This window comes from Lepisma saccharinum, chromosome 14 (assembly GCF_977018435.1).
Source record: "Lepisma saccharinum chromosome 14, izLepSacc3.1, whole genome shotgun sequence".
In the NCBI taxonomy this organism is placed as follows: Eukaryota; Metazoa; Arthropoda; class Insecta; order Zygentoma; family Lepismatidae; genus Lepisma; species Lepisma saccharinum.
The window spans coordinates 67,561,693-67,793,216 of record NC_139242.1 but is presented as its reverse complement, the minus strand read 5'-3'; the positions used below and the strand labels follow the sequence as shown (position 1 = coordinate 67,793,216).

The following is a 231,524-nucleotide window of genomic DNA, read 5'->3' as shown; positions in this document are numbered from 1 at the left end:
GTTTGCCCCCTTGCCCCCGCTGTGGTAGCGCTATTGCACTATAGCGCGGTGTATACGTAGCCTATTAGATGTCTGTATCGCTTTAGTGCGTAGCGGCGATTGGGCACCAAAACTACGGAGGGGGGGGGGCAGTTTATATTTTCTTGGTAGACAAGGCTTAGCATAAAAGGCCATACTGCATGGGCAAAAGTGGCAAGAATGGGGGGGGGCGCCCCCACCCGAATTGGCTCCACTGGCTGCTGTTATATGGGAGCATAAGAACCAATTGATGTGCCGACTTATTCACATTGTTTATTTTTCAAACAAGTATTTATGGCAAAACAGTTTTTATTATTTATTAATTTATATTATTATTATATTAAGATCTTGCCGTTCCATTTTGTTGTTTTAAAAAATCTGATCACCTTACAATAAAATCTAATAGTCTTGCGTCCGATTAATAAAATTATGACGGGCATTCTTTGGGATCGAACCTACGACAATGTGTAAGACTATGTGTAAATCCAGGGCGCTGTTTTCAATAAAATAATAGATTAATGAACATGCTTTAAAACTCGTTATTATATTATCAAGATTGAATTACTTTTGTTCCAGTAAAAAAAAATATATCACAGCACACACACTGCTTTAAAGACTTCACGTACCTGCGTGTGTTGAACAAATCACTTCTGGCGCACTTGTATGCACGAATGGGTTGCAAACGTTCTTATCTCGCTCACTTTTGTCACCAACTGTTCCCGGAGGAAAAGATGTGAACGAAGTTCGCAACTCCCCGCTCATATAAACATCCTCTCGAAGCAGTGTTGCTATCAGCTTGGCGATTCCTCCTCCTAAATTGAAGACAGTGGAACTGCGAAAGGCTAACTTCAAAAGACTAGTGCCTTATAACAATACAGAAATAAACAAACATTTAATAGCTGCTATTGCATTCATTCCAGTAACTCCGCCTGTGCTGCATGGAGTTGGTTACAGGAGTTGTGAACTGGATACACTGTCGTAGACACAACAACATATTCTGTTCTAGGAATTTATTTCCGTTCTCCGCCTACTTCGCGTCTAATCCGATTAAACTTCGCTGACGATGACGACTAGGCGTTCCTGGAAAGCATCTACGCTAGTGCACATATAATAGGTTACGTCACGGATGTGTCGCCTTCCGGACAATGCATGAGTTTCTATCGTGTTTATGAATGGAAATATTACTCAGACAACAGTACGTGACTTCTAGCTGTGGAAATATGGTTGCTATTTCTATCTATCTTCACCAATTCTGAGCTACATTCGTCTCTATCTCACTTCCTTCAATTGCCCTATCACTCACTCTCTCTTTCTTTGTTTCTTGTTCCTCTCTATGTACTCTTTTTTATCATATTCTCTCTGGCATACCGAACTACGTTTTCAACTTCCCTTTACTTAGTTTTCTTTATTTCAACTTCTCTCTAAACCCTTTGTATCTTCCGTATTCACTCTCCATCTTTCCAGGCTTGTTTCTTTTCTTCTCTTCCCTATATTTCGTTCCCCTCATTTCCTGTATATCCTTGTGCCACTTTCTGTCCTTCCTTCTCTCTACCAGCACTCCTTATCTTTATTTCTGTCTTCCTGAATCTTCCCATATCTCTCTACTTTTTTTTATAGGGATCTAATTTCATTATATGAATAGTTGCATTGGCAAACAGTGGTTGACCACTTCTAATTTTTAGAAGGATATTTTAAATGCAATTATTAGGTCTGTTTACATTGAGATATTTTATCTTGGCATTTCTCAAATTCTGTGCTTGTAAGTCACATGTAAAGCGTATCGTAGCATTATTGATAGCATACTTTACGTTTTTCGTTCATATATAATCTAACCTGATTATTCTCTTAACATTTTCTGTTATTTGTTAGAGTTTTCAGTGTAAAATGGCCTTAAAAGTGCTGTATCTGAAACTTTGAATAAATAAATAAATAAATAAATAGTATGCCCAAACACAATGTAATGACAACCTTGTAAAAGGTAAAGAACGTACTTTACCACTTGAATACCAATAAATAGGGAGCGGAAGTTAATGTCCTAAAAAATGGGGAAAATGACGTAAAAATGCAAAAAATGACGTAAAAAATGCAAAAAATGACCATTAAATTTGTGAGTTTCAGGTTACAAATTGAAATGAAAATTAAATTAAACAAAATGCAATCTTGCTTTAAAAAAAAGGCACCAAATGATACCACATGCACATTCAATTAAAATATGCAACGAGGATTTCCAATGAAAACAAACCAAATAATTTTAAAACAATCTAATGAAAAAGTCGTATACACTGAATGAATTGGTGTAAAGTGCATTATTTTCCCGCATCTTTGCCTCGTGATGTTGTGTGGTGTGTTTCTGTGGCACTGTAAAGAAAACGAAATCCTGCGAGATATATATATATATAAGCCTATGTTCACCTTGGTGAAAAGACGCAAGAATATTACCAAAATGAAAGAAGTGACAAAATATGACGAAACAATACACCGAATATTGCAAAAAATGATGTAAAAATGCCGAAAGTCGGGGAAAATGACTTTAAAATTACCTTTTTTTGGTTCTAGACGAAGTGTAATATTGTGTATATTTAATGGGCATCGTGTCCGATATGTCAGAAAAAAGATGACATTTCATCAACTTCCGCTCCCTACCAATATCGGAAAGATAACAAATTATTTTGAGTAGGAAAGAAAACTGAAAATATACGAGTAACCCTCTTTACTATTGTATCTCACCCTAATGAATTTCCTGGACACGTCACTGCATACAAGACGACCCCTCAAAATGGATACACATATGCAGGAATGAGTTTTAGTCATGTTTGATTTCTAATCAATGTATTCAAACCAGGGTGGGGAAAAAATCATGATTTTTTATTTAAAAAAACATTTTTGATTATATTTGTATTTAAATCTATTGTTTTTTAAAAAAAATATATGCTTAAAATTGCTTGTATGGTTTCCAGCGCAATTTGCAAAATATCAGCTGTCATGTATATTTACAGCTTAATGAAAATTTAAGTGTGTTTACAGTTTACATATTACATTTTCTGTCGTATGAGTACATATATGTTGTTTCCTTTCTTAGAACTAGCGTCGTCGCCTTGTAATCAAGGGGTCCCGGGTTCGATACCCGTTGGAGGCACAAGTGGTTCGGATCCCACTTTAAACCGTAGGTCCAGTCCCGATTAGCCTTACTGTGCATAATGTGAACTTAAAACACCAACTCAACTTTCTTAGAACCTAATAAACGCCATATCCTCGAACGATAACCATAGTGCTGCCATTTTGTTTGCTTAATGATTAGCGATGTACTAAATTTAATATGCAATGAATCCTAGCTTCATTGCCTTAGGTAATCCAACGAAAATCCTTTTACCTTACCATCCAGACAAGACACACAATTAGAAACAAAGTTGCCAACTTTAGCTCTAACTATCGATAAAGTTACTTTTATATAAAAAAGTAACCCACAGTTACAGCTACTTAATTTTAAAAGTAGTTAGTTAGAGTGAGAATTCCTCAAGAAAGTAACTGTTAAGAAAGAAGGTAACTCAAGATAATAACCGTAACTGCTTTACAAGTAATTTGTTACTTCTAAACACTGCAAAATAAATATTCGTTTGAAGGAACCTAATTAAATTAACTCATTAGCTTTGATAAAGGAACTAGTATCTTTCGAGACGTTTCAACGTTTCAACGTGGATAAATAGGTAACTTTGTTATCTAATAGAAATTAAAATTATAGTATCTTCATAAAATCGGAATTTTGGCTTTCATTTTATGATTTTCACTAAAAATGTTTTGTCCTTTATGTTTTATGCCAGGATGGACAAACTACAGTCTACATTTAACTAAGAATCTGTGGCTAACTTCACGTACAATTAAATTGATATTTTAGTTCCAGAGTTGGACGCTAGATGGTGCTAAAGTAACTTTCTTTGCAAAGAACAGAGAACTAAAGAACAGAGAACTACAGGTGAGGTAAGTTGCGTTTTCTGTATTGACTTTCCATTAAATCTTCGTTTATAAATTCATGAACGGTTATTCTTTAGATTAACGTTTTGTTCATTCGGTAATGCTGTAACCTGAATATATTTAGTAGCTCGTAGCGAATTATTTACAATTTTGCTACATGATATGCCGAATGTTTCTCATATTGGTACGAGGTCAAATTTTTCAACTGGAAACGGGTTCATGTGGGGTATCAAAACACATTAGATTTTTTCATTGTGAGAGTTCTGAGGGATTGGGCACCGAGTGAATTCAGTTTATTGTTAGTAGTGTGAGGGTGGAATCACTGTACCTCAATACGAATTCATGAGTCATACGGATGAAATCAACCAGTAAAATATTTTTGAACCCTCACGTCAGGTATTTCGATCTCACCATGAGGAAAGTTAAAGTCAAGAACTTTATTTTTTGGCAATTCATTGTTCATATACACATTTCACCTTTACAGTAGGGAGAGATGATCATAAGCCACTCACGGAGGAATCTTAAATGCTATTTTCTTAGCTTATGTATTGGACTTCGAAATGGTGTCAATTTAAAGATTTGTTTTTTTACATTTTCCCAAAATGTTTGGTGAAATTTTTTTGGGAAAATGTGGAATTTATTTTAATTTTCGTAATACGTCGTGTTACAAATCAGAAGAAAGTTTGTTGTCTACTTTTTACAATGGCAGCAGTACCAAGTAGGTGCTAAAAATATGAGAAAAATAGCAAAATTTGGTAGCTTTTTCTCTACAGCGGATCGTCAAAAAATACAGATTGTTTATTTTTACTTAACTCATAGTGAGGTACTGCCAGAGGCGTCTCCTGAACACATGCGGTGCATGCTACGCATGCGTCAATTGTGGGAAAAAGGACGGACAGCTTGCTCTGCAACGACATTAATGAGCATTTCTACATTCTAATTTCTTCATATAGGAGAAATATTTATTTTACACGAGAGCGCTCAACTAAGCTTATATTACATTTCTTGGATCTGAAGTGAAAGAAAGTAAAAATTATTTTCCCACAATTGACGCATGCGTCACTTCAGATCCAAGAAATGTAACATAATCTTAGTTGAACGCTCTCGTGTAAAATAAATACATCTCCTATATGAAGACATTACAATGTAGAAACGCTCATAAATGTCGTAGCAGAGCAAGCTGTCCCACAATTGACGCATGCGTTCAGGAGACGCCTCTGGTGGAACGATACCTACATTGCTGGAAAAATCCGTTTTTTTTAAATAATAGAAAGAATCCAATGTGGGTTATATTATTGATAGAAATTACATATAATATTTCATTTAGTGCACAGTGAATTGCTGCTGTCATTCACTCTACGGGAGGGTCAGTCAACTATTAGGTAGTATTTCCTTTCGGAGTTTAATTTTTTGCTCGGTGTGCGTATGACATACAAATTTTAGGTTTTCACCTATGTAACATGATGAAAATCTTGAATGAGAATATTTGAGTGTCTCGTTACTGGCCATAAGAATAGACCAGAAGTAATGATGGGTGTTGTAAAATGCCTGACTAAATAAATCTAAGCCAAGCGTCAGGTTAACCTTGCAGCAGGTTTTATGTATCAATCCGCGCGAGAACTGAGCTCAGAATCTTCCGTGCCAGTCTTTCCTCAACCGCCGAGCTGCTTACATCGGAGACACTGAGAAAATCTACAGTATTGCCAACCGCACAACACATCAAAACCCGCATGCATGTCAAGCGGATTGTATTTTTGCTTCTCTTTGTCTCCTGAAACATAACATTTTAAAAGTACTTTCTGCGCATATATTATTTAATAAATGTGTCATTAATATAAGAGCGAAACAACTTCTAAACATGAGAGCATGTGTGTATATTTCGAGCACGCAAAAATAAAAATAAACAAAGATAAAAGTAAACAACGATAGGCCCCTCTTGAATTTAATGACAAATTATTGTTTTTGGTTTAGAAAGAAATAGATTTATGAAAAACTTGGTTGCTTCGTTCGCAATACATCCGTTACTGTAAGACACACGCACTTCAAGTTGTACCACCAAAAAAGCATGATTTGTTATTGGTGATATATACAATCAGGTGCATTGTCTGTCGCTATTACTCTGGTTTCAATTTATGAATCACTTCACTAAACCAGGATTCAAATCTTGGTCTGTCTATTTGTTGCTGATAATCACCCTTCCCTTTCTTTGCGCTGAAAAGTAAATATGCGCCTTCAACAAAGCTTTCATTGCCGCCAGTGGGTGAAACAATAAGCCTCCCCCTTCCCCTCATCGTCGGTTTCTTCAGCCCTGGCGGTGGTTTTGCATGGTGGTATCCTTCCATGGTTTATTCCCCCTTCCCCCACTCACCGAGTTGAAGGACGTCTCGTCCAAATAATAAACATGTTTCTTCTCACTGCGATATATTTTAATATCTTTTGTCGTCAAACAACAAACAATCGTTTCCTCTTGCTAAACTCAAACCGCAAATCATTCAACACCCGTGATACAATTCGTGTGCACATTGACGGCAAATCACCTCACGCCCTGTTTTACTTTGATCTTGTTGCCGCAAGGAGGATTATGCATTTAAAACAACTTGCTTGACTTTGAAGAACATTTCCTTTCGGATGAAGCCCAAAATAACATTCGGGTAAAACCGCGCGCTGAACAGGAGATTCAGCCATTCTCGCCGCTCTACAATAAACATAGGGTTAAAATAGTGGGATGTGCAACACTGGTATCCGCGATTTCACGCGCTCTGCAACGCATTCAGTCTCGCTCGACTCGCTCTAAAGTTTCAATGTCTCTTCAACGCAATACAGATTCGAGTTGGCGAATCTGCGGTTCTAAGTTCGTCTGCACAGTGATTGCAACCAATTAAGTCCATACCTGCTAATCAATGTATTATTTTGTCTGTATATTACAAATTAAATAACTGTTTTCTTGCAAGTATGCAGTTGTGTCGGAATAGAACCCGTCTCAGTGGAACTATATTCTTGCGCGCACGTTTGGATCTACATATGCTAAAACCTGCTGCAAGGTTGACCTGACGCTTAGCTTAGAGAGTGTGGTGCAATTGAGTGAACGATTTCACTGCAGCACCACCAGAAACTAACCAACAAGCAGCTGAATTGTGTTTAGTATTTACTAAATCATCTCTGTTATTAGAACCTGCATTTCTATTCACCCTGTCTCACCTACCCAATCTGGTGGCTGGTCTAATTTCTGGCCTGGCATTGTGTTCCTTTGTGACGCAGGGACGGCGACAGGGGTGGGCACGGGTGGGCAAGCGCCCACCCAAAAATTCCTGTGCCCACCCGATTGCCCACCCAATCAAATTCAATAAGTACCTACATATACTTGATGTGAATGATTCGTTAAATAAGTGTATTCTGGTGTTCATAACATGTATATTTTACTTGTGAATATTATCTATGCTAGAAATGTTAACATATTATCAACCCATAAAAAGCCAATTTTGTCATTAGAAAGTGAAAGCAATTACTAGAGCTATTGAAACAAAAACTGTGATCAAATGAATACTTCCATGTTTAAAAGCAGTTAGTAGGCTTAGGAGGCTCAAAATTATTATGCTGGGTATGATCAAGATTAGATCAGAATTTAGGGTGAACTTGAGGGCTGCAGCTCCGGGCCTCCACATACGTATATAAATCCCGGCCTGGGTATGGTTAAAATAATCTCCAAATAAACAAATAAAAACATCATCTTAGCGTTACTTCCTCCGGTAACACAATACATTATTTCAACTTTTTAATTATTATTATTATTATTAGAATAATTTAATCAAGAAGACTTAATTGGCCATGTGACACGAATGGTAGAGGAAAGAAGAGTTTATAGGATTCTTGTTGGGAAACCTGATGGTAAGAGACCATTAGGAAGGCCAAGACGAAGATGGAGGAATAACGTTGAGATGGACTTAAAAGAAATCGGCAAGGATGGGAAAGATTGGATTGATCTTGCTCCGAATAGGAGCAGATGGAAGGCTTGTATTGCTGCAGCCACAAACCTTCGGGTTTAAGTATGCTAGAGAGTATAATATAGTTTTAATTAGCTCTGCATTGAAATTCCAGAAGTGTCCTTTTTATTTCATTACAATTTTTATATATCTGTTGTCTTCCAATATCAATATGGTATGCGAAATATCAACTTTATATATATTTATTCTACTAAGAAGAAGGAATCACAATAATCACTACAATACTGAAGTGAATAAATTTTAATAAACAAGTTATGTATGGAAAAAGCTACAGAATTATTCAATTACTAATGAGTGGCTTATCCTATTTAGAAATCCTCGTCCCACACATAAATTTTGCCACATTAAACAGAATCTGTAGATACAGTTGAAGTAAAGAAAGAAAGTTATGTCACGAAGTATCCAGAAGACGATTTTGTTAGTTTTCGTTTTAAGCCCACTTTTATGCTCAGATAGGCTAATCGGGACTAAACCTACAGTTTACCGTGTAGTCCGAACCAGTGTGCATTGTGCTTCCACCAGAAGAGGGGGAGTTCAACACATGACGTCTTCATTATAATGCGACAGCGTTATGCCATTGGGGAAAAGTATACAGAAAGAACTCGCACCAAACGTGGCATTTTATCACCACAGAAGATGCGTCCATTTTAAGAGAGTGATTGCCTGAGACAAATATTTGAGACTTTCGGAAAACAACGTCATTGTTCACGGAATTAGCTGCCTTGATCCACTAATGAAACGCTGTGCAATTGAAACTACCACCTCAACTTTCTAAGAGCTATGGACTAATGAAATTCCATTTTTTGAAGAGTAAGTTCTGGTTGATTTGTTTTATTTGAAGCCATTTTTCTGTTAATTTTGATAATGACGACGATAACGTTCAATGGTAATTAGATGAAAGTAACGTAGGGGCGAAAACAAACACATACTGACACTCAAAATACAAATCCTCCTAAATTATTACTTTGACAGTGGTTCCAAGCGCCAGGGACTCGTTGCCCTGAAAGAATAAAGTTTCCAGGGTATGCTGCACAGGGTAGAGGTTGAAATTCTAGTGTGTTCGAAATGGTCACACCATACAACCCAAGTCATCTATGAAAAATAGATGAATTATTTCTGGCACGGTGATCAACTTCGATGAATTCCCTGTGTCCTAAATCATTTTGTTACCTCAAAAAATATGTTCATGTGACCATACGTGTATTGCTTCTCCCGCATTAGTAACATGACAGTTGAGAAAACGAATAGCAACTTAGGTAATAATCTATTCAATTCTGAACAGATTTTTCAATCTTACTTGTTTATTACTTATGAGTGATATTTTGTCAAAATAACCTTTCATTAGCCTAGGAATACTTCCATGGACAATGAACAAAGAATTTGTTCTCCGTGTGTGTTTTAAATCATTCCTAATAAGACGTTAATTTAATCCAAACATTCAGTGGCGGCGATTAGGAGGACCGGGAAGTGGGGGATGCAGTTCCCCCGCCACATTTTGCCACTTTTTGCCCCCGCACTATGGTCTCTTTATGCTAAGCCTGTTCTACCAAGAATAAGTATATTCTCCTTGCCCCTCAAATGTTGGCACCCAATCGCCGCTACTACAAACATTCAGATAGATTTCTCAGTTGTACAAACCTTGTAAGCTAAGAAAAGTGACCCCCAAGGAGTAAGAAACTCGTTCAGTCAAAAACTCATACGATGAAAATACTATGCTCAGGAACATGCATTTACATTACGAGAAACTTCACGATGGTCTACCATCGCACTTTCTGTCATAGTCGCCGAATACATAAAATCAAGTATGTGCCTTGTATTTGCAACACAAGCTTAAACCTAATTCACATTTATTTCACTGTATTAACATGCATGAAAGAATGTGATTAGAATGTTTGGTTGGGGTATGGCTGCGCATGTGTAAACACTTCCTTGAAATAATAAATTGAATATTCAAATACAATTCCAAATTCCAATATGTTCCAGTTTCCTTGATAAGAAAGGCTGGGAACTGGTTGCACAGTGAGGGTGTCCGAACCAAGTGTCTCAAAATAATAGTAAAGCAAAGTGCTTCCCTCTCCTTTGTACCACGCCATGAATGCATGTAGGGGGTGTGGAGTTAGGGCCCCACACTTTGTTGATCACGGCCGAAGTTGAGGGTGATGTGATCAGCACCACACCCCTGGCTGCCTTTACCCTTGCAGAGTTTCCTCCAGGTACTCACTTTATACGACGCTGGGTGGGCGCCGGAGCCGCTTGAAGAGGTGGGAAATCCCCCGCCGAAGATCGAACCCGGTCTCTTGTATGGTAGTCGGACGTCTAAAAATAATATTAAGAATATTAATATTGCTTAAACTAAAATAATTGTAATTATATTAAATTAATTAAAATAGTATTAATTATAATATGCAAATTATTTAACATTATTTTTTATTACATGAATAGGTAAAAGAACGGTATAAGAATATTGATATAACAGCACGTATTCATTATCTATCTTGCGTGTACTTAAGGTCGGCAAAATTTGTAAGAAAGCAGAAAAACAGCCCTTGCAAAGAAATTAATGTTACATAATGAATTGAATACTTATTGAATATAAAAAAGGATGTTAGATCCAGTTGACGAAAAGTAAAGCTCCTGGTGATATTGTTTCAATGTTACCCCATAAGTAGTAATAAATCTTGCATAAATCTTCTTTGGTACTGTCATACAAAGTCATGCTCACAATGTTATCATTGCCTACCAATGGGTTTGGCGGAAATAAATAACTCTCGATGAAACAAGTATATTTTCATTATTTAATTTTAGTTATTTTATTATTTTGATTATTTAATTTTTGTACTTAGTAAGTCTTTCGGGGGTCCGAACCCCCTTGACCCTCCCCTCAAATACGTCCTTGAATTGCAGAGAGTTTGTGTAAGCGAAAATCACACTATTATTCATCAGTAGCATCTCATGTCACAATTGAAAAGGGACATTTGAAAGAAAGGAACATGAATTGACTGAAGGGCACAACTGTAGCAATTTTCAATTTCTTGATGCTGAAAGATGTGAACTTCCTCTCTTTCCATCCACAATCCCAAGGCGACAAGGGGCCAGGACGAAGGAATGTGTCGAGTGAAATATGATTCCTGCATCCCTCGAATGGACACGGTCAATCGGCAGCCACTCAATTTCGGGGAAATATTGCAGCTCACACTCAGCGAGTACAAAGGGCGGAGATTTTCATTGGGCCAGGGCGACACGTGACACATTGAAACCAACAGTCAGACCCGGCCGGTGGTATCTTACAGACAGAGTACAGCTCAGCTACAGTTTAAGTGAAGTTTACAGACAATCGTAGTACACAAGATCTGGTGCAGAGTAGTGCAAGTTAATCAGTGACTACAACAAATATCTGAAAGGTTAGTTTCAGTTGTCGATCTGCGTATCAGATTATAGTAATTGTATGCTGAAGTTCTGTGTTACAAGATCAGGGAGGGATTTATAAAGTTTGGACACCTAGGCCATTCTTTGTTTTGGACCTTGCCAACGTTATTATTATTGTTGTTAATCTGTATTAATAACTAGGGCCCGGATTTATAAGCACAATCAAACAGTAAAATAAGCAAGTTAATAAGCACAAAAAATGAAAAAATAAGCACCAAAATAAGCATAAACAAATACAGGAAAATCTGAAAAAAACGTTTGTTTATTAGATCTCTTATCTTATTCAAAGCTGTTACAGTATGTAAGGAAGGTCATCCTGAGATTTTCTTGTGTGAAGCTCCTGTGTGTGTCAGTGAAGAATTATTTGTACAGTGAAAATGTTCTTTCCACGTAGCATGACATCACAGGCGCATGTGAAAAACACCACAGTTCTTCTTCGGTGAATTCCTCTTCAATGTCTGTTTCTTCACCAGAAATATTTTTATAAATTTGACACAGTGTTTTGTAACCGGGATTTTTCAGTAATACCCGACTGAACTTGTCGGACACAATTTTAGCAATACCGTGAGTTTCTGAAGACAACGTTACTGAAATGTCATCAATGATAGAAAACGAATGTTGCAATGGATTATTTCGAGCTTTCAACTGTGTTATAATATCAGGTAATTTGGAAAAATGATTTTGGATGTACTTTTCTTGGATGCCGTTTCTCTCGTGCGGCTATTTAGAAGCATTGATCTTGTCATCCCAATGCCGTCGTGTGATTGAAATAGGATTGAAATATGACTGATTTAGGTAAAATATGCTATTTTAAACCAAAATCGTAAAATAAGCAAGCATAACCGTTTCCTGCAGAAATAAGCATTTATAAGCACTCTTAACCTTAGTTAAATAGCTCATCAAGGTATGTAATACGAAGTATAACCTTTCTTCTTACCATTAGAAGTCTGGAAAAGAATATGCATTTCGCTTACAAATCCGGGCTCTATTAATAACACTTACTTGTAAGCTTTAAAATATATAGACACGTCTGATTAAACTTATAAAACAGTGCCGCGAATTGAGAAACAAGGGTGTTGATTTCAATCGTCAATATCCCTCCACTTGACTTTCAATTGTTGCCATCAAAATGTTTACATTCGTTTCCTCAAGGAACAATTGTTTATATTCGAGCACTGTTACGTGACTTCTTTTGCAGTCTGCCATAGAGGCATACACTCCGGTTAAAATACAGTACTGAAAATATTGTTATGACGTAAGAAGTTATTTAAACGCGAGAAACTCCTTCCTTTTACCTTCTTTCGTGAAAGAAGCAAGTAAAAGTACTTGACATGTTGTTTTCTTTTGCTATTATCACAATATTAATGAATTTTAATAGTCGTTGATATTTGCCCCTTCAACGTCTCATTTTTGTCCCCCCTTTATCAATTGGCGTGACTAATGTACAATTTACTGCAAAAGCGAAGTGCAAAAGCAAACCTATTTTTGCGTAAGTGCATAACCTAATTTTGTTCACATTGAAGTTCAAAAAAATTAAAATTTCCTGCTTTTCCGTTGATCCATTGATAATTTTGTACAATAAAATTTCCTCGTGGATTTCTCTTCTAGTAGAATGTATTATACTAAATGTATACTAAGGAAATGCATAATAATTTTTGCAAACATCTTCCCCATTAGCTACAGTGTTAACCCTGCAAATTAAGATTTTTGGTCCTAAGTATATATACCAACATAAAAAAAAAAAACTAGAAGCCACACAAGAAATCGGGAACTTCAGAGTTCCGACCAGTATAATTACATGTCTAATCTTAATATTTGATTTTCTTTGGGGTACGATAAAATATAATTTGTTTCCTTCTTTTAGAATCATTAAGACGACCGGAAGTATGAGAAATGGATGAAACTATAGAATTAGGTACGACTACTTCACTCAAATACTCGCCTAAAACGTATGATTGGTAAACTTTTTTCCTCATGGTCGAAATGTTACGTGTTCTCATTGTCTCAAAATACAAGTAACTTGACTTCTAGTTTCGAAACTCGAATCGCAAAAAAAAATTCACTGTTACTGTTCGGGAAAAGTGTACAGAAATGATTCGCTATAAGTAGGCCGTTTTTCAATGATTTCAATAACTCACCTGATTTCGAAGGTTTCAGAAAATTATTCATGAAAGTAGACTGACGCAAGGTAGCCTTTCCCCGTCCTCTCTGCCTTTTCCTAGTTTCTGCCCCTGACAGATTTTTTTGCTGTACTCATTTTCATTGGATGCGAAAACGGAAAACCAGAAAGAAAAATTCAGAAATATGCAAACTGTTAAGACCGTACTCTTCTAATGTATGCGATTCACCAGACCACAACTGAGTATCCGAAGGGAAGCAATACCAGGAACTATTTTTAAAAAATGTTTATCGTGCAGCTTATTGTTGTTCAAAAACGTCCAGTAGCCCTTCCGAACAGACCCGCTTGCCTCGTTCTGAAGCAGTGAACGGAAAAAGAAACACCGACAATTTAATTCATAAAAGTGAGAATAGATGGTATTGTTAACGCTAGAGGACAGGTTCCGTGCGATTGGTGACAGTTGATTGAAGTATCAAGCAAGATAAAAACGAAACAAAAGGAACGATGTTTTGGCATTTTTTCCTCTTACATTTCCCCCAAGTGTTTCAGTCGGACCTTTGCAACGTGGATGTCGCATAGCAACAAATATGCGCATGAACAAGAACAAGTTAACTCCAAAGGATGCATTCAGAAAATATAATCCGGCTATGTTCTGCCTTCATGTCGTCACCCGGCGTCCGTGAAGCAACAGGGGCGCACCCCCTCCCCCCCGGAGCCGCCGGTGCATAGTTCATTGTTGTGGTTTTATGAAAGAGATAATACGTTGTTTTTTTATCGTCCTTGCGGTTTTGTGAGATGTCAATCGCCTAGAAATCGCAAAAGGAAATCGAATGCAACTCTGTTATTGGTTAGAGTCGAGAATCAACAAAGCACGGAGACTTTTTAAAACAGGTGAATCGCATAAAAAAAAATTGCAGTTGGACTTGGAAAAGACTTATATGGCTCTTGCCTTCACTCATTCTCACCCAACAGGTCGGGTGTTGCCAGGGCTTGCCCCGAGTTGATACCTTCCTGAAGATGAGACCTGCTTGGTTTCTATAGTTCTAAAAAATGCAGTTACTTCTTTTAAGGTTTCGAAATAGTGGACGATTGTCTCGTGTAACACATGCTATGCCTGCCTCTCTGTTTTTATGTTAATTATTTTTAAATTTGCAGGAACACATTTTCAGAATGTTAAGAGGCAGTGTGCGAATTAACGGGGGGTGTTGGCGGGGATTTCCCCCTCACAAAACATTTTATCCCCGGCAAAAGAAAATAATTTTCATCCCTGTCAGGGATGCTTTTATCCCCCTAAAACAAAATGGAACATACAATATACCATTTTCCGCGTCGCATCAAAGGGCTCAGCGCGTTCAAGTTGCAGCAAGTCTGGACGCGCATAGAACAGAGACGCGTAACACTCATTCCGTGACAGTCGAAGAGAAACATGGAGTGGACCCAAGAAAGTACTCTAAATGTTATTGAGTTATGCATAGAGAAAGAGATCTTTGAAAAGCACAGTTTCTGTACCTGTTTTCATTATGAATGTGAAACAACGTTTTGTCAATAAATTCAAGTAGTTTGTACCAACGCAATTGCTTTAGCACCCACTTTTACCCCTTTTTGCATAATTTACAAGGATAATAACGTTCTTTATACTCCTACTACAACTATTACCAATATTATTATTATTATTGTTGTTATCATTATTATTATTATTCGTACCTTTATCCCGCTACTTGGCAAAGTTAGCCCCAGCTAGTCCCCCACAGTGGACGGGCCAAACTACTCATATGTTTGTAGGCCTACTACAAATCTACATGCAGGTTATAAAAATGTATTAACTTATATATTTGAATTGTTTCATATGTTCGTATACACTGAACTGGTGGAACGCGGGAATGTTGCAGTTACGGACTCGGGTGCGGATTGCAAAACTTTCATGCCGTAGAGTCCAGCGCAGATAATTCTGCCGTGCGATGCGCGAAACAACTAAAGAAGCAGTGTTGCTAATGGAGCAGATAGAAAAATCGCTGCAGTGCGCCGATGCACAGCTGTTACGTACAACAAGAAAATTAGAGAATTCAGGTCTATTTAACGTTGAGTTTTAAAGTCATGCATTATACCAGGACTAGGATTAATATTTTCTAACAAGTGGCTTTGTATGTAGCTACATACATATGGACTAAAAATTCGCAAAATATGAACTAACACATAAGTAAAATTACCAAAAATGCTGCAAAGAAGACTTCTTCATACGATTCATTATTTGAGTGATTTCAAACAAAATAAATATATATATATTATTTTTCATTGCATTAATGCACTGGTGGCGTTCTAACTTTTCACTCCCAAAACCCGTATACACTGGTATGGAACTGCAACGGCAGATAATAACATGCCAACGTGTTAAACCGCTACAATTGCACCATAACACTCCTCCTCAAGCAGTATTATTATTTCCTCTCTGAGATCGGCGACAGTCGGTTGCCTTTGTTGTACATTTACAAAGGATGCCGGCTTCCACAACAATAACAAGTACATATACTGCCACTAGACGATAAGCTGCGCGGCTTTTTCTTTTGATATGAACCAGGGCCGGCGCTAGTCATTTTGCCTCCCTGGGAGGTGGCGGATCTATTCGACCCCCCCCCCCCCCGGTCATTACGCAGCAACGGAAAATTGAAAATCAATATATTCCTAACTAAAACATCAAAATATAAAATAAATAATGAGACTTCTTATGCTATTTCAATACTATTCAGCGCAAAAGAATATCTCGCTCGATCACAGTTTTCAATAGGCTTATTTTTTTCTTCTCTTCAAAGTTTGCCGCTCTTTCGATGGCACGGTACGCCCTCCCCTTCCGCCGGCCCTGCTATGAACTTGGTCACCCATCAAAGCATGGCAATTTTAACACAGAAAACAATATGTATCGGATTAAGCAGCAAAAATGACAGCCTCGTCTATGCAATTTCTACAAGAACACGTGCCGGAGCCAGAGTTGAAATGATGTTGGAGCCACATAATTTATTTATTTTGAATAATTCCAAAATTATGAAATATGAACAATTTGTTGCTGCTGTTCGCTGCTCTCTTGCCAAAATGCTTTATTGGGATGCTAACACCATGACTGGCTTCCTCCTTCATGAACTCGTGCACGTTGCTTAGAATTTCCCGAGCTTGGCTATGCAAGGTTTTTGATTTCAACTTCGACAGAACTGGAGGTATTATGGAATTTAACGTTCATTAGCAAACACACACTTTTACATACACACACGCAATACACGCACACAACGTCAAACCGGTCAAATACTTAGTATAAAATAAAAATATGGTGCTTCCAATCCAACAAAACTCACCGCCACTTTACCTGCCTTTTCCCCTTCCGTGACAGAAATAGTGCTTCATTATTACAGTTGGCAACACTAGTTACTAGCTAGCCAATGAACATGCACTGCATAAAAGAAGCAAGCACTACGCCGTGCTATATTGCCACATTAGCGTCCCTACCGAACGGTGGGAACCTCGAGCTGGAGTGCTATTCAATTGTTTTCAATGATGTTTGCGCGAGTGTGTCCAGGAATGGAATGACAATATGGCAACAATAGCGAAGGTTTTCGAGCAGGGTAGAACACATGATCCTAAGAGAGAGGGAGACGAAACGAAAATTCGTTTCTACGCAACGGCAAATTTACGTGTGTGGCACTCTAACATCGTCGCGTGCATCGACCTTGATACGCTACGTGGGTACGGAACGGTGCTCTGATGCTTTCAATTTTGCAATAAAGCTTTAAAAATATAATGCATAGTTTAGGAGGGAAAATACGGAAAAGTGTAGGCTAACTGCGATTAATAATGTAAGTTAAATCTTTTTGAAGGGAATTTATAGAATTGCTAGATGCGGGAGGGTAGTTCTGGTTTCGCATTTGAACAAACTCGGTCAACGTGTTTCAAGATGGCGGACGAAAAATATTTTTCATACCTTGCGATAGCTTCAAATTCAACTCACATTTATGCAGGCCCGTAGCCAGAATTGATCTCCAGGGGGGGGGGTGACGGTTAATGAGGGGGGGGTTTGTAAATCAAGTCCATTTTTCAAAAGTTTAACTGTGTTAAATGAAGGTAAATTATGTGTGTGGGGAGGCGTGTAAGGGGTGCTCCTTCCACATAGTGCACCCAATAGTCAACCTCACTTCCACGTAGTACAACCTGGACTGCAGACTAACGAGGCTCTGGCGACTGGCCCCATGGCCAGTATAATTTTGTTTGTGTCGTCCTGTGTTTTGTCCTTATTTGTGCTGAGTGCTCCTTTACAGCCTCAGCTTTTAACGAAAGTCAGAAGATTTTAATATTTTATCATTTTAGTTATGCAACGTTAGAGTTGTTATGTGTAACGATAAGGGGCTGGACCCCGCATAATGTGATGGGTTCAAAATAGCCTTAGTGCTGACGCACCCAAAATTTTAAATTCAAATCGAATCTAATCAATGTGTGTGGGGAGAGGGGGTCATTAAGTTACATAAAGTTTAGAAATATTACACAAATACTACATTTTTCTATATCATTTAAATTATCACTTGAAGTGTTAATTGGCTGCTACTGAAATCATCCCTTGCTACACATTCCATACTACGTTTGATGACACAGATATTTATATTACACAAGAAAAGATGGACAATATTCAATCATAGTGCCTACCGTACATTCGACTTCCTGGCCGAAACAATAGAACTCCCCTTCGTTCCCAAAACTTGGGAGCTGTTAACCTTTGACGCAGATGCGGAGGGAATTTGTATAATGACATCAAAGTCACAGATATCTGAATAAATGCGAGGTCGCAACAAGGGCAAAGAAGGTACAGATAAAGAAACTCCCCCGTGAAGAAACTTTCTTAAGTCTAGAGAAGAGAATCTCCTAAATACAATACTTGTCGCTACTTAAGACTTCTTCTTATAAATAAGATGAACGAATGTAATAGCTGCTGTTCATGCTCCCTGAATTTATCCTTCATCAAAGTTGTGAGAAACATAATATCTGCTGTCTACATTTTCACTTTTCACTGAAAACAAATTGCACAAAATAGTTTTGCCTAATGTCAAGGGGGCTGACCTCAATGCCAGGGGGGGCTGACGGTAGTTCCAGGGGGGCTCAGCCCCCCCCTGTCCCCTGCCTGGCTACGGGCCTGCATTTATGTCAGCCTTTTTTCAAAATATAGATAAAACGGGGCTTGGGAGATGTTGGTGACGGGGGTCAAAGAATAAATATTCTGAGCACGGAAAATGCCATACATATACAGCTCCCTCAACTTTTCAGTTTTTCCTGTTTTTACAAGCGCTAATATTTTCAAATCTGTGTCCGAACTACATTTTAAGAGCTTAACATACAAAACTTCTAGTACTTGATTGATTCAATTGTTGTTTTAAGTCCACTTTATGCACAGTAAGACTAATCGGGACTGGACCTACAGTGGGGATCGAACCCGGGACCATTTTATTACAAGACGACGACGCAGTGCGGAAAGATTCAGAGCTTGTAGTATCTATATACCAGATATGGTTCGATTTTCTATTATTGCATTTGAGTGAAATCGGTCAAGGATAGCAGACTATATTCGGCGTACAGAACATACTTATATGCCTAGAGTGCGCGTCAAATCTCCTGCATATGGCGATAGCCAATAGCAGCGCACTGCAGCGGTGCCATGTCGAAATCTCACACGGAAAAGAGACCGCGTGGTTGAGCGAAACGCCTTGTCACGGAACTAGGCAACGCCGCACGTCTGTGATTCGTTGGTGCTGTTCAGCCGTTCAAGGCCATATGCAGGAGATTTGACGCGCACTCTAGTACTGCCATTTTGAGAAAATGTGGTGTAAAATATTAGTTATAATATGCTTCTACTTTAACAAAGGCTTGTTTTGAAATAAAACAAGTTCCAAACAACACTCCTCCTCCAATGAAGACATTATTTACTTCAATTAGCATAAAAACATTTTAATGTAGTCTTCAAAGTCTGTTTTTCAATTTTGGTGGGCAAGCTTTCTACATCTGTGACGAAGTGGTCAGCGAAGAGATCTATGACACCAGAAGTCCAGGGCTCAAATCCTACGTTAGACATAGTTTTTTGCGTTCGTCTGTCCTGTCGAAAATTAAGAGAAAAAGTTAATAGTTGGAGGCAGAGGGTAGGTTAAAAATACCGCATAAGGAAGTGCATCATTGCCTTTTCTTCATAAGACATCAATTCTGCTGACGGCCTTGTCTGATTTCGTTAATACTCCCGAAGCAAGTCAACGTTGCTTCCTGTTACATCACTTCCCCATAAATTATGTCAGTTATGATACGTTTCCAGCAAATTTTGTGTGTTAAGCTATGAAAACTGAAGAGGCAACAAGCCGCACATCCTTTGCCACTATGCTGAGATGAGTGGTTGGCGGTTAGTGTTGCCAACCCATAATGGTGATCCTTTTTGTAGAATTTCCCTCGTGTTGGAAGAAAAATCCCTCGCTTTACTCTTTCTTTCTGTTTCGCTTTTTCAATGTCGCTCTCTTCACCTCTTGGGTTAAAGAAATGCAAATAATACGTCCATGCCTTAACCACGGTTCGAACCTGGCACCTCTGGCTTCATAGCTCCTTACGTTGACGACTCTGTCATGGAGTTGAGTTGGTATTTTAAGTCCACTTTATGCACAGTAAGGCTAATCGGGACTGGACCTGCAGTATATGACTCCACCGGGTATCGAACACGGGACCCCTTGATTACAAGGTGACTACGATACCACTACGCCATCGGGGAGGCTCCACTCTGTCATGCAGACCGGCCGCTCCCCTTACTGCGTGTATATCTTGAACGTGCATATATGTTCCCTGGAAAATTACAAATGCATCTATTCACCAGAGGCGAGTCATCCGGTCATCGGGAGATGCGGCGATGAGCAAGAAAAATAATAAAAATATTGCATTTTATATATTTTAGAGAAGCAGTAAAAATAATAAGTCAGAATACTCGCATATTTGTGCGAAATAAGCCAAGCGACAGCATGAAACAGCTCGAAATACGCAAGAGATTCGCTAATCTTAGCGCATCGAAATAGGTCCCAGTACTACCCCTCGCGTCGAACCCTCCCGCCACGTTTCCTATTGAAGGCAATGGTGTTCGTCGGCCCAGCTCATCGCAGAATGGTGCGAACCTCTCTGGTCTCTTCCAGTGCCGAGAACAGCCGAACGCTTCCGAACAGGCAGACAGTCCATCGACCTGTACTTTCCCCCACTCTTGAAGGTCTGGGTCATAACAGGCCCTTTTTTCAACCCCCATCCCCATGTTTACAGCCATGGCAGGGTTTGTCTGGAGTCATCAAGATTCTTCCGAGTGTCCAGTGGCGTGCTCAAGGAGGGGTGGTGAGGATCATAATTTTGCTTAGGCTCATATTCCTTGAAAAAAAAGAAAAGTCAGGAAAAGATGGCAAAATGAGGACTTCAGGAATGGCTACTAAAAAGTACACGTAACCCCCCCCCCCCTCTTCGAAAATCCTGGTCACACCACTCGAATGTCTGCTATTTCCACTTGTTAAGAGGAGAAGCACACATTGAACGATATGAATCTGCTTTTCATTATCAAAACAACAATTGGCGGCGAACCATAAAGGTTCTTCTTACCTTTAAACGTGACAATTGAGGTGTTTGCATTTCAGTTTCCATCATATTTAATAATTCTTGTCGTATGGGATAGAATTGTGTGTCTTTTGTAGGCGTAAGGTCTGTGGTATGAGCTTTTACATTGAATTGGCAGTGACCTTGGCGTTTATCGCAGAGAAATATTGTGCCCCCCCTCCTCCATGAAAGATCGACCCTGACGTTTGGCAAATCTTGCGATGACTACGTAAAAATGTCACGCTTCGCCACTGCTATTCACACTCCTGCCAGCCTTCGTAGTGGAGTGGTTAGCAGAGCGCGCTACGACGCCAGGCTTCCCGGGTTAGAATCCCGGCATGGGCATGGCTGTGATGTCCCTTCATAAATTTCATCATAACATCACTCATCCTTATCGCCGCAATTAGCCAAAAGTGACAGAAAAGCGACAAAAATTTGAGTTGACAGTTATCTCTTGAAGGATCCAATGAGAGGAGAGACTATGAGAAACAGCATTTCGCCAACTTTCGAGAAAATTTCCGTTTTCCCCTTTCGCCTCAAAGTGCTTGAACATTTCCCTATGCCGAGGGAAATTTTCATCCGATTTCTATCACATGCGCGAAGTGACGTGCTTTTCAGTAACCCCCCCCCCCATAAGTCTAGAAGTAAGTAGGTAAGGCCCCATACAGCACTCATAATATGTCATTGATTCTTCTGGAATAACAAATTACACTATGTTACATATACGTAATTGTAATAAATCTCCCTCATATGTGATATGTGCTGTTTGGATGTGGCCACAGCCCCGCGAAAAGTTCTGAAATTTTACGAGAAGCGTTACCGTAGTTAGTTTTAGAAAGAAGACGCCATTTGAATTTTCACGAATTAGCGCTAATAAAAGTTGATCCCTTCTAGAGTTAATATTTATTTCTTCTAACAATATTTTATTTTTTGTTTGTAAATTTCATGGATTTAGTTGATGATCTGGGCCTTCCTGATTACGTGCGGCAACGATATTGTACAGTGGTTTGGATCCCACTTTAAACTGTAGGTCCAGTCCCGATTAACCTTTCTGTGCATGAAGTGGACTTAAAACAACAAATCAATCTATCAATCAACTTGCTAATCTCATATACCCACAAGAAAACGAAAAATTTCAAAAAAGGTCAGGTTGCTGAGGTTAATTTCAGAGGCTTGTACACAATGTTCCTTCTTAAAGGTAGATTTACAGCCAAAATTGACATAAATTGGGCATTTGCAAAACATTTCAGGGGGTGCTAAGGACATTCGAGGGGACGTTAATGAGGTGTTGGAAGGGTATTTATTTATTTATTATCCTGCACACAACAGGCATCTGCCCTTTCACAGTGCACAGTAAATGTCTTACATTTGAGGATTTATACACATAAAATAATATTTATACACATTTTCAGATAAAAAAATACATGTAGAGGTTATATATATCATCCTTATACATGGATGGCCGCATGGCTCAGTCGGTAACGCGTCTGACTACCATGCTAAAGGTCCCGGGTTCGATCCCCGGCCGGTTCAAATCCGGGAACTTTTCTAACGGTGGAAGCGGCCCCGGCGCACACCCAGCGTCGAATAACATGGGTACCTGGGGGAAACCCTGGGGGGTAAAGGCGGTCAGGAGCGTGATGCTGATCACATCACCCCCACTCACGACCGGATCAAGAAAGTGTGGGGCGTTACCCCCACACCCCCTATACGCCTTCATGGCGTGGTGCTATGCACAGGGGAACACTTTACCTTTTTTACCTTTTATCCTTATACATTACCGCGGATAAAAAATGAATGAAATCTTACACAATTACATTCATATATGTATGGGTATATACAGGGTGTTGCAAAATACCTGTTACAACGCTTGGGAGGTGATTCTACAAGTAAAAACAAGGAAAAAATGTCATGTGAAAAAATGTCGAAATCGGCACCGTTTTCGAGTGACAGGCGTGCGAAAATCGCCTCACACCATGTGTTGGCCCCCACTATGTACTTGGATCCAACATGGCGGCCAAGACATTTTTCTTTATATTTGCCAAGTAGGTGTTGGCAACACTTGTCTTCGAGTGCGCAGCAAGTATGGCTGCAAGACGTCGTTTCGTGTCTACAGTTATATATCTTGTCATCTGTGTGACAGGGAATGTGTAATGTATGTACACTTATGTGTCTGTCATTAAACATGTAGTTTACATAAGGCGAGTGTCCTTTGCAAATTCACCTACCCAACCACCGAAAGTTTTTGGATACAAATCGGAACGGGGCTCGCTCCCCGACATGGTCCTCCATAGCCGGATTTGTGACATTCTGTGAAAGTGATTCTAGTGACTTTGTGTTTTTCTACATGCATATTTGTGAACTGTGACTGAGTGTGCATTTGTGTGACAAAGACAGTCTCTACACAGAACTTCTTATCACACTTTTCGTATTTTCCGTTCGTTAGTTCCTCGCCCGCGAGACGCGAACAAAGAAACTGACGTCATCAAGGCGTGGTGCTGGCCTAAACAAGCATCTTTCGTTACCAGCGTGTAGTGCAATCCGGTTTGCCAATTTTCGGTCGGTTCGCGGTTCGTGAACGCGTAAAAATGGAGCGAATTCTCGCAGCAAAGACAGTGCTAAAACGTGAGATTACGCGTCTCGAGAATCGTGTCAATTCCGGGACTTTAGACAATGCCACGATGTCTTTGTGTGGTGATAAAGCGACGCAACTATCAAGTGACTGCAAACAGTTATTAATCGATCTTGCTGCAAGGGACGCTAGTGACTTCGAAAGGTATGAAGGTGAATTAAGTTTGGAAGAAGACAGACTTGATCAGATTTTCTACAAGCTTCGGTCAGTACAATTAACGGCATCAGGAAGTCTTACATCAGTGACGTCATCATCACGTGACAGCCCAACCCAGCAACAAGTAGGTGAAGTTAAACTACCAAGATTGGAAATTCCTTCCTTCAGCGGATCGCTGGAGGACTGGCTAAGTTTTCATGATTTGTTTAGTGCAAGTGTCGATAAAAACGCGAACTTAAGTGGTGCACAAAAACTTCAGTATTTGAAGGCTTCTCTCAAGGGCGAGGCTGCCTTGCTTATACAATCGTTAGCAGTGACAGATGAAAACTATAAACATGCGTGGGAGTTGCTCAATAACCGCTATTCTAACAAGAGGGAATTAGCAACACTGTCCAGCGACTGGTGAATCAGCCGCAAGTGAATGAGAACTCGCACTCAAGTTTACGTCGTCTTATCGACACTACAAATGAGTGCATTCGTGTTTTAAAGGTGCTCGGTGTACCTGTTGAATCTTGGGACGCGATTCTTGTTTATCATACAACAAAAAAGCTCGATCCTGAGTCAAGAAAACAATGGGAACTCTCTCTCACATCGCAAGAAGTGCCTAGTTTTTCCGAGTTGACCCAGTTCCTAGATCAGCGTGCGCGTGCATTGTCATCAATGGCAAGTGAAAACAACAATCGGCGGAAGGCGGTGAGTCATAATAAGTCTTCAACCTCTTCCTTTGTAACATCAGCTGTTTCCTTCTGCCCGAAATGCCGCACCAAGCAACACACTACACAAGTGTGAAGAGTTTCTTCAAATGTCCGTGCAACAAAGGCACAGTTTTGTGAAAGAGAAGGCGCTTTGCTTTAATTGTTTTGAACAGCACAAATTAAGAGTATGTACATCAAACGGGTGTCGCGTCTGTGGAAAATATCACCATACTTTAATTCATTTTGACAAGGCTAACAAGAATGGGCAGTCAACCAGTTCCTCTCCCCCACAAGTGTCGTCTCATGTTGCAGAAAACAAGTTAGTTAAGACCTCTGGTGTACCACATGTATTGCTATGTACTGCTATTGTTAATGTTAAAAACAAACAAGGTTACTTTCAGCCATGTCGTGTGCTCCTAGACTCTGCATCGGAAGTGTCCTTTGTGTCTGAGATGTGTTTACAAAGGTTGCAGTTACCTAAGCAACGCACAAACATAAATATTTCTGGCATAACTGAAAGGGGTGTTTACACAGCCAATGCTATAGCCAATGTTCAGTTTCTGTCAAAGTGCAAGACACAACTGTACAGTGTTAGGGCTGTGGTAGTGAAGAAAATTACAGGTAATTTGCCAAGGGTGCAAGCACCAGGGGCATGCACTTGGTCACACATACAGGGCTTACCCTTGGCTGCTCCTGTGGATATTTTACTGGGCTGTGATATTTTTCCTTTATTGTTGGGAAGTGGACGCTGCGTGGGACCTCCTGGTACTCCATCAGCTTTAGAAACAGTCTTCGGTTGGGTGTTATCAGGGCAAATTGATGGTAGTGTTGGTAATGCAAATACCAACTCAGTCTCATCTTTCCATGTGTCATGTGATTTGAATACTAACGTACGTAATTTCTGGGAACTTGAAGCATTGCCAACCCTTAATCATTTAACGTCAGAAGAGAAAAGGTGTGAAGCACATTTCACAGCTACTCACCAACGAGAGAATGGTCGATATGTAGTTAGCTTACCATTTAAGAATAATTATGTGGTGTTAGGGTTTTCAAGAGAAACAGCAGTTAGGAGACTTAAAAGTCAAGAACGCAGACTTTCTCACTCCCCTGAACTTCGTAAACAGTATAATGCTTTCATGACTGAGTATAGAGAACTTGGACATATGGAACTCATCCCCCCTGAAAAAATACATAAGGTGCCTAGTGAAAGCTATTATTTTCCTCATCATCCTGTATTTAAAGACAGTACGACCTCACCTATTCGTGTAGTTTTTGATGGCAGTTGTAAAACGTCTACAGGTGTTTCTCTTAATGACACTTTAATGATTGGCCCTAAGTTACAAAGTGATATCATTAGTGTGATATTACAATTCAGAATACATCAAGTAGCCTTAACTTCTGACATCTCAAAAATGTATAGACAAGTGAAAATCAATCGCAAAGATACAGACTTTCAGAGAATTGTGTGGAGAGAGGATCCTAGTGAACCATTTCAAGACTTCAGATTATTGACTGTCACTTATGGTACTGCTTGTGCACCATACTTAGCTACGAGGTGTCTGCAACAATTACGTGAAGATGAAGGTGCAAACTTCCCCCTTGCTTCAAATGTGTTACTTAATCATGTGTACATAGACGATTTTTTAACTGGGAGTGATTCTACGGAGGGTGCTATAGAACTGTACCATCAACTAACCCAACTCCTGCTTAAAGGTGGTTTTGAACTTCGCAAATGGTCCTCTAATGATCCTAAGGTGTTAGACAGTATTCCAAGCGAATTGCTTGAAAGAAACGTGCCGTTTCAATTTAATGACAGTGACTGTAAGAAAACATTGGGGATTCAGTGGTGTCCTTCCTTGGATCATTTCTCCTTTAATGTAGTGAGTCCAATTGTGCATTCTGTGTTGACCAAGCGACTTCTCCTCTCAGAGATCTCTAAGTTGTTTGATCCTTTGGGCTGGCTATCACCTACCACAGTGAAAGCCAAATTATTGATACAAGAACTGTGGAAATTAGAACTTGACTGGGATGATGAACTTCCAACTAATGTAGTTGATAAGTGGGTTAGTTACTGCAGTGATTTACCACATTTGCAAACTATTAGAATTGAACGTTGCATCATTCCAAAAGACTATATCGAGCTTCATTTAGTCGGGTTTTGTGATGCATCTGAAGCAGCCTATGCAGCGGTTGTTTACCTTAGGTGTGTGTGTGCTGATGAACAAGTCCAGGTAAAACTTGTTGCCTCAAAAACAAGAGTGGCTCCTCTGAAAAAGATAACACTTCCACGACTGGAACTTTGTGCTGCATTATTGTTGGTTCGCCTCATTACTTATGTGCGAAAAGCATTGCCAGTCAACTTCACAACTGTTACCTCCTATTCGGACTCCAAAATAGTTTTAGCTTGGATAGCTTCATGTCCTAGTCGTTGGAAAACTTTTGTGGCGAATCGGGTCTCTAAAATACAAGAGGAAGGTGATATAAAGTGGTGTCATGTCAGCAGTAAAGACAATCCTGCCGACTGTGCAAGTCGTGGGATTCCCCCTTCCAGCTTAGTGACACATTATTTATGGTGGCAAGGGCCTCCATTTTTACATGAGCTACAATTGCTTGAAAACAAGTGTGACATACAAGAATGTAGTGAAGTGAGTGTAGAACAGAAGCAGTCTGTTGTAAGCCTTGTGTCAACACAAGACAACCCACTATTTGAGAGGTATTCTTCTCTAATTCAACTGCAACGTGTAGTGGCCTGGTGTAAACGGTTCGTTTTCAATGCCCGCAACAAAACTAACAAACTGCATGGTCCATTGAGCACTAAAGAGTTGTGGGATACACTTCTGGTGTTAGTAAAAATTGTGCAACAGAGTGAATTTGCCAGTGAAATTAATGCTCTTAACAATGGTTTACCCATATCTTCAGGGAGTACCTTGCATAGTTTAAATCCATTTTTTGATGAACTAGGTGTTCTCAGGGTGGGCGGCAGATTGAAACACAGTAACATTCCATACAGTGCCAAATATCCTATTTTGCTGCCCAAAAAGCATAGATTAACAGACTTAATTATTGCATATGAGCACATTGTTCTTTTGCATGCAGGGCCACAACTGGTTCTTGCAACGCTACGCCAGAAATTTTGGATAATTCACGGTCGTGACAGGGTGCGTCAATTAGTGAAAAAATGTGTGACGTGCCATAGATATAATCCCACCATATCAAAACAACTAATGGGAAACTTGCCATCACCAAGAGTAACAGTTAATAGGCCATTCTTACAATGTGGAGTGGATTACGCTGGACCAGTAATTCTTAAGGAAATGAGTGGTCGTTCTCGTCGAAGTTACAAAGGCTACATCGCATTGTTTATTTGCTTTTCCTCTAAGGCTATTCATCTTGAAGTAGTGAGTAGTGCAACCACATCAGCCTTTTTAGCTGCTCTTAGAAGATTTGTGTCTCGACGAGGAAAGCCACGTGACATGTACAGTGACTGTGGTACTACGTTTGTTGGTGCAAACAAAGAGCTAAAAGACATCTTAAAAACTGTAAACAATTGCAAGCACAATGAAGAAATAGCTAATAATCTGAGCAGTTTGGGAATACATTGGCATTTCAACACACCTCTAAATCCTCATGCAGGAGGATTATGGGAAAGTGGAATAAAATCAGTGAAATTCCATCTTAAAAGAATTGTGGGAAATACGTTGCTCACATTTGAAGAATTGTGCACTGTATTAGCACAGATTGAAGCTTGTTTAAATTCGAGACCACTCACAGCCATTTCCAGTGACCCAAATGATATGCAAGCTCTTACTCCAGGACACTTTCTGATAGGAGATGCATTGGTGTCAGCTCCAGAAAGAGATCTTACCACATATAAACTTAACAGACTTTCACGGTGGCAACTTACACAAAATTTGATGCAACATTTCTGGAAACGTTGGTCTCGAGACTATCTCACCCAGCTGCAACAACGTTCGAAGTGGAGAACACAACAGAAAAATCTTCAAGTTGGTGATTTGGTTCTCATAAAAGATGATCAGCTTCCTCCACAACAATGGAAACTTGGAAGAATATGTGACGTTCATCCAGGTACTGATGGACTCGTAAGGACTGTTACAGTGAAAACCAGTACCGGCAATTACAAAAGACCAGTTGTAAAGCTATGTCTTTTGCCATTTAATAATGATTGTCAAAATTGAAGAATTGAACATTTGCATTCAATAATTTCAAATAGTTATAGTGTACAATATGTGTAAAATTGTTTTTCATATTTTTTTTTGTTTTCAGTGTACCATTTAACTTTTTATTTTTGTATTTTGTATTTTTTTTTTAAATTATATATTTCAAGGTGGGCGGTATGTTGGCCCCCACTATGTACTTGGATCCAACATGGCGGCCAAGACATTTTTCTTTATATTTGCCAAGTAGGTGTTGGCAACACTTGTCTTCGAGTGCGCAGCAAGTATGGCTGCAAGACGTCGTTTCGTGTCTACAGTTATATATCTTGTCATCTGTGTGACAGGGAATGTGTAATGTATGTACACTTATGTGTCTGTCATTAAACATGTAGTTTACATAAGGCGAGTGTCCTTTGCAAATTCACCTACCCAACCACCGAAAGTTTTTGGATACAAATCGGAACGGGGCTCGCTCCCCGACACCATGTGTAAAGTACAATAACTCAAGAAGGAAGAAATATATCAATGTCGGAATAAAATAATACAAACAAAATCGTACCTGGTGAATACAATGGTGCATCAATTGAGGCCCAGTGTAAATTGCGCAAGGGGACTCTCAAAGAAAGTGGGGAATCCCCTGATGGAAAATACAAGAAATTTACTACTATCTTCTACATAATGTTGAGATCGGAATGTAGCCAGTAAAAAATGGCGACGTATGTCCACATGTCCCACTACTGCTGGGACACCGTCCCACACCCGGGAAATAGGAAAATAACTGCAAATCTCCTGTTGTACACGGTTCACATTGCGGTTCGAAGAAAAGAAACCAATTTGTCGCATGTCTCACTACTGCTGGGACACCATCCCAAATGGAAAAAAATACTGGAAAATCATAAAAAAAAGTTTTCAATCCCTTAATGTTGACACACTACTTTGCAGTACGAAAAACAAAAGTTAAACAATGGCCACATGTCGTTAGGCTGTACATATACTACAAGAGAGCTCCCCAAAGAAAGTGGGTAATCCTCGAAGGAATGAAGACGGAGAATGGCGAGAAAACGCTCACAATGGCATGTAACATTTCCAGGCACAGCAAATCTGGAAGGGATTCCACTGAGAAGCGCACAACCTCCACACATGCAGATCGACGGTATGAAGTACAGCGATATCCAGCATCTTCACTCGTACCTTTCACTAAAGGACACTATGTGGTGCTGATAGGGGCTCACACAAACACCGGTATACTCAGAGACGTTGTTGAAAATGTCCGCCATTGACTTCAAGACAAAGATGGCATCGGCGAAGCACTGATTGTCTGGTACGTGCAAATACCTCTGGCATGTCACCAATTGTCCCAGCAGCGGCACTAACACGAGCAACGAGATCCTCAGCACTTTCCACAGGGGTTTCATACACGAGCCTTTTCATTTCTCCCCACACAAAGAAATCCAGTGGTGTGAGGTCGGGGGAACGAGGTGGCCACGGTAAAGGTCCACCCCTGCCAATCCAACGATCGCCGAAAATATCGTTGAGTAAGGCTCTGGCTCCCCGGTCGAAATGTGCGGGGGCGCCGTCGTGTTGAAACCAGATACGTTGTCTACCTGCCAGTGGCACGTTTTCCAAAAGTTCAGGTAATACGTCATGTAGAAACACCCGATAATTCCCACCACACAAAGTAGATGGCAAAATGTACGGGCCTATCAAGTGGTCACCTACTACGCCACACCACACATTCACTGCGAACCTATGTTGATGATGGCGCACAATGATTGCATGCGGATTGTCCATATCCCAGACGTGGCTGTTGTGGCTATTGAACATGCCGTCCCTGGTGAACATTGCCTCATCGGTCCACAAAACTATTGTTGGGAACTCTGGAATGGAAAGAGTTTGTTGCACGTACCATTGGCAGAAATCCATGCGTAGGGGAAAGTCCGTGGGCAGTATGTGGTGCACCTTATGCAATTTGTATGGGTGCAATCCCTCCTCTCGAAGAACGCGGAACACATTGCTATGGTGGGTTTGTTGAGTACGAGCAATGACACGTGTGCTGGTGTCAGGACGGTCTCGTATCGCGTCCAACACGTCCTCTTCAAATTGCACAGTGCGCACAGTGCGGGGTCTTCCACAATCCCACCTACGGGGTAGTAGAGATCCAGTTTCACGCAGTCGAGCATCAAGTCTTTGAAAGAGTGCATGTGCTTGTAATCGCCTATTGGGAAAACGTTCGTGATACAAACGACGTGCTTCACGGCTGTTTCGGTTTGCCTCTCCATAAACGAGATGCATATCAGCAAGCTCGTGGGTAGAGTACTCCACCATTGTCTTGTTCGAGAACTGCCCAGAAACAGGGGCACTTTCCCTCCGAGTGACGGATCACAACTACCGTGATTAGCACCCACGTAATGTCACACAGGTGTCCACGCAGTTGTTGCAAACCGAGAAAGAACACGGGAATACGTACTCTACGTACAGTATTCCTTAGCGCAATTCAACCATACACACACGCCAGACTAAACTCCACGCTGCGAGACGCAGAACAAGACAGGAAAAACAACGGTCGACTACAGTCTCTACGTAGTATCCACCAACACTAATACGAAACAGGTGACCTACACTCACAGCGCCTCTAGTGGAGCTTTCTGTACCAATTAGCTGAAATCAATCTGAGCGTAATTTGACGGCATAGCGTCATTTTCGAGTGAATTTCCTATTTCCCGAGTGTGGGACGGTGTCCCAGCAGTAGTGGGACATGTGGACATACGTCGTCATTTTTTACTGCCTACATTCCGATCTCAACATTATGTAGAAAATAGTAGTAAATTTTCTATATTTTCCATCGGGATTCCCCACTTTCTTTGAGAGTCACCTTGCGCAATTTACACTGGGCCTCAATTGCTGCACCATTGTATTCGTCAGGCACGATTTTGTTTGTATTATTTTATTCCGACATTGATATCTTTCTTCCTTCTTGAGTTATTGTACTTTACGCATGGTGTGAGGCGATTTTCGCACGCCTGTCACTCGCAAACGGTGCCGATTTCGACATTTTTTCACATGACATTTTTTCCTCGTTTTTACTTGTCGAACCACCTCCCAAGCGTTGTAACAGGTATTTTGCAACACCCTGTATATACACATAAAGAAGGTAAAAATAATAATAATAATAAATATTTAAAAAATTAAGTAAGAATGTTGTCCATTAAATAGCGTTTATACTCAGAAAATTTAGCAAATATGTCCAAGTGTATGCCCCTCTCTAACCATTCATTATACAAGCTACACATTCTTCGCAGGGGAGCCATTTCTGCGGTTTTTGTACGGGTGCGGGAAATTGCAAACAGTTGCTTTCTTGATCGCAACTTTGGATGGGGGACATAGAAAGCTATTTTTGAAAGCAGAGAGGAAGAATCCAACTTGTCGTTCAGAAGTTTGAAAAGGAAAAGGAGCTGATGTATGGTTCTTCTGTTTGCAAGGGAGGTAATGTGTAATGTAATTAGTAATTCGTTATAAGGTGTCATCTTTGGATATGCACCATCTATTCTAAAAACTATATAGCGAGTGAATTTATTTTGAACTTTTTCAATAAGATCTATTTGTTTACTGGTTTGTGGACTCCACACTATAGATGCGTACTCTAATTTGGGTCTAACATATAGGTTAAATAATGATAACAGCGCTTTATTTTCATTGAATTCTTTTGCAGTTCTCATAATGAACCCCAGTTTTCTGTCCGCGTAATTAACAGTCTTTGTGATATGTGACTGAAACGATAATTTATCATCGAACACTACACCAAGATCTGCTATTGAGTATACCCTGTCTATCTGTGTGTGTGCTATCGAAACTAATTAATTAGAAAGAAAAAAACTGGCCACAGTGCAGCAGAAGTGATCAGCAACATTGCTCCGGCCTTCCTTACACTCCATTTCGCCCCAATGGTACCCATTGTAAGAGGCCGAGCGAACCCCAGAACTTCTTTAAGCAGGAACATAGTTGGGAAAATTCCCATTGGAGATCAGCAACCTCCAAAATCGAACCGGAGTGTCTCGCGTCTACCTACTCTATTGCTGCAGACATGGTTTCGAAAACATTTAAAAAAGCTAATACAAGTGTTTATGAATAATTTAGATTTAGAAAAATTTAGTGTACATTCCACCTACCACACAGCCTGCGCCCCCCCCCCCCACCCATAGAAAAAATATTGTGTTGTCGCCTCTGAATTGGAAAGTGAAATTCCTATACGTGGGAATTATGCCTACAGTTTGCAACACTGAACAGAAGGACGAATGAACTACAACTTGTGTTGGTCGATAAGCAGTGTGATACATGTTAAGAATCTGAAGTATGAAATTGGCTTGCAACTTCTATACAGAGGTAGCAATATTGATTGCACTTAGGCCAAGGTTGGGAAGAGGTAGAACGGGAAAATCCCGAAAATCGCAAAGCGACGAGACACTACGTAAACAGCCTTGCCCGCTAGACTCCGTTCAACACAACCGAGCAACACATCAGCTGTTGGGGAATCCTACCACACGCGAATAATTTTGGCTTCACGAGCGCTAATGAATGCCAGTTTGTCGAGTTGCCAGCTTTCGTGGTTAGCGTGTCGTGCATGTAGAATTCCAGGTTCGAATCCTGGCTAGGCGTGGATTCAATTTTATTTTTCCTCGCTTTTCTGCTACTTTGACTAATCGCGAAGATGTGAATGAAAGTTGATGAGAGGAACTGGGTGAAATGACAATCAGAAAACACGCATGGGATAGGACACGAGCCCCACAGAAGATTATACTAGCTCTGAGTCCAGACCTCAAAGCCTCGTTGTTCTGTAAAATGGAGTACAGGGCAGTGGCACAACAACAGGGGGGGGGGGAGGGGCAGGGGGGTATTGCCCGCGAACCTTGGAGGGAAGGAAAGGGAGCAAATATTGACTGCCAAGTTTACCTGCAGGGGGCAATTACCACCTACAACTTCTAATTGTATGCAAATAAAATTACTTCGTAAAATTTTCTTGCATGGATCTTTCTGAGTGTCCATTCATCAATTTCATTCATCATCACTCATCTCCATCTTCGCAAATTAGCCAAACGTGGCACAAAAAGCGAAGTAAAATAAAGCAAATCATTATTATTATTATTATTATTACTTTATTATTATTATTATTATTATTATTGGTACGTTTATCCTGGCACTTGCCACCCCCCAGACAAAAATTCGTGGTTGCGCCTCTGGTACAGGGTGTATTCAGAAAGTGTCACTCCTTACACCCCGCGTGGATTTGTGACAGGCTCCTCATCTCTCTAATATTTATCTTTCAATGGTGATTCTTATCTTATAAGAAAGGTACCTTTATCAGTAATAACTTATCTAAAAGAAGAATGTTCGCGTATATGTGATAATACAAAGGATCATACTTGGTATAAGCCAAAATGTTAGTTCATTTTTCATAAGCGAGGGTAGAAACGCATGGCGGCCATATTGGGTGTACGCCAACCCATAGAGTGGTTATAAACTTTTCACCACTGTTTCTTCCAGAAATTTTGCTATGAGATACCGTTGAAAGAAATTGCTTAAAATTGCTTCTACGTTCACCCTTAGAACACACTATTTATTCATAGGTGCGTCAGTCATCGTCATCGTCGCGATGAAGCTAGATAGGTAGAGAAATAGCCTATAGATAGTTACCCAGTGTTTGCAGTTATCAGTGGCGTTTTGGCTCATAAAAGAGGAGGAGGGTTATAAGTAGGGAACGAAACATTAGGTAAATAAATGTTTTTTTCTGCGATAAGATAGAGACCCTCGTTTTTGCCAAAATTCTGATCATAGCCTTATATGTCAACATAGCAAATTTTATTTTACATAAAAACAAATTTTCCATTTTTCCGTATGTAAATACATATTTTGCGAATTTTCATTTTAAATACATAAAATCGCTCATTGACTTCAGCTATAGTGTGTCTCAACCTTAAAAGTCAGTATGAAAGTAAATTGAGTACTTCCCTCTCTCTCTAATACATGACTTTTCCCAATAGCTCTGTCCTTCTCTACCACCGCTGCGTTGCCAGATGTTACAAAATTTACAAAATATAAAAGTTAAAAATTTCAAACAGTGAAATCATTATCCTGTAGGTTTTTTATGCTCTATTTACTGACGGCATTATATAACCTGTCATAAATTCATGTGATCTGAATTTTTCATAATTATGCAATTTTGCAAAACGCTTAATTCTTTTCTAGTAAATACTTCAAAAGCCATAAATATCAAACCGCTTGAACAACATCATCAGCTTTTTTTTCTACGGGATCTATGATGTTTGTAGATATGATATTCATCGTCTGAGTCAATTAATTTGCTTACGAGGAGAGTTATATATATATATATATATATATATATATATATATATATATATATATATATATATATATATATATACACAGGGTGTCATTTTAATGGCGCCCACGGACCACAGATTCGTGTAGAGGACATCAAAACAAACGACTTTTCTCAGTAACATTTTTCACGTTGGTGCGTCAATTCGACGCTACAGCCGTTCAAAAAAGACCGTTTTGCCGCCTGGATGCTGGCAACCCAACACTTGATCGTATCTGTGACGTCATTTCCTGCGGCGAAACAGCGCACGGTAGGGTTGCAAGGAACACACAAATTTTGTGAAAAATTACAAACTACCAACCACATTATTAGCTGTAAAACGAAACGAGAAACGCGTCCAGTAAACCGAACATCATAGCCTACCAGACAGAAGATCAGCAGTCATCTCAGGGGAAGGGGGAAGTGAACCAACGATATGAGAAATGGTAAAAACGTATTCAAAATGAAGAGTCAATATCGGATTTTGTCTCAGCCTACATGTCAAATATCAACAACAATAACTTTTATTGTACTTACAACTTACATGTGGCTGTTTACGCCCAGCTACATGTCAATTACATTTGCAAATCTCGTTGCAAGGTTGATATCTACAGGTTTGTGTCCAGATGCCTTGTGGTACTTTGTGCTGATAACGGAAGTATCTGAGGTTCACGTTGTTACATTACGGCTAAAACACGTACAACCACAGTAACAATCTAATGATGAATCAGTAGCGAATATACTGTCCTGTTCAGAGTTGCAAACTATTACATGTGTATCCGGTGCGTAGGTAAAGACAGTCGCCGGAGAGCTTGTACTACTACTATTTATATCCCTGTATTTTCAACCATTTTTGTCACTTGCCTCATAATGCCCTGAATATACATTATATTATGTGTTGCTTACCTTTGGAATTTTGAGTTCTTTCATTTCTATTTTGTCATCTCTTCAGTGTGTCACAGACAACTAGTATCAGAAGGACGAAGTGGATAGACTAAGTTGTAGATGCCAACTTGGTAACTAGATTTGCAAATATTTCACATGTAAGCTGATACAAAATTCGATATGACCACTTCCACTTAAATTCTATTTTCTTTCTACCATTTTTCGTATCGTTTGTTTACTGCCTGTTAGGTGACAGAACGTGTTTTCTCGTTTTGTTTTACGGTACATAATGTGGCTGATTGTAGCTATGTCATTTTTCACAGAATATGTGTGTTCCTGGCAACCCTGTAACGCATCGCTTCACGATGGCATATGACGTCACAAATGCAATCAAATGTTGTGTTTGGTTGCCAGCATTCAGGCGGCAAAACGGGTGTTTTTGAACGACTGTAGCGCCGAAACGACGCTTCAACGAGAAAAATGTTACTGAAAAAAGTTGTTTGTTTTGATGTCCTCTATACGTTTCCGTGGTCCGTGGGCGCCATTAAAATGACACCCTGTAAATCATCAGACCGTAACACGAAACAGTTGGTTAGCGAGAAACTTTTCGGTTTGTCGCGATACACATGCAGACCAAGCGAGAAAAGTGTTGACCATTGTTTAAAGTTATTTTTAGAATGCATTGTTACTCCACAGCACCGTTATTTATTCCGCAATAGTAGTTTGTTTATGCGGGCTGTCTCGCGTATCAAATTCATTGCGGGCCACCAAGGTTTATGATTCAGTTGCAGGCAGGTGCCCCGGTTCGTAGGAAGTGCAGTGTGCTTTATTTTCCGTAAAAAATGTATCTTAATGTTTGTTTTTGCATTTATTTAATTCTGTTTATTTAAAGGATACAACATTCAACGAAAGAAGTAACAATAGTTGCGTCGTGTATTACACATATAATGCAAATGTAAAATGGTAAATAGTTACGTCGAAATATAAACATTTACATGCAAATCTTGAGGTAACTATTTTTTCCAAAATGCATCAAATACATAAATTTTGATGATTTCCTGTACCATATTAAGGAGGTAAATTTGTCACAATCATTAGCGATTACTGCGACTCCGTTTGTTGATCTGGCAACGCTGCGCTTCATTTAACCCATACTGACTTTTAAGGTAGAGACGCTCTCTCTATACCTCGAAATCCTCGAAGGAAAAATGTTTATTCTCCGCACCTCTTTCATATCGAGAGTGCTAGGTTTGTTTTGTCTTTGAACACGCTCGCCGGCAGACTTTTGGCGCCTCTCCTACGATCCTATTGGTGTGAAATATTACCCAGATAAGTCAAGCGTACAACGTAATGCAGAGCTTCGAGAGTGTTTCTGCATTGGTCATGTTCTGATTCGGTGCTTGTGCAGCAGTGTGTGTTATAACTTATAACCAAGTCGAGGTATCCGCACCAACCCTCCCTGAGCCACTGAGCGCTATTCTAAATGTTGGAGCTACGGTTAGTGTGTAAACGCGATATGCTACATAGGCACTAATCAGAACATTGGCATATCTACCGGTTGATTGGCTGTAGTTATTTCAACAATTTCCTCGCTAAGGGTCCCGGGTTCAAATCCTGGTCTGGCCTGGCTTTATCAGAAATTTTGCTTCCTCAGCCTGAAATAACAGGTATCCGATATGATCCCAATTTAAAACATTATTACAATTAATAAACAATTTATAGCTATATTTCGCATTATTACATAAGCATTATGCATAAGCATTTAGTAGATAGAATCACTTTTGGTGAAAGTACATTAATCTCGTAATCATTTAATGATGTTTATTAGGCTCTAAGAAAGGGAAAGAATTATGTAGTGATGAGAAGAAGCTCATACGAAAGGAAATGTAATATGTAAACTGTAAACATAGTTAAATTTGTCTTGATTTAAAATTCAAAAATTGCAAACGTTTTATGTAGAAAAAATAAACAAAGTACTAATCATGTTAAACCATGAAGTGAAATTGAATTGAAATGTATTTATTAATATATAATATTTTAAATAGTGTTATCTTATCATTAAACTGTAAATAAACATGGCAGCTGATATTTTGCATGCTATCATTTAAAAACCATGAAAAATATTTTAAGGAAAATTACAGAGTACATCCAGAATATTTTATTTTCACTGGAAGAAAAGTATTATAGTTTCATTTACACACTCGACAAATATTTCCATAGTAGGTTTTTACTGTATATATACACTATCAGAGACAGAAAATTGTACGAGTATGTTTACATATATTTTTTATAGCTTTAATCAAACTATTCAAATATTTTAAAGGGCCGTTTATAACTAAAAGTCTTTCTATAAAAAGAACATCAACATGTATCTATATATATGGTGCCAAAAAACATAGAAGAATTTTAAGCTTGTTTTCTAAAAATATAAAAAAAATAGATTTAAATAAAAATAATCATCCGAAGTGATTTAGAAAAAATAAAAATCACAATTTTTATCCCCACTGGTTCTAAGTGTGCCTAACAATTGTTTTCTTTCTATCGAAGCCTAAACCCCTCTCTCAAAGAAATTCTAGGTACTCTCCTGTCACCATTCTGGACTCGGGTCCCAGTTAGGTTATCAAAATAATTCGGGTTTTTCATTTTTCTAATTATCAATCATCCTCATTGCCACGCTAACATAAATCGGTAGAAATGCAAGGTACATAACCAAAACCAAAGCATCCAATATGTGCCAATATGACTGTTAAAACACTTAAAATAAATTACACGGGGACAGGGGTGCCTATCCCTCCCAAGACCAATGCCGCATCCCCCCGAAACTCATATAATGCGTCCCCCCAAAATCATATCATTCACACCCTCAAACCATATCGTAATCCCCACAAAGTATTTAATTACGATAGCGTGTCTACTGAAACTTTTTTAGCCTTACTGAACACTATACTTGAGCTGCCCCTCCTCCCTAAACAAGGGTGCCAATCACTCAAGACCGCTCCTGAAATAGTTCATCATTATTCCCCCAAAATAGTTTGGATGAATACTTATAATTGATGTCTACTTGAATGAAATGCCACGTTAAACTGTCCATATTTTGTAATTGTTCGATATTCGAAGAAACTTAAAGCTAGCACATTGATTGGTTAAATGTAGTAATTTAAATTATGTAAATATGCATATAAATATATAAATAGTATTTGTGAGTGGGTTTATAAAACTCAGATTTAAGCTAGAATAAAACTTTAACTAACTAAAGTAACTAACTCTCTAGCCTTCTTAAACCCGAAGGTTCATGGCTACAGCAACACAGGCCTTCCATCTGTCCCTATCTTGAGCAAGATCTATATACTCTTTTCCATCCCTACCGATTTCCCTTAGGTCCATCTCAACGTTCGTTGTCCCTCCATCTTCGTCTTGGCATTCCTACAGGTCTCTTACCATCAGGTTTCCCAACAAGAATCCCGTAAACTCCTCTTTCCTCTCCCATTCGTGCCACATGACCTGCCCACCTAAGTCTTCTTGATTTAATCATTCTAATAATATCTGAACATGAATACAAATTATGTAGTTCTAAATTATGTAACCTTCTCCACTCACCTGTCTCCTCATCCCTTTTACGTCCAAAGATTTTCCTAAGGATCTTATTTTCAAATACTCTCAATTTATGTTCCTCTTTCAATGTAAGGGACCAAGTTTCACATCCATATAATACTAGAGGCAAAATTACTGTTTTGTATATTTTAACTTTTAGTTCCTTAGATATTAAACGAGAAGACAAAAGTTTATGAAGAGAGAAGTAACATGCATTTCCTGAATTAAGCCTACTTTTTATTTCCTCTTTAATATAATTTTCATTTGTTAATATTACTCCTAAGTATTTGAATAAAGCTTTAGTTTTAAAATATAAAGAGAGGTTCCTTATTATTATATAATATGTATTATATTAAATTAAATTATAATTAGAAATTATCACGAAAATTTCCTCCCTTTTAATTTTTACTCACTTTCCCATACTATATAGACAATTAAAGATAAACATAGAATTTTCAACTTTGGCAAACCAAATAACATTATTCACCAGCCGTATGACCAATTCGATTATTGTTTCACCAGACATTACAGAACCCTAGCTAGAAATTCTTAAGCTCGGAGCCATAATATATTACGGTTTCTCTTTCAAAGAACTCCCCCCTCCCCCCGTTTTCTTGGTGTAAATATATTTATTTTAGTAACTCATAACAATAATTACGTGGATTTTATCTCCCGTGCAAATTTAACATGTTAAAGTAAAATTTTCCTGTAAAAAGTAATTAGAAATGCGGATTCGATATATTTTTGTCCCAAATGATGCACCTGCTTTAAATTAAGCAGTATACCAACACTAAGCATCACTTGTATTTTAAGAAGTGATATTATTAATGAATATCGCTTGTGTCTTACAATGCACCTATAGTATAAAACTTCACATTCACCTGAGTAAAGCGCCAATCATTCAACCTCGTAACACATCATTGAGAGCGAATCGAGCAAGAAAATTTTTACATCCATTTCTTTGTAGGCTTTCAAGAATATTAATTTAATGGGGTGTCAATACTTTCTTAAGATCCCGAGATATTCAGTCATTTCCAGCTTCTCTTTTGGCACGTACGGGGTCCAAAACGTGTGGACCAACCATATCCTAAATACATCTCCAAAATTGAAGATTCGAACTCTCTCTCTCCACTACAGAAATCCCTTGACAAACTAAGATTTGTTTTATCAAGAGCTTCCTAAATCTCCCTTTAAATTTAATATTCAATCTTACCACCAAGATTTCCATGTCAATTTTAGACTTACTGTTGATGAAGAGGATATTGCCTCCTCAAAAACATTAATTATCAGTCTCCACACCACAATCTCCGCAACAGTCTGAGACAATAGTAATACACAAGAATTGGTTACCCGCCTCAATTTAATGCTCAATACCCCTCTAACTAAAATACCCGCCATAATCGAAGACCTAGAGTTGGATACTGTCCCCGCCCCCAACGTTTAATTTAGAATCCCCCCAGTACCATTTAAGAGTTGGATATTTCCCCCCCCCCCCCTTTCGATAATACCCATAAACTTCTTTTCTTCATCTAATGGATTAAATATGGTGCATTTAAGGTGCACAATTTTTACATATATTTTGGAAAAATATATAAATGTTGAATTTTATATTATTTGGGTGGCGAACAGCGGGAATTGAACCCGACTACTCCCTGAATGGGAGTCCGTCACCTTAACTACTCATCCAACTCGCTCAGAGAAACATTTTGAATTCAACTCCTCCCATTGAAGCTAGAGCAAATTTTAAATTGTCGGATTGTTTCAAAAGGAAATGCCGTAGCTTACTAACAAGTGGAACTGCAGACAGGTTGTCGGATTGTGTTGAAGTGTTAATTCCCGTGGCCTAGATCCAGCGCAGGTGCATTCTTCGGTCGAAGTTTCCAGTCTCTGTAGATTTTTTTAAGATTCTTCCGGCGAATGTTCCAGAAACATGGTTGCCAGGAGCACTAATTTAATTTATTGCCTAACAACAAGTTTCATTTTCATTTCCAACAAGGGAGCAAGCTGAGCTTCTTATTAAGTATAACTTATAAAATTATACAGTGTATAATTAGTGTAAATTAGTTAATACAATTTTGACTAATTGATTGATTTGGTTTATTTTACTTCGCCTTTCTGCCACTTTGGCTAATCGCGAAGATCAGGATAAGTAACGATGTACAAATGATTGATGAAGCGACACTCAAAAAGAACATGAGGGATTCGAACCCTGTACCTCTGGAGTAGTGGTGGTCTAATCGGTAGGGCGTCTGACTGCCACGCGGGAGTCCCAGGTTCGATTCTGGGGGTGGGTGATCTAGGATCCGAATTTTCCTGGCTTGTCCCCGCATAAAGCGGGTCTGGGGCTCACCCAGCCAGCTTCAAATCAGTGGATACTTGAGGGGGGTGGCGGCTGGAGCGTGATGCTGATCATATTACCTCCAAAATGGCCGACGAACTCTGCCTTTCACTTGCTTCTGGAGTAGTAGAAGCACAGGGATGGGCGATAGGATTTTGCTTCGCCCACGGCTACAGATATCTTAATCTCAGGGGGATAGGTTTTTTGTTTGAGAATTCTAAATAAGAAAGCGTTTTATAGCCAAGAGGATATAGTAAAATGCGGGTCTATATTCTGAGAACTTGACAAAATACAGAATATATATATATATATATATATATATATATATATATATATATATATATATATATATATATATGTATAATCGGAAAGGCTTCTTCTTCTTTTATTATCAAAAAGGCTTCTTCTTCTTTTAATATGGAAAAAGCTTCTTTTATTATGGAAACGGCTTCTTCTTCTTTTCAAAGGCTTCTTCTTCTCCTAAAAGGCTTCTTCTTCTTTTAATATGGAAAAGCTTCTTCTTCTTTTATTATGGGAACGGCTTCTTCTTCTTTTAATATGGAAAAGGGCTCCTTTTTCTTTTACTTTGAATTTCTTCTTCTTTTATCATCAAAAGGCTTCTTCTTCTTTAATTATCGAAAAGGCTTCTTCTTCTTTTCTTCGTTTAATTTATTATCTTCCTTTAAAGCGTAATCTTATTTATGAGCTCGCTTTCCCCCCGCTTCTTTGTCAAACAATACAAGCTATACTTGTAGAAAGAGTAGGGTCGACTAAACTAACAATAGCGCCACCTCCTATTTGACGACCAAAGGGGAATAACCAGGATCGCTAATAACAAGCGCTGCCAATGGCCCAGTGCGACTAATAAAAAGCGCAACCGAAAAGTACTTCGGGGCGTCTAATTTGACATAGCGCCACCGGGGACAAACAACCAAAACACTGACGATGTTCTCCTCGTCAGGAAAATAAAAAGAGATAGATTTCTGAAATCGTTCGTTTACTTAATAACTTTCCTAAACGTTTCCTATGCGGTCATATTCTTAATTCTTTTAATTTACTATATACAACATTCTATTTACTTCTTTTATAGTATTTGAACTCTTCTTTTATATATTTCTCAATTTACTATAATATATATAATCCCTCTTCTCCGCTCTAAATTTTTTGAATTTCCCTTGCTCCTTTTATATAGCGTGCTGCCATCTCTCGTCGATTCCGAGAAACCATTCCTCCTTGCAACTTTCATTGTGTCATTGAAACTGGCACGTGACACAATATCCCCCTCCTTGAGGATGAAAAATTTATATATTGGAAAGTTCATTTGTAAATTTATAAATTTTTCCCTCGTTCTATGTGACTTCTCTTACTGTTTCTATTATTCATTAACCAAGCTCTTTTTTACTTCCTCCGTGCTGTTGTACCTCCGGATATTCTCCAGGTTTTCCCTTCTCTCTATCTTTGTTTCTGTATGCTTTACTACCGCTGTGTTCCGAAACAAATTCATGACTTCGTATGGACCTTCATATATGAAGAACAATTTCTTGATTGCTTTCTCTGATGCTTTGCTCATTGGGTGTGTTTTGCAAAATACTAAGTCTCCCTTTTTTAATTTTATTTTCGTACCATTCTCTGCTTTCTTGTTCATTTTCTTCATTCTCTTGATGTATATGTCTAGTAATACTTCCTTAGTCTCTTCTTTGGATATTACTTCCCTCGGCCAATCAAATTCCTTGAAGATTCCTGGTTCTTCCATATATCCCAGAAACAATTCAGCTGCACTCTTCTTTGTTTCCTCAGATATAGAGTTATTTATCCATTTTATTGCTCTGTTAACTGCTGTAGACCACTTCGTATGATTGTCATGACATAACATTCTTAGAATTCTTACTATTTCCCCGTTATATCTCTCTATCGGGTTCGAACTTGGATGATACCTAGTAACGTTTATCATCTTAATTCCTTTAAACTTCAGGTAATCTTTAAAGTATTCCGATACAAATTGTGTACCATTATCTGTTAGAATTTTTAATGGAACTCCATAGTGTTTGACAAATCCTTCTTCTAAATATTTTACTATCTCCTTTGCTGTAGCCTTCTTGAGGTTATAACATATTACAAACTTACTGCACACGTCGACGCATGTGAGAATATATTTAAATCCTCGCGATCTTGGGAGAGGTCCAATCAAATCAATAGATATCATATCTAAAGGATTTTTTGCAGTTACGTGTAACTCTTCTCTTTCCATTTTTAATTTTGAAGGTTTAGTTTTTATACATAACATACAGTTTCTTACATGATCCACCACGTCTCTCTTCATACATTTCCAGAAGAAAAATCTCCGGGCGAGTCTCAATGTTTTATCAATCCCGAAATGTCCAGACTTCTCATGCACTTCTGCGAGTACTTTTTCAATTAGTGCTCCAGGTACGCAGAGTTGCACTTGATTGGATTTCTCTATGCTTACTCTAAAAATCATTCCTTCCTTAATTACATATTTTCCTCGTATCTTTGCACGTCTCATTTTCTTTCCACTTTCATTTCTATCTCCATTCAGGACATTTAAGATGCCACTTAATTCTTCATCTTTCTTCATGCTTTCTATCCATTCCTGTCTGGATATGTTCCCCAGTTCTTCATCCATGATTGCATTTATGGATAACTTCAACACTTCTTCTGGTTCCTGCGTCATATGTAGAGGGGATCTACTTAGGGCATCTGCAACTTTATTGTCCTTTCCTTTAATATCCACTACTTCGAAACTGTATTCCTGGAGAAGTAATGCCCATCTTGTCAAGCAAGGATTCCATTGCCTTGCAGAGTTTAACCATATAATACTCTTATGGTCGCAAAAAATTTTAAATTTTCTTCCTTTTAAGTAAACTGCAAACTTTTCAATGCCGAATATGATGGCCAAACATTCCAGTTCGCTAATCGTATACGCCCTTTCAAACGCTTTCTGTGCACGACTCGCATATTGAATTACAACATCTTCTCCATCCTCGGTTTTCTGGAAGAGATAGGCCCCTAGACCTATATTCGATGCGTCTGTTCCTATGATGAAAAGTTTTTCAAAATCTGGCTGGCCTATAGCTTGACTAGATGTCAGGTCTTCCTTTAGTACATCAAAAGCAGTTTCCTCCTCTTGTGCCCATTTCCATTTCATATCCTTTCTCAAAAGATCGTATAAAGGCTTGGCTTTTGAAGCGAAATTCCTAATAAATTTGCTCCTCCAATTGCATGTCATCTACATATATTGCTAACCATGACTTTGTTTCCAGACCAAATATTCTGTTTAGCGCCGTTGTAAACGCCAACACCGATGAATTTAGTCCGTAAGGTAGTCTCCTAAATTGGAATAACCTGGACCCATACCTAAATGCTGTGTATTTTCTAGATCTTTCTTCAATCTCCACCTGGAAGTATCCTAGCGTTAAATCAAAAGATGTGAAGTACTTGTTTCCCGCAAATGAATGCAACAGCTCATTGATTTTTTCTACTTGATTTCGTGGTAGTAATACATGCTTATTTAGCTCTCTCAGGTCCAAAACAGGTCTCACGCCACCCTTTGGCTTGTCCACTACGTGCATGGGGCTTATGTGAATACTATTCGAATCTTCTATGATATCCCAGTCTAGCCATTTCTGTAGTTCTTCTTCAACAGCTTTCCTCTTGGTAAACGGTATATAATATTGCCTAGATACTATGGGCTGATTTGTGTCGACCTCTATTTCATATGAATACACATCCGTAAGTCCAGGTCGCTGGCTAAATAGGTTCCTATGCTTGACAAGTACATCTCTCAATTCTCTTCTCTGGTTTTCAGAGATTTCTGTGCATTCGCTCACTTTATCTTGTATTTCTTTAACGGACGCTACATATTCATTTTCTTTTTCCTTTATTTCTCTATATTTGTATTCGTCGTATTCACTTTCTTTATGCATAACGTCCCTTTTATTAACCACAAGACCTTGTTTTCGAACACACATTTCTTTTGTCGACTAGTCACACATTGTCTCCATAGGAATATCAAGTCTACACGACTCTTCCAATTCCACATTTAGCCTTCTCTCTTTGACATGAATGTGCCCGTTCATACTTTCCTAGGAAAGACACTCCTTATTTAATCTCACACCGTAATCCTTTCACAACTAGGAAATTTACTGAGGAATTTTTACCTTGAATATTCATCATGATTTTTATTCATCCCTGTATCTTGTATTCATCCTTGCCGGCTGCCATGACTAATCTAATCCTGTCTTTTTCGCATGTATCCAATCTAGCTTGAGGGTACTTCTCTCTTATTTTCTTCCAGCATTCGTAGCTCATGACTTCCACTACGCTTCCACAATCTACCAAATATTTAACTTCCAGTTCTATTATTTTAGCTTTAACATAAAACGTTCTCCCAGGTTTTAGTCTTCCAAAGTCTGGTTCTCCTACTAAACATAATTCTAAACTATCGCTGGGTTTCTCTATTGTTTCTCCCCTCATTTCATGTTCCTTTTCATTAGCTCTCACACCTGGGGATTGCTGCAAGAGCATTACATGTTTGACGCTCGATTATTCTGGTCGTTCTCCAAATGTTCTCCTCCGTGCGATCTTTCTTGGAACCTTCTTCCATCAGTACAATAGCTTCTTGTTAGTTCCATTGCCTCGTTTCTCTCTTCGTCCTGAAATATATTTCTTCTCTCAGTTTCATCATTGGATGCTCGTCCATTCTGCTGTCTTTCTTCTCTTTCCTCTCTCCATCTAGGACTTCCCCTTCTGCCATATCTTTGGAACCTATTTCGGCCTCTATATGTCCTATCATATCCCTGGTACCTTCCATCTCCAACAAACTCTTGATTCCTGAAGTAATCGTTCCTATTTCTCAAGTTGGTTCCTCTTCCTCTATCCTGGTCCTGACCTCTCAAATCCAGATTTCTAACCTCAAGCTCTTCGGAACTTTTGCCTGTTGCTATTATCTTCATCATAACGTCTCTTTGATTAAGGTCGACCATCCCTGTCATTCCTCTCTCTATCCCAAGAGTTTTGAGTTTTCTTCAACATATCTTCTGTCCTTAGGTATTCTATTAAATCATCCACTTTCTTTATTTTCACCGCTGCTATGGCTCTTTGGATTCTTACAGGTAGCGTTTGGATTACTTGTTTCACTAATTCCTCTTCACTGCATCCTTCTTTCAAATTCTTAAAGCTTCTCAAGGTTTCCCATGCACGTTGCTCCAGACTTTAAATTTTCGACCAGTCGATGTGTTTTTCTTTTTAGGGCTTCCAATTGCCTTTCCTTGATGTCTTTGCTACAATAGTAATCTAAAAACTTTCTACTGAATTCTCGAAAGTCCTTGAATTTGTGTTGGTTTAGTTGGTACCACCCGGCTGCTGACTGTTCGAAACACGTGTCAATGAGACTAAGTCATGTGATCTGGGATTCTCATTAGACGTATGTTCGTGGTAAGCTCCTTCAGGAATTTCCTTGGGCATTTCTATGATATATTTCCATTAAATTTAGGCATATGCTGTAATTCCTGTGGTCTAGGTATCCTTGAGTTATATCTTTCACAGCCTTTGTATTCTTCTTCTAGCGTATCTAAAAATTTCTCATTGTTGCTACCTTCTTCACTACTCTTCCACTTTCTCTTTCTCCTTTGTTAAGATCTTTTCCCATATTCTTTTTTCCTTTCTTCTTCTGTTGTAGACTCATCGCTAGAGCTTTCTTCTTTTATCTCTTTCTTGATATAAGTCTCTTCCTCGCTGCATCGAAAGCTGGATCTATCGTTCCTTTCTTTTACTGATATATTCCCTAATCTTCTTTCCACTTCTTCCATTCTCTTCTCTGTCTTATCCATCCTGGATACTCTTCCGTTTATTTTTCTATCCATTTCCTTTCCTCTCTTATCTGCTGCATTCATTTTGGTTCGATTTTCCACAATCTCCTTTTCTATTCTCAGAGTTTTTTCTTGAGCTTCTTGAAATCCATGCGAGTTTTCTTCTCTGAGTTTTAGAACTTCCCTTTCGATTCTATTATTCACTTCCAAACTTCTATCTTCTATCAGGAGCGTAGTTTCCTCTATCTTGCTTTCGTTTTCTTTTATTCCTGAAACGGCTAATTCTATTTGAGATTTACTTTCGACCAGCTTTCTCTCCAAATATTCGTTTCTTTGTTTATTCTCCTCTTTGAGATTCGAAACCTCCTCTTCTATTCTTCTATTTGTATTTAAACTTATACTCTCGATTAACAACGTTGTTTCTTCTATCTTACTTTCCAACGACTTTCTATTTCCTTCACACGTCTCACTCAATCTCAAGTACATCTCATGGGTTTCGGACCTCGATGCTTCCAATTTCCTGCTGTTTTCCTCGAGCCTTTCTTCCATCTTTTTATTACTTTCTTCTAACTTTCTACTACTTTCATCTATCTTTTCTTCGAGTCTTCTATTATTATCTTTTGCTTCTCTGTTATTCTCTTCCATCTGTGTTTTTAATTCTCTTTCTAATCTTCTGCTATTTTCTTTTGCTTCTCTGCTATTCTTTTTATTACTTTCTTCTATCTGCATCGATAACTTCTGGAACATTTCTATCATGTTCACCTCTTCTGTTTTCTTTGGTTTTTCCTTCATTTTCTCTTCTTCCTTTTCCCGTTTCTTCTCTTCCTTTTCATTTATCCTTTCTTCCTTGCAATTTTTGCATACGTAATCTCCTCTTTCACTTTTTCCTATGTACTTTTCTCTTCTTATCTTCTCACATAGCCAATGTTTCATTTCTTTGCATGAGCTGCATACGATAGTTTCTTCCTTATTTCCCTCATTTCCACAACAGTTTAATATTTCCTTTCCATCTTCCATTTCCTCCATTATAGTTTCTCTGTTCTCGCCTTCAATTTTATTTTCTCCCTCCATTTTGGCTTTCTTCCTTTTTCGCTTTCTTAGTCATAATTTTGCTAGCCGCAATGTTGGTCGCCACTAATGCTTCGCCCCTTGTGGGTACGTACTTACATGTTATTTACCACGGCTACAGATATCTTAATCTCAGGGGGATAGGTTCTTTGTTTGAGAATTCCAAATAAGAAAGCGTTTTATAGCCAAGAGGATATAGTAAAATGCGGGTCTATATTCTGAGAACTTGACAAAATACAGAATATATATATATATATATATATATGTATATATATATATATATGTATAATCGGAAAGGCTTCTTCTTCTTTTCAAAGGCTTCTTCTTCTTCTAGAAGGCTTCTTCTTTTAATATGGAAAAGCTTCTTCTTCTTTTATTATGGGAACGGCTTCTTCTTCTTTTAATATGGAAAGGGCTCCTTTTTCTTTTACTTTGAATTTCTTCTTCTTTTATCATCAAAAGGCTTCTTCTTCTTTAATTATCGAAAAGGCTGCTTCTTCTTTTCTTCGTTTAATTTATTATCTTCCTTTAAAGCGTAATCTTATTTATGTGCTCGCTTTCCCCCCGCTTCTTTGTCAAACAATACAAGCTATACTTGTAGAAAGAGTAGGGTCGACTAAACTGACAATAGCGCCACCTCCTATTTGACGACCAAAGGGGAATAACCAGGATCGCTAATAACAAGTGCTGCCATTGGCCCAGTGCGACTAATAAAAAGCGCAACCGAAAAGTGCTTCGGGGCGTCTAATTTGACACAGCGCCACCGGGGACAAACAACCAAAACACTGACGATGTTCTCCTCGTCAGGAAAATAAAAAGAGATAGATTTCTGAAATCGTTCGTTTACTTAATAACTTTCCTAAACGTTTCCTATGCGGCCATATTCTTAATTCTTTTAATTTACTATATACAACATTCTATTTACTTCTTTTATAGTATTTGAACTCTTCTTTTATATATTTCTCAATTTACTATAATATATATAATCCCTCTTCTCCGCTCTAAATTTTTTATAATTTCCCTTGCTTCTTTTATATAGCGTGCTGCCATCTCTCGTCGATTCCGAGAAACCATTCCTCCTTGCAACTTTCATTGTGTCATCGAAACTGGCACGTGACAATTTTAAATTTAAATATGTACGGATTTAAGTCGTGTCAGCTGTTAATTTAGATAAGATACCCGACTGTTGGCATTGTAAATTGGCCTTGAATAGTACCTATTAGTTATGATCTTGAAACTCAAAGAATTTGGCAATGTACTGAATCGTCAAGCATACATTCGTGCACACACGCACACGTATGTATGTTTTCATGTAAGCTAAAATTTATTTGCACGCATTCTATTATTACTAGGGAGCGGAAGTTGATGACCTAAAAAATATAGGTATATGACCTATAGAATGTCCTAAAAAATGGGAAAAGATGACGTAAAAATGCAAAAAATGACCATTAAATTTGTTAGTTTCAGGTTAAAAATTGAAATAAAAAGGAAATTAAAGAAAATGCAATCTTGCTTTTAAAAAGACACCAAATGATACCACATGCACATTCAATTAAAATACGCAACGATAATTTCCAATGGAAACAACCTAATAATTTTAAAACAATTTAATGAAAAAGTGGTACACGCTGAATTCATTGGAGTAAAATGCATTAATTTCCCGCATCTTTGCCTGGTGATGTAGTGTGGTGTGTCTCTGTGGCATTGTAAAAAAAAGAAATTATCACGATCCACGTAAGACAATTTTTGTTTGGAAATTTAACAAATTGTATAAAAAATAGGGAAACCAAAATGAGGCCAATGTGGCCAGGGTATTTCCAGCCTCTCCTTATCTGATATTAAATGTGAGTTTGCCCCAGACGGGCACCTGGTGGTTTTCTTCCGACACAACAAAGACTATTACCAGTTCAGAATTTCTTTTGCTCGTAAATTGCAATCCTGCAAGATATACAGGGTGTTGCAAAATACCTGTTACAACGCTTGGGAGGTGGTTCGACAAGTAAAAACGAGGAAAAAATGTCATGTGAAAAAATGTCGAAATCGGCACCGTTTGCGAGTGACAGGCGTGCGAAAATCGCCTCACACCATGCGTAAAGTACAATAACTCAAGAAGGAAGAAAGATATCAATGTCGGAATAAAAGAATACAAACAAAATCGTGCCTGACGAATACAATGGTGCAGCAATTGAGGCCCAGTGTAAATTGCGCAAGGTGACTCTCAAAGAAAGTGGGGAATCCAGATGGAAAATATAGGAAATTTACTACTATTTTCTACATAATGTTGAGATCGGAATGTAGGCAGTAAAAAATGACGACGTATGTCCACATGTCCCACTACTGCTGGGACACCGTCCCACACTCGGGAAATAGGAAATTCACTCGAAAATGACGCTATGCCGTCAAATTACGCTCAGATTGATTTCAGCTAATTGGTACAGAAAGCTCCACTAGAGGCGCTGTGAGTGTAGGTCACCTGTTACGTATTAGTGTTGGTGGATACTACGTAGAGACTGTAGTCGACCGTTGTTTTTCCTGTCTTGTTCTGCGTCTCGCAGCGTGGAGTTTAGTCTGGCGTGTGTGTATGGTTGAATTGCGCTAAGGAATACTGTACGTAGAGTACGTATTCCCGTGTTCTTTCTCGGTTTGCAACAACTGCGTGGACACCTGTGTGACATTACGTGGGTGCTAATCACGGTAGTTGTGATCCGTCACTCGGAGGGAAAGTGCCCCTGTTTCTGGGCAGTTCTCGAACAAGACAATGGTGGAGTACTCTACCCACGAGCTTGCTGATATGCATCTCGTTTATGGAGAGGCAAACCGAAACAGCCGTGAAGCACGTCGTTTGTATCACGAACGTTTTCCCAATAGGCGATTACCAGCTCATGCACTCTTTCAAAGACTTCATGCTCGACTGCGTGAAACTGGATCTCTACTACCCCGTAGGTGGGATTGTGGAAGACCCCGCACTGTGCGCACTGTGCAATTTGAAGAGGACGTGTTGGACGCGATACGAGACCGTCCTGACACCAGCACACGTGTCATTGCTCGTACTCAACAAACCCACCATAGCAATGTGTTCCGCGTTCTTCGAGAGGAGGGATTGCACCCATACAAATTGCATAAGGTGCACCACATACTGCCCACGGACTTTCCCCTACGCATGGATTTCTGCCAATGGTACGTGCAACAAACTCTTTCCATTCCAGAGTTCCCAACAATAGTTTTGTGGACCGATGAGGCAATGTTCACCAGGGACGGCATGTTCAATAGCCACAACAGCCACGTCTGGGATATGGACAATCCGCATGCAATCATTGTGCGCCATCATCAACATAGGTTCGCAGTGAATGTGTGGTGTGGCGTAGTAGGTGACCACTTGATAGGCCCGTACATTTTGCCATCTACTTTGTGTGGTGGGAATTATCGGGTGTTTCTACATGACGTATTACCTGAACTTTTGGAAAACGTGCCACTGGCAGGTAGACAACGTATCTGGTTTCAACACGACGGCGCCCCCGCACATTTCGACCGGGGAGCCAGAGCCTTACTCAACGATATTTTCGGCGATCGTTGGATTGGCAGGGGTGGACCTTTACCGTGGCCACCTCGTTCCCCCGACCTCACACCACTGGATTTCTTTGTGTGGGGAGAAATGAAAAGGCTCGTGTATGAAACCCCTGTGGAAAGTGCTGAGGATCTCGTTGCTCGTGTTAGTGCCGCTGCTGGGACAATTGGTGACATGCCAGAGGTATTTGCACGTACCAGACAATCAGTGCTTCGCCGATGCCATCTTTGTCTTGAAGTCAATGGCGGACATTTTCAACAACGTCTCTGAGTATACCGGTGTTTGTGTGAGCCCCTATCAGCACCACATAGTGTCCTTTAGTGAAAGGTACGAGTGAAGATGCTGGATATCGCTGTACTTCATACCGTCGATCTGCATGTGCGGAGGTTGTGCGCTTCTCAGTGGAATCCCTTCCAGATGTGCTGTGCCTGGAAATGTTACATGCCATTGTGTGCGTTTTCTCGCCATTCTCCGTCTTCATTCCTTCGAGGATTACCCACTTTCTTTGGGGAGCTCTCTTGTAGTATATGTACAGCCTAACGACATGTGGCCATTGTTTAACTTTTGTTTTTCGTACTGCAAAGTAGTGTGTCAACATTAAGGGATTGAAAACTTTTTTTTATGATTTTCCAGTATTTTTTTCCATTTGGGATGGTGTCCCAGCAGTAGTGAGACATGCGACAAATTGGTTTCTTTTCTTCGAACCGCAATGTGAACCGTGTACAACAGGAGATTTGCAGTTATTTTCCTATTTCCCGGGTGTGGGACGGTGTCCCAGCAGTAGTGGGACATGTGGACATATGTCGCCATTTTTTACTGGCTACATTCCGATCTCAACATTATGTAGAAGATAGTAGTAAATTTCTTGTATTTTCCATCAGGGGATTCCCCACTTTCTTTGAGAGTCCCCTTGCGCAATTTACACTGGGCCTCAATTGATGCACCATTGTATTCACCAGGTACGATTTTGTTTGTATTATTTTATTCCGACATTGATATATTTCTTCCTTCTTGAGTTATTGTACTTTACACATGGTGTGAGGCGATTTTCGCACGCCTGTCACTCGAAAACGGTGCCGATTTCGACATTTTTTCACATGACATTTTTTCCTTGTTTTTACTTGTAGAATCACCTCCCAAGCGTTGTAACAGGTATTTTGCAACACCCTGTATATAGGCCTATGTTCGTTCACCTTGGTGAAAAGACTCAAGAATATTATCAAAATGAAAGAAGTGACAAATTATGACGAAACAATACACCGAATTTTGCGAAAAATGACGGGAAAATGCCGAAAATCGGGGAAAATGATCTAAATCCTGAAAATTTGCAAAAAATGCAAAAGAATGCACTTAAAATTACCTTTTTTGGGTTCTAGCGAAGTGTAATATTGTGTATATTTAATGGGCATCGTGTCCGAGATGTCAGAAAAAAGATGACATTTCTTCAACTTCCGCTCCCTAATTAGGCTATTACCATATTTTTTATGGTTTTGTTTGGAATGAGCTCTGAAGTGAACGTAATTTAATTACGTTCAGTAACAACTTCGTTATTAAAGGACCAAAACTGTCATGACATGAAAAACCCCCAGAGCAGTAAAATAAGAGCATGCCAGTTACAGAACCGATCAAAAGTGCAAGGAGAAGCACTACAAATGTCCAGTTTCAGAGTTCAGTATTGTTATTAATATCTTCAAAGCCTCGAGTCCAAATATCACATGGTAAATCGATTTTTATTTGCAGAGTGCTCTTTCGATATTTACCTGTCATGTTAATCCTCAGATCCTGCACCATTATCTTCCATGTTTACATCCATACTTTTCTGTTTCATTAATTTCCTTCTGTGACTTGCCTTTCTCCAACCGGATTGGGGGCCAAGTTCCTGGGTTCGAGTCCAGTCCTGGACATGGGAATGCTTTGTGAATGTTCTTCATTAATTACATCTAATCATGAATCATTCTCATCGTTGTTATTAGCCAAAAGTAACTTATAAGCGACTCCAAATAACAGAAATACTAATACAAAGGCCAATTTTTATATCAAGAGGTACCGGGTTCGATAGTACACATAGTAGTTCGGATCCCACTTTAAACTGTAGGCCCAGTCCCGATTAGCCTATATGTGGACTAAAAACTAAAACTAATTTGATTTGTATTACTCATTGTGTGTTCTAAAGTAGCTTGTTCCCTGATTTCGCGTTTTTGTGAAGTATGACTTATCAGTTCTAAATCTGATGAATTTTTTTTCAAGGGCAACAGAGATGAATGACCTAAGTAATGCGTTCATATTTAAAATTATTTGTGCAATCTGAGTTTTATCTCAAGATATATCCTGCGATAAATATCTAATTGTCTTTCTTGCCGAAATGCACTATCATGCTGATATAAGATGCTTCTGCATTGCTTATGTTCCGTCGTGTAAATTTTTCCGAGCAGATAAAAACGGAATAATTTTCATTCCATTCCATTATACCGGTATCTTCGTGACGGCTACTGAGTTTAAACAACAAAAAGTATTGTTCTTTTTCAAGGTGGAACAAATATCGAAATGTAATAGTGAAAAGTATAACTGATTATGATTATAAACACATTCATTTCATTAGTTATAAAGGTCATGGATGATATATAAAATTATGTTGATGCGGAGAAGAATTTGGTGGGCACACGTAACAATCGTGTTTGTACCAACACCTTCTTATGTTTAAGGCCTTTGTTTTCATGAAACGTCATCAGTGGTAGATCACGAAGATGATACCAGAATTAGAGCGGCAAATACGCAATCCCTCCTAACATACGCAACACACACACTAGATGATGATGAGCAAAATTTTGGGGTGCGTTAGCACGTGTGGCAATTTTGCACCCTTGTAATAAATATTTCAACACACTAAACAGGTTAGGATACACTAAAAAAAACTTCCCCACTAGAAATAATACGTTGAAACTAAAGTGAGAATCATAGAACTTCAGACCTTCTGTAAACAAAAGCACGTGTACCCTAACAGTGTTGCAAACTTATGAAAAAAAAATAATCCACATAGCCTACAAGGTGTAAAAACATTCTATTTGTCAACAGATGCGTTATAAGCAGTGTATCACTGATGACCTGTTGAAAGTTATTGAATGTATTTGAAAAAAAAGTTAAAAATGTACATCTTGCCTGGTAGCCGACTTTCAGACTCATCACCGAAGTTCCGGTGTAACGGGGAATTTGGACTCCGTAGAAAAGTGACTGTACAGTCAATTTTCTACGCAGTCCAAATTCCCCGTTTTCGTGACGGGGAATCTGGACTCTGTAGAAAAATGACTGTACAGTCAATTTTCTACACAGAAAAATGACTGCCCTTTTCAGTTCCCGTCAATTAAGCAGGGGGTAAAATATCCCCGTAGAAAAATGACTGCCTGTCAATTCTCACTTAAAAGAGGGGGTACAAATTCCCCGTAGAAAAGTGACCGCCCAATTAAATCCTGCTTATATTAGGAGGGGGTACAATTTCCCCGTAGAAAAGTGACTGCCCCTTTAAATCCTGCTTATATTAGGAGGGGGTACAATTTCCCCGTAGAAAAGTGCCTGCCCCCTTATATCCTGCTTATATTAGGAGGGGGTACAAATTCCCCGTAGAAAAGTGACTGCCCCCTTAAATACTGCTTATATTAGGAGGGGGTACAATTTCCCCGTAGAAAAGTGACTGCCCCCTTATATCCTGCTTATATTAGGAGGGGTACAATTTCCCCGTAGAAAAGTGACTGCCCTATTAAATCCTGCTAATATTAGAAGGGGGTACAATTTCCCCGTAGAAAAGTGACTGCCCCCTTATATCCTGCTTATATTAGGAGGGGGTACAAATTCCCCGTAGAAAAGTGACTGCCCCCTTAAATCCTGCTTATATTAGGAGGGGGTAAAATTTCCCCGTAGAAAAGTGACTGCCCCCTTAAATCCTGCTTACATTAGGAGGTGGTATAATTTCCCCGTAGAAAAGTGACTGCCCCATTAAATCCTGCTAATATTAGAACGGGGTTCATTTTTCCCGTAGAAAAGTGACTGCCCCCTTATATCCTGCTTATATTAGGAGGGAGTACAAATTCAGCGTAGAAAAGTGACTGCCCCCTTTATTCCTGCTTATATTAGGAGGGGGTATAATTTCCCCGTAGAAAAGTGACTGCCCCTTTAAATCCTGCTTATTTTAGGAGGGGGTATAATTTCCCCGTAGAAAAGTGACTGCCCTATTAAATCCTGCTAATATGAGAAGGGGGTACAATTTCCCCGTAGAAAAGTGACTGCCCTATTAAATCCTGCTAATATGAGAAGGGGGTACAATTTCCCCTTAGAAAAATGACTGCCCCCTTATATCCTGCTTATATTAGGAGGGGGTACAAATTCCCCGTAGAAAAGTGACTGCCCCCTTAAATCCTGCTTATATTAGGAGGGGGTATAATTTCCCCGTAGAAAAGTGACTGCCCGTTAAAATCCTGCTTATATTAGGAGGGGGTATAATTTCCCCGTAGAAAAGTGAATGCCCTATTAAATCCTGCTAACATGAGAAGGGGGTACAATTTCCCCGTAGAAAAGTGACTGCCCCCTTATATCCAGCTTATATTAGGAGGGGGTACAAATTCCCCGTAGAAAAGTGACTGCCCCCTTAAACCCTGCTTATATTAGAAGGGGGTACAATTTCCCCGTAGAAAAGTGACTGCCCCTTTAAATCCTGCTTATATTAGGAGGGCGTATAATTTCCCCGTAGAAAAGTGACTGCCCTTTTATATCCTGCTAATATGAGAAGGGGGTACAATTTCCCCGTAGAAAAGTGACTGCCCTATTAAATCCTGCTAATATGAGAAGGAGGTACAATTTCCCCGTAGAAAATGACTGCCCCCTTATATCCTGCTTATATTAGGAGGGGGTACAAATTCCCCGTAGAAAAGTGACTGTCCCCTTAAATCCTGCTTATATTAGGAGGGGGTATAATTTCCCCGTAGAAAAGTGACTGCCCCTTTAAATCCTGCTTATATTAGGAGGGGGTATAATTTCCCCGTAGAAAAGTGACTGCCCTATTAAATCCTGCTAATATGAGAAGGTGGTACAATTTCCCCGTAGAAAAGTGACTGCCCTATTAAATCCTGCTTATATTAGGAGGGGGTACAATTTCCCCGTAGAAAAGTGACTGCCCTATTAAATCCTGCTAATATTAGAAGGGGGTAAAATTTCCCCGTAGAAAAGTGACTGCCCCCTTAAATCCTGCTTACATTAGGAGGTGGTATAATTTCCCCGTAGAAAAGTGACTGCCCCATTAAATCCTGCTAATATTAGAACGGGGTTCATTTTTCCCGTAGAAAAGTGACTGCCCCCTTATATTCTGCTTATATTAGGAGGGAGTACAAATTCAGCGTAGAAAAGTGACTGCCCCCTTTATTCCTGCTTATATTAGGAGGGGGTATAATTTCCCCGTAGAAAAGTGACTGCCCCTTTAAATCCTGCTTATTTTAGGAGGGGGTATAATTTCCCCGTAGAAAAGTGACTGCCCTATTAAATCCTGCTAATATGAGAAGGGGGTACAATTTCCCCGTAGAAAAGTGACTGCCCTATTAAATCCTGCTAATATGAGAAGGGGGTACAATTTCCCCTTAGAAAAATGACTGCCCCCTTATATCCTGCTTATATTAGGAGGGGGTACAAATTCCCCGTAGAAAAGTGACTGCCCCCTTAAATCCTGCTTATATTAGGAGGGGGTAAAATTTCCCCGTAGAAAAGTGACTGCCCCCTTAAATCCGGCTTACATTAGGAGGGGGTATAATTTCCCCGTAGAAAAGTGACTGCCCTATTAAATCCTGCTAATATTAGAAGGGGGTACAATTTCCCCGTAGAAAAGTGACTGCCCCCTTATATCCTGCTTATATTAGGATGGGGTACAAATTCCCCGTAGAAAAGTGACTGCCCCCTTTATTCCTGCTTATATTAGGAGGGGGTATAATTTCCCCGTAGAAAAGTGACTGCCCTTTAAAATCCTGCTTATATTAGGAGGGGGTATAATTTCCCCGTAGAAAAGTGACTGCCCTATTAAATCCTGCTAATATGAGAAGGGGGTACAATTTCCCCGTAGAAAAGTGACTGCCCCCTTATATCCTGCTTATATTAGGAGGGGGTACAAATTCCCCGTAGAAAAGTGACTGCCCCCTTAAATCCTGCTTATATTAGGAGGGGGTATAATTTCCCGTATAAAAGTGACTGCCCCTTTAAATCCTGCTTATATTATCAGGGGGTACAATTTCCCCGTAGAAAAGTGACTGCCCCTTAAATCCTGCTTATATTAGAGGGGGTATAATTTCCCCTGTAGAAAAGTGACTGCCCCATTAAATACTGCTAATATTAGAAGGGGGTACAATTTCCCCGTAGAAAAGTGACTGCCCCTTTTATCTTTAATATATATGGTGGGGGTACAAATTTCCCCCTAGAAAAGTTACTGTTCTAATAATTAGTTGTTACATGAGAAATTGCATACAAAATGCTACGGAGAAAAGTTGCTGCTTACTTAATTTACTTCACAAAACAGTAGGGAAATTAGATGTACTATATTGTCGTATAAAGCCTTTATAACTCTGGTATCTGGCTCATCATTGACTTAATTATTACGTACAACTTTCTCATTTGAATGTTCATCAAAACAGTTTGAATGAGTCTACCATTTGAGTAGGGTGATAAAGGTGTGCTGGGTTCAACACCCGGTGGAGGCACATAGTAATGTCGGATCCTGTGGGTCCATTCTTGATTAGACTTAGTGTGCATAAATTAAAACGCTAACTCAATCAAATCCATCAATCAAGACATTTGAATTGCATTTTCTTGAAACATTTTGGACAACAAATATGTACACAATGTGTGTGTGTACTGTCACAAATAAATAGGTTTCTCATCATAAAAATACTTCTTATATAATCTATGCATAACTAACAAAAAGTAAAACACTTTGTCCCTTGTGGTAATTATATTTATTTGAAAAGCACGACGAGAGCCCGTAGAAGCGATATTTTAACATGGAAATATTTTATACTTGTAAAATATAATTGAAAGTGGATGCTTCCACATATCCGTAGTAACTCTCGAATTTAAAAATTACATTGATGCATTTTACGATAGAACCTTTGATCAATTTTTAAAATAATCGAATACACACGTTATTCGTGTTATGAGGTTCATAAATCATAATTTTGTTACACAGAAACATTATATTACATATAAACATACTTACACACACCAACATATTTATGTACACAACTAATCATATTTTCATAGGAACAAATAACAAGATACATCTACACACAGACTATAGTTTTAATTGTAACATTTTGATCAGAATCAATACGATTCAGAAACACCAGGAGTACACAAGTCAAATAAAACAATTGTTTTAACTTCAAAAAAATTGAACAAAAAAATAATATGCAATGCATATAGCATGAGAATTATGATTTATCACTTTTCACTAAATATGTATTTCAATAATGCTGTAGTGCATTTTAATATAATATTGTGATGTATTTCAATTTATACAAAAACTTTATCAAATACAGACATTTATAATTTCGTTGTGGTTTGCAACTAACCTATTACATATTATTCACCATGTTTAACACATGAAGGAGTCAGTGGATGATATTCTTAAGCCACATGTTTGATTTTTATGTTGTTGTTGTTGAACATACCATCATGCACAATAAGCAACCCACTGTCCAAAAAGTGCGAGACATTGTCATTTTTCTTTTCGAATGGCAGTATAATATTGTACATCACTGAAGTTTTTGGCTCTCCAACCAGGTGGTCATCTGTGTAGTGATATAGTCATAAGCCACACTTTCCCGCTACGTAGGCTGTACATGCACCGTTAGAAAACATGGATTTTGGAGACAATAATGAAGGAAGTGACGAGTCACATCTTTTTGATAGTAATAGTGGAAATTTCTGGCACCCGTCAGTTAGCAGTTCAGTGTGTAACTCATCCTTCTGTACGTGTAATTATGAAATAGAGTTGTGGTTATGTTCGCTGTGGCTTGTGACTATCCGTTGAAAGTTTATATGCTGCATAAAACATTGATTACTACAATCCTCTGATCACATTAACTAAATATAAAGTATATTTTCTTTCAAGCTAGTAAATATCTATGTCAAACGTGATTAATTAAGGCAGACGTCCCATTAACTTGAGCCGACCAGCTGAAGCATTGCCACAAAAATCCACACTTTCAAGGAAAAAGCAGCTGAATCGCCCACGATAGAACCGAGAGAAAGCAAAATGGAGACGTAATAGCGGATGCCAATAAGTACCCGATAAAACAAAGAGTACGGGACATGCTGTTAGATTAAGACATTCCTTCGCATGTTCCAAGAAATGTACGACAAAATGCTGAGAGAGTATGTAATATCTGCATTCATCTTGAGACCTGGGTGATTTTAATGAACAGAATGCTAAGCTTATGGCTGCCTGGTAATGATGCCAAAGAAAAGCAAGTGTCACAGAAAGATGGAGAACAAACAATCAACAAGATCAGTAAACTTTTCGTATTATCTACAAGTTCATGACCTTAAACTTTTCAATCCGTAAAGAGGTTATTTTGACTGTCCATGATTTGCAGAACTATGCGCAGAGATAAATTTTCAACACCCAATGAAGGAAACTTTAACAATACCAAAACAGGAAGAGAGGGATATACTTGTTAATCATGGACATAAATTCCCCGAAAAAGTTGTATATGATTTATTAATGCCATCTCAAAATACACGTGTAATTCAGAACTGTCCCCAGAGGAAATACCTGAAAAAAGAGCAAGGAATTACATTGAAAAGGCTGACTTTGGGCTAAAGTGAATCATGGATTTAACCACTTCGCCAAAGGAAAATCCACACCATAGCAATAGATATGCAGAACGCATTTCCAAATCCAAAATCAAGTGCTCATTCTGCATTTTACGAAAGAACACTTTGGACATACAACTACGGCATACATGACTGTGGATTGACTGTCGTAGAACTGCCTTGAAAGAAGTTTGCAACAAGCTAGTTCCATGTGTAATTTTTGTAAGTTACTTGTATATATCGTGCATCATTCTACACATGATACATAAACAACTTGTAAAGAATGCATGGTACCAACGTGCTCATCTTTCGAGAAAATTAATGTAGCCCTTACTGTACCTCCCTATCATATCGCACAGCTTTTCTGTAGAATATAGTCATAAGCCAAATTCGAGGTTTTCTCCAAGTTATTAGGTTAGAAACTACAGGAAGACATGGGCATTCAGGTTTACTGATTTTATGCATCATTAATAACATATTAAGGTTTACATTCACCTCAATCCCGTGGCCATAAATTACGATGCTGATTTAGCATTAAAATCACCCAGGTCTCAAGATGAATGCAGATATTACATACTCTCTCAGCATTTTGTCGTACATTTCTTGGAACAAGCGAAGGAATGTCTTAAACTAACAGCATGTCCCGTACTCTTTGTTTTATCGGGTACTTATTGGCATCCGCTATTACGTCTTCATTTTGCTTTCTCTGTTCTATCGTGGGCGATTCAGCTGCTTTTTCCTTGAAAGTGTGGATTTTTGTGGCAATGCTTCAGCTGGTCGGCTCAAGTTAATGGGACGTCTGCCTTAATTAATCACGTTTGACATAGATATTTACTAGCTTGAAAGAAAATATACTTTATATTTAGTTAATGTGATCAGAGGATTGTAGTAATCAATGTTTTATGCAGCATATAAACTTTCAACGGATAGTCACAAGCCACAGCGAACATAACCACAACTCTATTTCATAATTACACGTACAGAAGGATGAGTTACACACTGAACTGCTAGCTGACGGGTGCCAGAAATTTCCACTATTACTATCAAAAAGATGTGACTCGTCACTTCCTTCATTATTGTCTCCAAAATCCATGTTTTCTAACGGTGCATGTACAGCCTACGTAGCGGGAAAGTGTGGCTTATGACTATATCACTACACAGATGACCACCTGGTTGGAAAGCCAAAAACTTCAGTGATGTACATATTATACTGCCATTCGAAAAGAAAAATGACAATGTCTCGCACTTTTTGGACAGTGGGTTGCTTATTGTGCATGATGGTATGTTCAACAACAACAACATAAAAATCAAACATGTGGCTTAAGAATATCATCCACTGACTCCTTCATGTGTTAAACATGGTGAATAATATGTAATAGGTTAGTTGCAAACCACAACGAAATTATAAATGTCTGTATTTGATAAAGTTTTTGTATAAATTGAAATACATCACATATTATATTAAAATGCACTACAGCATTATTGAAATACATATTTAGTGAAAAGTGATAAATCATAATTCTCATGCTATATGCATTGCATATTATTTTTTTGTTCAATTTTTTTGAAGTTAAAACAATTGTTTTATTTGACTTGTGTACTCCTGGTGTTTCTGAATCGTATTGATTCTGATCAAAATGTTACAATTAAAACTATAGTCTGTGTGTAGATGTATCTTGTTATTTGTTCCTATGAAAATATGATTAGTGTGTACATAAATATGTTGGTGTGTGTAAGTATGTTTATATGTAATATATGTTTCTGTGTAACAAAATTATGATTTATGAACCTCATAACACGAATAACGTGTGTATTCGATTATTTTAAAAATTGATCAAAGGTTCTATCGTAAAATGCATCAATGTAATTTTTAAATTCGAGAGTTACTACGGATATGTGGAAGCATCCACTTTCAATTATATTTTACAAGTTATAAAATATTTCCATGTTAAAATATCGCTTCTACGGGCTCTCGTCGTGCTTTTCAAATAAATATAATTACCACAAGGGACAAAGTGTTTTACTTTTTGTTAGTTATGCATAGATTATATAAGAAGTATTTTTATGATGAGAAACCTATTTATTTGTGACAGTACACACACACATTGTGTACATATTTGTTGTCCAAAATGTTTCAAGAAAATGCAATTCAAATGTCTTGATTGATGGATTGATTGAGTTAGCGTTTTAATTTATGCACACTAAGTCTAATCAAGAATGGACCCACAGGATCCGAATTACTATGTGCCTCCACCGGGTGTTGAACCCAGGACACCTTTATCACCCTACTCAAATGGTAGACTCATTCAAATGTTTTGATGAACATTCAAATGAGAAAGTTGTACGTAATAATTAAGTCAATGATGAGCCAGATACCAGAGTTATAAAGGCTTTATACGACAATATAGTACATCTAATTTCCCTACTGTTTTGTGAAGTAAATTAAGTAAGCAGCAACTTTTCTCCGTAGCATTTTGTATGCAATTTCTCATGTAACAACTAATTATTAGAACAGTAACTTTTCTAGGGGGAAATTTGTACCCTCCCCATATATATTAAAGATAAAAGGGGCAGTCACTTTTCTACGGGGAAATTGTACCCCCTTCTAATATTAGCAGTATTTAATGGGGCAGTCGCTTTTCTACGGGGAAATTATACCCCCTACTAATATAAGCAGGGTTTAAGGGGGCAGTCACTTTTCTACGGGGAAATTGTACCTCCTGATAATATAAGCAGGATTTAAGGGGGCAGTCACTTTTCTACGGGGAAATTATACCCCCTGCTAATATAAGCAGGATTTTAACGGGCAGTCACTTTTCTACGGGGAAATTGTACCCCCTGATAATATAAGCAGGATTTAAGGGGGCAGTTACTTTTCTACGGGGAATTTGTACCCCCTCCTAATATAAGCAGGATATAAGGGGGCAGTCACTTTTCTACGGGGAAATTGTACCCCCTTCTCATATTAGCAGGATTTAATAGGGCAGTCACTTTTCTACGGGGAAATTGTACTCCCTTCTCATATTAGCAGGATTTAATAGGGCAGTCACTTTTCCACGGGGAAATTATACCCCCTCCTAATATAAGCAGGATTTAAAGGGGCAGTCGCTTTTCTACGGGGAAATTATACCCCCTCCTAATATAAGCAGGAATAAAGTGGGCAGTCACTTTTCTACGGGGAATTTGTACTCCCTCCTAATATAAGCAGGATATAAGGGGGCAGTCACTTTTCTACGGGGAAATTGTACCCCCTTCTAATATTAGCAGGATTTAATAGGGCAGTCACTTTTCTACGGGGAAATTATACCCCCTCCTAATGTAAGCAGGATTTAAGAAGGCAGTCACTTTTCTACGGGGAAATTTTACCCCCTCCTAATATATGCAGGATTTAAGGGGGCAGTCACTTTTCTACGGGGAATTTGTACCCCTTCCTAATATAAGCAGGATATAAGGGGGCAGTCACTTCTCTACGGGGAAATTGTACCCCCTTCTAATATTAGCAGGATTTAATAGGGCAGTCACTTTTCTACGGGGAAATTATACCCCCTCCTAATATAAGCAGGATATAAGGGGGCAGTCACTTTTCTACGGGGAAATTGTACCCCCTTCTCATATTAGCAGTATTTAAGGGGGCAGTCACTTTTCTACGGGAATTTGTACCCCCTCCTAATATAAGCAGGACATAAGGGGGCAGTCACTTTTCTACGGGGAAATTATACCCCCTCCTAATATAAGCAGGATTTAAAGGGGCAGTCACTTTTCTACGGGGAATATGTACCCCCTCCTAATATAAGCAGGATATAAGGGGGCAGTCACTTTTCTACGGGGAAATTGTACCCCCTTCTCATATTAGCAGGATTTAAAGGGGCAGTCACTTTTCTACGGGGAAATTGTACCCCTTCTCATATTAGCAGGATTTAATAAGGCAGTCACTTTTCTACGGGGAAATTATACCCCCTCCTAATATAAGCAGGATTTAAAGGGGCAGTTACTTTTCTACGGGGAAATTATACCCCCTCCTAATATAAGCAGGATTTAAGGGGGCAGTCACTTTTCTACGGGGAATTTGTACCCCCTCCTAATATAAGCAGGATATAAGGGGGCAGTCACTTTTCTACGGGGAAATTGTACCCCCTTCTCATATTAGCAGGATTTAACAGGGCAGTCACTTTTCTACGGGGAAATTGTACCCCCTTCTCATATTAGCAGGATTTAATAGGGCAGTCACTTTTCTACGGGGAAATTGTACCCCCTTCTCATATTAGCAGGATTTAAAAGGGCAGTCACTTTTCTACGGGGAAATTATACCCCCTCCTAATATAAGCAGGATTTAAAGGGGCAGTCACTTTTCTACGGGGAAATTGTACCCCCTCCTAATATAAGCAGGGTTTAAGGGGCCAGTCACTTTTCTACGGGGAATTTGTACCCCCTCCTAATATAAGCTGGATATAAGGGGGCAGTCACTTTTCTACGGGGAAATTGTACCCCCTTCTCATATTAGCAGGATTTAATAGGGCATTCACTTTTCTACGGGGAAATTATACCCCCTCCTAATATAAGCAGGATTTTAACGGGCAGTCACTTTTCTACGGGGAAATTATACCCCCTCCTAATATTAGCAGGATTTAATAGGGCAGTCACTTTTCTACGGGGAATTTTTACCCCCTTCTAATATAAGCAGGATATAAGGGGGAAGTCACTTTTCAACGGGGAAATTGTACCCCCTTCTCATATTAGCAGGATTTAACAGGGCAGTCACTTTTCTACGGGGAAATTGTACCCCCTTCTCATATTAGCAGGATTTAATAGGGCAGTCACTTTTCTACGGGGAAATTGTACCCCCTTCTCATATTAGCAGGATTTAAAAGGGCAGTCACTTTTCTACGGGGAAATTATACCCCCTCCTAATATAAGCAGGATTTAAAGGGGCAGTCACTTTTCTACGGGGAAATTGTACCCCCTCCTAATATAAGCAGGGTTTAAGGGGGCAGTCACTTTTCTACGGGGAATTTGTACCCCCTCCTAATATAAGCTGGATATAAGGGGGCAGTCACTTTTCTACGGGGAAATTGTACCCCCTTCTCATATTAGCAGGATTTAATAGGGCATTCACTTTTCTACGGGGAAATTATACCCCCTCCTAATATAAGCAGGATTTTAACGGGCAGTCACTTTTCTACGGGGAAATTATACCCCCTCCTAATATTAGCAGGATTTAATAGGGCAGTCACTTTTCTACGGGGAATTTTTACCCCCTTCTAATATAAGCAGGATATAAGGGGGAAGTCACTTTTCAACGGGGAAATTGTACCCCCTTCTCATATTAGCAGGATTTAATAGGGCAGTCACTTTTCTACGTGGAAATTGTACCCCCTTCTCATATTAGCAGGATTTAATAGGGCAGTCACTTTTGTACGGGGAAATTATACCCCCTCCTAATATAAGCAGGATTTAAAGGGGCAGTCACTTTTCTACGGGAAAATTATACCCCCTCCTAATATAAGCAGGATTTAAGGGGGCAGTCACTTTTCTACGGGGAATTTGTACCCCCTCCTAATATAAGCAGGATATAAGGGGGCAGTCACTTTTCTACGGGGAAATTGTACCCCCTTCTCATATTAGCAGGATTTAATAGGGCAGTCACTTTTCTACGGGGAAATTGTACCCCCTTCTCATATTAGCAGCATTTAAAAGGGCAGTCACTTTTCTACGCGGAAATTATACCCCCTCCTAATATAAGCAGGATTTTAGGAGGCAGTCACTTTTCTACGGGGAAATTGTACCTCCTCCTAATATAAGCAGGGTTTAAGGGGGCAGTTACTTTTCTACGGGGAATTTGTACCCCCTCCTAATATAAGCTGGATATATGGGGGCAGTCACTTTTCTACGGGGAAATTGTACCCCCTTCTCATATTAGCAGGATTTAATAGGGCAGTCACTTTTCTACGGGGAATTATACCCCTCCTAATATAAGCAGGATTTTAACGGGCAGTCACTTTTCTAGGGGGAAATTGTACCCCCTCCTAATATAAGCAGGATTTAATTGGGCAGTCACTTTTCTACGGGGATATTTTACCCCCTGCTTAATTGACGGGAACTGAAAAGGGCAGTCATTTTTCTCTGTAGAAAATTGACTGTACAGTCATTTTTCTACGGAGTCAAAATTCCCCGTCACGAAAACGGGGAATTTGGACTGCGTAGAAAATTGACTGTACAGTCACTTTTCTACGGAGTCCAAATTCCCCGTTACACCGGCTCGGGTGTTATTTGTGAGTGTCCCTTCATCAATTTCATCTGACGATCACTCATTCTCATCGTCGGGATTAGCCAAAAGTGGAAGAAAAGCAACGCAAAATTAAAAAAATCAAATACAAAATTTACATCTTATCCCCCGGAGTAAGACGGTTCCGTACCAAAGGATTAATTTTCTCTCATATTTTACTAAAAAAAACCTTGCTAGAAGAATGTGACACATTGAGGTAAAATACGTTTTGAAACCGGGGTTTCTTCATTAAATTTATTTCATGTTTGAAAGTCTTACGATTTATTATTATAGATAATGAAAGTAAGCTAATACATATGATTTGATTGACTAAATTAATAATTATTAATTAGATAAAAATTATGGAAATAACTCATTTGGTTTGATTCATTTGCTTTATTTTACTTCCCCTCTTGTGCCACTTATGGCTAATTTGCGTTGGGGATGAATGATGATGATATGATAAAATCTATAAATGGACATTCACAAACATCCATGCCCAGGCCACGATTCGAACCCGGGATCCCTGGCGTCGTAGCGCGATGTGCTAACCACTCCGTCACGGGGGCGGCTAACTAATTTGAAATTCAAATATAACGTATCCCTCATCGTCTCGTAACTAATGACAAATGTGCGTGTCGATCTACACCTCAATGTCACACATTCCAGTATCTTCCAGAGTGTACTTCAACATCTCTAAGTTACTTCATCCAAAAACACACTCGTATGTCCTTTTCATCACGTTCAAAAATGCTGGATTATGCAGCAAAGACACCAAGGGAAACTAAAACGGCAACTTAGAGGAGCATAAAAGTGGGGAAAGAAGACTGTAGAATACAGAAATATTTTGAGGCAGTCACATTTTATTGTACGTTCCATATAAAATAAAATGCATATTTGGGGTTGAATTTTTAAATATTTTCACATTATTCTTCCCTCTTGTTGAGAGGTGTTCATTTTAAATCAACCTCCCTCACCCTACGGCCTGCCCTCCTTCACCCGCAATAGTATTCGGGAGTGTGAGGATGTCACCATCCGGATGGTGAACACCTCTGAAGTATAGATCGACTCCTGCGTCCCACCCCCTCCCCCAAACCCGGAGGATCGTCACTAACAATGTGAAATCACACTATCATATGCCGACATTCGACATACCACTTCCGTTTCTGTACTTGACTTAGTGAGAAGTATTGAGGTTGGCAACAGCCTAATAACGGATTTCTTCCGCATCATGTAGTCCGTTCTATGAAAGTAAGCTAATGGAAGAAGAATGTGTAAATTACATTGCATTATACATTTTAAAATATATTTTCATTAAAGGTTTCTGTCTATAATAATAATACGTGGTTATTGTATAAATTACAATCGATCAACGTGAACAGTAAGAAAATAGCTCCAGTTTCGAACATGGCGACTTCCATGCGTGCAGGAAGGTCTCCCGTGTTTTCAGAGTAGTCTTTCGGAAATACAGCCGTTTGAAAAGTGGCAAGAAGCAGGTTGTTTTTAACGTTTATGTGACGTTGTGTCGGTGCTATCCTGAGCAAGCAGTGAAGTTGGTGTCCAAGTGTAATTGTGTGTCTGCGTCTTTGTATTTTCGGTGTGGTGAAAGAAAGGAAAACGACCGGTCAAGTTGTGATTCCCGCGAAAAAAACACGTTGTTGCTCGCAACGCGAGGTGCTTTCCTATTCTTTCAATCAAAGAGCCGTCCTGTCCACTGTGGGGAAGATGTTGATAGTGATGGTTGATGACGATCTCCCCAATTTTAGCAGTCGACGTTAAATCGCCTCTTGTGCCACGTTGAGTTCCTTTTTGGGAAGCAAATTTGACAGACCGTACTGTGACAGGATGATGTCTAGCGCCGAAAATGCCTCAAGTTCAAAAAGGAACTGCTGAATCAAGGTAAGAAAATACATTACTTGCATGAGACGTGCGTAAATAATGTGTTTATTATCGTCTTCTTGTTTTCTAGTGCACAAGAAACCGAGAGAAAGATAAACAATCTCTTTTTATTCCCCGGCTTATCTTTGTTTAGCTTCTGCTAAAAAAAACTGGCGGTATATTTTTTGCACAAAGGAGAAAACAATACTCTACATGTCAACAATGTTGGGCAATAATTTGGTGGAAGAGGAAGCAATAAAACCAAAAGGCTTGAATTTACTGAAACGAATCTATCACTCTCTTGTACGTATAACTTAGGCGCTGTCATACTGAGAGAGGAGGGGGGAAGGGGGATCTGTTAACCCAGTGTCAGATAAATGGGAATTTTGGCGTAGAAAAATATGTTCATGCTGGAACAAGAACACGTATTTAATCACTTCTAGAAAATTTATTATACTTCAATGTGTAGATTATCAGTTAAAATAAGAATAAGTTTTTCCATGTTAAGTAAAATTAAAGGTTGCGAGTGAGCAGCATATGATGGCCGCGTCATTCACGAACAGCTGGCGCGGAGTGATACGTTACTCGAAGTGAGACGGTTGTTTACAGAAGGTCGGAAGGTTCGTGATTCTTACTTTAATCGTGGTGAATTGGAATAGTAAATGTTGAAAGAATGTAACGGCACATAAATAAGAAAGAACCTAAAACAACTTATCATGTCAACAACAGAAAGCATCGACAATCCGCCGCTGTGAAGATCGATAACAATGAGCCATAGGCGCAGACTCCATGGGGCTTGGGGGGCTCAAGCCCCCCCCCAATGTTAACGATGTGGGGGCAGAGCCCCCCCCAAATAATTTTGCTTGAGAGGATCTAATGTAGTATTTTGCTTCTCTTGTAAAGTTTACTCTGAATTGTGCCACATGAACTTAACTTTTAATACACATTTGAAATGTTCTAGACCATCAACTTTGGGGGGCTGAGACCGCTAAACCATCAATTTGGGGGGGCTATGACTAGAGACAGCAAAACACATGACTTATTACTATATACCAAGTATGTAATAATGAGTATTGTTAAAATTTTTACTATAAAGAGTTTCAAAAGACGATGTGCATGAACTAGGATAGTGGATGGGACGTTCGGGCTACAAATGGCTCTCACATGACATTCAGAACGAGAGCATTGACATATTAGGGAGATCTGTTTTGCTCTCCGTGGTAGCAGTTATTAAAAGTCGGGAATATATGGTTGACGAAACTTGTGACATACCCATCCATGGATTCGAACTGTGAATAAAAATTTTGATATTTTTGAGGAATTCATGGGCTTTAATGAGATTCCGAACACTGAGGCCAAAACTTAAAAAAGGGAGAGAGTGAGTCATTCATTAATTTATTTCAGTGATCAGAGCCCCCCCAATAATTTTGACAAGTCGGCGCCCCTGCAATGAGCATTCTTTGTTGTGTGTTGAACCTTTACATTCTTTTCATTCTCAACAAAGCCTGACTACGTAGGACTTTTATCGAAAACTAGAGATAACAAACGACAGCTAGGATCAGCGGTCTGCAGTCTGGGAAAAACATTGCAGTCACGTGATTGTTGCAGCTGGGTTTAACCTTGGCAAGCGAGCGAGAATTCAGTTCGGGAGTGTTGGGAGCCTTGGTTTGCAGCAACAGAGACTCAACGTTAGCTAAGAATCGACACTTCCATTTAACAAGCCCTGATAGGTAAGCGCACGACTTATTTTACTATGTTCAGTTCAGGATATGAAGTTATTGAAGATTGGACATGAATTATTATGTTACATCAGTGCTCGAGAAATTTTCTTCAAAGCTAGGCGCCAGCTCTGAAAATCAGGCGCCAGGAAACCACCTACTAGCAATTGTGCATACTACATACAGTGTTTCAAAAGTTGCGCAATCCAAACTTTGAAAATATATATCATGAAAATCGTACGAGATATTTACACTGGGTTTTCTGCGCTAAACCAATCCTGTAGGCTATCATTGGGGTCATAAATTTGTTAGCATTTATCTAAATAAAAGCAATTACCTTATATTTAAAAATCAGTGTTAATTTGCTGAAAACATCTGAGAACTGATTTTCAACAATAAATACCAACTCAAACAATTTGTGGGATCATTTGTTGGTGTTTGACTGCTTGTAAAACAGTTGCTTTGTGAGGTACAGCAGAAGCAGGGCATTTGTATTGGAAAAATCTCTTGCACATGAGTGTAAGAATCAGTAGTAAAATACTTTTCAGCAATGCACACGCACTGCTCCAATGAATACGCCATGCTGAATCAATTTAAAAAAACAGGCAGAGTAGCGGCGAAAGTGAGCAAAAGGGCATCCTAGGATTCTCTCAAGGGTCCAATTTCGGCACAAAATCCTGATTTACGATTTTACACGTAAATTATTGATTGATTGATTTAGTTTATTTTACTTCGCGTTTTGTGCCTCTTGGCTAATTTGCGAAGATGGGGATGAGTGATGAAATGATGAAATTGATGAATGGACATTCACAAAGCCCGACCGGGATTCGAACCCGGGACCCTTGGCGTCGCAGCGCGATGTGCTAACCACTTTTTTTTTTTTTTATTATTTCCTTTACTATTTACATCTGATTATAACAAACTTTTCATGATTACTATACAGGTTTTACATACTAGGATATATTACATTTAGAAAATTCGCATAGACATTGTTCTTTTTGTTTGCCGACATATTTTGAAATGTGTGCCTTAAATAATGCACAAATTGTTCATGAAAGTCAACTTGCTGATAAGTAGAGGCAAACCAAGCATATTGCCCCAGTAACCACAATACACTGTTCTGTTTCTTTTTAGGGAAATAACTAAAATTGGGAAACAGAAGATGATCAATTGTAATATTCTTCTCATTGGTACGACAGATGACACTTACGAGTTTCGCAACATATTTCCATGACGTAGCGGCTATTAAGCATTCATGAGCTTATGCACTAAACTATCAGGCACGTTACATATTAAACATAATGATGAATCTGCCATGTGCAGATCATAGAGTTTCACTCGAGTCAGCAGTATTTGATGCACTATAACGAACCACGCCGATCGTATTCTTGTTGTGAGATGCCTCGCGTGTATATTTTTCCACACCACAGGCCAACGACCTTCCGGGTGTCTTGCAACGATCTTAACAGCCTGTTGAGACGCTACACGCATTCTTCTGTACATTTGCGACACCACTGGAACAGGCAGGGTAGGAGTTTGTAACAAGCCATAGCAAATCTCTACTAAGGTATCACGGAGGTACCTAAGGTTGGGGGGGAGGTTAGTCGCGTTTATGGGGGGATCCAACTGTATATGGGCCAAGCAGTCTCGAAGAACATGACTTGTAAGGCTATCAGGGCTCTGAATCATCGTCTCTATGTCCGCTTGAATGCGGAGCGCCTGGCTCTTGTGGTGCACGTGTGCAAGATTCAAGCCTCCCCCAGCATTATCTAAACACAAGGTCTCGTGATTTACACGTAACAACTGCCCATTCCAAACAAACCAGTTCACTGCACTTTTCAGCTTTGTTACATCCAGCATTCGCATCGGAAGTATTTTGGCTATAAACCACACTTTCGAAAGAGCATACACATTAACAAACGTGACTCGTGATTGCAAGCTAATGTTTCGAAACTTATTAATTTGTAGCACTGCTTTTACACTCCCAATCACTCGATCATAATTTACTTGTATCATTCCTTGCAAAGAAGGCGTAAATACTACACCAAGTATTTTTACAATGTTTACAACAGGATAGTGTTGAACTGGTGTGTGTGGTGGAGAATTATTTAAAAACATCAAACATGATTTCTTTACATTTATGTGAAGGCCTGAATACACCCCAAATTCCGTCGTTAGTTTATGAACCGTGTCCACATCAACAGGTGACTGAACCAAAATGCTGACATCATCCGCATAAGCTAAAACTTTTAGCGACTTTGACAGAATAGTTATTCCTTGTAACCGTGCTTCCAAAGAGGCAAGCAGGGGACTTAGGGAAATACAAAAAGCCAACATGGATAAGGGATCTCCCTGTCGGACACCTGTGACAATGCTAAGCGATTTTGTCAGAAACCCATTAATCTGTATTTTCGATTCAGCATTGTTATATAGCCCTTGCAGTGCTGAGAGAAAATTCCCCCGTATGCCCCTTTTGTGGAAAACATGAAACATATAATTATGGTTCAGCGAATCAAATGCACGTTCGAAGTCCAAAGCTAAAAGCGCTTGATCCTTTAAATTTTTCTTATTATGATTACTGGTAACCACTTCACGCAGCGTTTGCAACACTGCATAAATGTTTTTATTTTCACCATATACATATTGCATGTCCCCCACCAAGTTGCTTGAGTACGGCATTAAACGTGCAAGCATACATCGTGTGAAAATTTTATAGTCGTTGCACAGGAGTGTAATGGGGCGATAATGAGTGATCTCTGTCGGCTTTGCACATTTCGGTACTAATACTATAATACCTGTCTTGGAAGTCTTGCCCATTTTATGTTGCTGAAAGGCCGCGTTGACGCACTCAGTTAAAGTCTGCCCCACTAGCGTCCAAAATGTTTGAAAGAAGCATGTAGGAAGCCCATCCACACCAGGGGCGGAGAAAGGCTTTGCCGCTTTCACCGCTTTATATACTTCTTCGAATGTGAAGTCCTCATCTAGCTTAGTTCTATCATCATCGGAAAGTACTTCCGTAACTGCATCCACAACAGAATCATAATTTGAATTGGCAGGTTGGTGCTGCGAAAACATCCGAACATAATGCTCATATATTGTACGTTGTATGTCCTTAGGTGCTATGATTTTATTACCCGCTCCATCTGCGAGTTCAGTAATGAGTTTCCGTTGTGCATTTTGTCGTTCTTGTATCACGTGACTAATCGACACCGCTTCTTCAGGGTCAAACTGAGGCAGTCTACTTCGAATTTTTGCACCCATACGTTTGTGGGCGGTCATATTTAAGAGTATTGCTTGTATACGTTTAATTTCCGTATGAACCGGTCGTCCTGCCGATGCTTCTTCTATTAATTCACGCAACACACGATAATAAAAGTGATATTTATTATTCCAGTCACGAGACCTCTCTTTACAGAATGATATACAGAAACGTTTAACTGCCGGTTTTAGGATTTCATCCCACCACCGAAGGATGTCAGTACGTCGAAGGCGATGCGTCTCCCAAAATCTCCATTGCTCATGAAATGCTCGTTTAAATTCCTCATCAGACAAAATGGACGTATTCATTTTCCAATACCCATATCCCCTAGGCACTAAGGGAAGATCAATGTTAATTGCCATTATCACCGCCAGGTGGTCCGAAAAACATGTAGGGGTGAGAGAAATCGAAGTAACTTTCTGACGCAGTGCCGGGGTAACATAGAACCGGTCTAGCCGGGACGCACAATTGTCTCTAATATAAGTATACCCCTGCTTATCAAAATATTTATCTGTCCAAACGTCCACCAATTTAAAACCAGACACCAATTTTTGGAGGGAATTAGATGTTGCAAAACCAGGACGTTGATGTTGTGGAAGCAAGACGCAATTGAAGTCGCCGCCACAGACGATATGTTCCTTTACACCTTGCAGTTCAGCCGCCACATCTGTCGCAAAAAAATTGTTCCTCTGTGATCTCTGATTTGTACCTGATGGGGCATATATATTGCATATCCAAACATTTGCCACTTTCGCACATATAATTCTCCCATTAGGATGACACACAACGTTAGTGATGGGCACCGTATTTTTCACGAGAAGCACAGTCCCCGTTGCCTGACAATTTGCATTATTATATACTACTATAGATGGGGGCAGTTCAAAATTTATCACTTGAACTTCCTGGAGAAAGGCTATATCGAGAGACGACTGGATAAAAAAGTCACCCAGCGCCTCTTGTTTATTCCTGTTTTGTAGTTTGTTAATGTTAATCGTGCCTATTCTGAGTGTTGTAAACATATTTATTGTAATCGTCCTACATGTTATCAGGGACGCTGTATCCCCCTTATTGCCAAGGCTCTCCTTGTAACCATTATACCCGACATTTACACCACAATACAATAAGACCAATAGATGACAAAAGTACCACATCAAGTAAATGGAACAGAGTGGTACAAATCGTTGATCTTCTTTACAAAAAGAAGAAACTTATATATACAAAAAAAAATATATACTCGATCACTCTATCATACCTATCAGTCCCCTATCAAAAGCCCTTCTTATAACCACAATCATTACACTCTTACAAAAATTACTTAACCTCCTCAACATTACTACTCAGTCCACGAAATCAGTTTGTGGAAAATTTAGTACTATTAACACTGTTACCTTTAGGTACATTGCCTAATTTTTTTTTTTTCTAACTAACCTGTTTATAATCATGTTTAGTGTTGTCAGTATCCACTCCACTCTCTCGAAGAAATATTATAGAATGTACACCTGCAGTATTTTTCTTCTTTTTTTCTATGACGCACACGACAAATATCTTTGGATACTACACTAGGGGTGGTCACTCCTTCCTCTCTTCTGTTAGTGCAGATACCCATGGGTGTGGACTCAGGACTCCCCAGATACCTGTGGATGTTGAGGCAGAGCTCCCCCGGGTTTTTTCTTCTTGCTTATTGGCGGGACGAATCGTGGTCTGGATCGCTTGTGTCTTGAAGAGCGTCGTTGTCCTTTATCCGTGGTAATTGCCGGAAATTCATCCTCTGTTTTCGATTCATCCCCGGATCCACCTTCTGTACCGGTGTCTACTTTCTGGAATTCTATCTTCTTGTCTGCTTCATTTCCGAGTTGTGAGGGAATTCCTGAGGTGTGTTGTACCTTGTCAGGTCCATCTAGTGTTGTTAAGGGGTTGGAGTTGGAGCTGGAAGGTTGGCTACTCTCTTCATTTTCACCTACACTTTCACCTTGTTGTTCGTTATGTATTTTGTCTTTTTCGGTGCTCTTCTTTTGGCTTGGGTCGTTTGGTGTTAACTGTGTTTGACGCTCTGGATCCGTAGCGGGTGTCTCTATTGTTTCATTCGTGAAATGGGGGTTGGATCTATGGCAATTGACCTCTTCTCTGGATGTTGTATTCGAGTTTTGGGGTCTTGTCAGTACTGGAAGTACTGTAGGTTGGGATACCATAGGGGTCGTTCCAGTGGTCAAATTAACAGGGACTCGTCCAGTTCTATTAACGCGGGGTCGTCGCGAGGGGCATTCTGAGAAGTTATGTCCCTCCAAATCACACCTACTGCACGTACGTACTTGACCAGAATAAGTTACCCAGTACCTGTCTCCTTGTATGGTAATGTACGAAGGGATTGCTTTCCGCAGGGCCATTTTAAACACAATGCGCCCCGTTCGTGTTCTATAAATATGTTCTTCTGAATACCTCTCTTCCTTTACGTTCAGCACTTCACCGTATTCACTAATTACATTACGAATCGCATCGTGGCTTAATTCGTCTGGCACTACATGCACACTTACAAAAACACTCTGCTGATCTGCCCATTCCACATCTATTTTATGCCGTCCGTCTGCATCATAATAGGGCACTTCGGCTCCATAATCATTTAATAATCGCTCACCCACAACTTTCGTTACAAATTTCACAAATACACAGTTTCGATAGTAATCAATTTCAAAACTTTGAACTTGGTTCGATGTCACACCGTACGTGTTATGAAACCACTTATGTAAATCCAGCGAAGTAGGTCTAGATTTTACACTACGAAAAATAAATTTCAACGTATTTTGTCTCTGTACCGGCATGTTTGTCTTCCTTCTAGTCTTTCTCACTTAGCATGTACGTACTCCAAAACAGAGCTTGCTCAATTCAACTCAAGAGTATTTTGCCTTACCTGCCACACGGAAAACAGCGAACGCGAAAACACGATCTGCACGCGGCCGCGTGTGCAGTTAGACTGACCACTCGGCCACAGGGTCGGGCTTCACGTAAATGAATAGCCAATACTTAGACACATGTTGCATGCAACTGTTCGCAATATTTCGACCTGCTGGTGTTGACATATACGGATGTATATACCAAAAATGGCACTTTTAACTCAACCCATAAAATCGCCAGTCAAAAATTCATCAAATGTTGCACATGACCAATATTGGTCGCAAATGACAGACTGACATGGCATCAGTCATCAGATGTCTAATTATGACCCTTCGATAATTTCTTACATATTTTTCTTACTCAGAAGTTCATTTCTGGAAAAATTTAAATACTGGTTTCCGTCAGTTATTAATTTATATAATTTTTTGTATGGAGCGAACTGATAATTTTAAGCATTGAAAAATATCTCAATGGATGAGGCTTTATAATGCAAAAACCCGGTGTAAATCTCCCTTTCGGTTTTCATGATACACATTTCCAAAATTTGGGTTGTGCTACTTTTGAAACACTCTGTATAAGATGCTGAGCATCACAGTATTAAAAAAGTCGCTAAATTATTTGAGAAAGCAGGAAATGGGGTGATGGGTGAAAAAGGGTAAGAAATTGTTACGGACTCTATGGAACGTTCACAATGTTGATAAAAAAAAAATCATTTGCTAACTTACGCTGTACTGCAATTTGAACTTAGAATAAGCAAAATTTCGTACATATTGCAGCACAAGATCACAGTCACCAGGCTGAAATTTTTAGTCACCATGGCGACCGGAATTTCTCGAGCCCTGTGTTACATAAATATTTATTTTGTTATTACACATAAAAGCAAATGATTATTCATTTGTTACTTTCATATACGTATATAACAGATATTTGAAATAATGGCTAAATAATTCCTTTACCAACTGGTTAAAAATGTAAATGATAACAAAATAGTATAATTCAGTATAAATTTTTATTTAGTTTTTGCTTTATATTGATATAAAACAATTAGATTTCATACTTATATTTGCCTTGCATTCTTGTTTGATTTTGATTTTTATTGTCCATATATTGTTATTGGTATGTAGGTATATATATATATATATATATATATATATATATATATATATATATATATATATATATAGTGGCGGCGATTGGGTTCCAAAACCGGTGGGGCAAATACAGTATATTTCCCTTTGTATATAAGGTTTAGCATAGTGCGGGGGCAAACGTGGCTAAAAGTTGGGAGGGGGCAACTGCCCCCCTCACCCCTCCTAATCGCCGCCCCTATGTATGTATATGTGTTAATGGTTTCTTGAAAGAGTGAACCATCTGATTTTGGAGTCTGAAATGTTATCCAAATATATATTCATGATTGATTGTTTAATTAACGTCACTTTTCCCCACTTTTGGCTGATCGCGACGATGAGGATGAATTATGACGAGAAGAAATTAATGAAAAGACAATCACAAACGCACATGAACACAACACTACACAAGCCCCACGGATATCACACTGGCCGTGGGGTCCATGTTTCAGAGTTCCGTTAATCTGCAACAATACAGTCCAGGAAATATACAATATAAGAATATGCAATAATATTCGTTTGTACTCTTAGGGAGAAAAGTAGAATGAACATTAAAGTTGAGAGAAATGGGAGTTGATTGAGAAGAACGGAAAAGATACTTAAGAAAATGAAAGAGTGAAAGAAAGAGATGATATATTTGAAAGAAATGAAAAGAGAAATAAGTTGGTTGATAGTGAAGAAAGGAAACGTTGATATAGAAAGGAATGTGACGGTTATGCTTTATGGAAAGACAGAAAAGTGGATTTTTTTTTATAGAAAGGATTTTAGAAACCTATAAGAGAATGAACGCTAGGAAAATATGACGATGGTATTGGAGTGAGGGGATAGGAAAGGTCACTTGCAAAATATATCAGTCAAAGCTCTTTTTTTCCTTTTGAGAACTAGTGGATCCTATTTAGCAGTTTTCGATTCGATTGGAGGCTTTATCATAAATGTGTTAGTATAAATTTCTATGGTCCATATATATTTATTATTGATTTTCTAATATAAAGAAGTGAATGTCAGAAAATGTGCTTTAGTAACTCTATGAATGAAGATGTACTAAATATATTTTAATTTGAAGAACCAAATAAGACATTTTGCTTGAATATAACGGAGATACAGACGCTTAATTCACTTATCCATAAACTAGTTCGATTCTGCAAAAAGATTCATGAGGCCGTAAAGCTATCAATTTAAAGATCGATACTGTGTAAGCTGAAATTGAGTAAGCAATATTCACAGTGAATCCTTATTCGGCCATTTTGAAATATTGCATGTAAATATTCGGAGAGAGACGTGCAACTTATATTGTTGATAAAAACATGATAGTGTTGTAACTAACTATATTTGCAAATGGCTTCGAAACAAAACTTTTTAATAACATTATAGTAAGGCTAGATTTTTTATGCATTTGCATCTTTTTGTCTTGGAAAACTCAATACTTTGCTGTTAGATGTCAGTAGGTTTCATGAGAAAAGGAACCAAACGAAGCATTTTTCATGCATTTTTTCTCGATTTGGCCGGATATTGCATTTTTAGGGAGTTTCGTGGCATTTTAGTGCATTTTAAACAAGTTTAGAAACAGTATGTTGTTTTTTCATGTTTCATGAGAAAAAAAGCACTTTTCTTAGCGTTTTTGTTTATTTTCTTCCCACTTGTTTCTTGCAAGTACGAAAGTTTCAGAACTAAGCTTTAGTTTTAGTTTAGGAAATTTGGTAAATCCTTCCTCATTGAACAAAGAGACGTAGTGGAAAATTGACAAGTTACTTAGAAAAAGTTCATACGAAAGTGGGAAAGGAAATAGTCAAGAAAAATGATTCTGGCTTTGAACAAAAATGAAGGTTTCTGATGTTTTGTCTGGAAAACATTTTACTACTTCAGTACTACCAGGAGATTTGCAAGCTGGTGCAATGTTCAAGTCTTTGTTAAGAGACAATTGGCCGTGCTACGTCCCGCGTGGCGGTGCACCTTATAAGCTCAGCAGAGCATGCTGGATAATCCCAGGGTTCGGGCTAAGTTACTGTGTTCCTTCCCCTTGGATCCACAGGTGAAGTCCAATGACAACCCACGAGGTTGTCCTCCTGATGAAGGTATCCACAAGTACGAAATACACTTTCGAAATAAAGGAAAACCGGAATATGTTCAACTTTACGTTTATTATAGACACGCACGTATATCATGTAAGACTAAAATTACAATTCAAATACTTTCGAACGGTACAGCACGAGATGCGTGAGCCTATATTTCCCGTAACGCGAAGCACCTCTTGCTACTTCAAATCTCTCCGCGCAACTACTAACCGTTTTTCTGGAAGGCGAAAACACCTCAGTTATACAGTGTTACCAGACACAATAACCTTTTAATACTAGGAAGTTTGATAAAAGCCAACAGTAATATATTAGAAATGTACAGTAATCTGGCACAGTGAATTTAGGTATGTGGTGGCAACAATGGAATGAAAAGCGCGTGATCTTCTCACACCACAAGAGTTTAAATAAATCAACAATGGCTTTCAAAATATAAGAGAAACGAACGGCGTTTGCCAGAAACATGAAACAACAAATAGATATAAGGAATTTAACTCAGAAATTATTAACTTAGGCTTCACTAACTTGATTAAAATTAAACTTACAACAATCTTTAGAATATTTAAAAGCAAATGAAACGATTAATGTTGAAACTATGTAAATTGCTTAAATTTGCCGGTATTCATACTTGTAGGTATGTGTATAATTTTGATTATAAAGGCGGCGATATTAGAAAATTGGCTGAAGGCATTAATATATTTATGAATATATATGTATGAATTATTAACTGTATAATACTAATAATAATAATAATAATATAAAACCACGAAGTAATGGCAAACTCGGCGTCATAACAGCCGTCGCTTTGCTTTGACAACTTACGTATGCTAGTAGTGCATTGCAGTACAGGACTGGTGAGCATGCAAGTTTGTTGTAAGAGCGCATTTTAGAAATTTCATAGAATATTTTTTTTTACGGATTTAAGGTCATTATTAAATTTTTGTAGAGTATTTTATGGTATTTTAATGTGCACCATAGTCCTAATCGTTAGTGTTAGAGCGTCATAGATTTATCTTGGTCTTTGTATTGAGCCTTTGAACTCAAAATTTTGTTCAAGCAGAAAACTACAAACAGTTGACTTTTTACTAGCTTTTCCAGGGCCCTGTTGGAAACCCCATCCACAACTGTCTTTCTCCTCCCCGACCCTCCTTCGGCGGACCTGCGCTAGATATAGGCCTAGACTTATGTGTGTATATCGTAAAGTAGTCTATTGCGTGGATATAGGCTATTTATGGTATCTAAACGAGACAAATCGTTTTAAAACTGAAATCATATCGAGAGATGAATGAGACTTACTATCTTAGAGTCTTGTGTTGTCAAACTAGAGCAAAATATACTCGAAAAAGTAGCCTAAATCAAAATTGCCTCATTCTGTTATAGAACGGCTAATTTGTTTAATGTTCTATTTATTTCTGAAGGTTAGAGATAAGCTCCCTAAGGAATGGTATAGCGAGACGAGATCGAGGCGGCATTGTAAATATTGAAACGAGAACAAGGCCAGGCCTTCTATTCTTCTCTAGACGAGACGAGACCAAAAAAGGGACAAACCTATGTAAAATCGACCTCCGTGACGGGAGTGGTGCTACGACGCCAGGGTCTTAGATTAGAATCCCGGCCTGTCAAATCTTAATGAATAATAATAAAAAATCTTCAACTTTTAATAAATATGCATTTAATATTATATTTTGTTGGTACTGTAACACACAATTTGAATTGACTTTTAGTAACGCAGGAAATAAGACTATTAAACGAAACCCCTGCATTTTTGCCATCTCCCTTTGGTTTGAATGAATTGTTCAATGATCTTTATGCATATTCATAATTTCATCGATGTCATTATTCCACATTATTTCATCACTCTGGAGAGTACACCACAGGCACTGATGATCGTGAAGCAAGTCTTCAAGCTTTCCTGGCGACGATTGATGAAAAGGATTCTCTCGGGCTATCGACCAGGTGAGTTGTGGAAAAGATTCCAAGCTTTGGAGAGCTTGGATCCTTTTCCACAACTCACCTGCTAGATAGCCTGTGAGAATCTTTTCATCTTTCATGATCTTGTTGTATTGAGAGGATACGGGGGGGAAATGTGGCGCCTCGAGTGCAGATACATATGAATGCAAAAAATCTCTTAGAGGATTAATAACAGTATACAGCTTTCTCAGCGAGCACATTTGCAAAAATAGTAATTATTCTGATACTTTAAATCCTTTATGCTTGACCATGTTGAAATTATGAAGGCACTGTTGTCCCCAATAAGTCATACAACGCCTTATCGTTTCTTCTAGGTGTTGGGGTCTGCAAAGCAAAACAGTAGCATCCAGAATTTTACAATGTATTCGGAAGAATCGTCACTGGAAGAAGAACTTCAGCGGATCCATACGGAGCACGTGATACCCAACCACAACCAAACACAGAAGAATGTGAAAGACCAGCAAAGGATGATACAGAAATTGGTGAACGCCATGTTGGAACTTGATTCCGTGTTCAGCACCATCTACCATTCGATCTACTGGTCCGGAAGCTACTACGACGACCTCATCGTGGATAAACCGGACGAGTTCGACGTTTGCATCGCGATGGATCTCCAAAACGTGCGCTTCGAGCTGGAAAACCAGAGTTCGCGATCCGCCTCTGCCAAACTTCGAGTCTGGAACTCCGAAGGGATGACTAGGAGGAAGTGGAAGAGCTACAAGGAGACCTTGGAAGGGTGGCTAGGACAGGGAGGGTGTCTGAAGCAAGATCTCTTTCGACAATGGTTTCAGAGTCTGATGTCCAGAGCATTATCTGAAGTTGAAGAATGCCCGAATAACTTTCGCATGACCGGTCCAGCTTGCACTCTCAGTATAAGGAGACGGAATATATGGTACGACATCGACGTCGTGCCTGCTCTGGTGATTCCCGAGGACCAGTGGCCTGAACCACCGATTAGGCAACCAGAATCGTGGTTCGAAACAAGCGAGGAAAGATTCTTCCTTCTCCCGAAGCCAAGACGAAATCAATCACCGGGCGAGACAGACTGGCTGCTGGACTTTCACGACCAGGAGAGGAAGATGCTGAACGATCGTTATTATTTGAAACCTGCTCTTCGTCTCATGAAGCAACTGAGGGACGTGCAGGGGTGGAAAGAAATCAAGAGCTTCTTCATTAAGAACATGTTCTTCCTGGAGGTGGAGAAGCAAGACGATGACTTCTGGAAGCAAGGAATGGCCGTTGTCTTTCTTCGCATGCTACGTGTCTTCCGCAAGTATTTGTTCAAACGGAACCTGCCTTTCTTTTGGGACGAACGGCTCAACATGCTGGAAGGGATACCCACTAATAGGATTAACGCCATCAGACGCCAGGTGAACAGCATTATCAACGACATTGAAGGTGATCCCAGTACAGCTGAGGATTATCTTGTAAATGACATGTAAAAACTCTCTTATTTCCAAAGGAGCATTTCTTCTAGAAACGATGTTCAATGTTTGAAACTATCGCGTTACTTGTAAGTCGGTTACATTTTCAAGTAAGTAAGTAAGTAAGTAACAAGATTAGGAGTTACTTTTATGGTAATTTCTCTTTACGTTTTCTCATGGAAGGAAAATAATAACCGAGTTATTCTTAAAATTGGGGCTATAACTAATCGTTACTATGAGCGGGAATTAATATTTGGGTAGCAACCTGAAAGAATGCTTTAGATCAATCAATTTATGTTTCTTACACACTCAATCATTGAATTTAGCTGTATTAACAAAGGGCTTCACTTTACAAGAAACGTTTCACTGAATGTTTTAAGTTAATTTAGTCTCGTGTTTATTCCTTGTGGTCCTAAAAGGAGCAGTAATGTATGTTCGTCGTATACGCTTAATTTATTACCGGATATTTTTTTTTTTTTTTGCTTTCGATTGACAGTTGCTGCTTAAGGTGATAGCTATTTGCGTTAGCGACTGACGTCTAGCTCACAACCTTGAAGTTAATGCATTTTGTCGGCATATAGCATTTTAATTATTAGTTTCGTGATTGGAATCATGTTCCTAAATCTTACGTAGACTATAATTACACATTTATGCATAATTATGCATAAGTAGAATTGGCAATCTTGAATTGGACTTTCCTAATTAATAATTGATAATGTTGGTAAGGTAAAATGTGTTAAAACTATCTACTTGTAACTTTAGAATGATCAAGCACATGTTTTATTCTTCATATCTGAAACAATTTATATGTGTAAACCATAGAATAATAAAGAAATAAAGTATTGTTGAGAATTAATATTTCACAATTTCCCTTGTGTTGAAACTGATGTAGAAGAGGATCAAGAATTATAGTGGCGCTCCCAGATATTTTTTTTTTCTGTGTGGGCTCAAAGGTGTAAGAATATTTTCAGGTAGTTTTGCTTCGAGTGGCATTCTCTGTTATTCTCTTTTACAATTTTCTCTTTCTTTCCTTCTTAACCTCTCTCATCCTTTCTCTTTTTTTCATCTCTTTCTCCATCTGCCTGTCCATCTCTTCCTTTCGATCTCACAGTTTCTTCTTGTTTTCCTCTTAATCTTTCTCCTCCAGTTTACCTATTTCTTTCCTTCTTTTAAACTTTATTTTTCAATTTCCTTCTTCCTTAGATTATCTATCACTTCCTATAATTTCATCCTCATTCTCATTATATTTCTTGCTTACTCTCCACATCAAAAATATTGAGCCCTCTGTTTACGTCTTGTAAAATTGTACTTAATAGGAGACCTCATTGGAAAGCTTCAAGTATCCATTTTTGAATAAGCATTATTTTGTATCGTATTATAACAAAAAAATCACTGAAAAGTGTAGATATTTCTTCCAACTTTCAGGAACGGGTAACTTCACACAATACAGTTCATAATCAATTATGCATAGGTAGGGACACTGATTTATGGTAAATAAAATTCATGAATTTCGCATTTAAAAAGTTACAATTTCGGTATATAAAAGCGGTGAAAAAAGATCATTTCGTTGGAAAAGCGGTAAATAAAATTCAAAGTTAAGTAGTCTGCACCTACCTTTTATCAGTTAAAGTGTACACTTAACATAACCTCTGCATTGCATGGTTTTAAATTGTATCTCTGGTTGGTCATTATTGGGGAGACAAATTTATGGTAAATAAAAGCTGAGGAGAGCGGTAAATCAAATGTTATATCAGCGGTATATAACAGCGGTGGAAAAAAAAATTGGCACACACTTTTTCATCATGAGAGGAAACATCATACAAAAGAGCTGTAAATTGATAAATTACTTCATTTTTATATACTGTACACATACACAAGTACTTAGCTGTCGAACCAAAAAGAAAACATCAACACAAAATCACTTCATTTCTAAATTGCATATCTCAAGTGATTTATTCATTGTATGTATTTAAATGATATCCTTGCTGTCCATCAAATAAAATAATCACTACTGCACATACACAAACACATATTGAAAATCACATGATGATAAACAAAATTAATTCATGACTGAATGCAAATGACACCATTGTTTCCCTTGATGTGCGGGAACAGACTGCTACAGCTAGCAAGTTCAATGAAACTGGAAGTTGAGTGGAAATTCGGGGGAAGAAAGGAATGCAGCTTGACAGGGAGCGAAGATTTCGAACTGAGATTATGTACATGGGAAATCCCAATTTGCAGCGTCTTCCTGATGTGATCGAAGATAAAACGTTTTTCAGCTCCAAGTGGTAGGAAACTTTAGGCAAACGTTTCGTTACAAATTGACAGTTTGCGCGCACAACCTCGATTGCCGGTTTTTGCTTGTTTTCTACATAATTTGATGATATTCCACGGTTATTTCGCGAAAAAGCGTTCATTTCGTGGAAAAGCACACATTTCGCATTACTTCGCGAATAAAACTCATGCATATTTCATCATTGGGGGTGTAATTACGTGCAGAATGTTCAAAATTGCATCTTTTTTTCACATTTCGCGCATCGCGAAAATTCAATGTCCCTATGCATAGGCTATAATATTGCACCTCTGTGGAAAAAAAAACAAATGCAGCTCTTTACTGCATACTTAAAAAATGGATATTTTAGGGAAACGTGCAAACTTGAAATGCATAATTGCAAATTCAATGAAATTGCAAAGAACTGTTGATATAACACATTTGATCCAAATCAAGAAGTTTGACGTGCCTGGACCTCAAATATGGCCCTATATATTAATTATTATTTCGCACTCCTAATATGGTAAACGGGTGGATGACGTATGGCGGAGTGCGCCCAATCTCAGACACCGTCTGCATTCAACTGTACTTCAGTTTTGTTGCATTTTTCTAGCCTTTATCTTCATATGAACGTCATTTTCTCAGTATCATTTTATGTCGCACATTTTTAGTGAGGTCTAGTGTTGGCTATGAGACGAGACGACATATCGTCTCGTCTCGTCTCGTAAAAGTAATGCATCATATCATGCCAACAAAAGTTAAAAGTGGGAGACATCATAAATTCTTATTAGCGAAAGTGGGTTAAACTATCAAACATTTTGTACACTGTATAGTGAGAACAATTAATTTACAATACGTAAATTACAAATTGTTCATTACCTATTACTAGGTAGTTTATGGAACCTGCCTTGTTGTTTTTCTGGGTTCCATCCACACCACTCTTTACCCATGGTACACTTAAGGGAATTTTCAGACCGAAGTGACACGCGGCAGGCCAAAAAGTGACACATGTCAGAAGCAAGTATTTTATTGCACATCTCATGTGCGAGCCATCGGCTGTGCGCACTACATCTACTCGCATTACACAACTATGATTTTCCTTACAGACTACACTTTCCATTACATTCCGTATAGATGTTAAATAGCAGTTCTGGTAGTTTTAACTGTTCTCACTTAAACTAACACTTATTCTTCTTCCTTATCCCGTCTCTGTGGAACACTTCTTTTCCCCCTAACTGTTTGTAAATATACCCCACTTTTTCGCTAGGAAGCGAGCACTCTGTAATCATCATTTTTTTTTATATGTGTAGAATGACTACAAAAACCTGTCCAAAACTGCAGTACTTTTAAACGTAGGAAAGGATTTCTTTTCATACTATTGTTAAACACCTCTTTCTGTAATACAAGTTTCATAAAGTGTGTCTTCTTGACATTGTGATGACTCCTAGGTTTAACTTGTGAATCTAAACATAGACATGCTTAGCGTCTCAGCTCGAGGGGGACAGGACAGAAATATGGTATCCTCTTGATACCAATGAATTGGACTCTTCTTTGGGCAGTGCTCAGAAATCTACGGAGCAAATCACAGCTTCATACCAATTGTTATTGAAGCCACAACTCATAAATCCTTTATTAATTGATTAATAAAAATTATACAAGAATCATCAGATAACTGAAAAGTAAGTAATGGTTTCTTAAACCAAAAAAATAATAATTTAACAACTACAGCAGTTGAACGTCAATAGCAAAATATTCCTTGTACGCATGATCATCAGCTCAGCTACTTATCAGGATTCAGGATAATAAATTTTATCATGTGATCGGTGAATCGGGATAAAATGGAATCAGATATTTTCTTCTTTTATCACCAAATGTAATTTCTGGCGATATCAATACTCCCTCTGTCCCATAATTATTGTCCGGTACACTTTTGTTTGTTGTCCCATAATAATTGTCCGATAGGCAAACTGTGACATTGGTGTATACAGAAGAAAATTAAACACGAGAATGAGCCATACAACGTTATTACTCAAGGATCAGTACAAATTTGCCGATCAAGTATCCAAAAGAACATAAATAAAAAGTCACCATTTTGGCATACCGGACTATAATTATGGGACAGAGGGAGTATAAGAATAATTGTATTAATTGTTAACATTTTTATCATTCTGGAATCTATAGTTTTCGCTTTACTCAGTTTTTCAGTGCATATGTACGTGTAAGTACAAATGTACCAGATTTGCTCTCATGGTTGAACACTAGTTCTGTATTTTGCGTTGAAGCACAAAATAATGGATTGTTGGGCATGCAGTAAACAACTTCTGCATTCTAACAATAGCTCAAAGCATGTTTCTCAGTGCAATGTTTCTTTTACGAAATTGTTGCTTATTGTTGTTGGAAAGGATAAAAGAAAACTTTGGTTTTGGTGATAAAAATGTGTGTTTGTGAAGCAGTAGCGAAATGGGAAGAAAAAATAATGATTACTTTAGGGTGACCAGACATACTCTTTTTAAGAGTATTATACTCTTTTAGAGGTTCATATACTCTATACTCTTTTCAATTTGCAAAAATCCCCAAATATACTCCTTTCCTTGCTATTTAATTTCATTCATTATTTTACGCGTAAAAATGCCTTAAAATCCACAGAACGGAAAACGTCAAGATGTCAACAAACTGAAGTATTTACTCCTTGACTCAAGAATTTCCTATGAACAATTTCAAGTGTCATTTTCATATTCCATCAACAAGCAAAACATATTTCAAATTCATTGGAATTTAATGATAATGATTAGGGCTGAGTCGATACCACTTTGAACCGATACAGATGCCGATACTCTTACCGATTCCCATTGATACCGATACCTATACTTGAAAATTGCAATAATTAAAATTTATTCAAAATATTGATCAATATTGGTGTGTAAATATTCTCCTCCAATTATATGCATCAACATACCAAGAAATTTGCTTTAGAATATTCAAGAATTGCATCAGAATATTAAAATAGATATTATGTAGTCACAAAATATAGGCTAGTGTTTTGTGCAAAATTAGTGTGAAATAAAAAGGAAGTTTTAATTTTGCATAATTTCCAGGTTAATTAGACTGTCAAGAAGTCGTGCGGGATTTCTGCGGACCCCGTGAAAGAGCAAAATGCATGCGCACCTTCAACCTATCGACTATACTCTTTTTGGTCAACAAATATCTGGTCACCCTATTAGTTTCTTGGAGTTCAGTCTTTTGCACGGAGCGTGTGAGGCGACAGGCAAAATGTAAGGCCTGCATCGATATTTGAATTAGCGTCGAGTGGAAAAAGTGACGCGTTCTGATAATTAAGTGGTTTAGTGATTGGTGTTTGGAGGAATACAAGAACAGTATTCCTACATTAGAAGCAGCCATTTTTCCCAAAAGTCTGCGGGAAATAGAATTTCTTCGGTGGAAGATTGCCTTGTTTATGGATGAATGGGAAATTCTCCCCTAAACGTAAAAAACGTAAGTGTCCATACCAAGCAATGAAGTGCTGTTCGTGAGGTAAGGCCTCTTTTTAATTCTTGCTACGGTGATAGTGGGAAACTCATTCCTTCCGTGGTCATCTTTACACCAGTGGATGTACATCATTATAACGCCGACGATTCAAGGAATTTCTAGTTGTTAACGGTCGACGTTCTACAAGTAATAGGGTACTTTTGAATTAATTCTCGCGAGAACATATTATATGGGCAACATAAAGTATTTGAAAACTAAAGCAGGGTAAATATTTAACTGTATTGAAAGAAATTTTGTATCTCAATAAAGAGCACGTAATTTTTTATATACATGATACAAAAGTCTTGTAAAGTTTCTGGCCAGAACTGAGCGTAATATTATGGGTAAAGGATATTGAAGAGCTCTTAGTGGTAAATGAGTGAATGTTTATTCTAAAAGAGTATAAAGTATTTTTGTTACAATTCATACTTTACTAATTACGGATTCAACTTTTGTTTTGTAAACATTAGTACACCGATTTAATCCTTGATCTGGATGTTATTTAGAAATTAATAAAAAACAATATAATTCATACACCCCTTGTTCAATTTTAGCCTAACTGTGATATGTTCTATTAAATTTAAATGATGCGATTATTTCAGTAAGTGGGGTAAATCTTATTCTTTGGTGAGTTCCAAAGTCAAAATATAAAGTGGTGATCTAAAAACTACGTTTTCTTGAATTCTATTCAAAAAGTTTTTATCAAGTTATATCAACAACGCAAGAAGTATCTCATATTATACCTAGAGATTAGTGCTTACCACCCTGCGTTACATGACGGTAGTTTCGCAAGCTAATGGATTTGTCAAAGTAAATATAGAAAGTTTTGAAAAGTTCGAATTTGCATGCTTGTTCTATATTGAAGTACAATGAGGAAATTGCTGGGCTTGCGAAATAAGATGCTTTGAGGCAACATGGATGCACGAACCGTCATACTTTACCTGACTCGAATTTTACCGAAAGGTTCTCTTTTACCATTTCAGCTAATTTCGCTAGCACACAGGGCCTCACGTTTTGAGGGGCCTTGCGCTTCGGAAGTTTAATGTTACTGAATCGTTTATTCATTCATTTCTTTCGAATGTGTGATTACATTCGAATAGAGGAAAGGAATTAAAAAGAAACCTATATTAGCGATGCAGCTCCATTGGTTATCACTAGGGCTCGGATAGTTATGCACTAAAAAAACGCAAAATATGCACTAAAATGTGTAAAATATGCACTTAAATATGCACCTTAAAAACCTGTTTAATTTATAAATGCTGTATGTTACAAACTATGAAAGATTACATGCCAGGCAATGAATATGCATTATTCTGAATGCTCATTCGCTACACAGATTATTTTCAATTAATATGGTTCTGCGTTAAATGAAACACAATACACTACAGATAAAGATCATGATTGCATTTGATAACAACATATCTCAAATTTTCGAACTTGAAACTCCTGTTTTCAGCTAGAATACAAACACACGTTACACTTCGCAAGATACAAGTGGACTGTATTTTAGGGCAATGATGTCAGACACATCAAGTTCCAGATCATCTACACGTTGTCCATTTGCGATAAGAAACTTATACGCGACGTTGCCAGCTTAGTCGATTGTTGAGGTGAGAATGACGTACTGTACTTGCCACATTTCACACAATCCAGGAAAAGAAAAGAAGAAAGACATAAGAGATAAAGAAAAGAGAAGAGAAGCGAGATGAAAAATAAATACAGTATATGCTCGGCGTTGGGTGTGGGTACAAAAATATGCACATCAACTTATTTTCATACAAATATGCACCTGCATATAAAATATGCATTTTTACGTAGTTCAAAATTCTTAAATATGCATTTGCATATGCAATATGCTAAATGCATAATTATCCGAGCCCTAGTTATCAACATGCTACATTTCAAACGGAGGAAACAAGGCATAGAAATAGCCAACAGTCAACGTTATTGCTGTGAAAATATGTTGTGAAAAGAAAATTTCCCCCATAACACGTTTGAATTTCTTGTGACGCATAACTATGTGTCCATTTTTGGCAAGTGTGTGTCATGCCGTCGGTCAAAATCTGCCGAGAAAGGACAGCGACCCTAACTTTCTACCGATATCCTGTCATAAACCGTTACGGTTGCGTAAGGGTACCCTAATATCATTCTTTGTGCCAGAGCTGTCGTCCCCCGGAACTTTGGAAACTTTATCCAAGGTTCGGTATGTTCCCTCTTGTGTGAAACACATCGTCATAAAAATCTGCAAAGACCTTTATTTCCCTTCTCGAAACCCGTCCCAGGGACGGGGGGCGCTTGTACTTGCATTCATAGGCGTGCGCACGGGGGAGCAAGGGGGTCAATTGTGATACTCTCACTTAGAAATTTAGTGTAGACGAATCTTATCACCGTTATTTAACAATATTATGCTAAAAAAAAAGAAGAGTATTTTCAAGCCGACGAAAGTTCCAACTACGGAACTGAACGATACAACTTCGCTCTCTAGCAAATTTCTTGTTATTAACACTCCCACACACTATTCGTTAGCCGTATTACCTCTATGTGTTTGCAGAATAAATTGCTCATACATTGGAAATCCGTAGCGGCGATTGGGTGCCGAAAGCGTGGGGGAGGAGACAGCGATAACTTTAGGTCGATCCGTAATGCCGTGGTCTAACCTACTAATCAGGATCATATATTCTAGGCTATCTGCGAAGCCTGAGATATTAAAATACAGGAGAAAAATCGATCAGAAATTGTAAATAAAATTATTCATATCACTCAGATGATGATGGTGATTCTGGAGTTGGCAACCTGATTTCTTGTGAGTTGGCAACCTGATTTCCCATGAGTTGGCAACCTAATTTCTTATGAGTTGGCAACCTAATTTCTTATGAGTTGGCAACCTAATTTCTTATGAGTTGGCCACGTAATTTCTTATGAGTTGGCCACCTGATTTCTTATGAGTTGGTAACCTGATTTCCTATGAGTTGGCAACCTGATTTCTTGTGAGTTGGCAACCTGATTTCATATGAGTTGGCAACCTGATTTCATATGAGTTGGCAACCTGATTTCTTATGGTTTGGCAACCTGATTTCTATTCATAGCCTAGGACCTTGTGACATAGTGAGATAGCCCAGACCTTTGACGCAGTATACGCCACTGCTACTAATACAAATTACTTTCTTCATTTCATTTTTATGTCAAGGGGTCCCGTGTTCGATACCGGTGGAGGTAAATAGTAGTTCATATCCCTCTTTAAACTGCAGGTCCAGTCCCGATTAGCCTATATGCGCATAAAGTGGACTTAGAACAAAAACTCATTTTATTTTTATAATTCCGTGTGTCCTAAAGTATCTTATTTCTGTATTTCGCGTTCTTGTGCAGTATGACTATCAGTTCTACATCTAATTAATATGTTTTCTTCTTTTAAGGACAAGAGAGGTGAATGAACTAGATAATGCATTCATATTAAAATTATTTGCGCAATCTGAGTTTTATCTCAAGACGTATCCTGTGATAAAGATCTATTGTTTTTTTCATGCACTATCATGCTGATAAAAGATGCTTTCGCATTCTTTTTGTTCTGTCGTGATTAATCATATGAAGATATTTATTTTTCCGAATTGATGTCTGCTGACTAGGCTTGCCAACTGTAAATAATAACATTTCGGGATATTTCTTTACAGCCTTTAATTCCATTAGGTTATAATGTCCTGGAAGACTAATGCTGTAAATATCAGCTGTTGTCTACCCGTATTTGTGGTATTTCTACTGCGAGTATAACATAGAATGAAATTGATAAAAAAACCAACAACTACAATGTGTAAGTAAAGACGTAACTAAAAGTAATACTTTGTTTTTTTTTGGGCCTCTCCGATGGCGCAGTGGTAGCGTCGTTGTCTTGTAATCAAGGGGTCCCTGGTTCGATACCCGGTGGAGGCACATAGTGGTTCGGATCCCACTTTAAACTGTAGGCCCAGTCCCGATTAGCCTTACTGTGCATAAAGTGGACTTAAAACAGCAAATCAATGAATCAATACTTTTTTTTTGTGGCACCAACCTCTGTGGCGGAGTGGTTAGCACAGAGCGCTACAACGCCAGGAGTCCCCGTCCCGGGTTCGAATCCTGGCATTGGTGTTCTTTGTGAGTGTACCATCATCAATTTCATATCATCACAACTCGTCCTCATCGTCGCGATTAGCCAAAAACGGAAGAAAAGCAGCACAAAGTAGCAAAAATTAAATCTTTTGTCGCAACTCCAAACTGGCCATGTCAACTCGAATACCGAAACTGCCTTAATCCCACTTTAACATCTATATAACTAATATGAAATTATATAGATATTTTATAAATCTCTGCAATTAAATCTATATAATGAAGCAAAATTGGGCGAAGGAAAATAAAGAAGTCTTGACACACTGACACAACAATGTCTTTGTTTATACTTGCATTTAACAGAGTTAACGAAAATACTAGAGCCCTTGGCAGGCTCATACCACGGATTTTTTTTTTGTTTTTAAAGATGGACAGATCCAAAACATGTGAGAAAATGGAAGATCCGAAATTCTGTTACATGTGGTAGTATCACCTAGACTCTACAAAAAGCACCCCCCAACACACCTGACAATCAACAGCACAGTCCTTACAGACAAAGGCTGTCGCAGGGCGTGCAGCTTGGTGCTTTTTGTTTACATTCAAATCTAAGAAGTATTCGAATAGTAATGTATTCCGCTCTTCGCAAATTAAACAATATTCTCAAATTTTCTCGTAATATAGTCACACTAGCACCGCCGAACATCCATGAATATTATAAGCAATTTTAGCAAGCAATATAAGCGTTTTAGCAATGATACTTATAATGAATAACATGTCTGAATGTGAGTTAAACAACAACAACAACACAAAATGTGGGGCATTTTCGCATTACGACTGCCGTTCGAAAAAATGTCGGGACAGGTGTTAAGAAGAATGGACTAGCTCGGCGAAATCGAGACCTCTGGTTCCCTTCCATCAATAGCACCAAATATTGAAGACTTTGGACTTCTGGATACTGCCTTTGTCCACAAACAAGCCATTTATTTATGAAAGAACAAAATCAAAATTATTGCAATGTCTGGAACATCCTCAATGTTATTTTAGGAGTTTTTTTTTATAGGTTCACATAAATATAAAGGGTGTCCGAATTGAAACGTCCTAATGTATGTACCTACACATGTACTCGATGTATACAAATGAATTATACATCAATGAATATACATTGTCATAAAGTTTCTGTAAGTAAAGTAGTAATTAGTACATTTTTTACATTGCGCCACACTAGTCGCACGGAGGATGTGCAGCCTATACTCGATTTCCCGCAAGGTTGCCTGTAGCATGTTTGGTGTGACTGTCCAAATGGCTACTGTAATTCTCTCATGAAGTTGTTCCATAGTTGTCACTTTGGCTAAATAAGTTACACTGGACATTCTCCGTACTACTCGTGGGGCGCATGTAGAAATGTACTAATTACTACTTTACTCACAGAAACTTTATGACTATGCATATTCATTGATGTTTAATTCATTTGGATATATCAAGTACATGTGGAGTTACATACACTTGACATTATGGGGTTTCAATTCGGACACGTTGTATTTCATAGCTCGGGGGATGCATGGCTCCCTTTGGGAATGGGCCTGACTTCTGGAACGTTGGTTGTACCAGAGTCTTCGGCTAGCCTGATAGAGTGGTGGCATCTGAGTGTAGTTATGAAGGGGCTGTTTGTTCCTGGATGAATCCCCAATAAGTCATTAAACGCCTCATTGTTTCTTCTAGGTGTTGGTGTGTGCAAATCAAAAGAGTAACCGAGGGCACTCTACAATGGGTCGTGCAAAGCCATCACTAGAAAAAGAACTTCAGTGGATCCATACGGAGCATGTGAAACCCAATCACATCCAAACACAGAAGAATGTGAAAGACCATCAGAGGATGATAGAGAAGCTGGTGAACGTCATGAAGAAACTGAGCCCTATGTTCAGAACAATCTACCATTCGATCTACTGGTCCGGAAGCTACTACGACGACCTCATTGTGGACAAACCGGACGAGTTCGACGTTTGCATCGCGATGAAGCTTCGAAACGTGGACTTCGAGCTGGAAAACCAGAGTTCGCGATCTGCTTCTGCCAAACTTCGAGTCTGGAACTCCGAAGGGATGAAGGAGAGTAAGTGGAGGAGGTATAGGGATACCTTAGAAGGGTGGCTAGGACAGGAAGGGTGTCTGAAGCAAGATCTCTTTCGACAATGGTTTCAGAGTCTGATGTCCAGAGCATTACCTGAAGTTGAAGAATGCCCGAATAACTTTCGCATGTCCGGTCCAGCTTGCACTCTCAGTATCAGGAAGAATATATGGTACGACATCGACGTCGTGCCTGCTCTGGTGATTCCCAAGGACCAGTGGCCTAAACCACCGATTAAGCAACCAGAATCGTGGTTCGAAACAAGCAAGAAAAGATTCTTCCTTCTCCCGAAGCCAAGACCAAATCAATCACCTGGCGACACAGACTGGGTGCTCGACTTCCACGACCAGGAGAGGAAGATACTGCACCATCACTATTATCTGAAACCTGTTCTTCGTTTCATGAAGCAACTGAGGGACGTGCAGGGGTGGAAAGAAATCAAGAGCTTCTTCATCAAGAACATGTTCTTCCTGGAGGTGGAGAAGCAAGACTATGACTTCTGGAAGCAAGGAATGGCCGTTGTCTTCCTTCACATGCTACGTGTCTTCCAGGAGTATTTGTTCAAACGGAACTTGCCTTTCTTTTGGGACGAGAGGCTCAACATGCTGGACAGAATATCCCTTGAAAGGATTAACACAATCAAACACCAGTTGAACAATATTATCGAAAACATTGAATGTAATGCACTGACCACTAAAAGTTACTTTGTAAATGACTTGTAAATACTCGCTTACTTTCAACTCTGGAAACAGAGTTCAGTGTTTCAAAGTAACGAGTTACTTGTAACTGTAACTCGGTTACTTCTTCAAGTAACTATTAACAAGATTAGGAGTTAATTTTCAGTTATTACCCTTTACTTTTTCTCGCGGAAAGAAATGACTGAGTTGATTATTTAAATTAGGATAAAAATATTTAAGTTTTATCTCGAATGCATCACTTGCATTTTTTAATACCTTGGCCATAAGATTACATAATCTCTGACTATTATTCTGAACTTGCCACAGTAATTAGTAAAAAAAATATGTTTTCTAAGAAAAAATAGCTGTAAATGTTGATTTTCAATTAAGGGGGTTTAGCTTGATTTCATTTCTCGCATATTTCTGTAAAGCATATCAGGTTAATTATAGTTGAATGAATATCCATGTTTATTTTTTTGATGTTAATAGCCAAGTAAAATAACTGCCAACTTGCAATGAATGCATGAGTACTTACAATCAAGTAACAGTAAAGGAAACTGTAATTGAGTTACTTTGCAAATTAGTAACTTTAACGTGTTTACTCTTGGTGCAAAATAACAGTAACTCTAACCAAGTACAGTAGGGTTATTTTTTAAAAGAAAGTTTCGAAACTGAGTGAGTTGAACATTGAAAATTAACGGCCGCTAATCTCAAAATACGACTGTGATATTTAATCCATCAAGTCGCCAGTTTTAGAGACATTCCTGATTCAAAACTATGTTCGAAAATCTGTATGTTATCTTGTACCTTATAAATAAACTAACGGTAAATGTTTTTGTATTTTCAGTTAATTGGAAAATGGGTAATTTTCTTTACACATCTTTGTATACTTCGCTAGTTTAAACAGCTTTCTAAAGGAATGTTTTAAGTAAATTCAGTGTTAAGTTTATTCCGTGTGGTATTAAATTTGGCAGAAATGTTGGTTTTTTCGTATGCGTGTCTGATTTTCTTTTGCTATAGATTCACATTTGGTGACTATGTTGACAGCTTTGGGGCTCCAATATTGTGTGTTAGTCGTCAAAGAACAACTAGATAACAACCATGAGGTTAATTGATATATTTACGGCATATAGCATGTTTAGTTTTGTAATTCGAATCATATTCCTAAATCTTATGTAGACTATCCTTACACATTTATGAATAATTACTAAAATCAAAAATTGATAATGTTAATAAGGTACAACGTGTGGAAACTATTACTTGTAACGTTACAATGATCAAGCGCATTTTTTATGTTCTTCATATCATAGAATAATAAAGAACTCAAGTATTGTTGATGTTTAATATTTCACAACCTTCCTTGGCTTGAAACTGATGTAGCAGAAGCTTAAGAATTAGTGGCGCTCCGAGATATTTTTTTTTTTCAGTTGGCTCAAAGGTGGTGAATATTTTCAGGTGCGTCTGCTTGGAGTGGTATTGGCTACTGAAATTCTCTCCTACAGTTCTTTATATTTCCTTCCTCTTTCTTTCCCTCTTAAACTCTCATCTTTCCTTTGATTTCTTCACCTCTTTCTCCATCTGCCTGTCCATGTCACATTTTCTTCCTGTGTTCCTCTGCATCTTTCTCCTCCACTTTCGCTATTCCTTCTTTTAAGCTTTGTTTTTCTTCTTCCTTAGCTTCTCTACCACTTTCATTCTTTCTTCTTCAATTCCTATATCTCTTTGCCTCTTTCACTCTTTATCTCTCCTTGTTCCTTAAATTTTCTTTAATTCTTTCTCATTTTCTCTATCTGCTTCTTTCTCTTACACATTCTTCCCCTCTCTCATTTTCCTTTTGATTCTCTGTCGCTCTTTCTTCCTCTGTTCCTCAATCGCTCTCGTTTTTCCCCTCTGTCCCTCTATCTGTATTTCTCAAGTTCTCTTTTAATTTCTTGCTCATATAGACTGTTGCTTGGCAAAACGGTGTGTCCTAACACTTATTCGCACTGGGCTAGAGCCCACCCTTATCTACTCAATGGCTACGCCGTGATCAAGAATTGAAATATAACTGCCAAACGGAATAATTTCGCTTGAACCCGACAACAACGAAGCTCTAAACAAAAATATATTCGAATTGTATACCAGATATCGTTTATCAAAATATCAGGTTCGAGAGAAATTGCATCTTCGATATTCGAAATTTGAGGTTCCGATACTGCTATCGAATTGTAACAAAATATAAAAATGTATCAAAAATTTTGAATTGTACGTACCAAAAATACCGGATTCCAGTGAAACTATAGAAACTTGACAATCCAAAATTTGAGGTTTTTATCGTGTCATCGAATTATACCGAACGGGCAGCGTCTCCTTATACTCAAGGGGTTCGATACCCAGTACAGGCACATTGCACGTTGTTCGAATCCCACTTTCAACTGTAGGCCCAGTTCCGGTTACCCTATCTGTGCATAAAATGGACCTAAAACAACAATTCAAACAAACAATTGCACCGAAATGTACTACCAAAATTTCAAATTGTACAAGGCTCCTTATACCAGATATAATATACCAAAATATCGGTTTCCAGTGAAACTTTAGAACTCCGACAATCGAAATTTGAGTTTGTTATTATTGCATTGCTTTGTACTCGATTTTTACCTCAGAGGGATAATTTCGCTGGAACCAAACAACGAAATTCTAAACAAAGCACATAGCGAATGAACAAACTGATTGATCGTGTTAATTTATATATTCCTAGTGGCAAATTGTAGGCCTATCTGTTTTATGTTTTTGTACACAGAAAGGCTGATCGGGACTGGACCTCCAGTTTAAAGAACGATCAGAATTTTATTACGCCATATGAATCATATATGGTATTTGGAGTGTTCAGTACAGTTCAGATAAAAAAATATTATTGCAAAATTTCTATAATTTACAATCTAGACGTTCACTAACGATATAATATTCCTCGTTAACTAATATTGTTTATTTTTTAATTTGTTTTTGAAACTTGTCATATTTTCTGCTTTTATTTAATTTGGTAGGTTATTGAATATTTTAATTTGCCATTTGTTCGGGTCCTTCTTGAACTAATGTTAGCCTGGTGAGGAATGGCTTTAGAAGCTGTTTATTTCTGGTGTTATTTGTATGTTCTATTGAACTTCGTAGTGTAATATTTTTCTCGCATATAATATCATTTCATATATGTACAGTGAAGGGAGGGTTAATATTTTGTATTTCTTAACGTTTTGCACGATTCCCTAGTTTTTAATCCTGCTATAATCCTAATAGCTTCCTTTGTTTTCTAAATGCTTGTAAATTTCCCGGTGAGTTCCGAACCACTATGTGACTCCACTCGGGAGTCTTGATTTCGACTTCAACACCGTCAATTTCACATTACCTAATAATGGAAATCAAGCACAGAAACTGTATTTTTGAATGGCAGAAAATGAATGATAAATGCATTCCGAAGATACATGTGCAGTGGCGGGGATTAATGGGTGGTCAGTTGCTCCCCCCCTCAAGTTTTCGCCACTTTTGCCCCCGCACTATGCTAAATCTTATATACGAAGGGAAATGTATTGTCTTTGCCCCCCCCCCCCAGTTTTGGCACCTTGGGACCAAATCGCCGCCACTGTACATGTGTAACTTTCATGTACAACACATGTTTTACACATATGCAAGATGGAACGAAATAGAAAATACGTATGCAACAAGCTAACACTAAATTGTGTACGTATTCAAAGCTTATTCAATACAAATATACAACACATTTTATTTAAATACATTACATTACAGAATAGAAGTAGAATGCGAACGAAGCGACCAAGAAAATTTTTAGATCCAATTTTTGCAATTCAAAACAATATTGATTTAATACGGCGTAAATAATTTCACTGGACGCCATGGCATTCTCTCTTTTACAACTTGTTTTTAGATCATTCAGCGCTCATGGCCGACTCCCGCCGCCCTTAGCTCTGAACTCGACGAAAACGAGAAAAGCAGATAATGCGAGTGAAGCAAGCAAGAAAATTTTACAAAATGTATTTTTATTTGCATAAAATTTGAAATCGAAGGAGTAATTGCTCCTCTGTGCTCCCAATGCAAGTGCCCTTGGCCGTCAATGTTTGTCCTCCCTTGCTACCCTAGAATTGACTTCCGCGGAAGGTTTGGGGGCGGAGGGGCAATGACCCCTGCCCTCCCTGTGGTTGCGTCACTGTATAATACAGACATATTCAGTAGCGTACGCAGGATTTCATCAAGGGGGGTGTTATTTCTAAAACTTTTTTCCAAATTCACATTACCATTGTTATATTATACTTTAATTAAATAATAAATCACAATTAATTAATAATACTTATAATTAATTAATTAGCTAAATTAATACTACTACTAATACCACTAATTACTACTACTATTAAGTAGTAGAGATCCCCATAAATATAGTATTTATGAAAACATTAGAACGAAATTACTTTCTAGTCATTCGATTTTTATCAAATCCTGGAAGCATTTTTTTTGTTTCTTTGTTACGAAATAATTGTCTGGTCAACGAGGTGAGACATTTCAAGGGTGAAGAAGATCCATAAATACAAGAAAATATATTAAAATAAATTGAAATAATCAAAGTTTGGAACTCATCCAAGGAGCTGCGGTGATCTGGTCGGTAGAGCGTCTGACAAGTGACAATCACGCGGGAGATCCGGATTCGATTCCCAAAATTGGTTGGAATTTTTCCGGCTTCTTCCCCGCATAAATGTCCCTGAAAATTCACAACTGGATTGTCTTCCTGTTCTTACCAACAAAACATTTACAATAGTTAAGCTTATTGTCGTTTGAATAATTGTCTAGTCTACAAGGTGACACATTTTAAAGAGAGACATTCAAACGTGCTGCGGTAAAAAATACAATGGGAAGGCGAACTGGTGACTGTATTCTTGTCCGCCTAGTCTTTGTCTATACATTAGCCTCTTACAACGTACCAATAACTTTATTTAGTTAATTCTCATTGTTCACACACAACAAAAATACATGTTCGTTGAACACTGGCGTACGTAGAGGGGTGGCTGATGGGGTTACAGCCCCTACCGAAATTTTGAGAAAATCAGAATTTTCAAATAAAAATCCGTTAAGAACTTTAAAAAAATCAAAACGTATAAATGCGAAACCTCTTTTAAAGTGAATCCCGATTACCATTTTTGTCTTTGAATACAATTTTAATAGACTGAAAAGCTCCAAAAATACGAAATATTTTATTATGCATCCTACCCTCCAAAACGAAGCCATGTGCTATCCACATTTACTATTACAGCCTCTCCCGAAAAAAAAAATCCTGCATACGGCAGTGTATTGAAGATTGTTGCAACTGAGATACAAAACAACTTTTTTCTCTTTTAAATCATAGTTACCCTAACCTAACCTCATAAACTCGTGTTTATTTTCAAGGCATCACTCTGAAAGACGCTTGTGTTTGGAATGCTGTGTTTTTCTCCATGCTGCATGGAAATAATAATTCAAATTATTATTATTATTATTAGTAGTAGTAGTAGAAGTAGTAATAGTAATATTATTGTCCCAGATCTTTGACTGTGAAAAATTGGCCATTTATTTTTTTTCTACAGCATTTTTCATATTTCACAAGCTCAAGGGGGGGGGTTTAAACCCCGTAACCCCCCCTTGCGTACGCCACTGGACATATTTATGCAATATATGTTTACTTTAGATACTTTAGGCTCACTGCCATTGTTAGTCAACCTTATTCTACAAAGTTTGCGTACTCGGCTAACCTCGTATTAATGCCAATACCACGCCCCCTCTCCCTCCATCCAAACCGATTGTAAAGGCATAAGAGGTGGTGTTTCATTTCAACCCTATCGCCGCGATCACCCACAGATAAGTAGAAAAACTGTACATAATAATCAAAACTAAAAATCAATAACAAGTCAATCAAACGATACGATCCGCCCCCATTTTTGTGTGCGTATAAAATTTTGTCCCCCCCAAAAAAAACCTGTTGGCACCCCTGTATACCAGGCTCCTAATACCATATATATCGGGTACCAACATACCAGGATCCATTGAAACGATAGAACCTCGAGAATCGAAATTTGACGTTTCTGTGCATCGAATCGTACTCGAATTTCATCGCACAGTGGTTCAGATCCCATTTTAAACTGTAGGTCCAGTCACGAGCCTCTCTGAGCATAGACTCTGACCGACTTCCACTAACTACATTATTATTGCTGGGTCAGGTGCGGGACACACCCAGCCAAACGCTAAAACTAAATTCTAAGAGTTCTAAACCTGGTCTCCAAAACTACAATTCCGCTTGTCTAGTAATGAAAATGTAGTTGGGGTAGGAGGGGCAGGTTTAGAGCTTTTAGCATTTAGTTTTAACGTTTGGTGCCAGCTGGGTACAGCCCTACTATTGCGACATCAGCGAATCCTTGGCAAACTACATTTTATTAGTACGTTATTAAATTACACCATAATATATTTTTTTATAATAATTTTGTTATCTGCAATTTACAGTGCGTTGTCTATATTTTATGCACTACCACCAAGGTACGTTGGAATTGAACTTACGATCAAACCTTATACACATGCAACATTTTTCATTTCAAGGTCAGAATCGACATGTTTTTATATATCTAAGCATCGTACGCGTAAAGGTTCAGCGCATCGACACTCGACACTACGTGTATCATCGTTACCTTGGTTACCAATTGCATGATATTGCGACAGTGCAAGAGTCGTCTGCATATCAGTTGAATCTGAAGCTTTGTTCAATCCTGTTCACCTGCGCCGTAATAGTGTGAGTGCAAGTAGAATAGCTATCTGCTTTTGTCTTTCCTGAACTACCTCTGCAGCAAAATAAGTTGGTAAGTAAAAGTTACTGCTGTTGTTTTCTGAAGTTTTGTAATATACTTTTCTAATTTTATTTCTGTGAGCATAGAAATTATGCAAAACGCACAATAGCAACGAAATCGACTTCATGATATTCATGTATTTTGCTTATCTTCGTCGTCACTTCTTTATCATTGAGTTTAATCGCGACTTTGAGGTAGAATGGTGACAGCGTGAGATAGAGCACAAGGTGCGCTTTAATCTTAGTCCGGACCAGTGGCGAAGCGTGCTGTCTCTGGAAGAGTAGGCACAGGACGGAGCAGGGATTGGGAGGAGGGGAAGATGTGATTTTTTTAACAGTAGTATGTTAAAATATAGCCCCTAGAAAATAAAAGAAAGCCAAGTAAAATAAACTAAATCTATCAATCAATTATTTCTTTTTAACTCTTTTATGCATATAATTCTTCTTCAACACGCGACTTTTTTAAAAATTACAATATGATTTAGAAAATGATGAAATTCTAAATGAGAACACGGACACCTTTCTGTGTAACATACCGACCAGAAAATTTCAGTAACATGGATTTTCTCTATACGTTTGCATTGTACTTTGCCCCATTTTAAAAGTAGCGCGTTCTCAGTTATGTCACTAATCATGAAAGGAAATTTCGCCTCAATATCCCTTTCCTCAAAGAAATAAAATACTTTCCCTCTCTGAATCGAGATTGGTGTGGGGCACATCCAGCAGCTAACACTTCGCGAAAAGTGGTTCCTCAAAAGAGCTGAAAGCACCAAACTTAACACTGGTAACCAACTTGCATGCATTATTTGCAGTTAGAATTCTAATAATGCCTACTTTGATAGGTTAGGAGGCCAGGCTTAGAGGTGTTAGCAACACATTTTCGCTACATGTTAGCAGCTGGGTGTGCTCCGCTCCCGGCACAGCTCTGAATCTTCCATGGAAACGCTGCTTCTCAACAAGCTCTGTACGTCCACTGCCTGCTTCGTCACGCGCTCGTACGCAATCGGCACTCTTCGGAAGTCAGGGAGAGAAGGTGAGAGAGAGAGAAAAGAGGCCGGCCTCTCAGGTTACATTACAGGCGAACGCGCCCCTGAAATTATGCTTTCCCGCACAAATCACATGGGTTGTTATGGGACCAGCTGAGGCACTCTCAGGCGGGCCTCGCTGAATGCGCATTTACGGTTCCAGGCAGGGTTGCAAACTTGCGGTAATTATCGGAAGACGTAGAATTTCTGTTTCCTTTTATTAGGCGTCGTTTAACGAAATTTATAAGTAATAAAATAATCCGTAATAGACAAATATATTAGGGTAGGCCCGGCCTCCGGGCCTCATAGGACGCTTCGCCACTGGTCCGGGCTCGAACCCAGTACCCCAGTCTTCTCGGTCGACTCACTGTCTCTCCACTGAGAATTATGGGTACAACTCCCAACCAGAGTATAAGTATCCATCGCTTCATAAATTTGATATCCGATTTTCTTACCGGGGGGGGGGGGTAGCATAGGACGCTACGACGCCAGGGTTAGAATCCCGGCCTTGGCATGAGTGTTAATTGTAAGTGTTCATCATGTCATCGCTCGCAATTAGCAAAAAGTAGCAGAAAAGCGGCGCTAGATAACAAAAATCACATGAAAATTCAATTGCATCATGATTCATCCTCATCGTCTCGATAAGCCGAGAAGTGGAATGTACACAGCGTACAATAAGAGATACAAATGGAATGCACAGCCTGCGTTAGAGGGTTTATGAGTCTCAGGCTCAATCTAGGTGGATGTGGTTTATATGGTTCAGTTGAAAAAACGTTTCTTTCTTTGTGTATATTACTCGACGCTCGTTCGGTCCAAGGTCCGTGAATAGTTTTCCCTACCCCGCTTGAAGAGGTCTGACCATAACAGCCCCCTTTTCAGCGAGGGGCGGGGATCGTAATCTTGTGACGTCACCGCGGAAGCAAGCTTTCCCTCTGCTTTGACAAGGTCATTTGAAAACAACGACGAGGTGTCAATATTTTCCAATAGTTGCAATTGATTGATTGAATTGTTGTTTTGAGTCCACTTTATGCACAGAAAGGCTAATCGGGACTGGCCTACAGTTTAAAGTGGGATCCGAACCACTGTGTGCCTCCACCGGGTATCGAACCCGGGACCCATTGATTACCAAAAGTTATAATCAATCAATCTAACTGGCGAGGTTCTTGCGTCTGACTCCATGGCTAGTATAATCCCCTTTTTGATTTGTGTTGTTTTCTGTCAATATGTATTTGTGATTTTCCCTCATTCGTAGTACTATATTTCCTCGTCTTCGCAATTAGCGAAAAGTGGCAAAAAAACGCCAAGTAAAATAATACAATTCGTGCAAGAGACAAATGGAGTCATTATATTATTATTATTATTGCATCGGAAGGAAATATATAAACACAAGATCTATTACGTGTCTGAATTACAACTTAAACGAATAGCACTGATTGACATGTATTTTTTCTTTCTACATTTTGGACCACCCACCCACAAGAGACAAATTTAGTTCAAGAACTTTCCCTTTCCTCTTTACCTTTTGTTTACAAGGTGTAACAAAGAATGGACTTTCGTGTATTATGTCGCAGCAAGAACTGAGTTTCGCCAACAAACGGAGTTCCGGCTCACTTTATACCCTGCATACTGTAATCCAGTACTTTGGTTATTTAATTTTAGTACTTGGCAACTTTCCGGGGGAGCTTGACCCCCCCCCCCACCCTCCCTCTAAATACCACGTTGCATACAAAAACTCCAACAACAATTACATACACATATGTCTGTATACTAATTCAAAACATTCGTGCTTCTAAAAAAATCCAATGCGCTTCCATCTAAAAAAGACTGACAAAGGAAGGGAAGTGCTTCCGCGATGACGTCACGGGATTCTCGATCGCGGGGTTTGTTAGACGTTGTTATGGCAGGCCATTCTCAGGCATGTAGGAAGACTCATTCGACGGACCTTGTTTCGGTCTAATGCATTTTGTGCTCATTTGATGTGACGGAAGGCTCAATGAGAAGTTTGACGGAAATCGGGCAGGGTGGCCAGTGACCCGTTCTCTGTAAATAGGCATTGCATGGAGACGAGACAAGACTTGTCGCCTCGAGTCAGTTACATGTCACCGCACAACCTTTCACCGGGTATAGGGGTCATTACGACAAACAAATTTTCATTTAAGTTTAGTTTTCGTGCTTTTCTTGTTTGTTTGTTTGACCCCTTTCTTCTTAGCTACGAGCTCCAGAGAAAACGGAAGTATAACCTGAGTATATACCGTATACTACAATGCAACATAAAATCATATTATTTCTTCCTGAGTTTCCATACCTGCTTGCTTCTTTTATTCTTTCTTCGTCTCTCTCCTTCTTCCATACATTCTCTTTCACTTTCTTTCTTCGTCTCTCTCCTTCTTCCATACATTCTCTTTCACTTTCTTTCTTCGTCTCCTTCCTTCTTCCATACATTCTCTTTCACTTTCTTTCTTCCTCTCTCTCCTTCTCCATACATTCTCTTTCACTTCCTTTCTTCCTCTCTCTCCTCCTTCCATACATTCTCTTTCACTTTCTTTCTTCGTCTCTCTCCTTCTTCCATACATTCTCTTTCACTTTCTTTCTTCCTCTCTCTCCTTTTTCCATACATTCTCTTTCACTTTCTTTCTTCCTCTCTCTCCTTCTTCCATACATTCTCTTTCACTTTCTTTCTTCCTCTCTCTCCTTCTTCCATTCATTCTCTTCCACTTACTTTCTTCCTCTCTCTTCTTCTTCCATAAATTCTCTTTCACTTTCTTTCTTCCCCTCTCTCCTCCTTCCATACATTCTCTTGCACTTTCTTTCTTCCTCTCTCCTTCTTCCATACATTCTCATTCTCTTTGTTTCTTCCTCTCTCTCCTTCTTCCATACATTCTCTTTCACTTACTTTCTTCGTCTCTCTCCTTCTTCCATACATTCTCTTTCACTTTCTTCCTTCGTCTCTCTCATTCTTCCATACATTCTCTTTCACTTACTTTCTTCGTCTCTCTCCTTCTTCCATACATTCTCTTTCACTTCCTTTCTTCCTCTCTCTCCTCCTTCCATACATTCTCTTGCACTTTCTTTCTTCGTCTCTCCTTCTTCCATACATTCGCTTTCACTTTCTTTCTTCCTCTCTCTCCTTCCATACATTCTCTTTCACTAACTTTCTTCCTCTCTCCTCCTTCCATACATTCTCTTTCACTTTCTTCGTCTCTCTGCCTCTTCCATACATTCTCTTTCACTTTCTTCCTCTCTCTCCTTCTTCCATACATTCTCTTTCACTTTCTTTCTTCCTCTCTCTCCTTCTTCCATACATTCTCTCACTTTCTTTCTTCCTCTCTCCTTCTTCCATACATTCTCTTTCACTTTCTTTCTTACTCTCTCTCCTTCTTCCATACATTCTCTTTCACTTTCTTTCTTCGTCTCTCTCCTTCTTCCATACATTCTCTTTCACTTTCTTTCTTCCTCTCTCTCCTTCTTCCATACATTCTCTTTCACTTCCTTTCTTCCTCTCTCTCCTCCTTCCATACATTCTCTTGCACTTTCTTTCTTCCCCTCTCTCCTCCTTCCATACATTCTCTTGCACTTTCTTTCTTCCTCTCTCTCCTTCTTCCATACATTCTCATTCACTTTGTTTCTTCCTCTCTCTCCTTCTTCCATACATTCTCTTGCACTTACTTTCGTCCTCTCTCTCCTTCTTCCATACATTCTCTTTCACTTTCTTTCTTCCCCTCTCTCCTCCTTCCATACATTCTCTTGCACTTTCTTTCTTCCTCTCTCTCCTTCCATACATTCTCATTCACTTTGTTTCTTCCTCTCTCCTTCTTCCATACATTCTCTTTCACTTTCTTTCTTCGTCTCTCTCCTTCTTCCATACATTCTCTTTCACTTTCTTTCTTCGTCTCTCTCCTTCTTCCATACATTCTCTTTCACTTCCTTTCTCCCTCTCTCTCCTTCTTCCATACATTCTCTTTCACTTCCTTTCTTCCTCTCTCTCTCCTCCTTCCATACATTCTCTTGCACTTTCTTTCTTCGTCTTTCTCCTTCTTCCATACATTCTCTTTCACTTTCTTTCTTCCTCTCTCTCCTTCTTCCATACATTCTCTTTCACTTCCTTTCTTCCTCTCTCTCCTCCTTCCATACATTCTCTTGCACTTTCTTTCTTCGTCTTTTTCTTCTTCCATACATTCTCTTTCACTTCCTTTCTTCCTCTCTCTCCTTCTTCCATACATTCTCTTGCACTTTCTTCCTTCGTCTTTCTCCTTCTTCCATACATTCTCTTTCACTTTCTTTCTTCCTCACTCTCCTTCTTCCATACCTTCTCTTTCACTTTCTTTCTTCCTCTCTCCTTCTTCCATACATTTTCATTCACTTTGTTTCTTCCTCTCTCCTTCTTCCATACATTCTTTTCACTTACTTTCTTCCTCTCTCTCCTTCCATACATTCTCTTTCACTTTCTTTTTCCTCTTTCCTCCTTCCATACATTCTTTTGCACTTTCTTTCTTCCTCTCTCTCCTTCTTCCATACATTCTTTTGCACTTTCTTTCTTCCTCTCTCTCCTTCTTCCATACATTCTCTTTCACTATGTTTCTTCTTCTCTCTCCTTCCATACATTCTCTTTCACTTACTTTCTTCGTCTCTCTCCTTCTTCCATACATTCTCTTTCACTTTGTTTCTTCCTCTCTCTCCTTCTTCAATACATTCTCTTTCACTTTGTTTCTTCCTCTCTCTCCTTCTTCCATAAATTCTCTTTCACTTCCTTTCTTCCTCTCTCTCTTCCTTCCATACATTCTCTTGCACTTTCTTTCTTCGTCTTTCTCCTTCTTCCATACATTCTCTTTCACTTTCTTTCTTCCTCTCTCTCCTTCTTCCATACATTCTCTTTCACTTCCTTTCTTCCTCTCTCTCCTCCTTCCATACATTCTCTTGCACTTTCTTTCTTCGTCTTTCTCCTTCTTCCATATATTCTCTTTCACTTTCTTTCTTCCTCTCTCTCCTTCTTCCATACCTTCTCTTTCACTTTCTTTCTTCCTCTCTCTCCTTCTTCCATACATTTTCATTCACTTTGTTTCTTCCTCTCTCTCCTTCTTCCATACATTCTTTTCACTTACTTTCTTCCTCTCTCTCCTTCCATACATTCTCTTTCACTTTCTTTTTCCCCTTTCCTCCTTCCATACATTCTTCTGCACTTTCTTTCTTCCTCTCTCTCCTTCTTCCATACATTCTCTTTCACTATGTTTCTTCCTCTCTCTCCTTCCATACATTCTCTTTCACTTACTTTCTTCGTCTCTCTCCTTCTTCCATACATTCTCTTTCACTTTCTTTCTTCCTCTCTCTCCTTCCTCCATACATTCTCTTTCACTTTCTTTCTTCCTCTCTCTCCTTCTTCCATTCATTCTCTTTCACTTTCTTTCTTCCTCTCTCTCCTTCTTCCATACATTCTCTTTCACTTTCTTTCTTCCTCTCTCTCCTTCTTCCATACATTCTCTTTCACTTCCTTTCTTCCTCTCTCTCCTTCTTCCATACATTCTCTTTCACTTCCTTTCTTCCTCTCTCCTCATTCCATACATTCTCTTTCACTTCCTTTCTTCCTCTCTCTCCTTCTTCTCTACATTCTCTTTCACTTTCTTTCTTCCTCTCTCTCCTTCTTCCATACATTCTCTATCACTTTCTTTCTTCCTCTCTCTCCTTCTACCATACATTCTCTTTCACTTCTTTTCTTCCTCTCTCTCCTCCTTCCATACATTCTCTTGCACTTTCTTTCTTCGTCTTTCTCATTCTTCCATACATTCTCTTTCACTTTCTTTCTTCCTCTCTCTCCTTCTTCCATACATTTTCTTTCACTATGTTTCTTCCTCTCTCTCCTTCCATACATTCTCTTTCACTTACTTTCTTCGTCACTCTCCTTCTTCCATACATTCTCTTTCACTTTCTTTCTTCCTCTCTCTCCTTCTTCCATATATTCTCTTTTACTTTCTTTCTTCCTCTGTCTCCTTCTTCCATACATTCTCTTTTACTTCCTTTCTTCCTCTCTCTCCTCATTCCATACATTCTCTTTCACTTTCTTTCTTCGTCTTTCTCCTTCTTCCCTACATTCTCTTTCACCTTCTTTCTTCCTCTCTCTCCTTCTTCCCTACATTCTCTTTCACTTTCTTTCTTCGTCTCTCTCCTTCTTCCATACATTCTCTTTCACTTTCTTCCTTCCTCTCTCCTTCTTCCATACATTCTCATTCACTTTGTTTCTTCCTCTCTCTCCTTCTTCCATACATTCTCATTCACTTTGTTTCTTCCTCTCTCTCCTTCTTCCATACATTCTCTTTCACTTTCTTTCTTTCCCTCTCTCCTTCTTTCATACATTCTCTTTCACTTTCTTCCCCTCTCTCCTTCTTCCATACATTCTCTTTCACTTTCTTTCTTCCTCTCTCTCCTTCTTCCCTACATTCTCTTTCACTTTCTTTCTTCCTCTCTCTCCTTCTTCCATACATTCTCTTTCACTTTTTTCTTCCTCTCTCTCCTTCCATACATTCGCTTTCACTTACTTTCTTCGTCTCTCTCCTTCTTCCATACATTCTCTTTCACTTTCTTTCTTCGTCTCTCTCCTTCTTTCATACATTCTCTTTCACTTCCATTCTTACTCTCTCTCCTTCTTCCATACATTCTCTTTCACTTTCTTTCTTCGTCTTTCTCCTTCTTCCATACATTCTCTTCCACTTTCTTTCTTCCTCTCTCCTTCTTCCATACCTTCTCTTTCACTTTCTTTCTTCCTCTCTCTCCTTCTTCCATACATTCTATTTTACTTTCTTTCTTCCTCTCTCCTTCTTCCATACCTTCTCTTTCACTTTCTTTCTTCCTCTCTCTCCTTCTTCCATACATTCTATTTTACTTTCTTTCTTCCTCTCTCTCCTTCTTCCATACATTCTCTATCACTTTCTTTCTTCCTCTCTCTCCTTCTACCATACATTCTCTTTCACTTCTTTTCTTCCTCTCTCTCCTCCTTCCATACATTCTCTTGCACTTTCTTTCTTCCTCTCTCTCCTTCTTCCCTACATTCTCTTTCACTTTCTTTCTTCCTCTCTCTCCTTCTTCCCTACATTCTCTTTCACTTTCTTTCTTTCTCTCCCCTTCTTCCATACATTCTCTTTCACTTTCTTTCTTCCTCTCTCTCCTTCTTCCATACATTCTCTTGCACTTTCTTCCTCTCTCTCCTTCTTCCATACATTCTCATTCACTTTGTTTCTTTCTCTCTCTCCTTCTTCCATACCTTCTCTTTCACTTTTTTCTTCCTCTCTCTCCTTCTTCCATACATTCTCATTCACTTTGTTTCTTCCTCTCTCTCCTTCTTCCATACATTCTCTTTCACTTTCTTTCTTCCTCTCTCTCCTTCTTCCATACATTCTCTTTCACTTTCTTTCTTCGTCTCCTTCTTCCATACATTCTCTTTCACTTTCTTTCTTCGTCTCTCTCCTTCTTCCATACATTCTCTTTCACTTTCTTCCTTCCTCTCTCCTTCTTCCATACATTCTCATTCACTTTGTTTCTTCCTCTCTCTCCTTCTTCCATACATTCTCATTCACTTTGTTTCTTCCTCTCTCTCCTTCTTCCATACATTCTCTTTCACTTTCTTTCTTTCCCTCTCTCCTTCTTTCATACATTCTCTTTCACTTTCTTCCCCTCTCTCCTTCTTCCATACATTCTCTTTCACTTTCTTTCTTCCTCTGTCTCATTCTTCCATACATTCTCATTCACTTTCTTTTTCCTCTCTCTCCTTCTTCCATACATTCTCTTTCACTTTCTTTCTTCCTCAGTTATCTGCACGTATCTTCTTTCTTCTCTTCTTTCTCCCTCTCTCACTCCTTCTTTTTAGTTCTCTATCACTTTTTTCTTCCTTCCTGAACTTCTTTATCTGCTTGCTTCTTTTGATCTTTATCCTTGTGTCTTCTAGATTGGATTGCAAAGAATGCGAACCTGTGTTATATGCACTGTTGTATGCACACTCAGGATAAAATTCCGTTGTTTTTCTTATTGACTTTGGAAATACGTACTATACTAAACGGAAGATGTGACTTATCTAAAAATGATCAGACCAATATCTGCTTGTTATGTCTAAAGAGGTCGCATGTTAAATCAATTTTGGTTTGCCAATATCAAAGAATACAGTTTACCCAAGTCTTGAACAACAAGATCGACCGTCTCTGACACTAAATCTCCATCTCGTCTTGTTCTCGGTTTCGCCTCTAAATGTCTGATCTCGTTTTCAACAAGGTCGTCTCGGCCTCATCTAGAAATTCCAGGCTAGATCGAAACTTGTCCCGTCTCATTACCATCTCTATTTGTGACAAAAATGAAAGCGTGGTAAAATATACGGATTATAAAGTACAGTAGCGTGTTGGCGACTTGATCTCCCTGGGAGCAGATGACTTTTCAGTATCACCGATCAAGTTCATTGAAAGTTTATTGTTAGTTTCCTCCGGGAGTAGGTGGGGAAGGTTGATCGCTTAATTTTAGATATCATGCACAAATAACGGTGCAGGGCCGTCAATGTTCGCTCCATTAAATTTCCGCAAAAAAAAAAAAAAAAAAGATCACCATAACCGTTTTTAAAGTATTGAAATTTAAATAAAAATGGTTGTTGCCTTTGTGCGAATTAACAGATAAATTGTTTTAAATGTTCCAGTGACTTCTAACAGTGTAGAAAGATGTGATAGCTATTATTATGGGACAGATTTATCTACACACCTCCAACACCCCCCCCCCCCAAAAAAAATCCTCCAGCCGCTAAAATAATTCACAAATCCCAATTTATGGTCATTTGGACTAAATTTACCGTTACACCTTTCTAAAATGGAAAATGATGGATAAAATTCTGAATGAGAATCATTCAAAATAGGGAAAAAAGTGTTTCGCATTTTCATGAAGTGACATAAGAAATATTTTTTAATATTATAGTTATAAAATAGTGTTTCTTCTTGGTGTGTTGCCCTGTTTGGAATTACCGTTGTTATAGATTCACTGTACGCTCTATATTCGGATAAATTACGCTCTAATTGTTGTATTTTTAGTTATTGAGCGTCGCTTTTCTGCTGTTTTTGGTTAATCGAGACGATGAGAATGATGAAGGGACACTCCCAATAAACACTCATGCCCAAGTCGGGTCTCGAATCCGCGATCTACGTTGGCGAGTTAACGTGCTCGACCACTGAGCGGGCTCTATACTAATACATTATAACCCAATAGAACAGAGAAATAGGGTATTCACGATGCTTTAGTGGCAACGTCGTCACGTTGTAATAATGGGACCCCAGGTACGGTGCCCGGTGGAGGCACATTGTGGTTCGGATCCCACTTTAAACTGTAGGCTACGCTCAGTTCAGATTAGCCTTTCTGTACATACAGTGGATTTAAAAACAAAATCAAGAACAGGGGAATAGATGATATAGGAAAAGGTCTAAATATGGGCCCCCCTTTTTTTGTTGTCATTTGCGGAGGAAAAAAATAATATATCAAGCACCTGCCTTTAAAATACATATCTATGAAATATATACTTAAATGTAATAGCATGTTTAAGTATAGAGGGTCTCAATTTTTTTTTTTAAAAAAAAAGCAATTTCCAAAATATGGTAAAATGTTGTATTTCAAAATTGTGTTCTAAATATGGGCTACTAGTGGCAATATCACAAAAAGCAATTAAAATTTTAAAAAAAAACAGTCGTTTATAGCTAAAACATTATAAAATTCATATTTATAAATAATCTGTTTTGAAAATCACTCGGAATGGGAAAAATCGAAATGAAGAAAAGCATCCAAATATTTGTTGAAAATGTTATCTCAACATTAAACATCATGTCATAGCCTATATTTAGACCATCACGCTATTTTTCTTCCTCAATTTATTTTCGCTCTCTGTGGTACATATTTCACAAACAAATCATGGCATTATAAAAGCCCACATTTGTTTTATGTACCGCTAATGTCATAACCTATACAAAGCAGATGAGAATTCAGAAAACAGAGAGTTAAAACATACTTGAAAAATTTTTTCGGAGGTCGCAATTCTATAACAGCGTCCAAGGCCGAAACTAACCACCACTTTCTCTTGCGAATTGGCGCCGCAACCTTTGTCCTTGACAGATAACCAGTTCCAATAGCCTCTGCTAGGCTGCATCACCCGGGAGCGCTGATAACTCCAAAACCCATATTTAGACCTTCTCCTCTATGAAATGCCTATGGTTGCAGGGCATGGATGAAAAAGGGTCTTGCAGAGGAACGCAAGCACTTGAGACAAAGTCGATGCAATTTTTGCTATTAATACTAATGCTCAAACAGAGTATCTACGATCTCATAAGGAATTCAAAGACATACCTCACCCAAGTAAGCAAAAGGCAGGGGGGGGGGGGTTAATTTATTGTAAGGGAGCGGGCGTAGAAATCTGTAGCTACGAATCTGACCAGATGTGATCAAGATTGTACATTTTAGGAGTTCCGTTCTTGGGTTGTTCAACAATAATTAAAATTAATCCTTCATGATTGTAAATGTATTCGAAATTAAATATTTATTATGTTGGTTTTTATCTACAAAGAGAGTGTTATTTTGCTTTATCTAGTGCTCTGTGCAGCAAGGGAAATTTTGTTTTGGAGGAGGGAATTTTTACAAAAATGGGTTGCCGCCATCACTGGTGTCGTGGGAGGGAGATTGATAGAGACAATCGGACAGATAGAGAGAGAGTTCGTCAATGAAAAAAACGTATTTTGCAGCAGTATTCGCACGTGGTAATGCAAACAGTCCTAAGTGGCGCCGGTGGGTCTACAATTTTACAGATTTAGTAGAAAAAAGGATAACAGGAAAACACAACTCAAAAGTGTCTAAATTTCTGATCTCAAGAAGTAATTATTTTCCTGCTTGAGAAGTGGCTTAATCGTCGCCTCGGTGACAGAGCCAAGCAGACTCTTGGTTTCATGGGCGTTTCCAGTCGGGGCAAGGGGGAACACTTGTAGTTCCCCTGGAAAATGAGTGGTGATAAATTTCATTCTGTTCATTGTGCGTTTTTTACGTTGAAAGTAAAATTTTACCTTTTCAAATAATTCAGAATAAAGCATTTCCCTTCCTGAGAAAATTTTGTTTATCCCCTGGGAAAAGTTTGGGTACGCCCATGGCTGGATCAATTTTTTGCGGGTGCATAGTTGCTCCTTTATGAGTACTTTCATCAAATTTATTTAATCAATATTCACCATCATCGTCGCTATAGAGGCAGAAAAGCAACGTACAATAAGAAATAATACCAACGAAATGCGTCAATAAGAATAAAAATAGGAAAACTCTGTGGTCCATATTCTTACCTGTAAACGCATATGTCAGAAGTGTTTTGTGTGTGAGTGAAGGAAACTTTCCCTCAATATAGAGATTTTGAAATGAAAAAAAATTATTATTATTAAAATTTTTAATTTGGCTTGGGAACAATCAATAATTTTACACTATCTAACTTTTAGAATTACTGTAATATCGTAGCTAATGTTAACCTAATGAAAAGTGTCGTCTTGAAAATTTCGTATTTAGCGTATATCGTCGACCTCATCACAAAGTGTCTTAACTCCATTTTTGCAATTTTTCAGGACAGCGATTTAAAGGTTTTCACACATTTTAAAACTATCACTACAGAAATAACATTTCACTTCTGAAACTAATATTTCGGATGCGTGTTTACTGAAGATTAAAGTTTCTTTTCAAGCAATATTTTCAAAAATTGTGTTATATTTAGTGGTATGTAAAGGAGCATAAACAACATACGTGTGACGAGCGTGTTATGTCCGAATGTTTGAGATACGACACCTTTATTAAAGTGCGTCATTACTTGATTGCGCAACTTCTTGCATTATGTTTTAGCGTATTGACTTCTTGTTACTTTTATTGTAATGCTGTATCATTGTGGTTGTTTATTACTTTTTCCCCCTTACTTTTCCATGAAAATATGAAACATTTTGTTACAAAATACTTAAAATACTTGTAGCAAATGATTGTAATTTTTCGATTGAAACAAAGTATTCAACTGTAAGAATAGAACTTTGATACTGTGCTTCAACACATTCATTTCTCTACGTTTATCTGATTTAGGTGAGAAAGGGGAAATATAGATCCTAGCGGCAGCGAAACACAGTGATTGATTCATAAGGTGATGATGCCTTCATACCATTAGCAGAAATTACAGCCTTTAGTACTTGCATACCGTGAAGCTGCCGTTAGCAAATCGTCGTTTATAACATAGTGCAGTTTCCTGGCATTTAGACAAGTAAATAACTTGTGTAAAACGGTTACATCACATTGGTACTTGACAAGAAAAGAATTCTTATATCCTCTTTTATCAATTGCATTCTGACGATCTGTAAATTTTCCATGCAGGTCAGATTTAGTTTTAATTTTCAAATAATTAAAGGTTCGTCAGAGAGTGCACAGTAATTTTTGGGGTGATATAAAGTCAAATTCACACTGTTGAATTACTTGTATTTGTCGTGTTTTGTGAAACTACGCCGGTGAAGGTGTACACTTTAAACTGTAGGCCCAGTCCCGATTCGCCTCTCTTTACACAATTGGACTTAAAACAAAACTTGTGTTGTGAAATTTGTGCGTTGTGACCTGGGGGGTCTCTTGGGAATAACTGTCATACATTTTAACCACAGTCGAATCTGGATTCCAATGTTATTCGGGGGGCGGGGTTAAGTTCGTACTTAAGGAGCCACAATAATCATAAATTGGACCTTCTTGCGAAAAATATATTACAGGGTGTTGAGGAAATTTGAGGGGGGCAGTCGGTGATAGATGAGTGTTGAGGTGACTGTAGCCTTCCTTCAAGTCTTTTACCATCAAGAAGCTCTTCTTACCAACAAGAATCCGTAAACATTAACTATTCTAATAATATCAGTGGATGAATATACATTATGCGGTTCAGTATTCTTTAATTTTCACCTTTTAGTGTAAGGAAATGCATCAATGCAGAACTACCGGCAAATTTACTGTGTTGAATATTTTAATCTTCGAGTCTTTGACATTATACGAGAGGTTAAAAATTTAAGAAAAAAATTAGCGTGCTTTATCTAAATTATTTTTGCATATAACTTTTATTCACCCCCTGATCATTTCTTGGTGTCGGGTGTAGACTTTTGAAGGGGGGGGGGGGGTCCTCACAAGGACCGATTTCTCTTTTAGCTCTGGCAGGGTGTCGGGTATGGAGGTAATTAAACTCCAGGGGGTGGAGTATTGTTGTTTACAGTATCTTAGAAGGTAAGAAAGGGTGATTTTTATGTCAAAAGTTATGAAGAAGTTATATGAAAGGAGGGAAGTGCTCTCATTTCTTTCTTTTTCGATTATTTTACGTCCCTTTTCTTCCTCTTGGGTAAATCGCGACGAAGAACTGATGAAATGGATGACGAGACAAACACGATGATGCATCTGTGTTACACAGGTTTCGAACCTGGGTCTTCTGGTTTCATAGCGCGTCATGCTAACCACTCCATAACGCAGGCCAGCAAGAAGTGTTAGCACAGTGTTGGATAAAAGAATGGCGTGTTTGTAATTCTATTTCAAGGAGGGGCAGGGGTAAATTTCTCTTAGCTTACCATCGTAGTCAGTGTGAGAAGTAACGGATGGTATACCAAGAAAAAAAATAATCCCTGCCAGTGATGTTTTACCCCCTGTTAAACATTATAATCTGAACAAGTTAAAAAATTCGTTAATAAATTTGTTCGTTTTTCTTCTAATTTTCGCTAATCTCAGCAACGAGTCTAATGATCGGTAATTTTACAAACGAACACAGATAACATCATTCAAATTTCTTAAATTTTTGGTACATTTTTCAAAACGAAAACTTTTGTGATAAGTGCTACATAACGTCGATAAAACTTCGGAATGAGTGAAGCTAGAAGTCTCATTCTGACTGACTAACTCTTGACTTCCTAAACTCGAAGAAGGTTTATTATCGCAGCAATATATGTGTTCCAAATGTCTTTTTCTTGCTGAAGATCAATCCACCCTTCACGAATTTTCTTTAGATACATCTTAATATATTCATTACATCTTCGTTCTTCCCTTCCCATGAGGTCTCTTATCATCAATTTCTCAACCATTTTCATTGATATGAAGTAACATACATGATTATGACCAAATTGTGTTTCAAAATAACAAATTATAATACTTACGGAGTCATTTGCCTCTTTTATCTCTTTTTGTTTCTTTGTTTTGCGTGCATTCGCGATAACATAGTGGTTAACGCTGCACCCTTGTGATGAAGGAAGTTTGACTTTCAGTGGAAGCACTCCATATTCAGTTCCTCTTAGCACCTGAGCATAAAAGTGAACTCGATGAGAATCAAGCTTTCTTCTCTCAAGGAAAGAGTACTAAATACTCAGCATGACACGAGTTGTTAAGCACATTGAAGTTTTATACTGACAATGAAACACATTACATTTTTAGCAAATGTATATTTCAAGGTTTTTATCACAGATACTCTTTGTTTCATTTCAGAGTCTTCACTTCAACTAATAGAGCGTTAGATTGGCTAAGTGGTCGCGATGGCTCATTCTAAGATGGATGTTGCAGATTTCTTGGATGCAGACGATCAGAGAGCAGGGAGGACAGGGACGACTTTAGACTCGATTCTGTACGACATCAACGCAGATGTAGTGCGGCTTAGGACGGAGGAAACGCAACGTGCTGTTGAACATCTGAATAAGTTGATGGATGAACTTGTGAAGGAGATGAAGAAGGATCCTCTGTTTGCCTGTATTTTCCGGTATGTCTACTGGGCTGGAAGCTATTTTGATAGACTGAAGGTCCACAAGCCGGATGAATTTGATGTTAATTTAGTCCTAAAGCTCCCGCTGGATGTTCTCATAGATAGCACTTCTCTCCCAGGTGGGTTGATTAAGATAAAGTTTCCTTCGAACTGGCAATCACTTGAGCCGAGAGAGTTTATCAGGAAGCTTATAGATAATATGTGTGGCCACACACGCTGCCTCAAGCAGGATTCGATCCGTGAATGGATTCAAGGATTGCTGACCAAGTCGATCAACTCTCTCAAGCAGAGGTCTGACTTCTTCAAGTCCATCACATCAACGAGTGCCTCAGGGCCTGCATTTACCTTACACGTGAAGGGTAGAGTCGCATATGACGTCGACATAAGTGCACTGATCGAGCTGCCGGCTTCAAATTGGCCTCCAAAACCTGTAACAAACAGAGAAGACTTAAAACGTCGAGATGGAAGATGGTTTGCTGTTCCAAAACCAAGATACGAATCAGAGAGCGGCCACCACTTGCAGGATGACACCGCTTGGTCAGCAGACTTCCATAATCTGGAGAGGAAACTTCTCGAGGGAAAGTACAACCTGAAACCAACCCTCAGACTGCTGAAGAGACTACGCGACAAGGAAGGATGGAGCGACATAAAGAGCTACTGGATCAAGACATTGTTCCTCTGGGAGGCGCACGGCCAACATGATTCCTTCTGGAGGAAGGGGCTTGGCGAGTTGCTCCTGCTCTTCCTTGAAAAATGGAAGAACAGCATGAGTGGACACAACTTGAAGGATTTCTGGGTTGATGACAGAAACTTGATCAAGAGCATGAACAAGGCCCGCTCCGCAGATATCAGCAACCGGCTCCAAGTAATCATCAAGAAACTGAATGCCGATCCCACGAATGCTCGGGAGTTCTTTGGGTAAACTATTTGCTCTCTTCAATTCTCTTGTTTCGCAAGGGAATTCATTCATTCTCACAACAAAACATTTATCGATGTTAAGTTTTCAGTGAGAAGCAGTGTAGTGTGTACGTGTTCATTTTTAATTGTTCTCTCATACACTTTCTAGCAATACAAGATGAAATCTAAAGAATAATGGAAAAGAATAAGTTTGTTAAGTCCAATTCAGAAACATTTTAGATTCATAAGATTGTAAACAATAATGATAAAAGGAGAAATTTTAAAAACATTTCAGAATTAGGATTTCGATTATATTATCATTGTCAGAAATTGTTAACTCTGATTAAAACGTGAGGGAAATGCAATTGAGATAAACTTGCTAAATTTAATTGGACTCTATTCCATAAACACCACAAGGCTACAAAGGAAAGGCGAAATTATAAAATGTAAATTGTAAACAAAATGTATTGTAACGATAGACTATTGAGTATTACTAAACGGATCCAGAGTTAAAACTAGTAAGCATCACTACTGTATTTGTTTCCACTGGCGTATCGTGGAATAGGGTCATGTGGTCCTCCGAAAATATTGTCAAATTACACTGTTCTACAATCACTGGCGTACGTAAGGGGAGCTGATGAGATGCATCACCGCGTGAAATTTTGAGAACTTCCAAAGCCAAAATGTAAAACTGCAGTCCCCCCCCCCCCCCCGTTAAAATAATCCTCGATGACCACTTTTGTCTTTGAACAACTTTTAAAACGACGGAATTCCAGCCCCCTCCTAGAAAAGTCTTGCGTACGCCAGTGTCTACAATGGCACGTTTACAGAAACGAAAGTAGCCGTTGTTTATAGATTTTGTTGTCCTGAATAACAAAAATGTCATTAACGCCTCTGTTGATTGGCTCTTGTTTTCATGTTAAGCAAGGTAATGAAACTTAGCCCCCGTAAATGTATCGCCTACCTTGTAAGCAGGGGCTATAATTTTAGGAATTGCATAATGTGCATTTAGTATTCTATGTCATTTTTTAGTGTTTCTCTAATTTCAACAAGTTTTTGCGTGCAAGACTCCTCGAAAATCATGAATTATCCGCAATACATTTAAATGTGAACATTCTTGTAGAAGCAGCATTTTATGAATACAATAGTCAAAATTTATGCACATAGTGACAAGTATAGTGCAAGTTCTTGTTTCAGGGGTCTAGTGAGAGAGGGAACTATGCCACTGTAACAAGAAATGGAAATAAATTGAGTTTTGTAAAGCATAACGTTGAGTCATAATTTGTATAACAAAGGGTAATTTATTTTTTCTGAACATATTGTTAGGTAAATTATTCAAAAGGAAAAATATGAATTTCATTATAAATACCATTTATTATGAACATGTATAGTATATTGTTGTAGTATACCTATGTGGAAAAATCAATCTAGCACATCAAAGACTTTGAACAAGGCTTAAATACTTTTGCCTGAGTGTAAATCATGTTCACAGGGTTACATATGAACTAATTAAAGACACCTTCATATGTCTTCTGGAGTATCTTCACTGTCCATTGTTTCTGTGGATTTTAGTTTTTGGTAAACACCATGAAAAACTGGAGGAATATAAGGCATTATTGCCATGAGATCTTTTAACTTCAGGGTTGATATGGGTCGTCCATGTGGATAAAGTAGTGGTATTTCTTCAAGAAGTGTAGTCAAATAAGGAGGATCAACCATAGGATCTCTTCTATTTTTGGAGCGACGACCTGGCATCTTCTTGAAGAGTTCTAATCCGTGCCACTGTTCCATGTCAGAATAGTTGTCTTTGAAGAAGACAGTATCCAATGAGGTTGTGTATCCAATGAGGCTTTACTCATTTTGTGCTTAACATTGCCATGTTTTCCGCGTCTATCTATATGCGGCATGCCAAGATGTGTTGTATTAAGTTCATCAGTACTTTCATCACTATATACATCTTCACCAACATTACGTACTTGCCTGTCTCCTCTAGCTGTTGCCACATTTTTCCTTGAAAATGCAAATATGTCACAAAATGCTTTTAAACATACACTAACCTTTGTAGCAGTAACTGTTGTCACATGGTAAGCAAATTAGTTCTTTCTTCTGCTCACTCCAACATCATTGCATTTTTTGGCATAGCCCCGACTGCACACCTTACGCTCAATAAGACCATTGAGATATGCATTTTGAATGTTGTACTCCTGCAGCTTGTAAAACTCGCAAAATAATGTACTTTTGCAATCTTCGTTTAACACTGAATAGCTGCACCAGCTGAGATTAGATCCGTCTGATTTGTTTTTACAGTCACATCCAGGTCCTTGTTGCTTAGCTGCTATTTTCTTACCGGTTTTATCACTCACGTATTCATTTCCATTGTTTCTTTTTCTCTTTACAACTACTTTCTTCCATTTGTCTGGGTTACGAATGCGTTTTTTACAACCACTTTCAACAACACCGGATACACATGGATCCATGTTTCTGCGGAATATTTTAAAGCAGGGTTACCAGAACTAACATTCACATAAACAAAAGAATGACGTAAATAAAATGTTTATTGCAATGTGGGGACAAAATAAAAAATCACATATAATACGCATAAAAGAAGAGAGATATAATGGAAACAATTGCATTTCTTATCAATATTCCTATACTTGATAACTGATAAACCAATATGTAACATTCCTATTTTGGTACCTCTGTAACTCCTATTGCAGACACCATCAGTAAGTGGCATAGCTCCTTCTCTCACTCAAAATGCTGATGAGGACGTATTCAAGAACTCAGAAAATCTGCTGCAGAACAAACAGAAGCTATACCACATAGTTGTAGTTCACATGATAGATGACAGATGGTAGGAGAAGACTGAAAATGGCAAAAATTCAAATTTTCAAGATTTGTGGCATAGCTCCCTCTCTCACTAGACCCCTCAATTATCAAACACACTAGTTTTTTGTAATCGAAATTTGGGCCCCCACCCGAAAAAAATCATGACTACGCCTCTGTTTTTTTATTACTATTTTGCATGTTTGACAGTATGTGCTTCAGATATTGTATTTCTGATGTTGTTCTGTGTATGTACTTAGAATGTATTTTTCTTTCAGTATTTTGATAATTGCAATCGAAAAGTAGAATAAAAGCTGTGTTGTTTTAGTGGTTATATAGAATAACAATTAGTTTTTAAGTCAATGATTTTCATTGTTGACCAAACGACTTCTAAACTTGAACGAATTAGTTCAGTTGTATTTATGTCTGTGATTTGAATAATAATTAACAGTGTTTTTCATTTTCACATGTGTCCTAGCGTTTCATGAATTGATATAGATGTTAATAGAAATATTGAATATGTAGTTTTCGGTACTTAGAATAAAATTTTCATGATTTTCAAAGAACTCTGCATTCTATTTTACAGGCTACAATTGCCATTTATAGAAAATTATTGGTAATCAATTATAACTGTGTTTTTCAAACTGTTTTTCTGTCACGTCCCATTTCCCAGTCGATATTAAATTGTAGAAATTAGCTACATTAATTATAAAATATATCACTGAATGAATTCTTTAATGATCCACATTGACACAACAGACAAAGCATTCACAGAAAATAGTCTAGCCAGAGTGACACTTTCACACTGGCCTGGAGATGGCAGCACTTCAAATCTGATCCTCTGTGCACGCATTTTTAGTCACTATTTGGTACCTTGGAACTAAGTATGCGTACTTACTTACTTGGTATACATCACTGCCTTTACTAAATAATGTATAATAACGATTTTGAGTAATGAGTACAAACTTGCCCCCCCCCCCCCTTATGTGTGTTGCGTCAGGATTTCACCAATCGAATGAAGGTTTCTTCGGCCTCTTATGCCACAACGTTGTGAAACGTCGCTGTTGATCCTATGCAGGACTCGTACCCAAAACCATAGACGCCACCTTTGAATTTTTGGAAGGGGGCATGCTGAAAAATACAACGATATCGTACATTTTTACGGATTATTGAGGGGATTGCGTCCCCTCTGCCCCGCAGTTAACGCCGACAGTGAGAACACCACCACTCTGCTTCTTACATGTTCACCAATGAAAGAGACAGCATGATGCAATTCCAAGGTAAGATTACGCAACTGGCAACCATGGCCTGCACTTCCGATCAGCTGTTCGTTGCAGAGCATCCTTTGCGTGTCCACCAGTGTTGCTAACCTTGAGTTGCCTGGTCGAGAGAGGGATTTTCCTCCTACCAATCAAATTACAGTACTATATTTCCTTCTGCAAGACGCCTAAGTATGTATTAATTGGAAAACAACACAGTTGGACCATCATTCCAGCTAAAGCTCATTGTTATTCAATACTTTCTTCGATCGAATCTGACATGGAGTTTCTTTATTTTCAATACCTTTGAAATAAAAAAAAAACATTATACATTAAATTATGAATTGTGTTTTTTAATAAAAGGAATATTAAACGGAAAATACACAAAATACACTGAAAAATAATGTGTTTAATTAGTACACTTTAGTTTGCAAATGTGCATGTTTCTTTCACAAAGATATGTACATATATAGCACATATAAACTGGTGTATTAAAAACGACAGTAGCGTATCGTAGTGAGTTGTATGGTCGACTCACCACATCTCTACCATAGGTTCCGGATTCGAGTCGAGGCCTAAGAATGGGTGTTGCTTTGTGTGAATCCTATCAATTAATAATATTAATAATAATTCCTTTATTTAGCGGCGAGGTTCAGCCGTAGGCTGGCTCTACCACCTAACCCTTCTCATGAGCTACATAAGAAAATATAAGTATATATAATATAATATAATATATGAGTACAGATGGAAAGCTTGATTACACTAAAGAGAAATAAAGAATTTCACATTACCTACAATTTCGAATATTCTCATTACAGTAATATTAGTCATAAGATAATATAAATGTGAAAGAACAAAAAAATATATATAAAAAAAGACAAATGTAAAAAGAAAAAAATATAAATGTGAATGTTAACATAATGTTGCCTTTAAGTAAATAATAATAATAAAATAATAATAATTTGAAGATAGTAGTAAAATTCCAATAGTTACAGTTATAGAATATGAGTGTTTTGTCGTTTGTTGAATGCCAGTTCACTTCTAGTATGGGCTACTGTTCTGCTGCTGTTCCTGTAGAAGCATTTCTTTCAATTTAATTTTGAAACTCTTATTGAGTTTTATGGATTTAACATTTGTTGGTAGTGCATTCCATGCTTTCGGGGCAGATATAGAAAAAGATGAGGTATGTAGCGTAGTTGAATGGTGAGGAATGTCAAGTTCGTTGTGACGACGTGTCCTTTATCTGTGAATTGTGTTGCGATCAGTGGCGCAGGAACGGGGGGGTACAGGGGTACATTGTACCCCCTATTTTTTCGGGGGTACAGTACCCCCCCAAATTCGTAGATCAAGTTGTACCCCATGTACCCCCTAAAATAATTTGACAGGCCCAAGGTGCTGCTACGTTCTAATAGCTCAACACAAAAATATTATATTGTTTACAATCATTATCTTCCTTTGCAATAAAATTCAAACCACTTTAAACTTATTCTACTACATTGTGGTACTAGTGCGCTTCATTTGTGCTCTTGGAAATCTTTTTAAAGGGATGGAAATTGTTTTAAAAGATTGTGAATCGATGGAATAAGAAAAAGTTTAATTCCAGGAAATCAACGCTGCAGGCTAACTCCCCGCTTGTGTAGGGCAGGGGGGTACAGTTTTCTAAAGAGGTATTCAATTGATTAATAAGATATAAACCTGTTTCAGAATAATATGGGATCACCTTCTTTCCTGTCGATTTTTTAAATAGGGTTTTCCTAAAGTAAATATTTTCACAATTGTCAGAAACAAAATTGTGGGAATTTTTACGACCTATTAAATTACATAATTGCATAAACTTTTCATATTCCATCACTATAAACAGAATTTATAATTTTCCCATTTTATGCATACATAAATGCGTTGAAAATTCCACATAATTTTATCAAATTATTTGTAAGATACTTCTATTTCTATTTAAACTGTAAATCCTGTCCCGATTACCCTATCTGAGCATAAAGTGAATGTATAACAAGTTTTGACAAACTTCTAAATCGAGACCAAAACGACAATAAGTAAGCACAAACAAGAACTAGAAGGACCTCTTCATTCAGGAGATAAGCGGAGAATATGGAAACCTATGTTTCTTGTGAACTAATGTCAAACATCTATAATCTTATTGAGATAGGAAACGCGCTAAGTCTATCCCTCCCTCTGATAAAATCAAAAGTCGCGCCCTGCTTTAATGCCTAGGAAATAACATTGTTACATTTCAACTTAGAGCGATATCGAGATGAGTCAAGTTAATTAATAAAATCAAACTATAAGAAAATTATATGTCAGGTGAATACAGAAGATGTTTCTGTAGGTTCGATGCTTCGCATAAGCACTGTGGTGCTTAGATTTGATCAATTTTTTTGCATTTTTTTCTGCATCAAAGCAACGTACTGGAGGTCCATTAATTTAAAGGAAAAGCAAGTTTAAAAGTATCACAAGTTCTAAATAATTTCTCTGATCAGTTAAGGATATATTTATAGCACTGAATCCGCTTTCACATTGAGCTGTAGATATTGGTATAATTTGGATTGTATACATAAGGTCTTTGCGTGAGATGGTAATGTGGTAGAGGTGTTTACCCAGCCACTTGGCAAGTAACAGCTTATACACTGAGTCCTTTGGATTTTCTTTTATTAACATCCATCCTCTCTTCGCGATTAGCCAAAGTTGACATTATAGCGAAGAAAAATAATATAATGAAATATACTTGCTGACGTGGAGCATAGAGTACAGGTCATTCCATTATAAATAACTGCTATGTCAAATGTTTTATCAGTCGACTGGGAACAATCACGACTCAGTTTTTAAAGCGATACAACAAACACAATAACTCTGAACAAGTGCTCGAAGAGCATTGAAGGAAAGCTGCCCAACAAGGCAAAGTTTTTAGTTTTCTATATATAACTACTTTTTGGAACACGCTCTAGAAGTCTGAGAAAATAACGAATATATCTCAAAGAGACTAGATATGGTATGGTACACATCCGCCACAAATTGCTTACGATATTTTTATGGGACTAAAATTAACTGAAATGAACTGGAACTCTATAAGTATGTTATATTTAAAAATACCGTTTACATATCCAGTTAGTCCCTGGTTGGGATTTGTCGAGCATAAGCAGAGGTTGAAATGACAAAAGACAGAAGGTGGAGAAATTTCTCCCATCCCCCTTCAAATCGCACTCTGCATTAAAATGAATAGATGTGTGCTTGTTCTCGACTTTCACAAACGTCTGATTTTCCGTTCCATTAAATTACAAATGAACCAAGAACGAGGTCTAGAGCTTTATATGTTTTGTTATTTGTTTTTGAAAGCTGTTTTTAAAAATAGCTGTAGATTCTAATAAATAAAGATATACAAATTATTTATCAAAACTTTAAAAAAATAATCGTGTGTGCTGTTCTACGTAAAATTTAATTTTCCATGTGTGTGTGTGGGGGGGGGGGGGTGGATGAGAAATTCAATTTTAGAAATATGTAGCCTATATATGTATGTGTGGAGGTTGAATTTTGTACCCCCAAATGAAAAACGTTCCTGCGCCATTGGTTGCGATTACATAATTTTTCAAACAGGTATGCAGGTTTACATTCAGTTTGCAGATCATGAATAAAATATAGATAGTGCAGTAGCCTCCTGTTGGCAAAGTCTCACAATTCATTATATGTTATCTGTGTATCGTTAGTAGTTAAAGACATACTGACAGGTTGATTATGATATTTTTTTTCTGTCTCACGGCAAGATAAAATTTGTGTTGCATTTACTTATTATTTGGTAGACTATCCATCAACCAAAATTTTCTACGTAGCTCTTGATTGAAACAAATGAGCACGCAACTGAAGCTAGAAATGATGGCCATTAACAATGATGGCCAAGCTAATTTTCCATCCCACTAACTAAACTTTACTTTGTTTCTAACCGTAAGTTTTTCTTCCTAACCGTAAGTTTTTCTTCTAACCGTAAGTTTTTCTTCCCTAGCTCTGTGCTGTGGGACCACTAGTTGAGTTTTTACTGTACGGTCTTACTAGAAAGTCCAACACGCGGAGCTAGGAACGAAAAACCTGTGGATAGAATGAAATTGCTATTTACTTTGAGGGCCATCAAACCTGATTTGTTTACCTCCCAAAACAGGGCGAACCGATAGCAAATACGGAACAATTACAGAAATATTACGATACAGGTATTGCTCCATCATTCCCAGCTGAATTGTCTCTTCAAAGTGTCTTTTCAAAAAGTCTTATCTCTACACGATTTTGCAAAACTTCTGTGAGATGTACAACACAAATCTATCTAGTTATTCAGAGGCATGCCCATCTCCGTGGTGGAGTGGTAACTGATAAGCACAGCGTGCTACGACGTCAGGTTACCTGGTTCGAATACCGACCTGTGCATAAGTGTTCTTTGTGAGAGTACGTTCAAGAATTTCATCATGTGATCACTCATCCTCATCGTCACGATTAGCCAAAAGTGACAGAAATGCGACGCTAAATATATAAAACAAATCAAATCTTTCCAGAGGTACACATACACATACCCAGTGGCGTGCCCAGGGTTTTCGAAAGGGAGGGATTATGTACACTTTTTATGGTAACTAGGGCATTACTACTGGAAATCCAGTTCCGTGTGATTCAGGCTTTAGAATGAATATTCCTTTGTATTGTTGTTCTACAGTCAAATAAAGATAAAATTGGAGAAAATGATAATATCTCACTTACCACTTATTAAGTAACAAGGGCGCAAGATATAATAGATGCTTTGCGGGCTTTTAACAAAATCATTTCTTTTTGCTTTGGTGCTCCTTGATTTTTCAGAAGACGAACTTCAAAAGTGTACTAGCGACGGGGTCCCGGGTTCGATACCCAGTACAGGCACATTGCACGTTGTTCGAATCCCAGTTTCAACTGTAGGCCTAGTTCCGATTATCCTATCTGTGCATAAAGTGGACCTAAACAACAAATCAAACAAACAATTGCACCGAAATGTACTACCAAAATTTCAAATTGTACAAGGCTCCTTATACCAGATATAATATACCAAAATACCGGTTTCCAGTGAAACTTTAGAACTCCGACAATCGAAATTTGAGTTTGTTATTATGGCATCGTTTTGTACTCGATTTTTACCTCAAAGGGATCATTTCGCTGGAACCGAACAACGAAATTCTAAACAAAGCACATATTGAATGAACAAACTCATTGATCGTGTTAATTTATATATACCTAGTGGCAAATTGTAGGCCTATCTGTTTTATGTTTTTGTGCTCAGAAAGGCTGATCGGGACTGGACCTACAGTTTAAAGAATGATCAGAATTTTATTACGCCATATAAATCATATATGGTATTTGGAGTGTTCAGTACAGTTCAGATAAGAAAATATTATTACAAAATTTCTATAATTTACAATCTAGACATTTATTAACGCTATAATATTCCTCATTAACTAATAGTTGTTTATTTTTTAATTTGTTTTTCAAACGTCATATTTTCTGCTTTTATTTAATTTGGTAGGTTATTGAATATTTTAATTGCCATTTGTTCCGGCCCTTCTTTAACTAATGTAAGCCTGGTGAAGAATGGCTTTAGAAGCTGTTTATTTCGGGTGTTATTGGTATGTTCTATTGAACTTCTTAGCTCAATATCTCTTCTCGCATATAATGCCATTTCATATATGTATAGTGAAGGGAGGGTTAATATTTTGCATTTCTTAAACAACGTATTGCACGATTCCCTGGTCTTAATCCTGCTATAATCCTAATGGCTTGCTTTTGTTTTCTGAGTGCTTCTAAACTTCCCGGTGAGTTCCGAACCACTATGTGACTCCACCTGGTATCGAACCCGGTACCCCTTGATTTCGACTTGCACCAGGCTCCTAATACCATATATAGGGTACCAAAATACCAGGATCCATTGAAACGATAGAACCTTGACGTCTCTGTGCATCGAATCGTACTCGAATTTCATCGCACAGGGTTTCAGATCCCACTTTAAACTGTAGGTTCAGTCACGAGCCTCTCTGAGCATAAACTCTGACCGACTTCCACTAACTACATTATTATTGCTGGGTCTGGTGCGGGACACACCCAGCCAAACGCTAAAACTAAATTCTAAGATTTCTAAACCTGGTCTCCTAACCTACAACTCCGCTTAGGTCTAATATTGCAGATGTAGTTAGGTTAGGAGGGGCAGGTTTAGAGCTTTTAGCATTTAGTTTTAGCGTTTGGTGCCAGCTGGGTGCAGACCCACTATTGCGACATCGCGGAAGCCTTGACAAACTACATTTTATTAGTGGATATTAAATTACACCATAATATATTTTTTGATAATATTTTTTTTTATCTGCAATTTACAGTGTCTATATTTTATGCACTACCACCAAGGTACGTTGGATTTGAACTTACGATCAAACCTCATACACATGCAACATTTTTCATTTCAAGGTCAGAATCGACACTTTTTTATAGGCTATACCTAAGCATCGTACGCGTAAAAGTTCAGTGCATCGACTCTACGTGTATTATCGTTGCCTTTGTTACCAATTGCTACAGTGCAAAGAGTCGTCTGCATATCAGTTGAATCTGAAGCTTTGTTCAATCCTGTTCACCTGCGCCGTAATAGTGTGAGTGGAAGTAGAATATCTGCTTTTGTTTGTCTTTCCTGAACCACCTCTCCAGCAAAATAAGTTGGTAAGTTAAAGTTACTGCTGTTGTTTTCTGAAGTTTTGTAATATACTTTTCTAATCTCATTTCTGTGCGCATAGGGTTTATGCATAATACCAACGAAATTAATCGACCATGATATTCACCTATTTTGCTTATCTTCGCCACTTCTTTATCTTTTGAGTTTAATCGCGACTTTGGGTTAGATTGGTGACAGCGTGAGATAGGGCACAAGGTGCGCTTTAATCTTAGGCCGGACTCGAACCCAGAGCCCTATCCTTGTCGGTCCACTCACTGTCTCTCCAAAAAAGGTTCTTGGTACAAATCTCGACCATAGTATATGTATCCCTTCATAAATTTTATCTCCGATTTCCTTACCGGAGGGGTTAGCATAAAGCGCTACGACGCTAGGGGTCCTGGGTTCGAATCCAGGCCTTGGTAACAGTGTTCTTTGTAAGTGTTCATCATGTCATCACTTATCCTCGCAATTAGCAAAAGTGGCAGAAAAGCGACGCTCAATACGAAAAATCACAAAAAAAAAAGCAATTACATCATGTTCATTCTCATCGTTGCGATTAGCCGAGAAGTGACTTGCACACAGCGCAAAATAGGAGATACAAATGGAATGCACAGCCTCCGCTTGAGGGTATATGAGTCGATGAATCAACAGGCTCAGTCTATCGGATGTTATATGGTTCAGTTGAAGACAAAAATATTTATTTTTTTGTGTACATTACCCGCCACTAGTGTTGCCCACGAGACGAGACGAGACGAGACTTTGGTCTGTCCCGTCCCGTCTCGTGAAAATGCTGTCTCGTCTCGAAAATATTCGTTTGTCCCGTCTCGTGTCCCGTCTCGTGTCCCGTCTCGAAGGGTTCTGTCTCGTCTCGTCTCGTCTCGTTTTGTCTCGTAAAAGTTATCCGGGATATCATGCCAACCAAAGTCAAAAGTAGCAGAAACACAATATTGTTCCGGAAAGTGGGATAAAGCTCCAAATATTTTACCCATTGCCTGGTGAGAATAAATAAGGTTCGTTAATCATGATGACATTAATATTAAAAATGCAGTTTGTTGGTTACTGATTGCTAGGTATCTTATGAAATCTACCTTGTGTTTTTTCTCGCTTCCATACAACTGTCTATCCATCGTACATAAGTGAGTGCTCTTTTTTATTACTGCTATACCTTTTGGAAGTCTTCAAATGTTTTCCACTAGACCTTCTTTCTTTCTGAATGTCGAACTTCCATGCACTATGAAAATGTACATTTTTTCTTTAAATTTTAAGCTTGGCGCTGGGAGCAACAAAAAAGTTTTTAAATGTGTAGTACGAACACAAAAGACTATTTAAAATTTCAATACTTAGTATACGTATTACAAATAGAAAGCATTTATTGATCTTAATATTGTTAAACATCTTCTATGACATAAGTTTCAAAAAGTGTTTCTTTGTGATATTGTGCTGTTTCTTATGCTCAGCTTATGACGCACATATTTCTTTGTTTTACCTTTAGCCTCTAAGTCCGGTACCACCACCGCTTGATCTAATTTATCCTTCGGTAGGCACGCATCTAGAAATATATGTCGGGGAAGGAGTCCGAGCCAAGTGTTTCAGAAAAAAAAAATAATAATAACATTAACGACAACAATTACGCAAATGTTTACATTAATACATTACTATAATTCATAGGTCTGTTCACTTGAATATGTAAATTAATTCTATCATTGTTATTACATGAAATGTTACAAAGATGGTAGAAGAATAGTAATATAACAGCACGAATATTAGCTAATATCTAGCTTACGTGTAGTTAAGATCGCCAAAATTTGCATAAAAACAGCTGTCCTGGCAAGAAAATTAATGTAAAAAAAGGTGATAAATTGAATATTTGCTGAATAACAAAAAAGGATGTTACATCCAGTTGACGAAAAATAAAGTTCCTGATTAATATTTTATGCTCATTATTATAAGTATTAGTGTACATCATAAATCTTCATTGATACTGTCATTCAAAGCCGTATGATCCCAATAGAATCCTTGTTTTCTAGTAAGTTCGGCAGGAATAAGTAATCCTCTATTATGCTAAACAAATATATTTTCTTGTTTAGCTAGATCAAGGCCCCAGGAGGATGCAAGAAGTAGTTCCTGCAAATGTGTATGTTTTACGAAGCGAAGAAACGTGACAAAACCACCACGTATGGAAGGCAAACCTGCATTTAGTTCATATCGCATATTTACAGAGCCGTGCCTCCTGAAGTTATAAAAATCCCAACTTGAATGATTCTTTTAGACATGCTATAGTTGAAAAAAATATGTTTAGATGCACCAAAAGTGCATCATTATCAGATTATGCATATAACGTGTTATTGGAATCAACATATTTGTGTAAATTGGGTGCCTCCCCGATGGCGTAGTAATAAAGTCGAGGTCTTGTAATGAACGGTCCTTGCGTTCAATACCCAATGGAGTTAAAAAGTGGATCGGATCGCACATTAAACTGTAGGTCGGTTCGTGATTTAGCCTATTTGTGAATCAAGTGGACTTAATTAAAAAATTATCAACCTTAAGAATATTAGAATCCACTAATTCACCCGCAGGTAAGTCAAATTTCACATATCCGTCTTCATCCTCGTTCATAGACATGAGCAGAGTTATTCTTTCCCTGTACTGCGTTATTTCTTTTCATAACAGTAAGGCTAAATTCTCGTTTTATCTGAACTTTTAAAAATGTGCAAAATACGTCTCTATCTTTACACAACCACCCTTTCTCATATATCTGTAAAATAATCCCACTCTGTCTCAGAAAACCTCTTCCCACGATGAAATGAAGGAAACAACTATCAAGTCTCAACAATTATAATTTTTTGCTTAAATTTCCTATCATTTATACAAACAGTAGCACATATCACGTCCTTTGGTGCAACACTGTCAACAGCTAATGTTACTTTCGTCGTCCTAATCAATTTACTTCCAACCAGTGACGGCGCCAGGGAAATGTGACTGGGGAGGGGGGTGGGGGCGGAAGGCTGGCAACATAATAATTATTATTATATTCATGTATGGTGTTTTGTGTTTGTCTTTTATTTAGAGTGGACGTTTACTGCCTAAATTTACTTCTTGATTACGAGTTTATCTCCACATGATTCGTTTTAATAAAGGCATTAATTCTTTTTTATTGTAAAGTTGCGTTGTCTCTAGTGGCCTATTTCAGTATTGGAAGACATTCATAATTTTATAATTCATCGTCTTTCTTGAGATGAAACTACTGATATAAATATTTAAGTTATAAGATAATAATATAAATGACGAAAAAATGCTTCGAAGAGTTTAATTTTATTGGAAAATAAACGTTACGTTGGAAGAAATTAGTCTTCTTAAGTATTAGAAACAATGTGAGGCACTTAGTGAAGTGCAATTCTCCTGTAGGAGAATTCTGCTGAATGTGCTTTGGAGAACACATTACCCCCCTTTGGTACGTCCAGGACTTGACATTTCTACTCAATGGCAAGAACAGCCAAATGAGGCAGTCTGCATCCAGCATCCTGTTTCGAGCAAGCCTTTTCAAAGATTTTAAGGACAACCATCTTCGTAACGCTGAAGAGTTTTGGGCAAAATTTGTGTTTCACCTTTCAGGGAAATGTTATCACAGGATAAAAAATCAGACAAAGGTTTCAGTTATCTCATAATTCAAGAAATATTCTGACCCTGGCATTACTTACTCATACTCTACCATTCCAACGTACGTCTGTGCTACACAATTACAGGCACCTATGGAGTTCGTGGGAAGAAGTTCTTCGATTTTGATATGTACGAGAAAGAGCGAACCTGCATCTAATGATTGAAGAGTGGCAAATCATAATAAGCGTTCATTTACCTGCCCGCGATATATTTTCAATCGAATTTTAAGTGTAATTTGCATTTTAAGGTTCACGTTCAATACATTTCCAAATAATATCCCCTCATTAACTTCAAGAGTATCGAAGAAATTCCCTTTGTTAAGGTTTCCTCAGACTCATCATCTCGAAATTCAAGTCCCTGAATAGTAAGAAACCGCGATGAATCCACAACAACTGACATGTAGTGACGGGTTTTCTTCGATCACCTTTGGTCCTGGGTTCGATACCCAGTGGAGGCACTTTAAACTGTAGGTCCAGTCCCGATTAGCTTACTGTGCATAAAGTGGACATAAAACATCAAATCAACCAACCAACCAAATCTTGAATCAACTTTGAATGTCTTTTACTAATTAGCGTTGTCACTAACGACCACGATTAGAATAATTTGCCCGTACTACAGATGATGTCTTGCGGTCCTCAAAATATTCGTGATGTTTTAAAACCATCCACATTCAACATTTTCCCCCAGTTCTTAAGACTGGTTAAAACTTAGGTTAATCTCGACTATTACAGGACATAAATGAATGAGAAATCACCTATGCCCAGGTCGGCGCTCGAATCTTGGACGAAAGTCACACACACATAGCTTATATATATATACTAAACAAATTAATATTTGTTAATCAAGTTGGTATTATAAGCAGGAAAGTGATATCATGCAGAATACACCACTTTGAAAAGGTGAAAATTGTCATACTCTTATAAATAAACTCTCTTATTATTCGATATTTAATTAACTTCAGTTGGGGCCCCCCAGGGGGGGCGAAGTGTCTGACATGGGGCGTCCCCCTGCCCCCCCTCTCTGGCGTCGTCACTGCTTCCAACCCTCTAATAACTTCGCTGCTGATAGCCTCACCTTGGAAATGGAAGCTTGTGTGTCTGCGAATAATACAAAGAACTTGTGTTCACTGTCCCTCTTTCATTCAAAGTCTGCCGTTTTCCTTTTCAGTTTTTCCTGCAAAACTTCGTCAGCAAGCAAACCAAATTACAGAATTTGTATTGCCCCTCCCTTGCATCAACCTCCATTCCTACTTCAGGCCTGGATTTATTGCACTACTGCAGGTCAACCTCGCCCCTATGTTTGGTGTTTGGTCCCTGAAGCAACGGTGTCCATTGTTCAAAGCGAAACCTCTGTCGGTGGGGAACAGCGAAAAATAGTCTCGGAACACACCCTGACCACAAACAGGCTCCCGCCACCCTGACATTGATGTCAGCTTCCCTCTGAAATTTGATAAAACTACTTTGTGAAATTTGTTTTGAAGGCTAAATTCATAGAATAAAAATAACAGCTACAACATTCCTTCATCTGATTTACAGAAAGGCTAATCGGGACTGGACCCACAGTTTAAAGTGGGATTCAAATCACTATGTGCCTTCACCGGGTATCAAACCCGGGACCCCTTGATTACAAGGCGACGACGCTAGCACTGGACCATCGGGGAGTCCCCTCGTAGAACAACGATTCCATCTACGACGATTATACAGAACTTTGTGCCCTTCTTCATTTGAAATCTATTCTATATCAGCCTTGGTATTTCGTTATTACAATCCAAGGAATAGTATTCTCCTTAAATAAGAAATAAATAAATAAAAAAAGCATTGGAAATAATCTTCAAACGGACGTAAAGAAATCGAATCCAACCACCTGTAGATTGCCTGAGGGAAACAACAAGCATTTTCTGAACAAAGACATTTCCGAAATTTCCATAACATTCTAATAATTTCGCAACCCGTGCAAATAATCATGTGGTAAAATCTTGTCATGGTTCCCTGTAAACACTAAAATCACCAAATTAGTTATTTCCATATTTCCAGTATTTTCTCCTCCTCTTTAGCTCTCAGCTGCTCGGAGTGGGATAATGCAAGATTATTTGTACCTAATTATCTCCTTCTCTTAGTCTTGCTAATATCTTGAACTCCTTAATAACTTTCCCAACAACTCCTTATGAATTTGTACTGCCATGTTTCCTACAATGCTTTTCCTACTTCCTAATAACAATCACTTCTGTACACCCTTTGATGTAAAAATTAAATAATAATAATAATAATAAACCCTATCCGTCGGTCCGTTTATCTTTCCAACCTTTAGATCTGAGACTATTTTTACAAGATAAATCTCGAACTCAGACACTCCACGATGTTTTGGCCTCTCCTTCCACCTTCTCTACCTGCCCTTTTACTTGATGTTATTCAGAATTGTATTAGTATCTGGAGTACTATCGTAACATAAAGTTATTAACCTGGAATAAATTGGAAAAAAATGGGGAGTAAAGCTGTGTTTCGAAAGAGTATTGAAAATAAGTTTAGGTATTCAATTCATTCATTACTCTCTCTAAAATAGTTTTCTTTTGACTTAATACACGCTTATGAACGTTTCTAATTGAAATACTTTATTCCAAGCAAACAAGTATTTGCAACTGATTAAATATTTTGCTTTTATTTTTTTCGAGACATTCGAGACGAGACGAGACTTTTCAAAAGCCGTCCCGTCCCGTCTCGTGTCTCGTCTCGAAAACGAGACGAGAAAGGCATTCCGTCTCGTCCCGTCTCGAATTTCAAAAGGCTTGTCCCGTCTCGTGTCTCGTCTCGAAAACGAGACGAGACACGAGACGAGACGGGACATGTCCCGTCCCGTGAACAACACTACCCGCCACTCTACCTTTGGTCTAATGTATTTTGGGCTCATCTGACGTGTTCAACGAGAAATTTGACGGAAATCGGCCAGTAACCATTTTTTGTAACTAGGGATGATATCGAAACGAGACGAGACTTGTCAGTGTCTCGTTCTCGTCTCGAGTCAGTAATTAAATGCTATAAAACATGTAATGCATGTCACCGCACAATCTTTCACCGCGCATAGGTGTCATGAAGACACACAACTATTCATTCAGATTTGTTCTTGCGCTTTTTATGTTTGACCCCTATTTTCTAAGCTACGAGCCATAAACAACAACGGAACTATATCCTGAGTATATACCGTATATTACAATGCAATATAGGTTCGCATTATTTCTTCCTGAGTTTCCCTATCGTCTTGCTTCTTTTGCTCTATAACCTACTCTCTTCTAGATTAGATTACAATGAATGAGAACATGTGTTGCTCTGTTGTATGTACGCTCAGGATAAAATTCCGTTTTTGGTAAATTTCTCGTATCGGACAAACGGCTGAATTTTGCTAGTTCATTTAATTTGAATATTCGTACTTACGTAATCTGCATTGAGAAACATTGCTGAATGTGGCATTTCGCTTATTTCACGGAAATAAGCTCTATTTGCGACATATCGAGTAAGTTTTCTTCGTTTCTTTTTGCCTTCGGTAACAAGCAAAATGGCGGTCACAGTTTCACTACCGTACTCGGCATGAAGTGTTTCCACCCCACTGCACTCAAAAATACCTACGTAGCCCCACAAACCATTGACGCATAGCCCCACAAACCATTCATACATAGCCCCACGAACCATTTCCGGTAAGGTTAGGTTAGGTAGGGTCACTATAGGTTACAATAGTTAAAAATTGGTTTCGAAAAAAAATATGCGTAGCCCAACACGCCATTCTCGCATAGCCCCACGAACCATTGACACATAGCCCCACAAACCATTTGCGGAAACGTACCTTCTTCAGTTACAAAAACGCGTGCTTGGAAACACTGACCGGGATTACGTCATCACACACAGGCTACATCCAACTGGAAGTAAATGGATGCAAGAGCTTTCGTGCATCGGTCACACATTTATATCGAAAAATAGATGATTTACCGGCAAAATTCAATGAACGATGCGAGAAAACACTTCCCCAAACTTCCACAAGTCTAAAGAAACTGCATTCGGTAAGTAATTTCTCCTGTAAATTTGAAGAAATCCGTTTGTCCGATACGAGAAATTTACCCCGTTTTTTTATATTGACTTTGCAATTAGTATACTAAACGAAAGATGCGACTCATCTAAAAATGATCAGACCAAGAGGTCACATGATAAAATCAATTTTGGTTTTCCAATATCACAGAATATAGTTTACACAAGTCTTGAACAAGATCGACCGTCTCGGACACTAAATCTCCATCTCGTCTCACAGAGGTCTGTCTTCTTCTCGGCCTCGCCTCTAAGGGTCTACCCTCGATCTCTGCTCGTTTTCAACAAGGCTGACACGGCCTCATCTCGCAATTCGATGCGAGATTGAGAATTGTCTCGTCTTTATACAGTGGGATCCATGAGCATTACCGTGCAAATTGTCCATCACCATGTTCGTCCACTTTATTTTGCACAATAAGAGCTTCAAGAATTAAAAGAAAACTCAAAACAAGCTGTTGACAACTTCTGCACCAGCATACATAAAAGTCCATCGCTTAAAAACACATAGGTGTAAAACAAAAGTTAATGAAAATAGTCATGGACAATTTGCACCGTAATACTTATGGATCCCACTGTACCGTCTAAATTTGTGACAAAAATTAAAGACAGTGGCGGGTTAGGGACTTGATTTCCTTGGGGGCCAATGACTTTTCAGTAACTTTCACTGACTAGGTTCATTGAAAATTTGTTGTTATTTGTCTCAGGGAGGGAATGGCGGGTGATCGCATAAATTTAGATATCTTGCACAGATAATGGTGTAAGACTGTCAATTTTCGCTGCCATCCAACTCCCGTAAAAAAAAGATCACCATGACCGTTTTTAAGGTATCTAAATTTAGTTAAAAATGGTTGTCGCGTTTGTGTGAATAAGCAGGCAGACTGTAAAATTTTGAAGGTAGGCAGTTGTAAAATTTACGGTAACTTTTACAGTGCAGAAAGATGGCGTGATATTATGGGACAAAAATTTTCCACACCCCATAACACTCCCCCAAAAGTTCCTCGAAACTCCCCTAAAATAATTCACAAAGCCAAATTCACGGTCATTTTGACTAAAATTACCCCTTACAACCCCCCCCCCGCTCAGATTGATAGTTATGAATAAAACTCTGCATGGGAAACGGTCAAAATCGGGAGAAAATTGTCTCGCGTTTTCATGATGTGACATAAGAAACATTCTCAGTGTGGATTAATTATAGTTATAAAATAGTGTTCCTCTGTTGGCGTGGAATTACTGTTGTTATAATTTTATATATATTCTATATTCGGTTAAATTACGCTGCAATAATTGTATTTTAGATTCTGAGAGCCGCTTTTGTGCTACTTTTGGTTAATCGAGACGATGAAGGGAAACTCACAATGAGCATTAATGCGTAGGCCGGGGCTCGAATCCGGAATCTTCGTTGGCGAGTTAACGTGCGCGACAACCAAGTTGGCTCTATTGTAATACATTGTAAATTACCCAACAGAACAGAGAAATTAGGGCATCCACGATGCTTTAGTGGCCTTGTAATAAAAGGACCCCGGCAGTGTCGTATACTGAGTCCAATATCTGTGCTATCTCACTATATCACGTGGTCTTAGGCTATGAATAGAAATATATTTACCAACTCCTAAGAAATCAGGTTGCCAACTCATAAGAAATCAGTTGCCAACTCATAAGAAATCAGGTTACCAAACTCATAAGAAATCATGTTGCCAACCCATAAGAAATCAGGTTGCCAACTCAGGAAATCAGGTTGCCAACTCATAGGAAATCAGGTTGCCAACTCATAGGAAATCAGGTTGCCAACTCATAGGAAATCAGGTTGCCACCTCCAGAATCACCATCATCATCTCACTGATATGAATAATTTTATTTATAATTTCTGATCGATTTTTCTCCTGTATTTTATTCTCTAGACTTCAGGCTTCGCAGATAGCCTAGCTAGACCAGAATATACGCTACTGGACCCCGGGTACGATGCTCGGTGGAGGCACATTGTCGTTCGGATCCCACTTTAAACTGAACGCTTAGTTTCAATTAGCCTATCTATGCATAAAGTGAACTCAAAAGACAAATTCAAGAACAGAGAAATAAATTATATGAAGTGCACGTTCAGGGGGAAGGGGTTAATTTGTTGTAAGGGAGCGGGCGTAGAAATCTTTAGCTACGGATGTGACCACATGTGATCAAAACTGTACATTTTGGGAGTTCCGTTCTTGAGTCGTACAACAATAGTTAAAATTACTAGCTTTAATGAAAAACTAAATATGCTGACCAAGGCAGTAATTTATTTTATTAAAAACATAAACTAAACGTAACGTTTCAACTTTCTAGCAAGGTCTTCTTCAGGCTCTGTATCAAGTACAAAAGTAACAAGATACAAAAACAGGGCATTATATATACACAAACATTACTCTCTCCAGACTATTAGAAAGTTGTTCTGGAACTTTCTAGCAGGTGGCTTTCCCTTGTCAACTGTACTTTCACCTAAAAGGATAAACATATTTACTTCCATGTAGAATGTGGTTGGACTTTTTATCTCACGCTCTTTTTCCTTCACTTTTCTTCCTTCACCTCTCCTCTTTCTCTTGTCCTTTCCACTTTTTCTAACACCTTCTTCCATTCTTTGTTTATCTTCAGTCCCCCATTCCAATTCATTGTGTCTTCCTCACCTTTCTTCTCTATTTCCTTGGCCTCCTTCCATTTTCTCACTAGTATTCTCTTCTCCCTTCATATCTGCTTAGCCTCATCCCACTCTATGTCATGTCCTGTTTCTCTCGTGTGTTTAAATATCGCATTTCTCTCTCTCTTAAGTCGTACATCATCCCTATGTTGTTTCAACCTGTCTTTGAGCCTCTTTTCCGTTTCTCCTATGTACACACTCTGACATTCTTTACATTTCACTTCGTAGATAATCCCTTCCTCTTCCTCTTCTCTGTTTTCCATTTTCTTGTTTGCATTCTTAGGAATACCTTTTTCTTAGCTTTACTGAACACTATACTTGATCTTTCCCTCCTCCCTAAACAGGGGGCCCACCACTCAAGACCACCTATAAAATCGTTTATCATAATCGAGAATATTGCTTGTCTTGTAATGCAGCTATAGTATACAAACTTCACATTCACCTCATTAAAACGCGAAACACGCATCCTAGCAACAAATGACTGCGAGGGAAGCGAGCAAGAAATTTTTTACATCCATTTCTTTGCGGGCTTTCAAGAATATTAATTTAATAGGATGTCAATACTTTCTTAGTCTTTTCCAGCTTCTTCTTTGGCACGTTCGGGGTCGAAAACATGTGGATATCATACCGCTAAATACAGTCTCCAAAATTTAATGCTCGAACTCTCTCTACTACAAAAATCCCTTGACAATAAAATTTAACACTTCATCAATAGCTTTGTATCTCTCCCTTTAAATTTAATACTCAATTAATTTTAGACTTACTGTTGATATTGAACAGTGAACATTGCCTCCTCCAAAAAATTAATTCTCAGTCTCCACACCAGGATTTCCGCAGCAGTCTAAGACAATAGCAATACACAAGAATTGGATATCCCCTTCAATTTAATGCTCAATCCCCCCATAGGCACCGACTCCATGGGGCTTGGGGTGGCTCGAGCCCCCCCCCCAATGTTAACGATGTGGGGGCAGAGCCCCCCAAATAATTTTGCTTAAGAGGATATAATGTATTATTTTGCTTCTCTTGGAAAGTTTACTCTGAATTGTGCCACATGAACTTAACTTTAAATACACATTTGAAATGTTCTAGACCTTCAACTTTGGGGGGGCTGAAACCGCTAAACCATCAACTTTGGGAGGGGCTATGACCAGAGACAGCAAAACACATGACTTATTACTAAGTATATAACTATGAGTATTGTTAACATTTTTACTAAAAAGAGTTTCAAAAGAAGATGTGCATGAACTAGGAGAGTGGATGGGACGTTCGGGCTGCAAATGGCTCTCACATGACATTCAGAACGAGATCATTGATATATTAGGGAGATCCAGTGGATTAGGGGGGTGAGGGGGCAGTTGACCCCCTACTTTTTGCCACTTTTGCCCCCGCACTATGCTAAACCTTATCTACGAGGGGAAAGTAAACTATCCTTGCCCCCCCCCCCAGTTTTTGCACCTTGCCCCCCTAGTTTTGGCACCAAATCGCCGCCACTGGGGAGATCTGTTTTGCGCTCCGTGGTAGCAGATATTAAAAGTCGGGAATATTATGGTTGACGAAACTTGTGACATATTTATCCGTGAACAATTGACATTTTGCATTCGAACTGTAAATGAAAATTTTAATATTTTTGAGGAATTCATGGCTTTTACGAGATTCCGAACACTGAGTCCAAAACTTTAAAAAGGGAGGGAGTGAGTCATTCATTAATTTATTTCAGTGATCAGAGCCCTCCCAATAATTTTGAAAAGTCGGCGCCCCTGAATCCCCCTCAATCCTTCCCATAATCTAAGACCTAGAGTTGGATACAGTCCCCACAAAAAATCTCGTTGGCGCAACTTGCGACATAATCCCTCCCCCCTGTGGGCACCCCTGAGGCAAGGGGGAACACTTGTAGTCCCTCTATTAAATTAGTGGTGATAAATCACATTCTGTTTTTTTTTTTTTTTTTAAGTTGAAAGTTTTATTATCATGGTCACCACGTATGCTTGCTTGCGCCGAAATCAACGGCAACCACTCCCTGCAGATGACAGAAGGTTTTGGCGGGAGACGTGTCAGGTTAAACATTTTACCCTATAAACGGCTGGCATTTTTTTCTGTGTTTGAATTCTTCCAAAGCGTGGTCTGTTCTTTTCCTCTGTCCACATCTGGAAGTCATAAACCAATCCAGAGGGAACAAGTGGCCCCTTTTGAAAGAAATCCGATAGCTAGGCCAGCGAGGTGTGAGAGAAGGGAGATTGTTGCCTGAGGAACGTGCTTGGGCAGAAGGGAGGGAAACCGGCGTTGTGGGAAACGACTCATTCCAAGTATCCAAGTTATTTATACCGGTGCATGCAACACCCTGGACCTGGAGGTCAGCCTCACAACAGATTTATTTAACAAAAACTGAAATTTATTTCCTCATTGTAAAGAACACTTGAAGTGAGCAATTGTCTTATTTTTTTATATATATACTTCATTTAGAATCACATTCACTTGAGTATCACATGAATTTTACCAAATTTATTCAGCAAACAATGAGAAGGATATAGTTAGACTATTGATTGATTGATTGATTTGATATTTTAAGTCCACTTTATGCACTGTAAGGCTAATCGGGACTGGACCTACAGTTTAAAGTGGGATCCGAACCACTATGTGTCTCCACCGGGTATCGAACCTGGGACAGTTATGATATTGTAACATCTCCAGCTTACTGCGCGAGTATAGTCAGTCAGTGAGCGTACCACCAGCATAGCGCGTGACCAAGAGCTGTAACGATAGGTGCTGGGTTGAGATGACATCAGCGGCTCGCTTATTGATTGGATGCTTTTGGAGTTGTGACTCGCTCCCAATGTACAATAGCCAGAGGTGTTACGGGAATAACCACACTCTACAACTGATTACTAGCTACATATTTGATCTTTTATTTTCTATTATTCTAAAATAAATTGAAATAAGTTTGTCCATAAACAGAGTATAGAAAGAAGAGAGAAGTTATTTGATTTGATAGATTGATTTCGTTTATTCTAATTCTGTTTTTATTCCACTTTTGGCTAATTTGCAAAAAGTGATGATATAATGAAATTGATAAATGGACACTCACAAACATCCATGCCCAGGCACTCAGGGGTTTATCCAGAATTTTACATCTAGGGGTGTGGGGGTTGTAAGTTCGTACTTTGGGAGCCATAAATTGGACCTTTGCGAGAAATAATTATAGGGTGTTTAGGAAATTGAGGGGCGGGGACGGTGTTTGAGGAGTTTTTGGCGTGTGTGGAAAAATCATTGTATTTGGCTTTCCTTCAAATCTCTTACCATCAAGAACCTCTTGCCAACTAGAATCCTTTAGATATTAACTCTTCTAATAATATCAGTGGATGAATATACATTATCCGGTTCAGTATTCTTTAATTTTCATCTTTTAGTGTAAGGAAATGCATCCGTACAGAACGACTGGCAAATTTACTGTGTTGAGTATTTTAATCTTCGAGTCTTTGATATTATACGAGAGGTTTAAAATTCATGAAAACAAGTAGCATGCTATATTTGAGTTCTTTTTGTATGTAACTTTTATTCCCCCCTCCACCTGATCATGCCAGAGTGTCGGGTGTGGACTTTTTGGTGGTGGGGGGGCTCCTCATGATGGCCCACTTCTCTTTTAGCTCTGGTAGTGTGTCTGGTATGGTGGTAATTAAACTCCAGGCGGTGGAGTGTTGTTGTTTACAGTATCTTAGCAGATAAGAAAGGGTGATTTTTATGTCAAAAGTTATGAAGAAGTTATATGGAGGGTGGGGAGTGCTCTCACGTCTTTCTCTTTCGATTATTTTACGTCGCCTCTTTTCCTCTTGGATAAATCACGACGAAGAACTGATGGAATGAATGATGAGACAAACTCGATGATGCATCTATCTTGCACAGGCTTTGGACCTTGGTCTTCTGGCTTCATAGCGCGTCGTGCTAACCCCTCCCTCACAGAGGCCGGGAAGACGCGTTAGCATGGAGTTTGATAAAAGAGTGGCGTGTTTGTAATTCTATTTCAAGGAGGGGTTGGGGTAAATTTACCATCGTAGTCAGTGTGAGAAGTAACGGAGGGAGGGGATATCATGGATCCCCACCCCACTCCTCACAAAGAGAAAATTAATCACTGCCAGGAATGTTTTACATTAATACATTTGTTCGTTTTTTTTAAAAAAAATTATATAATAACGAGGGTTAATGATGATCGGTAATTTTTCAAACGAACATAGATAACATTATTCATATTTCTTAAATTTTGGCATATTTTCAATTCGGAAGCTTTTGTGAATAGTGCTACATAACGTCGATAAAACTTCAGAATGAGTTAAGCTAGAAGTCTCATTCTGACTAACTCTAGAATTCCTAAACCCGAAGAAGGTTTATTGTCGCCGCAATATAAGTCTTCCACGTGTCTTTTTCTTGGTGAAGATCAATCCGCTCTTTATGAATTTTCTTCAGGTCCATCTTAATACGAGTGTGGAAAACGGCACAGTTCTGCGCGTTCTGGCTGGTTCCACTCGAAAATGATCCGCTAGAGGCGCTGGTGTTGAAGCCGGTGCTTGGTATTCGTCTGCTTATAATGGAAGTAAACGGAGTTTTCGCTGCAACGTCTGATTCTTTTACATGAAGCATTTCTATGACTGTGATAATTGCTATGATATTTGGTACAGTGGTCGCGAAGATATTAACGAACATTCTAGACAGTCCACCACGTCCTGTTATCGTCATACTTTCGTTAATAATACGGGAGAAAAAATACGCGTGGATTGCTATGGCAACTAAATTTTTGTGTATGAATTAGGTTCATTATTATTATCATCATCATCATCATCATTTCTTTTAAAGATATACACACTGAAGCATTTGTATTTTGGATATTTACTGTCTCTTTTCTTCCGCTTTAAACTAATCGTGGCGATGATGATAATGATGATTGCATGAAACGACAAGGGGAACCCCACAAAACTTTCTTAGTGCCATCGACATGAGTGTAAGGCAACTTTCAAACCAATGGGACAAGCGACACGGGATGTTCACACTGTCACACTAGTGACCCACACTTCCAGACTGTAAAATAGCATTCATTGCACATGAGGGTCCAAACAGCAAACGACACGTTCATATGGCGTATTCGCGTGCTACTTGTTACTTCGGTCGGAAAGCTCCTTAAAGGAAGGGTGCTCAGACCGAAGCGACGCGCTACAAGTGGAGTTCCCAACTAAGTGACAAGCGACATGGTGCCTTCAGTCTATTGGCAAGCGTTCGCTGCTAATTGTGCGAACAACAGATAGGCAACACGAAAAACCGCACATTACAACAATAGATCTAGGCGACACGATAAGTTACACGTGTCGCTTTGTCGCTTGTGCGTCGCTCAAACTGGGCCATTTACTCAATAGCTTGCAACATGTTGCCGTGGTTTGTTGTTCGCGCATGCGCGATACAATGAGTGTCTTGCTTTAGGGAGATTGCGCACCAAAGCGACAAGGGGCACGCGACACTTGTCGCTTGAGGATTTCACCAACCGAACGCTGGCCTGTGCTTCCCGTCATGCCGCTACGATGTGAAATGTTGCTCTTGATTGGCTCGTTTCCAAGCAACATGTGTCGCTTAGGTGTGAAAGTTGCCTTGGACCGAAGGACCCGTGTCGCTTTGGTGCGAAATCCTCGTATCGTTTGTCGCGTGTCGCTTTGCTGTAAAATCTCCTTGAGGATACGTTGCAGTCAGAGCTTGTGTCCCTACGGTTCGAAAGGCTGCATTGATTACGGACTGCTCGCTTCCAAGCGACACTTGTTGTTTGTCGCCTCGGTATGAAATATCTCTCAGGATACTATTTATATTCTAATAACATAGAAAAATAAAACTCTAGTACACAATCCAACCCCTGACGTCCGGAATCACTTTGCGATGTTTCTTCTTGTGTTACGCATGCTATTTATTTATTAATTTTATTTTGCTTTTCTTTCCAAATTAATGTCATTTCGTGACTGCAAATCACTCCACAAATATAACTGTTTCCATCAATTCACGTACCGCCTTTCAAGACAAACAAATCTACATAATATATTCCAAAAACTAACAAAGCCGCATTACTTTCATAAGAAAATTAGCTCCGACATTGATCGCACTGCCATCTATGTTTCTCATCCGTCTGGGGAACCAGTTTCTTGGGTCGTTTTCCACACTACGTTATTCAAGGCGCTGTAGTACTGGTGATTCTCGCAAATGACCACAGTTGCCAGTCCCATACAAACAATAAGTTTCATTTGAAGTTGAATGTAACTAAAGTTATACTGTTTTGTAATGTTAAAGGTCTAAGCCGGACACCCTGTATAATTAATCCTAAGTATAGTGGCTATTTTTGTATTCAATTGGTAAGTAATGGATGGGAATACGTGAGAAATATTTATCATGAAAAAAATAACCCCTAGTGGCCCTAAAGTGTGCCCCCACCTCGTTCCTAAAGTTGTGTTGTGCCACAAGCACAGGATACGTTTACGAGCACATTCTAATAATGGCATTCAGGCATCAGTCCTGAAATGAAGCTCCTGCCACACACACCCCAATGTATAACGATCAATACCAGTGACTGCATGTGTATTTCTGACAGTTGTGCTATATCTTTCCTTGTCTGTAGGTGCTTCTGTTTGATATTTTGTACGAAATCTCCATCGTCACAACTGACCCACATTTAGCGAATTTTAAGAATTAGAATGCTGTGTCTTCACCAGTGCATGCCATGTAAGAAAACAGATGACGAACATGGGAGACACTAAGAACGTTGAATCAAGATAAGATGGCCACATAGAATAATCTTGAAGAAAGCGTGTAATAATGTCTGTTCATGGGCGTCCGGAAGGGGGGGCAAGAGGGGGCCGTGTCCCCCCCTGGAAAATGAAAGTCAACAAAAAATTATGTATTTCACACATATAATTTAATTTTAGCCACAATAATGTGTTAATTATTGCATGAACACCATAAATTCAAATTTAAGCAATGTTTTTTAGGGAACAACACTATTTTGGGGGAAAATGTGACTTGTTTGCCCCCCTGGAAAAAATATCTTCCTTGCCCCTCCCTGGAAAAAATCCTGCGGACGTCCATGTGTCTGTTTAACATTTCAGAAAACGTTATATTTTATTCCATAGCCTTACATGTGTCATATTTAAGCGTATATTATTACTATAATTTATGCTGTTACTGCTTTTAATTGTACTAAACACAATGGGTGCCCACTTTAGGAACGTTTTCTTCCAATCTTCAAAATTGCGTGTCTTCGAAAAAAATAGGATTTTCACGATGAAACAATTTTTTTCTCGCTACGGGAGGAGACATACTAAGTAAGTATATAACGAACTATTTTAGGGTTTAGTACCGTTTATTTTGGCTTCATGGTTTCCTTAATATGCCCCAAAAACAAAATAGGGGGTCCACATTTGTTACACTTTATCTACTAAATGCTCAGCATGACATGAGTTTTTCAGCAGATTGAAGTTTTGTATTGACAATGAAACACATTTTTAGCAAATGTATATTTCGAGGTTTTTATCACAGATACTATTTGTTTCATTTCAGAATCTCCACTTCAACTCCTAGAGCGTTAGATTGGCTAAGTAGTCGCGATGGCATATTCTAAAATGGACATTGCAGATTTCTTGGATGCAGACGACGTAAGGCCACAGTTGCAAGCGAGAGCGGCAGGGAGGATAGGGACGACTTTAGACTCAATTCTGCACAGCATCAACGCAGATGTTGTGCGGCTTAGAAGGGAGGAAACGCAACCTGCTGTTGGACATCTGACTAGGTTGATGGAAGAACTTGTAAAGGAGATGAAGAAGGATCCTCTGTTTGACTGTATTTTCCGGTATGTCTACTGGGCTGGAAGCTATTTTGATAGACTGAAGGTTCACAAGCCGGATGAATTTGATGTTAATTTAGTCCTAAAGCTCCTGCTGGATGTTCTTATCGATAGCACTTCTCTCCCAGGTGGGTGGATTAAGATAAAGTTCCCATCGAACTGGCAATCTCTCGAGCCGAGAGAGTATATCAGGAAGCTTATAGACATGAGTGGCCACACACGCTGTCTCAAGCAGGATTTGATCCGTCAATGGATTCAAGGATTGTTGACCAAATCGATCAACTCTCTCAAACAGAGGTCTGACTTCTTCAAGTCTATCACATCAACGAGTGCCTCAGGGCCTGCATTTACCTTGCACGTGAAGGGTAGAGTCGCATATGACGTCGACATAAGTGCACTGATCGAGCTGCCGGCTTCCAATTGGCCTCCAAAACCTGTAACAAACAGAGAAGACTTAAAACGTCAAGATAGCAGATGGTTTGCTGTTCCAAAACCAAGATACGAATCAGAGAGCGGCCACCACTTGCAGGATGACACCGCTTGGTCAGCAGACTTCCATAATTTGGAGAGGAAACTTCTTGAGGGAAAGTACAACCTGAAGCCAACCCTCAGACTGCTGAAGAGACTACGCGACAAGGAAGGATGGAGCGACATAAAGAGCTACTGGATCAAGACATTGTTCCTCTGGGAGGCACAGGGCCAACATGATTCCTTCTGGAGGAAGGGGCTTGGCGAGTTGCTCCTGCTCTTCCTTGAAAAATGGAAGAACAGCATGAGTGGACACAACTTGAAGGATTTCTGGGTTGATGACAGGAACTTGATCAAGAGCATGAACAAGTCCCGCTCCGCAGATATCAGCAACCGGCTCCAAGTAATCATCAAGAAACTGAATGCCGATCCCATGAAGGCTCGGGAGTTCTTTGGGTAAACTATTTGCTCTCTTCAGTTCTCTTGTTTCGCAAGGGAATTCATTCTAACAACGAAACATTTATTTGTGTTAAGTTTTCAGTGAGAGGCAGTGTGTACATGTTCATTTTTAATTCTTCCTCGCATACACTTTCTAGCCATAGAAATCAAATCTAAAGAATAATGGAAAAAAATAAGTTGTTAAGTCCAATTCCGAAACATTTTAGATTCATAAGATTATAAACAATACTGATAAAAGGAGAAATTTTAAAAACATTTCAGGATTAGGATTTCGATTATATTATCATTGTCAGAAATTGTTAACTCTGATTAAAAAGCGAGGTTACCTATTGGTGAGCCCAACTTAACAGTTCAGTATGGGGCTTATGGCAACTGTGTTGTCGCATGGTGCGCAGTAGAAGAAAGCTCCAGCGCGCATGGAGCGCCTGCTGTGGTTGCTTCCAACTTATGTATGCCCTCACGTTAGGATGCCATTATTCTGCATCTCATTCGTGGGTAAGTTAAGGTAAAGCCCCACGTTGGGCGCCACTTTGCTTCCACAATCTACCAAACATTTAACTTCCAGTTCTATTATTTTAGCGTTAACATAAAACGTTCTTCCAGGTTTTAGTCTTCCAAAGTCTGGTTCTCCTACTAAACATAATTCTAGACTGTCGCTGGGTTTCTCTATTGTTTCTCCCCTCATTTCATATTCCATTTCACTAGCTCTCACACCTGGGGATTGCTGCAAGAGCATTACATGTTTGACGCTCGATTACTTTGGGCGTTCTCCTCCGTGCGATCTTTCTTGGAACCTTCTTCCATCAGTACAATAGATTCTTGTTAGCTCCATTGCCTCGTTTCTCTCTTCGTCCTGAGATATATTTCTTCCCTCAGTTTCATCATTGGATGCTCGTCCATTCTGCTGTCTTTCTTCTTTTTCCTCTCTCCATCTAGGACTTCCCCTTCTGCCATATCTCTGGAATCTATTTCTGCCTCTATATGTCCTATCATATCCATGGTATCTTCCATTTCCAACAAACTCTTGATTCCTGACGTAATCGTTCCTATTTCTCAAGTTGGTTCCTCTTCCTCTATCCTGGTCCTGACCTCTCAAGTCCAGACTTCTAACCTCGAGCTCTTGTCTTCGGAACTTTTGCCTGTTACTATTATCTTCGTCATCATAACGTCTCTTTGAATAAGGTCGACCTTCCCTGTCATTCCTCTCTCTATCCCAAGATTTTTGAGTTTTCTTCAACATATCTTCTGTACTTAGGTATTCTATTAAGTCATCCACTTTCTTTATTTTCACCGCCGCTATGGCTCTTTGGATTCTTACTGGTAGCGTTTGGATTACTTGTTTCACTAATTCCTCTTCACTGCATCTTTCTTTCAAATTCTTCAAGCTTCTCAAGGTTTCCCATGTACGTTCCTCCAGACTTTCAATTCTTGACCAGTCGATGTGTTTTCGTTTTAGGGCTTCCAATTGCCTTTCCTTGATGTCTTGGCTACAATAGTAATCTAAAAACTTTCGACTGAATTCTCTAAAGTCTTTGAATTTGTGTTGGTTTAATTGGTACCACCCGGCTGCTGACTGTTCGAAACACGTGTCAATGAGACTAAGAGTCATGTGATCGGGGATTCTCATTAAACGTATATTCGTGGTAAGCTCCTTCAGGAATTTCCTTGGGCATTTCTCTGATATATTTCCATTCAATTTCTGCATATCCTGTAATTCCTGAGGTCTAGGTATCCTTGATTTATATCTTTCACAGCCTTTGTATTCTTCTTCTAGCGTATCTAAAAATTTCTCATTGTTGCTACCTTCTTCACTACTCTTCCACTTTCTCTTTCTCCTTTGGTGAGATCTTTTCTTCCCATACTCTTTTTTGTTATCCTCTTCTGTTGTAGACTCATCGCTAGAGCTTTCTTCTTTTATCTCCTTTTTTATATAAGTATCTTCCTCACTGCATCGAGAACTGGATCTAGAGTTCCTTTCTCTTACTGATATATTTCCTAATCTTCTTTCCACTTCTTCCATTCTCTTCTCTGTCTTATCCATCCTGGATACTGTTCCGTTTATTTTTCTATCCATTTCCTTTCCTCTCTTATCTGCTGCATTCATTTTGGTTCGATTTTTCGCAATCTCCTTTTCTATACTCAGAGTTTTTTCTTGAGCTTCTTGAAGTCCATACGAGTTTTCTTCTCTGAGTTTTAGAACTTCCCTTTCGATTCTATTATTTACTTGCAAACTTCTATCTTCTATCAGGAGCTTAGCTTCCTCTATCTTGCTTTCGTTTTCTTTTATTCTTGAAACGGCTAATTCTATTTGAGATTTACTTTCAACCAGCTTTCTCTCCAAATTTTCGTTTCTTTGTTTATTTTCCTCTCTGAGATACAGTGTTCATTATAATACCGGCATACACCAAAGCAAATACCCCCCCGGTCGTCGCATTATAATTAAGGGATACCCGGTGGAGGCACATAGTGGTTCTTATCTCACATAAAACCGTAGGTCCAGTCCCAATTAACATATCTGTGCAGATGGATTTAAAACTCAATTAATCAATTACTAGATGTGTGAAATAGATGAAGTCCTGTTGTATTTGTGTGAACAATGATTACAGAAAGAAAGAGACAGACATTGGAAATAGCAATCTAAAAAGCTCTCGCTTTGTGTCCCTCAGTTGATTACGTGGGAGGAGCGGACGTGAGATCAGCGCACAGCAAGATTTCATGGGACTAGCGCATAGGATCTCATGTGTTAGTGGGATTAGCGCACATTATGTTCCGTCAAGGTAGAAAGAATCACAAGATGTTAATAATTTCTTGCCACTGTACTTGCAAACACCAGACATTTCTTTTCGTTGTCCACTGTCAGGTCAAGCATAAGGAAGCTCGTCCCGTCGGAAAGTCTCAACACATTTTCATACAAGGAGATTTCGGAACTACCAATCGGATTTTGGGTTGTTCCCAGTTTTTCCTACGTATTTCACACAAAGAGGTTTTTACGTTATCATATTTTGGAATCTCAGTAACTAGTTCATAACCTCTATTCGTCAATGTCCCAAATTCTTGTTTGTAGACGACGTTCATTGCTGTATACAGTTCCTCCCTTGCTCTTTTCCTGCACACAGACATGGTTTTTACAACTTCCAACTCTGCAACATTCGGAACACACTGATGAGGTTTTCTTTCCAAAACGTCGTTGTTTAATGTTGTCTTTGGTGATCCCTTGCACTTCAGCCAGCGTTCCTTTACACATCTCCAGTAGATAACATCTACAGTCTTAATAACTTATTGTTATAATTGTTATATTGTTATAATAACTTCCATTGCGCATTCACCTGCAAGGAAAGAAAGGACATTTGAATGTGCGCTTCACCCAAGATATTTTTCTTTCTGTGCGCAGATCACACTGTGCGCTCCTCCCACGTGCGCTTCTCCCACGACACCCCTCAGTTAACGTTATTGCCTTGCAAGCAACAAGTCCCGAATTAAATTTACTTAGGTATCTCATAAATCTATTCCCTATTTATGCATTTGCGTCAAATTTTACTATCTGGAAAAGAACTGCTGGATCATTTTACGTTCTTTTAATATAATGCTATCAATACTTTTTGTAATAGTTAATTTTCCTTTGGGAAGGGCAAGTCAACCGGGCATCTTCCCGCTAGATCCGCCAATCCATACAATATGCCTGTTTACAGAGAAAAACGAGAAAGCGCACGCACAAATAATAAATTTCTTGACCTGGCCCCAAGACGGAAGCCTATTCATGAACTTTTGCCTGGCCATTCCCCACCCCCTTCCCTCTTCCCAACACGTGTTTGCAGCGACTGGCAACAGGCGGAAGGCTATTATTTTTAACTCCCCAAATCACTGTTAACATAAGAAAGGAAATCGCATTTTTTGAATGTTCTGAATTGTAATAGAAGGTATAGACCATCAAAACCTTACATTTCCTCTCCTTTTTGCATATTTATTATTTTCTCTTCGAATGCTAACGACTTTTGTTTCTGATAGAAACACACTTGTTTGGGGGTGGGGATCCCAAAAGTATAAGCCCATAACAGCCCAACCTGGGATTCACTCCTGACGAAAGTCAAACTCGGTACCAGCAAAGCGCAGTTCTGTTGTCTTCTACGTTCACATGCCTATAAATTTTAACTACAGTAATATTATTTTAAGTGCGTACCCCCTCCCCCCACCACCACCACACACATATGTTTTAAAATTTTGATCTATGTACTTCGAATATTAATTTCATACACACTTATACCCAAACCCACACAACTTTACACTTTCTTTTCTTCTAAATGTGTATAACTCTCAAACTTTCTTTATTTCATTGCTACTATAGATCACTTTATACTGTATACTCATGTAAATTCATCTAATTTTCCTTAGATGTAGCTTTTGTATATTTTTTTACCACATAGGGCATCAAGTCATTATTTGTATTAATATTGTTCTAAATGAAATGTTGTATGGCTTAATTGTAACCCTATTGAGATAATAATAATATTAATAATAATTTTGAGATAAACTTGCTAATTTTAATTGTACTCTATTCCAGAAACACCACAAGGCTACAAAGGAAAGGCGAAATTATAAGATCTAAATTGTAAACAACATGGATTGTAACGATAGAATATTGAACTTTTGCTGTCAGGCATACACTTGGCAACGCAGAATACCACGAGAAATTCCCCCCGCCAGGCAACTGGTTAAAGCCGATTGGTTCAGCGGTTCACGTGATCCTCCCTAACTTTCGACAGAAAAGACAAAAATAGAATTTCCAAGTCCATTCTTTGGGCGAAAGCATTTTAGTAAGCATCACAACTGTCTTTCTTTGTTTCCACTGGCGTAGCCAGGTATAGGTTCATCGGGATCGGGTCCTCCGAACATTTTGTCAAATTACACTGTTCTACAATCACTGGCGTACGTAGGGGGTCCTGATGAGATGCATCACCTCGTAAAATTTTGAGAAATTCCAAATTTTGTAATATAAGCAGTAAAGAAATAGGGAAAGCCACAATGTAAAACTGCAGTCCCCCCTTAAAATAATCCCCGATGACCACTGTGGTTCTGATCTCAGAGACAAATGTCGGCCTACAAAGGGCTCTGGACGGGTTGGAAAGATACAGCAGAGAATCCAAACTGCAAGTAAATCTCACAAAAACAAAAAATATGGTGTTCAAGAACGGATATGTATATGGAAAAGACGAAAGGTGGACTTTCAGAGGGCAAGAATTAGAAAGGGTAAAAAGAATAAAATACTTGGGATTAGTTCTCACCATGGCAGGGACATGGACAAGACATATGCAAACGGTACAAGGAAAGGCTGGGGCAATAACAAACGAAATAATGCGGACAGGATGGAAATTGGAGAAATACGATATACATTTTGTGGAAAAACTGTATCGTACATTATTAATCGGGTCAACAATGTACGGGAGGGAGATATGGGGAGCAAAGGGGGGCGATGCACTAAACAGAATCCAATGCACATTTTACAAGAGGGCTTTGCACATCAGCATGGGCACTGCAAACTGCGGCGTACTACGGGAACTTGGACTGGTAAGGGAAAAACATTGGGTATTGAGAAGGGTTAAATACTGGGGACATTAATATCGAGAAGGGAGAACTCGGTAAAAGGGCAAGCGCTGATGCAACAGGTACAAGGGGAGGAAATGGGAACATGGGCGAAAGAGATCAGAGGTAAACTATACGAAATTGGACTGGGATGTATCTGGGAGAGGGAACACGTCGACCAGGGGACATTGCAATTAGTGAAACAAAGATTAGAGGATATAGTGTAGCGTGACGTCGGGTAAGGTACGGGATCGAGTCACGCCGGGACGTAGCTCAGATAAATACAATAGGTCTTAAGTTTGACTTGGCTAACCACCTCTACCCTTAAGGAGGCTGATGAAGGATTGTTGGGAGCCTGTGTTGTTGAACGCTACTCACCCCTTGCTGTTGGTCTGGCCCTCGGATTCTGGCGTCGGCGATGGTGACAGGTGTCCGCTGGAGAGATCGAATATGACGATAAGAAACGGCAGGCAATTCGGCGACTTGTTTTATTCTTGCAGATTCTTCGGTTGGCTTAATCCGGACTGCTTGTGGACTTCTCGCTTGTTGCCGCCTCGTAGTGTCGCGATCTCGATCGCGTCCTCTTCTCGTCGATCAGTTTGGTGGTGATATTGGAGCGAAGTGAGAGATCGATTTACTGTCTCCAGCGGTTTTATACATTGGATTTGAGTCATAGGTTGGTGGACTTTGCACCTCCACTGTGCACCTGGGGTATCCCTGGATGCAGATGGAAATTTACAGTGGAGGTGCACTCACCGCTGGCGAGGGCCGTTGCCTTGCTGACTGTGCAGAGCCGAGTGGAAAATTCTTGTTGCTCGGCTCTGCATCCGGTGGAATGTGGGGTGAATGAGCGTTCAACTTGCGAGCTTCAGAGCGATGTTTGAGGCAAATTAATGTTTCGACTTTTATGCTCCCAATTCCTTCATCATTCACCTGACCAAGATGTATCCACTGTGAGTGGTTACGAAGCAGAGTAGAGATGGTTATGGAGAGTATATTTTGAAATAATAATTGAAAGTACATTGAGTAAAGAAAAATAAAAACCCTGTATATAATGATGTGGAAAAATAAAATAAAAAAAAAGTTGGAGCTGTCGGCATAGCTGTACTGCACGGGTCTGGCTGCATGTTCAGCTGGAATGCTGACTACTGGTGGTATGCTGAGCTGCAGGCTGCCTGTGGTCTGCTAGCTACATGTTTATGTGCTTGCTGCAGGATGGCGGCATGGTGTCTGGCTGGCTGCATGATGTCTGCATCGTGTGCTGCAATAAGATATCTGCTGGCTGGCCGGCTGCATGATGTCTGCTGCAATAGGAAGGCTCCTGGCTGGCTGGCTGCATGATGTCTGCATCATGATGTCTGCTGCAATAGGAGGTCTTCTGGCTAGCTGGCTACATGATGTCTGCATCAGGATGTCTGCAATAGAATATGTGCTGGCTGGCTGGCTGTATGATGTCTGCAATAGAATATGAGCAGGGTGCCTGGCTGTATGATGTCTGCTGCAATGGGAAGGCTCCTGGCTGGCTGGCTGCATGATGTCTGCATGGTGTCTGGCTGGCTGCAATAGGATGCCTGCTGGCTGGCTGGCTGCATGATGTCTGCATGATGAGCCGCATGAGGACTGCATGATGTCTGCAATAAGATGGCAGCTGGTTGGCTGGCTGCATGGTGTCTGCATGATGTCCACTGGCCGACTGGCGGGCTGCATGATGAGCTGAAATAAGATATCTGCTGGCTGGCTGGCTGCATGATGTCTGCAATAGATGGCCGCTGGTTGGCTGGCTGCATGGTGTCTGCTGCAATAGGAGGGCTCCTGGCTGGCTGGCTGCATGATGTCTGCAATAGATGGCTGCTGGCTGGCTGCTTGTACAGCTGCTCCAGGATGACTGCTGCGCCATGATGATTCCTCGCTGACCGACTGCTGGGTGACTGGCTCTATGCGGAACTGCCGAAGAGAAGCTTGAGAACGCCGTGAGTGTAGTATGGCCAGATGGTGACGTTGTGCAAGGGGGAGCCGACAAGCGTAGGGAAGGGGAAGTTATAATAAAAGGTGTTCGCCTAAGTGCGGAAGAGTAAAGGTTGGAGTCGAAGGTGACATAAGTGAAATGACAGGAGTGGGTAGACAGTAGCCATCATCGAAGATGATACGTGTGGGAAGAGGAGGAGCTAAGCGAGTGGGAGTTGTAAGTTGACGAAGAGTGGGAGGGGGTGGTGGGGAATGTGCGGGACGTTGAGATATAGCAGCTACGGAAATAGGAGGACTAATAATAGGGACGGAACATGTCTTAGGAGGAGATGGGGTTCGCCGGTGAAAACATGAACAGCAAGAAGTGTGACGTTTTAGACGTAAGTACATGTAGGTAATGCAAATACAGAGAAGCAGCAGAGCTATGAAAATTAAAAAGAGATAGGTGGTTGTATGTGCAGGAGATTTTACAAGGTCATGAGGGGTAAGTGCACGAGCCTTAGAAGTAAAACATAACAAAAGGGGAATGTGGAGAAGTTTAAATTGGTATATGACACCTAGAGTGAGACATGTGAGCCAGACAAAAAATATAATGATAGGAAAATCCGCATGTCTGTAAAGTGGAGTTATAGGAGGGATGTCAAGAACTTTATATTGGGAGAGGTTAAGGTGAGGGATATGGAATGTCCATTGTTTATGATAAAGAGCCGTTGCATTCACAAGGGGGGAAATCTTATAATGGGTGTCGAGTAGAAAATTGGGATTGTTGGTCCAGGCAGCAGGAAGGATATGAATTGTTCGGTGGATTGTTGAATGATCGAAACCACAAGGAAAAATAGCATGAATTTTGATATCGGGGGTGATAAGTACATCTGTACGGCAAGCCACGTGTAACAATACTGCACCGGGTTCGTGAAAAGTGGTAAGATTATAATGTAAAGTGGAGCCATTAGCATAAAAAAAGGTGATGGTAGGAGGAGGATTAATTATTGCATAAACATTCAAATCTAATTTGACCACATCAGTGAGGTGGGATTCGTGACATGTGTAGGTACACCCATTCATCGTATCAGCCACGGTTGTTGCTTGAATCAATTTGGAAAAACAGAAATTGAGCCCATCGTGTCTTCCTGTGTGAGAAGGCAGAAGGCACAATTTCTGTGTATGGACCTGACAATTTTCAAGGTCTGTACCGCTAATAGTGACAACATTATGAGAATCATCAATGGCGATATACGATGGATTATGCGACACTACGCATGTTAAATTTTGATATGAAAAGGGGACAGGGATTGCTAAATAAAGTTTATATTTCTTCTGAGTGGAAGTGATAGGCACCTTCAACTCAATATTGACAGCATCAGCAGAAATTCTGCATTGGGACAGTGGTATCTGATAATACATGTCAATAAGGGTGAGAGGAATCGCTATATCAAATCCAGTAGGAAGAATATTTTTTTGAATCTTTTTCAAGTCTCGGTGCAGTGTTGTTTTAGATACTACATGTTCAGAGAGAAAATGATGTTTACAATTGTTAATGGTATTCTCATATTCAAAAAGGGTGAAAATTTGGCTAAGCTGCAAGGTTAGGGTCATAAATTCGATGAGATATGCCTGTGCTTGATGCGCATCTTTGATTGTTAAATTTTTGAGTTTATTAATTAATGCTGCCTGATTTCTAGCCAAACTATCAGAGTGGTTAGCATATTCAGTAAAAACATCCTCAATCTGATGTTGGAAAGATGTGAATTTCACCAGTTAAATTTTGATAGAAAATATGATTAGCTTGCAGTTGTAGTTTAATGTTAGATATCGTTTGTTTTACTTCATGAGCATTTTGGAATAAGGTTTCTAGTTGCTTAGTAGTGGCAAAATCACAGCAATAGTTAGCAATGCTACTTATAAAGCCAAGGAGTGCACGTTTTTGTCTAACTACGGAAGTGTTGGGAGTGGGTCTTGTGAAGAGGGAAAGGTGTGAAAAAAGGTGTGAATGAAAATTTTGGAGTTGGACCGCAAGTTTACATTGGTTGGAATCTTCGTCGCCTTTGTTGCACATGGCATTATGTAGTGTTGATGGGAAGTGCTGGGGTTTAGGTATTTCTAATTTCACATTATAGTAGATGGGGATGGTATAATGATAAGGGATGGTTCCTGGTAGTTCTTTCAGATAAATTCCCGAGATGATTTTCACATGTTCAGTCGCCGTGGTGACCGAAAAAATTAGGGAAAAAAGGGAAAGTAGTAACATTACTGCCATTGTCGGTAGTGAACCCTGAAAGGGACAAAGATACAAATTTAAAACTGAGTTTGCATAAAAAAAAATATCATGTATTAAGCATGAGATTTGTGATGAAAAAAATGTTTTCCGAGTTAGCTACTCAAATAAAAAGGTAAAAGAGCACTAATGATAAATTTGAAAAGAGAAGGAATAACAAGTGTAATGCAAGAGATTCTCGAGACTGAATAGTTTATAATATAAACTTCTGCATTTTTATTTGTTTGTATTTTATTACCATTTGTTTACGTTATGCGCTCCGCGATGTATTTGCTCGAGCCGAGGCGATTGCTACATCGTCAGCTGTGCGAGATTCGTCTACGGGTAGGTCGCGCATGCGCAGATACTTGTGCGAGGTTTTTTTTTTACCATCTGCTTGCTGCAGACAGAAAAAAAATCGCCTTGTCTCAAGCGAGTGGAAAATTCACGTACTCAACCAGTAGTCAGTTGAGAGACTACGTTCCTGATTGGCCGTTTTTGCTTTCTACTTCTTTATTATTATTTTGTGGAATATTAAAAGTTTATTTTAGTCTTCGAACTTGCTTTTAAAGTTAATTCCAGACTCTTTTATGTGTACAGTATTTGAGGAGGAGGGAACAGGAAGAAGAGGGTACTATGTGAATCAAAATGTCGGAACTTCCGTTTTTACATGTGCTCGTTCTTGTGTGCGGCTTGGTGAAAAAATCGCGTTGCGAAGAAGAAAAATGCGAAAATACAAGTATTATATTGACATGTGGGTGCGAAAAGAATATTTATAAAGTGTGAATGGACTGTGCAACGGTGAAAAATTGAATATTTAAGTGACAGATTCATCCGAGTCAAGGTTCCTTGTTTTCAAACGGTGAATCGTGATAGAATCAGTTTTCAGTTTGCCACGACCATCGGTGTATTCCACCAAATAGGAATTGGCGTCGTTTTGTGAAATTATTTTCCCTTGAAATTTGTAGGAGGAGGAAAATGTCTTGGGTACGTGGGGATGAGGGGTAGTGTCCAAAATATACACTAATTGTCCAGGGGAGTAGGTTGTTTGTTGTGTCTGTTTGTCGGCACATTGTTTTTGCTGCTCAAATCGCTTTGCTAAATGTTTGTGTGCTAGTTCTCGAGCGGCTTGGAGTTGTTCTATTCTCTGTTCATTAGAGTGGATAGTGGTGTTGGGATTAGTAGGGAGAACAGCATCTGCAATTAACCTAGGGTGTTGTCCAAATAGCAAAAAATAGGGGGAGTTGTTCATGCCAAGATGTGTACTTACATTGTGGGCATGGGTCGCGCTAGCCAAAAGTTCATGCCATTTACCTTGTTTTTGTACCACATAAGTTTTCATGATGGATTTCAAGTAGTGAAAAGATGATTCGACGACACCATTTCTGAAGTGGGCAGCAGTATCAACAAATTTTAATGTGACACCAGTAATTTTGGATAATTCCTTTTTTAATTGCTACAGTTCGGGGAGCTCCTGTCAAGCATAATCGTCTCTGGAAGACCAAAAATGAGAAAAACATGCGAGACAAGGGCGTTAGCTATTGAGTTGGCATCATGGTTGGGGAGGGTTGTAGTTATGGCAAATCTGGTACAATTGTCAACAACGGATAGAAAATATTTGTGTCCTGTGTCAGAGGTTGAAGTCAGTGGTCCACACACGTCAATATGTATTTGGCTAAAGGGATGACTAGCGGGTGGGCTCGTTTGCAGTGTATGTTGTATGGCTCCGTGAGCTCTTTTTGCTACTTGACATTCAGTGCATTTGCGTACTGCAGCGTACACATATTTCTTTAGATTAGGCCAATAGTAGCGTAAAGAGAGATGGGAGTATGTTTTAGCAGCACCTTGATGTGCGGCCATCATTTTGTTACAGTGAATTAATTGAAACACTTCTTTTCTTAGTTTTTGGGGAATACATAACTGTCTTCTATAGCCTGGTGAAAATTTAGTGTTCCTATAAAGGATTCCATTGTCAAGAACAAATGAGTAGGCTGTTTTCTCTAATTTGTGATCAGCATCTGGGTGGTTTTCATGAATTTTGATTAATGCTTGTAAGTATGGGTCCTCTTTTTGTGCCGTACCTATGTCAAAGTCATCAGATTGTAACATGAAGACTTGATTTAGTATGTCCTCCTCGTCTGTGTCAAGGGAAGTGTCTTGTGCTGTGTCGTTGGGCAAGGAAGGGGCTGGGTCTACAGGATTCCTCGATAATGCATCAGCAATACCATTCTGTGATGATGGGATATGGTGGATTTGGAAGTCGAACTCTTGGAAGAAGAGTGATCTTCGAGCAAGGTCCCCGGACAAATGTTTTGTTGTTCTAAGGTAAGACAATGCATAGTTATCTGTGAAAACTATAAAGGGTGTGTTGATTAAGAAGAATTTGAATGATTTTAGGACATAAAAGGCAGCTGCAATTTCAAGAGAAAAGACATCTGCTTTTTTCTCAGTGTCTGTAAGGTGTCTGCTGCAGAAGGCTATCGGATGTAGTACTCCATCATCATCCTTCTGCATAAGACAACCGCCCATACCCTGGTAGGACGCGTCGATGTATACGCATGAAGTTTGCTTTGGGTCATAAGGTCTAAGAATGGGTGCGGAAATAATTTTGTCTTTTAATGCCTCAAAGCTTTTCTGATGCTCTTCATGCCAATGAAAGTTTACTTTCTTTTTGAGTAATTTGAACAAACATTCTGCGGGTTCCGCAAACCCTTGTACATAGCGTCTGATGAAATTGCATATGCCTAGGAAAGATTTCAAATTCTTCTTAGATTTAGGTGGAGGGAATTCTTTGATTGCACGCAGGATGTGATCAGAAATTTGGAATCCCTTTTGCGACACAAGATGGCCTAAGACTGGAATTTCTTCAAAGCAAAATTTACATTTATTTGGCCCTAGTTTCAAATTGGCTGCACATAATTTAGCAAATACTTTATGTAAAACTTGTAGCATTGCGTCAACTGAGTTTGTGTAGCAAATTATGTCATCCGTATATGCAGATATCTCGGAACTATCTATGCCAGATAGAGCCATAGACATTACATTGTTCATGACCTGACTACTTGTCTTCAATCCCATTGGCAGTACTTCATACTCGTAATTTCCACAATTACTAATTGCAAATGAGGTCATCTTCTTTGACCTTTCTGTTAATTTTACCTGAAAAAATGCCGATTTAAGGTCAAGGGTTGTGTAATATTTCTTGCCTGCCATGTCTGCTAAAATGTTATCAATGTTAGGTGTTGGGAGAGAAGAGGGCTGAATAATTTTATTCAGCGCCCGAAGGTCAGACACCACGCGGAACGAATTGTCTCGCTTGCGCACTAAGAGAACTGGGTGTCGGAATGGACTACCTTCTGACCTGCGAATGATTCCATCTTGTAAGAGCTTGTTAAGCTCAATTTTCATTTGTTCTCTAAGATTCAAAGGGATGGGGTATTGTCTCATATAGGGAGGTTGATTGTCGCCAATGTCAATGTCGTACTCATAAATTGAGGTTGTGGTGAGTTTATCGCCTTTCCAAGCTAAAACATCAGCATAATCAAATACTAACTTTATGATTTTTTGTTTGTCTGCCTCTCATAAGTCAGGGTTAATACTAATACAAGATGGGTCAAATTTTTTCTGACTTTCCTTCAGTCTTGTGTTTTCTGTATTGTCTTCTGTGCATGCGTATGTAGTGGTAGTCGTATCAGTGTTGGATGCGTCTGTCATGTCTACTAGAATGTCACATGGGGTTGCTTGGCCAAGTGGGGTGTTGGATTTGAGTGTGACTGCTTTCTCTGAGAGGTTATGAATTAGTAACAGAGGGGAAGAAGTGTTAAGGAGAGCAAGGGGTATGAGGATATTGTATGTAAGGAGTGTTTCCTGAGAGGGTGTGAGTAGGATATTGTGGGGGAGGGGGGAGTGATGGAAACTGAAACATATGTTCGGGTTCTAGGTTGTAGGGTTACATTTTCTGGGATTGTTACTAAACTGTGTTGGTTGCTAGTAGGGTGTAGTTTAGAAAAAATTACATCAGGGATGGTGTAGGTGTGTGATTTTGTGGGAAGGTAATAGTTTGGAATATGGCCTAAGCGTCTAAGAGTTAACAGGTTAGTACTAAGTGAAATGTCACAATTTTGTGTCTTCAAGAAGTCATTTCCAAGGAGAGGAGGTAATTCTTTGGATTGCACAACTCTAAAAGGGTGGGAGTACCTATATCTTCCTATGTGAAGGGGGAGTATTACAATTTCAGAGATAGGAAGTCTGTTACCAGTGACGCCTTTAATAATGCTGTGCATTTGAATTTTCTTTGCATTGGGTGGAATTAAATGCTGAGGACAAATACTAATCTGGCTTGCGTTGTCAATCATAATTTCTAGTGGGTTATTATTTACATGAGCTTGAATGAAGAATAGGTTGTTTTTTTCAAGGATAGGAACTGTTTCAAATTTTGTCTTGCGTGTGGATCCGTCCCATCGATTCACACGGTTTTTCAGTTTAAATCGTCCTTATTTTCATTGTTTGGGTTATAAAAACAGTCCCTGGTAGAGTGATTTGAACGGAAACAGATCTGGCATTGCGAAAACTGTGAATTTTGTCGCCCCCGGCTGAATTATTATTTCCACCTCGAGATCTGAAATTACGTCGCATGCCGCGAGTAGAACCTCTGCGATTGCCATTCCCCTGGCCGTAAAAAGTAGGCCGGGTCTGAAATTGATTACTGTTATTTGATTGTATTTGATCTGCCAGGTTCTGGACAGTGTGACACAACGCTTCAACTTTATTTTCTAATGTTAAGGTTTGCAATTGGTTCGTGACTGAATCTAGTTGGTTCGCTGTTGAACCGCCAGATGGCAAAATTGCGTTGCAAAACTGGGAAACGGCCGCGCTGGTAGAACTAGCGGACTGCGTGTGTGGAGCTTGACTGGAGGGGAGGGAAGGAGGGGCTGTGGGCGTGGTTTGGACTTGCCATGAGTTGGTCGGGAGAGCTGGTGTAGCTTGATAAGATTGCTGCGGAAGAAAGTTGTATGGAGCTTGAGAGATCTGCGGGAGGGGGGTAGGGGGGAATACGTCACAAATGACGAAGCAGGCTGAGGTGTGGGGAAAGGATGCGTGTTGCTGACCTGTGGTTGCGTACAGCTGGGAAACTGAGGGAAGGCTGTTGCGTAAATGGAGTGCATGTACTTAGCGGCATCTATCAGTTTCATCGCTTCACTTTGTTCCTCATTGCGTCTAGCTTGAATCAGCATGTCTTGCCTTTCTTGATTCTGCAGATGTGCAATAAGAGAACTTGTGTCGGTGAACTCTTTGTCTCCTATCGCACGATGTGTTTAGATCGAAGTCCCGACACAACATAGGAAAGGATTTGAGGGTTCGTCGCTTGCGGGAAGAATTGAAGGACGAGATTTTTCTTACGAATAACATAATCATGAATGGGCTGGTTAATTTCCTGCTTTGTCTCTAATAAAATTTGAATGGGCATGCTGACTAAGTGACTGCCTTTAAATAATGAAATTAATTCTTTTTTGATTTGCGGAAAGGTGAGGGTGTTGAAGTTTGGCTGCTTCTTGAGATCGTTCAAAAATGTGAGCGCTATGTCTGCGAGGAACAATGGCAACATTTCGCGTTTTTTATTTTCCTCCCACGCCAAAGCGCCCGCAATGCTATCGAACTTTTCAAAAAACTGCTCAACTTCTTGAGGGTTTTTTCCTATGAAGGGGGCGGGGTATAAACCATGGGGTATATTTACGGACATTATTGACGGGGATGAATTGATAGTGGTAGGGGTAGGATTGATGGTGGTAGGGGTGTTAGTTTTAGGTGTACTGGTTTGGGGGTCTGGGTGTTTCTTTTTTCGTTTGGGTGTTTCTAGACCACCTAAAAACTGGGGATAATCGGGATGTTGAGCCTTGGATCTGGTTATTCTGGGGGAAGGAGCGGGGGAATTAATAGCGGAGGCTAAGGAGAGAATCTGGTCAAGAGAACGGTCTAGCTCTTCGTGAAGAATAATTCGGGATTCGTTCATGCGAATTTAGGGAGGGGGAATTTTTATGCACTTATTCACAAGAAATGAAGGATAGTGAGCGGAAGAGAAATTTTACGAGTGGGGAGTTTATAATACGAAGTGTATTATCGAAAAAGAAGAATTTCTAGGGTTGCTGCTGTGTGCGGCGGGGATTTTAAATTATGGGGTTTTGAGTGACGTAAAAAAAAATTAAAATTTTCTGCAATTCCACGGAGTGGAGCTGGCTATCTCCACCATGTAGCGTGACGTCGGGTAAGGTACGGGATCGAGTCACGCCGGGACGTAGCTCAGATAAATACAATAGGTCTTAAGTTTGACTTGGCTAACCACCTCTACCCTTAAGGAGGCTGATGAAGGATTGTTGGGAGCCTGTGTTGTTGAACGCTACTCACCCCTTGCTGTTGGTCTGGCCCTCGGATTCTGGCGTCGGCGACGGTGACAGGTGTCCGCTGGAGAGATCGAAGATGACGATAAGAAACGGCAGGCAATTCGGCGACTTGTTTTATTCTTGCAGATTCTTCGGTTGGCTTAATCCGGACTGCTTGTGGACTTCTCGCTTGTTGCCGCCTCGTAGTGTCGCGATCTCGATCGCGTCCTCTTCTCGTCGATCAGTTTGGTGGTGATATTGGAGCGAAGTGAGAGATCGATTTACTGTCTCCAGTGGTTTTATACATTGGATTTGAGTCATAGGTTGGTGGACTTTGCACCTCCACTGTGCACCTGGGGTATCCCTGGATGCAGATGAAAATTTACAGTGGAGGTGCACTCACCGCTGGCGAGGCCCGTTGCCTTGCTGACTGTGCAGAGCCGAGTGGAAAATTCTTGTTGCTCGGCTCTGCATCCGGTGGAATGTGGGGTGAATGAGCGTTCAACTTGGGAGCTTCAGAGCGATGTTTGAGGCAAATTAATGTTTCGACTTTTATGCTCCCAATTCCTTCATCAATAGATAGGCAGGAAATAATAGCGGAATGTGAAACTAAGAGATAGCTCGAACGCCAAAGAAGGGGACCGCGGGAATGGGGACAAGTAGCGTATATCAAGAAGGTGAGCATGGTGGTAAGAAAGGGGTTGGCATGGATGAGGCTAGTGGGATGGAGACACAACACAGTAAAAAATGAGGAAGGGAGATATAAATGCATATTATGCAATGGTGATGATGGGACAGAACATTTATTCTTATGTCAGGGCACGCGCGTTCTGCAGGAGGAGAAGTTACACAACATCAGCTTGGAAACTGTGTTCAAATCAATCGTAGTGCAAAGGAACATGGAACTATTGGAAAAAGTGGGGGTATATTTACAAACAGTTAGGGGGAAAAGAAGTGTTGCACAGAGACGGGATAAGGAAGTGGAATAAGTGTTAGTTTCAGTGAGAACAGTTAAAATGACCAGAACTGCTATTTAACACATATACGGACGGAATGTAATGGAAAGTGTAGTCTGTAAGGAAAATCATTGTTGTTTAATACAAATAGTTGTAGTGCGCACAGCCGATGGCTCGCACATGAGATGAGCAATAAATACTTACTCACTTTTGTCTTCGAACAACTTTTAAAACGACGGAATTCCAGCCCCCTCCTAGAAAAGTCTTGCGTACGCCAGTGTCTACAATGGCACGTTTACAGAAACGAAAGTAGCCGTTGTTTATAGATTTAGTGGTCCTGAATAACAAAAATGGCATTAACGCCTCTGTTGATTGGCTCTTGTTTTCATGTTAAGCAAGGTAATGAAACTTGGCCCCCGTAAATGTATCGCCTACCTTGTAAGCAGGGGCTATAATTTTAGCAATTGCATAATGTGCATTTAGTATTCTATGTCATTTTTTAGTGTTTCTCAAATTTCAACAAGTTTTTGCGTGCAAGGCACCTCGAAAATCATGAATTATCAGCAATACAGTTGAATGTGTGAACATTCTGGTAGAAGCAGCATTTTATGAATACAATAGTCAAAATTTATGTACATAGTGAGAAGTATAGTGCAAGTTCCTGTTTCAGAATCATTTCACTTAACAATTATCAAACACACTAGTTTTTTGTAATCGAAATTTGGGCCCCCACCCGAATAAAATCATGACTACGCCTCTGCTTTGTTATTACTATTTTGCATGTTTAACTGTTTGTACTTCAGATATTGATTGCATTTTTAATGTCGCATTTCTGTGTACGTACTTAAAATGTATTTTTCTTTCAGTATTTGGATAATTGCAATCGCAAAGTAGAATAAAAGCTGTGTTGTTTTAATGGTCACATGCGACTAGAATAGGAATTAGAGTTTTTAAGTCAAAGATTTTCATTGTTGACCAGAGGACTTCTAAACTTGAACGAATTAGTTCAGTTGTTTAGTATGTCTGTGATATGAAGAATTATTAACAGTGTTTTTAATTTTCACGTGTGGTGTGCATCAGTATATAGTGTTTCATGAATTGATATAGGTGTGAATAGAAATGAGTATGTACAGTGCGTCCATTTCGATCTTCAGCCGACAGATCGGGAGAACCGTGGCGGGCGGCGGTGGCGGAGATGCCGACATTTGCGGCCTGTAATGCCCGCTTATTTTTATGGACATATGCAGACATTTATATAAATATTGCAAAACGAGCACTAACCTGTGTTATAATTTATCATCTGTAATTCATCCAAGTTCTTCCCTTATATACACAAAAAATACGCTTTAGAAACGATGTTAAGAGCCACAGATAATAAAACATTTTAATCATAGTTTTGACCAGTAACGCCCTGCTTAAGTTTATATCCTTGAAAGAGTTTTGTGTCGATGGGGATCGTTTGGAGGTTTCGAATGTGCAACACTGTATCAAGATTACACTGTAGACGAAACCGTTAAAAGTCAATGGTGTTCGTGAGCTTCCTTGCAAACCGAAATCTCCGAGCTCGAGTTTTTTGTTCCTTCGCGACAGAGCTGTGAATATAGTGTCGAGCAGATGTAAACCAAGAGCGTGTTAATTTCGTACTGTGCGCAAGAGTGTTATTATTGGTTACTTGGCGTTACTTTTTTGTGTTATTGCAGTGTGTATGTGTGTTGTGTCAGTGAGAGGATTGGCATGCCAGCCGCAAGGTTCACGTTACGAGGGGGGCTGATAAGTTCTCGGCCCGACCCAGAAGGACTTTAGCAACAGGCACGAAAGTTTCAGGCTATTCAACGTATTCTCCCCGAAAGTCTACACACTTGGCACTTGGTGGATATCAGTTTGAACAACTCTTATAACACAGGCTAGTGCTCGTTTTGCAATATTTATATAAATGTCTGCATATGTCCATAAAAATAAGCGGACATTACAGGCCGCAAATGTCGGCATCTCCGTCAGCGCCGCCCGCCACGCTTCTCCCGATCTCTCGGCTGAAGATCGAAATGAACGCACGGTACTTTTCCATACTTAGAATAAAATTTTCATCATATTTAAAGAACTCTGCATTCCATTTTACATGCTACAATAGTCAATTATACGAAGTTATTGTTAACAATGCATGTAGTGTACTGTGTTTTTTAAACATTGTCACGTCCCATCTCCAAGTCGCTGTTAAATTGTACACATTATGTACGTTAATGATTAAATCTACCACTGAGTTAATTCTTTAATGATGCACATTCATACAATCGACAAAGCATTCACAGAGTGACATTTTCACACTGGCCTGAAGATGACAACACTTCAAATCTGATCCTCTGTGCACGCATTATTATAAAAAAAATATTTGGTACGTTGGAACTAAGTACGCGTACTTACTTACTTGGTATACATCACTTCCTTTACTAACTCATGTATAATAACGATTTTTAGTAAGCAGTACAAACTTGAAGCCAGGGGTGCCCATCCGCCCCAAGGCTATGACGCACTCCCCCCAAAATGGTAGAACATTCGTTCCGGCCCCCTTTTATGTCGAATTATTTACTCAAATTATTTTGGTCAGACAACATTTACGGAACAATATAATACACACCCAGTTAATCAATATATGTTTACTTTAGGTACTATAGACTCACTTTCATGTTTGCTAACAAAGACTTACAATACTGCTCAGGCTCACTGCCATTGTTAGTGTACTGAACCTTATTCTTAACAGTTTGTCTGCTTGACTAACCTTGTATTAATGCGAACAGCACGTTCCCCTCTTCCAAACCGATTCTAAAGGCAAAAGAGGTGGTGTTTCATTTCAACCCTATCGCCGCGATCACCCACAGGTAGGTAGAGAAACTGTACATAAATACCAAAACTGAAAATCAATCACAAGTCAATCAAACGAAACGACCCTCCCCCCCCATTTTTGTGTGAAGATATATAGAATTGGTTGGTTGATTTGGTGTTTTAAGTCCACTTTATGCACAGTAAGGCTAATCGGGACTGGACCTACAGTTTAAAGTGGGATCCGAACCACTTGTGCCTCCACCAGGTATCGAACCCGGGACCCCTTCATTACAAGGCGGCGACGCTACCACTGCGCCATGGGGAGACCCTATATATATAATTGGTATAAAATTTTGTCCCTCCAAAAAATTCCCATGAACCCCCCCCCCCCCCTCTGTGGGCACCAATGCTTGAGGCCACCACTCTTATGGAGCTCACACAGCGAAGCGACATGTCGTGTGTTACTTGAGGATTTCACCAATCGAATGGAGGTTTCTTCGGCCTCTCATGCCACAACGTTGTGAAACGTCGCTGTTGATTGGTTTAGTCCGAAGTAACATGTCAGGCGTCGCTTCGGTGTGAATGTTATATTGTTTAGCGACGCGAGGAAATAAATATTTATCAAATATTGATTGATTGAATATGATGAGTCATGATATGATGAAATCGATACAGGGACACTCACAAAGTTCACCCTAGGTCTCCCCGATGGCGAAGTGGCTGCGTCTTTGCCTTGTACTCAAGGGGTCCCGGGTTCGATACCCGGTGGAGTTACAAGTGGTTCGGATCCCACTTTAAACTGTAGGTCGTCTTGATTAGCCCTACTGTGCATAAAGTGGAATTAAAACGACAAAGATCACCCATGGCCAGGGAACCCGAGGCGTCGTAACGCGCTGTGCTAACCACTCTGTCATGGAGGCCGGCGAAATATTTACTAAATATATTGCAAATCTAAAATGATATTAATATAATATGGCACTATATTTTTCATAGCGTTTTTGCGTCGTTTATTCTCGAACTTCTTCGTCTGTTCTTTCAATGTATTGTGTATGCGATTTCCGTCCTCAGAGACATGAATCTGTGCGACGGGTACACAAAATATTTCGTTATTGAATATCTTCGTTTTTTCGATGTTTTTGTGAACCCCCCCTAACATGAATAAAATAAAATAAAAATATGTTTAAGAAGACATCTTGGGTCCATGTCTTCCTAATTTTTTTTCATAAAGATGCAGTCAAACGCAGAATATATTTTCATACAAATAACCGACCACATCCTATGCAGGACTCGTGTACCCAAAACCATAAACGTTGTCACCTTTGAATTTTTGGAACGGGTCATGCTGAAAAATACAACAATATCTTAGATTTTTACGGATTATTGAGAGGATTCCGTCCCCTCTGTCCCTCAGTTAACGGCGACAGTGAGAAGAACACCACTCTGCTTCTTCCATGTTCACCAATGACAGAGACAGCAAGATGCAATACCAAGGTAAGATTACGTAACTGGCAACCATGGTGGCCTGCACTTCCGATCAGCTGCTCGGTACAGAGCATCCTTTGCGAGTCCACCAGTGTTCCTAACCTTGAGTTGCCTGGTCGAGAGTGATTTTCCCCCCACCAATCAAATTACAATATTTCCTTTTGCAAGACGCTTAAGTATTTATTAATTGGAAAACAACACAGTTGGACCATCATTCCAGCTAAAGCTCATTGTTATTCAATACTTTCTTTGATCGAATCTGACTTGGAGTTTCTTTATTTTCGAAGGTAAATACCTTTTCAATACCTTTTGAAATAAAACACTATGGATTAAATGATGAATTGTGTTTTTTAATAAAAGGAATATTAAACTAAAATACAAAAAGTACACTGAAAAATAATGTGTTTAATTAGTACACTTTAGTTTGCAAATGTGCATGTTTCTTTCACAAAGATATGTGCATTATAAAGTGGTGTCTTACAAACGACAGTAATAAGTTGTAAGGTCGACTCACCACATCTTTACCATACGTTCCGAATTCAAGTCGAGGCCTAAGTATGAGTGTTGCTTTGAGTGAGTCTTATCAATTAATATTTCCAAAGTCTCATAATTCATTACATGCTATCTCTGTATTGTTAGTAGTTAACGACATAGTGACAGGCTGATTATATACTTTTTTCTGTCTCACGGCAAGATAAAATTTGTGTTGCATTTACTTATTATTTGGTAAATTTTTTTTGGTAAACCAAATTTTCTACGTAGCTCTTGATTGAAACAAATGAGCACGCAACTGAAGCTAGAAATGATGGCCATTAACAATGATGGGTAAGCTAATGTTCCATCCCACTAACTAAACTTTACTTTCTTTCTAACAGTAAGTTTTTCTTCCCTAGCTCTGTGGTGTGGGACCACTAGTTGAGTTTTTACTGTACGGTCTTACTAGGAAGTCCAACACGCGGAGCTAGGAACGAAAAACCTGTGAATTGAATTGAAGTTATTTGAATTTCTTCGTGCGAGCCGTTGGCTGTACGCACTACATGATGATTCACATTGGTTATTCATTTGACACATGTATGAATATGAAAAACAAAACAAAACACACATATATGTTACACAATGCTGGATCCACAGTACACGTATTACAAGCTAGGGTCACGTGGTGCGGTTTCTTCGTTCTTTTCGCTGTCCGCTATCGCCTTTCCTCGTCGTTCCCTCACTTCCCACAAATACCTTCCCACTCGTTGCACTATCTCACTTATGATTCCTCTTCTATCTTCTACTACTTCCATTATTTCCCTCCCTGTTACGTTCTTAACCCATTTGTCTCGCAAATCACGCGTAGCGGTGCAGGCAGACAGCAGATGCTCGTCCGTCTCTCCCTCCCCGCACAAAGAGCATAACGTTTCCCCTGCTTCATTCTTAATTTTTTCTTGTTTCCAACCCCCAGTCTGAACCATGCTATCCCTCCCCTTTCTTTTTTTCCTACCAAATTTATGTATCTTGCTTTCCCCCCATTCCCTTGATTTCAAATGATCCCTTAGTAAAGTCTTCGTCTCAGTCGGCTAGTATTTCTTGTCTGTCTATGTCCATAAGTCACTCTCTAATTTGATTTTCAACTGATGTATCTACCCTCCCCCCCCCGCTTCCCACATCCACCCCATCCCAATAGAGTTCAACATGTTTTTTATATCCCTCCCCCAGTTCCGTGTATCTTCTCTTACTTGCATAATCAGACAATGACCCTTCAGTGTCGTGTTACCCTCCCTTGCTTGCTGAAGCCAATACTTTAAAGCTCTCCTCCGAGCTTGTACTGTCTCTCTGTTTAGACCTAGTTCTTTAAGAACTCCCCAATTGGCAGTGTTTCTACTTACACACACATCACTTTTTTTGTAGAATTCTGTTTGAATGCTTGCGACGGTGCTCCCCCCCCTTGCCCCCCACAATTCAACCCCATAGTTCATGGTTCCTGTTACTATTGACTTGTACAAACTCTGAATCACCGAGAACGGCATTTGAGGTACATTACTTATTGTACGTATTACTTGGGTCTATTGCGAGCTTTGCTTTGCTTTTTCTTGTCTGTATATGTTGCGTCCGACTTCCAGTCATAGAGAATGTTACTCCAAATTATGTGAAATGCTTGACAGGTTCAATTACTTCCCCCCCCATTCCATTTTTCTTGTTTGCTGAAAGTATAGGCCTACCCATTTTTTGAAAGTCATGATTTTAGTTGTTGTTTTTTTTTATGTTAACTGTCATGTTGTATTTTTGGCACCCCTCGTATATGCTATTTAGTCCCCTTTGTAGCCCCTCTATTGTCTCCGACATGATGACTATATCGTCCGCATACAAGAGTAAAGGTATCTGTAGCTCCCCTATAGATGGGGTTGCGCCCTACTGATAGTACGAAATTGCTATTTACTTTGGGGGCCATCAAACCTGATTTGTTTACCTCCCAAAGCAGGACGAACCGATAGCAAATACGGAGCAATTACAGAAATATTTTGAAACGGGTATTGGTCCAGCATTCCCAGCTGAATTGTTGTCTCTCCAAACAAAGGGTCTTGTCAATTAAGTTTCATCTCTACACGATTTTGCAAAACTTCTGTGAGATGTATACAATTCTAGTTATTCTAGTTATTCAGAGCCATGCCAATCTCCGTGTTGGAGTGGTAACTGATAAGCACAGCGTACTACGACGTCAGGTTACCGGGTTCGAATACCGACCTGTGCATAAGTTTTCTTTGCGAGTGTACGTTCAAGAATTTCATCCCATGATCACTCATCCTCGTCGTCACGATTAGCCAAAAAGTGACAGAAATGCCACGCTAAATATATAAAACAATTCAAATCTTTCCAGAGGTACACGAAGAAACTAAATAATAGCAAATTATTTTAATTGTTCCTGAAAAAAGGTTCCTGGACTGTATTTAAATTGATGCGGGAAAAAAGTTCCTGGACCGAATTGAAATTCTTCCGTAAAAAATGTTCCTGGACCGAATTGAAATTCAACCGGAAAAAAGGTTCGTGGACCAAATTTTAATTCATCCGAAAAAAAAGTTGCTGGACCGTATTTAAATTGATCCGGAAAAAAGGTTCCTGGACCTAATTGAAATGCTTTAAATATGAAAAGGTTTATACACTGTCTAGAACTCATTTACGTTTGCTGATTTTCTCTCCCAGTCCGGGATTGAATTTATTTACAATTCCTGGACCAGGGTTGACCGATTAAAAGTTGCCTTCTAAAAATGTCCGCGAGTACGTTTTACATTGGACTGTCACACTGCGGTTGTAGAAAACGTAGCGCAGGGAATAAATAATAACGCTGTTGTTCTCTCGTGGGCCAGGTTCAAAAACTCCCTTGTCGAAGAGTTACTGTACATAAGGCAATGGACTATATGGCGTCACATCGAGTTCAAACAAACCCGTCACGTGTTGCTCCGGCATCCGATTCAGGAACCGCAGCCAATAGGAGCCGTCGATGAGGTAACGTGAGGCTGCTGTGTTCCCAGCAGATATCACAGCAGGGAACGTCAGTGCTGCTACAACCAAGTGAAGGAACGCGCGCGAGAGAATGGGGCTATATGGAGAGCGGTAACGTGACTGCACCGTTTGCGTTTCGCCCATTTCTACCTTGTACGTACAGTCATGTTCAAAAAATCTGTCGCATGAATTTTTTCTAAGTCCAACGTCTTACGAAATTATGTTGGTAGCTCTGAAACAAGGAAGTGTTGTGAAATATACGATCTTCCAATCAGAGTGAAGTTCGATTCGGAGGAGCAGGAGGCGTGACTCACGGTCTTGTCCACAGGAAGTTCAACCAATGCAGCATTTCCAAATATGAGATAACGTCCCCATTGGTTAAATATTGTTTCAATAATGCGAATCGGCAGAAAGATTGCGCAAAAGTTTACTTTGTCGTTTTAATTGCCTTTAATCGTTTCAAATTAGTATTAAATTGTCCCAATTATAGTTCACGAGCTTAATATAATGTATTCATGTATGTGTTTGACAATCATATATCGCTCATTAGAACAATTTTCATATTGTTTTCACTACGTGAGATGACATTTCATTTACATTTACGATAAAATAGTGGTGTGGGTGTAATGACAGTTTTCATTAATTAATTTAGAGATGCATTTTTATTTGTTGAGTTAATGATTAGGTTAATTCGTTATTTCTCGCGAAAAGAGGGAACCACAGCTGAAAGAAAATACACAACTTGTATTATTGAGGTCAAGAGTTCGTTTTAACATCACTTTTTGCACACACAGGCTTATCACGACTCGGGATACATCTAAATTGGAATCTGAAACATTATGCGACCTGACTGGAACTCGCCAAAGGACACACTGATTACAAGACGTCGATACATTACCACTTGGTCTGGCGAACGCCAATAATAATGAGGGGTTGTGGGAGTGGGAGAGGGGTGACGGAAAGTAGAAAATAAATGGTATTTTTGGGGGTATTTAATGTTATATTTATACACATACAAACCTAAGAAAATATTTATTTTGATACATGTGTGTGGGGGTGGGGAAGGGGGAAAAGAGAGGGACAGAAAGATATTGGGAGAGATGGGACGAAGAGGTGATTGTGGAAAATGTTTTATTTGACGTTCAGTAATAAAAACAATCAAATCAATGATGATTATCTTATGAATACCATATTTAATGTAAATTTGTTTTAAAAATGGGGGCGGGGAGCTGTTTGATAACAAGTGGAGACACATAGTGGTTCGTATCTCACTTTAAACTGTAGGTCCAGGCCCCATTAGCCTATCTGTGTTAAACGTGGAAATAACGTCGATCTAGTATTTTGGATTTTAGATGTGTTGAGACCACTAAAATTTTCAATTCTTATAATAAGAAACCTGTCCTCATATTACCATTTTGAAAGAGAGAGAGAGTTAATTGTATAATCTTTCGTTAGTTTCAAAGAAGACTAATTCAAATGGTAACAATGGGAACGAATAAAGCTTACGAAAAGTTTTTGCCACCGTGGGGATTTGAACCTACGACCATTAAAGTGACAACCCAGTGCGATAACCACTACCCCACGAGTTCGTTCCTTCTTACGGCATGATTATGAGTTAAGGCCAATTCGTTCAATATGCATTAGAAATATAATCCCCACCCGCCTCTTTATAAACAACACACCCAAACGCTCCTTTGTAGCAAATGAAATAAAGGTGGTATGAATGTCACAAAACTTTTAAGCAAAATCTACTATATTTACGACGCAATCGTTTTACATGGAGAAGCTACAGCTTCGAAAATTGAGGTTGTGACGTGGCTTCTTGTAGTGGTAGGGTAGATATTCGTATGGCAAGGTTGCAGCGTGCACTAGCCAGTAATTTCCGAGAGAAAAACTTCAATTTTTTTATGATGGTAAATTGGTTCGGTGATAGGCTATCAGTATTACACGCCGAAGATTGTAGGTTTGACTTCTGTTCGATTACCCCTATTATTATTATTTTATAGCAACTAAGTATTGTATTTAATTAATAATTGTAAGAAATAAAAATGTTATATATATTTTTTTAAAAAATAACACTCCTTTGTAATGATTTTTCAATGTTATTTTTGAAAATAATTTTTCAGAATATGTTTTTGAGTTTCTCATCATTTTACTAGGATTTGCATAAAAATGATCCATGTGTCATATTCGACGAAATGTCATGTACAGCGAAAGTTATACATTTTCATTTTAGGGAAAATTATCAAGAAACAAAACAAATAAATACTATTGACATACTTTTGTGAATAGTATTTATTTTACATTATTTTTTGTTCACCGTGCATAGTTGTATTCTTGTAAAAAGCATGAAAAACAATATATTCTCTACATTTCGCAAAGCAAATAATATACGAATTTTCGTAATAAGTATAATGCAATAAATAATTTTTCGGTTTAATAAGAAATAAAAATCGCAGAGTTAACCGAACGGTGAATCGAACACAGAATTTTACAACCCATAAAATGCCTTGTAGCCTTTGCAATGAAGTGATGTAGATTCAAGTAATAAAATTTCATGCAAAATCGCACGTTATAAGATTGTTCAAATATATTAAATCAATGTGTCCATAAGTTATTATACTGTCAGCCATTTGGCACATCTCGTTACAAAATCTCAGCACATCACCATTCACTAGTTAATCGAATTGAATATTGATTCACTTCACAGTTAAATGTGCAACAATAGTTTCGACTCATATCACGTGAGATGTAAACTCAATTCAATTCTCTTATTGTATGTAACTTCTATGTTGAGCTCATGTAGAAATATCGATTATGAGCTCTAAGCTAAATTTGACGCTACAATCTCTTGATCAACTCTTGCGTCTCGCTGCCAGACATTCTACGTTCCTGTTTGCTCCAGGTCGCTTCTGCATTTCATTACCATTGTTTTTACCTCTGTTTCATTCTCATCGTCGTTATAAACCTACGTAATTTCTACTGTTTACAGTAGACAGAATCTACTGTTATCAATTGTAGTACTCTACTGTGTCTCTCGGAAATCTACTCGAAATCAATGATTTCCTACTGAACACTTTCAGTAGGTTTAATGTGTAATTGCAGTTGAGGAACTACAAGTGAAATATTCTCTTCAGTACTACATGTAATGTTCCATCTAGTGTGTTTGATTTGAAATCAAAACTTTGGGTGCGTCAGCACTTAGGCTATTTTGCACCTGTCACTTTATATGGGGTGCAGCCTCTTACCAGAACTAAAATAACATAACTGTAACGTCGTGTTGTAACTAACATATTAAAATATTCTGAATTCGGTTAAAAGCTGAGGCTGTAAAGAGGCACTCGGCACCCACAAGGACCAAACACAGAAAATTATACTGGCCATGGGGCCAGTCGCCAGAACCTCGTTCGTCTGCAAACCGAAGTCCAGGGTGTACTACGTGGAAGCAACAATTGGGTGTACATACATCGTGGAAGGTCATCCCTTACACCCTTGTAGTGTGTTTAGCTCAGCATGTTAGCTGTAAATATAACTATTTATTCCTCCTCACTAACAATTTGTTTTTATATCTATTTAAAATTTAAACCAACCTCACTTCCATGTAGTACACACTGAACTGCATTTTGCAGACTAACGAGGCTCTGGTGACTGGACCTACTGTTAGTATAATCTTTGTAGGAGTGCGTGTGTGTTGTCCTTGTTTGTGCTGACTGTCTGTCGCTTTACAGGCTCAGCTTTTAAACCAGGTAAGGATATTTTAGTTTTCAGACACGCTTTTATTTTTGTCATGATAAGGGGCTGGACCCCGTATAGGGTGACGGGTGTAAAATACCCTAAGTTTTCAGGCACACAAATTGTAATTCAAATTTAAAAAATCTTAACATAGATGTTTCAAAACACCTATTGATCTACTGAAACCAGTACAGTAGAGAAACTGCAAGTGAAATTAATTTATTCAGTATAGTGTATAATATGTTAAGATTAATATTTTGGCTGTAAATATTAATTTCATACCCCCTTATTATTTTTTGTATTTATATCTTTTTGAAAATCTGAACACAGTAGATGTTTCAAAACACCTATTGATCTACTGAAAACAGTAGACAAAAGTTTTATTGGAGCAAGTAGAAAAGAGTCATGAAATAATACCCAAAGAAGTCAACCATTATGAATTAATGTTACATACTTTTTTTTATTTCACTTTCCAAAACCTAGGAGCTCGAAATAATACATGGCATGCGATTTACTAGACAGTCTGCTTTTCTGTGATTGATTCGTCGTGCCCAGTCGGGGATTACTTCCGTTCAAGGTAAAAGGGGAAGGGGAAGAAATCCACCACAGTACCATGACGTATGAAGTAACATGTTCACAGGCATCCAATACAACTGATAAGGGTTCACCTGACCTTGGAAGTGTGGGAAACGCGTTTCACGCTGGTTTCCAGAATGCTGTGGCTAAATCTGGAACTAACGGTGGAATAAGAAATAGTTTGTAACATTTAACAATGACATTTCGCATTTACAAAATATGAGATATGTAGACTTTGATTTTTTTATTATAGTAGACGGTAGAGAATTACTTACCACGAAAGTCAAGTTCTAAATTGGAGACATCAAAATCTACTCCAGGTTGTAAAATACATTTGTGATAGACAGCAGATAGGTTAATAAGGTTTACAAGATTGCTAACGACTCTTAAGACAAACATTCAACGAAGGTTATTGAGTGAGAAAATGGGAAATTGTTAAAAATAGCGGCCTAGTTGACTGAAGATCGAAGGTTCGAATCTCTTATAGAACCGGCTATTTTTTTACATTAATTTTTGGTGCATAATATATTTAATGTATTATCGACATTTATAAGAAACAAAATATGAAAACTCTCCTCCTCCGTAACGGTGCGGTCTAAGATTCTGTGCTTTGGACTCCGACTACAGCGGGACAGCGTGGATTCGTGTCGTCCTGGGTTCTCGGCCTGTTATCTGTATAGGACCGGTGGCAACCCACCATCGTGAGGAAATTGGGGAGCTACGAGTGACTAGTGTAACCTGGTTTCACATATCTTCTATAACGGCTGAGGGTTCGACGTGCTGACCAACGTCACCTCGTTGCCAGTTGAAGATAACTCCAGGTAGGATTGTGGAAGGGAGACTGACAGTCGGGAGATAGCCCATGGCCCTTCGAGGTTTTAAAATATGAAAACTATTCCTTCCGTAAATCTAATTTCTCGTCATTGTCACGTGAGATTTCTTTTCAGTATGACTCCTGCAATACTAATTAGTTCCTAAGTAGGATAATGAGATGGACAGAGAGATATTAAAATATGAGTTCACTGTTTAAAAAATAAGCATTAACACATTTTTATATTCACATACCTCTTTATAAATTCCTGAGCACGTCACTACAAATGAACCAATCTAGTGCACACTAGAGCCTTGGCTTATCGCACAACCTCAATTCTCGAAGCTGTAGGCTATCCATGTAAAACGATTGCGTCGTAAATATAGTAGATTTTGCTTAAATGTTTTGTGACATTCATACCACCTTTATTTCATTTGCTACAAAGGAGCGTTTGGGTGTGTTGTTTATAAAGAGGCGGGTGGGGATTATATTTCTAATGCATATTGAACGAATTGGCCTTAACTCATAATCATGCCGTAAGAAGGAACGAACTCGTGGGGTAGTGGTTATCGCACTGGGTTGTCACTTTATTGGTCGTAGGTTCAAATCCCCACGGTGGCAAAAACTTTTCGTAAGCTTTATTCGTTCCCATTGTTACCATTTGAATTAGTCTTCTTTGAAACTAACGAAAGATTATACAATTAACTCTCTCTCTCTTTCAAAATGGTAATATGAGGACAGGTTTCTTATTATAAGAATTGAAAATTTTAGTGGTCTCAACACATCTAAAATCCAAAATACTAGATCGACGTTATTTCTACGTTTAACACAGATAGGCTAATGGGGCCTGGACCTACAGTTTAAAGTGAGATACGAACCACTATGTGTCTCCACTTGTTATCCTGCACTGAACGTAAATCAAACAGCTCCCCGCCCCCATTTTTAAAACAAATTTACATTAAATATGGTATTTATAAGATAATCATCATTGATTTGATTGTTTTTATTACTGAACGTCAAATAAAACATTTTCCACAATCACCTCTTCGTCCCATCTCTCCCAATATCTTTCTGTCCCTCTCTTTTCCCCCTTCCCCACCCCCACACACATGTATCAAAATAAATATTTTCTTAGGTTTGTATGTGTATAAATATAACATTAAATACCCCCAAAAATACCATTTATTTTCTACTTTCCGTCACCCCTCTCCCACTCCCACAACCCCTCATTATTATTGGCGTTCGCCAGACCAAGTGGTAATGTATCGACGTCTTGTAATCAGTGTGTCCTTTGGCGAGTTCCAGTCAGGTCGCATAATGTTTCAGATTCCAATTTAGATGTATCCCGAGTCGTGATAAGCCTGTGTGTACAAAAAGTGATGTTAAAACGAACTCTTGACCTCAATAATACAAGTTGTGTATTTTCTTTCAGCTGTGGTTCCCTCTTTTCGCGAGAAATAACGAATTAACCTAATCATTAACTCAACAAATAAAAATGCATCTCTAAATTAATTAATGAAAACTGTCATTACACCCACACCACTATTTTATCGTAAATGTAAATGAAATGTCATCTCACGTAGTGAAAACAATATGAAAATTGTTCTAATGAGCGATATATGATTGTCAAACACATACATGAATACATTATATTAAGCTCGTGAACTATAATTGGGACAATTTAATACTAATTTGAAACGATTAAAGGCAATTAAAACGACAAAGTAAACTTTTGCGCAATCTTTCTGCCGATTCGCATTATTGAAACAATATTTAACCAATGGGGACGTTATCTCATATTTGGAAATGCTGCATTGGTTGAACTTCCTGTGGACAAGACCGTGAGTCACGCCTCCTGCTCCTCCGAATCGAACTTCACTCTGATTGGAAGATCGTATATTTCACAACACTTCCTTGTTTCAGAGCTACCAACATAATTTCGTAAGACGTTGGACTTAGAAAAAATTCATGCGACAGATTTTTTGAACATGACTGTACCTTAGATTCTCGAGACAGCCAGCACAGGGTGCGAAATCATTGAAAACTGGTGGGGGACGAAAGTTCTTAATCTACAAATCCCCCTCCCCCACAAACGTAGCTATGTGTAAATTATACTATATAGTACATATTTGTAATATTATTAAAAGTAAAAATAAATTAACTCAATTAAAAATATATTATTAATATGTTTATTAATTACATAAAGGAAATTAATTTCTTACTTTTATACATATCAGATAGTGTAAAGCAGCTTCCTTTACTAAGCGGTTAAAGATGTTAATAAATTATGAAACAGTTGAAGTGGTTTTATTATGTGTAAGTTTTTGTTTAGTTTGTGCATTATGTTAATATAAATCAATTAGATTTCATAGTTATTATTGTCGTGCATTCTTGTTTTATTTTTATTGTGCGTATTGATGTAGATTTGTTAATGATCTCTTGAGAGAGAAAAAGCATTGAACCCTCACAACTACACTAATTTGTGTGTTTTCGATATTATTCTTAGTAAAATATATTTGAAATTAAAAGTAATTGCTTATCTTTTGTTTGTTATAAAAAGGACTCTCCCCCCCGGAAATTTTTGGTGGGGGATTTTTGAGGCCAAGATTGTTGGTGGGGGAAATCCCCCCGTCCCCCCCGGGATTTCGCACCCTGAGCCAGCACCTAGATTAGTCTTTCATGCTCACAAGTGGATAATTGTTTATAGTCAGGTCCGTATTTGTTCCGAGTTGCGTATTGTTTCATTTCAATACGGAACTTGGACCCTATTTAAACTGATGCGGAAAAAAGAAGGTTCCTGGACCGAATTGAAATACTTTACAGATAAAAAGGTTCTTTACGGTCCAGAACCTATTTACGCTTAAAATTTCTGGACCTTTAGCAACCCTGTTTTGACATTTCCTTTCACAATTACGTGTATTTTGTATAGAGGAGGCCATTAGTAACATTTTACGGGAAAGCCCAAAATTTGTAGATCCACCACTGGTTTGAGCATTCTTTTTTCAGAGTGAAAGAACAAAACAAAGTCTAACAGTAGTACCTTAATCGAGACTATATTTACTAGACACTTCAATAAGTCAACACCGGAAATAGAGTACAAGGGGTGACCTTGGACTGCACTTCTTGCAGATTAACGAGGCTTTGGTCTCTGGACTCACAGCCGCATTATAATCCCATAATATTCTGTGGGACTTGTTCTGTTCTGCCCAAATATGCTTGTTACTGACTGTCCCTTCGTTCATCTCATCTTATCAACATTCATCATCTTCTTCACAATTGGCAGAAGACGAAGTGAAAATAAGTCAAACCATCATCAACAACAAAATCGACACCGGAAATTGAATCCGGAACTTGTTGATTACAATGCTATAACGTTAACTGGTTAATTGATGACACAAAGCATTCTAGGTCAAATATTTCCGATGTTTGAGACAATTTCTCCTGAAGAAATGAATTCTCAAGCTTTGTCTGTGTGGTCATTGTTAATACAAATAACGTACACCCAACGGCAAAAGATGCGAATTGCCCATCCCCATTTTCCCCAAGTTTGTTTCCCAGAACATGAGGATCATGAATTCAAACAAATACGTGAATAAGCAGAGGAAAACATCTGCTTTGCATCAACATAATTCTATTTCATAAAACAACACAGGATGCAGAATAGAAAAGATTTAAAATAGCGATGGGCAATTTGCCTACTATTATGTTTGCCGTTGGCTGTACAATTCCTGTTTCACAAAAATCTAATGATGCTATCACCTTGTGATCAAAGGGCCCTGGGTTTGTTTCCTTGTGGAGGTACATTGTCCTAACGGCGAAAGAAACAGTAGAAGAATTCACCACCATTGTAATTCAACCCGGTGGAGGCTCATAGTGGTTCGGATCCCTCTTTAAACTGTAGGTCCAGTCCCAATTAGCCTTACTGTGCATAAAGTGGACTTAAAGCACCAAATCATTCAATCAATCAAAACCATTGTAATTCGGTCTGTATTACACATTGTGATGACAATGAATTGAAATAATGACGTCAATGCTTCGAACCAACATAGTTTCATTCCTTAAAACAACACAGTATGCAGAATACAAAAAGTAATTAAAATAGCGGTGGACAATTTGCCTACCATTATCTTTGCCGTTGACTGTACAGCGGCTGGGATTTCACTTTGAGGGTACATGGCCTGTTAGTTTACCTGACCGCAAATAAGACCTAAAAAAAATCAATCATTATAATAGTGTTGATGTGAATACTGCGTGCATCTGTGTGTCTGATGTGTGTGTGTATGGGAGTGTTTGTTTGTGTAGGAATTTGAGCACTGTGCGAATTAAGTCCACTTTATGCACAGTAAGGCTAATCGGGACTAGACCTACAGTTTATAGTGGGATCCGAACCACTATGTGCTTCCACCGGGCATCAAACCCGGGACCCTTTCATTACAAGGCGACGACGCTATCACTGCGCCATCGGGGTGGCACTTTAACTACTTTAGAACCAATGACGTATTTAGGGGGTTCGATGAGGTCTGCCCCCCGAAAGTTTTTTGTACAATCGAGTGATATTAATTTCCACCGAACTTATTTCAAGGCAGTAAATATTTAGTTTTTATAATTGCTTTATATAACATTAATTTGATGTGTGTCTGTCTAAACAAAAGCTAACATAATACAATGACACCTTTGTTGAATAATTATTCATTATTAATTATCAACTGGATGTAACATTAGTTTTTGTTATTTAATAAATATTATTATTTTTTATCTATCTGGCACTGATTTGCTTGTCAGGACAGTTGCTTTCATGCAAAATTTAAGCGATCTTAATTAAAGCCGTACGTTAGATAATGAATGCATGTTTTCATATATCTATTCTTATACCGTATTTTTACCTATTCATATAAATAATAGCAATACAAAATTAATTTATATATTTTAATTAATATTATTTTTATTGAATATAATTATAACAATTATTGGAATTTAAACGTCAATATTATTATTATTATTTCTGAGACACTCGGTTCGAACCCCCCCGAAATAAATTTCTAAATACGTGCCTGCTTAGAACATTGGTTCTAACCTAGACCACTAAATCTTATGATAACATTTACACGTAATTTAGAAACAGTATATTTAAATTCTAAAAAAACCAAACTCATACAGAAAAAGAGCTATCGCATTAGTAACATCGAAAACTTGACCAAATTTCTATTTGTGAAGTTCAAAATTAACGTCCGCCTAACCTACCTACATGAACACTTTAAATACATGTGAAGGTAATAGTTAATGTTATTGTCGTTTGAAATCAGAAATTTAAACGTGCCAGTGTAAACAATGGGAAGGTGGACTGGTGGCTCTGTATTCTTGTCCGCCTAGCTATACATTACCCGCTTACAAAGAACCAAGAACATTTTTTTTTAGTTAATGTTCATTGTTCACACACACACAAAAAAATGTTCATTGAACACTGAGGCAGCTGAGATACAGAACATTTTAAATCAAAGGTGCCCTCATATTTTATTTTCAAGAATTCATGTTTATTTTCAAGGCATTCACTCTGAAAGACGCGTGTGTTTGGAATGCTGTGCCTTTCTCCATGCTGCATGGGAACAACAATTCAAATTATTATTATTATTATCATTAGTAGTTGTCACCACCCAAGTATTTTCCCATATAATTTAGATTTGGATTATACCACTAGTCCTCTACAATTATATATACTACGGGCTGACAATTTGACTACCTTTACTTATTGAAATATTTAGCAGAATCTGAGGCCTATGTGGGAAGTACGAAAAGTAAATAGTATATTTAATAGTTTATTGAGGAAACAACGACTAGAAATTTGTCGCATATAACATTAGTAACTTTAACAATATACATTTTCCAGTAACAAATTTAGCATAACTTATCTGATTGACATTAATAATTCAATTTACAAATATAGGGCAAAATAAATGTACCGGAATCAGATTGTGTTTCCCATTACGTATTAAGGTTGCTTCAATGTTCTGTATTATTTTTACGTGGAAAATATCTTATTAATCAGCAATTTTGAATAGGGAAGTTCTAAATCTAATTTAATACAAATGAACATGATTGGTGGATATCGGTCAACTCTGAAAGGACCATCTGCGTAATGGTAGCATTAAACATAACAAATAAATAGTGCACAAATGAAACTAATTAACTAAATCAAGTAATATGAATCTTATATTAAACTTAAATATATTAATAATAGCTACTACCAGTACACAGATGATGACTTCAGCAGAACGATTCTACCAGTTCAAGGTAGAGCTACGAGATGTGAACCCAACCGCTGCCAGAGTAAGAGAGAGAGAGAGAGAGAGCTCCGCACGCCACGCGAGAGCCTTCCCTTTCCATACTCACATGACTGGTGACGTATAACTTCCCCAAAAAGGAAACAAACGAATAACGAATTGCACACAATCTGACTCATATTCCTTTGCGAGCGAGGAATAGCGTTACATAGTAGCAGTACTATTGTATCAGATCTTTGACTGTGATAAATCGGCCATTTTTAATTTTCTTTACAGCATTTTTCATAATAATTCAAATGCTCAAGAAGGGGGGGGGTTAAACCCCGTAACCCCCCTTGCGTACGCCACTGTACGTCATATTCTGTGTCCTTCCGAGGACAAAATTCTACATCCGTCTATGCTTCAACGCATCACATAATGATTGTTCAACTCGCACCGGTAAATTACAGTGGGATTTTCCCACTGGCGATTCGCAGTTTTTCCCCCACGGGCACAGATACGAAGCGGAAGCTCCCAAGGCCGACGCACTGACATGTAGCGGGAAAAATCTGAACTACCATGCACATTGCATGCAAGCTGGAGAACTTCACGAACGCTTGGTTGGAAACACTGCGGAATCTCCTCGATGTCGTTCACCTGTAGACACGCCCCCTTTTAGCCTTCGTATAAATGATGTAATTTGCTTGTTGTCGGTCTTATTTCCAGGTGGTTTGTTTCTCGGAAAGATACCGTGTGACTTATTGTGCATCATCACATTCCATAGTAGGTATTCACGGTTTCGTTTTGTGTTCAACTGCTTGTTTATTTTTCAGGTTTTCCAATCGGGAAAGCTCGAAATTGTCTGTTCCGTGTGGGGTCTGTATTTCGTGTTAATTTCGACAACTATTGAAATTAGTGCAATGTCAAGTAGCTTTGATTGTAACTTTCGCGTGCCTGAGAATGTTATCAATCGATAGCAAAGGCCCGCGAACACACCCTGATTGGGAAGGGGTGGGGGCAGAATACGTGGTGAAAGTTCACTCAGGGAAAGAAAACTACATCCCTCCCTTCTCACCATTTTCCAAACCCGATGTTGCAGTAAAGTATGTCTAGGGCAGTGATGTGCGTCTACGCGTAAACAACGATAGTCTACATTCTACACGTAGACAATTTTATACACGTAGATGACGTAATCTATGTAAACAACATGGCGAAAGGTGATAACTTATTCAAAGGGCGCCGTGGAATTAAAAGAAAAATATACTGCGTATCAGTTGCTGATGTGTGATGAGAACTTTTCATACTCTTTCTTCCAAATTCCAACAATTTCTCACCTAGGAAAAGGACCTAATATAGGAAATATTCTAGTGTTTTATGGGGAAAAGACCACTCTTGCCCCACGACTGCCATCTGTTGTTGTTTTTTGCATACTATTTATCTTCTTCCATAGTTGATAAGAAGAGAAGAGAAATCTTGTTAGAAATAGGATTCTTTTCATTTCGTTAGGAACCAATATAGTTGAAAATGTCACTTTCCTTTCATGAAACCCTTGAAAATTAATTTTAATGCACTTTAGATTGTCTACGTAGTCTATGTAAACTACAACCCAATGTAATCTACGCGTAGATTACGTGTAGACAACGCATGTAGACGTAAACTTATAGTCTACGGCACATCACTGGTCTAGGGTTAATACTCACCCCCCGAAAATTGATGTTTATTTTTAAGTCCATATTTATGCACAAATAGGCTAATCGAGCCCGGACCTACAGTGTAAAGTGGGATCTGAACTACCATGTGCCTTCAACGGGAATAGAACTCGATACCCCCTTAATTACAAGGCGAGGACATTAGTTTATTCTTAGGCGTAATTATATGCATGTCACATTTACTTCAAGTGAAGGAAATCCTAACTTAAACAAAGTTAGTTGCTCTTCTTAGATAAGAACTTCCAAACACATGCACACACATTTTCTGGTTGAATGCACATACATTTACAAATATTGGATAGCACATATTGGTCGAACATTACAATGAACTTCTGCAATCTTACGAAAATACCTTATATTTAATATAGTATAATATATTATATTATATATTGTGTAATTTATAATATATTACAATATTAGTCTTTGTTCAATTGGTACGATATGTTTAAAGGCCTCCACACTATGTCACTTACACAAATGCAAGATTTTGCTCAACGTAAGACAAGATCAGATAATTTAAACGTGTATTCGATTTATTTAGCCTGCAGTCAGTTAAGGGCAACACAACGAATGAAAAAAGTTTTTCAACGTGTTCACAACAGTGGCGTGACCAGGATTTTCGAAAGGGGGTATGTATATTTTTTTTATAGGGATCTGTCCACATTTTGCCATCTTTTCCTGCATTTGGCGTTGTATTTTAGTTAGTAATACTGGGCCAAAGGTGGTGGTGGTGGGGGGGGGGGGTTATGACTCCACCAAGCTTCCTTGGGCACGCCACTGTTCAACAATAAGGATTTTATTGGAGATCGTTTCTCATAGGCCCATTTATGGATAGGAATTTCAAATAAGAATTTTGTTTCTTGTTCAAATATTTTCGTGTGGACTCTGGTTCAGTAGTTTTGGCTACTGTGGATTTTCTTTCCCTGGTTCTCTCTCATTGCTTTCTTTGTCCTCTTTTTTCTCTATCTTTCTTCCTCTCCTTATATATCTCTTTCTGTATTATTCTTTCTCTTTTTCTTCTTGCTTTTCTATCCACTTTCCCAGTCACTTCTTCTGTTTCCTCTCTCTATCTTCTTCTTTGTCTATTTTATTCACGTTTTTCATCTTTTCGCTTTCTACCCAACTCTCCTTCTTTCTCTGTTTCGTTATTTCCATCTTTCATTTTTTTCTATTTCTCTTTATTTCCGTCTCTCTCTACTATAATACATGAATGACATAAATACATGAGTGACCAAATTAAACTGTCAAATAGATTTGATATTTTGCAGGATTTAAAAGATGATGAAAATATAAATGAAACAGATGTAAATAAGAATTGGGAGCACATACGTAATGCAATAGAATCAGCAGCTAAAGAAAGTATAGGATACCATAAACCGAGAAAAAGTAAGCCATGTTTTGATAATGAATGTCATAATCTAATAGAAATAAGAAATCAGGCTAGACTTAGGTGGTTAAATAACTCTGATGATACAAATCTAAACAATTATAATAGAATAAAGCGAGAAGTTAACCACACGTTTAGAAGTAAAAAACGAGATTACTTGAAAAGCGAAATTAACGAAATTGAAACACACAGCAAAAATAAAAATATCAGAGATTTATATAAAGGTGTAAATGAGTTTAGAAAGGGGTGGCAACCTAAAGTAAACTTGATAAAAGATAAAGACGGTGATTTTCTAGCTGACCCAAGCGATATTCTAAATAGATGGAAGAACTACTTTAATGACCTTTTAAATGTCCATGTAGGAGATAAATCAGAAGTAAATGAAGTCCACACAGCAGAACCTTTAGTTCCAGAACCTAACTTGACTGAAGTTAAAAATCCTATTAAAAGGCTAAAGAATAACAAAGCACCTGGCATTGATTTAATACCAGCTGAGTTAATTAAATATGCTGGAAATTCATTAATATGTCAGATTCATAAATTAATTTGTTTAATATGGAATAAAGAAGAAATCCCTCAACAGAGGAAAGAATCCATAATTGTTCCTGTGTTTAAAAAAGGTGATAAAATGAACTGCAATAATTACCGTGGAATTTCTCTACTCTCAACAACATACAAAATATTGTCTAACATTTTTTTAACAAGACTAACCCCATATGCTAATGAAATTATAGGTGATTATCAATGTGGATTTAAACGTAACAGATCAACTACAGATCAAATTTTTCACATCAGACAGACACTTGAAAAAAAGTGGGAATATAATCAAAATGTCCATCAGCTATTCATTGATTTCAAAGAAGCATATGATTCGGTCAAAAGAGATAAATTATATAATATATTAGTAGAGCTTGGAATACCCAAGAAGCTTGTTAGTATGATAAAAATATGCACCAGTGAAACAGAAAGTAAAATTCGTGTGGGTATTAATATGTCTGACAAATTTACAATTCATGATGGGTTAAAACAAGGAGATGCATTATCTCCATTGCTCTTTAATTTTGCCTTAGAATATGCTGTTAGGAAGGTAAAAGAAACTAAAGAAGGACTAAAATTAAATTGTGTGACCCAGTTGTTAGCATATGCAGATGATGTAGACTTACTGGGGGATGATGTAAATACAATTAAGAATAATGCTAAAAAAATTTCAAAACTGCTAAAGAGATAGGTTTGGAAGATAACAAAGAGAAAACTAAATATATGCTTACAGGCCGAAACCAAGTGTTAGGTAATAATCAAAATCTAATTATTGATAACAACTCGTTTGAACCAGTTTCCAAATTCAAATACTTAGGAGTAATATTAACAAATGAAAATTATATTAAAGAGGAAATAAAAAGTAGGCTTAATTCAGGAAATGCATGTTACTTCTCTGTTCATAAACTTTTGTCTTCTCGTTTAATATCTAAGAAGCTAAAAGTTAAAATATACAAAACAGTAATTTTGCCTGTAGTATTCTATGGATGTGAAACTTGGTCCCTTACATTGAAAGAGGAACATAAATTGAGAGTATTTGAAAATAAGATCCTTAGGAAAATATTTGGACCTAAAAGGGATGAGGAGACAGGTGAGTGGAGAAGGTTACATAATTTAGAACTACATAATTTGTATTCATGTCCAGATATTATTAGAATAATTAAATCAAGAAGACTTAGGTGGGCAGGCCATGTGGCACGAATGGGAGAGGAAAGAGGAGTTTAGAGGATTCTTGTTGGGAAACCTGATGGTAAGAGACCTGTAGGAAGGCCAAGACGAAGATGGAGGGACAACGTTGAGTTGGACCTAAGGGAAATCGGTAGGGATGGAAAAGAGTATATAGAACCTTGCTCAAGATAGGGAAAGATGGAAAGCCTGTGTTGCTGCAGCCATGAACCTTCGTGTTTAAGAAGGCTAGAGAGTTCGTTAGTTAGGCCATTCGGTTTAGCTTGAGCTCTGGCCTTCAGCTGCGCAGTAAGCCAGATCCGTGAAGACAGCCCCACCCATAACGGCACAAATTATAAGACATTCTAAAAATTAGTGCCGAATTAGTGCTATCAAAATATGCAATCCAAAAAATTAGTGCTACTTTAATATTTTAATATACCAGAAAAATGAAAATGATTCTGGGTGAGGCTAACTTCACAGGCGGCACACATCAAAAGAATCAATTAATGTCTAATAACTTGCTTGTATGAATAGCACTAGCTTTTCTTTCATGCGGGTTGATCAGCACTTATTTAGCACTAAATCTTAGCACATGTTTCGTAATTTGTGCTGTTGTGGGTGGGGCCACCGTGAAGTTAGCCTCACCCAGAATATGTATATATATATATATATATATATATATATATATATATATATATATATATATATATTAATATTAGAACAGCATAGCATATAGCCTTTGCCAGTTTCATGTCTAGTGGAATTGTAACTTGCGCGAATTGCAACACTGCTCCTATGAGTCACGTGACGTCTTCTGCAGACGACAAATATTTCCCGCTTTGTGCATGCCCGAGCTCAGGCTAAACCGAATGCGCTGTATGTTAACCTCACCGGCAGTGTTGCCAACTCGTAACCCTTCACAAGTTAAACTAACCTACAACTAGTGAGTTGGCAACACTTATTCGATCATGCCCAATCTATTACGAACTAAACTAACCTCACACACCCAGACTCAGAGGGACTACACCAACGTCATCTATCAGCATTCACCCGGGATCGAACTCGTGCATAAGTATATAAGTCTGTGCTCTAACCTATAGTAGCTTTAACCTATAAGATAAGCTGGCAAAACACAACCAGCGGTTCGCAACTTACCTCTACAAATTAAAACACACACATTCTAACAAATTCTGATATTATGCGATCAAAATATTAGCATTTTGTTACTAATTGTGGATACACATATTTTAACACACTAGCGGTAAAATTTTCTATAAAAGTAGCGATTAGTCTTGGTAACAAAAATCGACTGTGCTGTTTATGTTTATTACCCTGTGAGTGAGTGAAGGAGAGATAGGGATGCGAAACTAGCAAATAATCATATATGTTGACGGTTCTCCTGGGTGCTAACACACCCGGGTTTTTTCCTCATTTTCCTCATCAAAATTAGTGTATGGTAAAAAAATCTAAACTGGTTTTCTATAGGAATAGAATTACTTTCCATCGCATCTCGAAGCTTTGATTCTGTTGCATGACAAAATGTTCAGTACCCAGACCTTGGGGGAACGGAAATACAGTTTCCAGCTTTGTGTCAGCTGAAGGGAGGGGAGAATGCAGCATATTCGAAATATTTATTGCTTTTTTTTTCTGTTGGAACACATAAATCTGACGTCACTGTTTTGATGTTCAAAAATCCATGTTTCAGTGCAGACAACGCCATCTTGATTTCACTATTTCACATCAGCCTCCAGAGGTGATGCGAAATGGTGATGTCACAGTTTAACCAGGCGAGATCATCGGTGAGCATCGGTGAGCACTGATGAAAATTCGAAAACCTGAAGCGTGCACCAGCGGTACACCAGCCTGTGAATGTTGGAAAGCCCGGAAGATGTGCCAAAGTTTCTTCTTGTCTGGCGGCTTGTGGTTGGTTCACATGACCTCCCCATAGAGGAGATCGTGGTGCACTGCTATTGGTTCACATCATCACTGGAATTACTATAGGTATATGTAGGAGTTCTGATATTTGGAGCTTCATATTTCATCTAGATCAGCAATAGTGAACACATTACTAGCGTCAGTAGTAAGTTAACTTATTTTAGCCTGCATGTTTTTGCTTTGGTAAATTTTATTCTGGGGCCTCTTCAATAAAAGCCTAACAGCCACAGAGGATTGGGGGTTAAACCTCAATGAAAAGCCTGACAGCCTTTGTTGGATTGTGGAAGAAGGGTGCATACAGAACACGCAAAAAGAGAGAGGGTTTAAAAAGTTTTTGAGTGTGTTTTTTCACGCCTCTCTCTGGGTTGTAGTTTTTTGCCCCAATTTCTGTGAGTCGTTATGTTAGCTAGTGTGTGTGTTGGGACACGCTATGAGGCCTATTTGTTTCTATTCTACCATGCTATGGATACAAGTTTGATAAAATTTCTATTTCAAAAATAAATTGTTAGAGGGTTGAGATGGAATTGGAGGGTGCTGATCACAGGAGGAGAGAAATGACTATTCTTTTTGAGTTTTCTAGGTGTTTTGCAATCAAAGGGTTATGTGTTCGATACCTCGTGGAGGCACATAATGATTTGGATTTTATTTTAAACTGTAGACCCAATCCCGTTTAGCTTTTCTGTGCATAAAATCTAAAGAAATATAAAATTATCAACAAAATAGCAAAACTCTAATTAATAGTTATTATTCCATATAAAATTCTATAAATTTTAATATGATCAAAATGGCAACTGTATCCATTTATGATTATAGCCACAGGAAGCATCTGCAAAATGGTGGTGATGTGGTTTGAGACCTTGTCCCTTGTAAACCAACTGCTACGTAACTCACAAGGCAATCAAAATGGCCGACTCGCGATGACTGTGCGAGATATGAACAGGCCATAGAGTGAGAGATGGAAAGAGAAGTTAAATGTATTTATAGTTGTTTTTTTAAAAATGGGAACTAAATTATTCTCTCTACTGGGTATCAAAGCTAGGACTTTTTGATTATAAGACAACCATTGTATATAACACTAAATTGGGTAAACACAAATGTGATGTGATGAGCACCACACGCTTCTGGCTATGTAGGTTGGAGCTGCGAGTTTGGCCTCCCCATGTCTAATTTGCGTATGTGCACGGGGGTGAATTTTACTTTTCGATTTTTTTTTGTTCTGGAGGGTTTTCAGGTGGGTGGACAAATAGGGGGGTCTTATTATGCATGTAGCTCGAAGCTGGGGGTCTTAGGCCCCATAGGGACCAAGAAGCTCAATGTCTTGGAAAACATCTCAAGATATTTTTCTTAATCTTAAAGAAAGTCGATTTCCGGTCTGCCAAGAAAATTTTCTTAATCTTAAGATGTTTTCTAAGAAGTTCAATATCTCGCTTTCTGATTAAGCTAGAGCGATAATTTTTGTTTCTTTCGATAGGGTTTGACAAAAGCTACTCGACGAGCAAGGAAATTTGGTTTCATGGATGCAAGTTAGGAAAATACATTGGAAAACCTTTTTTTTTAAGGCGACGCGGTCTGCTTTTCGCAATATGTTGCAGGACTTCACCATAAAGTCTCACAACCCGTGCGACGTACGTAGCTTTTTGGTGGATGTGCGGGCAATGTTGGTGTCCATCCTGAACCAGGAGTTGTCCCAGCACTCCATCAAGTTCTACGTCGTGCTGTCCTGCGACTATGCGAGACCGTCCGGCAAACCTTACACCTTTTGCCACTCCACCAAGGCGAAGGTGCTTCATCTGGCGGATGCTGCGAACCTCGATGGCGTCTACGACGAGCTCGTCGACACACTGACGCGGAAGCAGGAGGACCACGAAGCCAGAGGCTAAGGAGGTTCGTTGTGTGGGGATTCCCACGAACTACGTTTAAAGGTGAGCAAGTTCGTCCCCTGGTCCGGGTCCAGTTACGTCCCCCAGTCGCCAGACGTTGCGGCCAAGAAAGCTGTTCTGAACATACAGAAGAACGACACCAAGTGCTTTCTCTGGTCGCTGCTAGCGGCAGTGCACCCGTTCCTCAAGAAAGACCAGCCGCACCGAGTCCACCATTACGTGCAGTTCGAGCCGGAGCTGGAGGACGCGAGGGCCGGTATCCACTACCCGGTGGCGCTCGAACGTTGACAAGTTTGAGTCGCGTGGCCGAGATGCATCAGGCTTGCGACTAGCCATTAACGTTTACGGCCTCATCGACGAGAAACATGTGGTGTATCCCATCCGGGTGAGCGAAGTGGACGACAACGGTGCGTGGGAGATCAACTTGTTGTTGATCAAGAGCGACTCCTGCCACCACTACAACATCGTCCGCTCGCTCTTCCGGTTGGTTACAATCCAAAGTAGACATGATGGCCACATCGAGGTGTGTCGCAGGTGCGTGAACACCGTCAACAACCAGTAACAGAGTGATTACCAACGATCACGAGGACCAAACATCGCTGCTGAGAAGCTCGCCCACCACAAACTCTACTGTGGCACCAACAAACCAGTGCAAACGCTTCTGCCACAACCTGGATCGGTTGAGCCGTTCCGCATGCATAGTGTCATGATGGAGCATTCTGAAATCATCATCGCAGACTTCGAGGTCTTCCTCAAACCCCTGTCCACCTGCTACCCCAACCCCGAATCATCCTCCACCACCCGTACCAGCTCCACGAGGCCTCGAATTTTGCTTGTGTTGTGGTGTGGGGAGACCAGTGTGTTGCCCCCGAGCCTTACGTGTATCGCGGTCCCGACACGGCCAAGCACTTCCTCGAGAGGATGGTAGAGGAGGCCCGAGAGAGAAGTAAGGTGCTGTTGGCCCCCAAACCCATGCTGTCGCTGTATCAGCGTAAGCACAACGATGCCACCACCTGCCCTGTCTGCGACTCGGTCTTCACCGTCGACAACGGGAAAGTGCGACACCACGACCATTATGGCACCGGCAGCTATATTGGTCCGTGGTGCAACAAATGCAACATGAAGGCCAGGGACCGGCGCTTCGTACCGGTCTTGTTTCACAACGGCTCGGGCTACCACTTCCACCACCTGGTGACGCATCTGGGGTACGACAGCGAACGGATAAACGTCCTGGCGCAGAATGAGGAGCGCTACATCAGCGTGAGCAAGTGGGTGTCGATTCCTGGTTCGCGAGCGACCATCGAGCTTCGGTTCCTCGATTCCCTGAGGTTCCTCCAGGCAAGCCTCGACGGTCTCGCTGGTAAGCTAAGGGACTATTACCGTTGCCAGTTTCCCGAATTTGGACGTTTGTCTTTTCAGGCGTAAGGGGTCTACCCCTACAAATACGTCACCCAAGTTGCCAAGTTCGAGGAAGAGTCGCTGCCTCCCCAAGCTAAGAGGCTGGGGTGTTACTGATGAGGAATACCAGCACGCCCAGTCCATGTGGCGCCAGCTGGATTGCCGAACTCTCGGAGATTATCACGATGCTTACCTCAAGCTTGATGTAACGCTCCTCGCCGATGTGTTTCAAGCCAGGAGCATCTACTACCTGGACCCCGCGTACTTCTACAGTCTCCCCGGACTATCATGCTCGGCCATGGTGCTGTTGACGAAAGTTGAGCTCGAGCTCCTTTCCGACGCAGACTTGGTGCATTTCGTTGAACGGACTGTCCGGGGTGGCAAGGTCCAGGTGTCACAACGTTACGCGCGCCAACAACGGTCACATTGCGGTTGGGTACGACCCCTAGCGTCCATCAAGCTACATCCTGCACACCGACGTGAACAACCTCTACGGGTACTCCATGATGGAGCGACTTCCCTCCGGAGGGTTTGAGTGGGTTCATCCTTCGATGATTGATGTCGAGAATTTTGACAATTCAGAACACGGCTTCTTTGCCGAGGTGGACCTCGAATTCTCCGAGGAGCTGCAGGAGGTTTTCTGCGAATTGCCACCTGCTCCGGAATTCAAGTATTTCACCGCCTCGGATCAGCCCAAGCTCATCATGGATGTCGAGCCCAAGCAGAGGTATGTGCTGCACTACCGGAATCTTCGGTGGTTGATGGCGCATGGTATCACGGATGGCACGATTCATCGCGTCCTCGCGTTCGTGCACTCTCCATGATTGCACCCGTAGATCGAAACCAACACCGTACATCGTCCCGCCGCTTCCTCTGAGCTTGACCGGGACTTCTTCAAGCTCATGAACAACGCGGTGTACGAAAAGACAATGGAGAAGTTGCGAAATCACGTGAACGTGAGGTTGGTTTCCAACGCCGAGCGATGTCGTAAGCTGGTGGCGAGCCCGGCTTTTAAGTCTAGGACCATTTACAGCAAGCAGTTGGGTTTGGTCTACATAGACAGGACCATGGTGTGCCTGAACAAGCCTATCTACGTTGGGGCCACGGTTCTGGATCTGAGAAGATGCACATATTCAAGACGCACTACGGCATCGTGCAACTCGAACTACGAGCGTGACATCTCTCTTCTCTTGGATGCGCGCGACGACAAGAGTGCGTCCTCGAATGTGGGATCCACACACTCCCATGGGGTCATTATCGCCTGAAAACCACCAAAGCCTGCGCCATCTGTTCGTAGTCTCCTAATTTCTTTCAATCGCTTTTCCATACTTTAATATACTCAAACTCTTCTTCTTCTTTTGTAAAAACGGAACTAACTTCCACCGTGTCCTACGGGACAAGAAAGAGGCACACGCAGGGTCAAAGGGGGCAGTTCCTTTCTGCGCTCAAATGTGATCACTTATTTTTATTTGGTGAACTGTTAAACAGTCAACTTGCAATGCTGTTACAGTGCATTTAAAACTGTTCAGTCACCCGTTCGTTCTTCACATCGTACACAAAGGTCTTCTCTGCGATGAGGATGACGCTACATATGGTGTCGGCGAGTAGGGCATCGTGAAACTCGCACACAACAATGATGGTGTGTTCGTTGACAACCACTTGCTTCCTCTTTGATAACGAAGATGGGTCTGCGAGCTATGAACTCGTTGGGGGTGTAGTACACGTCCACGTTGCCGGAGATCATCCTCTTGTAGGTCGTGTACGCCTCGTACAGTTTCAGGTAGTCGTCGTCTGCGATGTTCAGGTTGTAGTTTTCGCGTGGGAAGATCTCGTTCCTGCCGTATATGAGGTAGACGTTCTTGATCTTGTCGAACTGGCTGGAATCTTTCTCCTGGTTGTTGTCCCTCCCTGTCTGGAAGAGTACGGCTGCGAACTCGGGCATGTCGTACCGGATGCTGTTGAGCTGCATGGTCACGTCGAATTCGAAATGATTGCCGGAAGCAGGTTTCTGCTTGCACAGGTAGCCGTAAAACTGGATGGATACTTGGGAATTCTTCAGGATGTCGGCTTTGTACTTGAGGGCGTGGTTGGATTTGTATTCCACCACGTGCATTCGAAGCTGCATGGACCTCACGAGGCACTTGACACCGTCGGGTAGCGTGTTGAGAAGCGGGGAGGTCCCCTCCGGACACAACGTGCTGTAACGCATCGTTGTCGTTGGCGGCTCTGCGGAAGGTGACACGCAAACTACCCTTTCGCAAGATCTCCGCGTAGTCGGAGAAGAAACCGGGCAGCAGGCGCATGGGAAACAACACCGTGTGGCTTTTAGTTTTGATCTTCGCGCCCGCTTCGAATCCCCCTGCCTGGTGGTATACGGCGTCAGCCTTGGACTGTTTCAGCGTTCCACGGCAGTCGAGGTGATACCGGGGTAGTCGACTCAATCGATGAACGTGCCGTGCTTCCTGACTTCCACCTGCGAGAATAGATACGGCACGAAGTTGTCCACGAGCCACAGGTTCGCGTTGGTGGGGAAAGCTTCGCCATTCTCCATCTTTACCACGTCGAACTTGACGTACAGGTCAGCTCCGTGCGGACGCACGAATCCGTCCCCGACGTCCACGTCGAACTCGATCTCTCGGTTCGGTTCGTTGAGGTTCGCGAACGTGCGACGGTTGGGAGGGAAGAACTGCAACTCGTAACTTTCGATTTGCTCCATGATGGTTATTTATTACACGTTGATCACCACGACGACAGTGGTCGTGGCTCCTGCGAAATCCACCGCCAATTCTATGTTGTCTATGCGGTTGCGACACACGGGAAAGTATATCGGTGACGAGGGTGTGTAGATCGGCTCCATGAACTCCGAGTTCGGTTTCAACGTGGAACTTTTTTTTTTGTTAGAAGAATTTTTTGCCCCAGAGCGGTGTGCCGTATCACGCCGCAGACGTGAATCGAACCTAGGACCCGGGCATCATAAATAAATAAGCTAATAACGTTATAAAGGGTCCCGCTGAAGCACTGAAAAAGAGCTTCTTAAAAACTCATCGCGACAGCGTCCTTCAGCGGAGTTGGAAAAACTCCGCTGACATTGCATTAGAAAATGAAATCAGGAATCAGCGTTCTTCCTCAGAATTGCCGTTGCCAAAGGACGCGATCGAAGCAACCATCGTAACGGCCGATAGTTCGAATTTCACTTAAATAGGTCGCGTGAGAAAATATCAGTCTTAGTTGTCTTCCGTTTTCAGTCAGATGAAGTAGTTACAAAATAACTCAGTCTCTAGTTGTTTTCAGTTTACGTTGAATCCGGTTATCACGAGAGAGCTCCACAGGCATCATAAGTTTAGAAAAAGGAGCGAACGAACGATCGGGAAGTTCAAGTTATCGTTTAGAATATCGGTCTACGAAAGTACAGAGTTTGGAGCCCAGAGTTGCTCCCTCGTCCGTTTTCTTACAGAGTAGGGCCAGGTCACAACGAAGACCAGCGGAGAAGAGATGGCCGTAGAACTTCAGGTAACGAGCATTCCTTATGTCTGTCCTCCCCCTACCTGTTCTGTCAAAGGTAGTGTTTTTAAATATATGTCCGTGTGTTCTTATTTCACGGGGATAGTCCCCTTGCAGTTTGAGTGTCGACGTTGCTCTTCAGAGCTACCCCCTTTTTCTTACAACGTTCCTCTTGCTTAGCAAGCGAGTGACCAAAGGCTGTCATAGCCCATCAACGATCCCAAATATTTAGACTTTATATGCAATGATCCCCGTCTGCTTGCCGTCCTATGACTTGGTAATCATGCCTTCCGCGACGTTGCATTGCACGTTCAGAGTCTCGATGGTTAGAAATTTAGGAATGTTGGCCCCGATGTGCTTGATGCTAGGTTCGAGCTTGATGCCGTTCTCAAATCCCAGGAGCTCTCCTTCAGTACCCAGGTCCACGGTTTACGTCGGAGACACCAGTTCCGTCCTGTGGGTCATAGAGTTTTGCGACAGCAGCACGCCTCTCAGCAAGTGGGCCTGCAAGGTAGACAGGTTGTACTGGCCGGGGGTGACGCTGATATTTTCGCTGCCGACCTTCACGGTGTTGTTATGCACCGTCACATTGGGTATCAGGTACATGCTGTAGAATGTACGAAGAGCAATGGTTTTAGAATAGATGATGTCGTCGTGCAACGAGAGTTTCAAGACCGAAGTCTCGCTGCTGAGATAGAACACTCACGTCGTGCTTCAGCTGCCACAACGCTTTCTGGAATTCCTCGATCGTCGGGTAATTTATTCGAGACAGGAACACGGGCATGGATACGCAGAGATGACCACAGATCACTTCCTCGAAACCTGGCATCCGTTCGTCGTTGTAGTAGAGACCGGAAGAACCGAGATACTTCACCAACCCAGCAGGTGGTACGCCGCCGAAAGAATCGAAAACGAACGGGTTGTTGTTTGCTTGTTTGTGGTAGCAGAGATCTAGTGCGTTCCCGGATTTTCGTAAGTGTCCAGTTTGACTACACCGCACTCTCTTTTATTCACAACAGAAGGTAGGGAATCGGACATGAAAACGCCTCTGAAGTTCTTGATTCCCAGCGACTCGATCAGAGATTCAATGTCGAGGTTGGACAGAGGTTTTTTCTTTACCTTCCTCAGAGCTTCGAGGTTGTTTTTTTCGTTTTTTGCTCACACCTTTCCCCCTTTTCTCCATGGATAGGTTGTGGCGTCGATGACGGTGTTGGCGATGACGGCGCTTCCGCCGGCCAAGCTACCCACGGCACCCAGAGCGTCCAGGACGTCCGGGGTGCTGAATATGAAACCTCCGGTCTTCTGCTGCTTCCGCGAACGCTGCAACCTCCTTAACTGGGGAGTGCTGAGCAATAGTTTCATTCAGTGGCCTTTGACCAGGCAGGAACGTTTCTTCTCACGTTGTTTTTTCGTGAGAAGGCCATCAAGAGCTCAGAGAGACTTGAGGTCTGCGTAGGACACCTGGTAGACGACACCCTTCGACTTCATCATGACAGTATGTTATTTATATATCGTGGGAGGCGAGGAAGAAAGTTTGCGCTTCGGACAACGCAAGGAGGTGACTGATAATATCATCAGTCTCCCTGTTCGACGCGTACCAGTCGCCTGTAACCTTTCTTCTCCCCTGCCTTCCCTCGTCAAGTTCGTCTAATCTGTCGTCCAACTTTTCGCCTGCAGCCCGAAAGAGGGTGTCGGGATCGGCACACCTCATTCCATTTATTTCCCGGAGGTGATCCAAGAGGATCATCTCGCACGGCGAGCGGAATACCGGAGCTGTTTTGGCCACCTTGACGAGCTTTTTGACATCCTCCTGACCACCGTCGAAAGTGTGCATGAATATCTAAATATTAGAATATCCTCAGCTGGTCTTCTACTTTGTATTTTGGTTTCTTGGCCATAGGTCGGTACTTGGGACAGTAAAGGGTGGAGATTAAACGCGCCTCGTCGAATTCGTCGATATCCGCAGGTTTCATGCGTATCTTGCGGTGGACCGAGTTCTTGTTGTCGTCTACGAGTTCCCGCAGCACGTCGACCCACTTGTAGTTACCCTCAAGCGTGAATCGCTTCCACATGCGTGCTTTCAACGTGCGATTAAACCGTTGCACGATGCTTTCAGGTCGCTGAACGTCGAGTAGTGTCGGACGTCCTGCTTTTGCATTAGCTCGCGGAAGGTCGAGTTGTGGAGTTCCTTGCCGTTGTCCGTCTGCAGGAATCGCGGCCGTCTGCCGGATCGCCGGAAGATAGAGTCGAAGGCTACCATGACGCATGCCCCAACCTTGACATGCAGCGGTAGGGCTCATGCGTATTTGGAAAACGTGTCTATGACGGTCAGGAGGTACTTGTGCCCCTTGTTGACTTTGTGCAAATTCTTCAAATTACCACTGCTCATTTCGACGAGTGTGCTTGCCATAGATCGTCGATGCCCTTAGTGACCACCGGCAAGTGTTCGTAGTTGCGACGTGCATTCTTGTGCAGCTCGTCCACGATGGCCCCCCTAGACATTGAGCGAGAGATTTCGTCGGAATGAAAAGATTACGGAGAACGGGTTATCCTCAGGGGAGAATTGTTTGACTTTGAAGAATAGTCTGTCTCCACTTTCGACGTCGAAAACGGATAATAGTTCGTCCTCGTGTATTTTATATTTATTGGTCTTGTCGTTCCAGTATGCGATCGGTATTTGAAGAGCTCTGAATACGCTGTCCTTTCTTTGTATGGTGAAGAGCGGCCTCGGGATGCTTTCCATTTTTCCAGGATCTAAATTTGAGAAACCGAACGGTGCCTTCGAGGAAAAATTCGTGAGACTGAGTGTAAGAATACAATTTGTAAATGTGACCGGCGCGTTCGTACGTCTAATGCTCTCGAACATTCGGAACGCTGTGAAGCCTGACAATTTCGACGGAGAACAAATGACGCGAGTCTGAATCGTCTAACCTGCTCAGCATCAGTTCCAGGTGTTCCCCGATGGTACGAACAACCTCGTCGTAGCCGGGTTTGATCCTCACGTCGACGTACAGTTGCTTGAATTGATCTTTCAGTTCATGAAGCTTGGTAGCGAAACTTTGCAAGGCCGATTCCTGGTTCGCTTCGACGGCACCGATCTGGAGCTTGACGTTCGCGACGATCTGCTGCAAGCTTTCCACGAGCCTCAACTTGGAAGTTTGGGTCGCGAGGTCGTGGACTTGGGTCCTGATCTCAGCGAACAGCACGTGAAGGTCGGCGACGTTCTGGTTGGTGAGCAATGCAGCAATCATGTCCCGAAGTTGCGCGATTTCGGCTTGGATGTTTTTGACGTCGTCGAATTCGGTTCACGGCCCTCTTCACGGCTTTGAGTTCCTGGGAAGTGGGCATGGTGGCCACCGTACTTTCAAGCGACTCCAGAGCGTTTTTCATGACATCAAACTCTGTAGCATCCGCCACTGTACGCATGGCATGTTGAAGTTGCGCCATGTCATCCTGGGTGGGCGTCGATCGCTACAGCATTTCCAACTTGTTCTGTATGTCGTCTATTAGGTGGTGGAAGTGCGAAAGTTCGGATTCGGTGTTCAGACTTTCCAGCTTGGAGATCTCCTGTTGAACGGTGGCCAGAGTTTCGGCGATGCCGGGCAATTTCGATTTCAGAGCTTCCTGGACGTTCGAGAGATCGCTTCTCTTGGTTGCCAAGGTATACTCGATGTGGGCTACGATGCCTTGAATTTTCCCGAAATCCTCGTAAGTCTTGAGCTTGAATTTGATGTTGGCTACACTGGGAGCAATCGCGTTCAGTTCGCCGGACGACGGCAGGTTGTCTATAAAGCTTTCCAGCGGTCGGAGTTTGGCTTGGACCTCGGCGATGGCGGCGTGCAGGGCATCGGTTTGAATTTCCACCTTGATCTTTTCCAGCGTGGGGATTTCCAAGGATTGAAACTGCTCACGTAAATCCGCGATGCCTGCGTAATCATCCTGAGTTTTGATACTCTGAACAATAGATTGCAGTTCGGTTTGGATGCTGCTCGTTTGATCCTCTAATCGCTGTTTCAGTTCTTCCACGTCGTTGTTTCGTGCCTTGAGCTCGTCTTCCAACTTGCCGACGCTCACCTTCAAGTTTCCGAGGTTGTCGATGGACGCGAGGTCGGTGTATTTTTCAGCAGGGATTTGAGTTCGGCGTCGATCTTGAGGATGGGGACCAGGCACTGAGTCTGCAGGCTGGAGTTGAGCGTGGACTGCAAAGCCTGCAAGTCACTCCGCAACTTCTTGACCCTGACGTCGAGCATGAGAAGCTCGTCGCCGTGATCATCGCGTTTCGTGTAACCGAAGCTGTCGTTAGGCATTGCTACTATGCTTATTTATTATAGGGTAGGTGATCCGCAACTCGATGAAAAGAGGGACGAGTTTGTCGTAATCTCCACAGAAGCTCGACGTACAGGCAATCGTCGGCAGATACATCGTACGTGGTGGAAGTGTCCATCCTATCGTGCTTGTTGCGATAAATGTTCTTGCCGAAGGAAAGCTTGACTTCACCCGCATTCTCCGGATTCACGATTATCTGAAGTTTGCCGCTGATCGGAATTTTGTAGAAATTTAGGTTGTTGTTGAAGGCGTAAAACGTTTTGCCAACGTCGTCATCGTATTTCGTCCAAATGCTGTTCAGGTGAATAATTAACAGGCCATTCAGTTTGGACAACATGGTCGACAACAGGTCGAAACTTGACGATGCAGCCTCACTCGGTGTTTCCATGACAGTCTGCTTTCTGAACCCAAATAAGTTCATATGGATGATTATTTTTATGCACTCGAGTTGAAACAACACGACAGTAAGTTGGCAACGCTGTGGCTGGGGGTGCATGCAGATTTTCGCCAACTGCTAAATATCCGAGAAGTTAGAGACGAACCACATCAGGATAAGATTAGATGCCATCCATTTAGGTGAGATAGGGTTCTAATAGAGTACAATGTTAGTTTAGATTAGGGTGTGATACAGTACATGACTCGGCAACACGGTAAAACCCTACGCCGAGGGGCCCTTGAGGTTAACATACATCGTATATAGGCTGTGGGTCCTCAAAATATGCATCGTAAAAGGCTATAGTTGGCAACACTGCCGATGATGGTAACATACATCGTGAAAGGCTGTGGGCTCTCAAAATATACATCGTATAAGGCTACGGTGAGTTGGCAACACTGCCGGTGAGGTTAACATACATCGTAAAAAGCTGTGGGCTCTCAAAATATACATCGTAAAAGGCTACGGTGAGTTGGCAACACTGCCAGTAAGGTTAACATACATCGTAAAAAGCTGTGGGCTCTCAAAATATACATCGTAAAAAACTACGAGTTGGCAACACTGCTGGTGAGGTTAACATACATCGTAAAAGGCTGTGGGCCCTCAAAATATACTCCGTAAAAGGCTACGAGTTGGCAACACTGCCGGTGAGGTTAACATACATCGTAAAAGTCTGTAGGCTCTCAAAATATACATCGTAAAGGGCTACGAGTTGGCAACACTGCCGGTGAGGTTAACATACATCGTAAAATGCTACACTACATGGGACATTTTCTTAAAAAGGGACATTTTCGGTTGCTGAAACGGCACACTTACACTACTCGAGCGGAATGATAAGCTGCTCCCATTGGCTGAGGGTTGAGTGTCAATGGACGAAAACATCTCGCCCGCTATTTATCCCCACCCACGTTTGTGGCGGCGGATTCTTTAGTTCTTCTTCGGTATCGAAGTAAACGCATAGACTTTACCTAACCTAGACAAATGAGGAAGTCCGTATAATACTAAAGTACCGAATATTCAAGTTACCCTATCGCACAAATACAGTAACACTAATATTAACATTACTCACTATTTCATTTAGAGCTCTGTATGTCATTTAAATATAAATATGTTTACATACGTTAGGTTGAATATCTTAATCGCTTTTCATGTATTTGTGTTATATTTTAATTATGTATGTACGTATGTTTTATCTTTCAATCACATATATTGTACAGGGTGGCTGAAAAAGTCACTTAACACCCCCGGTACAAGGCCACTGCAGCTCGCAACGTGGAAATGGTGATGATCAATCGTTATCAGGCCAAGGGGGAACCACATTGACGCCACACGCGCTATCGGCGGGCATCTTGATGTCCGCCATCTTGAATTCAACTTCAGAATTTTAAATGGGAAGGGGGTGATATGATGTATCAAATCAGTCTAGAATTTTACGAGAAATGCAATGGTGAAGGTTTTTTCGACGTATCTTTAACCAGTAAAAAGTTATGACTGAATTATTGTACCAATTTGCTCCTTTTCGAGGTGTTAGAAAAATGCCTTAAAATTTGTTTAGCGCATCGGTAATGCATCGAGATCAAAGTGATGTCTAGGTAGAGAAGTTCGCATGCCATTGCACACGATTTTAATCGGATACATCCACGAAGAGCTGCACATTATGAATGGTTGTTGCGAACAATTTACAGTGTGACGCTTCCATTAAATTAAAAGTCCTTCACAGTGACAAGACTAATGGTTATGTTCATAAGGAACTTCATAAACAGAATATTCGATGCTTTTTATCTGATGATAACCCATTTTCGACAGATCAAAGCTGAATCGTTAGTGCTGGTAAGTTAATGGTGTGATGTGCTGTGTGGAACACGATTGGTTAGTCAATTTTCCATCAACAGAATCTTAAATGCTTAGGGCTACTTGGATTTGTTAAATAAACAGTTTTTTTATCCTTGCTTATGGAAGAAGGTACTTTTTACAGAGTTTTTTCAATAGTGACGAACACCAGAACTCTATGGGAACGTTGTGAAGCAGTTTTTGTCCAAAGTTAGTTATCAGATGACAAGGGTCGCATATTCTGTTTATGATTTAATATATCATATCTCCCCCTCCCCATTTAAAATTCTGAGGTTGAATTCAAGATGGCGGACATCAAGATGGCGTCAATGTGGTTCCCCCTTGGCCTGATAAAGATTGGTCATCACCATTTCCACGTTGCGCGCTGCAGTGGCCTTGTACCAGGGGTGTTAAGTGACTTATTGAGCCACCCTGTACATGTAGATATTGACAAGGGTTAGGCGGTAGAGCAGCCAGGGACTTGAACCTCACTCGCTGAATACAGAGATATTATTATTGTTATTATTATTATTACTATTGTTGTTATTATTTTATATAAACACAAATTCCTTCTTGCCATGCAGAAATGGAGAACAAATATGAAAATAAATATTCAAATAATATCCTCCAAGGTTCAGTTTGGACACTCATATTCGGATGTTGACGTATAATTTAAAATATTATATTAGCTAATTGTCAAAGTTCTGCGTTCTTTTCTGCAGCAACTAAGTACGGTATATTAGATTTTATTTGAGCTAGGATATGTTGACTGCTAGTATATACTAATAATGTACTTTGTAATGACCTTGAAATGTTTCTTGGTTTCGATACCTAGGGTGTAACTATTGATTATAATCAAATATAATTATTAATCTAGGAGTAGTGTCATAGACACGCAAGCATCAGAAGCGGGTGAGGAGGAGGGAGTTTAATCAATCTCTCTCTCTACCCAACAATCCAACATTATGTATTATGTATATGTATGACATAGTTTGATGTATTGTACATCTTGTCCACCTCAGTAATTCCAAGATAACGATACATGTAGGTAGATATATTATATTTCATTTCAGAATAACTGTTTTCTAGAATCTATCAAATTTCTTTCCCACAGATGAAAATAGTGTTGGATAATTTCCCGTCTACTGTAAGCATTGTATGCCATCATGATACGACATACTTAATTTCCTCTTTACTTAGGGCTATAGTCTGTTGTTTTTGCTATTCTTACTAGCGTATGAAGCTTAACCAGAGTAACGAGAAAGAATGACGCACTAATGCAAATTATGCGATACAGTAAAAAACAAACATCCTTCAGGGCTTCCGACTAGTAACATCAGGGGCGACGACATTCCACATATCTTGCAACAGTTATCATGAAATCACTTTCAATATAAACGCCAACATTCTATGTGTTAAATATATTTTGCTATACATGTTTCATGAAGGTTTATTGTCATTTTAGTGTTCTTGTATGCATTTTTATCATGTGCTAAAATTTATCTCCCAAATTCTATATTTATGAATGTAACAGTTGGGCTGAAAAGTTCATAGGCTGACTCATAGATGGCGTTACTAGAATTAAATCCATGTGATTTTTACTTAGTACTAACCTTCAAAAGATACGTGTATAAATTTCACAGCTGCCGGATAATTAGTTCGTGAGATATAGCATTGTGAGTGAAGCAGCTTTTGTTATTGTGAAAAAATGGATAAAAAAGAATTTCGAGTGTTAATAAAGCATTGCTTTTTGGCGAAAAAAAATACTGTTGAAGCCAAGGCTTGGCTTGATAAACATTTTTCGGACTCTGTACCAGGAAAATCAACCGTTGAGTTGTGGTTTGCTAAATTTAAACGAGGCGAAATGAGCATCGAAGACGATGCACGCAGTGGACGCCCCAAAGAGGCTGTTACCGACGAAAACATCAAAAAAGTCCACAAAATAATTTTAAATGATCGTAAAGTGAAGTTGATCGAGATAGCTGAGACTTTAAAAATATCAAAGGAACGTGTTGGACATATTGTGCATGAATATTTGAACATGCGAAAGCTGTGTGCAAAATGGGTGCCGCGCGTGCTCACAATCGATCAAAAGCAACAACGTTTTGATGATTCGGAGCAATGTTTAGCGATATTCAACCGTAATAAACACGAATTTTTCCGTCGATATATTACAATGGATGAAACATGGCTCCATAACTACACTCCGGAGTCCAATCGACAGTCAGCCGAGTGGACTGCACGTGATGAACCGAATCCAAAGCGTGGAAAGACGCAACAGTCGGCTGGCAAGGTTATGGCATCAGTATTCTGGGATGCGCATGGTATTATATTCATCGATTACCTCAAAAAGGGCCAGACCATCAACAGCGATTATTACATAGCGTTGTTGGAGCGTTTAAAGGATGAAATCACGAAAAAACGGCCCCATTTGAAGAAGAAAAAAGTGCTGTTTCATCAAGACAATGCACCTTGTCACAAATCAATGAAAACGATGGCAAAATTATATGAATTAGACTACGAATTGCTTCCCCATCCACCATATTCTCCAGATCTGGCCCCCAGTGACTTTTTCCTGTTTGCAGACCTTAAAAGAATGCTCGCTGGAAAGAAATTTAGCACTGATGAAGAGGTAATCGCCGAAACTGAGGCCTATTTTGAGGCTAAAGAAAAATCGTACTATAAAAATGGCATCGAAAAATTGTATGACCGCTATAATCGTTGTATCGCCCTCAAAGGCAACTATATTGAATAATAAAATCGAATTTTGTCAAAAAATATTTTTTACTATGTTAGCCTACGAACTTTTCAGCCCAACTGTTATAATAGTTATTTTTCACCCTTACACACGAGTGAATATGTCTGCATGTACATGTGTATCAAATCATCATGGTTATGAGTGTTCTGTGTAACCTTCTTGTGTCCTGTCACTTTTAGTGCATACTACCTTGTTCAAAATGTCCTACCATTTTTTTCTATTCTTTTCAAATTTTGTTTCTTTCAAAATGTACATCCCAAAACACTCTTCACAAATATCGTATTTTACGATTCCCTTCACTTCTTTAACATTTCGGTTTAATTTGTGGTACTCGCGTGCTTTAGGTTTTGTTATTGCTAATCCAAGCAAACATCGAGAATATAATTAATTATTGTTCTAATACTTGCTATACATCTCCTAACAAAAAAAATATGTTGGATATACATTTGGTCCTTAGTTACTCATATCACGCTATAAATGCCTTTCAGACTCTACCTACTTCCGACAGAAAACCGAAAAGTAACACACTGGTTCTGATTGCAAGTATTGATGTTCATTACCATCCTCACCTTTTCATATGCCTGTAAGTCCCGTAGCGAATGGAGTTATTATTGAGTGACGTATGTATATGTGTGCTTGTGTTAGTGTGTGTGTGACATCCTCATCTCTTCTCTTACCAGCTCTTAATAAGCCATGAGTTCCATTGGAATGATGATGGCGGGCTTGAATGTCGACTCTGCATTGGACCATCCTCTTGGGCGGATCCTAGGTGGCATCATCAGGTTGGACAGCATCGAGGAAGAAATTTTTGGAAAGCACCAGACGCGGCTGGTGAAGTTGATTTTCAATACGTTGAAGGAGACCGACCCTCTGTTCCGATACCTGGAGCCAACCATCCACTGTACTGGCAGCTATTATGAGGACCTGAGGATTGTTAGGGCCGATGAGTTCGACGTAAACTTTGTCTTGCATCTCCCCACTAACAAGATGAGTGCGCTCATCACTGACAAGACGCCTGCTTCAACAGTGCAGCTGAGAATCAGGGATCGCTTCCAAAACTTAAAGAACGACGAAGGCCTGAAGGACTGGACTGACGAGAGAGGGTACTTGTCGCAAGATAAGGTAAGACGATGGATGGAGAGTAGGCTGCAACGAGCCATCAACCACTTGAAGAACAGCAATCGACTCGATGCAAGAGTGAACATTTGTAAAAGCGGACCAGCGTTCACAGTTTGTGTTCACATGAACAAGGGCAAGTCATACAGGGTTGACATCGCTCCCGTTATATCCTTGAACCAAAAGCCTGTAGTGCATGGTTCAAGGAAGAGAGGGATCAGGATACCTGACGGAGAGTGGTTCGCCGTTCCCAAACCTCGCGAAAGAAACCCATTGGGTGCCACCTACTGGAGAACGAGCTATCCGCACCACGAGAAGCGGATGTTCGAATCTCGTGACCACCTGCGTCCAACGATTCGCCTTATAAAGAGATTCAGGGACAAGCAGAAGTGGGAGGATCATCTCAACAGCTACGCCATAAAGACGCTGTTCTTTTGGGAGCTGCAGAAACAAGGGTCCAGCTTCTGGGAGAGAAGTCTCACCGATCTTTTCATCCGAATGCTCGTGGTACTGCACCACTCTCTGCTAAGCAAACGCATACCGTACTTCTGGGACAAGAGATGCAACTTGCTTGAAGATGTCGATGATAACATGTTAGAAAAGATGGAAAAGCGGTTAAAGCTTATCATTGACGATTTACAAGAAATTGTAAACAATGATCCATCACGAATTAAAAAATATTTAGAATAATACGCACGTAACATAAACAATATAAAAACGCTAATAATACGCATTCCCGTGATCGCATAAACGCGATATATTTATATATACTTTAATTTTTTTTCGACTTTTTATTTGACCGACCCGAAATAATTCTAAGTCCTGAATTTATAAATTTGGCAACACAGCACTTCAGAGCCGTCAAAAAGTAGCCAACTCTGAGATGGGTTGTTCTACTGTATGTAAAACCCTATCGTGCAAAATTTATTTTCTCGCACATTCCATCAAGTTAAAAACTATAAACCAGTGACATAATACACAATCAAAAAGAACTCGTATGTACGTAGAAGGAATACTGGAGAACATTCAGAATTCTTCATCCTCAAATTGAAAATAGAAAAATTTACGTGAGGTTTGAAACGCTGGACCAGTTTTGCTCCACCTGGAGAAAATTGCCGTCAAATTTGAGCACAAGGAGATAAGGTTTTCTGGGTTTAAGCGAATGTAGAGTTAAAGAATATCGCAGAATACCGGGCACATCTGTAAATTACATCTTCTCCTAGATGTGTGGAAAAAAATGGTTGGAAACACGGACAAGTGGTTGTTTGAGCAAACAGCTACATGTTTTAAGTAGTTTTTCTTCAGTAACGTTACAGAGCAGTTGGTTAGAAGCTTATACGGTTGTTTTTATTTTTCTTCAAGAACGAAAGATCGCAGGTTCGAATCCTACCCACTCCTGTTTTATTTATTATTTAGGTGAACACAGAAGAATGACAGTTACTGACTACGAAATTTTGTAGCAACTGTCTGTGTTCAGCTAACAAAAGATAAGCGAAGAGGAGCAGGTGGGATTTGAATCCACGACCTCTCGTGCTTGACGAAATATAAGAGATAAGGATACCAGTGTCTTACCAACTGATCCAAAACATCTGACTGGCCAGAAACGTTTAAAAACATGTTGACGTTTGTAAAAACATCGACCTACCTAAAAAGGTAAAGTGTTCCCCTGTGCTTAGCACCACGCCATGAAGGCGTATAGGGGGTGTGGGGGTAACGCCCACACTTTCTTGATCCGGTCGTGAGTGGGGGTGATGTGATCAGCACCACGCCCCTGATCGCCTTTACCCCCCAGGGTTTCCCCCTAGTACCCATGTTATTCGACGCTGGGTGGACAACGGGGCCGCTTCCAACGTTAGAAACGTTCCCGGATTTGAACCGGCCGGGGATCGAACCCGGGACCTTTAGCATGGTAGTCAGACGTGATACCGACTGAGCTACCGCGGCCACCACATCAATGGTACAATCTTACATCGACCTACCTATGTTCCATTTTTCTCCACAGGTTGAGGAAAAGGTTAATTTTTGAAAACTGTTCGAATAATGTGCAGGGTATCTACAGTAAATCAAATTTCGCCTAAACTCCTTGGAAATTTGCCTCTTTCTTCTCAAACGTAATGGCGATTTCTTCCAGGTAGAGCAGAATCCTATTCAGTGCTTCAAACCTTACGTAAATTTATCTCATTTCAAATCGAGTACGCAGAATCATAAAAATTCTCCAATATTCTTAATCCAATTTTGTTTGATTGTGTATTATATTTGAGGTTTATAATTTAAAAGTTCATGGAATGTGGGAGATTGGAAACCTTTCACCGTAGCGTTTTTCGTCTAGTTGAGGGACCATCTCGAAGTTGGCTATTTTCAGCTGGCGCTGAAGTGCAATGTTGCCATATTTACGACTTCTAGACTTCGAAAATTTTCGGGACAGTCAAGTAAGAAGCAGGGTTTCGGAGCGGAGTGGTGCGTACGCTCCGGAGAGAGAAGTACCACGCTCCGTTTCGCGTCGGTTCGACTCCGCTCCTCGCTCCGGAGCGCTCCGTTATTACTGCTCCCACTCCGTTCCGAAACCCAGCTAAGAAGTTGCGAAATGTGCATGTAGGTATTGTTAAAAACGGTATTGGATGTGTATTGGCGTTGATATTGTAAAAGGTACTAGATTACCCGTGCATTGCAATGAAATTTATGATGACTAGTTTGGCATACACGTATATTGGCATAAGAATAATGAAGCATATATTGGTGTTGGTACAATCTTATACTCTAAAATAATATGGCCTTGGTTTGGTGTTGTTTCACAGCGAATATTGGTGCTGAATAACACAAAATCAGAATTAATTCCAAAATGAATGTCCTGTTAAACCATTTCTAAGTATTTGTAACAGTATGCTTTACGGTTTATGAACTGGTGTGTCTAGTAGCATTGTATTTGTAGCTGGTTTATATGAGTGTAGATGCATGTATTTCTTTATAGACAAGGTAGTGTATGAAAATTAAAGTATATTAAAGAAAAAATGTAACATATATGTGTCTGTTCATGTTCAAGAAGGAGTAACCTCGTATACTAGATCTTTCAAGAGCTTCCATGTAACACAATACTTAGCAGGTAGGTGAAAAATTTCAGTGTTTGCTCAACATTGTGAAGACATTTGGGGAGCTACTTCAAAATAATCGGGCTTCGGTCTAGATGAGCACGCACCACCCACTGAATAACCGCTGTACAACCGCTGGCCCTCAAAGGGCTGTTGTGTACTGTACTAGCCCTCCAGCATGCGCGGAATTCACTTTAATATTTCCTTTGTATATTGTCCTAAGAGTAAGAGTGGTGCTAAAGGATCTAAATTTCACTCAATAAAATATCTAGACTGCCTTACAAAAATCCATTGGACATATTTATCACATCAGAATGAGAGAAGGAAGCGAATACAAGTTAATATTTTCGCAAGATGTAAGTATTTGGATACGATATATTAATGTCCATTGTCCTCTTTTTTTAATATATATATACAGGGTGTCCATAAAGTCTCACCCCATCCTGGGTATTGTGAGAACGGCTGTAAATAGGAAGAAATGGCGAAACACGTATTCCATGATGTTCAGGGTGGAACGTTTTAAGGCCAACCATTCCCTGCCTTGGCGCCCCCACAAGGGGGTAGGCTGGGATCGACTCAAATAGCAAGGGGGGTCGAAGAATATGTCGTTTGAAAGGTCTTATCATATCAACAATAATACAGCAAATCCGAGGTCTCTATGTAGCTCCAATTGACAATGGCGTGAAATCAAATGTGGAACATGACCAGCGTTGGGCAGGACTCCAACTCCTACAGTAGTAATCCTAGACAACAGTGGGAGCTGGAAAAATGTTCCTACGCTGTAGCATGATTCGGAGGTATCCTAGCAGTGTCTTGTGTCTTGTGCTTCTTCTTTAAGCTACAGTATAATTACACCACGTTTCAAGATAAAACACTCCTCTCGTCTTCAGGTGAACAACTTTTTTCTCGCTGATGGTATGTATCTGACCTATACAGGTGTTGTACAGGTTTTTAAAAACATTATTTAACATTGAAGATTAGACACACACAGATGTACTACGTAGCGAAAAATGCAGGCTCGACCAGGACTCGAACCCGGGTCCTTCAGGTCTTGGTCGAGCCTGCATTTTTCGCTGAAAATTTCTACGTAATATTTAACATTGTTCAATAACGAAACATAAACATTCGAAGTTTAAAAACGTACAGTAATGTAAGAAAAACGAATGTGTTCTGTAACGAAGAACAATCACAATGCCCCAGCCGAGGGGAAAGGGATCGTCTCTCCCCCCCCCCCCCCCATCTAGCGCCGCCGCTGTCTCTCGTGCCGCGAGATCCGTTTTGGAAATAATGGCCTCTTACTATGTTACAGACTCACTCTGATCTTAAAACAGTTTTCTAAAATCATGGAGAAAGCAAAGCACATTCTTCATAAAGGTTACGTAGAAATTTTCAGCGAAAAATTCAGGCTCGACCAGGACTCGAACCCGGGTCTCTGGCATACGGTGCCATCGCTCTAACCACTTTTTTTCATAATAAAGGAATACCCCTATTCACAATCTTTCACACACGTCAAGTTTCACTGTATTCACATTGGTTCTCATTATTCGGACAAACACAAACATCCAAGCCCGAGCGGGATTCGAACCCGGGACCCCTAGCGTTTTTTTTATTTCCATTTTAAATCAAACAAATACAGTAAATCTTTACAACTCTTACAGGTATGTTATTCAAGTATTACATTTAAAAAGTTGGCATAATGTGATTTTCTATAATCTAAAGACATTTGTTCATATTTTTGTATTAGAGTTAGTCCAAAGTCCAAGTAATTATATTTTTTCCCCACAGGAAATAAAAACATTAGGTATTGTGCTATTAACCACTGAACTGATTTTTGCTTTGTACTTGGGAACAAATGAAACTCTGGTAAGGTAATGTCTTTTGCTGATACTTGGTTTGGTGAAGTGCGACAAATTCTAATGAACATTGTTCTTAATTTTGACCAAGCTGTGACTGCTTTCTTACATTCTGTTATCTTATGGATAATCGAATTTGGAACATGACAATTATAACAATTTGGAGAATTACTGAAACCATACTTATGACATCTATCTGCCGTTACAATTACTTGTTGAATCACTTTGTACCATATAGATAATGCCTTGTTCGTTAGATGTGTCGCCGTTACATTGTTCCATATTTGTTTCCAATTGTATTTGGGATTTTCTCTTTCGATTCGAACTGTTATTATATTTGCGTTAAGTTGTTCTCTGTAAATCTGTCTGACAGAAGCACTGTCATAAGTATGTTGCACAGTTCTATAAAATGTATGAATAGCGATCTCGGTATAAAACTTTAATTCTCTGGGAATGCTTTGTATGTCCATTGGTGCTATTAATGGTACATCTTTTAACACTGTAATTATTATTTGTTGCGTAGTGGAGTCAATTGGAGAATATGCCTCTGAAAGACCGCTTTGAATAAATAATGCTCTTGATTGTATCGCCACACTCTTTAAGTTCATACCTCCCCTCTTTTCCGGGAGATATAGCTCGCTCATGGCCACGCGGAACACCGAGTCGTGCCAGAGGAATTTACCAACCTGTTGCTTCACCCTAGCTATTTGCTTCGCTGACAAGGTCAATGTCTTGGATAGGTACAGTCATGTTCAAAAAATCTGTCGCATGGAATTTTTCTAAGTCCAACGTCTTACGAAATTATGTTGGTAGCTCTGAAACAAGGAAGTGTTGTGAAATATACGATCCTCCAATCAGAGTGAAGTTAGATTCAGCGGAGCAGGAGGCGTGCTCACGGTCTTGTCCACAGGAAATTCAACCAATGCAGCATTTTCAAATATGAGATAACGTCCCCATTGGTTAAATATTGTTTCAATAATGCGAATCGGCAGAAAGATTGCGCAAAAGTTTATTTGTCGCTTTAATTGACTTTAATCGTTTCAAATTAGTATTAAATTGTCCCAATTATAGTTCACGAACTTAATATATGTATTCATGTATGTGTTTGACAATCATATATCACTCCTTAGAACAATTTTCACATTGTTTTCACTACGTGAGATGACATTTCATTTACATTTACGATAAAATAGTGGTTTGGGTGTAATAACAGTTTTCATTAATTAATTTAGAGATGTATTTTTATTTATTGAGTTAATGATTAGGTTAATTCGTTATTTTTCGCGAAAAGAGGGATCCACAGCTGGAAGAAAATACACAAATTGCATAATTCAGGTCAAGAGTTCGTTTTAACATCACTTTTTGCACACATAGGCTAATCACGACTCGGGATACATTTAAATTGGAATCTGAAACATTATGCGACCTGACTGGAACTCGGAAAAGGACACACCGATTACAAGACGTCGATACATTACCGCTATGGTCTGGCGAATGCCAATAATAATGAGGGGTGACGGAGAGTAGAAAATAAATAGTATTTTTGGGGGTATTTAGTGTTATATTTATACACATACAAACCTAAGAAAATATTTATTTTGATACATGTGTGTGGGAAGGGGGGGGGGCGAAGGGAGAAAAGAGAGGAACAGAAAGATATTGGGAGAGATGGGACGAAGAATTGATTATAGAAAATGTTTTATTTGAGGTTCAGTAATAAAAACAATCAAATCAATAATGATTATCTTATAAATACCATATTTATTGTAAATTTGTTTTAGAAATGGGGGCGGGGAGCTGTTTGTTTAAGTACAGTGCAGGATAACAAGTGGAGACACATAGTGGTTCGTATCTCACTTTAAACTTTAGGTCCAGGCCCCATTAGCCTATCTGTGCATAAAGTGGACTTAGAATTTAGTAGGAAAATAACGTCGATCTAGTATTTTTGATTTTAGATGCGTTGAGACCACTAAAATTACCAGTTCTTATAATAAGAAACCTGTCCTCATCTTACCATTTTGAAAGAGAGAGAGTTAATTGTATAATCTTTCGTTCTTCATTTCAAAGAAGACTAATTCAAATAGTAACAATGGGGACGAATAAAGCTTACGAAAAGTTTTTGCCACCATGGGGATTTGAACCTACGACCATTAGAGTGACAACCCATTGCGATAACCACTACCCCACGAGTTAGTTCCTTCATATGGCATGATTATAAGTTAAGACCAATTTGTTCAATGTGCATTAGAAATATAATCCCCAACCGCCTCTTTATAAACAACACACCAAAACGCTCCTTTGTAGCAAATGAAATAAAGGTGGTATGAATGTCACAAAACATTTAAGCAAAATCCACTATATTTACGACGCAATCGTTTTACATGGAGAGGCTACAGCTTCGAAAATTGAGGTTGTGGTTTGATTCTAGTTGTAGGATACCCCATAGGTATTGATAAGCCAAGGCTCTAATGTGCACTAGATTGGTTCATTTGTAGTGACGTGCTCAGGAATTTGTAAAGAGGTATGTGAATATAAAAATGTATTAATGCTTAGTTTTTAAACAGTGAACTCATATTTTAATATCTCTCTGTCAATCTCACTATCTGACTTAGGAACTTATTAGTATTGCAGGAGTCATACTGACAAGAAATCTCACGTGACAATAACGAGAAATTAGATTTACGGAAGGAATAGATTTCATAGTTTAAAACCTCGAAGGGCCTTGGGCTATCTCCTGACTGTCAATCTCGCTTCCACAATCCTACCTATAGTTGTGGAGATCTTCAACTGGCAACGAGGTGACGTTGGTCAGCACGTCGAACCCTCAGCCGTTATAGAAGATATATGAAACCGGGTTACACCAGTCAATCGTAGCTACCCAATTTCCTCACGATGGTGGGTTGCCGCCGGTTCTATACACATAGCAGGCCGAGAACCCAGGACAACTCGAATCCATGCCGTCCCGCTGCAGTTGGAGTCCAAAACACAGTGTTAGACCGCACTGCTACGGAGGAGGAGAGTTTTCATATTTTATTTCTTATAAATGTCGACAATACATTAAATCTATTACGCACCAAAAATTAGTGGAAAAAATAGCCGGTTCTATAAGAGATTCGAACCTTCGATCTTCACTCAACTAGGCCGCTATTTTTAACAATTTCCCATTTTCTCACTCAATAACCTTCGTGGAACGTTAACGTTTATCTTAAGAATCGTTAGCAATCTTGTAAACCTTATTAACCTATCTGCTGTCTATCACAAATTTATTTTACAACCTGGAGTAGATTTTGATGTCTGCAATTTAGAACTTGACTTTCGTGGTAAGTAATTCTCTACCGTCTACTATAATAAATAAATCAAAGTCTACATATCTCATATTTTGTAAATGCGAAATGTCATTGTTAAATGTTACAACCGATTTCTCATTCGACCGTTAGTTCCGATATAGCCACAGCATTCTGGAAACCAGCGTGAAACGTGTTTCCCACATTTACAAGGTCAGGTGAACCCTTATCAGTTGTATTGGATGTCTGTGATCATGTTACTTCATACGTCATGGTCCTGTGGTGGATTTCTTCCCCTTCCCCTTTTACCTTGAACGGTAGTAATCCCCGACTGGGCACGACGAATCAATCACAGAAAAGCAGACTGTCTAGTAAATCTCATGGCATGTATTATTTCGAGCTCCTAGGTTTTGGAAAGTGAAATAAAAAAGTATGTAACATAAATTCATAATGGTTGACTTCTTTGGGTATTATTTCATGTATCTTCTCTACTTACTCCTCTGAAACTTTTTATCTACTGTTTTCAGTAGATCAAAAGGTGTTTTGAAACATCTACTGTGTTCAGATTTTCAAAAAGATATACATGCAAGAAATAATAAGGGGGAATGAAATTCATATTTACAGCCAAAATATTAAGCTTAACATATTATACGCTATACTGAATAAATTAATTTCACTTGCAGTTTCTCTACTGTACTGGTTTCAGTAGTTCAATAGGTGTTTTGAAACGTTAAGATTTTTTAAATTTGAATTACAATTTGTGTGCATCAAAACTTAGGGTTTTGATGCACGGGGCTGGACCCCGTCACCCTATATGGGGCCCAGCCCCTTATCATGACAAAAATAAAAGCGTGTCTGAAAACTAAAATATCCTTACCTGGGTTAAAAGCTGAGCCTGTAAAGGGACAGCCAGCACAAACAAGGACAAAACACAGGACAACACGCACACAGTCCTACGAAGATTATACTAACAGTAGGTCCAGTCACCAGAGCCTCGTTAGTCTGCAAAATGCAGTTCAGGGTGTACTACATGGAAGTGAGGTTGGTTTAGATTTTATTGATTGATTGATTTGGTGTTTTCAGTCCACTTTATGCGCAGTAAGGCTAATCGGGACTGGACCTACAGTTTAAAGTGGGATCCGAACCACTTGTGCCTCCACCGGGTATCGAACCCGGGACCCCTTGATAAAGGCGACGACGCTACCACTGCGCCATCGGGGTAAGTTTTAGATTTTAAATAGATATAAAAACAAATTGTTAGTGAGGAGGAATAAAAAGCTATATTTACAGCTGACATGCTGAGCTAAACACACTACAAGGGTGTAAGGGATGACCTTCCACGAAGTATGTACACCCAATTGTTGCTTCCACGTAGTACACCCAGGACTTCAGTTTTGCAGACGAACGAGGCTCTGGCGACTGGCCCCATGGACAGTATAATTTTCTGTGTTGTCCTGTGTTTGGTCCTTGTGGGTGCTGAGTGCCTCTTTACAGCCTCAGCTTTTAACCGAATTCAGAATATTTTAATATTTTAGTTACAACAGGACGTTACTTATGTTATTTTTTGTTCTGCTAAGGAGCTGGACCCCGTATAAAGTGACAGGTGCAAAATAGCCTAAGTGCTGATACACCCATAAATTCAATTCAAATTCAAACACTACATGCAATATTACATGTAGTACTGAAGAGAATGCTGTGGCTATATCTGGAACTAACGGTCGAATCTACTATATTTACGACGCAATCGTTTTACATGGAGAGGTTACAGCTTCGAAAATTGAGGTTGTGACGTGGCTTCTCTTAGTGGTAGATAATGGTATGGCAAGGTTCCTGCGTGCACTAGCCAGTAATTTCCGAGAAAGAAACTTCAATTTTTTTTAAGATGGTAAAGTGGATCGGTAATAGGCTATCAGTATCACACGCCGAAGATTATAGGTTTGACTTCTGTTCGATTACCCCTATTAATATTATATAGAGCAACTAAGTATTGTATTTAATTAATAATTTAAAGAAATAAAAATGTTATATATATTTTAGAAAAATAACACTCCTTTCTAATGATTTTTCAATGTTATTTTTGAAAATAATTTTTCAGAATATGTTTTTGAATTTCTCATCATTTTACAAATATTTGCATAAAATTTATCCATGTGTTATATTCGACGAAATGTCATGTTCAGCGAGAGTTATACATTTTTATTTTAGGGAAAATTATCAAGAAACAAAACAAATAAATACTATTGACATTTTGTGAATAGTATTTATTTTACATTATTTTTTGTTCACCATGCATAGTTGTATTCTTGTAAAAAGCATGAAAAACAATATATTTCTCTACATTTCGCAAAGCAAATAATATACGAATTTTCGTAATAAGTGAAATTCAATAAATAATTTTTCGGTTTAATAAGAAATAAAAATCGCAGAGTTAACCGAACGGTGAATCGACCACAGAATTTTACAACCCATAAAATACCTTGTAGCTTTTGCAATGAAGTGATGTAGATTCAAGTAATAAAATTTCATGCAAAATCGCACGTTATAAGATTGATCAAATATATTAACTCAAATCAATGTGTCCATAATTTGTTATACTGTCAGCCATTCAGCCAGCACATCTCGTTACAAAATCTCAGCATATCACCATTCACTAACTAATCGAATTGAATATTGATCCACTTCACAGTTCAATGTGCAACAATAGTTTCGACTCATATCACGTGAGACGTAAACTCAATTCAATTCTCTCATTGTATGTAACTTGTATGTTGAGCTCATGTAGAAATATCAATTACGAGCTCCAAGCTAAATTTGACGCTACAATCGCTTGATCAACTCTTGCGTCTCACTGCCAGACATTCTACGTTCCTGTTTGCTCCAGGTCGATTCTTCATTTCATTATCATTATTTTAACCTCTGTTTCATTCTCATAGTCGTTATAAACCTACATAATTCCTACTGTTTACAATAGACAGAATCTACTGTTATCAATTGTAGTACTCTACTGTGTCTCTCGGAAATCTACTCAAAATCAATAATTTCCTACTGAACACTTTCAGTAGGCCTAATGTGTAATTACAGTTGAGGAACTACAAGTGAAAGATTCTCTTCAGTACTACATGTAATATTGCATGTAGTGTGTTTGAATTTGAATTCAAAATTTTGGGTGCGTCAGCACTTAGGCTATTTTGCACCTGTCACTTTATATGGGGTCAAGCCCCTTACCAGAACTAAAATAACATAACTGTAACGTCGTGTTGTAACTAAAATATTAAAATATTCTGAATTCGGTTAAAAGCTGAGGCTGTAAAGAGGCACTCAGCAACCACAAGGAATAAACACAGGACAACACAGAAAATTATACTGTCCATGGGGCCAGTCGCCAGAGCCTCGTTCGTCTGCAAACTGAAGTTCAGGGTGTACTACGTGGAAGCAACAATTGGGTGTACATACTTCGTGGAAGGTCATCCCTTACACCCTTGTAGTGTGTTTAGCTCAGCATGTTAGCTTAAATATAACGTTTTTATATCTATTTAAAATTTAAACCAACCTCACTTCCATGTAGTACACCCTGAACTGCATTTTGCAGACTAACGCGCCTCTGGACACTGGACCTACTGTTAGTATAATCTTTGTAGGACTGCGTGTGTGTTGTCTTTGTTTGTGCTGACTGTTTGTCGCTTTATAGGCTCAGCTTTTAACCCAGGTAAGGATATTTTAGTTTTCAGACACGCTTTTATTTTTGTCATGATAAGGGGCTGGACCCCGTATAGCGTGACGGGTGTAAAATACCCTGCGTTTTCAGGCACACAAATTGTAATTAAAATTTAAAAAAATTTAACATAGATGTTTCAAAACACCTATTGATCTACTGAAACCAGTACAGTAGAGAAACTGCAAGTGAAATTAATTTATTCAGTATAGTGTATAATATGTTAAGTTTAATATTTTGGCTGTAAATATTAATTTCATACCCCCTTATTATATTTTTGTATTTATATCTTTTTGAAAATCTGAACACAGTAGATGTTTCAAAAAACCTATTGATCTACTGAAAATAGTAGACAAAAGTTTCATTGGAGTAAGTAGAAAAGAGTCATGAAATAATACCCAAAGAAGTCAACCATTATGAATTAATGTTACATACTTTTTTTAATTTGACTTTCCAAAACCTAGGAGCTCAAAATAATACATGGCATACGATTTAATAGACAGTCTGCTTTTCTGTGATTGATTCGTCGTGTCCAGTCGGGGATAACTTCCGTTCAAGGTAAAAGGGGAAGGGGAAGAAATCCACCACAGTACCATGACGTATGAAGTGACATGTTCACAGGCATCCAATACAACTGATAAGGGTTCACCTGACCTTGGAAGTGTGGGAAACACGTTTCACGCTGGTTTCCAGAATGCTGTGGCTAAATCTGGAACTAACGGTGGAATAAGAAATAGTTTGTAACTAGTGTTGCCCACGAGACGAGACTTTGGCCTGTCTCGTCTCGTGGAGTCTCGTGGAAATGCTGTCTTGTCTCGAAAATATTCGTTTGTCTTATGACACATGGTCAATCTCGTCTCGTCTCGAATTTTTAAAAGCCTGTCCCGTCTCGTCCCGTGGGCAACACTATTTGTAACATTTAGCAATGACATTTCACATTTACAAAATATGAGATATGTAGACTTTGATTTATTTATTATAGTAGACGGTAGAGAATTACTTACCACGAAAGTCAAGTTCTAAATTGCAGACATCAAAATCTACTCAAGGTTGTAAAATACATTTGTGATAGACGGCAGATAGGTTAATAAGGTTTACAAGATTGCTAACGACTCTTAAGACAAACGTTCAACGAAGGTTATTGAGTGAGAAAATGGGAAATTGTTAAAAATAGCAGCCTAGTTGAGTGAAGATCGAAGGTTCGAATCTCTTATAGACCCGGCTATTTTTTCCACTAATTTTTGGTGCGTAATAGATTTAATGTATTGTCGACATTTATAAGAAACGAAATATGAAAACTCTCCTCCTCCGTAACGGTGCGGTCTAAGACTCTGTGCTTTGGATTCCGACTGCAGCGGGACGGCATGGATTCGAGTCGTCCTGGGTTCTCGGCCTGTTATCTGTATAGGACCGGTGGCAACCCACCATCGTGAGGAAATTGGGGAGCTGCGAGTGACTGGTGTAACCTGGTTTCAGATATCTTCTATAACGGCTGAGGGTTCGACGTGCTGACCAACGTCACCTCGTTGCCAGTTGAAGGTAGGATTGTGGAAGGGAGACTGACAGTCGTGAGATAGCCCATGGCCCTTCGAGGTTTTAAAATATGAAAACTATCCCTTCCTTAAATCTAATTTCTCGTCATTGTCACGTGATATTTCTTTTCAGTATGACTCCTGCAATACTAATTAGTTCCTGAGTAGGATAATGAGATGGACAGAGAGATATTTATTTATGAGTTCACTGTTTAAAAAATTAGCATTAACACATTTTTATATTCACATACCCCTTTACAAATTCCTGAGCACGTCACTACGAATGAACCAATCTAGTGCACACTAGAGCCTTGGCTTATCGATACCTATGGGGTATCCTACAATTACAATCAAACCACAACCTCAATTCTCGAAGCTGTAGCCTTTCCATGTAAAACGATTGCGTCGTAAATATAGTAGATTTTGCTTAAATGTTTTGTGACATTCATACCCCCTTTATTTCATTTGCTACAAAGGAGCGTTTTGGTGTGTTGATTATAAAGAGGCGGGTGGGGATTATATTTCTAATGCATATTGAACAAATTGGTCTTAACTCATAATCATGCCATAAGAAGGAACGAACTCGTGGGGTAGTGGTTATCGCACTCTGTTGTCACTCTAATGGTCGTAGGTTCAAATCCGCACCGTGGCAAAAACTTTTCGTAAGCTTTATTCGTTCCTATTGTTACTATTTGAATTAGTCTTCTTTGAAACTAAGAACGAAAGATTATATTAATACAATTAACTCTCTCTCTCTTTCAAAATTGTAATATGAGGACAGGTTTCCTATTATAAGAATTGGAAATTTTAGTGGTCTCAACGCATCTAAAATCCAAAATACTAGATCGACGTTGTTTTCTACTGAATTCTAAATCCACGTTATACAAAGAATAGGCTAATGGGGCCTGGATCTACAGTTTAAAGTGAGATACGAACCACTATGTGTCTCCACTTGTTATCCTGCACTGAACGTAAAACAAACAGCTCCCCGCCCCCATTTTTAAAACAAATTTACATTAAATATGGTATTTATAAGATAATCATCATTGATTTCATTGTGTTTATTACTGAACGTCAAATAAAACATTTTCCACAATCACCTCTTCGTCCCATCTCTCCCAATATCTTTCTGTCCCTCTCTTTTCCCCCTTCCCCCCCCCGTACACACATGTATCAAAATAAATATTTTCTTAGGTTTGTATGTGTATAAGTATAACATTAAATACCCCCAAAAATACTATTTATTTTCTACTTTCCGTCACCCCTCTCCCACTCCCACAACCCCTCATTATTATTGGCGTTCACCAGACCTAGTAGTAATGTATCGACGTCTTGTAATCAGTGTGTCCTTTTCCGAGTTCCAGTCAGGTCGCATAATGTTTCAGATTCCAATTTAAATGTATCCCGAGTAGTGATTAACCTATGTGTGCAAAAAGTGATGTTAAAACGAACTCTTGACCTCAGTAATACAAGTTGTATATTTTCTTTCAGCTGTGGTTCCCTCTTTTCGCGAGAAATAACGAATTAACCTAATCATTAACTCAACAAATAAAAATGCATCTCTAAATTAATTAATGAAAACTGTTATTACACCCAAACCACTTTTATCGTAAATGTAAATGAAATGTCATCTCACGTAGTGAAAACAATGTGAAAATTGTTGTAATGAGTGATATATGATTGTCAAACACATACATGAATACATTATATTAAGCTCGTGATCTATAATTGGGACAATTTAATACTAATTTGAAACGATTAAAGGCATTAAAAAAACTAAGTAAACTTTTGCGCAATCTTTCTGCCGATTCGCATTATTGAAACAACATTTAACCAATGGGGACGTTATCTCATATTTGGAAATGCTGCATTGGTTGAACTTCCTGTGGACAAGACCGTGAGTCACGCCTCCTGCTCCTCAGAATCGAATGTCACTCTGATTGGAGGATCGTATATTTCACAAAACTTCCTTGTTTCCTTGTTTCAGAGCTACCAACATAATTTCGTAAGACGTTGGACTTAGAAAAAATCCATGCGACAGATTTTTTGAACATGACTGTACCAAAACTTCGATAAGGCGTAGATGTTTACGTATCTCACTCGCGATTTCAAACAAAGAAACCTGAGTTGATATGCACGTAAAATATATATAACTTTTTCGGTCACTATCCGGCTATTATGTTCGATGGTATCTAGGATATTTGTATAAAAATGTATACCTAGTATTTTCACTTTCTGTGCTACACGTACACTAGTGTTATTATTAAACAAATTGTTGACTCTCAAAGGTAACAAAAACGTTTTGTTTAAATTTAGCTTTGCACCCGAGACATTTTCGAAATATTTCAAGTACTTTTGTGCATTTTCGAAATCCCTTTCGCTATTTTAACAATAACGTAATGTCATCCATAAAACTACTGACTTGAATCGTTTTAGACATGACAGAAATGCCCTCATTTATTTATTGTAATCTTTTAAGTAAGGGAACTAGTGTTAATACATATAATGCACTACTGAGTGGACTTCCTTGTAAAACACCTCGTTTCATTTGAAATGTTTTCGTAAGACACCCATTAAGTTTTAGTTTTAACTTAATGTTTCCGTACAAAATTTGTATCCATTTTATAAAGGTATCTCCGAAACCAAAAGCCCTTAAGACACTGTACATATATTTATGACTAACTCTATCATAAGCCTGTGAGAAATCCACTGTTAAAATTGCTTTGTTGACTTGCTGGTTTTGTGATGTAATAATTACATCACGTATAGTTTGTAATAAATGATGAATTGTTCTTTGAGGGTTACATGCATATTGTGTGTCCCCTACTAGTTTATGCATGTAAGGAATTAGGCGGATGTTTATGTCTACTGATAATCTTGGTATCGCTACTTAGAATTGTAATCGGGCGGTAGTCAATAACCACTTTGGGTTTCGGTTTTTTTGGAACGAAAACCACAATTCCTGTTCTACTTGAGGACCCTAATTTCCCACTCTGTAATACATCATTGACCCATTGCGTAAAAACATCCCCAATTAGATTCCAAAAGGTTTGGTAAAAGTCTGAGGGCAGGCCATCTTCTGCCGTTGATTTATTTCTGGCCGCTTTGAAAACTGCATTACTTAATTCAGTGTTCGTAAAGGGTTTGCTAATTTCCGTTCGCTCTTCTTCAGTTAATCTTTCTGTTACTTGGTTCGTAAAGTCCCAATTGGAGTCTTCGGGATTATGAGCTTGGCCCATTAAATTTAAATAATATTGTAAGAATGTATTCTGAATTACTCTGGGATTAGTTGTAATCTCTCCTGTGTCGTCTGTTATCTATGTTATTAGGTGACTTTTAACTTGTCTATGCTCTTGTAAAATATGATATAAATTTGCCTCTTCATCATTATCCAAGGGTAGCTTTTTGCTTTTAATTTTTACAATATTTCTCTTCTTTCGGTGTAGAGAGAGTAATTTTGATTTCATCTCGTTAATGTAAGGCATATTTACATTACCTTGTAATGCTAGACTTTGTAAATCATGTAACACGGCAAAATAGAAATTATACATGTTGTTAAAATCTCTACTTTTTTGTATACTATACATTTTACTAATATAACGAAATTTTGGTTTTACAATGAATTCCCACCAGTCTGTTAGGGTCTTACTGGGTGATCTACGCTTGACTAGCTCTAGCCAAGTGTCTTTTATTAGCTGTTCATAATTTTTATCCGCCAATACTGAACAATTTAGCATCCAGTATCCTCTTCCCATACATGATTTGTTTTGTTCCAATTTTATTTTTAATATTAAGGCAGTATGATCACTGAAACAAACAGGAAACACACTTACACTTTGTACATTTTCTTTATAACCCTTCGCTATATAAAATCGGTCGATGCGTGAAGAACTTTGAGTTGTGTAAATCCTGGTTGGTCTCTATGGTTACAACTCCATGCATCTTGTAACTTTAAGCCCTTTGTTAATTCATATAGTGCCCGGGAAAAGTTATAGCCTAGTTGTTGATCTTGCCTGTCTAGCACGGAATTGAAATCGCCAGCCACTAACGCATTTAATGTATGCGATGTTAATTATGGACTTAAGATTGTTGAAAAGAAATGTTCTCGTTCATGCTTATTATGACTTCCTGAAGGCGCATATACATTGCATAATAACAAAGTACCTAATTCCGCACTTATTAATCTTCCTGATGGGTGGAAGGTGACATTATGTAAATCAATTCTTTGATGAACCGCCATTGCTGTGCCTTGATATGTGGCAGTAAAATTGATATAAACCTTGTACCGTGCCAAGGATGAAAAATTGTCAATGCCTACTTCTTGTAGGAAAGCTATATCAATATCCGACTGTGACAAAAAATCTTTTAACGCCATTAGTTTATTCTGACTTTGTAATTGGTTAAGGTTAATCGTTGCTAATGTAAATATGTACATTAGGGATGTCAGGATCTTATTTAGGCAATGCATTAATAATTTTTAGTACTTTATGCTTTGCAATTGTTCCACTTTTGACGCTGGGCAGACTCACTCATATCTCTTCGTCACTACCTGAGACAAGAACTGTAGGCATTTCTGTATCACTTGGTTTGTGTCCCTGCCCCTATTAGTTCTAAACTTTTTTCCTCTTTTCCTAAAAAATGGTTCGGTTGAATAGGGTTTTCTCTCTTGGGCTTAAGCTTTACTTCTACTGCTGTACTTACCACGTCATCCTTTTTTTGTTTCTTCGGACGTAAGGTCATATGGTCTGTAGCATTTTTCCTCGCATCCCTGGCGGATCGTGAGCGGGGTTTTTTGGGGGTAGGTTCTGGAAATTCTGCTTCTGCGAACATCGAACTTGTTGGCATTTGGGGGTCTTGATTCGGGAATTCGAATAGGGTAATTGGAACTATAGATTCGTTCCCACTTACACTTTCACTTGCACTTTCGTGCACACTTTCCTTGTTCCCATCACTTGCATTATCTTCTTGCGGATTTAACTGTGGGGGTTTGGGAATCTTTGTACTTGCCTTGGTCTCGTTGTCTTCAGTGACTACCATCTGCTCGTGTTGTTCCTTGTGGTCCTCTGGTGTAGCCTGTCGGTATGCCGGTACTGGTAAAATGGTTCGGGTATTCTGGTCTTGAGCAGTTGATTCCCTAGGAAGGTGTGAAGAACTGGGGAGTGTATTAACCACCGCTGCAGCGTATCCAGCAGTACGTGTCGACCTTGCCACCCTATGCTGGCACTCATGATGTAAGTGGTCCTGTGCATTACATCTAAAACAGAGTTTGGGTTGCCCTTCATACGTGGTCCAATAACGCTCTTCATTTAACATAATGTAAGATGGCACCGGTTTTTGTAGGATGATGCGTACTATCTTCCTGCCCGTTCTGACTGGGTAGATGAGAGAGGTGGAGTAAACTTCATCTCGTACTGTTTGTACTATTCCGTATTTGGACATTTCAGTTGTTATGGCACTGTCTGGTAATTCCATGGGCACTAGATGAATACGAACAGGTTTGTCTGCTCTATGTACTGGTATATCATATTCTCCCGTTTCGTTTGTGAATACGGAAGTTCCTTTACTACGTGCTATTATTTCCGTGCAAAATTGTTCTGTGCTTACTTTAACAAACACTTGGTGTTTTACGAAGTCTACTTCGATACTCAAAACGTCCGCTACGCGCAATTTCACTACATCTCTCATCCATTCATGAATGGCGAGCGTGGTCGGTCTTTGCTGCACACGGGCGAAGGAAAATTGCAAAGTGTTTAACCTTTTGACCGGCATGTCTGAGAAATTACATACGTTCACTTAACGTCACTGATACTGAGCTGCTCGCTCTGCTGTTAATATAATACTCACCTGTCTGTAGAAGCTAATTCCGCGTGTTGATTCTACTCTACTTGACGAATGTTCGGGAGCGCTCGCTAGACACGTCTGCTCTCTACCTCGCCTCGTCGCGGAATGAACCACTCGGCCACAGGGTCCAGCACCACTGAGCTACCGAGCCAGCCTGGCCTCACCTGATTTTTCACTAGCGCTGTTTTGCCTGCGTGGAATCAGGCGAGGCCAGGCCGGCTCGGTAGCTCAGTGGAAGTCGACCTCCGTGGCGAAGTGGTTAGCAGAGCGCGCTACAACGCCAGGGGTTCTGGGTTCGAGTCCCGGGTAAGGCATGGGTATTTGTGTTCGTCCAGTTGATAAGAAACAAAGAAAAATGTAAGAATTGAAAAGTGTAAAAGTGAGAAAAAGTGTGAATGGTGGGGGATACCTCCGTGTAGGGGGTATTTCCTTTTTACAAAAAAAAAAAAAAAAAAGTGGTTAGAGCAATGGCACGGTATGTCAGAGACCCGGGTTCGAGTCCTGGTCGAGCCTGCATTTTTTGCTGAAAATTTATACTTAGTACATCTCCTGTGTGTGCCTAATCTTTAATCCATAAAGGTTGTTTGAAATGAACCTTCTAAGCTTTTTTTAAGAGCTGGGTGTTTCTTCTACTTACGAATAATCTGTTGGAATTTTACCCAATTGTAAACTTCTGTGAAGTTAATATTTTGCAGACTTGTATATTATTGCTTGAATTGGTGATTGGTCTTATGTTATTATTAGATAATTTTTAAAAATATATTCTGCTTCTGTTTTCGGCGGTGGTACAGTGAAAATCTGAAGTGGAAAGCGAATTCAGCAATATATTTCTTCATTTTAAACAAATTTATACGAATATTTACTTTTTGTAAATCACCGTACTGAGATGCCACTCAGCCCCCTTCCCATTTGAAATTTGAAGGTACTCACAGGGAATTCCCTATCGGGGAAAATGATCCCAAATATGACTCCTTTAATTGTACAATTCCTTTGTGTGAAGTGGAATTCGAACCACTATGTGCCTCCACCGAGTATCGAACCCAGAACCCTTTGATTACAAGGTGACGACGTTGCCACTGCGCCATCGGGAAGGCCCTAATGTAAGGTTTGAAACACTGAATAGCGTTCTGCTCGACCTGGAGAAAATCGCCATCAAGTTTTAGCAGAAAGAGGAAACTTTCCGAGGAGTTTAGGAGAAATTTGATTAACAGTAGATACCCTGCACAATGTCGAATAGTTTTCAAAAATTAACTTTTTCCTCAATTTGTGTACTGGCGTTTTCAAAAACTCAGAATAAGTTTTCAAACAAATTCTGAGCACCGTTGCTCAGGACCGGTGGAAGGGGGAAGGGGAGACAGTTTTCGTAAACAGAAGGAAACAAATATCTGTTACTATTAAAGTAACCATTCCTAGAAAATCTGTAGTTAGGCTGCCTAAAATTAAGACCATTATCTTGTCTGGAATTCTCATTCGGGATATTTCTATTATTATTACGGTAAAACCTGCCAGTATTGTAAAAATTCCTAGGAAACATCTGATTTCTATTTCGTCGGAAATTTCGAAAATTAGTAGCATTACTTGCATTATATCTTGAACTCATAGATTGGTTTACATTGTCTGAACTATTTCCAAGAGAGGCACCCAAAATTATCAGAAGGCAGAGTTTGAGTAGAAGAAGTACTAGTACTTCTTGTTTGTCGAATATTTACTTGTCGTACATTTAATCTTTGATGTTCATTCTTCTTAAGACCTTTGTTAGATTTGTCGCAATCTAAATCTTCAGGTAAATAAAGAAGTCATTTTCTACTAGTTCTAATACCATCTAACTTACGAAGCATATTTGTAAGCTGATTCATCGTCTGAACACTATGACAA

General features: G+C 39.2%; 4 protein-coding genes across 6 annotated transcripts; all 4 read left to right on the top strand.

Moving 5' to 3' along the window:
- The first annotated feature begins 11,271 nt into the window (after positions 1–11,271).
- Positions 11,272–120,670, top strand: LOC145998983 (cyclic GMP-AMP synthase-like receptor). 2 transcript variants are annotated; one of them, XM_083135833.1, is made up of 2 exons: positions 11,272–11,389; positions 118,948–120,670. In XM_083135833.1, exon 2 carries the CDS (start codon positions 118,995–118,997, stop codon positions 120,138–120,140), a length of 1,146 nt encoding a protein of 381 aa, XP_082991959.1. In that variant the 5' UTR covers positions 11,272–11,389; positions 118,948–118,994; the 3' UTR covers positions 120,141–120,670. The 2 variants fall into 2 exon arrangements, with proteins under 2 accessions (XP_082991959.1, XP_082991958.1); XM_083135832.1 differs by lacking the exon at positions 11,272–11,389 and adding an exon at positions 103,263–103,439.
- On the top strand, positions 71,059–96,799 carry LOC145998982 (cyclic GMP-AMP synthase-like receptor). 2 transcript variants are annotated; one of them, XM_083135830.1, is made up of 2 exons: positions 71,059–71,176; positions 82,794–84,747. In XM_083135830.1, exon 2 carries the CDS (start codon positions 82,839–82,841, stop codon positions 83,919–83,921), a length of 1,083 nt encoding a protein of 360 aa, XP_082991956.1. In that variant the 5' UTR covers positions 71,059–71,176; positions 82,794–82,838; the 3' UTR covers positions 83,922–84,747. The 2 variants fall into 2 exon arrangements, with proteins under 2 accessions (XP_082991956.1, XP_082991957.1); XM_083135831.1 differs by lacking the exon at positions 82,794–84,747 and adding an exon at positions 95,500–96,799 and having other exon boundaries at positions 71,072–71,176.
- A 28,445-nt stretch (positions 120,671–149,115) lies between the features above and the next one.
- On the top strand, positions 149,116–150,084 carry LOC145998592 (cyclic GMP-AMP synthase-like receptor). The gene has a single exon (XM_083135033.1). The coding sequence runs from the start codon at positions 149,122–149,124 to the stop codon at positions 150,076–150,078; it is 957 nt and encodes a 318-aa protein (XP_082991159.1). The 5' UTR covers positions 149,116–149,121; the 3' UTR covers positions 150,079–150,084.
- A 37,005-nt stretch (positions 150,085–187,089) lies between these two features.
- LOC145998593 (cyclic GMP-AMP synthase-like receptor) lies at positions 187,090–211,555 on the top strand. The gene is made up of 2 exons (XM_083135034.1): positions 187,090–187,147; positions 209,906–211,555. The coding sequence occupies exon 2, from the start codon at positions 209,919–209,921 to the stop codon at positions 211,029–211,031; it is 1,113 nt and encodes a 370-aa protein (XP_082991160.1). The 5' UTR covers positions 187,090–187,147; positions 209,906–209,918; the 3' UTR covers positions 211,032–211,555.
- The last annotated feature ends 19,969 nt before the right edge of the window (positions 211,556–231,524 follow it).

What these genes read in the sequence shown, in the direction of transcription:
- LOC145998982 (XM_083135830.1), top strand. Translation starts at nt 82,839, where the DNA reads ATGTATTCGGAAGAATCGTCACTGGAAGAAGAACTTCAGCGGATCCAT.
- LOC145998593 (XM_083135034.1), top strand. Translation starts at nt 209,919, where the DNA reads ATGAGTTCCATTGGAATGATGATGGCGGGCTTGAATGTCGACTCTGCA.
- LOC145998592 (XM_083135033.1), top strand. Translation starts at nt 149,122, where the DNA reads ATGAAGAAGGATCCTCTGTTTGACTGTATTTTCCGGTATGTCTACTGG.
- LOC145998983 (XM_083135833.1), top strand. Translation starts at nt 118,995, where the DNA reads ATGGCTCATTCTAAGATGGATGTTGCAGATTTCTTGGATGCAGACGAT.